Source organism: Trematomus bernacchii, unplaced genomic scaffold (assembly GCF_902827165.1).
Source record: "Trematomus bernacchii unplaced genomic scaffold, fTreBer1.1, whole genome shotgun sequence".
NCBI classification, from domain to species: Eukaryota; Metazoa; Chordata; class Actinopteri; order Perciformes; family Nototheniidae; genus Trematomus; species Trematomus bernacchii.
The window spans coordinates 1,710,286-1,918,150 of record NW_022987573.1 but is presented as its reverse complement, the minus strand read 5'-3'; the positions used below and the strand labels follow the sequence as shown (position 1 = coordinate 1,918,150).

The following is a 207,865-nucleotide window of genomic DNA, read 5'->3' as shown; positions in this document are numbered from 1 at the left end:
TGGAAGACGTAGTACTGTAAAAAGCACGACCAATCATTTTAGCTGGCCCGGCTAAAATAACTGGATGGCCTACCTGCCTGTCAGCCTTCCATCTGTGCACAAACTTATCTCGTGCCCTCATTGGTCATGTGCGCGTTCGTGTGTGTTGGAGGAGGGGCTCTGTAAGGAAGTGGCAGATATTTTCCGGTTGTGTATTTTCAAATTCTAGCGATATCGAGCCGGTTTCTCAAATGTACCTACCCTACCTTTAATAGTAATAGTACAGAAGTTGTAGTTGTAGCAGTAGGCCCCAGTGCTAACAGGGACCCTTTTAGTTTGAGGCCCAGGCAGTTGCCTATAATACTTTTGTGAGAATCTCCAACCTCATTAGTCATGAAATGATTATTTCATCAATCCAAATTGTAAATGTATTGTCCTGAAGATGTTTTTCTTCTCTCTCCCTGAAAGCTGCCATTTTGTAGGTCAAAATGTGGGTTTTCCTCTGGCATCCTTAAAAATAAACCAAACCAATTTCATTTTCGCCAGTGAAAGGAACCCTTGTGAATGTCTAAAAAGTAACGTTATGCAAATAGCTGTGGTGTCTGTAGTTTGGAAACGAGCATGTAGGGATCAGGTGAGAAACACATGCCACTGCAGGGAGAAACAGGCTCTCTGTGTGTTCTGCCTGTTCAGATAAAGTACAGTTACTGGCACTCTACCACAGGCTGCAAAGGCAGTGGCCTGGATAGCACTGCAGGAAAGGCAGCTTTCCATCCCATTACATCTCAGTGTTGAGTGCTGGGAGTGTTCATGTTGACTCAGTTGTGTCACTTTTACCTCTGATGCTTGTACCATAAAAGTTTTCAGGGATATGGCCGTTGTTTGCTATATTTATTGCATGTCTGAGTGTATGGTAAACTAACCATACATGATACTGGTATATCCTTTACTCTATGTGTTGCAAAGTGGGCTCTGTTCTGCCAGTCACATGGTACATGACATTCTCAGCGGGTAAAACCAACAGCTGCAGGCCGCTGGACGTGACATACATCCAGCTCTGATATGCTCTGACGGCTGAGGTGCTTCTAACAAACAGTTCTGTGATCATATCATCTGAAAAGTTCCCTCCAAACATCACAGCTTTACCTCTAATGGTTATTTTGATGGCTTAGTCTCATTTACATCAATACTTGGTGTTGGATGGTTTCCTGTCCTGTTCCAGTTTATTTGAGATACACTTTGATCATTGACATTTCAATTAGTTACACTAAAGCCATCACAGCAAATCAAAACTGGAGCAAAATCTCAAGACTACCACATGAGTAATCAATCAATGATGACATCCTTGAAATGAGACAAACAATATGTGGTGCTACTGATTCCCCAGATTATAATTGACTGAACCCTTATAACCATTTCCCAACAACATGAAACTAAAAATATTTACTTCAAAAAGTGAATCTTAAAAGTTTCTTCACAGTGAAAACATGCCTCTTTAATTAAGAAAGTGGCTCTTTGATAAATGACAAAGGCTTCTTTGAGAATAAGGAAATGTGTTTGAATGGGGTTTCAACAAAAATCAATCAATTGTTTGGCAAGTATAAACTAGATTAGCATCTGCCCTGGTGCAGGTAACCTAGTGGAGAAGTATTATTTAATAGTTTAACAGTGCTTGAAATCACCCTAAATCAGAACAATTAGGACAGCAAAGAAGGCTCAAAGGATATAAATGGTGATGTTATGTAGTGCGCCGAGGCTTTGGAGCGTGGTTCGAGTAACGGTACGCAGTGCTTGAATTGGAATAAAAAAAGGTACCAGTACTCTAAATCAGCAACTGTTTCAAGTCAATTTTATTTATACAGCCCAAAAACAAGAATTTGGCTCAAAGGTCTTTATAATCTGTACAACATACGACTCCCTCTATCCTTATCCTCATATCTTTGATTCAGTAATTAAAAAGAAACACAAAAAAACATTAACAGACAAGGAAAAGTTTTTTTCTAACACAGTATTTTCTGTATTTGCAGTTGCATCAGTATTAACTGGAGTTTCTTTCGGCTCCTTGTCCGGCGACAACCGCTTTCTTTTCGCACTATAGAGAGGCGAAGTCCCCCCCTTTCCGGTGGACCTCCATGGGACCTTATTTCGGAAAAGTTATGTATTGAAGTCAATGGCGAGAGAAACGTTATCTTTCGATCCCGTTTGAATTGTGCCACTAATTACACATATGATGTTTTTCAATTTAAAAGATAATTTTGCAAGTAAAAAAAAAAATGTTTTGCCGTAAAACTGTGAAGTAAGACCTTTTTTGTGTGAAACCGCTCAATGAACTACATCTCTGGTCTCGCACAACAACACACGTCACCAAGATGGCCGTCACTACTGTCTTGCCAAACAAGGGATTGACTACCCTCACTATCACCACAATGAAACACGTCCAGAAGAATGTCATGCAAAGCTGCCTGCCTGCCTGCCTTCCTTCGATTCTCCCTGAACTGCCTGATCTTTTTAATGTTCAATGTTAACCATTTGTGCAGATAGCATGAAGTAATAAAAGATCGCCGATGCTAATGTAGCGTTAGCATGTCTCCCTCGGGAGCATCCGGGCTTAAAGGTGTATTATAGAATGATCACAACGGTGTGACAGTACTCTTCAAATGGTTCACGAAATATGACTACTACTCTACTGTTTAACACTTTGGTTAACTTAATGTTACTTCATGTTAAGGCTAATAAAAATGACAAGGCTAAGCCGGCTGTAATGCTAACTAACGTGCTTGCTACTAGCTAGGTAGCTAACTTGATCCAGCCAGCCACTCCTGGTCCTTTCATCAGACTGGAAGCGAAAGAACGAGTAAGACCCATTGCTGGTATGATTACAGCCTGGTACAAAGCACACAGGCATATTGTTAAAATGATCTTAGCTATCTCTTATATTTAGTGGAGGAAAACAATTATGACATCACTTACGCGACTCTGGGATTTTTAGTCTTTCTAGTTGCGTATTTTTCATAGTCTTATATTTCAACAGTTTTACGACAAACTCTGACTTTTTTGACATGGAAATGATTTTTTAAGATTGACAAACATCATATGTGTAATTCATGGCACAATTCAAACGGGATCGAAAGATAAGTTTTCTCTCTCCATTGACTTCAATACATAATTTTTCCGAAATAAGGTCCCATGGGGCGGAAGTACATTTTCGAAATGGTCGCTAACGTTATGTCTTTTTTGCTTTCCTTCTCTCCCGTGCCTGCTCTAGTCTATCGCAGTCTACAGAGCCACCTACTGGGTGGGAGTTGCAACTAAGCATACACACAACAAATATTCGTACCTAGATGCGTCATGAGGTGCCGGTACGCAGTAAGAAGTTACGGTACGCAGATGGGTACAAATCTGAAGTCCCGGTACTGCGTACCGGTGAGTACCGGCCCAATTCAAGCACTGACGGTACGTCCACACGGCAGCGTTGCGTGCTTCAATGGAGACGCTTCCCATTCACTTTGAATGGGGTGACGTCCAGGCTTTACCGAACTGCATTGTGGTTCCGTCGCTTTGCCTCCATTGCTCGCTTGAAAAGTTGAGAAAAGTTCAACTTTTCAAGCTTCGACGGAAGTGTCACCAATAAATAAATAAATGTGGAAATAAATACAAGAACAAATAAATAAAATAATAAATAAATGCATAAATAAATATGGAAACAAATAAATGAATGTATAAATAAATACATACAAGTTGAGAATAAAACAGAACACACATTATTATAAATCTTTAATATATTTCTACATTTACGTTCACTACATTTATTTATTTATGTATTTCTGTGTCCGTATGCTATAGGCGGTCCTAACCTCAGTCTGAAACATGTTCAAAGAAAACAACACTTCACACTAGGGATGTCCCGATCACCTTTTTTTGCTCCCGATCCGATTCCGATCATTTGATTTTGACAATCTGCCGATACCAATTTTTCCCGATCCGATCTTTATGCAATGCATTAAGAAGAAAAAAAAGGCGAAAAGCATTCAAGTTGTCCCTTAAACCCCACGTTCTCCACCACAGATAACGGCTGGTCATCCAACGCGATGAATTCAGCTATCTTGGCTGTTATTTTTTTGGCCTTTTCACTGCTCTGGGGCAGTTTCTCTTTCCTTTTAAAAGTCTCTGAAAGTGTTGGTTGTTTCAGTGCCGTTACCTGAATGGCCGCTGTGTACTCGTTGGTCGTGTTGAACGTAGCTCTGTTCTTTCCACCACGCGGAACCTCCGCCTTGCAAACATTGCATCTGGCTGTTACACTGCCTTCGCTTTCAATTTTATAATACTTCCAAACTCCTGACATTTTCTCTGTCCCGACTCCCGAGGCACCAGCTGAACGTAGCCTCTCGTTAGCTTACTGCTACTATTAGACACTGCGCCCTGCCCACTCTGTTGCCAGATTTGAGAGAAATAAGCAACCAGGTCTATGAAAACAAGCCCAAAAGAAGCAACACATACATGATGTTGTGTAATTTTAAACCTCAGGATGACTTTAAGACGTGAACATGGTCATTTTTGTTTTGTAACATTAAATAAAAAATATATATTTTATATAAAAAAAATTAAAAAAAATTCCCGATCCCCGATCTTTTTCTCCCGATTCCGATCATTTGAAAATCACGTGATCGGCTCCGATCCCCGATCACGTGATCGGATCGGGACATCTCTACTTCACACATCTCCTAACACTTCCCCTGTTCAAGGTATAAAGGCTAGACCCTCCAGAAAAACGCGATTATGCGATCGCATAATTTACCGTATAATCAGCAAAATGGCGCAGATTTTTAAAAGGGCGCATATTTATTAAAAGGTCGCATAATCCCCGCATTTTTCCACACAAAGTTGAGGGAAAAAAAAGTTAACGTGAAGAAGTGATGTCATCAGCTCGCGCAGGTAAACAACACCGTAGAGTGAATGTGTGGAACTCACACGAGAGAGAAAACAACAAGATCAGCGCCATATAGATTATTATATACTATTATACTATTATTATTATATACTATTATACTATTATACGGCTCTGACCAAGATGAAAAAATCGAATCCATCTCATTTGCCTACGAACATTTCTGCTAAAGACCGGGCAAAGCAGTACCCCGATGTCTTGCACGAAAGTGGGGGGAAACTATTCTGCACCCCGTGCAACTGTGTGTTGGAGCATAAGAGAAAATCGACGGTGACGACCCACTTTGATTCATTCAAACATTCTAAAATGCTTTCTGCTGCTGCGGACAAGAAAGTCAAACAACTCACGTTCACCGAGGCATCAACCTCCAAAACCCTTTCGAGGGCTACAAGAAACGAGGTGAGTAGCCTACAAGATTGAAGCTGGTCAGATAACGAACGAGTAAATGAAAACAGAATGAGGAGGAGAAGAGTGTGTGTGTGTGTGAGAGAGAGTGATTAAAATAGCCCATATATAAATACATAAATAACACTTTGTGATGTAGCTTGCTTCTAGTATGCTTGTTTATCATAGGAACTCTTTAAAAGGGCTCACTTTCATTCAGTAGCAGGGTGTGGGAGAAGAATCACCTTTTTTCCGCCTCCCGCATATTTCGCAACTTTTTGCATATTTAGCATATTTCCGCATATTTCGCAACTTCACCGCATAAAATCACATAAAAACCCCGCATGTTTAATCGCATAATCAAGGATTTTAGCCCGCATAATCAAGGACTTTAGCCCGCATAATCAAGGATTTTAGCCCGGGTAATTATTATAATTATAATTAAAAACATTTTTATTGTTTTTGTGTATATTTCATTTATCTTTATGTATTGTATTTTTTATCATATTTTATAAAAGAAATTATGTATTTATATTATTTTATTTTGTGTTATTATTTTTTATGTATTTATTTCAATTGTATCTTTCTTTTTTTATTATAATTTTGTGTATTGTTTTATTATTATTGTTTTTATCATTATTGTTTTTATTATTATTTATTTAAATATTATTAATATTTTATCAATATTCATTGTTATTTAATTATTAATTGTTTATGTATTGATATCGTTTTTTTTTGGATTTTTTATTCATTGTGTTTTTACTTGTCATTTCTTTATTGTCATTATAATTTTTTATGAATTTATATCACTTTTTTTATTATAATTATTTAATTTATTATTTTGAAGCATTAGATCATGCTGGGACTTGAACCACTGACCCTCAGGTTGGAAGACATCTATTTACCCCCTTGAGCCCCTTGAGCCAAAGTCACACCCACATATCGCATTAACATCTTACATTATAAAATGATCTTACATTAAAAGCTTCTACCTTCAAGCTTTGTAATCTGTACAATGGTATTTTACTTTTTAAGTACATGTCCGTTACAAGGCAAAAATGTCCTTTCATGACATTTTAACTAAGACAAAGTATACTAGAGTGAAGTAACCGTAGAGTGTTTTCAGGTAGATCAGCACAGCAGGTGGGCTGTGAATCAGCTGGAAGGCAGTTGACGAGGCCTAGGCTCCACGGGAACGAAAACTGGTTGAATCCGCATATTTCTCATGCGTATAGCCCTTTAAGCTTAACGACGCCGTAACGGAAACGTAGAAACAGACCCTGCAAACGACAACGGGTCCAAAGGTGGATAGATCTGGGAACGGAGCGCTCTGGGGGGTCCAACGGGGCTGTGTGGTCGCCTATACGGTCATCCGTTTCTGATAATGACGACGCAATAGCCCTGCCTCTCCCCACCTCTGCTGCTCACCCCCGCAAAAGTACACTGCACACTGAATTCAGATTATTTATCTTTATCTCGATATGGACATAAACGCGAGTGAAGTCTAATCTGACAGGACGGAGACACGCAGCTCCTCCCGCTGTGATGCAGCGGGAGCAAAACACACACTTCAAGTCAGATCATCACCCTTAGCTATTTTAATTACCTCTCAAACTACCTAAACTAGTTATAAATATGTTTATTTTTACTGTCAGGTTTACTTACTGGATCAGCTGCTGCATGAGGAAGCATGAAGATTTAAACTTTAACACACGTTGACCGGCGAAAAACTCTGCGCGGTTCCCTCGGCCCCCACCGCGGAGAATAAACAGAAGTGCAGCCATGACAACCATTCTTCTTCGCTGCTTTTGTGGAGGAAGTTGCTGCTTTTTGTGGAGGAAGTTACAGCGCCATGTACAGGTTCGGCATATGTACTGCAGCTTTTGGAGCAGGTTGGATGTAAACGGAGCCGTCTCGTGGAGCTTGACACAATCCGGTGTATATTGCGTGTGGGCGGAAGCTTTTTTGCGGTTGCGTTTGCGTTACTCCGATGCGTTTTGCCATGCGTTCCCGTGGAGCCGGGGCCTGAGGCCCTGGTTCAACAACCGATCAATATGTCTCTCTTTTTGTTTATAAAAGTTACAGCTAAATGTAACAATGTAGTTAATAAATGTATTCTTTGATGTTGTTTAGCCTTTCTGAGGCTATAACATGGTTAAGTTTACGAATATTATTAAGGAATAAAAATCCCTCTTTGCAATGTTTACCAGCCTCCTTAGGCTTTTCAATCACAATTCAAGGCTTTATTGTCATGTGCACAGTAGCTACAGTGTAGATATGGCAATTCAAAACTTAGGTCACAGGCTCCTCCAACAGTGCAACATCAGTGTTTCCCCTACCATTGTCTTGGCCCCGCCAACGGAGCCCCACCAACGGAGCCCCACCAACGGAGCCCCACCAACGGAGCCCCACCAACGGAGCCCCGCGCCCCCCCCTAAAATTAAAGGTGTTTAATTTTTAATTTTAATTTGTTTTATATAATAGATATATATGTATATATATATAGCACCAAATTGCAACTAAACTATCTACTGTCACTTTTCACATTGAACATGTGCTCTTTTATTAAATAAACTAAACGCTTTCATTTTAAGTTGTGAGTTTAGTGTTTTTGACCCTAAGAAACATTAGAAAACATGCATTAATCAATAACAATAATCCACAGCTCCTCTCTCTGCTCCAGAGGATTTCAAAAATATATATCCCAACACCAATAAATTGAACAAAATTCTTGCTACACAGCAACACTTTGTTTACCTGGTTCCCTTGTGAAGACAAATGAGAAAAGCTTGACCTTGAGTGGTAAATAAAGGTGTGCTCGCAGCAACAACAGGGTAATAATGAACGTAAATCCTCCAGAATTGTGTAACAGAGATGGTGTTTGGTTTTATGAGCGACAGTAATTGGCCGTTCAAACCTCCGGAATGCTGTGAGTCCACAATCAATGCACAGTAATTAAACATTAACCAGCCAAGTCAAGCATAGCATCGACCTGCCTTAAGGGGCAGAGAATGAAAGTAACTGCATCAAAGTGCTCGAAACTCAAGTAGTTTCATTGAGGCACATATTAACTTTGTAAAATATTCTCTTACTTATTGTGATGTATTGATTATCCTAATGAATCTGTTCATGCTTTATGAATCGCTCACACACACACACACACACACACACACACACCACACACACACACACACACACACACACACACACACACACACACACACACACACACACACACACACACACACACACACACACACACCACACACACACACCCACACCACACACACACACACACACTCAAAGAGAAAGGAGTTCAAACATTCAGAGATTATTTTAATCTATAAATAGAATTTTTTTTTCCCATGAATATGGTTTCCCATGGCAGACTGATTTAACCACTCATCTGATACATAACATACTAACCTCATCTCGAACTGTACTAGGAAAATAAGATTTAGAATGTATTCCTGCAAACAATTAACACCAGCCAATTTGGATTATTGATATTGTATTTTCAGTTTAATACTTTAAATTAACTGTTTGAAATTATATTAAACTCTCTTTGATGAATACTGACATCAGATTTAGTAAAAAAAAAAACATGTTATGAATTGGCACTATAAATAGGTATTTACTTGACTTTGTATTCGTTATACTCTGTGTACAATGACAATAAAAGGCTTTAACTTATAATGATAATATAACATTATATAATGATATTTTGCTCTGCTTTTGGTTTCACCAAGGAAAACACCTTTTTAAATTAAATGCTTCACTTTCTTTAACAGCTATTCTTTAATTTTGACTTTGTGCTGTTTGGTGCTGAGCAGGTAAAATAGTGGTGATTTTGAGAGGGTTTCTTTTCTGTAAACAGCTTCCTGATGCACCATAAAACAAAGTTATGAGAATGATAGGAGTGATAAACATTAAAGCTGTGATAAATCTCTATGGGTTCATCACTGATCGGTGATACATTCTTAGAGTAACTGATTTAGTATTAAGTAAGATGGATGTCCAGTCATCCAGCAGCAGTGTTGGACAGACGGATGCCTTCAGTTACCTTCTTGTGCATGTGAGAGAGATTAGTGCCACACAGTTGAACAGCTGGTCAGTGGAGTTTAGAAAGATTTATTTCTGTTTCACATGAACAAAATACCCAGCATGCTCTGCATTTTGTATGGCACACACACTGTGTTCTTCATATCGCTGCTCAATGTTTTAATCTCATGGGAAGTATTTGTTCATTACCAGGCAACCTGAGAATGCTGAGAAACAACATCAGTTTGTGGAATACAAAGCGTATTGACAAAGATACATTTTGCAGCTATTTGTAAGACACACATCTGAGGGGCACAGTGTTTGTGCTTTGTGAATTTGTGAGAAACAGAATAATGTACACCTGCGGAGGATCAGATGGCTGCAGGGTTTGTTAAATAATGCAGCAGTTACCAGCTGAATCCTCATATTCCAGATGTCTCACATGACACAAGGTTGTCTTTTAAAGAAACCTGTGAGAGATGCAGGAAGTTGCATTTTAATGAGCACAATTTTCAATTGGTTTTTGATATGATATATATATATATAAAAGAGCAACCATTTGCTTATATGAAATGTGGCAAAACTGCATGATGGAAAAGCATAGTTGCCAAAAACAGTGCTCAATAGGAAGTCTAATATTGTAATCATGACTGGCCTGTCAAAATGTCTTCCTGTTGAGAGAAGGCAGAGGAGAGAGTGGGGGTGGGGATGAGAGAGATGAACAGATGAAGCAAGATATTGAAACACAAACCAACTCAAAAACGGATCTGCACAATGACAGAATGACAGAAAATGAAATATTGCAGCAGAAAATGATTTTGTAATGATGATTTTGACCACTCGTTAAAAAGGAGGGCATGTCCTAGGTCCTAACTCATAGAAAGTGAAAGTAGGGACGAGGAAGACGCGATGATGATAAAGCGACGGGAGTTGTCATGCAGTGGATGTTGTACTCTGGACCATCCAACCCCCTCCCTTACATAAGACACACGCTTGGCTGCGGGCATAGAAAACAAGGCCTGTCCCCATGCATTGAGCCTTCCCCTTCACTGGTTCTTAACCATGCAGTACAAAACAGAAGCAGACAGTGAGCAATATTGAATTATTCAGGCACAGGGAACATTGCAGTAGCGGAGCGACCGGGGCTGTGTTGACTTTAGTCTGAAAAGCAAAGTGATGTGAATTCAAAAAGGCAGAGTTGGTTGTTCATGCAAATTCCCAGGGTGAGCTTTTTGTTGTGAAAACATTTATTGCAGTATTCATTATGGATGTCTGCGTCCCAGTGATACAAGTTAACTATATTTGTTCCATCAGTCCTTTACATAAGCACCAGTTTTATGTATTTCTTTACTGAAATGGGACATATTATGCTCATTTGATGCTCATGTGGTACTTTTATTATTTGAATGCATTAATTAATTCATAATTCATTTTAACCCTTTATTCACCCTCTTTATTAAATGCTACTTTTACCACCCCCTCACATAAAAGCAAAGTCTGCTCTGATTGGCTTACAAGCTAAATATGGTGCACCTTTGCAAAGGTATATCTCAAGTTTTCGGTGGAGATACTCAGATTGTGGGCGGTATATTCAATTGAGCCTGCACCTAAGGCAGTGGTTCTCAAACTTTTTATGTCAGGCCCCCCCTTTGGAGAAAAAAAAAAAGTCGGGCCCCGCCAACACAAATAGTCACGTCATGGGCCAAGTTAACATTTATTAAAATACATCAATATGAACGTGATCATTCCTTTCAAAAAAATAAAAAAATCACTTTGCTAGAACAGTGATAATAAAACAATGCTCCATAAGTCTGTGTGGTCACAAAAATAAATACAATTGTGCAATCCCTTTGCTAGAACAATAAGTTATAATACTTTGCCACTTTGCAATCTGTGCAAAACAATGAAAAGAAAGAAAATGCTGATATTTGGCAAAAAAGTGTGTCTTATCACAGGTGGCTACAATGAGATGTTTTGCACAGCACATTTCTTCAAAACGGGGTTGCAGGCTCAGTGGCGGCGCCAGAGATTTCTTTTGGGGGTGCTGTGGGCTAGCTTGACGTTTCATAGAGGGTGCTCAAACATTGAGGGGTTCCCATTAAGGTACCGGGCGCTACAGTGGAATCTTCTACTGCAACAATCCCCACGCAAATACACAGTGTACTCGCGACAGTTACAGTGAAGGCTCAATAATCAGCTCACGGCATATAGGTGTAAGCAGCGGTAAAGTCCTATTTTTATAAGTGGGGAGTGGACCTAATATAGGGGGGTCCGGGGGCATGCTCCCCCGGGAAGATTTTTTTTTAAATATTGAAGTTAAAAGCATCAATCTGGTGCACTTTGAGAGCAACATTAAGAGATCTATGGATACATCTCTCAACACCCATATGAAACAGAACTGTAAACAGATTTTCTTTTTCTTTGTGGATATTGTACAAATCACTCCCCTTTTAAACTCTATTCTTGTTTTACTGTCATATAGTATTTCATACCTGTTTTTCATTTATTCTCTTATTTTTTTATAACTATAATGATCATATAAACGTGTGCCTCGGAAATAATTGTTTACATTAATCGTGACCAAACCGTTTGAGACCCGGCCACTAGCTCGCTAGCACCAGAAGCTAACAACAACGATCTCCGGTACCCATTACATGGGCGTAATTTCCACTGGGGACAGGGGGGACATGTCCCCCCCACTTTTCAAAATCCCGTTTGTGTCCCCCCCACTTTTCAAATGTGTTTTTTTTTTTTTTACGCAAGCGGTCAGCGTCACGGAGGAGCGTCTGTGTGTGTGTGTGGCACGAGCGCATTTTGTGAGAGAGAGAGAGAGAGAGAGAGAGAGAGAGAGAGAGAGAGAGAGAGAGAGAGAGAGAGAGAGAGATAGATAGAGAGACAGTGACAGAGAGAGAGATAGACAGACAGAGAGAGACAGAGAGAGTTACGGGGGTTGTTGTTAGCATCTGGTGCTAGCTCGGAGCTAACGGAGATTAGAAGCTGTTTCAACAATAAGGAGAGGGAGAGCTCTCTCCTGTCGGACTGAGAGGCTGAGATAACGTCAGCTTAGGTGAGGTAAAGGACTCTCTGAGTGATTAGATTGTAAACTTTAGTCTAAGTGATCTCAGTGGGTCTCAAAGGGAATGGTCATACATATGTAAACAAATATCTCCATCTATTTAATATAGGCCTAGTTGTAAAAAATAAGTTAAGAAATCATTCCAATGTGTACTATAGGTCAGTAAAAAAATCAAAAACAGTTTAAAAGGGGAGTGATTAGTAAAATATGCATTACTAAAAAGAAAGAATGCAGACTAGGTAAGATAAAGATATGGAGAGAGGAGTTTATCAAATATGTGTTATTGGTTGTGAGCATATTCTAATGGTTTTTTGATTATTGAAATAGCTATACAGTTCTGTTTCATGAGTGTTGAGAGCTGTATCCATAAATCTCTTAAATTAAATCGGGAAAATGTTTAATTGCGGAGGACCCCCTGTTTTGTGTCCCCCCCACTTCTCAAAGCAAAGTTACACCCTTGCCGGTACCGGTGCGCTCTCTCTCTCTCTCTCGCTCCGCACGCACACACACACACACACACACAATGGCTCGTTCCACACACACACAGAGCCGAGCTTGAATGAAACACAGAGACCCAGACGTACTTGTACTGTACAGTATCATATTATTTTCGAATCAATAATTTGTCAAATTATGATTTTTTAAAATGTAAACCATCTTTCCTCCTGGTCTCTCGTGCCCCCCCCTGTCATGCCTCTGCGACCCCTAGGGGGGGCGCGCCCCCCACTTTGAGAAACACTGACCTAAGGGAAGCCTAAAATGAATGGCTTGCTGATCCCATGAATACTAGCCTGCAAATACAATTACTGTTGTCTAGTTTCCCAGTTTGTGGGTTGGAGGGCATTCTATATACCCAAATGTTTGTTCACAACCACTTAGATTTATCTTTCTCAATGATTATGTCACCCTTAAAGGTCTCCTATTATACTATTTTTAGGCATATATTATAGGTCTCAGATATATAAAAAAATGTCTCAGCCCTGTTAGAGAAGGGCTGATTCTGGGTCCGTAGCTTTTAAAAAAAGAAAAAAGAGGAGAGCTCATGCAGGAGAATTCTACCCAGATACTCAGCTAAACGCTGCCGTGAAGCCATATTATCTTCCAAACCACATCAAGGATTCTTTCTGAAACAGTATGGAGTTTAGATGCTTTTTCTCTCACGGGTTTACCACAAGGTGAGTACCTTTTTATATCCTGCTTATTTACACATCGGCTACTCTCTCCAGTACAGCGTTAGCTCTGAGTGTTAGCGATGCTTGCTAATGTAAACACAGACCATATTACTTCCAAAACACGTCGCGCATTGTTTCTGATAGCGACGTTTCTGATAGGGCCGTGACCAAAAGCCAGCCCACATTGCCAATGAATCAAATTGTGAAAGCTGCTCGTGAAGGCAAACCCACTGAGGATTATCTTCTTTGGATGCAGTTCCCCTCATTTACTGAGCTTTATAGTGTCGTTAAGCTCCTTGTTTTAGCTATGTCTCACCACCCTCACAAACGTAATTTCCAGACAGAAACTAGCCCTATTCGCGACAGAGAAAATCTCAGGGAAGTGGCTGGGCGCTGTACTTTAAAGGAGGTGGGGCTGTTAACCAGATTGGCAAAACTAAATTGATCTCAATCTTTGAAGTCTTTGCTTTTGTGAAACTGACAAATTCCTTGTCAAAGTACTGCAACTTCAAGGTTCTGGATACTTTTCCACCCTTGCTGCACACATCCCTGCTGCCATGCTACAAGGTTTTACCCTGATGTAATTTATTAGCAGCCACGGGATTCCCATCACCAACAGACCTCATGCTCGGTTATAAATATTTCACTGAACAAGATAATGCAGTTTTCTTCCACCCTGCTCGTTTTTACAGTACAGTAGCTTACAGTTCTCAGCCAGTGGGTTGGACATAATGTTTTAACACAAACTTTGAGTGCCTGTCTTCAGTATGAGGGGTTGGATTACCTCTTTCTCTGAAATCTCACAGGACCTGAATGGCAAATAAGGGACGTTTCTGCCTTTGAGGCATCCTTAATCCATGTGATGAGGATTGACACTGTAAGAACAGAAAGCAGAGCTGTTTTGTACCTGGGATAGGAATGTACAGTATGATATATTTTGAAACTAGAATAATTTAATGACTCGAATAGTTGGTACTGACATGTTTTTATTTAGGCTACTTCGTTCACTAAGTGTAGCTGCATCTGTTTCATTTGTTCTGAAATGCTGCCTTTCCCATCAAACACTACATGTCCTTTAGGGACGGACAACAATGTACTTCAATTTAATTCTAAGATTTTGCAAATATAATTAGACACTTTCAACAACTTAGAGTAACATGACAGACATAAATCCCTTGTGACGCTTTATTGTTTAAACTCCATCCTCTTAGTGCTTTGTTATTTTAATCAGATTAAAGGAAGTGGTTTTTTCTTTTCCTTTTTTTCATCTGTCTTTACAAGAAGTGCATCTGTTTGTTTTACCTTTGCAGTATTATTTGATATGAGTTCAATGTGTATTATGGCTAATCTCTTAATTTTGTATGTGCTATTCTGGTGATGATCATAAACTATTCATCGTCTTTTTATTATATGTTTGCTAATATGAGCACTTGGTAACTGACTAGACTTTGTTGTAAAAAGGTAATTTAGCTCACAGGAGCCGGTGTTTTATATGAAGAAAGAGTCTGGAAGTGATATTGTGACTGGCTAGGTAGGGACATTTTAAAAACACTCACTAAAATCATTCTAAATAAAGGCCAAGAAGAAAGAAACCAATGATAATCTCAGCAAATATGCTCAAAGGCAAAGTGACCATCTTTGAGCTAAAAATAGCGTGAACATCACACGTGTGTTATAAGATGAAAAGCCCTCTCAGATGTGAGGATCGGACAGATATGAATACATTGCTTTTCAACTAATTTTTTGCTTTTGCTCTCAGCCGAAGTGATTGTTTGATAACTGTTGCCCTTTAACTACTTAGATGTTTTTTGTGAAGACAGCACACATAGTCCTCCTCTATAGTAACTCTGATAAAAAAACATTGTGTGTAATTGACAAGCAGGTTAGCATAGCTTAGCATTAAGAATGGAAACAGGGAGAAGAAGCTCTCCTGACTTTAGACAAAGCCTTCTGTTCTCTGTGTGTCGGCAGCATTAAGTGAAACTATTACCAGTCATCAAAAAGATGAGAAGGTGTAATATGGACCAAAGAATAACCCTTACATTTTGAAGTGAATCAGGGCGGCTACATCTACTACTCTTTTTTTATGGGAATGGGCTTGGTGGAGGTCTGCACTTTCACATTGACCTTTTAGTGCTCTAATCAATTGTTCTTTATATTAAAAAAAATGACAGGTAGTAAAATGTTCCTATTATTAACATGCAGTATACCCTTCATGTTGTATTTATGAAGTACTGTATCGTAATCATATATTGCAACCTTTACAAATGTTGTTGCAACTTCTGTCTGTTTTTTATGTGTTTGCTCTATTACCTGATTATTGATTAAATGTAAAGTAAATTAAGAAACTCACCAATGTTATATTTTTTCTTTGATTAATCTGTACCTGCTGAGTCTGAGATGCCCTGACTTTTATTCTGTCGCCATTTTCTAAGATTAACAAAATGGTCTCTCCATATGATTATCCAGCATATTTGATTTCCAGTGAGAAATCATCATTGCAACTTAAAGAGCAGCACATGAGTGATGTTTGATGAAAAGGCAAAAAAACACAAAACATTTGTTACTAAAATGAAGAAAAAAACATTAAGGTTATAATACAACAGAAATACAACAGAATTGATACAATGAGACACTTCCATGAGATGAGTCAGCCCTTTATTGTGCTGGGTGTGAGGATATGGACGCTTGTTGTCCAGGAAGTCACAAAACGTGGCAATTATGGGAGGATGCCTTTTTTTTTTTATAAGGATATCCTGTGCACACAACCCTGTCATGTGATTGAGGTAACCAAGGGCATTGAAGAGAACTTATGAGATATTACCATTGTTCCCTGTCACACTTTTGGAGACTATTAAGTTAAGTATCTGTGTTAAATACATTTATTTTAATAGGGGACACAGCAACAAGTCCTGCATACTGTTGATAACTTGTTCTCACTTTATTAAGGCTTCAGTCCTTAGACTTTCATCATGTTTTGTTGCGTTCACAGTATCAATACTGTTAAATAAAGACCAGAAACCTATATAAAACACAGCAGGAAAGGGAAACAAAAAAAAAGAATAGTAGGGCCCCTTTAAATCTTTCTAAAAGTGCCGGGAGCCTGAATGGCCTTGTTTTTGATATTAGCCAGACTTTGATGTACAGATCAGTCTGCTTCACAAAGCTTTGTATTGTGGCTTTACTCTCTCAGTTATTGAATTATGTTGGCACCACTGCTGTCACTGCTTGCTGTCTTTTTATATATGCTGGCTTCAGTTTGTATCTTTAGCTTGTGATGCTGTGCACAAAGCCATAAAGACAAATACACAAACACATATTATTACTTATATATATATTTTTGCATTTATATTAGGGCTGTCAGTCGATTAAAATATTTAATCGCGATTAATCGCATGATTGTCCATAGTTAATCGCGATTAATCGCAAATTAATTGCACATTTTTTATCTGTTCTAAATGTACCTTAGAGGGATATTTTTCAAGTTTTTAATACTCTTATCAACATATGAGTGGACAACTATGCTTTATATGTTTGTTTATTATCATTTGAACAATGACAAATATTCTCATGAATATTAAACACAACAACCTCTGAACATTACAAATATTCGCCTCAATGCAACCTGGAACCTCTCTCATACAATAATACAATACTGTGTGTGTGTGTGTGTGTGTGTGTGTGTGTGTGTGTGTGTGTGTGTGTGTGTGTGTGTGTGTGTGTGTGTGTGTGTGTGTGTGTGTGTGTGTGTGTGTGTGTGTGTGTGTGTGTGTGTGTGTGTGTGTGTGTGTGTGGAGACACTGTGATGGATCGTTGGAGCTATGTGCGGCTCAAGGCATATATGCCTGTGTGTATGAGCTGTGTTGCGGCACTATCCGTGCTGAGTGTGCTGTCTGGCTACCTGCATAAAGTCAAGTGCTCGGCGCAGTTGTCGGCGAAATGTCGCTCCTCTGTTTTCATTGAAACAGCTCCTTATATCCGTTAGCTCAGCTAGCTAGCACCAGATGCTAACAACAACACGTAAGGTGTGCTTTGCTCGCGCCACACATACACACACCCTCCCGGTCCTCCCGATGGCCAGTCCGGGCCTGCCAGTGAGCGTGGAAGTGTGGTCTGCCACAAGCGGGGCGGCAGGAGCGGGGCTGTCAGCATCAGCTTGTAGATGGTATTTTAAACTCGATGCGCTCTGAAACTACGGCGGCCGAGGAAAAAAATACACATGCGTTAATCGCGTTAAAATAATTAGTGGCGTTAATTTTTTTTTGCGTTAACGCGTTATTAACGCGTTAACTTGACAGCCCTAATTTATATATTTTTCCTGGTGGATATTTTTCACACAAGCCTGAGAGGTTGTCACACTGCACATCATTACACATGTAAAAAATAAGCCTTTAAGTTATTTAATCCGAGTAGAGTAAGAGCAATGGTCAAAAGTGATGTTACAGAAGTTTGCATTGCACCAAGAAACTGTATTAATGGTAAATGTACGAGGTGTGACTCGTAAAGCAAATGTACGAGGTAAACACGTACCAATCAGAGCTACTTAATAATAATAAGACCATCCAGACGTACAATACTGCGTGGCTGTTATTAAATATTCATGGGTCCAGGTGATGGATTGGCACACTTTTTGCATCTCAAACACTAAGCAGCAAAACAAGCACGGTTGCTATGGTTTCTGGTGTGTTCACCAGATGTTTTCTGCCTTTGTGGAGCACCTGTTTCCTAATAAAGCTCCCTGGGAATTGAAGTGCATCTTCACAGGACACAAACCAGATATATTGACTTTATCTCTCTCCAAGATAAACCACAGATAACACATGCACTCTCCAAGTAATGGGACTTAATATGTATAAATGGGGCCCGAGAAACCAGTAGCAAATTAACCTTAACCTTATTTTACTGTACATCTGGCCTTAAATCCTTTTGTTAATAATTTGTTTATCTATCTGGATATACAGATTCAATTCTATTGACCAGAAGACCAGATATACTCACATTTGGAAAGCAATGACGTATATTGCAGAGAGGAACAAGCTGTTTTATGTTTCGGATACACAGAGAAGATTTGTTAGTGGAAAGAAATAATCTTTTTTTTTTGTTCTTGATAAAAATAAAAATAAAATACCAGACTTATCTTAAGTATTACATTTCAGTTCACACACACACACACACACACACACACACACACACACACACACACACACACACACACACACACACACACACACACACACAGCGGCATGTGATCTGTCCTGATGCGTTTTAGTTCCAATGCTGCGCTCTGCTGGTCAGGAGCGATACTGCATGTTTATTTCTCCAAAAAACAAATTCATCTGGAAAAATGTGAAAAAAGGAAAATCGTATCTACTCTTACAAAACATTTTATAAAATAAGGATCAGCTCTATTACTCACAGCCCTCTTGAGGATGGATATCATATGAACGTTAAATATGTTTTTACTACACGTTTGGCCTCCATTTCTACATATTTGACCTCCTGTTGTGAAGAATGTCCCACATATTTTCATACATATTGTCTCCAGATGGAATCACAGTGTAGTCATTTCTAATTTGGAGCTCATTGGCTTCATATTTATAAAACGTTAATAAGGATAATATCAGTGAAACCAAATGATTCTTCTTTCCTTTTTTGTACACCTAAATGTATGATGCACCGACTTAAAATAATTCAAAGAGAACAACAACAATATTTAGCATTTTGTGGTTTTTAACAGCTGGTCAGGATTCAAAGTTGAGTTGTTGTGGTTTTGGGAGTCAAGCTTGTTTGGTTGATTGATAACTCCCCTCAAGTCTCATTTCCTGCAAACAAACACTGCTCAGCTGCATATCTTGCTTATCATGATAGATAGCTTACCCAAAAATATCCTCTTACTTGGATTCTGCCTGTGATGCATGTCGAACAGCAGCCACTCTTTTGGGGTCTGTTCGACAGCTTCCTCATTTATAACCACCATTTACTTCATGAAACAGATCAGAGAGTTTTGACGTGTGTGCCTCCAAGGAAATATCAATCAATGACACCAAAAGCAACATGAAGCCCAAATAAATCCTCTTTCATGATTTCTACCTTTCCCATGCCCACCAGAGTGGTCTTACTTGGAAAGGTGGAAGGCCAGGCCAGGAGTGACGCATGGGAACCTCTAAGCAGTGTGGGAAAGTAACTTTGGTCAGGCAGGTCAAAAGTCAGATGTCTGTGAGATTGTGCCCAAAAAGTGCTTTTAAAACCAGCCTGTAAGGCCTAGTTGTAGGCACCTTGATTCAATATTTATATTAATGACAAATCAAGTAACCATGTGTAATTGGAAAGGGATCGCCCATAGTGATGAACCCACAACAATCATCACCCAATAAAGTGTTGTACCCACTTCTAACACGGATATGACAACAACTTATAAGGGTGATAAAATATTGTGTCAACAGCTTCTTAAACGTTCTACCAAGTGGCCACAAGATCGATCATTACAGCTTTTAAGTCTCTTGAAGTTGTAAGCGACCATTTGCAACAGTGACAGAGCAACAATATATTCATTTGGAGGTAAAGGACATCCGGTGAATGTAAGTACAGTTTTTTATTTCCTTTTTAAATGCTTCACTTTCTTCACCAGCTAGTCGCTAACTTTGTCTGTCTGCTGGTTGGTGGAGGTAACAAGTTGTTTCTAACAGCTTTTGATGTAAACAGCTGTCTGCCTTACCAGAAAATGACACTTAACCTGTTAAACCCCACGGACCCGCCGAAGGGTCCGAAAATGCTACATCTGCTAGCACCAGTGTGATCTCTGAAGAATTTATGAAACTATTAATGTTCCACACCCAGCTGACGGGAAGAAACTCAGCTAACTGACTATACGAAAAAAAAAAAAAATAATAATAATAATTCCCACAAGAAGCCTTTCAATGAGCCCTTAGCAAATACGGACTAATGCTATTTCTGCTCATAACTCACAAAAATTATCATTTATAATTATACTTTCTGCACAAACAACACATCATCTGAAAGCTGAGATTCCACAGATTCCATGGGTATACACCCCATCACTGCAGGCAATAATTCACTGAGCTAGCAGCCAGAACATAGCAAATAAACAACATCAGTTTTCAAATCCATGACAATAATTAGCAGGTTAAATTTTACAATAATTTTTTTTTTTTTTTTTTATGGAATGAATAACTATAGTGATGATTCAATGTTATAAAATGATTTTTACAGTCTGGTACCTGAAAAAGGTCAAATGGCACTGATGGAACCAGATGTGCCCAAATGTGCCCAAAGCTTATTCCGCCTGGACTTTTTTTCCCTAAATATCTCTAAAAAGGTCAATTTTCACTTGTTTTGCCTCAATCTTGATACAGGGTACTTATTATATGTTATACTTTGGATTCCTAAAGCTTTTAGGCTACTAACCCATCATTCAAGGGTGGTTTTCACTATAAGTAATTCTTTTTTTTTTAGGCGGAGGTAAGAATTTACACTTTTTTCTTTTTTACTATGTTCCATCTGAATTCACTCTGACACAGAGACATCTATATTGATTCTGACACTTCTACATCCATCTCACAGATGTAACCTTGCTTTGAGAAAAAATATTATTAATTTAACCCTTTTAGAAGTGAAGTTATAGTCATTTGTTCTGGGCATGTCATTTTCGAGCCTGAAACCTGAAAAACAGGCTTGGGGTCAGCAGTGAGAGTCGACCAAAAAATAGCTGTAGGCCAGAGAGCTTAACAATGAGCTGAAAATCACTATAAAGTCAATGAAAGCTGCAGATTCAGGTTATAATTATCTGTAAGTTTATCATTATTATCAAAAACTTTCCTTGTTTTCACTTTGTCATTTGATGCATTCTAAATTATATTTTAAATGTTTTATTAAAGCTGGTTTGAAAGTAATTCGATTATTTTAAAACATAGAGGACATTTTGTTTTGTATATTCATTAGTTGCACACAAGTAAACATTATCATTATTATTAATTATAGAGAGTTGAATTATAGGTCAAACTTGATGCAATACAGTGTTTTTGTTGTTGTAAGTCACTCTCTGTCTGGATATACTGCCTATACATTACATGTTACTTGTTAGACGCTTTTATCCAAAGCGACTTACATACTCAATACTGTGGACAATCCCCACAGGAGCAATTTGGGGTGAAGTGTTTTGCCCAGGGACACAACGACATGCTGACTGCAGTGGGGTTTGAACCTGTGCTCCCCTGATTCAGAGTTCAGCGCACTAAGTTCAGCACACTATCTCACTGAGCCACAGCCTCCCCATTTTCTGGGAGCTCTGCCCACAGGGAGTACCTCGCAGGCGTCACTCTGACATAAACCCCCACATATCTACTTGCCATACCGGGTGGTCGGTACAGTACTAAAACACGACCTCAACCTGACAGGCCAGATACTCTGTGACCCCCCCCCCCCCCCCCCCCCCCCCCCCCCCCCGCTGTATAACCCAGTGAGAACCAGGACATAATGGTAAGTTGCTAGGCTTTGTCGGGTCAGAGCACTACGTCAAGATGCACGGTATGACAAATTGACCTATGTTGTAAATGTATTATCTTTTCAATTTACACACGGCATCTATTGCAAGTCTGTCCGTCCTGGGAGAGGGATCCCTCCTCGGCTGCTCTCCCTGAGGTTTCTTCCATTTTCCCCTTTAAACTGTGGGGTTTCTTTGGAAGTTTTTCCTTGTCCGATGTGAGGGTCCAAGGACAGAGGGTGTCGTATTGTCATACTGATATTCTGTACAAACTGTGAAGTCCACTGAGACAAATGTAACATTTGTGATATTGGGCTATATAAATAAACATTGATTGACTGATTGAATAGAGCACACTGCCCATCTCCTGCTCTGTATAACACACTCAACATGGCCCCATCTCAGCCATATGTTATAATATGAACCCATCAACGACCTTGAACTGAAGTTACAGATGTTTCATGTCCTTCCCTCTTGGCCTGTGTTGTGAGAATCAATACCGGAGTCGTGCACAAGCTGCAGTGAACATTGCATGATGAGAGTAATCACAAGCAGAGGGTCAACAGAGAGGTGTAAAACCTGTCCGCTTTACAGATATGGAATCGAAGGTTGTGGGAAAAAGAGACATGGCAAGCTAAATGTTATCAACTGCAGGACAATCTGCAATCTACATTCAACAATTATAACATTTTCACGAAATCAGCCTTTTTATAAAACCTCATCTAATTAAAGTTATACATGAACAGATGTGTATAAATCGATGAAGGTCAAATGTAAAATGACAAGTTTATTTGTAAGCAATTTAAAACAAATCAGTCAACTTTCAATCAATCTAAAAGTTCTCACAGGCCCTGCAGACAAGGTGTCCATCCTACTGACGTCAGCAATCTCAGCAGCTCTGCACCCCTGCTTTCTGTCTTCAATGTTTTTCAAGAGGTCAAAGGTCAGACCTCTCACAGGGACCTGGTTATCACAGTAAGGGTTGTGGGACCAAGGCAGAAGGGTAGAGGGGGTTGGGAGGAGGAAAGCAGAGCTTGCTTTCAAGTGGTCACCCCCAGCAGAGCTCCCATCCAGTCAGTGGCATATAGGTGAGGCATATGAGGAAGAGGAGTTGGTATAAAGGGAGTCGAGGCAGCAGTACGGGAGGGAGAGCAGCAGCTTTCATATCCGCCATTTTAATAATATTCGATATTCTGGAATATTCTCAAACCTGGGAAAATCCACTTTGCATATACAGCCTTCATTTCTGGTCTGTATTTTCCACCTGTCATCTGATAATTCACCATGGCTCTGTTGATGAATTACTGGATGTTTTTGGTTGCTTTGTCTTCGACAGTGACATGGACCCATGCCTTGAGAAGGTGAGACTTTTTCATATAAAACTGTCTTCTTGGCTTGAACAAAACAAGAAGACATAAACAACAAAAATAAACAAAGGAAAACAAATGTTTTATTGGTAAAAGTTATTGTTTTCAGCATTCAGCCTAACATATGTTTTTGTTCATTTTTCTTGCTGAGAGCACTGAGAGCAAGCATTCTGGCATTATTAAAGCATCATTGTTAAAATGGGATGGCGACCAGGCATATGTAGTTGATATGTAGCATGGAAATAGTACTTCATGTAAACATAGTATTTCTTTTTTTGTCACAAAGTCTTTACGTTTCTGCCGCCAGACATTAATAATGTCTGTTCTGTTTCCAGAATCTCCCTGCACAAGATGTCCTCTATCCGAGAGACACTGAGGGACATGGGTGTTTCTGCAGAGCAGATCCTAAATGAGTTAGCCGAGAAGAGCACAGACGACAAAAACGGAACTGTTCCCACCCCTCTAACCAACTACTTAGACGTGAGACAATTTTGTGTACTATATATTTAAGGAACATTTCTGAAAAACGATTGTGTGTTTTATGAAGGCTCAATTTAGTAGAAACCGACATGCTTACATGTAATTGAATTTGATGTCTGCTAAAAAAAGACACTTTAGTTTTGAGGGTTTCAGCAACCATGGGCTTTGAAGCTTGTCTTTGGCAAAACTCAAAACTTCTTACAGAATAAAACAGCAAATACGATCGCCTTTAGATTTAAACTTTTGATTCATGTAATAATTGTATCATCAGTGGCATCGTTAAAGACCTCAAATTCAATTTGTGTTAACTGCACAAAAGAAGGATTTGAAAGACATCATCAAACAACATCAAAACGACAAAGGAATTAGCTGGTTTAAGAAAGTCAGGAAATAGATCACCATAACTGTATAATTGTATTTATTATCTCTAACAGACCCAGTACTTCGGGGAAATCAGTATTGGCTCTCCACCCCAGTTGTTCAACGTGGTCTTTGACACCGGCTCCGCCAACCTGTGGGTGCCTTCGCAAAGCTGCTCACCTTTCTCCACCGCCTGTTGTAAGTGTCCGCGACCCAGAAAATAACTTTTAGTTACAGCTGCAATAAGGCCTTTACTGTTAGAGCAAATACTCTACTGTTTTGGTACTGTAGCAGGCATCTGTTTTAAAGGAAAAAGCTCTGAAAACCAAGTATTCCACAAATATTCCACTACCTGCTCAGCACCTCTTTGACAGACTAGCTCAAAAACTGGCAAAGAAAGTGGATTACTTAACAGCTAAAGAATAACATAAGAATAACATATTTTCCTCAGAAGTCGGTGCACACCAAAAGGATAGTGAAAGTTGGGCTTACATTTGCAAGTTTCCAAGAAACACATGGAGGATAAAGTCGTATTTGACGGATGTGTAAAAGTTCAAGATATGGACTTAAATGTGGTTTACAACTGGTGTGGTTTTTCCCAAAGTGGGCAAAAAACGAAATTTGATTGCAGTTTTAACTGTTATTTTCATATAAATGAGGCTCAAGAATCATTGTTTGATAAAGCTTCCAAACTACTTTGACAACTCAAATGAATTTTGAACTTTTAGTCACTCACAACAGATACGATGCCTCCCAATCTCGGACTTATGTTGAGAACGGAACCGGTTTTTCCATCCAGTATGCTGCAGGGAATGTCAGGGGATTTCTGAGTGAGGATGTGGTTGTGGTGAGTTGTTCATTAAACCAGTTTAAAAACAAAGAATTTGTTTATTTTCTAACAAACTGTTTCTTTAATGTCCTGCCACGGCCTCCACTCCCAACATGTGACTCTGAGCTTGTGTGCAGGTTGGTGGGATCCCTGTGGTGCAGGTGTTTGCTGAGGCAGCCTCTCTGTCTGCCATGCCCTTCATCTTTGCCAAGTTTGATGGAGTCCTGGGGATGGGTTACCCAAACGTGGCCATCGACGGCATTACTCCCGTGTTTGACGGTATCATGTCTCAGCATGTCCTCACGGAAGAGGTGTTCTCTATCTACTACAGCAGGTGTGTTAAATCCACTAAACTCATCCAGCTTGTATGAAATAAACAGAAGATAAATCATTATATGTGTAAGATAAAAAAAAAAATTCCACTGCTAGCAAGAACATATAGATTACACTTTTGTGTTTGTTTTGAATTAAACAACAATTACAATGATTTAACATAGCGTTGAATTGAATTGATTAATTGCAAAATAGAAATATAATATTGTCTTAATAAATATCTGTTATGAAAATGTTGTTATTAAATGACATCCTATGAGCTGATTTTGAACCGAGTGCTCGAAGAAAACACGTACTCTCTATTTATCAATCTCAGTTTTGTCCAGTGAAACCAGTTGAGGGAAAATGATAAAGGTTCCCTGGGATTTTTCTAGGAAAATTCATAAGTATGAGAGGTCATGGGAGGTCATGGAACGGTTTTTGAAATGTGTTTCCAGGGATCCAAAACACTCCCCAGGTGGAGAGCTGGTTCTTGGTGGCACAGACCCAGATTACTACAGCGGAAACTTTAATTATATGGACACTAAAGAGACTGGCAAATGGGAAGTCAACATGAAAGGGTGAGAATTGTTCTTAATACATAAAACATCATGTGTATTTGCACTCATTGAGAAACAACACGTTTTATTGTGCAACCCTTCATGCTTCCAGGGTTTCTGTGGGTATGGAGATGATGTTTTGTGCTGAGGGCTGCACAGCAGTGATCGACAGCGGCTCCTCCTACATTACAGGCCCGGCGTCCTCTGTGTCCGCGCTGATGAAAAACATCGGAGCACAGCTGGATGAAAGTGGAGTAAGTTTTTAAGCATGCAACATGGTTTCCCACAGATACGTTAGTCTGTAAAAGAAAAGTCATCAACCCATTATCACCCTTTGATTTGTTTTGTTCATCAGTACAAAGTCAACTGTAACACTGTCAAGACGTTGCCCAGTGTCACTTTCCACCTGGGGGGCCAGGAATACTCTCTCACTTGGGAGGATTATATCTTATGGGTAAGAAGGATGATACATACTGAATCATATTTATATAAACGTGCAGTTGTGGAATGCAATCAAGTACAATCACTCAAGAAGTGTACCTAAATACAGTTTTGAGGACTTTTTAAAACGTAATACTTCTACTACACTACATTTCAGAAAGATGTATTTATTTATGTGCTGTATTTAACTCACAGCTGCAAATACTTACAACGCATGTTTTAGTTATTTGGCTAATTAGACTTGGTCAAATTGCTACGAACATATGCTGGAATTTGTGTGGGTTTACTATGTAATAAGAAGGTTTTTTTAAACCTTACTGATTATACTTTAAGTACACAAGAAGATAATACTATTGTATTTTGACTTTTAATTGTAACAGATTATATTTACATTGTGTTGTTGCTGCTTTTACTTACGTGAAGGATCTGCTTGCTTCTTCCATCACTGTATGCTACTCTTATAGTGTCTTGTTATAAATCTGACTTTTCCTTGTGGCTGCAGCAAACTCAGATCGAAGCGGACGTCTGCACCGTCACCTTCAGGGCCTTGGATGTGCCGCCCCCTACAGGTCCCATGTGGATTTTGGGAGCCAACTTCATTGCCCGCTACTACACAGAGTTTGACCGCCACAATAATCGGATAGGATTTGCTACAGCAGTCTGACGGGAAGATAAACCTCAGCCATGTTGCTCTGTTTTCTTTTTCTCTTTCTTTGCTGCTATCTCCTCTTCATCCATTTTTCGCTTCAGTTACAGTAGTTTTAACGGTAACTCATGACCAAACTACATCTGTAGTATATAAAAGGTAAATAGCAGTGCACATTTAGGAATATCAGCATCTTATATCTTGCATTATGTGTAGCAAATGCACTGAATGCATTCTAAACGTTTTCTATTTATTTAAAAGCCGCATCTTCCAGCAAATGCAAAGTGTGTGTGTGCTGGTGTCTGTGTGTGAGACTGTGCTTAAAATGATCACATAGATACAGTGGAAAACCATACATGTATTGTACTGACTTGACAAGAATAAACTTGTTTACATGGATTTAAATTAGACCCGAGCCAGACTGCATTAATAACTGCATTGTTTTCCAACAAGTGTGTCAAATGCATTTTGTGACCATGGGGAAGTCAAGTTGAAAACCAATTGCTGTAGCAGATTTAATTAGCCATATCACAGTAGTCATGGAAGTATGTTCACAGCGTGATGTGTAACGGTGCTGTTCTCCCACAGAAGTTGCTTCTTTACATTGGGGCTTTATCTTTGGTAGCCATCAGTTACAGTAGGAGTGAGATATACATTTCCTAAACAAAGTTATTTCTGCTCTATAGTTTTAGTGCAACCTGTGGTCCGTTTCACTGAGCAATGGTCTTTCTTTCTGTTTTGAAAAAAAGCAAACATTTTACATTTTGTAATCCGAGTAACTTTGTTTAGAGTAAAACTCTTTATTTTTGTATCGCATTGAAGCTCATCATGAAAAGCTCTGAACAACAACATCCTTAAGGAGTAAAAATGCATCTTGGTTTGTGATTTAGGGATCGACCTGACAAACACGGTTATTTCTGCTTACTTAGCAGGGAGAAGAGGCACAAGATAACAAAACAATAAAGGCACATATTCAGCAGATGCAGTTTTCAGATGTTTTTGTCTCATTTTCTCGAAATTGGTTAAGAAAGTCCTCTCATGCTTCAATGATTTGACAGTGAGAGTGCCATATGCTTCCTTCCTCTCACATCCATGAATTGTCCTCTTTTAGATTGTATCTGTTGACAGTCGACAGTGAGGTGAAAGTGCATATCTCTTTACTGGCATTTCATCAACACAATCAGACCATTGCTTAAGCATATCTTACGATAGGCTATAGTTCAACAAAGCTACTCAGGCTGGAAATGAGCCGGCGCAATCAAAATGCTTCAAAATGTAACCTCTAACTTGTAGTGTGACTACCAAATATTTGTATAGCTCAAGTCTTGAAACTAATATGCTGCAAAAACGTTCACTCTTGGATAAATACCCTCTCTTGCTTACAAATTCCATCTATTAATAATGGATATTTCTAACATGTTGTCATCGTTGCATATTGATGTACTTTTTCATAGTATTTATAAATGTATCATAATTTCAAGACAAATATCCTTAATCGTCCTCCATTCGTCTTAAGTCCAGAGGGTTCTCTCATACTGTACAGAATATAATTCATACATTGTGAACATTATGAATCTATTCAATTTCTTGCCCAGCGTTAGATGAGAAGATTGACACCACCGTACATATGTGTCCCATCAATATGGAGCTGGAGCTAGCAGACACATGCTGTCCTTTGTACTCCACTACATTTATTTTGCACGTTCTACCACATTATTATTTATTAAGCTACCCAGTAGTACAAAAAGTAATCAAAATAAACCCCTATTAAAAGTATTTGGTCTTTCAATGGCCCATTCTGCAAAATGAGTACTTTTACTTTTGGTACTTAAAGTATATTTTGATGCTAAGACTTTTGTACTTTTACTTAACTACAATTTTGAATGCAGGACTTGTAACTGAGTTTATGTTCACTGCAGTATTGCTACTTTTACTTAAAGGTGGGGTAGGTAATTCACTTCAGAAACACTTTTTGTTATATTCCATGGAATGCTCTTAACATCCCGATAGCAATGAATATATTAAATGCTTTGACAATAGAGAACCGCAGTGACGCGTCCTAAAACCCGGAAGTAAACTTCTTCCGGTTCCTTCGACAAAAAATGCAATGCAATTTCTCCATAGGATTTTGGAAAATAGCTTGAAATAAGGTCAGTGGTTGACACACATTTAAGAGACGGATCACGTTTTGTTCAGCCGGATAATATCCACATGTCTACCCTACTTTTATAATTTTCTAATCATAAATGATAGATTTATGATTAGAACATTATAAAAGTCGTGGCGCTGTAAAAAGCTAGACCAATTATTTTCACCGGCCCGGCTAAAATAACTGGATGGCCTACCTGCCTGTCAGCTTTCCATCTCGTGCACAAACTTATCTCGTGCCCTCATTGGTCATGTGCGCGTTTGTGTGTGTTGGAGGAGGGGCTCTGTAAGGAAGTCTGAAGGCAGATTTTTTTCGGCTGCGTACTTTCAAATTCTAGCGCACTCGAGCTGGTTTCTCCATTCTTACCTACCCTACCTTTAAGTTAATAATCTACTAGAGTACTTCTTCCATCTAAATGTTCCCAAACGCTTTGAAGAACCCAATGGTGGAAGAAGTGCTCAAAGTGGTTATAGTTTTATTTTTAATAAAGGTTACATAATTTCCTAAAACTTCTGGGCACTGTAGTTTTTTCAGGAAATATTACTCAAACTACTTAGTGTATTTGTACGTACTGTTTTCACTGGCAGATTAGTACACACTTGGCACTATAATGTGTATTTCTCGCGAAAGTACACAACTTTAATTGTGTTCTTGATTCAATTAAAAAGGAATCATTGCACACACAGGCCTCATCCAGTTGCATATTATTATATTGGGTTATTTAATTATTATTAACATTGATGTTGTAAGTAGAAAACTGAATGGTAATGTTGTTGCTGCTGGGGGTGGAGCTATTTTTAACAACATTCCATTATCCATTACATTCTATTCTATTTGTAGATCACATGATTTTTATGTAAAAGGTTCATTTGTAAATCCAATCCAATCCAATCCACTTTATTTATATAGCACAAAACAGAGGGTTTCACAGCAAACATAACATTATAATAAAATATAATATTACAATAATAGATAAAAGGCACACATAAGAATAGATAAAAGGCATACATAAGAATAGATAAAAGGCACATAAAGGCTATGGACAGACATTAAAAGCATAAAAATAGATAAAACAGCTCAAACTGACTCGAAAGCGAGGGAAAAGAGGTGGGTCTTCAGGCGGGACTTAAATGTTTGAAGGGTGGGCGACAATTTGACATGGGGGGGCAGGTCGTTCCAGAGCCTGGGGGATACCGCTGAGAAGACTCGGTCTCCCCTGGTCTTTTTCTTGGTTTTAGGGACTACTAGCAGCAGCTGATCAGCCGAACTCAAAGCCCTTGAGGGGGTGTACACCTTTAGGAGGTCGGGGATGTACAGAGGGGCCAGCCCATTGAGCGATGTAAAACAAACAATCAAATCTTAAAATGAACTCTAAAATGGACAGGAAGCCAGTGGAGGGAAGCCAGAATAGGTGTGATGTATTCATGCTTGCGTGTTCCTGTAAGCAACCGAGCCGCAGCGTTTTGTAACAGCTGTAGGCGTGCCAGCGAGGACTTGTTTAGGCCGGCATAAAGTGCACTAAAGTAATCTAGACAAGTAGAAACAAAGGCATGAATAACACGCTCAAAGTCTAAAAAGGATATAACCGGTTTAATTTTGGACAGGAGCCTCGAGTGATAAAGTAACGAGTAACTACATCTGTCAGATAAATGCAGTGAATCCACTAGATCAAAACGGTTACTCTGAGAGTGCATATGTGAACCAGTGTTTTAAATGCAAATTACCTTCAAGGGATTGAGTTTCTAGAATGAAGAACAGATGTTATCACACTTCAAGCTCCCAAAAACTTTATTTGTCCAATTCGTTGTTTTAACAATTCCCTCAGTGGACTCATGCTCCAACAAAAATACATTATCCATCAACCTACAATCCAGAAACCAATTGACCATGAAACAACTTCAGCCCAGGATCCTGTATTTTGTCGAACAGAGGAGAGGTGGGAGGTCTTTAAAACGGCTGTATGTCAGCTGCAACAGTTAGTCTCGGTTTGAACTCACCCTAGGAGGAGCACATCAGGCAATGCCTTTAAGAACATCGCCACATGACGAAGTGTCAAGTTTACTTTACAGTAAATTATTTTCTCTGGAGTGGAACTGAATATATGAAAAGGATCTCTTTGCTTCAATGTGTGTGACAGAGGAGTCTGGTGTTTTCCATTGTCAAACACGTACCAGATGACCATCCTCGTGTCAACCCTGATTCAGAGCAAAGTTAAGGTAGGTGAGAACCTTTCTATAATCACTGCAGCATATTATTCACGCACAGTCAATGCAGGGAGAGAATAGCGCAGGCTTGTGCATGTCTGTGAATTAAGTTTTTGCTTTATTTACTGATCTACATACAATGACCATGAACAGCATAGAGAAAGCAAATCATGTGACAGGTGACATTTGCATCATGTGGTCCTGCATTTACTTCATGCCAGTCACATTAATAGTTTTATTAGATTACATTGATTTAATTATCATTAACCATCAATAGGCTTTCCAATAACAGACAAAGACTGGCATGATAGTCCTTCAGTTTAAAACATAGCATCTTATTTTCCTGCGAGAATCACTATTTTGTGTTCTTTCAGATGCCACTTTACCGGATTATTTTTCATTGGCTGTAATAGTATAAAACCATAACGGCACACAATGTCTTTTGCTTTCCTTTGAGTCCTGGCAATGGATTGAATTGCATGCACGCTCAGTTCATTTTGTATTTGTAGCAAACTATAACATAAAATCACATAACGTCATCATCGCAGAAACTATTAAATGTTTATGTTGAATCATTTACTGTACAAATCTAAACAAAAGTGTACGGTTCAGCATTATATAAGTAACCCAAAAAAAAGAATGAAAGGAAAACTTATCGTCTCTTGTAGCCTTTAAAGAATTGTCTTTTGTTTCCTAATACGTCGCAGAAGTTGATCAAACAACATATAAAAGTTGTTTCATTTAGTGCTCCCCTGGCATCTGTCCTGACTGTTTGTTGCAGAAGCTGCACTAAAGCAATTCAGAGAGATCATTATCAAGGAATATCTTTCGTGTGAGAAACATTTTCTTGTCACCATGTTTTAATCCTCAGTAAAATAATTAAGTCCATCTGGAGCCCATTCTACTGGTCGAGCTGCCAAAAGGTGCTTGGTAGCAGGCATCCTCAGCTCCAGGAGGAGAGTTGCTCTCCGGCTAAGCATCCCAGGGTAGAGGGCACTGTTTGACCATAACTGAAACTTATCTAACACAGACTAGGTTCCTTTGAGGTCACTCACAGTTAAACATCACCGTTAGCGTTGCAATGAAGAGGCGCTGCTCGTATTGCCGAAACCTAACCCAAGTTCAGGCGTTGAAAGAAAGTGTTGTTGTTACTATAACTGAGCAGCTTTTCTTTTGCACTTTCCAGACATTTTGGATTGAAAGGCAGGCATTGCTTGGATGCTAACTGTTTAAGTGTTTTGGCACCACTAGGGGTAAATTCCATTTAAGTTTGCTTGTAAAATCATTTATAAGACAGCTGTTTGAGAAAAGAAATCATCACGGTTTGGGAGGGAAAACTGAATCAGAGAGAGACTACCATGTGGAGTGCACTCATATTGAAATGGTTAAGGTGAGGATGTCTCATTGGCTCTAATTGCCATGTTTGAACTGTTGGTTGAGAACATTCCTCCTTTTTCAATTTCAGCAAGCATAATCTACTTGACAAATGTTTGTCGAGTAATTTTCTTTTTCATTTGAATGTATTTACTTTCCAGCTGAGTGAATTTGAAGGGAAGATAGTATGTGATTGACATTAAGATAATTCATTGGTTTTCTTGGTTGCAGGTAAAGTGTCTGTGTGTACTTATTTTCCTGAGCTTTCCTCTGACTATGGCTGAAGTCCCTGGTCCATGCAGACACTCGATTACGAGGGAACACCTGCTGACAGTCAGGCATCTGGTAGGTGTTGAAAAATGATTAGAAACACATTGGTTGAACCAGCATCAGAAACAATGTGGCTCTACTTGAACTGGGCTGAGATCTACCTGTTTTTATTCCTGCAGATGGATAACCAGTTGAGAAGTGGATGCACGATATCCTACACATTCATAGAACAAAGAAGTTTGGTAAGGTAACATTTGTTTTATGGGACTGTTTTCCTTCCAATTCCTGTGATTCACCTTTCAACTTTTCCATTAAAAGTCATGTTCATGTTTATTACCTAGTTTTTCTGATTTCCCACAGAGTAAATGTTGCTTTGTAAAAGCTGCTTTACCCTGGATCTTTGAGCTCCTCACCACCCACTTCAAATACAGTCGGGGTTCAGTCAACGATGGCTATGTTCAGTCCCTGAGAGCGCTCATCCTCAACATCTACTCTCAGAAATGTGTGCCTCAGATGAATGAAGAGATTGAGGTGAGTGTGTGCACCCTGTTTAGGACTGAAGGATTACATTTCCTATAATATAAAACATGTAGAAGACATATGTGATGTGAGAAACTGCCCAGCGCCAAGAGATACATCTGCAATACTTGTGAAAACATTGAAAGTATTTTTCTCGGTATGTGCCGCAGGATAAGCCAGAGAGTTTTGAGATGCTCTACAGAGGGTCTACTTCAGAGGCTCTGCAGAAGGCTGCAGAGGTGCTGTCTGTTTACTGGGAACTGGTGACAACGAGCAATGCACCAGTAGACTGGAGATGCCAGCATGAATACACAGATATGTTTGACTCTACCACAACGCTATACACAGAGTCACCTACAGAATATTTTACAGGTGGGAATCTCTTCTGCTAATGTACTGTGATGAATGATGAGGAGGTGTGGAGCCGGTGAGATCATAAAATACATGTCTTTTTCTACAGAAAGTTATGATAGGATCTCGGTGAACGCCTCACAGAGAAGAGCAGACAAAGACCTGTACAAGCTTGGCTTCATCATCGTCTCTATCTGCGGAGGACTGCTGTTCATACTCACTCTCTATTGTCTCATCACCAAAAAGGTACCAGCGCTTCTGTTTTGATTGATTTCTAAATCGTGCATTTCCTGATTTAATGTACCATGCATTCTGATCATATTGCTTTAAAGAGGCCTTGGCAGTCTGCCTGTGCTCTCTTGGCAGTCTGCCTGTGCTCTCTTGGCACTCCCTCTTGCAGAAGTACCAATTCTCCCTCACAGAAAATACTGAGCATAACAACAAAAGGTGGAGGCTGGACCAACTGGTGATAGCAGAAGTGTTATTTGCACAAAAGTCTGCAAAAACAATTGAATGCATTCATTTATTGTTCTCTTATTTTGGACATTATGGCACCATTAACTTTTATTTCCTATTGTTTTATTTCATCAGTGTTTTTAACGGGCTGAGGCTCAGAATCCACGTGCACGTCTTCATTAAGCCCAGGTACATACTTTAGTATTAAAACAATTCTAAATCCTTTGACAAAATGAATACTACAACACCCACAATGGTTGTATGCCCTACCAAAATCAGGAACACACACAAAAGCTCAGCAACCATTAAATAAAACGGACAAGCTGCAGGTAAATCCTGGTGGAACAGCGATCCCTGGAAAGCAGTAATATGTTTATAACTATAAGCCTGTTTGTGGGTTAAACATAAGAAAAAAGCAGAAACATCTCTTTGTCAACGTGGCATTCTTTATAGAAGTGTCTATAGAGTCTAGGGTATTCTTCGTCAATGCTAAACAAGGCCCTAACCAACCAAAACGTCGTCAAATCTTTGGGAAATCTGGGAATAATCTTGTCTTTACCATCTGAGCCTCCCCCTCGCTGGCTTGACTCACTCTAGATATCAGAATCACTCTTTCGTGCTCTTTCTCCTATATGCAACTATTTGTCGTGTTTGTTTCAGTTGAATATTTCACCAATTGCAATTCAGTAAAAGCCTTTAAGACCAGTTAGATTGAAGTGCTTGTGAAAAGTGCAGTGTTTTTATCGACATTCTGGGATTGGTTTTCTTTTGAAATTAGCAATAAGTATTTGGTAATGGTAGACAGATTTGCTCGTGTTCTTTTTACTTTGGAAAGTTAGATGAGCTACATTGGATTTCACATCCTTCATTTCCATTTTATTGATCTTTGTGGTCGAGGATTTGGACTCTACATCTCATCCAGATTTGTATTTAGCAAACATTTGGCAACCAAGTGAAGTGCTTTGGGACTAACGCTGATTCTTAGTCCATATAACTGATATTGCAGGAGTATTGCTGATACCTAAAATGCATGTGATGAATACGTTGGTATGTGGGACATAACTTTAGTACCTGCAAGCACACGCACAATTTTGTTTAGTCCAAAGTTAAATTACATTACACCAGAACTGAGGGAAGCATACATCAGGGACTCTCAGAATTAAATCACATTAGAGCTTCACAGTGGTGAGTTAATGGAAAACAAGTGGCTCCATTTGAGAGGATCTTTGAGGGTAATGCACTAATAGGACTTCGTTAATCAGAAGCTTGTTTCTCAAACATGGGTTTTGATTATAGCTGAAATCCTACACATCTTTAGGAAGCATTGAAACACTAAGCAGTATTCGATAGACATACAACTTAATGTGCACCATGTAGGCCTGCATTATGGGACATTGGTGAAATGCTTTGTTTTGGACACCAAAGACCACAGAAAATGCTGCAGTTGATTCATTCAAATAAGGAAGGGGGAAGAGACATTCCCATCGTGAACTGATCCTGTTTTGTCCAGAGTGCAATCCAATTAATCCTTGAATTGCCAGGCTTGAAAGAGCAGGAAGGGTTGACTGTCATTTGAAGAATGTATTGCCAATATCCTTATTTAAGTGACTTCAATTAAGCGGCATAATACAGGCAGCAGAGAATGAGGGATGCTGCAGTGAATGCACAAACATTGACGAAGAGGGATTGCAATAAAGTGCCGATGGCTGCTTATGAAATATTATTATTATTTACTGCTAGTGAATACTGCTATTATTTTTTGTTTTATTTCTTGTCTGAGCTGCTTTTTGTTTTCACGGAGTTGGTACATGCCAACTTCCTAAACTTTAAGCACTTCCCCCACTCTGACTTTAATTAACATCATCTGTGTGCTCAATGAGAATATGTGACAACAGATGGATGCAATGGCTTACACATTTTGTACTGTATGAGGAAGTTGACAACATTGGAAATGACAAATCACTTTGCCACAGATACATTTCTGTTCAAGATTGTTAGTGAAACTTGCAGTTTCTTGCGTGTTGCAGTTGCTGTATTTGTTTTCCAAAGGTCAAATTAGTACAGATGCTCGTAAACTTGTTTTAATGTTGTCTTGCAGCTATAGTATTAAGATTCTCAGAATGAACTGTAATTATTTTTGTTTGTAGCTGGCCATCTGTGTTTGCCAAGAATATGTGCTAGTAGTCCATTAAGTGGAACTAATGAGTGCTAAAGCAGATGTTCAGATGAGGCTGTATTGTAAATGTGGAAACAAGAGGAGCTTTGTGAGAAAGTTTATCAGTGAAACTTGGCTGTGAATTGTAAACCTTCTCTGATACATGCTAGCCCTGTCCACCTCCACACCTTCAGGCAATATGGCAGTGTTCAAATCGAAGCTTTACTTGAAGCAAGCATAGCTGCATGAAGATCCACACAGGAGCCAAACATACGGCTTGTTTTAACACTTGGAGACTAACAAAGCGTAACTTTTAAAACACCTGGAATTTTCATCACTACTGCACAGTTTCGTCAAGGATCGTCATGAAAGTGACCCGTGACCCACTTTGGTTTAGCACCCCACCGTTTGATATAAGGAACTATGTATATTTGCTTTGTCTACAGGCAGGGCCGTCGCGGAACAGAGGGCCTCATCATAGAACTTTGTGTGGGGCCTCATGTTGGCCAGGGACGGCCCTGTCTAGGGGGTTAGGCAAACATCTCCTTGCCAAGAATTTGAAGTGACACTCAAAACTTATTTTGACTGTGAAACAGTCAGCCACTGTAAATTTGAAAGGTGGTGATAAAACGATGTTAGTTTACACCGTTAAGGAGATGTGAGCCTGTGTAGCAGCTTTGAATTACAGCAGTGGATTTCAATAATAACAAGTTTTCACAGTGGTAAAATAATATTGGATAACCCATGGAAATGTTTTTACATCACACAGAACAACCTTTCACTGCCCTGTCATTTTATGTGCACAGTCTGTTCTACATTTTATTGCCAAAATGATGGTCAAATATTGTTTTATATTCTCTTAATCATTTTGACCCATTACTCTATCAATCACTTGCATCACACTGAACTAAGGAGTATTGTTTGCAAATGGTTAAACTATTTCAATATAAAACAAATGTTACTCTGTGAATGGCTCTAAAGTAACTATAATTTGTCATTTGAATTGGAATTATTTAATAAAGTATTTTCTTTCCGAAACAGAGAACTCACAACCCTCACAGATCAAGATCGCATACAAATTCAAGGTAATAACACAATTAACATGGGAATTAAAACTCATCTTTTTGCACTAATCCTTATGCATTCCTTTGTCATCTGGATTGAAGCAGAGACAATCAGGACATAGAGATGGAGCAACAATAATGTGAGTATCACCTGCTACCTCAAAAGGTTTCTGAGAGTTAAACGGCGGGAGCTGGATCTTGATTAACGTCTTACACAAACACCTGTGTCAGACACAGTTTTAAGTATTACTGCAGTGCACATCCATCTTTTTTATTCTTATTTTACTCTTTCCACAGGCAGCAAAGAACACATCGCTGCAGCTGCAGAAGGAGCACTCGTGAAGCTGCACATTTCATTCGTCTGAACACTTTTTAATATCAGTATTTTGTGTGTAATGTATCATGCTCACTTATTTAATCAGAAGCTTGGCTTTGACTGACAGCAAAGATGGGCCTTATTTGGAATAATATGGTATGTATATTGTGTTTATGCATTAAGTATTTGCAGATATCTTTTCACTAAAAAAGTTTTATTTTTACACTAGTTATATATGTTGAATATTGTGTCTCCATTTGCTACAACTTAACCAACTGTTTGTATTGTTGTTTTCCAAATATTTCCACAAATTATTTATTAGTTTGACAATACAATCACAATATTGATAATAAAGGTTCCATCAATACAAAATACTAAATATAATGCTCTCACATGTTGTAGCTAAAAGTGCATTCTTATAGGAGCACCAGGAAATCAATTGTTAAGTGTGATATTGGCCTATATTGAGTTTGACTCGCTTTATGGGGAGTCAAACATGTTTTTATCAAAGTCAAAGGGTCTTGCCAGTGCTTTGTCTAGTTCACCTCATTATCAGCCTACATTGTTGATCAACTCACAGTCCTTCCAACTTATAAAACTTGTGGCCAAAGATAACAAAACAGTATGGTTTCAATAAGTATAATGATCAAACACATAGAGCTGTTACTGGCAGAGAGGTTGAGATACAATATCAATAGATACACACCAGTCGCTGCTGCAGCTACACAGGAAATGTCTTCACTGCACAGGGCGTGACAGCAGGAGTTGGTGGGAATAATGTGCTACTATCCATTACTCATATGCATGCATGACATTTTATCAATACTGCATGGTAGTGGCACATAATAGGTTAATACTGAGAAAGATTGTAGGATGGACCGAAAGAAAAACACTGCTATAACATTTTGTACAATGTTCAACTGTGTTGCAATATGGTCATGCCAATAGAGACATTTGAGACAGAAAGAAACACATGGAGAGAGAGAGGGGGAGAGGGAGAGAGGGAGAGAGGGAGAGAGGGAGAGACGGCAGTGCATGTACATTCCCTCCTGTAGTCATGACTTTCACTCATGTTTACTCAGATACTGAGTCCTGCCCTGTTTTATAATCATAAATTGCATAACGTCTGAGTTCGCAATGAAATGTATTCGTCTCGGAGAGGACCACACCAGTAAAAGATTCCCACATGTGATTGTGTGCATGTGTGCTGGTCTGTATTTTTTGATTTGGAAGAATCTGTGGAAGGAAACAAACAAAACAGTTCTACCCCACAGCGGCTGCAAAACCGTCTACAACCAGCAATATATCATCATCCATAACACACTTCATTTCACAGTTTATCAGTGTGTAAAACTTAATCCAGCAGTAATCCATTCTTCGTCACGAGACTTTGCCCCATGACAAAACAAGGAAAATATTTCTATAATTCAATTTAGTGCCTTTCTGAAGAGTATTAAAGGCAGCTGTGCAAGATGAAAAGGCAAGTTGTCTTCAACAATACATATTTGGGAACTGCCTTGGACCAGTTAAAGTTGTCAAAAGAGCTGCCGCCCTTTTTCTCTCCCCCAATCTCTTTGCTTCTTTTACGTTTCAAATTAGCGGAAACATAACATTTGACAGCAACAAATAAATCACAGTAAAGGGCACAAGAAACTCTGAAGACATGTTTTTTTTCCTAAGATTTAATAAGTATAAAATGGTCGATAACAAGATACAATTAAATTACACAAACAATATATGATTCATAACTTTCTTGCTAAGTGGATACAAACTGAATTGCATCAAATTCTCATGTTGTAAATCCTGACATTAGCTAGAGTACACGGCTCAAAAGTTACCACCCGAAAGATATTTTTAAAAGCGAGGGTTTAGGTAACCAAAACAGCTTAAATAACCCAACAGCAGTAGGATGCAGCTATTATAGAAACATACATAATTGTCTTTGGATAATTCAGACGCTCATTGTAGGAGTAATACACATGTTTAACCTGTAGACATAAACACGTTACACAACTTGTAATGTTGATAATGAAAATATCGAAACAGACGAACAGTGGAAAACTGACTCAAACTGTTTACTATAAAAGGCGTTGTCATTTTAATTAGTAAATGTGACCTTGCCAAATAATATTATTAATTATGACAATCTTGGCTGCCTACAGTTTTATCACCTTGTGCCACATGGTGGAGGCAAAGGTCCAAACGGAATCACTAGCTGATGACAGGATGCTTTATACAGGTGATATGTTTCCAGACAACAAGCAGAACCTCCATGGTTATTATGATGATCTTATTATTTTTGCCAGAATACCCGATCTAATAATATAACAGTGTGAGGAAAGGATGTCAGTCATCTGGCCTTTGGATATGTTGTCTTTGTGATACATATGCCTGTCATCTGGATTGGTGATTATACAGCTCTGGTATTTCCCGTTGACTAATACTGGAATTGTTTAATGGTTTGATTGTGAAAACAGCTTTTATAACACTGCATTGTCTTAAATATGTTTTAACGCTGAATAAAGTGACAGGTGAAGAGAGATTGGAGGGGGATAAGAGATGAAGTAAGACATCGGATGAGTTAAGAGATATCAGAGAGAGCGCAGCAAGAGCTAAACCTCAATAAAGCCAACGCGCCGCAAACAGTAGGCCGCCTCGGCAGGAATGTCTTTGGCACTGATCTCATTGGCATCCAATCGCAGCATTCTCAGACTGGAGAAGTTTGTCATGTCGATGGTATCGCAGAAACTGCTCAGGGAGAACTCTGAAAGACACATGAGAGAAATATGAAGGGAGGCTGCATGTTCTTGCTGTCCTGTGAGACTTTCCAGGCAGGAACCAGGATGTTCACATCAAAACACCGCCAAACTAAACAGAATTCTGCTGTGCTGTATTTCCCACATGGGATTTTAAGTGTGTCTTTATAAGAAGGGCTGAGATGCTGTATTTCTCACAATCCATATTAAAGCTACTCTTGTTTGATTAAACTCAGTGATGACTGTTTTTTTTCTGTTTTCCTTTTTTTAATTATTGGGAGTTTTTGCTCCATATGTGGGTGGGCTTGCAATGAAAAATGTGTTTAAGGAAAAACTCTATTAAAAAGGCAGCATTAAAAAGTGTGTTTCTGTCATCTAATGGTTGAAAATGTTCTGATTTGTTGCAGTCTCAGTCCCCAGCCCAGAAGTGATGTAATGTTTCATGTTTCGGCTTGGCGACAAAAAATACATAACGTTTTAGGAGGTTTAACTGCCAAATAGTAGCCTACAGATAAATGTTACAGTGGAAACAAGACTATACTATAAACAATATGGGTGAACCGGTGCATGTCTAAACTTCACTTTAAATCAGTAAAAGCAACAAGAGTGCATTGAGTCGCTGTAGGGCTCCTCAAACAGCCCTCCTCCTTCAAGTTATTGCATATTCTTAATTGGATGGATTCAGTTATGTCTGAAGGGTGTGCAGTTTAAAATGTCCTCCTACATTTGTGCTTTTAATGATTTGTGAAGCGAGTGTATTGTAAAGTGCTCGGTTCAGAACTGAGTGAGTGACAGAGTGTGTATCCCGCTCTACCAACAAAAGTAGTTTCTCGTGTATAACATTTTTAATGAGGTGTAATGGTCTGGAAAACTGTATACATTACTATATACGTAGATCAGCGCAGCACTTTTAATAATCATTCAAATGTACTTTTAGGAAACTTAAGACTAGTTTCATCATAAAAATCATTATAAAATAATGTGTAGTTATTACTAACATGTTATACGAATTGCATTACAGTTCTTTGAGGTGTAGTATACATTACTCTTTTTCTTCCAATGGGACCACTTATTTACTTTTATTTAATATGTCTCAGTTAGTGTGTCCATACCTTTGATCTCGTTGGCTTGTAGATAAAGGTTCTCCAGGTTTCTACTAACAACAGGGATCTTCTCCAGTTTATTGAAAGAAAGGTCAAGCTCAACCAGCGTACTGACATTGAAGACATTGGATGGAAGTCCTTTATCTGTCAGCTTGTTATGAGCCAAGCGGACAAACTGCAGTTTGGGATTCATGGTGAGAAAGCCTGCCGGCACACTCTGTATATTATTAAAATCCAGGTAGAGCTGCTGCAGCCGCTCGGGGAGGTGGTCTGGGATTTTACTCAGCATGTTTTTCTTCATATCCAGCAAGGTCAGAGCCTTTAGTCCCTTCAACATACCTCCAACATCCTCTATGACATTTGCTTGGAGCTCAAGGGTGGCGAGGTTAGCCATCCCCTCAAAAGAGTTGGAGGGGATCTTTGAGATCTTGTTGTGACCAAGTCGCAGGTCTGTGATGGAGTTTGGCAAGTTTGGAGGCACACGTGTGAGCTCATTGTGATCCAAGAGGAGCCGGTCCAGGTGCTTGAGTTTGCTGAACACGTTCTTGCCGATCTTGTCTGAGTCTAGCTGGTTTTGAAACAGCGCGACCCAGATCAAGCTGGTAGCATTGTCAAAAACCCCGTCTTTGATGCCAGTGATCTTGTTCCGGTGCAGGTAGACATACTTAATGTGTGAGGGGACGTATGGAACATGCTGAAGGTTACGGTTTTGACAGAACATAGCTGTGGGGAAGGTTAAGGGGCAGTCGCATTCCAGTGGGCAGTCGACATCCACGGCCTGCCAGGCGGCATGCCTCCGGCGCCCTCGCAGATAGGACAGCCACTTGAACTGGCTGTAATTCTGGCTGATGCTTTGATCCACTATTCCTAGAATAAGGAGAAGCACCAATGTCTGCATGATCACTGTAAGAAAACCAAGAAAGAAAAAGATTTAAAATTGATATAAAGTCAACTTTAGGATATTTCTTAATCCCAAAAACACTGATAATAGGAAATGTTTTGTAGCTATTACTGAATCATGCTTGTTCAACCATTTAAGATCCACTTCTCTTGGCTCTAATCTTTAAATGTAAGTAAGTTCAGTATACTTACCGCTTGGTTGATCAGAGAGGATGTCTCCTTTCTTGCTTGCGCCGTCTGTGTTTTCCTCAGACTGAGTGAAATATGTTGTTAGTAAAGACTAACTATCTCCCCTTTCTACGTAGCTGCAGCCCCAGTCACACACTCTCATTAGAGGCCATACATTTTTCAGCTTGCATGTAAAGCCTATACCATAATATATCACCTCCAGCCATGTCAATATTAATCCCATCTGGGAAGTGGGGCAAACATCTGCTTTTTTACAGCCTTGTTTACATTTAGTGTGTCATGCCTTATCATTAGCACTACCACTTGAAAGCTGGCTTGCTGTGAAGTGTACTTGTATAAAGGTTATGGAGAGGGTGGGGGGTTATGCTAAAGATTTCTTTAGAAACAAGGGTCTAGACGCTGTAATTAATGGTGTGTTTCAACTTAAATGAAACAATAGAGCTTTGTTAAAGTTTATAATCCAATTCTTACATTGTAGAAGGCCTTTGTCAATAATTCACTGTATGTTTCAACATGAAAACAAGTTTGACAAACCCTGTTATTTGTCCACAATAATTCTCCTTAAACATGTTTTTCATTTTTCGGTCTCTTTCTTCTGACTGTTTCAGGTACTCACCCATTTCATCAATTACAGTGTTCAAACTCTGGAGAAAGTTAACATGTGTTTGTGCTGGCGCCTGCAGGCAGTTTTTCCATTACCATCCTCCAGATTGTCATGAATGAATGGGCCTCACCATTCACCCCTTCCATTGGAGCAGGAATATAGGAGGCAGAGATGCAAGGATTACGTTTCTCTTACCCAATGTGCCTTCCAGGCTCGCAAGATGAAGGGTTTGTTTGAATAAAAGTTGTTCAGCATGTAAAGACTTCAATCACAAAAACATTTCATGAGGAGAGGAGACCTGAGGATACACATTGGACCCCTTTATACAAAATACTTGGCAGGTTTTTCGTCAAATCACATTCTTCAACCACCTTTTAATGAGAACATTAAAATATTTAAATCCTCCCAATCTATTACATGAACCTCCATTAAAGAAGTGTTGCATGTGTTCTGAACTGTGCTTAATTATAAATGAAAGTTCTTCCTCACAAATATTTAATATAGCAGTATTTGGTAGGGGAAACAAAAAGTTTCCAGGATAAACAATGTTCCTTTGAAATCTGATGTTGGATTTCTCAATCATCCCCCTGTAATCCACATTGTAAATACATTGATAATTTGTATCAGGCAAGACTGCTTCGTTTGCTGTGTGTGTTATTCTCCGAATGTGCCACAAAGACAGTCTGAATTAAAACAGGATGCAAAAAACTATTAAATAAATATTGTCTTGTAATTAAAGCAACATGTTTGATGCAATACACTCTGTCTAGGTGTCATTCATGAATGTATCCAACTTCAGCCAGAAAATCCAACATAGCCACAATAATATGACAGCATGCACTAAACAATCATCTCTGAGGTGTTCTGCTGTTGTGCGCTTTACCATAAGGTAAAACATTTGACTATTTTCTTGTCATGATTGATTTTACTACAAACTGTAATGTTTTAAAACATGCTACTTAAAACATATTTGTCTATGTTCTGCTTGTGAATTCTTTAAACGGTTGAGTTTTAAGTATCGTATGTACATGAAACCAATATTAAGGACAATATTGGATCTCAACATCATTTGGTCCATTTGCCATTCATTTCCAATTTCATTTTCTTAGATAGATTACAACATTTTGAGCAATAGCATCCTGGCTCTACATAATTCTTGACACGCTATTGGATAGACATTTGCTTTGTGTTCATTGGAACAAAATATCGCTATTAGATTGCCAAATAATTGTCAAATGTCTCAATAGACATTGCTAACCGTTGGTTTTTCATTCTGCTTCACTTTAAATGGAACACTAATTGAATGCAATTCAGAGTTGTGTTAATATGCTAGTGAGATAAATTCTGTTTTTGACATGCTAACGTAGAACAGGTTACCAATCAAACAACACACTTTCAAGAGATTTAATCTAGAGTAAAACACAGACATTATAATATTGATGAGCAACATTTTACACAGTAAATCTCATCAAACTCTAAAGTTTCGTCCATTTTTTCCTACGCCTCACACAACAAACCTCATGCAACTGTTTTTTATATTACTGCTTTGGAGAAAATTAAACAAAAGAATCCATTGGCATTACAGTATTGTCAATCAAAAGCAATCATCACGGTGATAGCAGGATTGATTATTTGTGCATATGGCATATACGTTTAAGATACTGCACAACCACAATCTGGCAAAAAATGTGCTTTATCGTGGAAAGGAGAAACCCTTCCAACATCACATCAGTTAACAAAACAAAAGTTGTGGTTTCTTGTAACAACCATTCAAATGACAAATATGAAGGACAGCCAAACTATCTCAAACAACACCCTCAAGACAGAAATTCTTAAGAAACAGAAAATAAACCAAAAGAGTTACGCCAAACAAAGCTCACTAAAATATGTACATCAAAAATATAAAAACTGTCCTAATATACAACACGTTAGACACACAGTAGAGTTGTGTTTCCTCTAAGGAGAGGTTTAATTTATAGCCCTTAGTGTACAGTGTACACAAACAATACTTTTCAGTGTATACTGTAGAAAGAGTTCAAAAGTTCTTAAGCACATTTAACAAAGGGCCAAGAGGCCTTCTAGTTTCAAGATCAAATCACTGAGGAGAGAATTTAATCTGCTTAAACAATACTGTGAAGTTATTACAGCCACTTGGCAAAGAACTCCTAAAGCTCTCATTCAAAGCTTTTTTGCTCTTACTAAATACTATGCATGTGTGTGTGTGTGTGTGTGTGTTTGTGAGTGTGTGTGGTGTGTGTGGTGTGTGTGTGTGTGTGTGTGTGGTGTGTGTGTGTGTGTGTGTGTGTGTGTGTGTGTGTGTGTGTGTGTGTGTGTGTGTGTGTGTGTGTGTGTGTGTGTGTGTGTGTGTGTGTGTGTGTGTGTGTGTGTGTGTGTGTGTGTGTCACTAGCCTGGAGGTTGTGTGGGTGGTTTTTTACTTTTCTTTCTTCTCTTCAAGAGTAGAGGATTAGTCGAGTCTTCAATGGTTTTGATTTTAATTTGATCATAGTCCACTCTCATCGTTTGCAGGGCATTTGTCATTTCCTCCTAATAATAACAATAAAATGATAACTTTATCAAACACAATCAACATGAAACAGTATGCACAATACGCACATACAGTTCGAAGTTAATATTGTATGGATTTCTCTGTGCAGGGTAAACAATCACGTATGCGTAAAGATATGTTTTTCTAGCATGACATATTTTAAAAATGAGCTTTATTATCAAACACAAACCCATGCTTAACCGTGATTTTCAAAAACAAACAAAGAATCAACAGCATTTTCTGTTTGTCTAAAGAAGCATCAACTTCTCACATGAAGCACACAAACACTTACCTTAACCTTCTCCCAGACATCTTGCTCCTCATGCAGCACGCGGCTGGTGTGAAGAGGCGTTAGTGGGACCTCCACTGACTGCTGTACTAGTGAGAGAATATGGATTAGTGTCCACCAAAGGTTACAAACATCTCTAAAAAGCAGTTGTTGCTCAAAAAGATTCAAGCCCTTAGTGAGCTGCTCACATTAATCCAGGGATGATTTATGAACTCGGTGATGTTCATTCTCTGGGTTGGCTCAGTTTTCAGTAAGTGGCAAATTAGCTGTTTGGCTGAAACATAAAATCATCATCAAATTGTATAATATGTTTGGCAATCATACAATAACTGCAATAATGTGGGACTGTTTTTCCATATGTCTTATATTAAATTATAATGATTACATGAAAGTTATATAAAAAAACAATGGCTCTGCAGCAAACAATAGAAATCCAGAAAAATGTTGAGGAAATAAATCTGGTATGTCCTCCCAGGAGAAACACTTATATCAAGTCGATGGAGGATGCATAAAGGGAGGGAGCAATTTAGCAAATAGAAATGTGTTGTCAGATAAAACAACCTTTTCAATTTCCAACAAGCCAACCCCTCACCTTCATCAGTCACATCGCTCCATTCTAGTTTTGGGAAATCGTATTTTCCAGTACGGATCCGTCTTTTCATTCCTGGGGATATTGCCAGACCGTGATGAGAGAAAAAGGGAGGGTAACCACAAAGTCTGTGTGTAAAACAGAAAAAAAGCATGATGATAGATTCAATTAAATTATAACAGAAGTTGGGCATTTTCCATAAAGCAGGTCTAGATTTAATTCTATATAAATTATACAGTATGTTACAACATGGGTTATATAATACAAAAAAAACAAGAACTTAGACAAGCTTCAAAGAGAACAATATGTCATTGCAAGAAAGTAAAACTGCTAAAGACACATCACACAGATAGACTTACAGAATATACATAATGACACCCAGAGACCACATGTCACAGGATCTGTCATATTTCTCTGGACCCAGAACCTCTGGAGCTGCCACAGTGTGAAGAGAAATTATTCAAATTGAGGGAATCACTTCTGTTAACATTAAATCTGTTAATAAAAAACAGATGAATGCAAAGAAAACAGGTCCTTAAAGTGGTGTATAAAGGATTTTCCATCAAAGCTAGATTATACACTATTCAAACCGCTAAATCCCCTCAAGGAAACTACTTGAAATTTGAAAAAATGCACAATGCTGTTATGTTTACCCAAACAATTTAAATGCAGATTATATTCAAGTGTGGATAATCTTTTCCAAACATCTGGATTTAAAAATAATAACTGGTACCTATTCTTTTTTTTTTTTTTTAAATGGGGCAAAAATGTTATTATTCGAAGTCTGGTTATTAAGTAAAGAATTGACATGAAACAAGAAATATTTTACATTGTAGTTTAAGAAGTATGTCCAAGACATGTCAAGATGTTCCACAAAAATGTGATGATTTTGCCAACACAGTTCTTCGTGTTGATTTAGGGCTATCACTGACATCAGGAGGTCTAGTTTCTTAGGAACTCGCACCATTCAATGAACATTGATCATAACAAAAAATAAATTCCCAGCTATAACTTTCAGTTTTCTCCGCATGCTAAAAATGTCTAGTGTATCTTCCCAACGTCCAATGTGGTGTCTCACCAACATAGTAGGGTGTAAAACATGGTGTTGCCAGAGAGTTTAAGGTGGTGATTTCTTTGGCAAACCCAAAATCTGTCAGCTTGAGGAAGGCGTCTGGCCTTTTGGAGGTGTACAGCAGATTCTCTGGCTGAAAGAGACAGCAACAGCAATCAACTGCTGGATAATATACTTCACATCACTTGTCATCAACCACAGGGAAACAAATTAATAAACATTAAGTTAAAACGAACCACTGTAACTACTAAATGTTCCCTAAAAGCAATCCACTGTTGGAAGTTGTGTCTCAAATATACAGGGAGAAATTACCTTGATATCTCTGTGTGCAATGTTGATGAAATGCAGGAAATGTATGGCTTCTCCTATACTCTTCATGATGTCAGAGGCCTCTGAGTAAAAAAAAGAGGTCAAACAGAGAGCCGCCGATGAAATCATACATTCAGATGTATACTTGTGCTTACCAACAGTAATCACAAGTATACATCAAATCAACCAGGATTTAAATCTTAAGGATTGTAACTTTACTTTGATTGAAATATAATAATCCCTTTACCTCTTTCTGTAAATGCATGATTCCCTCTGTCCTGGATATGACTAAACAATTCACCTCCATCCATACTAAAAACAAAAACAAACAAAATGGATAGAAGAACAGTATGAGCCTAAAATGATTAGGGCATGGTATGTATTTTACTACTCATCAAAACAAATAAAACGTTCTCCTGGTTCACCCAAGATGGTGACCTGCAACCTGCAGAGGAGCGAACAATCATTGTTAAGCAAACTGAAAATGTGTATGCTTTTGTGGTCATCAATCTAAGAGGACTTTAGTTCAGTCAGTTTCTGGAGGTTCAAATGTTACGTTAACAACATAAATTCAAAGTTGTACCACGAACCAAACTATTCACCTCTTGAATATAACTTGAATGTAACTTGAATGTGTTGACCCATAACTGTAGTTTTTTTGTTATTTGTTTTCTCTTATAATTATTTCTATGCATTGATGTATTCTGTTCAAAACGTACTGTCGACATTATAAATGAGGGTAAGCTGTCAGAGATTTCAAACAAAGTTTGGAAGAAATATCTGTAAAAAGCTCTTGACTCAAATCAGAAGCAGCTGTAAACATTACACACTTGTGATCCCTTTAATGTGCATCATTCTTAGTCACTTTTGTTGTTCACGGTGAGGATTTAACTTATCCTATCCAGCTTTGAAAACACTTTTTTAATTATATTATAACATTAGAGATAGATTAGACGGACACCTGCCTTATTGTATTCTAGACAAAGCAGCCTCTGTCTGCTTTTTATTACTTTGTTCCCTAAAGTCTTCTGGAAACTCACCTCAGTGGGTGTAATGAACCAAGCTGGCTCCTCCACAGTGAAATAATACAAGCCAACTGCCAGGAGCCTCTCAAAGAACTCCAAGAAAGGAAATCTACTTTTGTCAACATGTTTAATCATTTGATAAAGACCACACATTCATTTCTGGCTTTAATTGTATGTTTCTGTGTGGTGTGTGTGTGTGTGGTGTGTGTGTGTGGTGTGTGTGTGTGTGTGTGTGTGTGTGTGTGTGTGTGTGCGTGCGTGCGTGCGTGCGTGCGTGCGTGTGTGTGTGTGCGTGCGTGCGTGCGTGCGTGCGTGCGTGTGTGCGTGTGTGTGTGTGTGTGTGTGCAGAAGAACACACCATTCCATCACGATGAGGAGGCACTTCCTGCCATGGTAGAGATTCTCGTAAACATCTATGATAGGTACAATGTGGTGACAAGTTGACACCCTCCAGTGGAGCTCCACTTCCCGCCTGGCCTCAGGACAATCCTGCAGCATCTGAAACACACACAGCAGAGGAATGAACAAACATGTTAGTTTTAAGTGTAGTCATGTAACCCAGTTCTAGTTCAAACAGGTCCATATTTGTGTTGTGTTTTTAGGCAACGCTAAACAACATTCCTTGTAGATGTTTTAAAACAATTATGGGGCTCAGGCACTTTAACCGTCAAGGTACATTTTACCACAGGAAGGCTTGGCCTTAGTTGCAAATAGAGCTGCTTTGTTGATTACCATTTTACATATTGACAGATAATTAATCAGCCACCACCTTAATAATCAACTTCTTATTGTTGAAGCTTTTCTATTTTTAAATGATGGTAAATACAAAATGTTGGCAAAATGTTGGCAAAATGAGGCGTTTGAAGGACGTTGCACTCATCAATGAGACATTGATATATATGGAGAAATGTATCTGCAGATTTTTCTATGAAAATAATAAAAAGCTGTAACTCTTTCAGCCTCATGCCACCTCAACATCTTTACCACATCAGGATGAAACGCAGTTTTTTAGTCTGCCTGTTTTCCTTTAAACTCTGTTGTTGTGGGTTAGGGAGCACACAAGATTCTTAGCAAACCATTGTTAGAAGAGAATTTATGATACACATTTCTTTCATTTATAAGATTCATATTACATGTTACATTTATAGGCAACTTTTCATAATAGGTTAAACTTATTCATTGACTAGAGCTATCTATAATACATACAGAGATGTTTCCACGGATGGGAGCAAGGTTGTGATTTTGGATGTAGAACAGTCTGAATAATGTTTTTATAAATATATTATCATAGGTGTGCGGATTTCGATGTGCCAACTTCTGTTATATTTCACTACAAACATTTGGAAGATATCAGGTTTACAGTCTTCTTTCTCAGACTTGGTGAAAGGACCTCAAAATATGATTTACTTTTGAACGTTTCCTTGGCCGGATTAGTTTTTCTTTCACACTGCATATCATAGATAAAATATTTTCTGATTTCCGACATGCACTGCTTTCACAAGACTTTTTCAACAGGGTGCATCTGTGGAAAATGATAATTAAAAAAATCCTATTGAATGTAATATTTACTGGAAAATTAACTACATATTTATGCTGTGGACACTCGCACCCTCATCTGTCTACTTTAAGTCAAACGCCACTACATTTAGAAAAAGTATTTAAAAGAAACCTAGCTCTAGCAAGAAATCAAATCTGAAGAATGCAAATACGAAGGCACAGTAACAAAGAAATGTGAGATGGGACATACTGTATGCTTCTCATCAAAAAGTTAGTAACTGAAGTCTACACAAATGTGTCTCTGCAAATAATAACAACATACTTTTATAAAACAGACAAAGGTCTATGATAATATTAATCATTTGCTAGTTTTTCCGTTCTGTTTACACATCTCAAAACTCCTTCACTTAATGTAAGCTGAGTGCGTGTTATCTGCATGACACCTCGTCCTGCTGTCCCAGTGGCATAATCTCTCAGCCATCTCAGGCCTCGTGCATGTGGCTACTTTTAGACACAGGCATGTTCCCCTCTCTCTTTCTGGCTGGCAGCATTTGGATAGCAAAAGTCAACACTCCTCTTTCAAAAACAGGCACCTCTAAATGGTAGGCCAGAGGCCCTAGCTGCTGAGTTATATATAATTTACAATCTGTTGGACAGAAATTAGAAGCTCACCAAACCGAATACTTTGTACAAACTCCTAAAACTACCTGTTGCCACGAGAAAAGAAATCTATAACTCACATGTGATGCCATCATCGACCTCACCTCTTGAACTCTAACTGAAATAATGCCTGTCATTTAACATGCACAAATCACAGGTACTCTATAGTTAGATATGCATCACACATGCCTTCACATTGATCCAGATGACTGCAGTTGGTTAACGTGTAATCATCTCTCCCTGCTAGCTGAAACTAAGATTACAAATAGAAAAAAACTGTCCTGAGGTGAAAAAAAGAGAATAATCTTTAAAATATTTAAAGGGAGGCGTCTGTTGACGTTGAACTCGCTACTTGACACATCCTGGGCTCACCCTTGGCTGCAATATCTCTGAAAATATGTCAAGGTGGACATACAATCTTATTGCACGATAGTCATTATTGGCCAGTTTTTGATTCACACAAATCAATCATGAAAGCTTTCAGAGGTCTCTGAACAATTTTCTAATCACGGAAATGTAGATAAAAAGTCACAAGTGTTTACCCAAAGGGATCAGATAAGAACCAATAACCTCTTGGGCTTCATTGTGTTTGATATTTTTGGCAAATATTAGACAATGATATGTTGACCGTTGAGGCTCTGCATATACTATTTAATAATAATAATAATAATATATATACATATATAAATGTCAGATATGCCTTTATGTCTTCCATTAATAAACAAATCGAATTTAAACTGGAACAAGAGACAGCCCAGTAACAAATGGAAATGTTGGGTACATCTGAATCAAATTAAAAATGCTGTTTTATATTCAAGACTTTAAAATATATTAAAAAAATGAAAAGTTGAAACAGCTTTAAGACGCTGCCTTTAAGCAATGTTTACAGTCAGAAGTTTATAAATCCATGCACAAAACATAAACATCTTTCGAAACACATTCAACTCCCCAGTAAATATTAGTGGTCATAGTCCTGAGAGCTATACAAAAACATCTATCAGAATAAATTCAAACCAATCTTTCTCCATTATCCAATATTATAAATCAATCACACATTGCAGTCTAGTAGATAATACTGATAATATGCTCTGCTATGGTAACTATGTAATAGTACAAAAGTGAATTTTTTTTCCCATAAACAATTATTTAACATTAGACCAATGGACTTCATATGTGTATTTAATAGCCATGATTTGGCTAACAGATTATAATACTATTTATTTAGTACGATTAAAATAACAGTAGGCTATTTTTACCTTCAGTGCATACTTTTCTCCACTCTCTTTGTGAAATATTTCCAACACCTTGCCATTTATCCCCATCCCGAGCACCTGACTTGTAACATTGTAATCGACTGTAATTACATTCCTTTTGATTTGAAGAGGGTTGTTTAGAGTATTCACAAAACAGTGAGGTGGGAAAGGAGCAGAGTTTAGATTAGGCTGCTGTTGGATCGGCACAGCCGGCTGGATCTGACTCGACATGTTAACTATCGGCGACACATACAGACAGGTGCGTCTCCCGTCCTCTCACTGAAGGTAGCAGCTTGTTTACTATCTCAGCTACAGTTGTAACACCGAGCTCATGTTGTTCTTCTTTGATATCAGCACACCGCTAGCCGGGATAGCTAGACAGCAAACAAGTCCTCCTGAAGTAGCGACGACGAGTGTCCAAGAAGTCAACTTTCAACTGAGATGTTTGACAGACAGCCAGTTCAAACCGTGCTTAATAAACAAAATTGCTTAATTTGTCAAGGGATAAACAAATGACCAAACTTCCGGACTGAAATGGTGAATCTCTCTCAGGGGCGTGCCTGGGGAAAGTAGGGGGCACAACCCTCACTACCACCCTACTGCCACTCAAATCCTACATTATGATTGGCTGATGCCCATTATAGAGGGGGGCTACTAAGACAGCAGTTATAGCATTTCTTTTCTGATAAATAAGATGTTCCAGTTACCAAAAATCAATCAATAATGAAAAAATAAAATCTGATGGCTGTCATTTTGACAAATCAGAAATATAGGGGCGAGTTACCAAAACGTAAGTAAGTAATTCCCAGCACATCTCCTCTCCTCACTTATGTGCTGTAAATGCTCCTCCTGATCACTTCACTGGGAAAAATGCTCCCTGACTTCATTAGTTGAAGCACTGCCGGCTAATTGGCAGCAGAGTTTCGAGGATTCAGCCATCAAAATAAAATCACATTTTTTTAAATTGCCTGTTTATGCACAATTGAAGCAGTTCCAGGCACGCAGAGGAAATACTTGGGCTGTGATTATATTAGCATAATATTTATCCTATGAAAACCAATTGAGTATACATATCAAATCAAATCAAATCAAATCAGGTTTTATTTATATAGCACATTTAAAAGCGATTTTTGGTCGAGCCAAAGTGCTGTACATGTAATAAAAACACATTACTACAATCACAATAAACGACAATAAATTACAACAGATATATCTAAAAAACAAAATAAAAATAAAAACACAAGGAAAAGTCAGGAGTCGTGCTCCGCTCTAACTAGAAAGCCAGAGAGAAGAAGTGTGTTTTTAGTTTAGATTTAAAAACCTCTAGGGTCTGGGCCGACCTCACATGGAGGGGCAGAGTGTTCCAGAGCCTAGGGCCAGCTGCTGCGAAGGCTCGGTGCCCTCGGGTTTTAAGCCTGGTCTTGGGCACTACCAGCAGCTGGTCAGCAGACCTTAAAGCTCTGGCTGGGGTGTAGCGCTGGAGGAGTTCAGCTATATAGGCCGGAGCCAGCCCATTTAGTGCTTTAAAAACAAATAAAAGGATTTTAAAATCAATTCTGAACCGAACTGGAAGCCAGTTATAGGGGTGATGTGGTCACGCTTTTTGTGGCCAGTCAGCAAACGTGCAGCAGCGTTTTGTACTAGCTGTAGGCGTTTAATTGAGGCCTGGTCCATACCCACATACAGAGCGTTGCAATAGTCCAGTCTTGAGGTTACAAAGGCGTTAATAACCCTTTCTAAGTCATTAAAAGATAAATACAACTTGGTTTTGGCCAATAGTCTTATTTTAAAAAAGCAGGATTTTACTACGGTGCTGACCTGCTTGTCGAATTTAAAAGTGCTAGTGAAGGTCACTCCAAGGTTCATGACCGAGGGGAGGATGTTTTTTTTTGATAGAGCCCAGAATATCAACCGGAGAGGCTGGAGGTTGGGGTCCAAAAAAGATGACCTCAGTCTTGCTCTCGTTGAGGTTGAGAAAGTTTTTGCTCAGCCAGGATTTTATCTCTGCTAAGCAGTCCATCCAGTCCATATCATTTTGTGTATGCAAGAAATTCCTGGTTGGCTTAACAGCTTCCCAATCAGACGATGGATTTCCTATAGATCCTTTCACATTCAAGATATGTTCCACTTTATTATCTGTCTCAGTGTATATGACATCAGTTCACACGAAGTTGTCGTGAACCAAAGCTGCATCCTAGAAACTAAATGTAATTGAAGCGGTGTAAAGGCATATGATAGAATAGCTCCTTTAACAACCACCCCCCCTTAAATGCCATTGGCATCACATCCTAATAGGGTCTTCTCGGCTCCATAATCTTGGATGTTGAAAATGTCCCAGGTCTCAATGACTTTTGCCGCAAAAGTCTCTATCAAAATGTTAACACCAGTGTCCAATTCTGAAACCTTCCTTCTGATGTTGCTCTTTGAGACAGGGATTGTCTGTGTGTAAACCTCATTGAGAGCTCCACAAACTGTAAACCATACAATTTGGGCCCCACCAGTTCTGTCAGGATTTGAACAGCCTTTTCTTGGCCCATGTGCCACAAAATATTGGTCTTGGTGCCCTTTAAATTCAGCTTCTTAATAAAACAGTTGGTACAAAAGCTTGCTGTACCCCAGAATCCAAGAAGGCAGAGCTGTGCAGCATCTTATCTTCTTTCTGAGGTTTCAATTGTACTGGCACACAATGGAAAGGTTATAGTCATGGTCTCTGGCAACCTTAAGTACACTTCTAACTGGTGCTTTCTGTGGTTTATTTGTTTTGTTTCAAGATAGTCCGGTGTTTTAGATTACATTCGTCACAGGTCAGATGACTTCTGCATTCCTTGCTCATGTGGCCAGCCTTCAAGCATCCAAAACAAATTCCTTTTCCTCTCAGGAATTACATGTTCTCCTTTTGATAAATGTCAATCAGATTTAAGTGCCAGCATATTGGATATGATTCTTTTCAATAGAGGCTTCATTATGAGGACAACTTCTTAGCTGTTATGGGATGCTTTTGCATCTTGTGTACCCTTGGCTTAGGAGCTACCGTATGGTTAGTGCAAATATTGTTGCAAATCGGCCTCATTAGATGTCACTCCTGATTGGGTCAGAAAAAAACATCAAATAGTGAATGAGGCAACTTGGTGCTACAGAAAATTCTCAATATCTGGGAATGTGGCCCTGTGTGTTGTTCTTGTATCTCGCAAGCTTTAGACGCCCAACTTTCCCACAGGCTGCCATCACAGCTATGGCATCTTCTTGGTTGTGTCTGGTGACAACCTGTAATTGTTGGTAATGTATCTTCCAAAATGTCCCATAATGATTTTGGTGGGTATTTCATCATCCTGAAACATTGAGGGGACGGTGCATAAGCATTTTGTGAATTTATATTTATATTGTGCTTATAAGGTAATCATTTTCACACGTTATTGTGACCAGAAAGATTTATATATTTCACTCAGTAAAAACTGGTAATTAGCGGATAATTGATGCAGCACCCTCTTAGGAACAGTGCAAATTCCTGCCTGCTTAACAACAGGCCACCCAAATGCTTTGTCCGCATAGGCTGAAGATGTTCTGTGTTCATTGCCAAAGTGTTCTTTCAAAATACATTTTGCCCTTTGATATCCTTGTTATATGACAATACCTGTCATATGAGGCAGCTAAATACCAGCTCTATGTGCTGCCCCCTAGTGAATTGTTTCAGAAAATACAGACTGCTGGTCCTCTCTTCAAAATAATGTTCAAAATTCTCAAAAAATGTAAAACAATGGGTAACAAGACACAATGAGATGATGAGGTTTTGTCTCTATTTGGATAATAAGCGTCCATTTATTGAGATGCTGTACTTGTTCCTATGTGTATTTGCAATTTTGGTTGTACATCAAGTGTGAATAAAACGGGTGGAGCTCTTGAGCCTTGATCCAAATACTAATTAGTTTGTGTTTCATCAAAAGCGATCTAGCATTTGGGTTGAATTAAAGTCCTTGATCTTTTAGTCTTTTGCTAATATAGGAACTAATGCCATTTGAATAATAGGGTGTTTCCTACAATTGTACTTCCTTCCTTTTAAAAAAAAAAGAGAGCAACAGGTGCTATTTGTCTCAAGCTCCAAGTAATCCTTGATTTCCCTCATGGGTTTTTTTCTTTCTGAGCTGTGTGTGCTGTGTGGATGAAATAATAAACAGATTACCTGGATTGTCTCCCTCTGCTTGACTTTCTGCTAGACACATTAGACACATCATTTCCAGGAATAATTTCCTCTTGGCACCCGGGCTTTGCATTTCCATCAAGTTTTCATCATCATCATTTGCATTGTCATCGTCCCCGTTTACTCAAGCCATGTTGAAGCCAAGAGAGTGTTGACTTTTTCTTCAAATGATTTGCCAAAATGGTTATTTATTTCTGTGGACTCAGTTTCAACTGTAACAGAGTGCATATCATTCATTTTTTAACAAAAGCATATATTTTTTTAAGAGAAGGCGCTTCAACACAATTGATGCTCTATGTTGAGGGCTTGCAAATGAGGTGTGCATTTTCAGTTTGTAAAATCAATGAATGAAATCTTGAATGCAACACATATTATCAAAGTAGTCCACTACTGCATATAACCAATTTAGATATCCAGAGATGTGTGCAATAACTATAGGAACATCTTTTGGCTTGTGTGAGTTGGTGCTGTTGAAGGAAACGTTGCTTTCCATTGGGGATGATGATGGATTTGCCAATATCCGGGAGATCAACAATTATTAAAAGTACAATGTGTAGATTTTGGCTGCATATAGCATTTAAATGACAGATTGCTGCCCCCCACTCACACCTGCCAACCCAAGACTTTGCACCCCTGAGTGCAAAACCTTAGAAATGCTGTGCTTTCTTTCGCAACCTTTGCATTGCTCAGAGGCCAATATAACCATAACAATACTCTAGGAGCAACACAATTCAGGCAGTGGCTGGTGTTAATGCAGATTACCAACAGGAGGTTATTACACTTCATTTTCACATAGCAAATGTTACAATCATTTTATTGTTCTGAATATCGGATTGAGAACCATGATTGAAAACCAGTATAGACCAGAAATATTACTATATGTTATAAAATATTGTCTGTTTTGGTGTTTTGCTAGACTGGTTTGCTAGCATGAAGTTATGTTCTGTCAACTAAGAAAGTTACCATCACAGTAACAAAACGTGGAACATGTAAAATGAAGGAGTGGAATTCATTTTTTACGATAATTAATCTAAATACAATACACATTTTATTTTTTTGAAATTCTTTTTTTATTCAGCTTTTTGTGTCATTCCAGAATTGGAGGACAATTTAGACACCAACATTTTTGAAAAATGAACCTTTTATTTTATTTTATTTTTTTATGTATTTAGGAAAAACAGATAATAAACCATCAAAAAAAGTGATTTGCCCAGCTAAGGCATCAAATGTATATTTTCCAATGAAGAATTACCCCTGTTACTCTAATTATAGTAACAGGGTTGAAAGTAACAGGGTTGAAAATCAATGCTAATTTGAGCTTTAACCTCAGGAATTATTGCTAGAGCATGTAATTCAATAGCAATTCAATTTCAAGGCAAGGACAAACTTGGATATTTAATGAACTTTGAAATGAATATGCTTTATTCTGATAATATGAGTAACAGGGTTGAGTGGGTTAGAGTGCCACACTCTTTTAAGACTGAAAAGATTGTAAAAATATGAAAAATAAAAGAGAGGACTTAGTTTTGGTCTACCCATGGCACTAGCACATGGCTTGCTGATGTCCCTTCCACTGTGTCATTTGACTTACAGTTTTTTCACTTCCTCTGCCAATCTAAAAAGGTTTTGGGTAACAGGGTTGAACGCATGTTACTGTTATTTAAAATATGTGTATGATTTAACAAATTGATTTTACCATTACAAGAGACATATATCAATAGAATAATACCAACAAAAAGTAAATAAAATCCCTATTTTAAATGTTATATTTGACATGCAAGTTGGTCACCAAGAAGCAGGGACAAGAGAAAAATGTCATTTTAGGGGGTGTTCGAGAGCTATTTGATCATTTAAATAAAACTTTTTCTACAACTTTATATACATTTTGTCTCAAGACAAGTATGTTTAACACAACAAGTGCATGTTTTTAGCTTTTTGGGCATGGATTATTAGATTTTTTATATGGGGGACATGAAATGTCCTCCAATGAGTGACTAATACAATATTCTCTGTAAGCCTTAGTTAACAGTGAAATCACAAATCAAACTTACATATGTGTGGATAATACAGAGGCAGGCCTCACTGACCTTCAAACATGCTATAACATACAGTATGAACATAAACACGAACAGGGTTATGGAGGTCAATACACATATTCATTCATTTATCTCTTTGCTTGCTGGTTCTTAAATGCTAAAATTGGATTAGCAATTTGAAGTAGGCAACTCCGAGTGTGAATTTAAAGTTTTCCTAGCGTATGCACCCTTCTCAAGTTATTACTGACGGGTCTAAAAATAATACATTATCATCATCATACATCCATGTGCTTATTTCGCACTGCGGAACTAACGTTTCCCTAGATCTGCCGCGGTACAGTTTCACGTCGGACATAAATATGTGTCGGACCATCGTACCCAACGAGGAATATCTGAGTACTGTAAAGCCCAAAATACATAATTATTAGGCTATTTCGCAAATAATTAGACGTCGTTTGAGAATGTGTGCCCTGATGTAATGAACATTTATATTATCTTGGAGGCGGACATCCTGAATTTGTCACAGAAGTTGTTTATTTTCTGAGAAGATGTTTGCCAGACCAATCCGTGTCAAATCCAACACAGCAATCAAAGGATCAGACAGGTGAGTAAGAACTGCTGTCAGCTCAAAACTATTTCTGTGCTTCTCTCCATGTATTACATGATACCGTTTATTTCTATTTTATTTATTTAGTGGTTTGTTTATAATTACTCAAGCTCAACTTTAAGCCTTTTAGAGAGCTGCCCAGATATTAGACGTCACTTGTCGTGAATCAGAATGTTTCTTAATGTTAAGTAACATGTTCCCCTCTGGAAGTATCAAGACCCCAGGAGTATATCACTTTCTCAGTGAGCTAATTTTAGCTGTTGTGAATTACCATTGAATCCCAGATACTGAGTGTACAAATAGTATACTGGTATTTTTGTTCATGCATTAAACCAGGGGTGTCCAAACTTTTTTCACTGAGGGCCACATACAGAAGAATATACGAAGGGCTGGGCAACTCACTAGAGGTATATCGCCTCATAAGTTAAGTTATAAGTTAGCAAAATCAATCAAATTATGCTTGTGAGTGTAGGCAGCTCATTCCTTAAAACAGAAGCCTCAGATTTATTATAATAAGGAGAAATAGGAAGGGTGTATTTCAAGCTTGTTATTTAAATACTGTAAGTCATTGGCCTTTTTTCTTATCAACTAAGATATGTTAGAAAATGTTTCCAACTTTAATTGACTGAATTTATTTGAAAAGTGGTCTTATTAACACATGAATACTACTGTGTAATATATGTGTACATATATATTTAAGAAGTACAATAAAAGACAAGCACAAGTTTCATTTGTGGGCTATATTCCATTATACTTTTTGAATTTGCTGAGGGCCGATTCAAAATGGCCCGCGGGCCGTAGTTTGGACACCTCTGCATTAATTGAATCCAACACTGCCAAGCCATTATCAGTCAGAACCCCCCCAGACTGTATTACTAATCAGTCTATTGCTGAAAATCAAATATCAAACTTTTTCTAACCAATACTTCAAATGATATTGTGACAATATTGGGGTTGCAATTTAAGAAAATACACATACAGTACATGGCATGCAAACAATTATTTCTGCCTGTTAAATGTGTGCCGTGTTCGGTTAAATATAAACATTGCAAGACACTTTTTTTAAATAAAAAATATTCAACATGCTGCATTTATCTAGTGTATATCTGTAGCAGTGGTTTTTGCTTGTATGACGTTACCCATTGACTGAGACGTTTGTCTTTACCTTTTAGGAGAAAGCTGAAAGCTGACCTGTCTACAGCCTTTCCTTCATTGTCTGCTGATGAGCTGTCTGAGCTGGTTCCCAACAAAGAGGAATTAAATGTAGTGAAGATTTATGCACATAAGGGAGATGCTGTGACCCTTTATGTTCTTCACAAAAATCCACTTTTCTTTGAACTGGAGAAACGCCTTTATCCTACAGGTAATAAGCTAGCTGTTAAGTTACATAGAAATGATTTTTGGTAACTTATTTTAACTGTGTGTTGTCATATTATGTTTTCAGTATATGTTCTTTGGCGCTACCCTGCTCTCCTGCCAACATTCATGACATGGCCTCCTGTGCTGCAGAAGATGGTTGGAGGGGCAGGTATACATTCTTACGATCAAGACCCGGAAAGATGTGTAATACTTTACATTTAGATTGATATCAAGTAACAAATAATGTCGTTCCCCAAAGATCTCATGCTGCCGGGTGTGGTGGTGCCTTCAAGTGGTCTCCCCGATGTGAAACATGGCGACTACTGCTCTGTTACATTAGTTAACAATAGGTAAGTTATTATAAAATGTTTGGAAAGATATCTTGCACGTTCATCATCACAGATTTATGTATGACACTCCTGGCTGATTTCAGAGCTCCTGTTGCAGTTGGCACGGCTGCAGTTTCCACAGGAGAGATGCACAGTTTGGGCATGAAAGGAAGAGGAGTGTGTGTTCTGCACACGTACATGGATCATCTCTGGTGAGTAATATCCATCTTTCTGGAGATTGCAATAATGTATTTTTGAGAAGGTTCTGGTTTAAAGGGCGTTGGATGAAAAGTTAGATTTACTGCTTCTAATGTCAAAGAGTGAAATCAATCTTCTCATCTCATTCTCCCTGCAAGAAGTCTGATGAGCATGTTTTCCAATGTATCATCAGTTCCTTTATTATCTATATCACAGTATTATTGATACATAGTTTCCACTTATTTCTTTTTGATGTAATGCTCAGTACCTCTTTTAAAAGAAATCATCTCAATACAGCTTTTTCTAATTATAGTCCAAATCATGATTACAGTTTTTTGATTCATTATGAAGCCCTAAACTTTGCACATGTTTATTTTCCCCCTTTAAGGGCTTTTGGAGATAAGTCAGGTCCTCCTTCTTTACCAAATGCAGAGTGTGACGGACAAGAGGAGTACGAAGAGGAATATGAGGTTAATGAGATGGAAATGGAGGAAGAGGAGGTGGTGGGAAAATGTGCGGAGGAAGAGCAATGTCCCGGTGAAACGGTCACTGATCAAGCCTGCTCTGGTGTTGACGCACTAAGTCTGGCTGAGCAGGAGGAAGAGAAAGGGGAAAAGGGCAATGAGGAAGAGGATGGTAACCAGGATGACCAGAAAATGCCACAAGGTACCAAATTAGTTACACCGCCCACCATATATTTACAATGTATTTAAAATAACAACTATGTCAAGTTATTGAAGTACTTAACTCCGCCCTGGTAGCAAATAACTATTATCCCTGATCAAATTACATTTAGACATTCACTACTAAATGATTGCAGGGCAGGCGTGAGGGCTTGCTCACTGAATTAATTTAGAGACCATATGGTTGTGTTTTGTTGATAAAACTGTGGAAAAAAATCTGATTGGCAAAATTGGAGCCTGTTCACAGAGAAGAGGATGTGACCCAGGTCATGCCCTGATTTCACAGAGACAATGGACGCCCTGCTGTTGCAGTGTTTTCTCCATGCTCTCAAGAGCAAGTTGAAGAAGTCAGAGCTCCCCCTGCTGACCAGTACATTTCTCCGGAACCACATGTTCGCCTGCTGGTAAAGTACAATTAATGTTTCAAGACATGTTGAGAAAGATTTAAATTCAGTACTGAGAACATATTGTATTATTTCAGCCCAAGCGGAAAGCAAATTGATATCAAGAAATCCAGCTACAAAAAGGTATATTAAATGTCTATACTTTTACAATTTACACATAAAAATACAGTCATTTATAACTCTGTATGCATTTATTTAATGATTATTCCTTGCAGCTGTCCAAGTTTCTACAGGCCATGCAGAAGCAGCATAACCTTGTGCGAATGAAAGAACTGACCAAGGGTGTGGAGAGCATTGTAGAGGTCGACTGGAAAAATCGACAGTGAGCCAAACCCTGTCCCAACTTATAGAAATTCTTGGTGGAGATTCAAACTTGCAGCCCGCCTACATTCAGACTGACTAGCCCTTTTTGTGTTTTTCCTTTTTCTTACTTTAACACTTTATAGACTGCGTTCCTTCCAAGTTCCCGAGGAGACAGAAGGGGAGGTTGCTCCGGTGCAGGATGAAGGGGAAGGAGAATCCCTGTACCATCCTCCTGAGATCACAACTATGTACTCTGTGTCCTCTCGACTGGAGCCTCTGTTTCTCGATGTACAGAAGAGGTGTGTTTGTTTTCCTAACCCGGTGACTTTATGCATCAACATGTTTGCATGGTTAGGGCAGCAGGGCGTCAGCAGGGAGAGCTGAAGTTAGTATATCAGCTAGCTTGCATCCATTTCATGTTCACTTGGATATAACACTGAATCCCTAGCCATTCCAGGAGGTTTGTTCTGTAGCTGACCTCCCTGTGAGAGGATAAGACCGTTTTCTCATGACATAGGATACTTAATCTTAGACCATTATTTAAATGACTCCCTTGTCGTCTCTTTACTACTCCCAAAAGACACTAAATTGTGTTCTCCTTATCAGTAAATCCTCTTGTAAGACACTCGTGAATCATCATCATCATCCTTTCGCGTCTTCACTGATAGCTGCAGTGTTTTGGCAACTCTGAAACATGATTGCATATTGAGCAAAGAAAGTACATAAGCGCACGTGTAACCTTAACAATGGCCCTTTTCTATGTTAGTGTCTTAAATCAGCATGCTTAAGCAGCTGTATTGAATGAATCCAACATTTCTTCAGTGAAAGTAATCCCATGTCTAATAGTTAAAACTTCTGTAATTAAACATATTTTCATATTCATATGTTCTGTATTTTCAAAACAAGAGAGGAGTAGTAGTTGTAATTTATTCATTTGTTTTAAGTTTTAATCCGGAAAGAGTGTTTTCTTGTGGTAAATGGCATGCTCTTCACTTCTGTGGTATATGGCATTTATCCATGCTGCTTCTCCCTATAGTAATAAACATTGTAAAAAATTCTGTAATTGTTTTGAATTGGTATAAAAGGCAGAAGCATGACAACAGTTTTTATTACAGGAAGTCTCTAAGCTGAAAACAATATTACATTACTTACATGTGCACATTTACTGTTGTACTTATATGTGTTAATGTCCTGACAGGAAAGGAACAATACTGCAGCCTGCTGAAGTGAAACATCTTGTCACAGAGTATGTTAAGAAGAATGAACTGGTGGATGAAAATAATAAGAAGTAAGTAAGAACAGATTTCAGAACATCTCGTAGAGCTATGATTTAATGTTTGTCTTCATAAATCATAAGGATATGTTCATTGATCTCACAACCAAACTTTGTGCTAGTTAGCTGACTTGAAGGGTAGTTTGAGTTTGAAACATAAAAACCTTACCAGCTTTTTTGTATTAACTAGGAGCAATGCTAAAAAGGCAGCATCTATGGCCACTGAGCTAATATAAAGCTTAGCTTGATGTTGTCATAATGAACTAAATGCATAAAATGTGACTCTGGATGAAGTAGAGACATCTCATGTGTCCCTTTTAGGTAGTGGAAATTGTGCATCTTCCGAAACAAATTGATCATCAGGAATGGGAGAAAATTGAATAAAAGCTGCCATGCAACTGGCATAGCTTAAAGGGATCGTTTAGATGTTTTGAAGTTTTATGAGGTACCTAACTGTAGTCAATGTACAACCTTCAGTATTCGGCGGTTTGCATGCCCCTCTGTTTGAGAGGCAGACGGGAGTTACCGCACGGAAGGAGAGCAATGTACTGAGGCAGGGGGGAACAGCTAAACATATTTTAACTACCTAAAGCAAGCAATAGATGTATAATATATTTATAATATTTATAATCTTTACCTCGCCTTTACTCTGCTATTTCTGACTAGGAACTGAAGCCGTTATCTATGTTAATTTTTAAAGCCCCCAGACTCTTCACAGAACACAGGAGGTCACCGCTTTATGTTTGGTATATTACTTGTTGTTATTGTGTGAGTTAAGTGTTGTAGAAGTTTGTTTGGATTACCCAAAGTCATACAATAACTAACTAACTGACTGATTGAGTCAGCGGTACACCAGCAACTCTTGTTATGCATGGTATCAATGGAGTCTGGTGGATTTAAAGAGCATCAACGGATATAACGCCTTCAGTTGCTCATTGGAAAAGGCTGTCTGATGGCAAGGCAAAAATAAAGTAAATATTGTATACACTAAAACAGGTACTCCTACCTGCTTTTTCAAACCAGGTTTGTTCCAACCATCATCTACTGAAATAATATAGATGAGTACCTCACACAACCCCGCTCCATTAGACTGGAACTATCTCTTTTACAAGGCAGAGCATTTCTTGTCAAGTGCCATCAAGCCAATGTTTTTTTTGTTTTATGTTTTCTCCCATCTTAACAGCTACGTGACTGTAGACCCTATTCTGTGTGACTGCTTGCTGGAGAGATCAGAGTACCAGGAGATCGGGTCCCTAAAGTGGGATGACCTTTTTAGCAGGTGATTAATCATTTTATTTCTGTCAGTTTTTTAGGTATTTTTTGCCATCTAAAACACCAAATGTTGTCATTTCATGAGTTTTATCGCACATGCTTAAAGTCTTGTATATTTAAGCAATAGCTCACGACAGGCCGTGGTATATGCTCATTATATCACAGCTAAGGAGCGTGGTTCGGCCCGAAGCGAAGCGGAGGGTCGACAACCCCCCTGGAGATAGGCACTCCTCAATCCACTCCTCCATAGTAAGACCCCCCCGGAGGTCGAAGTTAATCTTAAATGTTTCCATCTTATGCTTTGTAAGTTTGTTTCGTAATGGAAGAAATGTAAATATATTTATAAAACGGACAAGTCAAATCAAGCAATCTGATTGGTCGATAGCGTTTTTGCGGACCTTTTTGATTACAGATTTGAAAACATCGTTGCTTGCTTTAAAAGTAGCACAATTCATTATGTCAAACCTTGGAAAGTATCTAGATATCCCTGCCCTAATGCCAAAGGAACTGCACAATGAATATGTTTTTGCCGTTTGATGTCTATGTCTGGACCGCTGCGTAAAAAGGAGGGTTTCTGCCCCGTTACTTCTCCGCTGTTTTCTTGTCCCAGTTTGAAAAGCTGTTTTTCAGCCCAACTGTATACAGTTTTTCTCAGACGTGGAGGGATACTGACTTGTTGTGAAAAATAACTACAATTCTACCCGTGGTATATGCTCAGTATATCACGGCTAAGAACCAATCAGATTGCTTGATTTGACTTGTCCGTCTTATAAAGGACTGTATACATACCTATAATGTGGATTTGTATAGATTAACAATTTATCAATACAAATAAATCCATTGATCCTTTCTACCAACATGTGAATACACTGTAATGCGGGCTGAGGGAGAGGTTCAGCATCGTTATTGCAGGACGCAGGATGAAATAATCATCCTAATGCAAAGATGTAATCAAAATCTGATCTGTAAACAATATTTCAGCTGCTCTGAAGTCTTTCCATCAAAACATCTGGTTTGTAACCGCTGCTATGAAAAAACAAGATGCCATATTTGAGAAACGAGGACACATCCCGTAATGTTTTCTGTTCTCCTATTGCCTTAAAGGTCCCATGTCATGGCCATTTCTACTGATCATAATTCCATTGTTGAGGTATACTAAAATAAATGTATATTGTGCAATTTTCCAAACTCACATTGGTTTCTCATACAGCATCTCTGTATAGTATGTGTATTCACTCTCTGTCCTAAACGCCTTGTTGGAGCTCCTGCCCCCCCCCCCCCCCCCCTATGAGCCCAGTGGCCGTCTGCGAGACAGCGAGACACAGCGAAACCCAGCCCGAAACACACACACACCCGCAGCCTGGCTGGGAGTTTGTGTGTGTGCCCAGGCTGAGTTCCGCGGTGTCTCGCTGTCTCGCCGACCCCACACCAGTGAGCCAGCTCACACTGTCCCGCTCCTCGCAGCAGCGAGCCTCGCAACGTCCCGCCAAGTGTGTGTGTGTGTGAGGAAGTCCGCGGATTGGTCCAAACGTAACGGCTCCGCGGACGTAACGTAACGGATCATCATTTTCTGTACATCACTACCCAATTCAATGGTTTCCCTGTCCATCTATCAATTTAGCCATCTTTCCATCATCTAACTTTTGCTGTAGGTTTAACACTGCCTCCTCATTTTCACAGGACGTTGGGAAGAATGCAGGAGTGCTATCAAATTGTGTACCCTGGACAGAGACCCATACAGAAGAAGGGCCACATCGAGCCCATAGACATTGCTGTGTCTTCTCGAGGCTCCAATAAGAAGGTTACAACCTTTACTGAAATATCCTAAATTCAAAGTTGTAGATTAGCAGGGATTACGTCTACCAATACTGATGAAGGATAGCTAAGGGAGTCTAGAGAAATGCTATCTGCTCTGTGAGGTTGAACGATGGCACAGAAGTAGAGCTAAATTCTCATTTGAACATGCTCACAATAAACATGCTTTCATGCTAATGTTTAGCAGATATCATCGGCCATGTTTACCATCTTAGTCAAGTGTGTTATATTGTGAAATGTTGCTTGAAAATGATCTGTTTACATTTGTTTGGACAAACATTGTAATTAGACTTTGTGACCTTAAACATACATTTAGCTTGTTTGTACTGCAGTATATCTTTTTCACTGGCTGACACGGTAAACTGATGTCCATGTATTTTTCTAGCTCTAATTGTTTCCATATGCTTACTATAGGTGACCTTAATAAAGAATCTGGAAGTGTACGGTTTGGATCCTGCGGTCGTGGCCACGGCTTTGCAGCGCAGAGTTCAGGCCAGCTCCGTTTTACAACCCATCCCCGGGTCCAAGGACAAAGTCCTGGTCCAGATCCAAGGCAACCAGATTCATCAAGCTGGCAATTTGCTGCTAGGTTTGAAACCTTTTTGTAATTATTGAGTGTTCTTGTCGTTGAATGTGTTATTTTAGACCTCGGGACTGTGGGAAACAGTATTTCGATCTTTCTGTGTGTACAGACATATTTTGAGATTGACTATAAAGTTGACTTTGACTTTTGACTTTCATCATTTTTTAATATAATACTCAATAGTTTTTAATAAATTGCTTTATTTATGCAAATTCCTTTTTACTAATATTTATTTTTTCTATTTCAGATCATTATCAGATTCCTCGCAAGTACATTAATGGGCTAGAAAAAGCTCCGAAAGGTGGAAAGAAGAAGTAACATTTCAACTTGCTATACTAACCATCTACTATCTTTATTGCTGCTTAACTGTATGTCAACACAACAACGACCAACTATTGACTATTCATGAACCGTTAGTAAACCTGGTTAATTGTAATCTTTTGTGGGATTATTATTGGCTCCCAGAGATATTGGAGAAAGGGTACTGATAGGATCAATTCAACCTCACCAGCATTGTTTCCCTGTGAAGTGATTTGAGAATTTCTGGAGAGAACTCCTCTACCAGGTTAATAGATCAGTATAATCAGATAAGCATTAGGTTAAACTAATCAATTGTTTATACCCCATTTACGGTTTTGGACATTTGATGGCATTTTTAGACATCCACAGACAGTGGAGAGATGACAGACAGGGAGTGAGGGCTAGATGGGCAACAACATGTGAAAGCTTGATGCAAACTGTGGTTTCTACCTGGGCTGCAAACACATTTCAAGATCTGTACAGTAGCTTTTGTTTTGTTTAAAACACTGCAGTCAACAAAGAAATGTAAATAAAAAATTACAAAAGTAACAAACCTGTTTTAACCAAGTGATTGTTCTGCTGTTATTCTTAGAATTCAAGGCAACGGCATCACACATATATATTACATAACCGCATCAAAGTTGTTTTTGTAAGGGTTTTTCTTTTTTCTGATGGATGGATAAACTGAGGCAGTATACACTTATACAGCCTCAGTTATGTTGAGGTCAGGGCTCTGTGGGGACCAGGCTAGTGTTCCATCTGCACATTGGCTTTCCAAGTCTATATCATGTTTGTGGTGTTTTGGATGATGATGTTGAGAGAAGAGGAAAGTGTGCCAATATTTTCCCTGTAGGCAATCCAGATGTGTTTATTGTGTAGATCCTCAACAACCATAGTATAAGCAGGGGATGGGGGAAGCATATTCCCCTCACTTTTTGAAATCCTGGACCAAGTGATTAAAATAATGTGCAGACTTTTACTTATTTTTTGTTTTAGCTTCTTAAAGGCTGCCCTGCCTTTAGATGGCGGTTGCTTTATGCAGCCTCGAAAGAATACAAGCTGTTTTTACTCCGTGCACCCCAAATACTTTTTATTTACAGCCATGATACTTTACCGCCCCAATCAAATTGTACCTATTGTAGATTTGGTAATATTTTTGTGTTAAAAAAAAAATTATGTGATGAGTGAATGAATGAAGTAATCTTAGATGATGTTCGATGCCTCTTTGAAAAAATGTTATTTTGTGAGGAAAAATACTTTGAACGGAAAATACAGTTTTGTGACCAGTCGACTTGGGAAAGGTTTAAACTTTGTACATTAATGACTCCCTTATGGCAGCACTGTAGTATAGAGTCAAAAATAATTAGAAAAATATAGGCCTTACATCAGGGGTCTCAAACTCAAGGCCCGGGGGCCAAATCCGGCCCGCGACTTCATTTTATGTGAGCTTGCAAAGAATATAATACGTTTATTATACAGTTACATGCCACTTTACAGAAGCAGGTTGCCCATAAACTACATGTCCCACAATGCATCTCGTTTTTGTGACATGCGCACTGAAGAGACTTGCCCTGGACATCTGCTTTCAGACGTAGTTAATTACTAAGTTATTATCCTATCCGATAATAATCTAATTCAAAGGCAATAATGTAATATAATACATTATTTTATATATATATAGATTTGTCATAATACATTTTTATTAGAAATACAAGCAAATTTGCAAAGAGTGACGATAGTTGTCACATCAGGAAGTCTTTTTTGTTGGCTGTAAGTCTGGAAACCAATTGTAGGCATTTAATTCTGTAATGTAAATGTGCCATGTCAAACAGGAGGGACGTGAGTCAGGATTGTTAACATGGGGAAAAACATTTCCCTCCTTTAATAGATGGAGATTATGAGTTAAACACGTTTAAAAAGAAAACTAAATGAGGTTTTATGGAGTCTTAGTTCTATTAAAGCCTTGGCTGCTGTAAGTCATTTACCAGTAAGGACTGCCATGAGATCATTTCCTCTTGTACACACACACTGGAGGTGTGTCTTTAATTGGGTTTTATTTCCCGGCTATAGTTTTGCAGTAGAAAAACACCTGTCTGGCACAGGCTAATATCTGTGTCACAACTTAGACTGGGTGTAACAGGCACATTCATCAGACGTATGAATGTACGCTCAACATAGTCCCAGTGTCTGCTTCTAATTTATCTCTAGGTTATAATCATTACGATCCAGACTATAAATGTGAGTTATTCGGAGGATGACCCCAGTAATAGCACGGGTGACAGCATCATGAATCTCATGGGCTCAGTCACCAGAAGCTCTACAGATGTTCTCGTCCTAGAGTGCAGCAGTGGCATGGCTTTGCTGACCCTGGAGGTCAAATCGTTTTTCGATATGAACCCGATTGCTACAAGACATTAGGTGCCGATTAAGGTTGTTAAAGGTCCCCTATTGTACTGTTTTTCATATTATAGGTCTCAGATATATACAAAACATGTCTCTGAAGTGTTTGGCTCGAAATACCAAACAGATCGTGCATTATAGCATCCCATAAACCCACTGGGCCACTCCCCACGCCCCTCTGCAAGATATTTGGTTAAAAAAAACACTATGGTGCTCGAGGAGGAGATTCAGGTGATAAGGTTGGGGGGGTTACCTTGGTTAGTTATCGGCTAATGGTTACACAAGCCAAAAAATCGTTATGACATCATAAAGTGGCCAAAATCTGATCAGCTCATTTTCAGACAGGTTTTTATATAAATGGACCAGGACAAAAAGTTTTCCTGAAACTTTCAGAATCTCTTTACACAGAGGGGACACATGTTTATGTATTAAGACATGAAAAAGTGGATTTTGCATAATAAGTGACCTTTAAGTGGGAGGAAGAGCAATAGGCTTGCAGCTTTTGAAGCCAACCCAGAGCAAAAATGTGTTGAGTCTGGGCCTCCAGTTTGTAAATACATCAGGTGTGGTTGTTCTGGTAGACTGGGGAAATTAGACCAGTCAGTAAGGAAGGTCACAAAGCTGATTTAAGAGAAAACGTGCTGCTGTCCATGCTGCACATCTTGAAGTGCAGATTTTAGTTTTCATTTTCCTTGTGTGAATCACAACAAAAACGTCACGCCAGCCACGTTGAGCCGTTGTACGCTATTTAGTTGAAAATGTCCCTCAGGCTGCACCATGGCTAGTCACTCCAAAAAGGCTCCTGCTGGTGGTCAAAAAGCTAAAGAACCACAATGAAGATCAGAACAATGTTTTCAGCCACAGCAATGGCCATCAGCTACAAGGTGCTATCATGCAGATGATTTAAAAAGGTGATGATATTGGCTAGGAAAAAGATTTGTGTCAATAAGGGCGTTCACCTAAGATCTAACACACTTATCTTTTAAATTAAATGCATAATAAAACCGGTATTTTTGCGATAAATCAGCAAAAAGCTTTAACACTCAATGATGTACTTAGAGGGGATTCCCATGGCTGCTAGAGATAGTCCATGCTCTTTTGGGGATGTTATTGGCCAAGGAGTTTTTTTATTTTACTCGCTTACTTACTTAATAAGTAAGGCGAAACATATTTTACTTATGTTGACATTTTGTTATGTTAGAGAAGATAGTCCTGTTATCTTCCCAGAAAATTCACCATTAATTGTGTTTGGTTCCATTCTTCCTAAAGCTTATCAAACATGCACTTCAGGAATGCACTTCTACCGTTTTTTTTTTTGTGGTCTGTCTGTTTACCTCAAACCCAAATGGCTCCAACCTGTCTTTTCCAATTTGGCTAAAACTCTGTATAGGCCAACGGTCAGCCGAGGAACTGTACATTGGAAATGCCAATTGGCTTAGAAAGTTTAAGTCTGACATTCATTCATTGTCTGAAACAATTGATTTAGCCTAATTACAGGGCTGCCTAATTTTGAGTCAGATGTCTTATTGACAAAACCCATACCAATCCCATTATCGTTATATTTGGAGGTCTGATTTGGATTAGCTCTGCAAAAACAGTTGACTTTTAGGATAAACCACAGTAAGTGGAGAGCATATTTGTCCCCACCGCTGTTCACATTATGTTCTCTGAAAACATCATCATTGTCTGGTGCTGGAAAACCTAAACAACTGTTAACTTTAGAAATAACCAGACCGAGGAGCCGCAAGCCGAATAATACATATATTTGATGAACCGACCTATTCTCCACACTCTTTTGACGACGATGAACTCTCTCTTTAAGGCTCACAATCAATCTGCTTTCTCTCTCCAGAGGCTCATAATCAAGCCCCTCTCTCACCAGATGCCCCATCTGCTCCAATGCTGAGGAGATGCTTGACTATTTTCCATGAGATAAAAAAGAAATATGTTTCGTGTGGCTAATAAAAGAAATCTGCAGGAAATCTAAAAGCTATAAGTTTAATATAAAAAGGGCCAATCCATAATATGCACTGTATAAATTTGTTCAACATATCCAATCAGTTACATGCGGAAAAAAATGCAACAATTCATACAACTTGGACTGTCTGAATTGTCTCGCGTGTTTTAATTTCAGGCCAGTATTTCAGTTTTATCAGCATTATTATATGTGCTGCCAAGGAAGTTTTGTTTTTTGGTTCGGTTTGTCCATCTGTTCGACAGCAAGATTATCAAAAAACGATGGAAACTTGTTGAAAGGGTGACTCGTGGGTCAAGAAAGAACAGATTAAATTATGGAGCAGATCTGAATCTCAGGTCAGATAAAAAATATGTTTACTTTCATTAACATTGCGAGATAGGGCATCTGACCTTGGCAGAGGTCAGCGCTCTCCAAGTGCCCTTGTCATTAGTTGTGGAGTTTTAGAATTATTTTTCCAATACAATTGAGTTGTTAGCTGTCTCTTAAAAGCAATACTTCAACATTTAATTTGTTTGTTCATTTTCTTGCAGGGAATAAGACGAATGGACTGATACCTCTTTTGTGGTGCCATTCAATATGAAGCACATTTAAAGTCAAATATAAGTTGGCTTATTGGTAGAACTTTTCAGCAGATAACTCTTCAAGTTAGTCAGCTAGTGTTGAAGAGAAGTGTCTTTCATTTGGTTCTTATTTATTTGTGTGGCTAGTTTTCTTTTGAAGTAGCGAAAACAAATTCCCTCTCCATATTTAATAAAGCTATTGCCAGGAGTAAGCCGGACGCTATATCCATCCAAGAAATAATCAAGCACATATCCCCCCCTGTAAAACCACAGTTTGTACACGTTTTCTCTTTGAAATTGTTCACATAGATGAAATGAACAATATATAACCTGTTAAATGTTTAGTAATGTTAATTAGCAGATTGTTCTATACTTTAGATGGAGCAAAGCTAACTTTCCCCATCTTCTTTTTTGCTGATCAGAGTATCCTGGTATCCTGGTTCTAGCTTTATACTAAATGGACAGACTCAATGTTCAGTGGTCTACTTTCTACAGAATAAAAGGTCTCATCTGGAGGGAATTTTTATGTTTCTAGCTGCACAGAAGTTCATCTAATAATTCACAGGTATTGGCTTGTTTCCAGGCTGCCCACAGTGATCTGGCTCTACTTATCTCAGTGTGCAGCTGGGGCCCCTGCTCCTCCCTCGCAGCCACTCGCTGAGGAGATATGAGTTTACTGATGCTGTGCCAACAGCTAAATATGACTGTGATTACAGTGTGGTGCAGAGGTTACATAAGGCTTTAAGCCTGTCATTAGGAACGATGTTTTTAAACATTTCCAAAATCTGTATTTGGCACTCGCCTGCCTGTTTGTAAATGATGTTGCTGGTTGTGGTAGATTATCTTCATTTGCATTTCCTGTTACAGTAGAGCCATCCATCCATTTTCCATGGAGATTTGAAGACTTTATTTACTTATACAGTCAATTAGGATTATGTCACAACTCAACTTTTCTTTTTGTTTAATTGTTCTGCCATTTTCCTCCTATGATTTCAATGTGATGCCCATTTGCAATTTATTGACAAATCCTATGTTCAGTTGCATGCCTAATGTTGCATTATATTGTTGTGCTTTTTCATGAATGCTTCCACTTGCATTAGGTCCAATTTAGATAACAGTTTTGCTGATTGCGTAACGGGGGTGTGGTGATGCTTCTTTTGTGCTTACGTCAGCTTGACGGGGTTATTCTGCATCACCGTCAGACCAGTTTACAGCTGAGAGGATCTGAATGATTTGGATGTAGAAAATTAATCGGGGTCATGTTTCAACATGTTTTTTATAGTATCTGATAATCTGCTGTCAGTTTTTCAAGCTTGTAATCTGCTTCATAAAATGACAACAAGGCCCAAATATAAAATAATGATTTCCATTTGGTGATACAATTATAACACTGCCAGGTTTTTGTTTCTTGTCATAAAACATTGAAGAGATGAAACGATCTCTCTTTTCTCACAGTGTCTGTGCCAACTCGGTTTTAAAGCCAGCAATCTTCCCAGATGCGTATTCAAATAAAGATTCTTGAGTCTTGAGGGCCCAAATACAGAAACTCACAGGGAGCAGATATCAAACAAAGCATGAATAAAATACCTGAAAAATGTGTTTACAAGAAAACCGAAGCATAAAATATAAGTGTGTTCACCTGCACTAGGACTATGAACTAAGTGAAAGGTAATTCAATAAAATGGGGCTAAAAATCCACAGTGATTAGCTTGGGAATTAGCAGACACAGTCTGTGTCGCCATCTGTTGGTCATCAGCCAGCACCGCAGGAACTCTTTACGGTTCAAATCCCGAAAGCAGCAGAAGCAATCGTACACGCAGCGTTAGTTTTCACAAGGCCCGAACAACAATATTTTCTTGCCTGTAATAAAAGGACTTTTGAAAACATTATAAGTTGGAACTGGGCCAAACATTTTAATAGCATTATATGAATAATGTGAGCCTTACACTGGTGGTATTTCTTTACAGGGTTGTGCAAATGGTTTCTGTTATGGTGAACAGTTATTCATTTTGATTGTGCTTTAGTGCCCTTAATTGAAAAAAAAGAAGGAGAAAATGGTACAATTAAATCAATGGTTAAACATGTTGTTTAACCATCGATTTAACCAGTCATCTATGCTTACCTTTGCTGACGTCAGCTTTATATTTTCTGCACAACAACAATAGTATATTTGTCTTCTCATCCATCTCTCAGGAAGAAAAGATCCAATCGGTGTATTTCCCCGAATCTCAAACTGTTTAATTATAAGCTAACTGGACATATTTTCAGTTATTCACAGTAATGAATAACACTCACATCATGTGGGAATAAGTAACCAACAATTAGGAGTAGTTTTCTATTAAATGCATGAAGAAAGTTCCTGCCTTTCCTTCAGAACAAACACTAGTTGCATGTTAATCATCTAACAAACAGGCAGTTTTAGGATACTCTGCTGCCAGTCACTGATCCATCAGACAAGCTACCGTACGTCATTATTCTGAGAGGATTGCAGTGCTAAAAAAGGATTACACCATTTGACATTTTTCCTGACCAAAACTACTTAACCACTTTGATTAGAGACCCAAAATAGAAAGAAAAACATTTCTGACGAAGCAGCAGATTAACTAATATTTTGGGTTGGGCTTTTTACTTCTCGTGGGATTGATTTAGCTTAATCATAAATAGATATACATAATTTGAGGACACAGATCTGTCCCAGTTGCCTGTTGTGGACACAGCATGTTTAGCCTACAGTGTAAATGTTATTCTTTGTTATTATCGTTTGTATAATTTTCTCTATAGATAATTGAAAATGGCATAAGTAATGTTTCACAATTAAATAAAAAAACAGTAGTAATGGCAGATATATTCACACTTCACTTTGCAAAAGCACTGAGTTTTTCCTAAATGTAACCTCCTTTATACAATGGCTTACGAAACAAAAGGAAGGTAAATATACTGTGTTGTCATCGTACTATTTGTTCCGCATAAAAAAAGACAAAAAAAAAGCGCAGACATTTTCATTTTAAGTGGAGTTTTTCGAGGAAAAGTAAAATAGTATACAGATCCCCGAACACCAATATAATATTTCTCCTGCATATGCCTCAGCTGTAAAATGTTACCAAATCCGAAGTTTAACAACGTGTGAGTGGAGTTATTGATCTCTTCCAGATGTTGCCTGCTTTCTGTTTTCTATCAACTGCTCCTTGCCGTCTAACTCCTAATTGAGCCCAATATATTTTGTTGATATGGTTTATGTGATTTATCTCTATCTGTATTCATATCTGTGCTACACAATATGCATATCATTATTAAAATGTATATCAACGCTTTAACTGCCGAGGGTCAGAACCATTTGAATTAATACAAAATAAAAAAGCTTTTCTGCCTTTCACAAGTCAACAATACCTATATATATTGCAAAATCAGACTATAAGTATATTTGTGTGAGGTACAGACTTTCACGCAAGCTTGTCTTCTACAAACTAGTGGCTCCTTGTGTTACATTTGAAGTCACAAAAGGCCGATTTGTTTTTCCTTTTTACATCCTACTTGACAATTAAAGGTGCAATCCATATTGTTCATTACAGTGACACCGGGCTTTATTGATTTCCCCTTAGGCCAATATTGTACAACCCTAATGGCAAAGATCAGACTAAGGTCATTCATGGGACAAAACCATAAAACCATAGGAACCCAGGACATTTAAGACTTCTTAAATCAGATTGTTGCTGACCGACGTGATATCACATCCATTAAGATGAGAAGCTATTCATGTTTGGAACTGCCTCAATGCAGCAAGTAGACTCAGTGGCAGGATGTGAACCCCTGCAAGAAATGTTGCCAACGCTTGTCTTCGCTATATTTAAATATGCTCACCTTATACCTCTCAGTCTTTTGGATAATGAATCAACTGGGATTCTTGATTGATTTACAGCCACTGTGCTACGACCAAAAGCTGTCTCCTTTATTAAGAAATGTCAAGGACAGGGGACGTGTGATGTGTGGCATTCCCAGAGAGAGGGAGCATGTTAAGGGTTTGGCTCATTTAGGTAGAAGTACAATTTGTACATCGTAAAAGTGTCAACGTAGGTGTAAGTAAGTTATAGCCAGTATAGTAGAATCTGTAGATACAATTCTACTGTTTTGTTTCTCGAGCTGCTCTCAGCAAACCCACTCTACACCTGCTCAGCAAACAGACAAAGTTAGAAATATATTATATTGATTCACTGATGTTTTGCCAGTAAATGGTTTAATGTTTTAAAAAGGAAAGGGTTTTAAAGTGTTCAGGCTGCCCAGGAATCTGTAGAGAGGTTGTGATGTCTTGATAACTAAATTAGGAAGTTGTTGGTTAATGACAATTTAAGGAGTGTCTAGCGTAATCTGGCGTATCAAATTTAAGACTTCAGTGCTGGTTTGTAGTTCCTTGTGTCAAAAAGGACGTTTCTCAGCTTATTAGGCGTGACCAAGGTTAGATGACTTAATGCTGTTAGAACAGCTGAATGATGGATTGTGAGCAACAGAAAAGCCCGGTGCTTGATCAGAAACAAATCAGCGCTCCATGGCCTTAATCTGCGGGATTATAGCACTCCACTCGTAGTGCTGTTCATGTGTGTGTCTTGGGAAAGTATTCTCTGTAGGTTATTTGCCGGTGTAGTGTGTGTGCTTGAATGCTTTTCCATACTAACAGAGGAGTAAATGAGTGTGTGAACAGTCGTATTCAGAGCTACATATGCAGCAGCACACAGAGAGGGAGGAAGTGAGGGAGGGAGGGGAGGGAGGTGCCCATGGGTTAAGAGCTAAAGCCGCTTGGCCCAGATGAAGATGGCTCTCAGGCTCTCTGCCAATCACAGCCCATCCAACAGCCCACTCTCACTGACAGGGCAGGGTTAGGCCACACGCATACTGGATGTACATTCAGCCTACAGACATCGTGCAGCATGTGAAATAATAGAATACTACAGGGATAGAGACAAAGAGTAAGGGCTCTACGTAAAAGTGCAATTGTAAACTCACTGTAATAGATATTTGTTAAATAGGAAATGGACAAAATGACTAAGTATATGTGGTAGTGACAAATCAAGCGGTCTGAAAAGTGAAGCTTATGGGAAAGTGCCTTAAACTTTTTCTTTCTTTACATTACAGTATTTCTAATAGCCAGCTGCGTGCGACTCCACTGGTTTCAAAAATCAGATTGTATAGAAGTCTATGAGAAAATGACCCTGCTACTAACTTTCCGTTATGAGTTTATGGTCCCAATGGTTGGTTTTAAGTCTTCTTTAAAACAACATGATGTATATTTTGTACATTGAGTTCTACTTTGTGAATGACAGGTCTCTACCATCGTGTTGGTGTATCCGTGCTTTCGTCTTACAACATTGAACCTTTCACAGTGGGTTTTCAGGCTTAAAATGGTTCCCTTTTTCTTGGATGGTTAAATTGACTTCAGCATTAACTACAACAGCTGTTAATCTAATATTTGCATAATTAAATATTTTTAAAAATAAAATAATTTTGCTATTTTTCTGGAAATTTGGTTTGAATATGGAATGCCTTTCTATGAAAACCTGAATTGAATTTAGAAAAGTTAACAATGTCATGTTTCAGCTTTCAGGACCTCAAGTGGCGAAAAAGATTTCTAACTATTTGTATTGTTTTCAACTTGACAAAAATACACATTTTAGTCACATTGATCTAAAATATCTAACATGTTTGCCTCAGAACCCGCTCAATGGACCTCCCGTGGGTTTTGGGGACACTTCACAATAAACAACGATCAACATCCCTGCAGATATTTGAGGGCTGCTTACACTGTGAAAAAAGATTGCAGAGTGTTCGATGATTGATTGATGATGACTACTTAATGGCCTTTCTAATCTTCCTCATGCAAGCCCTTAATTTGATATCTTCTTCGTGTTGCTTCTGTTAAATGTGCTCAACTCACAGGGTAACATGCTCCCTCATGGACTAAAATGTCCCATTATCCTTTAGCATTCTGTCTTACCCTCTTGTGACCCACTCTTAAACCCTCCGCTTGCTGATTAATTTCCGCATGGATCTCCATCGCCATATTATTATTTCCTCCCTGTTCATCTTCCTGTCACTCAGATATTCTTACGTCTTTCTTGTGTGTCTTGTAGTATTGCAGAGCAGCTATTATAACAAATGATGATTAAAATATCAGAGAGTTGAGAGTTCCCTTGATGTGAACATCATGCAGTTTGTGGCTGGATAGTCAGTGAGGATAACATCTTTCTGAACATCTGCCAAAACTCAGAGAACAGTTCACTGTGACATAATGTCAAGCGTACTAATGGTTTGAAAACAAGCTTTCCTGTCATCCATTAAATGTCAGTTGTGTTTTTGGCCATGCTAGCGTTATCTCTAGGCAGGTGGTGAGGATTAGGGATGCTCTCTAAAGTTCAGTTTGATACATGCATCATGCAAAAATGTTTAATCCGATAGCTTGCAGCTATTCAGGCTTCAACAGCCACCTGTATGTCCATGTTGTCTTTGATTACTACATCTTCTTGCTCCATTTTCTCCTCTAATTTTCCCCCTTTTTATCCCATTGTCCCCTTCGAACATAATATATAATTTCCTCTCATTTGGCCACCTCTCCTTGGCTGCACGAGGCTGCCTTCCTTACTAATTAAAATGTACCTGGAGCTCAGGGACATTTAGGTGACCCCCATGCAATAATCGGAATTTATTGATGGAAATCCTATTCATTGTCCCGGTGAAATTCTTGTTTGAGGTGTGAAGCTGATGTAAATGTTCCAGCATAAGCAAATCTATTACATCTTCGTTCCAAATGATGTTTTAGTTTTTATAATAAATATGGTAATAATCATAATACACTTTATTTGTATAGCACATTTTACACAATATAATGCAACATATTTATTTAAACAAGCAAAGTTAAAGGTAGCAAACTAAATATTCAAAAATACAACAAAACAGAGGAATAACATTTCAATTATCATGACATGAAAATCTGTTTTTGATATGATTCAAATCAATTCTAAAGGTATGTCTTACTAAGTTTTTTGCATGACAGATTTATGGGCAGGTTGTTCTGTAGTTGTTTTGTCTCCCAAAGATGCTGGATGAAAACCCTCAATCATTAGAAAATATAATGGATTAGCATTGCAAAGGCCTGAGCGCTGAATGCTGAATTGGAATAAAGTATTAGCAAATCCTGCAAAGAAATCTAGTTGTTTTACTTGGCTACAATAGCAGATTCGAACTGGACACACTTGTGCAAACACCAACCTGGTCAACAGATCTGCGTGGTAACGGTGAGAGGCTTGCATTTTAAGTTCAAAGAGTTATACAAGTGCCGCCTGCAGCCCTTCAACAGATAATGGGCCACGGTCACGCAGAAATATATAAAAGAGAGAAGCAGGGTCGGGCAAAGTAACAAAAGAGGGATGAATACTCAGTAATCAAATAGAATCTCATCTACCGTCTAAAAAGAACATCAAAGGAGATGCTTAATCTCAGGAGGCACTACTTTGTTATCTGACGTGAATCCCTCTGTCTCTCAATCCCTCTCCATCCATCCCTCTCTCATGATGAGATGGATGAGGATGACCGTGCGTGAGGGAGGGAGGGAGGGAGGAAGGGAGGGATAATACCTCCTGAATACATGATGAATGTAGTCATTGGGCTTAAACTGACTGGGGGGTGAGTGGTGCACAGATACCAAGAGCGTGCATGTGAGTGACACAGAGCACCATCATCAACTCCCCCCCTGCAGCCTCTCTCAGTCTCTCCATCCTCCTCCTGGAGAGCGACACATGGCATCACGCAACAGACAAGACAAGTCAAAGACAGGATGAAATATTCCCTCTTTTTTTTTTCTTTTTTTTTTACTGAGCTACCACAGTCAAGACTAAGGGAAACGCAGAAGTAAAGCATCATCTTCTGGTTGGCTTTAGCCCACCAACATCCAGCTTTTAAAAAGAAAAACATCTGAAATCGTGCTCAGTTCGCACCGCCTGAGGAGGAGAGAGGATGCTGAACAACATGACTGATGGCGAGGAGGGAGAGGGGGGACCCAACAGACAGGGTGAGTGACGAAACCTGACCGCTGACTGATGTGAGAGAGGAGTGAGTGGCAGTGCGTGGACGTGTGTGCGTCAATTGCGTGAGAGTGTCAGCGTGGGTGATAAGTATGGGAGCACATGTGTGAGAAAGTTAGGGAAAGAGATGATGTCATTTTGGGAAGATACAGTATAAGTGTCAGTACTTGCATCTGCCTTTCTGTGTGTGAAGACCTAGGAGAGACAGAGATGGAAACAGGGAGACGTGCGAACACTGAGAGAATTAGACACATATATTATGGCTCCACCTGTAAAGAGAATGGAAACAGGTGTGTGTGCTCGAGGAAAGCATCAGTTCACTCCCGAGCCTCCTTACAGGCAGCCCCTTTTGGTGTTGCTTTTGTAAAATGTTTAATTCTTTTCTGCTGCTTGTTCAAAAACCGGTAGATGGTTGATTTTGACATTAGTGTAGATGTGTTTTCCTGTGGTTCATTCTCTGCCTGTAGATTCATATGTCCATGTCAAACATTTATAGCACTTTACTACAAATAGATTTCCTGTGAATGAGTGCAGCGCCTGCACAACGTCTGGGGAAACCTTTCTTTCACTTTCAACTCATTCATGTCTCTTCCCATCATGAACATCTCGCCAGAGGCAATATCAGCCTTTCATAATAGAGCATGTGTGTGGCTTTGAGTGTGTGTGTATATGTGTGTATAACTCTTCTTCGACTAGAGGAATTTATACAGTTTTATTGTATGGACTGGCTGACTTGGCATTGCCCCCAAAGACTGGTTTTTAAGGAAAACCTTATAATGAGTTGAGTTTAGTCTTTAGTGATCTGCCTCCATTCTCTTAGAGTTGTTCATTAACAGCTTTGACACATTCACATCTTGTCAAGCAAAAATAAAGACCTATTGAACTAGTTACAATAACAACAAAGACCTCCCTAGAACCCATTGCATAGACTTTCATCCGCCTGGTAACAATGCATAGTAGATTTAATGACATACATATTAGAGTTTTAAAGGGCCCATGTCATGCTTTTCCGGTTATTAACCGTCCCCTTGTGTGTTATGAAGGTTTTTCTGCATGTAAACGGTCTGCAGAGTCAAAACCCCTCAAAGTACACCCTGTAGTGAGTAAAACTCTAACACAGAAAAGACCTGTCTATGCTGCCCCAAAACGCCTCGTTGGAGATTTCTCATTTTCCATTGTTTGCTCCGGATTGGCCCAAATGGACCAATCCGGAGCACCTCACACACCAGGATCCCTTGGCTAACTAACAGGGAGTCCCCATTGACTTGCATAGAGCTCCCTGAACGCTGGTAATAGACGAGTTGGGATTGCGGACAAATGCTCTCCGCAGACCCATTCTCACAGCGTTTATAAACCTTTTTCTTACTCAATATCAAGCCACACTCGGCTGTGAGTGTTTGTGTGTGTTCAGGATGAGTTTCGCTTGTTCTCGCTGTATCGCCGACCCGGAAACCTGTCCACTCCTCGCAGCAGCTCGAAGCAGCGGCAAGCAGTAATGAGCCTCGCAACGTCCCGACCAATCAGAGCACAGTGGGCTCACAGGGAGGGGGTGGGCAGGAGCTCCAACAAGCCGTTTAGGACAGAGAGTGAATACACATACTATACAGAGATGCTGTATGAGAAACCAATGTGATTTTGGAAAATTGCACAATTTAAATCTATTCTAGTAGACCTCAATAATGGAAATATGATCAGTAGAAATGGCCATGACATGGGACCTTTAAGGCTGTTTTCATCTTAGCTCAATTGACTTGTCATAAAGCACAGGTGGCGCAGACTATGCATGTGCAAATAAGCCACAAGCTAAACAAAGTAAGAGTGTAAAACAACAGTTGGTCTTTAAAGGCCACTACACACCAACCCGATTTTGGGAGTCAGAGGCCGTCAGAGGCAGTCGGGCATTCGCGGCGCCCTACTCAGGTTGGTGTGTCCCGCACCGTCGTCTCTTTACGGCACCTTTTCACACCTCCCAATGCCTCCCGATTCAACATGTTGAATTGGCCGCGGGAGGTCAGAGAAAGTCGGCCCAAGCAATCACTCTGATTGGCTGTTCACACTACCGCTGCCTGCTAGTAAGGACAGTTATTGCCACTCGTCGACTGAAGTATTTGCGGTGTGTTCGTAGGCGGGCGGCGTAGCGGGTGGCGTAGCCGACGCAGGCGACGAAGCTGACATAAAAGTCGGGACGCCTTCGGTACGCGTTCTTTGGTCTCAGGTGGGTGTGTAGCGGCCTTAAAGTTTACCTGGAAGCAATCGTAAAACTCTGAAATCAGTATTGGATGAAACACAAAAAGTAAATGACTGCACTGTCAATCGAAGAAAATGAATAAACATCAAAGAAGCATAACACACGTCTACAATCCTCTGTACTTTGGTTTACTTGGTGCTGGCATGTTTACTTTCCTGTTTGGTTGTATCGTGCCAAAATATGATGATAATAAGCACTAAACAGCTGAGGCATCACGACATAAATTAAATTGAGGGTTACATTGGTCAGATACTGCATATGCCAGGAATTTCAACTCCTTGTGTCCATAAGACTACAACAGAGGGTCAATGACCTTTTGCCTTTCAAAGGTCATGATTTGAATTACAGCATAACACCAGAGGGGGGAATAAACAGGTTTCATTTGTGGTACGCAGGTAGGGTGACCAGGTGCCAGAAAGCCACAAGTGGGACAGAGAGTATGTTTGTGTGGGACAATGTGGGACATGTAAATGTAATGTTGACGCATGAACTGTCAACGGGGGGGGGGGGGGGGGGGGGGGGGGGGGGGGTTGGGTACACTGTGGACCTCTGTCGCCTGTCAGCGCAACTTACATAATGCCGTTTAAAACATATAATAATGGGTGGTGCCGGCCGTCAGCGAACCGAGCCGGCCTTTCTCCGCAGAAAAGCGTTTTGGCCAATCAAAATGAAATATGCGGGACCTCGTCTCAATTTGCGGGACGCACCAAAAGTCGTGAAAATGCTGTGCAGTCCCGCGCAAAGCGGGACATCTGGTCACCCTATACGCAGGAGTGTGATCAGGATATGAACCAAACACAGAAAAGTATTATAGTCCTGCCTGTTTGAACAGAGCAGACGAGATGACAGATTGTAATCTGTCATGATATCTACAGTAATCAATAATCGCAGCAGGAGTTCAGATGGTTCAATACTGCTGTAGGATTGCTGCTAAAAAATGTAAGTTGGCTAAATCTTTTTATGAAATTACTTTCCGATTAGGTTATATATCAATGTGTCTACACCCCTGTAAGCTCTGTCTTGTTGTTGACCTTTCAATACGTTTTATTGAATATTTATAGTTTTGTGTTGCTTGTATTGTGGCTTATATTTGGCATCAGACATAACAGAAGGAACACATTTTAATGCAATACAATCCATCTGAGTTGTCAAACTTTCCTTGAGCAAGGCATGTAATCTTCAACCCACTAATTACGACTAATACATACTGAGTAAAGTATTTTAAAATGGGAGAGATGTCAGCCATCACTGCATGGTCACAGTGCCGTCAGCACAGTGAAGCTTGCCACCAAAACACGGCCTGACTGAGAGCAGCTGGTGCAGGAGATAAACCAAGGTCATGTTAATGTCACATTTTTGGCGGTCTTTATTTAAAATCATCTAATGCCACCATGTGTGAGTAATATGGGTCATAGTTGAGGATTTTGTTATTGTACTGGATATAATACATAAAAACAAATAGATAAGGTTTAAACTGAAAAACATATAATATTTAAAGTAAAAACTAAGTTAAAGCAGTCAAATAAATATAGTTTTCAGACAAATGCTTAAATGCTTTATACAGTCTAACTTACACCACGTCTATTTCAAAAAGAGAAATTCACTGATTTAAAAATAGATTTTGCAATAATCTCATTCATTACCAACAATCATGTTTTTATTTTTTGATTGTTTATTGTCAGCTAGTCCTCATGTATGAGGTGTGTCTTTTATATCAAGTATACGTTTAAGATTTCTGGGACTATTCATTTCAAAGTTTGTTCACAGTTTATAACAGACGATGTCAGGTTGCAGGCGCTGCCTCTCGTCTCGGTGTCCTTGTCTTTTTGGTCGGTCACTATGAGCTTTGGGGGCAGATGGTGTGAAACTGCCCTCATACAGTAGGTCAGTTCAGACTGGAAAAGATTAAACGTGCAAACACACACCATATACAAAGCATGCTTTCAGCTGAATGAAAAGTCAGGGGAACAAAGTTAGAACAATTCACCCTGAAGGGGGTATGCATTTCCATACTAATAGTATGATTTATGTGGCCTATTTATAGTTTATCATAATATAAAAGTTTATATTAGAGGAAAGTCAAGGATCAGAAATCTGGATCTTGACCTTAAATATCTTTGGCAAATTTCCAGGCATTCCAGCCAATAGTTGTCATGATATTTTAATCTAAACCTCAGATGTCCACTTTGTGGTATAGTGCTAGAAGAAAAGTCAAAGGGTTACTTCAGCTGGTAGGATTTACTGTCCGTGGATCATACATTTATACATTTCATGGCAAAGAGTTGTTCAGTCGTGACCAAAGTGTTGAATTTCACAATCTTGCTTTATTTTTAAAAAGCCTCCAAGGTTCAATTATAAAGTAATTCAAAAGAACAAATATCAAAGAATGTCTAAGATTATGTACAAATGTTTTTAAGTAGACATCTTCATTTGTTTCTGTTCTCATATCCTGTTATAAATGTGATGACCCCTGGGACTTATGTTTGACCCCAAGCTCCGAGTAGGAACAAACTGCTGTTGGCTTTTATCAGTCGGAGCATTTTATTGAGATGAATCACTTCCAGCAGGATAGTGTTAACTAAATTGCTTCCCAGTAAAGAACTCCTGCTCTCCCTCTCTCAGGTGAATGATTACTGGCTGACAGGGAAAACATCTATTAACTCTACTTCAAGGAATGTAGGGGAATAGGCTGATTTGCCCTCTGACACAGAACAAGATAAAATGTGATCATATTTTTTTATATTTGAGATAACTGCTTCCAGATATTTATGCTGAGCAACACTTTGCCTAACACATGCAGACATCTGGGTAAGAAGGAAGACTTAATTCAGAAAAACAGTTCCAGTTTGTTCCTTTAATAGGAACTGTTCAACATTTTGAAAATACGCTTATTTTTTATCTTAGATAAAAAGGTTGATACCACTCCTCTGTATATATGGTAAAAAAAGTGGCTAGCGACCAGTTAGCTTAGTCAAGAGACAGGGAAAAGCTGGCCTATAACTGTCAAAATGTGTACAAATATGCTACAGAAACAATGTTATTATATTACTAATTGAAAAAATGCTGAACTTTTGAGGTGCTGGTAGGCCGATTTGGTTACATTTGGACCACACCAGTGCTAAGCTAAGCTATCTCACTTCTAGCTTCATATTTATTATTGGAGGGTATCAATCTTCTCATCTAACTCTCAGCAAGATTAATGCAAATAAGCATATATCCCAAATATTAATTTGTTGGTCTGATATGTATGCACCTATTGCCCTCCAAAGCACAACCACAGCCTGCTGACATGGACTTAATCTGCATGCCAGATGTCGTTAGCTCATCCATGGTGTTTGAATCAGAATCAATTTGTCTGATTGCCCATACAATAATGCAGAGTGTTCACCATTGTAATTCCACCGAAAGACAACGGTCCCCTGAAACATTTGCAAGAGTTGATTCTCCTCCTAATGCATAATGGTGATGTATAGTCTTTGTCAGGGTCATAGCTCAATGGAAAGAAGGTCAACAAGTAACCTGTTGTTATAAGTGCAAACCATAGTAAAAGAAGCAGTGAGCGACATTATTATGATCCTGTAATAAACACATGTATATGGGAAGCAACAGCAGTTACTTAAAGCTTTAACTGTGAAATTAGAATAATTCTTCAACATGAAAATGTGTGTGTTGTTTGGTCTCTGTAGACAAGAGCAGTCATGTAATTGTGCATCAGGAATCATCATTTCAGAGGAGGGCAGCATTACTTAAAGCTGCTCTCTTAATGCCATGTAAAGGATTTTAATATTGCTGCTACTCAGTAATTTCACTGATGTGTCCTCAGCTGATTTACAGCTTTAATAAACTGGCTCAGGACATTTGTCAGCAGGGTCCAACAATGATGATACAGTTTGACATATCAGATTTATCCTTTACCTCCAGCGTGTGATAGATGTGTATTACGGAGGTTGGCGGGGGATTGAACAGCGAACAATGTGATGATAAGTCATGTGAGTAATTGTCAGTTATCCTCTGATGTATTGTGAGTTACTGAATAGCGCAAGAGTAGTGTGTCGGACACTGACTTGAATCCATAAAGAGTCTGAAGGACATATGGTGAGGTTGGATTTAGAATCTTAAGAACACAATTTCATAGATTGATCCAGCTCAATGAGTTTAATGTAAGCACGTCGTACATTTTATTTCCATTCCATTTTTTGCACTTCTTTTTTTTTTTTTATGGTTGAAAGTCAATTTTGTATGACAACATGATGACAGCGTCCCAAAAAAGACGTCATAAAGTAATAACACTCTTTTGGACAGTTGAAGAAGCATTGATTGAAGGAGATATCCAAAATGAAAAAAAGCGTTACAGTCTAAAATGTACCCACTGAAGAAGCAGAGATAGCAGGCTATTTGTTTCCATAAATGCATTTATTGTTTTGCTCTGTCCATGCGGGGGCAACACACACAGCTGTAAATATTAAGATATTATCTTATAAAGCTTTAATTTCCCCATAACTCTTAAAGGAAATATCTGGCGCTTTAGCTGCTAAACCTTCCAAAGCAGTGAAGGTGTGGCCAAAAACTAAAAAAGTTAGATTGATGGTGCATAGAGCCAACAGTTGAGAGACAGTTGATGTTGATCTGTGTGTTTGTAGTCACCTTTAACATAGCACATTAGTCATTTCATTAAAATAAAGATAATGTTAGCTTTAGGGGATGGGGATATATTACTGCGGTAATAACTTTAAGACTTACTGAGGCTTTGATGGCTTAACTAAGACCATGATCACATTACAAAGGCTGACCTTTTGAGATCCAGAAGCAGAGCAATTGAACTGGAAAGTGGGAATACTAGAAGAGCTTTCCTCTAATCCTCCCACTGTGCCCCAACATCTACATCGACATCTCTCCCACCCAGTTGCTTCAGATTAGAGATGATTGAGAACAGCGTAGTCTGACCTTTTCTTCCTCATCACTTTACCTCCTATAGTTCACCCTCAATGTTCCACTCACAGATGTCTCTGTGCCATCAAGCTACCTTGCTGTTCAAAAACTGTTAAAAAAACACATAAAAAAGCCACCATGTTTGACTGACATGCTTCTTTATTACGATGAACAGTGGTTTCCACAATCCTACACCAAACCAGCTCCTTGGAATACTCCTACCACTACAGCACCAAATCTCCCACTGAAAATAGTCCCCAACAAATACACAAATTACTCTTCCTTTGAAATACATTTCCTAGAAACAAAAATGAAAGAAGGCCTATTTATTTTTGAGTTGCTTACAGGGATTGGTAGTTAGGGGATTGGTAGTTAGGGCATTGGTAGTTAGGAGATTGGTAGTTAGGGGATTGGTAGTTAGGGGATTGGTAGTTAGGTGATTGGTAGTTAGGGGATTGGTAGTTAGGGTGAGAAAGGCGGCAAGTTTCGATAGAGATACTTGCTCATATTTGTATTTTCGTGACAATAACTTAAACAGAAGAATATATGTTGCCAGCTTTATTAGTATCATTTGAATTTGAAATGATGGTTGATGGTCTAAGAATTTTGTCAAATGAGTATGGAAAGTTAACAGGAATATGTATTAGATATTTATAACATAAACAGAAAGTAAATGTTTGAGTAAAAATGAAAGGATTTCCAGTATTTCTTTGTGAAATGACCAAACTTTTTTTATCATTTCGGACCGCAACTGTAATGTTGTGGTTGTTTAACGGTCTATCTTTCTTTTCTAATATCCATCAGTTTACTTATCCAAGTCACCATTTTCTTACCCTTGCATGCATCTAAAAAACATTTAATTTGACTCTCTCATTCCCAAAGTAGCTTTTTGCTTTTACTTTCATTTAGTTCGGCATGGTTTCAATACCCAACCAATGCTATGTGAAGGAAAAGTATTGGAAGAAAAGCATCAAGCTATAAATTGATCATTATATCCTCCCTGATATAATGTGGGAACACTCAGTAGCAGGATTTGTTTACATCAAAAAAGTACAGATGAGTTATAACAAAGTCTTTGTTGGCTCAACCTTTGCATTTCTCTCCAGCATGACAAATAAGCAGGACACTACTTTTTACCTCCTGTATTTATTTGATACCTTAGCTATCAATACAGTATGTAGGCCTGTGTTGTATTGAATTAATTGCATCTTCTCCTCACATCCAATCCCCCCCTGACTCAAACATGCGAACAAGCACAGGAACAGGGTGGTCTCATTAACAGCTGAGATATATCTATACAGAAGGTGCCAACTGAGTTCTATTCTCTCTTGCAAACACGCCCGTTCATGTTGGAGAGGCATGTTTTGTTCATTGTTCAATTCTAAAAGCTTGACATCTGGAAAGTGTTGAGGCTGGTTTGTTGTTTTGAAGCTCCATGATGAGATCTGTTGACATGTTGATGGATGCGTCCAAATTTACGGTCCCATGTTCGTGTCTGTGCGACTGATGAAGCGCTGTTTGTTTTAAAATGATTAATAGCCATCACATAAACATCAGGAGTTTATGCAAGAGGAAATTTGAGTAAAGTTCATGTGAACGTTTTGTTTGTATTTCAAATTAAAAAAAAGGCTTAAGGATATCTGCTAAACCTGTTGCAAATTATTATAAGACGTGAGATGTTTTGCATCACTGCTATTCTGCTGACTTGCATAATTGCAGTTGATCAATATTGCTGGTGGGCTTTCGTGTCTTCATGTGTTTTGCATGTGTAGAAAACAATGGACCAGAAAAAAGGTTGTCCAACTGCTGAATAATTCTAGTTTAATATAAGACATGTCTTTAAGTGCAAGCATGTATTCATTAGAAGAAGAAGGCTGTATATGAAGATGTATTGTATTGGTTCCAACTTATTCTCAGAGGAATATGGAGGTGTGATCCAAAATACTATAAACTCTTGCTGCTATTGAGAGGCTGAGCGAGAATGATTAACATAATAACCTCCAGATTACTTTTAAACATGTATTGACTGCTAAAGGATATTGGAGAGGGTCTGAAATTGCATAACTTCAAATAAAAATAAGTGAATCACGACTTTATGGCCCTCTGAGCTGAGTTCTTGTTAGCTGGCGTATCGGCAGACTGTGACTCCTTTAATCAATGCAAGCCTGTCAAACTGTGATTAAAAACAGTCAATAGGATCTCATCAGGTGAAAGAGGCAGTTTTATAGTTTTGCAGGTATTAAAGGTAGGGTAGGTAAGTTTGAGAAACCGGCTCGAGATACACTTTTTGTTATATTCCATGGAATGCTCTTAACATCCCGATAGCAATGAATATCTTAAGTGCTTTGACAAAAAATCCATACAAAATGTCATCTGTGGAAGCCGTAGTACTGTAAAAAGCACGACCAGTTATTTTAGCCGGCCTGGCTAAAATAACTGGATGGCCTACCCATAAATATATATACATAGATATGGGCCTACCTGCCTGTCAGCCTTCCATCTGTGCACAAACTTATCTCGTGCCCTCATTGGTCATGTGCGCGTTCGTGTGTGTTGGAGGAGGGGCTCTGTAAGGAAGTGGCAGATTTTCTCCGGTTGTGTATTTTCAAATTCTAGCGATCTCGAGCCGGTTTCTCAAACTTACCTACCCTACCTTTAAGTCATCAACCAAATATTAGACTAATTACAATTTGACCTGGGGTGCAAGATTACAATTCAGGGAATCTACAAAAGCCAGTATAGGATCAATCTTTTAGCAAACATGTCTGCACAAAGGTTGCATGTCAATCCATCCATTAGGAGTCCAACAGGTGTAACTATTCTGTATCATATTCATTATATTTACATCACAAACAGAGGATATATCTAACTGTATAGAGGTCCAAGGGATGACATCATTTGTCATACAATAATGCTCCTGTGGCAGGAAAACTGTACTTAGATCCATGTTTTGATGACTAGTTTTTCAATGTTATTTTTCTCAGAAAGCTTCACATTTCAGTGTCATCCCAGCTGACTGCAATCTGAAAGAGAGACACAAACGTAGGCACACTGACAGGGAAAAGAAAGTGTCAGTCAGGAGAATTATTTAAATTAAAGAAATGACTTCATGGAATTAGCTTTAATTCCTCAGTTACAGCAGGCGAGGTGAAAATAAACGAGCTACGGGTGCCGTTGATGTAATGTTTTCTGTCTGTCCAGCTGATTGGTGCATTTTTCTAACATGCAGAAGTTAATTTCTGCCTTCCTGTGTCCAGCAGCTGCTGGATAATCCCCTTGAGCTTGCGTCCTATTAAGCTTTTAAAAGCCGGTATAAACTGTCCATTTTGTAATAGCCATGTCACATCAAGGGTACAAATCTACTGCCTTTCATCTGCAGTCAGGTCATGGCAGCATCATTACAAACATTTTCAGATCTATTCATTCTGCAGCGATGTTCTTGTTTTGAGCTGATCACTTCGTATCAATAGGTCATGGCTGTCTATCCTGAGGATTAAACAGGGATGTAGAAAAAGGTCATCTATCAGTAAAGAAATCGTTTAAATCTACTGAACATTAAAATCTGAAATGTATGTGCAAATATGTTATGTGTACTGTACTGACACATTTGTTTCTGTAATTCAACTATAATTTTGTACATTTCATTTACCTTGGGCAGCCAACAACTATTTGATGGATCCATTTCCATGACCTTCTGTACAGACTTACGTGTCCTCGTTAACAGATTGTTGTTTGAATATATATACGTAAATGATTACCTGCCTTAGGTTTATACAGTTAAAAATTACCAACTGGGCCAGTTAAGGCCAACAATAATTGCTTACAATCTAAACCACTGTATGTAATTGCATTAAGACTTTAATTAAAAAATCTGAATATGAGGAATAATATCAAGAAGGAAATTAAATTAAATATGTACAAAAACATAAAGAAAATACAATAAAAATAGTAAAAATGGCTGTTGAATGAACAATACATCTGAAATAAACGTGGACGATCCTGCAGTTTTAAGCACATTTTTAGGCTATTGTCATTGCAGAACAAACCCATCCATCCTGTATAAGTTACATATAAAGGTTAATACAATTTTGTATTTTAGAGGTAGTTTAGAAATGAGTTTCAGTGCATGCATATAAAGCATTAGAAAAGAACTGATCCTGGGGCAGCTCTTTGTGTGGACACAATGAACATGGGGCTAAATGGGATGGTTTGTCCATACACTACGTCTCATTCTCAGCACTGCGGTAGCCCGTCACCTCAAATAAACTCACAGGTTCCCTGGTGCTTTATTGAGCTTCTTCACCTGCAGGGCTTCAAGATTATATTTTACATTTAAGTCTGTAGTTTTTGTTTCTGTGGCAATGTTTGGGTGGCATGACCTTTTTGTGGATACCCTAAGATAACAAAAGCTTTTACAACTGAATAGATAACCTTGCTGTTCACACCCAACATAAGCTCGTTAGTTATCTTCAGTAATAAGAGTTTATCTGTGTAGGTCACTTTTGACAATCTTTTATCTATGGGCCAATGGTTTTTCCTTGTTGTGTAATCAAAGGGTATGTGTTGTCTGTGCTTTGATACCGTCAGATGTGCCGTATTTCATCAGGCCCACAAAGAGTGCAGGTTTTCTAAGGTGCCACAGACAGAGGAAAAGTGCTTCATTTGGGTTGTTTTGTCACCTCAGGCCAAATTACATTTTATAGCCACTTATAAGCTCAAACTAGAAGCAAAAATCCTCAGACAGAGCACTTCTGCTTGTAACAGCCAACAATGAAGACAAAAAGTATTTTCTTCTTTTTGTATTACAGCCCCCCAGGTAGCTCTACCAGACTCAAAGACTTGGTTATTTAAAAAAAAAACATATTTTTCCAGATGACCACCATGATTTGCAGTCTGAATTTGCATCCTGTGCAGTTTCCCCCTTGTGCTGCAGCAAATTGCTACACAAAATAATACAATTTTAAAGAAATAAGATTAAATATCTAGAAAATAAAAACACATTTAATGATTTCAGAGAATATCTGTCTTTCCTATGTAGGATAACCATCATAGCAGCAAAATACAGACATTTGAGATGCAGCTCTGTTGCGTGAGATGAACATATGTTTAGCAGTCCTTGCGAGTCAAAAGGAGCAAAAGAGAGGTGAGATCCAGACTGTGAACGGTTTGGTTCAGCCTCATCTGCTGTGGATAACGTGTGAATAAACTCTGTGAAATATATAAATCAAGCAGCAACATTGAGGAAGCAATTCAAACTGAACCTCATATTTGAAAAGGTTATATATTTTTTTGTAAAGACAACTCATAACTATGATGGGATTTTACAGTGATTCAATATGTAGGTCTCCTGGCTACAAAATGTTGTCAGACAGAAGGGTGTCGCCCTGAACATTGTCAGGCAATTATCATATGGATATTAGGGCTTGTAATTAACATGCTGCGCTTCCCCTTCTGTCTGCCCCCCCACCCAATTTAGGACTGTAATGTGGATTGCCTTCCTTCCTGTGTCTCATCTGTATAAATGACATTGCTTTTCTGTGTAACGGGGTCAGATCCTGGTACTATCTACTAGTGCAGGACCTCTGTCCTTTCCAGCTGGAAATATGATTGATTCTGTTAAATGCTATAACTCTTTATTAAATAACACGACTTTGGTTTAAGCTTGTATATTTGTTCTTTTCTCATAGCATCTCCCCTTTTAATACATGATATACATTTGATTGACCTTTTAGCCAAACACATGCGCAACTGAACAACACGACAGCAGGAATATGAAGAACTTGTACTTTACCCCTTATGTAACAACGCAGACAATACTTATACATCGACTGATTATGACCTCATCACAAACACAATCTCACAAAGGCATCTAGTGAAACATGATTTTGAAAGCTGATTTCACTCAAAGCAAAGAACTGAAATGAGCTTCCAATGCAGATTTAAAAAAGATGGCGGATTAAAGAATACTCAGGTGGTTTGTAGCTGAGACTCTAGAGTAGAAGTAGAGGTCATCATTATTATCACCACAGAGGTCACACTATATGACATCTCTTAGTGATAATAATGATGACCTCTACTTCTACTCTAGAGTCTCAGCTACAAACCACCTGAGTATTCTTTAATCCGCCATCTTTTTAAAAACATTTCAAAGGACGTTACATGTAACTAGAGAGTCTGTTTATATTTATTTTAATGTGTTGTGTTCGGGTATTGATAGAGAGCTGAAAAAAGCTCTAATCCTTCATGCAGCAACAAAAAAATGAAATATTGAAACGCTGGCTAATCCAATTTGACAGGCAGCACATCTTTAGGACAGCAGTCCATCGTTCAAAGGATTATGTGCTGCGTGAGAGCAGTTTGGCTGGCATTAGACTCTCCCTTTGCTTTAAAGATTAGTTTACAGTATAATACTGCTGCAGCTTGGGAATAGAAAGAGAGGACTTGATTGTGTGGCGTTCACCAACCAGGAGCTGCAGGATGTTCCCCTCGTGTGTCTCTTTTCACAACGCAGACAGGCTTTTAAAAGCTGTCTGGCTCCTAAAACCTTTGTGGGACATTCATTTGTTTATTGTTGTTCAGGAGGTACGGGATTCTTGTAAATTACAGTTTTTAGACTCACTACTTCAGAGGTAGATAAAGAGGAAGGAGGCTAAGAGATGTCATATAATGTGAGGTCATAAGGGTGAGAAAACTAGGATGACTTGGATTAAGGAGGAAGGGTTCACTGCACCTAATCCTATACAAAGAGGGAAACGTAAAAACTGATATGGCAGCCTTAAAAATGACCTAAATTAGGGGCAATCATTTCCCTTTAGAAGGGGGAAGCAGGGTATCCATTTCAGCATCTATGACCAATCTGTTGATGGGGATGAGGGGGCCACTCCCTCAATTAAACAAGCAAGTCAAATGCAGCGGAAAGATCAGAAATGACAAACAACAAGTGGGCTGTTGAAGAATAAGATGAAGAATATATGGTAAGGAACTGGGGGTGGGGGGGAGGACGTTGTGAATTAAGGAAATAGCTACTTTTACCACTCCAATCCCAGTGTCTAAATTGAACAGTGATTCAAACATTGAGTAATCTTAGCTCTATTATGTTATCATCTTTTTCTGATTTTCTCGTTTTTAGCTCAACACCAGCGCTATTTGGTTTGGATGTGTTTAGACATGTTTTTGTAAGTCCCTTAGTTCCAGCATGAAACAGCTGTGAGTGATGACGACTGGCTGGTGTTTCTGTGTTTCAGGTGATGGACTTCCCAAAGAAAGCAGTCCTTTCATCAACAGCAGCGCAGCCGGCAGCGTGGATAAGAGCCAGCAGTATGACGGCAAGACTATGGCTCTGTTCGAGGTGGGGATAGTTTTCACAACTAAATTCAAAACATATTTTCCCATGCTGTCACGTCTAATATGACTGTGTGTGTGTGTGTGTGTGTGTGTGTGTGTGTGTGTGTGTGTGTGTGTGTGTGTGTGTGTGTGTGTGTGTGTGTGTGTGTGTGTGTGTGTGTGTGTGTGTGTGTGTGTGTGTGTGTGTGTGTGTGTGTGTGTGTGTGTGTTTTGCAGGAGGAAATGGATACCAGTCCAATGGTCTCCTCTCTGCTCAGCAGTCTTGCCAACTACTCAAACCTGCCAACGGGCAGCAAAGAACACGAAGAGGCCGAGAATAACGAGGAGGGGGCTCGTCCGTCTAAAAAACCTGTCAAGGTAGAGGACTCAATCCCATTTCAAAGGGAACCATATTTTCTCCCAGATTACGTTACATGATATAAAAGTCATGTGTTCGTTTGTCAGTGCTTTAGGAGACTGGGCTGACATTTCAATTTAAGAGAATAATCAAATAGACTGCAATATTCCTTACAGTTATTGTAAAAATGTTTTGTTTTTTTAAGTGAGTCCATAGTAAAGTGATCTTTATAATGACCCTGGATAAAGTCAGCCCGATTTCTAACTCAATCAAAAAAGGGCAACTGTATCTGTTGTAGGACAATATGGTTTGTTCGGCAGGGAATACAAACAATAACATGAAATTATAAATCTTGACTTGAAAGGCATATTCAGGTGTGTGGCATTTGGCAGTCTTTTAAAAGTACTTTGTTGTTTAAATAGACAGGGACACAAACGTATAGGTGCATACGTATTCATCATAGTGTATTAAAACATGAATTATATTTGCATAAACTAATTGTAATGTCAATGATAAATAGACCTAAGACAAGAAGACAGGAAGGGATGTGTCTTCCTCCTTTCCAAAAGATTAGTCTCTCTTTGTGTTTGAGAAGAATAAACCCCTTTCTTTACTTTTAAAGAGTGCACTTTTGCTTTTGCACTCGTTTGAGAAATGAAGTCTGCAAGGAAAGACGGACAAAGGTGCTTAGGTTCAGCAAGAGGCTCCTGAGACACCGGAAGAGTCCTGCAGAGCCGGCTGTCAAGTGCAACTCAAGCTCTTCCTCAACAGCGTTTCCCCTGTGGACAAAAAAACAAGTCTTTTGTTTGATCCGTCCGCTCATCTCTCAGCTCATTATTATCACACACAGCGAGCTCTCTGCAGAATTTGAAACACTCAAAAACACTAAACATGTGGAAAGGTAAAGGCTTCATCTGATCAATTATTTTCTGGTCGATTCTGTACACTGTAACTTTATTGATATTGTTAAACATGTTTTGCACGGATACAGTAGTTGAGAAATGCTTTTGTTAACATTTGGCCCAATGGACCAACCTTAAGAATGTGATCATTGTGACTCATGTGTGTAGATTTTTAATATGGACACTAAATGTATGAGGAAGGAAGAAGATGAACATGCTCTGTAGAGATGTTTCTTTAAGGATATTACTTGTCCTCCTCTTCTCCTTCTTCACAAGATGTTCATCTTTCTGTGTTTGAGAAGAATAAACCTCTTATATATATTAAAAGATTGCAACAACATTCATGATATTAAAGGTGGGGTAGGTAAGTTTGTGAAACCAGCTCGAGATCGCTAGAATTTGAAAATACACAACCGGAGAAAATCTGCCACTTCCTTATAGAGCCCCTCCTCCAACACACACGAACGCGCACATGACCAATGAGGGCACGAGATAAGTTTGTGCACAGATGGAAGGCTGACAGGCAGGTAGGCCATCCAGTTATTTTAGCCGGGCCGGCTAAAATGATTGGTCGTGCTTTTTACAGCGCCACGGCTTCCACAGATTACATTTTTTGATGGATTTTTTGTCAAAGCACTTCAGATATTCATTGCTATCGGGATGTTAAGAGCATTCCATGGAATATAACAAAAAGTGTATCTCGAGCCGGTTTCTCAAACTTACCTACCCCACCTTTAAGGAACACTACAGTTAAGGAGATTGGACACAAAAAGTGCATTTACTCTCAGATTAAACCCCCATTTAAATGAATTTTCATGGAAAGTAAGTTGAGCTAGACTGAAAACAATAACAGAGCAACTTTTTGCTGATTCCTTTCACGTTTGTGTTTCTCAGGCTCCACAGCTGGGTACTCTGATGGGCGTGTACTTGCCGTGCATCCAGAACATTTTCGGGGTGATCCTCTTCCTGCGGATGACCTGGATGGTCGGGGTTGGAGGCGTCTTTGGCTCCTTTATAATTGTCTTCATGTGTTGCTCCACAGTGAGTTTTGTAACATGATCTCTTTTCCGAAAACTGTTGAATAGTAGAATAGATCTGTAAACAACATATTATATAAATCCAAAGTGGTTCTTAGGCACACACATACACCATTTGGGTAGCATGTGATTACACTTCAGGCTGTTACAATAAAAAAAAGCTGTACAATTCAAAATGGCATTGCACAGATGCTGAAGGTGACATAGTAAATCCTGGCATGAGGCGATCTGCCAATAAACCCACTAACACCCCACCAGCATTCCTCTGTTGGATTCTGTTATTCGATGCTACGCCAACAACCAACTAGCCAGGAGCTAACCCAAGGCATGCCATATAGCTGATAAACAAAATCCAGAAATGTGGCTCAAAACACAAAGTATAAATGTTTGAATAGGCTATATGCAATCTAATATTTAATTATATTTTGTGAGATGTTTACAGGGCAATATTTGGAGGGTTCTGGTGTAGCGAGAGGAAAGACTTCCTTTTTTGGTGCATGGAGTTGGAGTTCAGGGACAACATCTACATTTGGATTGCTTCAAAATTAGCTAATTGTAGCTAATAAAAGCTGAATTGTGTCAGACAATAACCAATGGTTTACAGATTGCATTTCTTTCAATGCGTTTAAGCATCTTTTGCAATTCAAACTGTTTACCTGCAATCAACCAAAGCCTTTTAAAATGTTGTTGGTCAATAATACTCTTCATCAATATACCTTGCAATGTAGTTCTCCCTTTGATGAACAATTCAACACGACCTGATAACTCTTGTGCTGTTGGTTGTTTGATCAAGGCCTTGCTGTCGGCCACATTCAATCTGAGGTGCCCACCTCTCAGTCCCCTAACCCTCCTCTGTTGTGTTCTGCTTCATCCAGACAATGCTCACAGCCATCTCCATGAGTGCCATCGCAACAAATGGAGTCGTACCAGGTGAGTGGATATCTAAGAGTATTATTTGTGTGTGACAGATCAGTGCTCTGACCCTTCTGTGTGTTTGTGACTCGCAGCTGGAGGTTCGTATTACATGATCTCTCGCTCTTTGGGGCCAGAGTTTGGTGGAGCTGTCGGGATCTGCTTCTACTTAGGCACCACCTTTGCAGGTGCCATGTACATTCTTGGCTGTATTGAAATTGTGCTGGTAAGTGGCTTTGATTATCAAATAATAACATGCTTATTGTTTTTCATATTGTTTTTAAAGGCTTTTTCTAGGAAAGTCTTTTTTGCATCAAGCATTTTGGCATGTCATAAAAGGAAAAGCACAGACTTATCACTTATTAGTCCTGTTATTGTATCTGCAGCTGGCTCACTGGTATGACTTTAGGGATACTTAGAAAGAAAGTTCGATTTTTTTCATTATCATAACACAGCATACCATTGTAAGGAGAACATGTCGTAATGAAAACAATCTGCTTATTATTATTATCAGTCAATTTATCATTCTGTTTTAAAAAGATCAGAAAATGTCTTTTATAAAACGGAAGTTAATATATTTCCAATTAGTTGGTCCTTCTTACTAACTGTTCAAACCCCCCAAATATTGAATTCATTATATGAGAAACAAAAGAACAAACAGTCACATTTGTGAAGATGGGACCAGGTCAATCTTTACATTTTAAAAAACAAACAATTATATCAATATCAAAGTATTTGCCAGTTAATATTCTGTCGATCAACTAATCAAATATGTCCACTCTATTATAATAAGCAAACCTTCTGATTTGACAACATATACATATATATTGTAATTAAGATGCGGCTTACAACGCTTTTTTCTCATTGTAAAAGCTTTGAATTGATGAGTAGATCCAATGTAAAGCACTCCAAGTTTAGCCAGCATTCTATCATAGATGTACCTTGGTTAATTATCGACCCTCTGCCTCTGCTTTTCTCCCTCCATCTTTCCATTCTTTCAGATTTACATCCTTCCTCAGGCAGCCATCTTTAAGATTGAGGGCCTGGAGGGGGCTGAGGCCGAGGAGGCTCTCCTCAACAACATGCGGGTGTACGGCACCATCGTGCTGAGCTTAATGTCACTGTTAGTGTTTGTGGGGGTCAAATATGTGAACAAGCTGGCCCTCGTCTTCCTGGCTTGTGTCATCCTCTCCATCGTGGCTGTTTATGCCGGAGTCATCAAGACAGCTATTGACCCCCCCGTCTTCCCGTAAGTCACTTGTTTGTTCACTGGTCTAAGTCCATGCCGCTGATCTGAGTTTATGACAATGACGTGCCGACTTACTTTACAGCGTCTGCCTCCTGGGAAATCGAACTCTCATGTCTAAAGGATATGACATCTGTGCAAAAGTCATGGATATAGACAATGAAACTGTCACCACCAAACTGTGGAGGACCTTCTGTGATTCTGACAGCCTCAATGCCACTTGTGACGAATACTTTAACAACAACAATGTGACAGAGATACAGGGCATCCCAGGGGTCACCAGTGGCATCCTGGCAGGTAAGAGATGAGCTTTGTGAAGTGCTGTCATCTATTTAATACTATTTCTGTTTCTCCTTGCCCTATTTGTATAGTTTTATGTCTTATAAATATTCATGTTGAATTGTTGGAGGCCTGGTACTTAAGATTGTTATTGCCAAAACTACACTGTAGCTTTTATTTTGACAATAAAGCCTTTTAATCTTGGATCTTTGAACCTTGAGATGTTCAATCACACCCTCTCTCAATCGTCAGAATGAGTATAAATCCACCTCACTTTCTCATTTAAATGCTCCTCTGTCTTTAAGAAAACCTGTTTGGTAACTACCTGGAAAAAGGCATGTTCCTGGAGAAGCGAGGGATTGCATCAGAAGCCAATCCAGACAGTCCTCCACCCGGCTCCAACCGTTACGTCCTGGCTGACATTACCAGCTTCTTCACCCTGCTGGTCGGGATATACTTCCCATCTGTCACAGGTTAGCAGCACACAGGCCCAAAAGAGGAGGGACTCTCCGTATCAAATCTACCCTTAAAGCTGCTCTTATCAATATTTGTATATAATAATGGGCTAAAATGTAACATGATAGTGGAGTTGTTAAACCAACAAAGAATTACCAATGTCTCTGCAGTTCAACTTGTGGTTTTGTTTTTGGCAGCCTGAAACTTTTTTGTTTTGGATCCAATTTAATCTGTAATGTTTCAAGAAGTGACAGGGAGGTTTGTTCAAGAAACCTCTAAAAACTAATTGTACGCTACCTGCACAGCATCCTACAGCAGGCAGACAATGTAAGCAAATTGCTGACGGACGTAGTCGAGCATATTACATCCTAAAATACATATATTTGTATTTAAATATATCAGTGGACTCACTAGAGTGACATAAAAAGAAGCTTACCATGCATGCAGGTGCAAAACCTCCTGATTATTTCCTTTTGCTCCACTCACAGGTATCATGGCGGGCTCCAACCGCTCCGGAGACCTGCGTGATGCTCAAAAGTCCATCCCCATTGGCACGATTGCAGCGATCACCACCACCTCTATTGTGTGTATCCTTCACTGAGCAAAACAAAGAGAAAACTGTGAGGAGCTAATTGATGTGTTATATTTAACCTTCTGCATGTTATCATAATATTGTGATTGAAAAAGTTTCAAAATACACTTCTTAACAGCTTTTTCCCAGACATGTCCACTGTGATCCTGTTTGGTGCCTGTATAGAAGGAGTAGTCCTAAGGGACAAGTGAGTATAACTATGTTGATTTGTGTAAATGTATAAAATTGTTAAGTTGTTTTTTCACTGTGTATCTTTGGTAGAGAGCTGAACCAGTCAACGTTGACCAAGGTTTAAATTGATGCTGTTTAATATGTTGCTCTGGATGACTCAATGTACTACCTTAGTTATTGAACAAAACTGGTTTTGGCTTTAGGAACATCTGGACCTAAAATATATATTTTCTTCGGCAATTGTCTGGAACATCTGGTAAGGATAGTCCCGGAAAAATAATATTCATACATTGTTGCTCTGACAGGAGGGCAGGGAGGGAGACCGATGCGGACAGCAACAGACTGGAGATCAGGGAGGAAGAGGGAACCAGTAGTGATGAGAGAAGGGAGACAGATGTTGCGAGGCGGCTCGTCTTAAGAGAATGATGTAGTGAAATGGAGACTAAAGAAGGAGAGTGTGAGGAGAATAACTAAGGCAGGATGAATTAATGCAGTTATATTCCCTGAACAACCTTATGTTACCTCTGAGAATTCAAAGGTACATAAGGAAATCAATGCCTTCACCTGAAATAATAAATTAAGGATTGATTGAATGTCAGAGAGGACATACCAAAGCCTTTAGAGTGTTTTGACGGCCAATCAGTTGGGCATGTGGCTAAGGTATGCTTAATAGGTGTTGTTCTAGGTGTGGTGGGGATGATGAATATTGCATGTGTGGAGAGGGAATTTGTAAACGTGGAGGTCATGAGAATGTTGCATTTTTGGGGCTTTGAAGTGTTGACATGAGAGGTGGAGGAGTAGCAGATATAAAGGAAACATTTATCTTCTGCAACTTATAGGGTTGAGAAGGAAAAAAAAGATTAATGGAAGAGAATATGACAAAGAGCGATGTGTTGCAGAGGACCAAAGGAGGAAAAAACGAAACTGGTATAATTTATAGTGGAGTAATAAAGGCAACATCTGACAGAAAGAGTCTGACACTGAGAGGATCCAGGTTGTTCTGGTTAAAGCAGCAGTGCAACACTTGGATATAAAACTGTTGTAATGGGAGTAGAAAGGGATGAGATCAACGTACAGTCAAGAATCAGCATGTGTTGGGTGATATAAGAGGGGGGAAAATACATAAGATAATATTACATATAATAATATTCAAGAGTACTGGGTTAACCTGGATTTTGTGTTATATGAGTGACAGTTATGCAAGTTAGAAAAGATGCTGGAGTGTGTCCGGTTTGTAAAACAGGGGACTCACTATATGGTACTAGGTGTAAGGAGTGATTATATGAAGTACTAGAAGTGTAAAATTAGTGGAAGAAGTTTGTCATAATCTACTACACTCCATCTAAAAAGTTGGATTCAAACATTCTTGAGGAAATAGCGAAGCAAAAACAAAATGAGGTTGTGGTTTCAGGATTGTACTGCAAGTTACACACTATGGGGGGTCGAGAGAAAATATGATGGGATAGATGTCAGCATCAAAAAGGCATCTGTGCTTTATCTCACGCTAGTTTCCAACAATATGGTACCAATGTGTGATTGGAATGTGTATCAACAAGGAACCATAGGGAGCTAACATTACCCAGTGCATTGTTAACCACAGAAAGGCAGGGAAGGGACATGGATATATGAGAAGGCTGATTGGGAGACATTTCAGAAAGAAAGTAATAGATACCCGAGTCAGAGTGATTGTAATATGGACATAGAAACATTTTGAAATAAGATTTAATAAGTTAAGGGGCTAAGGTCAGCTGCATGAGGGTCTTTAAAGACAAAGTAAATAGCAAAGCAGGTTCATGGTGGGATGTGAAATGAAATGCAGCCGTGAGAAATCATTTAAACTAGTCAAAATAACACAATATCCATCAAAAGATAAAGGACACTATTTTTTAAAACGTATAACCAAATCTCTGTTTAACACAATATTTAAAGTGGTGCTTATGCATAAACCTTATGTCAGTTTAACAGATCTGTCGATTCAATCAGAATCATTTAGATGTCAAAATGGTTTCAGTGTTAGTTGACAGTACAGTACAAACAGGCTCAGCAGGAAGAGGCCGAGCAACATTTATTAGAGAAAGTGCTGCGACTCAATCAGGAACAACACATGAGGATGATTAAAAAGAGAGCTGGGGACAGTAGGGAGTGGAGTCATCCTGTTTTATTGGAAATTATTTTTGCTGTAAACAGTAAGAAACATATTGAGATAATACTTTCATTACAGTTGACACAAGAAATAGACGAGGGAAAACTGAATCTGAACGCTTTGAGGCACTAAGCAGAAAGGAGAGCACTGAGGATCAATACAGTTTAATTTTCTGTGACTTGGGAACAGATAACAATCTACACTGTGTTGAAACATTTCTTAAGGATTATATTTTGATGTTCTTTTTTGCTTTTATTTGAAAATGGTGGGGAATCGAACCCGACATGGTTTTGTTATGCAGGAAGTGTTGTAACCAGTCTGCTACGAAGGTGGACCATGAGGACACATTTAAATATAGGGACTTAATAACTTGTTGATGTTATTTAATGTGTGTGGGAATAAGGAAGGATCCTTCAGAGCTTTAGCAATAATTATTCCAAGAAGGAAACCTGGGAAGAATGCCAGTCTGCCAACGAGCCATGCCTTGTTATCACATGTCTGTAAAAGGATGGAAGAACATGGTCAATGAGAGGCTAATGTTTCTCTGCATACCAATATAGTGTAAATTACTCGTTATGATATAAAAAATTGATTATTAATAAATGTTTAGGATATATATTTGTTATATAACTTTAACTTTAGGTTTTAAGACAATTATTAAGGATGAATACTGGGACACCCCTTGCAGCTAAACAAGAAACACAATAGCACCAAAGTAGAGAGATCACTTTAAATCACACAAAAGCACATAAACCAGTTCTTTATAAATGAAGAATGTATTAACTATTATACATGCAACTAATAATCAAACACCCGATAATTCAAATGAAATGAAAAAGGAAAAAATGCACAATGAATCGCAAGCAATACAGAAGGAGGGGGGCGATGAAGTTAACTTTAAGGTCAAGAGATCAAACAGCATTGAACCATCCTTTTTGTAGTGCATTACGTGGGACGTCCTCACTGTTAGGTGGGCTCCTGCCTCCACAGCCGCACCTTCTCCTCTATCAACTTTATCCCGAATAAACTTTCATTACTAGCTAATACAAAAAAATCCCAATAAACATCACTATCTAAATTTCCTCATCCTTGACATATGTTTTTCAACTGTCAAGAATACACCAAACATGTTAAGGGAACTTATTATAGGACATGTCATTAAAGTAGTCTCTATTTTTTGTGTTATTTCACATTCCAAGGGCAGCCATTCAGATCGGTCAGAGGGGCTTGAAACCTTGAATAAACAATGACATTTCCTCCACCACTGATCTAATCTGCGAAGAGTTTGGGTGTTCTCTCCTGTGAGGTTAAACTTTTATCAAGCAGTTTATGATTAGCATAGATCATTGGCTTCTGGCTTTCAGCTTTAAACACAACGTGTTCCCCTGTTGAAGCTGTGTCCCTTTATGATCCCCTGTTGTGAACAAAGTCTGTGAGAAAGTTCTAATGACAGAGCTGTGAGATAAAATGCAGTGTTAAGTTCTCTTCTGTACCTTTCACACTCTACCACCAGATAACCTTTTAACCGGAGATTTATGGCATCCTGTTCCAGATGCATTTAGGCAGTTCACTGTTGTGTCAAGGCGGAAGTTCCCGCCACTTCTTCCACACCACGTTAAAGTAGATTTAAGAGAGGAAAGGGCACTATGGATCCAGTGTTGTTTTTGGAGGAAAGAGCACATGACATGTTCTGAAGAAAGGGGGATTGTCCAAATATACTTATTACTTGTGGAAACATTTTTGAATGGGTAACAGGCCTTCTAAGCGGAAGATACATGAAGGTTTAATAAGGGTCAGAACTCAAAAGCAAACATTTTGTAGAGACCGGAAAATCTCAGTGGGGTGTAAAAGCCACAGTGTGCAGGATTTAGTGGCCTGCAGTCATACCCCTTCACTCTACCCTGTCTTTTCAACCCTGTAGAAAAACAAAACAACAACAACAATTTCAGAAACAATGAATTACCCTAAATGCTACGCACTGCTTCTTTTAGTTCCACTTTATCCTCTGTGTAAATAAATGATATATTCTTAATATACTAATGGACATGGGAATATCACTATTTGCAGATGACGGCCCTGGAATAGAGGTAAACTGTGTTACATATAGTTGAGCAAATACATGATGCGATTCATCAATTTGAAATGTGGGCGAAGAAATGGGGCTATAACAGTTCAGTGGAGAAGAAAAAAGTTATGCTTTTCACAAGAAAAAATACAGGATGGATACATTTTAAAAAAGTGATACATGTGATGAGATGTCTAGCAGAAGTGAAATGGGGAGCTTGTGCATTACGTAAATACAGTATACATGTAGCTCTAATCAGATCATGGCTAAACTAGGGAGTGTGTCAATGGATTACTAGCAAAAATGTTTGCAGGGCCAGACAGAATACAAGTGTGTGTTTAGCAGCAGTTAGAACATTGCAATATTGTCCACTTCACACAGTTTTATTACAGGGCTCTTAGCAAACAGTCACATACTGTATCTGGTTATATATCAGTTCAAAATCAATACTTGATTTGTTTTTCTAAATGTTTGTTATTTATGGCAGTGTCTGCCTATTGTGTCTTCGCCTCTCTCCACAGGTTCGGTGAAGGAGTCAATGGTAACCTGGTGATTGGGACTCTGGCATGGCCGTCTCCCTGGGTCATTGTGTTTGGCTCCTTCTTTTCCACTTGTGGAGCGGGACTCCAGAGTCTGACTGGAGCTCCACGTCTCCTGCAGGCTATCTCTCGGGACGGCATCATTCCATTTCTTAGAGTGTGTACACATGTAGCATTCAAATGCAATCTTTGTCATCAAAGCAGACATTTCGTTTTTCTGTAGCTTGGGTCTGCATAAAACATTTTTAATACATGGCATAGCACTATCTTTCTAAGAAAGGGCTAATAAATCTGATCTGCAGGTGTTTGGGCACGGCAAGGCCAACGGGGAGCCCACCTGGGCCCTTCTGCTAACAACTAGCATCTGTGAGATCGGCATCCTCATCGCCTCCCTGGATGCAGTCGCGCCTATCCTCTCTATGTAAGTACACACAAGCCCACACACACAACCACACACTCACACACACTGTTTGTTTATTGCTGTGCACACCTGCTGTAGTAAGTATCCCTCATTTCACTCACTTGTCCGTCTAATATTTCTGTATATTTATGTTTCTCTCTCTCTCTCTCTTCTTCGCTCCTTTTTTTAAGGTTCTTCTTGATGTGCTACATGTTTGTCAACCTTGCCTGCGCCCTGCAGACTTTGCTAAGGACCCCAAACTGGAGGCCGCGCTTTAAATTCTACCACTGGTGAGTTTGTGTGTCATGAATTATGTCAGAAAACCTTGCTCAAAACAGAACTGCACAGTAGCACCATTACATTTGCATTTCTGCAGTTGACATAAATTCTAGCTGGAAACTCTCAGTAACAGCACTTTGTGAGATAAGGACATTATCCACTGCAGTTTTGTCATACTGAAGAGCAGTCTGAGTCCAGAAGTGCCAAAGCTTTAAACATCTTTAAACATCTCTTTTTACAAGTTGTGGTTATTACTGTGTTCAATTTGGTAGAATTTTCCCAATAGAGCAAACATGTGCTGTCCTGTCCCCTGCAGGGCTCTGTCTTTCTTGGGTATGAGCTTGTGCCTGTCGCTCATGTTCATCTGTTCCTGGTATTACGCCATGCTCGCTATGGGCATCGCCACCTGCATCTACAAATACATTGAGTTCTGCGGGTAAGAAATCATCAGTGGATTGCTATTATTTTCATTTTCCATGAATGCTACTATAGCACATATACACCATAATATCATGTGCCAACCTATGAATGTGCTGTGTCACAGAGCGGAGAAGGAGTGGGGTGATGGGATACGTGGCATCTCTCTCAGTGCTGCACGCTTCGCCCTCATGAGGCTGGAGGAAGGACCGCCACACACCAAGAACTGGAGGTCAGTCCACACATCTTCAGTGTTTAAACAGTTTCACTTTTATCACCTGTTGAAAAAGTCCTGCAAAAAGTGTTCTTACATTTTTTGTAGCTGTTTTTTTACGAATCCCGTTTTGCTTTTAAATTAAAAGTGCAGGACAGTTAATCCTAATAAGCAGATGTAAACGCCCTCCAAAAAAGGGCATGAGGCTATAGGGCCGTGTGCACACACCTAAATTGAGTAGGGAAGATAAGATAATTACAAAGCCCAAACGGTAATCTAAAGAGGGTGGAGCACTGGACTCCAAATCTTCAATAGTTCTGTAGGTGTAGTATGTTGAAGTGAATGCCAAATGAGCTTCAAATGTAGTATTATCATCATTATCCTTATGACGAGTAATTTACTTAATGCTTTGTTTTTTCAGGCCTCAGATGCTGGTTCTAGTGAGCGTGGATGCTGAGCAGAACGTAGAGCAGCCTCGTCTGCTCTCTCTGACCAATCAGCTAAAGGCAGGGAAGGGTCTGACTATTGTTGGCACCTCAGTTCAAGGAACCTTCCTCGACAATTTCACTGAGGCCCAGAGGGCAGATCAGGTGCGTCCTCTAATATCTAACACATACACTTTGACCTGTGATAAAAAAAACATTAATATCAGTCAATTGCTTTCACTGACACCAACAGCTGTGTTCCCCTCTCTGTGTATTTGTAGTCGCTGCGTAAATTGATGGAGACGGAGAAGGTGAAGGGTTTCTCTCAGGTGGTCATCTCCTCCAATCTGAGAGATGGGACGTCCCATCTGATTCAAGTTGGTGGACTGGGAGGTCTGAAGCACAACTCTGTGATGGTCAGCTGGCCCCGAAACTGGAAACAGCCAGAATGCCACGAGCAGTTCAGGAACTTTATTGGTAAGTCCTAATTCATTGGTCCAATAATTGATGTCTTAAAATGTGATCTTAATCCCATGCATATAGACAATGTCTGTAATTTGTCAAGTAAAAATTACTCTGCAAATTAGCTACCAGATTTTGCAATGTCATGTGGTAAAATTAGTGCCGTCTTTGTGATATAAAGACTTATTTTATTTATAAATGTTTCGCCAATCCAAAAGTTATGGAGGCTTCGTTTGCAAATATAAATGAAATGATGGTGGACAACGACCTTATGGATGGTTTTTTTATTCATATGCAATTAATTCATTTTTGTTTTGTTTTCATGAACTTTACCCCTTTCCTGTCTAATGGAGTGACCAAAACAAGGGGAGGTAACCCTTTAGGTAACCATTATTATTTGTCCATCTGCAGAGGTGGTTAGAGAGACAACTGTAGCCAGTCTGGCCTTGTTGGTTCCTAAGAATATCGCCAGCTACCCGTCCAATGGAGAGCGCTTCACTGAAGGACACATAGATGTGTGGTGGATTGTCCATGACGGAGGCATGTTGATGCTCCTGCCCTTCCTGCTGAGACAGCATAAGGTGGGAAACTATGAAATATAATTAACCTCTTCTTTATAAGAGGGTTTATTATGATGAAAAAAAAACGAAATCATTAACATAAGTTACAAAGGACGCAGTTACACTGATAACATTGTTCATCATCTGTGGATGTTCCGGTTTTGTCCCATAGGTGTGGAGGAAGTGCAAGATGCGCATTTTCACTGTGGCTCAAATGGATGACAATAGTATTCAGATGAAGAAAGACCTCATCACCTTCCTCTATCACCTGCGCATTGATGCTGTGGTGGAAGTGGTGGAGATGGTGAGAGACTTGTCTGACACATCATCTCAGTTCACACATTAACACTGCTAGCAAATTATTTTTGTTTAGAAATCTTTGTTGAAAAAGTGCTTTGTGTTGTGAGATTAACCTGTTTTTTATCCATAGAAGCAAACTATGGCTACTGCTTGACTAAAACTGTATGATAAATGTATTTTCTGCTTCAAAGCATGACGGTGACATCTCGGCCTACACCTATGAGAAGACATTGGTAATGGAACAACGATCACAGATCCTCAAACAGATGCATTTGACCAAGAATGAGAAGGAGAGAGAGGTACATCAGAAGTTTGTTCTCTACACAATTGGAAACAACCATTAATACAATTATTATGTCATGTATTAATATCAACTTTATCAAATGGAGCACACCTGAAGTTGTATTCAGCATAGGACCCTGAAGAACATGAAATCCATGTTCACACATTCATTATCACTCTGTGGGCTCCAAGTTTCAGAGGAAGGAACATCACTTATGATAAGGTGTTGGTGGACATGTTTTCACTGACATGAGGGAAGAGAGAATTAATTCTAGAGGGAAATTCCAATTTGAACCATGTCCATTTTCTTAATTTGTTTGATAACTAAAGATCCAGAGCATTACGGATATATCCCGTGGGTCCATTCGGCGTAAAAACCCATCGGCCTTGCGCTCGCAGCACAGCCCTGATGAAGGAGCCAGCGTTGCAGAACAAACAGAAGACCAGGTAATGGCACTCTTAGGATATATAACTTGTTTATTTACAGTACCTGTGTCCTCCTCGTTCTCTGCACAAGTTTCTGTGCTCCGGCTTGGGCAGACTCTACTGTTTATTCTATGATTTCCCTACGGCCACTGGCTTTCTCCTACACTCACAGGTGTCTCCTCTCTCTCTTTCACTGTCACGTCACTGTGTTCGTCTCTCAGTCTGTGGCTGTCTCCAACCCAAAACAGGTGCATCTGATCCACAGTAAGAACCCCTCCACACCAGCCAGCCCCACAAGCCCCACGTCTCCCGCTGTGCCTGCAGGGGGTGCCACAACCTGGACGGACAACAAGGGGGCAGAGAAGGGAAAGAGCCCTTCAGAAGGGAACCCAGAGGTGGGCAGAGACCCCTTCAACATGAAGCCGTGAGTGACCTCTCATTTTCACTCCTTTGAGTTGATAGTTGTAAATGTATCAAACGTTTCCAACCTATTGAGTTTTGATACTTATTAAATAATATGCCGTCAGTTTCTATGTGACACTCTGTAATAGAACATGCACAATCTATCAATGGTGCTAACCGCCCTATGCATTTCTCTTCAATGCATTACCAGTCATCATGCATATGTTTGGACATGAGCAACTGCACCTGTAGCAGACTCTAGAAAGATTTTACACATCACTATTTCACTCAGCTTCCAGCAGAGAAAGCGGACATGACACGACATCAACACACAGAGAAGTAAATATTTGTGTATATTGACCCATGTTCCAAGTTTAAAGGAGATACATTGTGTTTCTGTGCACGTGTCAAACATAAACAACTTAAACCACTATCAAATGTAGCTTCCTGTGCACCTGTGCAAACGTGTCCTTCCGTAAATTCACTGTAAATATGTTCCTCCTTACATGCTGCTGCAGAGAATGGGAGCACTTGTAAGTATTGACATTTTGCAGGGATTCATATTGTGTGAGCTGAGCAGCTGACAGAATGATTTGTAAACCTAATGTGGCCTTTTGTTTCTGCCATCAGGAGCCAGGTTGACGTGAGGCGCATGCACACGGCGATGAGGCTCAATGAGGTCATCATGAAGAAGTCAAAGGAGGCAAAACTCGTCCTGCTCAACATGCCGGGACCACCCAAGAACCGTGTGGGCAATGAAAACTGTATCCTTTATCATCATGCATACAACATACTATATTACATGTATTTTTGTGAACTTTACTCAATTCATTTCAGTTCAGATCCTTGCAGCAAGGCAGCACAAAAACATAAAACGCAACACAATCACTGTAAGATAACTGGAGACATTGACAATGCTGAGACTTAACGTGCAATACAGAATAGAATAGTTAATAAAAGCAAAGACAAAATGCAACAATAAAAACAGACATTCTGCCATTTATAGTATATTATCACTAGAGAGGCTGCATTTTGCATGTTTTTCCAGCTAAAAAAGTATTTTGGTGTCAGGTAAGCAAGTTACTTTCCTTAATGTGATTGTTTTTCAGACATGGAGTTCCTCGAGGTGCTCACTGAAGGTCTCAATCGGGTCCTCCTTGTGCGTGGCGGAGGACGGGAGGTCATCACCATCTACTCTTGAAGGACTTAAAAGTCTTTTAAGGGCACGCTCACCTTCGCTGGACTCTGTCCCCTATCTTATTGTTTCAGGAAAATTCTCCCACACCATCATATATCTCCTCATCTCTTCATTGGAGGGATGATCTTGAGAATCAAAATACCTTTATTCGTCCCACAGAGGGGAAAAAGCTTGTTAGTGTACACTAGATTCTTAAATAATCTAACTGAAAAAATCCTAGCTTAGTGTTGCCAACCGTTTTTGAGTGAAACAAGCTAGCATCACTTGCTTAAAAAGTGGTCTGCAACTGTTTGTACTCTCTTATTAGCTGATGACAGCAGATTAGTTTATAATTAGTTCTGACTCAGGCAAAACAAAAGACTCCAAAAGCTTTATTTGTTCTCAGAAAATGGAAGGTTTTCTTTCCCTTTTTTGACTTCAACTTTCTTTCCTGTTGCTTTCGTTCTTGGTCCTTTGTTAAAAGAGAAATGTTTTTTTTTCTTTTTCTGTTATTTATGTATGTATTTATTATTATATATTGGGTATTTATTTATGTATTTATGTCTGTCTTTGTCCTGGTCTGTTTGTGTCTTTCACTGTATGGTTGGAACTGGAAGTATTAATACTAGACACTTTCATATGTATTAATAGGAGTATTAAAATAGCAGAGGATCTAGTTGTTAATATGTAAAAGAATCCCCCAAACCAACTACCTGGATGAAGTATACTTACCAATGGTTTGAACTAACCTTTGAGCAAAATGTATGATGTAAAAGTTTTGATACCCGTTTTGAAATGTAGTCTAACAGATGAAAAGAAATACCTACATATTTTAATCTTAACTTTTTAGTTTAGATGTTATGTGAAATCTCAAAAAGATTCAGACCTGGCATCTCTACATGTGTTTAAAATATATTATTATAATGTCAAATGTTATGGTGAAGGTTAATGAATCCACTTAAATATATTTATGTCAAACACGTTTAACTGCATAAGTCAGTTTAAGATAGATAAGCATACAGCATAAAAGTTAATCTTAGAGAGTTTATTTTTTTAATTGTATCGTTCAGAAAATAATTTATTCAGAAATTCTAGAAATAATTTAAATTATATATTGTATTTTATGCATGTGCGGAGTGCACTGCCTTGCTATTTAAGTATCTTGCAGATAGTGAGACAAGATCAATGTAAACCAGTACCAGGAGACGCTTAGCTTAGCTTGTTTCATTCTCTATGCTAAGGTAAGACAATGGGTGCTAGACATGACGTATAATCTTCTGGACAAACTCTCGGCAAATACATTGCCCGAAATGTTAAACTACTTAAAATGCTTATTTGCTGCCATACTATTGCACACTATTGGAGCATATGAAGTAATAAACTTTGATATTGTCAAGGCAAACGCAGGCATTAAATGCAGACGCCCAAAAATACCTTGGAATGAGGAATCTCAGAAGGGTTAAATAAAAGTGGTTAAGGATGTTTTATGCACTAAGTTATATTATCCTGCAGAGTACCTCTCAGACGTTTAGTTTGTGTATGTGTGAGTCTGTGTACAGTGATATTTAGTTTATTTTTGTGTGCAATTTAGTCATTTCTGGACATGCATTAATACGTGCATATGTGTTGTTTTGTCATCGATATTCACACTTGTTAAAATCCACTGATTCTGCAAAAGTTATATACTAGGATATGAACAGTAAGGGTAGGGCGATCTTGCATAAACTTGCACTGGAAAATGCATAGTTTATGACATCAGGAAGGCAACAAGGCATAGGCCTATAGTTTTAATAGTTAATGATGAAAGTTGTTGTCCAAATTTGTATTTACACAGTAATTTGATTTATAGCCCTCTTCCGTTTGGCCTATAGCGCCATAACGAATTTGACTTAAAAGATTCTGAACAACTTTCTAGAAAATAGCATTCAGTATCTTTCAAAGGAAAATGCTAGACTTCAAATGTTTTTATACATGTATTGTTTGTAACGCTGTAGAAGATTACCCACGTAATCACACACATTGATATGTCCTCTTTTTGGTTAATATCTGTGCAGTCCTCAGTGTTTCCCTTATAACTCTGAAAAGTGTGGGTGCAGAACTATAAAAACGGTACTGATTCATAAGAAGATGGTGGAGCTCTCCAGGTGGATCAGTCACCGGTCTGCAGAAGTCCGCATTTTCCAACTTCCTCACACAGAAAGTGTGTGTGTATGTGTGTGCGCTGTGTGGACCTGATACACAGTGGGTTTGAGTGAGGACAGTGTGTGTAGCCTAACTTAACAGCAAGACAGAGTGAAGATGGGATACTTGTACATATGTGTGATTTTAGGTTTAGAGATAACGTGTAATGTGTGTAAACACAGGTTTTATAGATATCACAAAGGCAGTTTGTATTGTCTTTTAAAATTATAAACGTTGTGTTTTGTTCTACCATGTATTATGCAATCATAAACAAGTAATGGTTTGAATAAACCATTTTATATGTCAGCACAAATTGAAGTTAATTAAAATCATTTTAATACAACTGTGACAGTTCAAGTGTCAGTCATATTCCTCTCTTACAGTGTCTGCTTATAGATCAATTGTGTTTTATTAGCAATTATTGTTTGTAATTTTGCAAGTGTTGATTGCATGCCTCACCTTTTCAGAACTTGTGATCACACTAGAAAAACAAAGCACTTTCTATGATGTGCAAATGAAACTGTTCTTGCTCAGGCTGCATCAGTGCTATAGTGTTATGTCAGTGATAAGACCACATTCCCGCCCTAAACTCACAGGAAACACGAATACATCAACTCTGTGATACATTTACCATCTTAGTTTAGCATTAGCATGCTTACAATGGATAATGTATACAAAGAACAGCAGAATAGTCTTTAAAGGCGTTTAGTCATTAACCTTGAACTTTTCGGACCAGATGAAATCAGTTGCAGAGTTGAGAATAGATAAATTGTTCCAGTGCTACTATTTTAAAGGAGGCTCATAAACAACATGTTCACAGGCATGAAAATGTGTTGCTAAGTGTACAGTTGTTGCACAGTCTCTTAACCCATCTCTGCAGCCTGCTCTGATATGCATTCAGAAAGATCATATCAAACTATGACCTGCAACACTGCAGACACATCGTTAACAAGACCAAACCAGTTTTATTTTGTTTTTCATGTTATATATAATGCTAAGAGGATCACCAGTGTGCCACAGGTGTTAACAAAGAACAACATTACAGTGTAAATAGTAATGATAACTTATTTGACTGTATATATCTGTTTAGATTAATAAAGGTCCATCTTACAGTATCTTATATTTATCTTATCTTATAAACATCTTTGCAATGCATATCTTATTGTAAGAATATTTCTAAAAGACACGTTTGTGGTAAATGCATTGATATCTATCTCTTTATTTAATACAAACTTAATCTCATGGCAGGTGATTAGAGTTTTATGAGGGCAAGCTATTGTGACAGAACTGGTCCATGTCTTATATCCAAAGTCCATGCATCCATGTATCTCTGTTAAGGCAGTGTTTGTCTGAGAGATAGCTGTGGGGGAAACTTCTGAAGCAATTGGAGTCAGGACTCAGAGAGACACGAGGAGAGCTGGAGCTTTGATGGCAAACACTGATGGTTTATTTGGAGCTTCGGCCGGAGAATTCACAAGACATGTTACGGGCCACGAGTTGACCACACGGTATGAAACAAATATGGACCCTGAATCTAACTAGAGCTGTCGTCCATAGAAAAGAATGTGCGCCAGGGAACCTAGGTTCCAGAAAAGAAGGGCTTCTAGATGTCCCTGAACAATAAACTATATCATGTCAGCTTGTGTGCTCGGTCATATGCTGGCCACAATGCGCCCAAGCTGCCCCTCCTTAAGAGAGATAGCAGCAATACCCAAGGCCGTAGACCTATACCATCGGAAAGGAGACAGTGAAAAGAGGACAATTATTAACTGTGTCAAAGGTTGAATAAGCAAATTATTCCCCAACAATAGCTAGTTATGCCTTTGGCCTGTCTTAAAAACACAGTCTGAAAAAAACATTGCCTGCCATTTCCTACAAGAGATTTCAAAATGAGGGCAGAGTCAACCAACCTTCGAATAAAGTTACCTGTATTTGTTTTTGTTGCACAGGTGACCATTGTTGCCTTGTATGCTGCCTTTGTCACCTACGATGACCAAGCGGATGCCAGATTTCAGAATAACAGGACTAACCCCATGGAGAATGCTGTATACAAGGACTATCCTATTTTTACAGACATACAGGTTATAATATTTCTCGGCTTTGGGTGCCTATTTGCATTTTTTCGACTCTATGGCTTTGGTGGGATGGTTTTTAACCTTCTAACTGCTGCCTTTTCAATCCAGTGGGCTATTCTGGTGCAGGGCTACTTCCAGTTCTGCCATGATGGTAAGATCCACCTTGGAGTGATTAACCTCATATATGCAGAGTTTGCCTGTGCAGTGGTGCTGATATCTTTCGGGGCAGTGCTGGGGAAGACGAGCCCGCTGCAGCTGCTGGTCATGGCTCTGCTTGAAGTGCCAGTGTTCGCAGTCACAGAATGGGCTGTGCTCAAGTATCTGAAGATAAATGATGCAGGAGGATCCATTCTTATTCACCTGTTTGCATGTTATTTCGGCCTGGGCGTCACTTTTGTGCTGTACAGGCCTCACCTGAATGAAGGCCATGCAAAGGCGAACACCAGCTACCAGTCTGATATCCTGTCTTTGATCGGGACTTTGTTCCTCTGGGTTTTTTGGCCTTCATTCAACTCATCACTGACCCTGAAAGGAGACGACCAGCATAGAGCCATCCTGCACACCTTCATCGGCCTCAGTGCCTCCACGCTCACAGCCTTCGCTCTCTCTGCCATGCTGAACAAAAATGGTAAGATCACCATATCCGACATTCAGAATGTGACCCTGGCTGGAGGGGTGACAGTGGGGGCGTCTGTGGATATGATGATAACTCCTGCAGCTGCATATGCTCTGGGTATGATGGGCTGCATTGCATGCATGCTGGGCTACAGATACTTGAGCCCCTTCCTGGAACAGCGTTTCAGGATCCAGGATCAGTGTGGAATACATAATCTGCACGGTCTGACAGGACTTATATCCAGTGCTGCAGGGATATGTGCTATTCTGATGGCTGATGAGGAGATGTATGGACCCAGTTTGTATGAGATATTTTCCCACAGAGCACCAGTAGAGGGAGACCCTAAACTGCACGAGCTCCAGATTTTGATCCCTGGTTTACAGCCAGGGTTGGGGAGGACTGCCCGGGAACAGGCTCTCTTCCAGGTCGCAGCTGTGTTCTCCACTATAGTAGTGTCAACGCTGGGAGGCATCCTCACAGGCTTCGTCTTGAAGCTGCCGTACCTCGCACCACCATCCGATGTCTTCTGTTTTGACGATCAGCTGTTTTTTGAAGTTCCTCCAGACTATGATTCACCACTAAAACTCAACAAATTATTGACAACAGATGATTCTGCTGCCTGACATGCATCTGACATGTATAGTATGGGCAGGGTCAGCTTCATGGGGGGTCATTCACGGGCCATGCCCCCCCAAACGAGTCACTGTGCCCCCCCAACGCAGGGCAGGCAAGCCCTGCCACTTTGCCGTTTTTTAGTTTTGTTATCATACTATAAGTGAAAACGTTTCCACAAAATGTTTTTTTGTGTGAAATAAATCAGAAATAAAGAATACAAATAAAAAACACAGCCTGAGGTGTGCTCACTGCTGCTCGTTGATTGGTGTGTTGCTTGACCAATGACCCCCGACCTTTGTTTTGTTGTCATTACGTGGCTGACTGTTTAGTTGTAAGCCCAGTGGCGATCTGTTCATCTGTTATACTGATTATACAGTAAAGCCATCGAAAATAATATGATACAGACAGTACAAGTACTTCTGGGTCTCTGTGTTTCATTCAAGCTCGGCTATGTATGTGTCGCACGAGCGCATTTTGTTGTTGTTAGCATCTGGTTAGCTAGCTATGCTAACGGATATAAAGAGCTGTTTCTACAACAAGTGTGGAGGAGAGTTATGGGATTAGTTTTGTTTCATAAAGATAAAGCAACACTTTCTCAGAATCAAGCAAAACTAAGAGTTTAAGAGAAAAAAAAACTGAGTCAAGCAAAATAAATTTAATTTCAAAAATAAAAGTATAAGTTGCAAACAAATCATTTGTGTAATCATGTAAACTATAAGTCTTTTTTCTTTGTTTTAACATATATTTTTGTTTGCAGTTCTCTTTGCTTCTTTCTCAATCAGACTTGCTCTCGCTACAGCTTTCTCATTTGCGCTCCCTCATTTTTTAGCTGCGTTCACACCGGAGTACTTTTCACCGTACTTTTCGCGTTTAGTTCCGTTAGTACCCCTTATGTCGCGTTCACACAAGACGAAAGTCTTTCTCTGGTCTGCATCCCCTTAACAATTGTATGTTTTGAGCTGTACTGTACTGTACCCAATATACAAGCTGTTAATAAACTTTTCAATCAATCAATCAAACACCAAAAAGAGCACTTCATCTCGGGAACTTTTACCCCCATTTTTAGTGCCTGCTGAGAGATGGTACTTTCCTGGGGGAAAAAAGTGCCCCAGTTCTGATTGGCTGGGTGAATTGCAAACCACGCCCCGTACAACTCTGAAATGTTTTGTAGAGCCGCCATTTTATTATCCTCGCATTAGCATTATTAGCATTAGCATTCGCCCAGCGCACAAACGCAGAGAGACTAACTTATGGCAACACAAAATAAAACATGGGAGCGGTGGAGATGAGGAGGTGTCGGCGTTCTGGCGATTTACTCGGAAGGCTTCAGTAGAAGCTGCTGGGACTCCCAGCAGCTTCGCACACCCCCAGAAGAACCAGCATTTCAATTATTATAATACTACAAGTGAAAATATATGTAAGTATTGATCATTTGTGTTGTTTGTGCTGTACTATACGGTCTGTTTCTTTATTGTGTTAGTTAAGTGAGAAGTAAAGAAAAGCTGTGTTATGAAAGTTAGGTTTTGCTAACTTTAGATCCATAACAATGCAAGCTAAGTAGCCTACAGTTAGCTACAAAGCGAGCAGTGAGTGAGCGTTCAGACACCGGCGCACACACTCAAACGGACTCGTGTGCCTGACTCTACCAACAGGCTTTCATGATTCTGTTTAGATATGCAAGTATAAGCCATGATAGCTTATTTTATTAACACGCTAATTTGATGTGAAAATCAATGGAGGCTGAGTTTACTACTTCTCTTTATAGGAAAACCTACCGTCCATGACTGCCCCTGAGCTGTGTTTTATTTGTTAACTTCATATTTTTCATTTCCTAAAACATTTATTTTCCTCTCATATTAACAGTGTGGATCATTGAGACAGCGTGGTGTCCAGAGGTCTTATCCCGTTTCCCACTTCCTCTGAGGGGACAGCACGGAGCGGGGGCATGAAGAAAGACCTGCCAGCTTCATCCACGCTGGGCGTTGCTGTTATCACTTGCTCAGTGTCATTTAATTTGACCTAATCATTTCATTTCATTTCAAACCTTTATTTATCCAGGTTGTATCCCATTGAGATCATTGATCTCTTTTTCAAGGGAGACCTGCTCAAGTAGGTTCCACATGAAACATTAAAAACATAAACAGAACAACAAAAGGACATCATACAGTAGCATTACAGTATTACTAATGTCTTTACATATACATTTAATATATTTTATTATTATCCACCTTTTTGTTTTATGTCCTTTTATTTAAAACATTCTTTGAGACTTCATCTTCTGGTTAAAATTTCAATAAATGTAATTTGTATAATCACTCTTTTGTCTTTATTCTACATTAAAATGTTAGAGATTCCATTCAAATCTGTTGATTATTCAGATCTTCCTCAGGCTAGGAATAGTATGTCGAGTTTTGAATGCTATCATCCTATGCTTCTCACAGGATATATAATGAGACAACACCGTTTTTATCCATTGTGTATGAATAAATGCTTCAGCTCTTCAGACCAACATAGTAAGATGTGAGCATGTTCCTAATTGTGTTGGTATGCAACTTAGGTCTGGTCTGTTTAATAAAGCAAATCTGACACTTTTATATTGTAGAATTTGTTAAATTAAAGCAGTCTTTAATTGTTTGTCCTAAACATAGCAATAGGCTATATGCTTTTGAAATGTAACATGTCTTTGAGTAAATAACAGTATACAGTTTATATTGTGTATCACCTTTAGCTTGAAAATACATAGATGTGTTTTTTTTATCTATAAAATAAATAAATAGACAGACACTTTATCGATCCCAAATTGGGAAATTATTTTTACAGCAGCAGTGTGTTCAGGTATTAAAATATTTAAAGTTGGAATAAAGTATAAACTACACAACACAAGTATAATGCACAGCAATCCATAAGATAAGTCCGATATTTTCATGAAAACCCCCCAGGAGACACCAACACAAACGTGGCCGAGTGGACTCCGGAGTTTGCTGCATGAGTTGCACTGTATGATCTGTGGTTTAGTGGGCTGTCACTCAAAAACTGAGTAGCCAATGGGGAAGCACCCCTGAAAGTCCCGCCCACCTGGGACGTTTGTGTCAGAATCGAAAACAAAAAATGAAGGAGTGCGAACGAGAGAGCTGCAGCGAGAGCAAAAGTCTGATCAGAAAGAAGCAAAGAGAACTGCAAACAAAAAGACATGTTAAAACAAAGAAAAAATACTTATAGTTTACATGATTACACAAATGATTTGGTTGCAACTTATAGTTTTATTTTTTTAATTAAATGTATTTTTTTTCTCTTAAACTCTTAGTTTTGCTTAGCCGCTTTCACACCAAGTACTTTGCCGCACTTAGTGCCCCGGCACTTATTACCCCAGGGCACTAAGTACCAATCGCGTTTACACCGGAGTACTTTTCCCTGAGGGAAGATTACGCAAATGAGCCGCTGACGTCACTTCGTCTTCTTCTGCTTTGGGTTTACTGGCAGGCCGCAAACAACTTCACGGCGTATACTGCCACCCGAAGTCCCCGGACGGAAGTCCCCGGAGTTGGGGACTGGCTTCTACTGAAGCCTTCCGAGTAAATCGCCAGAACACCGACACCTCCTCATCTCCACCGCTCCCATGTTTTCTTTTGTGTTGCCATAAGTTAGTCTCTCTGCGTTTCTGCGCTGGGCTAATGCTAATGCTAATAATGCTAATGCGATGATAATAAAATGGCGGCTTCACAAAACTTTTTGGGAGTTTTATGAGTTTGGGCGTGGTTTGCAATTCGCCCAGCCAATAGAAATTGGTACTTTTTTGGTACCACCTCTCTAGCAGGCACTGAAAATGGGGGTAAAAGTTCCCAGCACTAAGTACTATTTTTGGTGTGAACGCGACATCAGGGGTACTAACGGAACTAAACGGGAAAAGTACAGGGTAAAAGTACTCCGGTGTGAACGCGCCTCTTGATTCTGAGAAAGTGTTCCTTTATCTTTATGACACAAAACTAATCCCATACATTTCAGGTCTATGGGAACCTTGAAAGAGTATAAATAATTTACTGTGCCTTTTTAATATATTTTTCGAAATATTACATTTTTCTTTTGACATACTATACCATGACTTTTTATTTTATTTTAGAAAAACTTAGGACATGCAAGATGGAAGAGCATTGACATTTGTTTTTCCTCATCACAAGATGGCGACACATAGCAGTGAATTAAATGAATGTGACGTGGTTCAAAAAGGCGCCATTACTGAGCTGTTCGTGCCCTCAATTCTGTCTCACAGGAGTTACAAGAGAAGGAAAAATGTCAAATCTTAAAACTGATCATATGGAGAGGTTATCTTTGTAGTTCAGTCACGCACAGGATATAAAAATGTTCCACATATTCCAGCCTTAAATCACCCCCCTGCTTTAATTCATTCGTATAGGCTTAATGCAGGTAAACACTATTCAGATCTAATCAGTGTAAAAATCCTTTATTACAAGTCAAAGTTCTGCATTTAAATTGTTACTTAAATTAAAGTATAAAAGTATTAGCAGTATTAATAATGTACCAAAGCAAAAGTAGGCTTTCTACACAACGGCCCATTTCAGAATAATATATATGAACAAACATTTCCGAAATTGGGATCAAGAAAGTACTATCTTATCTTATTTTATTTTGTGCTATTGCATTATAATTAATGAGGCACCAATGTGTACCACGTATGTTGCAGCTTGTAAGAGGAGCTTATATTTTCTATATTTCCTGTCATGTATAGCTTTGGGGCTATATGTATTCATTGATTATATTGAGTGGGAATGCTGATACAGCATTCCAACTATATGTTATTCTACGGACAACATTTGTATTATTCCGCCGGAATTTTGCACCTCTTCTCCTCCTGCATTCAACATCGCAGAAACTCCGTTCAAACATCAAAACGTTCAGCTTGGTCGGGAATCGATGGCTATCATTTGGATTATTCATAACTTTCATAATTCCAGAGATACATCCCATAATTCATCACATTTTTAACCATTGAAGTCAATGGAGAAAATCTTCAGACTTGAACAATCTTCATGCGACTTCAACTGCTAACTGTTCATTCATACTTTCACTCAGAAACCTCATTCCAACTTTAAAATGTTACACATCTTTCTGACATTATTCGTGTAACACAACTTTTAAATCTGATTCTTACTTTTAGAGATATTAAACATTGTTCAGACCTTGGTAAAGAGGCTTTCTTCAGATTTTAACATTAACTAGAGTGCGTGATGTCACAGCTAGAGGGTAGGAAATCTTGAAATTTGCCTTCATATTTTTTTTTAAAACTCCCATAATTCCCAAACCCTACATTCCTGAGACATAATTTTTCATGACAAACGTAGGAAAACATCTCGTAGCTTGAAAAATGACAAATAATTAAGCAAAAATAATTGAACAAAATGCCTCTTGAGGGCATGAAGTGACAAAAACTTTCAACATGTCTCCATTAAAACCCATTGTAATTTCAGGCTGATATTTCCTCACAGCAGCAGCCGCACACCTTTAGTTAAACTGCCAAAAAGGCCACATTATCAACCCGAAAGTACACAAAAATTACACTTCAGATAATCAACTTCCTTGACATGCTTCACGTTTTGAAATTTCACAGATATCTGTTATGTTTCTTCCACAAAACGTTCACATGTAAGAAGTTTATCTCTCATTCAGAACAATGCAAACCTTTGATCTCTACAGAGCTCGTTAAATAAATAGATCAAATAAAGGCAGTAAAGTAAAAAAAAAAACTCTAAGATGTAGTTGAGTAGAAGTTTAAAGTAGCAGGAAATGTAATTACTCAAATAGGTAAAAGTCCTACAATCAAAATGTTAATCAAGGTAAAATACAAAAGTATTCGCATTAAAACACTTAGTGCCAAAAAAAGTAATCCTTATGCAGATTGGATAATTTTAAGATTATATAAATGTTATGTTTTGATTGTAAATAGCCTACTGATGATTGAGTAAGTTTTATCAAAGCTTGTAATTATGCAGCTAATTTGAGTTACTTCGAATGCTGAAGGCTAGCTGGGGAATGTTACTCCAAGTGTAACTTAAGACCTTTTTTAATGGTTGTTTATATTTCACATCATTAATCAAAATCTGCAAAGTAACTAAAGGTAGATCAAATGAATGTAGTCGCGTAAAAGTACACGATTTACCTCTCAATTGTAGTGGGGTAGAAGTACAAAGTACCACAACATGTAAGTACTTCATAATTATACTTAGTACAGTCCTTAAGTAAGTGTACTTACTTATTTACAACACTGCTTACATGTGTAGTTTGCCTGTTTGAGGGAGAGAGATGAAGCGCTGCGCATCTCCAGAGGGTGGCGCTAAAGCAACAAACACGCATCGCCGCTGGACTCAAAACAGCAGAAGAAGAAGGAGACGAAGAAGAAGGAAGGCGAGCTTTTTGATACCAGGCCACGACCTGCCACGGCCAGTCGCTAACATATAAAAGGTTACATAACTTCGAAAATTGTGAATAGATCTTAGCTTTGTGTGATCTTCCTAGAGGGAGGCGTCGAGACAAGTCTCTTCTGCAGCACCTTTCCATTGATATTTTGACTTTGGTACATCATTTCATCAATTTCAAACGGTAACGTCAATGTTTGCTAATTAAGCTAGCTCGCTTCCGCGGAAATGCTGTTAGCCATATTGGCTGTTTAACTTGTTTCCCCAATGTAAACATTACTCGGCCATTTGTAAACATTTCAGGGTAATGATGTATTGTACTTGATTCATACTGACGATGTGTATACGTTAATGTATAATCATGTGAGCAGACTAGTCGAACGATGCGGTAAATTAATAATAACAGTCAATGATACAAGCTTAACACGACGGAGATGTAGCTCCCCAAGGTGGCTAGTGAGGGTTAGCTCCGTGTTGAGTGCAACGCGTGTTTATCATTAATGCTACCTCTAATGCTAAACCTACTTTTGAGCTCTCTTTAATCTGTGACTTAATTGATCTCATTCAAGATTACATTTATCATATAAACGAAATGTGTAAGGAAGTCTGGGCCAACTCTATCTCGTATCGCTGCAAACTAACTGACGTAGCTCTGTTTTTCTAGCAGACGTGAATCTAGCTTACAGTAACTTGGCTTCATTCATGTGATTTACCTTTGTCATTGAATGCGAGTTTACTTGTATGACTAACCCTAAGAAGATACAGCTCTAAACACCAGGTAAGGTAGGTAGGAAAGCTGATAAACAAATGTAACATAGCGTAACATCTATCCATTGTATTAGATTTACTTTATTGAGGCCACTTTGAGAATTGTTTTCGCCACAGCAGCATGTAAACAAGCCGTTGCACACAATGCGAAAAAGAGTAGAAAAACCCCCAAACAAAACCGGTAAATATGCACATCTAAAAAGACAACAACAACTGAACAGTGACTGGTATAAAGCTGTAGACTCATACAATATGAAGGGCTAATTACAGCAACACAATTTATCAGTAGGAACCAATGTAGCCTACTTTAAGTGTGTATAATATCTATTAGATAAACCGTGTTGCTTAGCCTAATTCTCAACCATTTCTTTTCATACTTGATTGTATTCAACTGCATAACAAAGATTCAAGAAGAATCCGTACCGCCTCTTGCATAAGCCACTCAAAACAAGTTTCTTGATTGTAAAGATCATTGTTTTCTCCATTCACAGGATCATCATGGCTGATGATTTTGACGTTGAGGCCATGCTGGAGGCTCCATTCAGAAAGGTGGGTTTCAGATGAAAGAGATATGAGGCCTGTTTCACTGTTATGATTTACTCTTGAGTCCTTTGACATTTGCTTACTGTGACTAAGTTTACTTGAATGTTGTGTGGTGTGATTGAGTATTTAAAACGCAATACAGAATTATAAATAAATCCGCATCTATCTCTCTTTATAGACTTCCCTAATGATATCTCACCTCTACTCCCATGAATTCATCTTTGATTCCACTGTGAACTGTGAAAAAAAGGAAGGTAGTTATTGTGCATATACTGATGTACTGTGGTCCACCTTAGGAGTAAAAGAGATTCAACCTAGAACATCCAATCCCTATTCGGTTGCAACAAGGTGAATGCCAATGGTTGATAAGCCCATCTTTAACTGTCCAGAAAAGGAGGCAGTATTCAGATTTACAATCTGCATGCCAACACTGTTTCTCAACAGTCCTGTACAAACCGCATAAAACACGACTTCTGAAATTACTTGGACTTTGTGGCTTTAACAAAAATGTTTAATTCTGTAGCCTGAAGTAATTAAACTTCGACGAAACTGCTCTTTAGTTAGAAACCTGTATAACGTTGTGTTTTTAAGTCATTAAGGGATACTGAATTGTGATATCAATCTATAACTGTTTTAAATCAATTAGCTGTAGTTTGACAACAGTATGCTTGAAAATGCAGATATTGCAGTTGTGGAGCTTCATGGTTCCAGCACATGTGCCATGTCATGTTTTTATGGCAAATCACAGGTGAATAATTAACTTTTCTTGCAAGTGAATATGAATACTGCCTCTTTTCCATAGTCAACTGTTATGTGAATCAGCATCTTAATTTTGCATGCTACACAAAACCAAAGATATTGATATATTTTTTAGAATGATTGTAAAATAGACTATCCTGCATCATTGTTTTTATAGTCAGTTCTTTTTCAGTAGATAATAATTCCTTAAGTCAAAAGATTGGAAATATTACTTATACTTTATTCAGACTAAAGATAATGGCAGTATAACACGTGGCTGAATTGATGGATTATTTCTTTTTTTTATTTCTTCATTATTTTCCTTGGGCGTCAATATTACTAAGAAGTGTGAATCCCTGTTTGCTTCAGGGCAAGATGTGTGACAGAGGTGGCATCGAGCTCTTACAGTCCAAGAACGAAAATGGGTGAAGATCACTGGACTGACACCAACCACACAGGATCTCTTTTAGTGGTCGTGGGCCATGCGTGGTCACATGATTAGGCACAAATAGTGGCTTTGGTACGACCTATAAGGAGGGGAATGGTGGAGATGATCTGAAAGCTTCCTGAACTCTGCTAATATGTTGGAGACTCCCTTAACTTTGCTTTGTTGCATTAAGTACTGAGCAGCCTTGTAAAAAGCAGAAGTGGGATGGGAAGCTATTGGGGTGGTGGAAGGACACTGTCCAGACATGACAGTAGGAAGTTTTGAAGTATTATTATTATTAATTATATACATTCTGCATTTTCTCTTGTCCCACCCCCACCCCCTTTACCTTGACGACTTGAAATGTTTCATCTACGTCCTCATGATGTTCTTCTATCAACCTTGCTTAGGATGAGATCAGGTCCTCTCATGCAAATGGACATGACGGCCAAAACAAGAAGTAAGTCTTTAAAATATTATATCCCATATTATTTGGCCACTTTGTGGTTCTGACGTATATATCAAGTTGTTACTATTTAATGTGATCACTTTTTCTTGCACAAGGATAGCAGTGTTGTACCATGTTTCAGGAAAAGGAGGAGTCGTAGTAAGAGCCGAAGCCCAGGCTCTAAGAAGAAAAGGAGCAGAAGCAGAGACAAAAAGAAGAGTAAGAAGAGGAGCAAGAGCAGAGAAAGAAAACGGACCCGCAGCAAGGAGCGCCATCGGAGCGGCTCCCGAAGCAAGGAGCGCTCCGGGCGCTACAGGGCCCGCAAGAGCCCGGTGTATGTGACCTTTTTATACTTGAGGACATTTACCCTCTATGGTTCCATATAATGCAGCTGTCTCTATGTAGCTTACAGTGCTCTGTTTTATGGAAACATTGTCTGAAAAGTCTAAATACAACTGGGCCATTAATGCAGTCCAGTTTAAAACCATCACTAACTATGACCTCAGTAGTGAATCATTTTCTAAACTCAATATATTTAAAAGTCGTAAAGTAATTGTTCTTTATTTTTTCAGGCGGAAACGTTCCAAAAGCCGCAGCCCTTTCAAAAAAGAGAAGAGTCCCATCCGGTAAGACTTCCACATTACTGTTTATGAGCAAATGGGAGCATTTCCTGATTTTGCTATAGCACCCTGAAGAGATTTTCTTCAAGGTTTAAACAGATCTTTTACATTTCTTCTTTTTATTCAAGAAACTTTGAGGATGCTATCGGGCAGTATAACAAAATCAGGGAGTAAGATTAACCTTTTTTGATTCGTCACAATATTTACAATTTCTCACAATACATTGTTCATTTTTTATGTTTCCAGAGCATTCTTTTTTTATAAATTGGCTGTTTCTCTTTTTAAAGGCAACCAATTGACAATCTCACACCAGAGGAGAGGGATGCCCGCACAGTTTTCTGTATGCAGCTGGCTGCGAGAATCAGAGCTCGAGACCTGGAAGACTTCTTCTCGGCTGTCGGAAAAGTCTGTAGATTTTATTGAAGTTATTTTCTCGTACAATCCAGCAAGTCTATGTGGGGACATCATGTCTTAAACTGTCACTGTTTCTCTCTGTAGGTAAGAGATGTGAGAATGATATCTGACAGAAACTCCAGGAGATCAAAGGGCATCGCATACATCGAGTTTGTGGAGTCTTCCTCTGTACCGCTGGCTATCGGTTTGACCGGCCAGAGGCTGTTAGGAGTGCCCATCATCGTCCAGGCCTCGCAGGTGGGCACCTCATATATCCAACAAACATATTTATCTAAATGGAAACTTGTTTTAGGCAGATTACCGTGGGGTTACAATTAATTCTATTGTTCTACGTTTATATACTGAATTAACGTAATTACATTACTTCATGTAATAACAGGCAGAGAAAAATCGCGCTGCAGCCGCGGCCAACAATCTACAGAAGGGCAGTTCAGGCCCGATGAGGCTGTACGTCGGCTCGCTGCACTTCAACATCACTGAGGAAATGCTGCGAGGGATCTTTGAGCCTTTTGGAAAGGTGAAAAAACGGTTTCACATATAGTTATAACTTAATTTGTAGATGCATTAATAATAATCCTCATATTGGTGTGTTTTGTGTCTAAAGATCGAGGGAATCCAGCTAATGATGGACAGTGAGACCGGACGATCCAAAGGATATGGCTTCATATCGGTAATTAAATCATCTACTTCATTCAGTGATTTAGTAGAGTTCAGGTAGTCTGATTCTTACCTCTTTGCTTCTTAAAGTTTTCAGATGCAGAATGTGCAAAGAAGGCCCTGGAGCAGCTGAACGGCTTTGAGCTGGCCGGACGTCCCATGAAGGTGGGGCATGTTACAGAGCGCTCCGACTCGTCGACAGCCAGCTCCTTCCTGGACAACGATGAGCTGGAGAGGACCGGCATCGACCTCGGCACCACGGGGCGCCTCCAGCTGATGGCTCGACTAGCAGAAGGTCCGTCATCACATGCAACACTTTGTTTTGACCGTACAAAAGCAAAACAAAGTACATTTATATTCATTTTGTCCTATTGAACAGCAAGTGTCAGTCATGAGACAAAAATAAATATGGTTTTGTTACAGTAAACTGGATACCTTTTTTTAGGGATTTATGCAGTCAAGGCTCATTCTAAGTAGCTCTGCATCGTAGACAAGACACAACATGTAGGTGTGAATATTTCTGTCTGTTACAGCTGACACAGGATTTTGATCTTAGCTTACTGAGGCTTGTTTCCTAGATGTTGTGTTAGATTAAGTATTTTAAAAATAACAGTCCTTCCCTCCTCAGGAACTGGTCTGAAGATCCCTCCTGCCGCTCAGCAGGCTCTACAGATGACCGGGTCCATACCCTTCGGAAACATTTCTCAACAATGTGAGGGTCTAAATGATGGAAAATATTTCTTTGTATGTTTATTCATGTATTTGAAAATATATTGTGACAAATGACTTGTTTCAGCTGTTCATTCTCAAGCGCAAAACCAAGCCTTGAACCTCCCGTCACAACCGCTGGCCACTCACTGCCTTCAGCTCTCCAACCTGTTCAACCCACAAGCGTAAGGATTATACATTTCATTTCTTCAAATGTGTCTCTTATAGTTAAGTTGGCACAAAATTCCTATTCAAATATCAAAATGTGCTTTTATTTTTCAGAGAAAATGATCTCACCTGGGCCGCTGAGATCCAAGATGATGTTATTGAAGAATGTAACAAACATGGAGGGATTGTTCACATTTATGTTGATAGGAACTCTGCTCAAGTAAGTTAATAATTACAGGTTTTTGAGATTTGTTCACCCATAAAGCAAATCTGACTTCCCTAGTGGACAGAAAAGTAAATAGTCTCCATGTTGAAGTTGATCCATAGTGACAGATTTCCTTTCTTTCACAGGGTAACGTGTACGTGAAGTGTCCCTCAATACCAGCAGCGATGGCAACTGTAAATGCACTTCATGGACGCTGGTTTGCAGGTATTTGAATCTTTAAAATGTAGCTGTAAAAAACAACTGGTGGAAAGTTTGCTCTTTTTAACGTTTCCTTGTTCTCTCGTTTCCAGGCAAAATGATAACGGCTGCCTACGTTCCCCTACCAACCTACCACAACCTTTTCCCTGATTCAGTCACAGCGAAGCAGCTTCTAATGCCGACACGTCGATAGTCTGAGACATGCTTAAGAAATTCAGTGTAAATACTTTGTTTGCAGTCATGGAGGTGTCGTTGAAACAGACGCATTGGAATTAGATGGCTGTGTGTAATAAAAGTTGCCTCAACTTCCTGTGTTCACCATTGAAGAATAGGCAGGGTGTTTTTTTTTTGAGTTGCTTTTCACATTTTTTGTGGGTTTGTGTTGTAAACTACCACGAGAAGTAATCTGCAGTTATCTATTGGTCTGTATGTTTTTAAATATTCCTGTCTTATCTGCTTGTTTAAATCACCAATTTTAGATTTAAAATTGCAAAAGAGTTACAAAACTGTTGGGTTATAGGCCTTAAATGCCAAAAGTATATCAATGTCGACAATAATCCTTTGTAACTTTTTACAGCCATAATTTCATTTTTTGTATGAAGGCTCCCAATAAACTTTGGCAAATTTGACAATTCATTTTCTGTGTATGTCCTTTTTCAGATTAAGTCTTTCCAGGTTAAATAAAGCTGTTATGATTTAAAGTCCTTATAACAGCATTGGACACCATGTTTCAACACCAATAAACTGGAGTTGCCTCTGAAAAAAAATTGCTGATTTCATTATTTTGTGCACCACACAACTTACCCTTCATTGCCTGAATTAAGTTATTTTAAAAGTTGATCCGTTACAGTATGACAATTAGCTTAATATAGCATGACTTAGATCAAGGGCAGTTATCAGGGATACATTTACAAAAGCAGTCAAGTATTCTTAATCTTTTCTCATGCTGAACGGTTCTAAAGAAACTCACCTTGTCCTTTCCACTGATGCCTAAGGCCCAAACATCAACAAAAAATATATCACAGGCTATTGGATTCCCACCCTTCATCAGTGCAGTAATAAGAGGAAGACTCTTCCAGAAAACGTAACTAATTTGGACAAACAACTTATTGGAAGTGGATGAACTGCACATTTTGTGTTTAACAAATGACACAAGACAGGTTAATGCATATACTTTGAACTTTATCTTCTAACAAAAGGTATTGCAACAACAAAATAGTTTTAATATTTCAAATATTTCTATCAATTTTTTTTAGTTTTCAAAGTTTTACTGTTTTTTTTTGTTTTTTCCCCCTCCTCCAGAAAGTTGTTGACATCTGGAAAAAATAAGATTATTAGTCTTTAGTGGCAACATTTGATGTCGGCAAATCAGCAAACTGTTTATGAAACATGTGCAGCAATGTTTCTGGACCAGCGTAACAAAGGCTACATTTAACAACAACCAAAAGTCCTAGCTCGCTGATGTGCTTTCGCCTGAAGGGTAAAACGCAGGAAACTGGTAACTGAAGAAATGACTGTTGCAGATACTTGCAGTAGCTTTTGGGATTTGGGCGTGAGGGTCTTGGCAATGTTTGTCCACGAAAAGATAATGATTATGCCAATGATAAAACATGAACTGCAAACCTAAGAATGTATGAACTAAACCGTGAACACAGCAGCTTTCTGGTCCGGTGTGAACGCACCATAAGAATCCTCTCCTGCGGAAAATGCAGGGTTCTTACACATTTTCCAAAGTCAAATTCAAGCACTTTTCAAGCATCTTACAGCTGTTGTAAATTACATATTTATATACACATACTTATACTCAAATGATTATTTCCCTACCTCGCATTAAATCAGATGTTCTTTATGCTATAAACAACCAAATGTGTGTTTCATAATAGCATTCTACATGAGGATGAAAAATTAAAGAAAAGAAAACCAAGTTTAATATTTCAAAATGAGTGACCCATCTGTACGTAGACTGGGCATCCCATATAACCTGGCTGAGCCAATATAAAACAATCAGCCAAATAACTTTTCAATACATTATTGATTACTATTTTTGAGGTACTTTTAGGTTGGCAGTAAACATAAGTCAGAGGTAAATGGTGTACTTCTACTCCACTACATGTATTTAATACCTTTAGTTACTTCACAGATGTGGATGAATGATGTGAAATATAACCAAGTGTTAAATCAGACTTTAGTTCCACCTGGAGTAAATTCACAAGCTAGCCTGCAGTATACAAAGTCATTCAAACTAGCTGCACCTTTACCAGCTTTGATAACACTTTAATGATCAATTATTATAAAACATATCATATATATTATTCTGAAATAGCCCAATCTGCATAATGACTACTTTAACTATATTTTGATGATAATTATTTTCTACTTTTACTTGAATGCAGGGCTTTTACTGTAACAGAGTATTCCTACACTCTGGTACTTACAAGATCTGAGTACTTATTCCACCTCTGGTAGCGTATTAGCCTGAATTGTAGCCACAAAATCACGCAGAGCTGCATAAAAATAGACTTACAATGGTAACAAGTGGAAAATAATATTTACAAATGTGTACAATCAGGGATGCAAACTCATCAGGTATGAAAAAGGTGACAAGGATCCGAGTCCCCCGACCCCACGGAATATCGGCTTTAAAATGAGGAATAACAGGATTTTAGCAGTCAGAACAACTAAAGCAGTTAATAATAACAGAAACGCCAAAGAGTCACATCTAATAGAAATATATAAAAGCATTTATTTTAATTGTGTAGCAGTCAGTTTATAATTTTGGCAGGACTGTTGAGCATTTTGAAAATGTATTTTCATGCCTCTGTGCAAGGCTTAGTCTTTCTATCTTTATAGCCAGTGGTGTAAAGTAACTTCAGTAAGTTCATAAACTCAAGTACTATACTTGGGTACAATTTTGAGATACTTGTACTTTATTTAAGTATTTCAATGTTTTGCTACTTTGTTCTTCTTCTCCTCTACAGTTCAGAGGTAAATGGTGTACTTTTACTCTACTACATGTATTTAATACCTTTAGTTACTTTACAGATCTGGATGAATGATGTGAAATATAATCAAGTGTTAAATCAGACTTTAGTTCCACCTGGAGTAAATTCACAAGCTACCCTGCAGTATACAAAGTCATTCAAACTAGCTGCACCTTTACCAGCTTTGAGAACACTTTAATGATCAATCATTATAAAACATATCATATATATTATTCTGAAATGGACCAATCTGCACAACGACTACTTTTACTGTCGCTACTTTAACTATATTTTGATGATGATACTTTTCTACTTTTACTTGAGTAACATTTTGAATGCAGGACTTTTACTGTAACAGAGTATTCCTACACTCTGGTACTTCCACTTCTACTCAAGTACAAGATCTGAGTACTTCTACTTTTACTGTCGCTACTTTAACTATATTTTGATGATAATACTTTTGTACTTTTATTTGAGGAACATTTTGATTGCAGGATTGTTCCTACACTCTGGTACTTCTACTTTTACTCAAACCTGAGTACTTCTACTTTTACTCAAGTACAAGATTTGAGTACTTCTACTTTTACTCAAGTACAATATCTGAGTACTTCTACTTTTACTCAAGTACAATATCTGAGTACTTCTACTTTTAATCAAGTACAAGATCTGAGTGCTTCTACTTTTACTCAAGTACAAGATCTGAGTACTTCTACTTTTACTCAAGTACAAGATCTATACTTATACCACCTCCGTTTATAGCCTATGAAAAAAAATATTAGAAAACGAAGGCTAAAGCTAACGTTAGCAGATAGTGACAATGTATGCTAGTTAGCTAGCTCGACAACGATAATATAGCGACAGAAAAACTTTTCAGTGCACATCACGCTCTGCCGCTCCGACAGGGTGCACTGCTCTGAACACCTGAACGGCCCGTTCTAACAGCTGTTCACCAGCGGTCCAGTCTGTGCCACAGTGACTCCGGACCGCACAGTTAATATTAACGAACGCACCCGTAGATAATGTAGCTAGACCATCATCGTGGAGCAGCAGAGCCTTATTATACATCCATGAGCAGAGCCGACAGGCAGGAAGACTTGTGCTCGCGCTTCATTATAATATATAAAAAAAGAACACCATGCGTGTCATGATGGCACATAACAGCTCGCGGCCGCCGATTACTCCGGGTCCCAGACCCCCCCCATACCCCAAAAATATTTTTATTGCAGATCTACATGAATCACACAAACGACCTATTTTGGATTCAAAACGGCCAATTTCGCCGAAAGGTGACAAGTTTGCATCCCTGACAATGATTTGTAAGTAATTTTGACTACTCAAGACACCTGACTTATACATCTTCAAAGGAAGACTGTGTTCATTCTACAATTACATGGGATTAAAGAAAAATGTAGTTTTACTTGTATAATACTTCAAGATTTGATATAAAAGCCTGTTTCTAAAAGTATCAACTATAGCGACGCGGTCAAATCCTCAGTTTACACACACACACACACACACACACACACACACACACACACACACACACACACACACACACACACACACACACACACACACACACATCACACACACAACACACACACACACACACACACACCACACACACACACACACACACACACACACACACACACAACACACACACACACACACACACACACAACACACACACACACACACACACACACACACACACACACACACACACCCACAACACACCACACACACACACACACACACACACACACACACTAGAGCAAGTCACATTTGGTTTAGGCACGAAACATACTACCAGTAGAAATACATTGCTTTTAAAATCGCTCTGTGTCGAATCAATAGATTATATTTCGTGACTATAACACGAAATGCCGTTAGACTGGGTTGAATTACAACAGTGGGTGCTTCATCCTCTGAACACTGTAACGCCCATAACATAGGTACGCTCCTTTGAAATGATTGTCCCCTGCAATTATTATTATCTCTCATCGAGTTCGCTATTCAGCTTGCTAACGTTAGCTTAAACAAACGTAACATGCAACGTTAGCCTAATCTAAAATGCTCTACTACGGCGTACCTTTCATGTGGCTCGTCAGCGCAGACTCTCCCATCGTTATTTTTTGCAAACTTTGCAGGAGGCAACTCGTGGGCTTGACCCTCGTCTTAGCCATGGCTTGTATTTGTCTTCTGCTAGCCAACGCTCGTTGAAACTGCAACCTCCTGGCATACTGTCTTCTATCACTCTCATCAGAATGCCCAGGTCACACGTAACAAAAACACTTGCAGGTCACGCGCATAGCGCGGGAAGGCCAGAGCGGAGCTGTTTTATGTAAAAGCGAAGCAAATAAGCGCGCTCCGACTTCTTCATTTTCTTTTAATCTAAAAAGCGAAGTAAAGCATTTACAATTTCAAGCACTTTATCCCAAATTCAAGCACCATTCCCAAAATTCAAGCACTTTTCAAAACCTTGAAAACACCTCTTACAATTTCAAGCATTTTCAAGGATTTCCAGCACCCGTAAGAACCCTGAAAATGTCTTCGAACTAAGGAAGAGGAAGATGTTGCTAACCTGAAAGCGCTTCTTCACTTCGTAGGAGATCACTCCTTGGCCTGGTGGGCCTGCAGGACGGCAATCGCCTCGTCCACCTGAGCAAAAGTGAGGAACAACTTAGCTCAACTGAGCTTGTTTGACCTTTTTTGAGGCTTCTCTGTTACATAATGTACTATGACTTTTTATAACATTACTTTTTTATTACATAGTACTATAATAACATACTATATTAACACTATGATTTATTTAGATATCTATAAATATTCCCTCCACAGACCACTGACTCCTTTAAGAAAGGCCTAAAAACCTTTCTTTAAAAAAAAGCCTTTGATTAAACTTGTGTTTTTCTTTTTTCTTTCTATTACGCCTCTTGTAGCACTTTGGGATTGCTTTTAGCAATGAAAGGTGTTTTACAAATAACATGTATTATTATTATCATCTTCATGACATGCTATACTACACCTTTGATTTTTAACCATTTTAAAAGACATGCTATACTATGACCTTTTTATGTTTAAAATGTTTTCTTATGTAAACTATCCTATTACCTTTCTATTACACAGGGATGCAAACTCATCAGGTATGAAAAAGGTGACAAGGATCCGAGCCCCCCGACCCCACGGAATATCGGCTTTAAAATGAGGAATAACAGAGGATTTTAGCAGTCAGAACAAATAAAGCAGTTAATAATAACAGAAATGCCAAAGAGTCACATCTAATAGAAATATATTTAAGCATTTATTTTAATTGTGTAGCAGTCAGTTTATAATTTTGGCAGCACTGTTGAGCATTTTGAAAATGTATTTTCATGCCTCTGTGCAAGGCTGTCTTTCTATCTTTATAGCCAGTGGTGTAAAGTAACGAAGTTCATAAACTCAAGTACTATACTTGGGTACAATTTTGAGATACTTGTACTTTATTTAAGTATTTCAATGTTTTGCTACTTTGTTCTTCTTCTCCACTACAGTTCAGAGGTAAATGGTGTACTTTTACTCTACTACATGTATTTAATACCTTTAGTTACTTTACAGATGTGGATGAATGATGTGAAATATAATCAAGTGTTAAATCAGACTTTAGTTCCACCTGGAGTAAATTCACAAGCTACCCTGCAGTATACAAAGTCATTCAAACTAGCTGCACCTTTACCAGCTTTGAGAACACTTTAATGAACAATCATTATAAAACATATCATATATATTATTCTGAAATGGACCAATCTGCACAATGACTACTTTTACTGTCGCTACTTTAACTATATTTTGATGATGATACTTTTCTACTTTTACTTGAGTAACATTTTGAATGCAGGACTTTTACTGTAACAGAGTATTCCTACACTCTGGTACTTCTACTTTTACTCAAGTACAAGATCTGAGTACTTCTACTTTTACTCAAGAACAAGATCTGAGTACTTCTACTTGTACTCAAGTACAAGACCTGAGTACTTCAACTTTTACTCGAGTACAATATCTGAGTACTTCAACTTTTACTCGAGTACAAGATCGGAGTGCTTCTACTTTTACTCAAGTACACGATATATACTTATACCACGCCGTTTATAGGCTATGAAAGAAACTATTTGAAAACGAAGGCTAAAGCTAACGTTAGCAGATAGTGACAATGTATGCTAGTTAGCTAGCTCAACGATTCATTAAATAATATTGCGACAGAAACACTTTTCAGTGCACATCACGCTCTGCCGCTCCGACAGGCCCGTTCTAACAGCTGTTCACCAGCGGTCCAGTCTGTGCCACAGTGACTCTGGACCTCACAGTTAATATTAACGAACGCACCGTAGGTAATGTAGCTGCTGAAGCTAGACCCTCATCCCGGAGCAGCAGAGCCTTATTATACATCCATGAGCAGAGCCGACAGGCAGGAAGACTTGTGCTCGCGCTTCATTATAATATATAAAAAAAGAACACCATGCGTGTCATGATGGCACATAACAGCTCGCGGCCGCAGATTACTCCGGGTCCCAGACCCCCCCCATACCCCAAAAATATTTTTATTGCAGATCTACATGAATCACACAAACGACCTATTTTGGAATCAAAACGGCGAATTTCGCCAAAAGGTGACAAGTTTGCATCCCTGATTACATGACTTTTTAAATAACTTTTTATTAAATAACACACTTTGATTTTTGTATGACATACTGTAGGCCGACCTGTCCTAACGAGCATAAGTTCTGATTGAGTGCCAACCTTTGGTCTAAAGAACTAAAGAGAAAATGACCAGATCATAACAACAATCACAAGTCCTGTAATCTGCAGTAGTCCTTAATGCCAGCTGTGTAATAGCAAGACAACAAGTGGACGTAGTGATACCTTAGCATTCAGGGAATCGGGAGTATCGAGCATGTGCAGCAGCTCAGAGTTGTCGATCTCCAGCAGCATGCCTGTGATTTTTCCAGCCAAGTTTGGGTGCTGGGAGTGGATCACTGGATACAGTCGCTCTCCTGTGAATCACAGCAGCGAGAGAGATTAGCAACCCAACGCACTCACACAATCTACATCAAAGAAGAACAAAGGCAGAATGAAATCATGGCACACCGAGGAGCTGCTTCTGATCCATGGGTGGAGCTGAAGCCAGCATGGAGGCGGTGAGCGGCTCACGGCCTCCAAAGTGCACGGGCGGTGGCTCCATCATCGGCGCAGGAACAACCTGAAGACAGCGAGTTTAACACAGCTGCAAACTGTCGCCTTTTCACAATCACTGTCAATCAGTGTCTGCATCTCAGGGGCAAATATCTTCCTCAACCACATATATTTAACAGCGTCAGATTACAAACAATTTGAATAATTAAATAAATGGTGATATTACATTAAGGATTTTAATGCAGCAAGATTCAAAATAATATATAAAGTATGGCTATATAAAATAAAAATAGCTTCACATTCACCCGCTTAATTTTCAGCAGGTAACACATGAGAGCAACAATAATTATAATCCTATAACGTACTGTATATAATTATGCAATAAACATTGCTTGGATAAAAAAATGTTGTTTTTGTTAACCTGTTCCACTCTGAGCCTGTTTTTCAGGTCTCAGGCTCGAAAATGACATTCCCAGAACAAATGACCATATCTTCCCTTCTAAAAGGGTTAAATTAATAATCTTTTCTCAAAGTAATGATAAACCTGTGAGTTGGATGTAGAAGTGTCAGAATCAATATAAATGTTTTTTATTTTAAAGAAAATTCAGATTTTACATAGTAAAAAACTGTAAATTATAGTGTCCGTCCAAAAATTATTTTTTACAGATAGTGAAAACTACCCTTGGATGATGGGTTAGTAGACTAAAAGCTTTAGGAATCCAAAGTACAACATATAATAAGTACCCTGTATCAAGATTGATGCAAAACAAGTGAAATTTGACCTTTTTAGAGAGATTTAGCCAAAAACTGGGCCATCTGGGGTCATTTGGGTGGATTTGACCTATCTCTGGCCCCCCTTGCTCGATCTGGTTGGTTGACATACCCTTGTGACCGTTAGAGCCAATAGAATCGAAGGAGGAGACTCACATAGACACACATTATAAAGAAAAAATGTTGCCGCTTCGCGTGTGGAAAGCGAAACTAAACTGGAGGAATGTCTCCTTCTGGAGTTTGGAAACTAAAACGCAGTTGTATTGCTTATGGATTATCAGAAATAATTTCAAAGAAGGCACAGACACATAGGATGAACCTATGGATTAACTGCAGCATCGTTTTTTTATCGTTTTAATGCCATTGAAGACCTTTTGACCAAGGTGAGCCATATTTACATGTTTAGCTTCTTGGCTCCACATGTGATGATGTACGCTTTCGTTGATAGCGTCGCGAATGTTTATCACTGAGTGTTGAGGTGGGCACCGTTAGATTCAGTGTCTCCAGGACACCAAAAAATAGTGTTTGGCTGTGCATCTAGGATAAGTAATAAGGGAGTTCTGAGTGAGTTTATGTGCCTTTGTCGGTCCCGTTTTTTCGATCGAGGCTAATTCAGAGGCTGAGTGCTAGCATTGTGGGTTTTTTTTGAAAAAAAAAATTAAAAAGATCAGTTAGCTGAGTTTCTTCCCGTTACATGGATTTAACACATTCATAGTTTTATTCAATATTAAGATTCCTTAGACGTTGTTTCCTGCAAATGACGCGTTTATCCGCCCGGTACCGGGGGGAAGGCGTGAAACAGGTTAACATCACTTGAAACATAATTTCCCCCCAAGAGAACTTTCCAGGGTACAGGAGTGGAGTGCACCAGCTAAGACTGGTCGTAACTCTACGTCCGACGTAGAACCGAAGGTTAAGACCAAACTAAAGTTATGACTAGTGCACCACTTAGACTTAAGCCCTGTATGGGTTGCGCCTGGGTGTAACTTTTACGCCTAGTATGGAGCAGGCGTAAATCGGAAAGACAGACTAGTATCCATAGTAACGTAAAACAGGCAAGAAGAAAAATAACGATGGCAGTGCATCTTGTTTACATGTTTAACAACGAAAGGGCATTAAGAGGAGAAAGAGTCGTCCGTGATTGAACAAACCCACTGGACATCTATTCGGACAGTGAGCTGATAGAGGTTTCGTTTCGGCAAACAAGCCCTTTATGAATTAATCGAGGAGATCTCCCCTCACCTGCAGCATGGATCAGACCGAAATGCGGCGCTCTCCCCAACCTTGCAGGTGCTGATTGCGCTCAGATCTTACTCTAAGGGGGCCTTTTTTTTAAAGTGTACAGCTCGCTTTGAATGGAGAAGTTCGAGTGTTAAATTATGTAGACGCAGGTTGCTTGGCAACAATTATTGTTTTGCGTGTATTGACGTGGACGCGCATCTTAAGACTAGGCGCAGCTACGACCGTGACTAGTCAGGCTTGGTGCACTCGGTGTAAATTCAAATCACTAAGTCGGACGTAGCTAAGCCCGACGTTAGAGTTAAGACCTACTTTTTTACACCCAGCTGGTGCACTCCACTCCAGGGCTCCAGAAACAGCTGGTAAACCGAAACAGTGATGTACTTCCTGGTCCTGATTGAGTATCAGGATTAGAGAACAGTGCAGTACCTGTATTCTTGCCATGGATTGTGGTATATTAACAACCTGCTGGACGTTTCTCACTGCAGTTGAGTACTTGTACTGGCCTCCTCTGGTCATACCAGCCACATCAGTGCGCCCTCCCTGGGTCTGGGTGCCGATGTTATCTAAATACAGCAACAAAAAAAATGTGGTTTTACAATGTACGTGAATGGCACATTTTAAGAAGGATGTTCATCGTGCTGTAATACATACATAACTTACTGGTCTTATGTGAGCAGCTTATGATGCGTGGAGCCTGAGTGGAGGCCTGCCTGACCGTAGCGATGGGGGTCGGTCCACGCCGGGGAACAGAGGGTCCAACAAACTGGTTCGAGTAGGGGCCTAAAAACAAAGAATACAACATTTACACACATGCTACATGTATCCATATATGCATCCATGTCACCATAAATCAAATGAAACCCATTCACCCTGCAGTCTCTGTGGTTGTCCGGTCCAACGCGGCACTGGTCTCATGTTGCTGACAGCATTGGGGCTGTAGAAAGAGCGTGTGGGAGGCTGCTAGGGAAAAAATGTATGGAAACACGTTGCAGGTCAACCTCTGAATCACAATATATAAAAAAAATAACTGAAATGACAGAGGTGCACAGTGATTTCTTTATCCACAACCTCCAAGTGTTATGGTTATTGAATCCCAATTGAGTTTATGGCTGGTGGAAAATGTGCATAAAATCTATCAAATAGATATCTTGGTTTTAGAGGTGAACATTTTGCTGCAATATTTTGGTTGGTTTGATTACATTTCCATCTTTTAAACTACTTGTGGCCTTGCAAAAATGAACAATTAGGACGGATTATTATTAAAACATTATTGGCTGCATGTATGAAAAAGTTAAATAAATGTTGTGGCTTAATTGAGAAGGTACTGAAAATAATTCCAAAAGCTTTGGTGATGTTCCACATGATGAATATCACAGTCGCTCTCTGTTCTCACTGTATAACGGTCCGTACCTGAGGCACAGTCATGTAGTATCCGGCCTGCTGGTATGAGTCGATGATGGGACTCGGCATGGTCCTTATTGTGGAGATCCTCTGCATGTATTTATTGGTCAGGATCGCTTTACGCTCCTCCCTCCGCTGAGCCAGAGCCACATACAGTGGCTTGGTGGCAATAATCCTCCCGTTCATTTCAGTCACTGCTTTTGTTGCTTCCTCGGGTGAGGAGAAACAGACAAAGCCAAAGCCCTTGCTTTGGGAGCCATCTGTCATGACCTGCAGGGAAAAAAAGAAATGTTTAAGACGCTTTACATCAGGGCTGTAGACTTGAGACAGGACACAGAAATCAGGAGTTGTGACTCTGACGCCACTGCAGGAACTTGACCTACTTAAGACCTTGTGGCAAAAGCAGAGGAGACTTGAATATGCGACTCAAAAATATTGAAAAATTATTCACTGAATGTTGTTTTGCCTGTTAAAGCCCTGCCAAACTCTCCTACCCTTAGACATTTCCTGTTTCCATTTATTTGCTGGCTTAATGACTTTAAAGGAAATATCTTTGGGCTCGTTTCTTTGTAGGACACTGATTTATACTCCTTAAGCTTTTATATGACATTTTTCCATGCCATGTCTAATCCTTTATTCCAGACCTGAATTTAAGCAGTTGATTGATTGTTGTGAATAGAACCAGGATGGCCCAAATCCTCACAACCCACCCTGAAGCTCTTTTTCAGATCACAAACGAGCCTTTCGTTATAAGAATAATAAGTCCATACAAAAGTACCTCAATAATTTGCCCTCCTCTCCATCAAGCCTCACTGCATAAAACCTGCTTATGTTCAACTTTTTCACAACGTTTGTGAAAAAGACAAATGAGAATAAATATTAGAAAATAAAAATGATTTTTATGCCTGGCAGGCCGCACGTTTAAAATTAGTCATTATAAAGCGCATACAAATCTATGTAAAAGTGGACTGTCTTGTGGAAATGCTTTAAGAAATTCAGAAGATAATGCCATCCTCCACAGTGATGTTTGATGCTCTATCGCATTGTAACTAGCAGTGCAAAAGGACAGCTTTCTCCTGCAATGGGCAGTGAGTCCTTCATTCTGGGAGAATACAATTGATGGTGTATCGCTTTAAGGTTTAATGGTCGGGCTTTTACTGTCTAGTAGTATTAAGTTGTATTCCTACCTCTGATAAATCAACAGTAAAATCACAATGATTGTCACGTGTGTGAATCTCATCACCTTGGCACTGGTGATGGTGCCGTAAGGGGCAAACTCTTTCCCGAGCCTCTCGTCATCTATGGTATCGTCCAAGTTCTTCACGTACAGATTCACCCCCTGGAATCAGAACGAGTAAGCTTAACTACATTTTATGCTTCCCAACCATTTTGTCTATCTCTTTTCTGTTCTCTTTATATCTTTTTTGACAAACATACACAGGAATATTTAAACTAGCATTTTGTCATCTATCTGCTTACATGCAAATGATGCATCAGTTAACATTTATACACAACAATTCAGGTAAGGCATCCACTACCTTTTTTACAAGTATTTAACCAATATTCTATAAAAATATCCACTTGAGGTAAAACCATTAAAAGGCCTTCAAATGTCTGGGCCCAGATGCACACTGCAGCAGCACCTGGTAGCGCTGGATGCGATCCTGTTTGATCTGGTCAAACTTGCGCTTGAGCTCTCCCTGGCGCTCCAGTCTCTTCTGAGCACGACCGACAAAGATGGTCTTCCCATTGATATCTTTTCCATTCATATCATCAACTGCCTGCAAACAAGAGGAGCATCAACATGTTTGAGATTCTACGTGTTGTCTGTCTTGTAGAAATAGAGAGCAGACAGATGTTCCTATTCAGATCAACAGAGCAGGATGGTCAGAGCAGCAGCCATATTTATATGCATTGTTGCGATTGCAAAGAACTGTGGCCGCTGTAGCAGCCTCACTTTTGTATACGTTGTGCGGAAGCCAAGCAGTGGAGTCAGACATGGACTATTGGCTTGGTAAGACACAAATGTTGATAATTATGAAGGGGATTATATGTGGGTGAAAGGAAAAAAGTAATAAGAAGCGACAGACAAGAGTTCTTTAGCTTGTGGGTGTGACACACTTTGAAGCTCACTTTGAGCTGCACATCGATGCTGCCTGGTGTGTTTGTTACAAGTCAATGCTGCCTTGAAGTCAAAATAATGAGCGGCTAGTGTTGGCAGGTATCTATAGATCTAGATGGACGGTGAAAACTTGGCACATGTTACCTGCTGAGCATCCTCATGGTTAGCGTAGTTCACAAAGCCAAAGCCTCGGGAACGGCCCCTGTCATCCCTCATCACCCGCACACTGAGAGTCCTGCCTGAGAGCACAGAACAGTCTGTGACTATCTGATCGACTAAGTTACAGTAAAGCAAATCTAATACCAACTGTGGCAGTCAATACATAACAGACAGGCCTCTAAGTGAGTGGGAGAGCAAAACAGAAATGATTCTAAAGAAAAGTACTTTCTTACCAAATGTCGCAAAGACTTCCTTGAGTTTCTCCTCCGTGTATTCTTCACCAAAGTTTTTGATGTAGACGTTGGTGAACTTCATCGCTTGGGTTCCAAACTCCATCTCTCTCTCCTTGCGAGACTTAAAGTGGCCAACAAAACTACAAAGAAAATCCAACCCATCACCAAGGGGACAATAAAGAAGGACAACTTTCAAAAAAGGTGCATCTTTGGCTTAAGCACACAGCATCAAATAAGGACATAGCAGACAAGGACAAGCATCAGAAAATAGAACGATATATAGACTAAACTGTCACACACCTTTTCTATTTGTTTTATCACAAGTGATTATTCCTGTAAATATTGTTCACAGATGAATGAACACTTCTCTTTCCATTATGAATGAAACACCTACTCTGCATGGACATGAGAGCTTTCTGATGATCATGCTTTGCCTGTTTAATCCTCAAATCACAACAGAGACAAAACACCTCGACACAGATCCTACCTATCAACTGACCTAAGATGGGACAACTGACATGTTCGCCCCAGCAAATTGGCCATTGGGTTGACATTGCCAGATTCCAATTGTTTACCTGTCTTTTGACTGAGCAAAAAACAAAAACACGTCATCCAGCATTCATTCACAGTTTATAAAGTTAAAAACACACATACATAATCTGCACTAGTCTTTGCCTGAATTTACTTTTTTAGGTCACATTTTCACCACCTTTTAGACTCTGGTAGTTTACTCACACTTTCCTATCATTCAGCAGCATCCCATTCATGGTGTCAATGGCCCGGTTTGCAGCCTCCTGAGTCTCAAAGTGAACAAATCCATAACCTTTGGACCCTTTCTCGTCACAAACAACCTACAAGACAAAGGCTTTAAATCATGCATCAATTTCAGAAAGAATAAGCACCTAGTGTAGTCTTGTACTGGGCCAGGCGATCGTTACAATTACAAACTGATTGAACAGATCTATTGTGTCAGAATATGATCATCATGTTATTGTTTTAGAAAATGTAGTCATCCAAAGACAATATTCTAAGCAAACTGTGATAAAAATGTTGTCAATATTGTTTACTTTAATGGTTCTTTGCAGTGATCATCCGTTTTAATGCTGTGCCACTCATTTAAAGTGTACTGCACCACCCTACTGTTTTATTCAAACGTATTATTCCAATATTGCATAATGAAAATAATTAATACCTAGAAAATGACCCAGGCAACTCACCTTGCAGGACAAAATGTTGCCAAAGGCTGAGAAGGTATCATACAGAGCCTTGTTGTCAATAGACTCGTCCATATTCTTGATGAAGATGTTTCCCACGCCAGACTTCCTGAGTCCCGGGTCACGCTGAGACCACATTATTCTGATAGGCCGACCCTTGATGACATCGTAGTTCATTGTATCCAGGGCGCACTCGGCTTTAAAATAAAAATACTGAAATTAATAACCCTTTTTATATTTCATCAAATGTTTCATAAAGCACCACGGCTCCTCATGCAAATCTATATCACAGCTCTATTAAAGACTGAACTTCCTTTAATCAAATCGGTTAAGCAACATTAGTTGAGAATTTATATCACACAATAATTCATGTCTGTGATGTGGTTTTGCTCGATACTAAAGATGCTATTTATGCTTCACTCAAATGTTAAATACAATAATTCTCCCATTTCTGTATTTGTGACGTTAAAAGGTTCAGGACTTTTCACCATACTGCTTTCGAATAAGCAACATTCACAATTCAGAACAAAACATGGGATGTTTTATTGGGCAACACTTATTCCTATCCCATTTTGACAGTTACATTATTATTTGCACCCTTATCCCCAGAAAAATCATAATACCAATTACAAAATTCCCTTTATTTGTTATACATTTTTAAGTTAATAAAGTTTCTTGTTTAATTTTAAACATAAAAAAATGCAGCTCATGTTTGTAATAAAAAAATGGTGCTGCCCAGTATTCATTTTCCTCCTCTCTAAAAATAGAGTTTAAACTTGGTACGTTACCATCAGCTGGTTGCTGGAAGTTTATGTATGCATATCCCAGAGACCTGCGGGTGATGATGTCACGGCACACACGGATGGACATGATGGGTCCAGCAGGAGAGAACTTCTGGTAGAGCATTGCCTCCGTGACATCTGAATGCAGGTCGCCTACATAGAGAGAGGCGAGGGGGTACGACTGTCCACCGCTGCTCATCTTGAGTGTTAGTGCTAGTTAGAGAAAGAAGAATGTTATGAGTATTGCATTGACGCGTATGCAGACTACATTCTCCGTGTTGCCCGTTTATAAAAACCAAGTTATATCCACTGCAAACCTAAATAAAACAGCTTTTGATCCATTTCCAACTTTAAGAAGGTTACCATATACCACTTGTTATGATTCAACTCTAAACTAATTCTAAGGCAACTTCTATATTAGAAACACATTTTAATATGACCATTTTCTAATCTTAATCTGTGCAATTTTAGCAATATATTAACGTCTCCAACTCAAAAGGTGAGTACAACCTTAACAGGTCAGTTATACCCAAAGGTGTTAGGGAAGTTTTGTGGTTAATTTTACCATCTTATAACCAGGAAGTATAAAATGGTCTTCCTTTAATAACTCGTTGGCTATATTATACTACATTCTGAAAGTTAAAGCAATTAATGTTTAATCAAAATGATTTATTTCCCCATAATTATGACGCGAGAGGGCGTGGCCATATACTTCTCAAAAGATGGCGAGAGCCCAAACCCCATGGCCCAAACACCTCAGCCAAATTAGCATTTTTCTAAATTGTATCCAAAAATGTGTTTCAATATGGCAGGGCATTAATGAACAAATTTAGGACTATCAAAAAGGTCTATTCAGCAATGCATTAATTAAAAGTTCATAAAATATTTAATTAGTTACCAAAAACACTAAGTAACTAGAGCTAGCTAAAGTTAGCTACATTTGCACCACTTCTTACAGCACTTTTAAAGCCAATATTAGCTAATATTAAGTAGAGGTGAAGGCATACAATCTCAATAAGACAGTTGACTTAAAAAATGTTTAAAAGTTAACGTTACTTACAGCTTTTAAATAGCCAATCTTCGGAATACTGAAGTATGATTTTCAGAGTAGCAGGTTGCGAGCGCCGTTCAACACTTTCCACATGGGCGGTAGGTTGTTTTCGTTTAATTATGACCGTGGAACACCTGCAGTGCTCCTCCGCGTATCGTCATTTCAATTAAGCTGTGTGAGGGGGCATATGTTAACAGGCGTGACACTCCGCGATGAAAACTAGTTCTTGTATATAAAAAGTATTAAAATCTCTTGTTTCGCCCCCTGTTGGATGTTTGCAAGGCCCAGACTGAAATTATACATCGTCACGAAAACTCAGTGAATTTAAGGTATCTTTACTAAATCATATTAATATTCCCTGTGAACAAAAATGAAGACGTTATTTGCCTGTTATCTTAAACGAAACTTTATTTCACTGAATGTTCTTTGACACTTTTTCTATTTCTTACATGTATAGTGAAACTAGAATGGTTTTAAGATACATAAACACAAAGCTAGAATTACACCAACCATTGTTTATCTCCATTTCTTCATTGCTTTTTAGAGCTATTCTAAATTTTCACAACCACGTGTGTGTGCACTGGGTAATAGACTGTTACAGAAGCAAATGTTTAGCCATAAGACTTGTAAAAACAAAGCAAGTAAATACCTGATATACAGACAGGCTTCGTTCCACATTCACTAACTGCATTTTCATCAAGCATAATAATAAATTGACATGATTTTTTTTTCCCCCCCCCCCCCCGACAAGATTATTTCAATTCATTGGAGCATTGTCAGAGTAAACAGACGGTCAGCAATAATGTGGAATGGTGTCTTCAACTACAATATGTGGAATGTAGTGGTGATAAATGGTATTGTGACACTGAGCTTTTTTTCCTTAAGTGAAGGACTTGGCCTCTCCAAATTAGACCTGATTTGAGGCGATCATTAACACAAGCTATCTTTAACAGCAGAGAGATGCACCTGGGTAAAAAAAATGTTGTCAAGATTTAGCAATTTAGGTTGTCTGGTCTTAACTAATTCCCTTTGATATTTCTAAAAAACAACAAGCAGATGCAGCCACAGATGCTGCAAGAGAAAGCCAGGCACAGATTTTTTTGTTGGAGAAAACAACCGCTTTAAGAGGAATATTTTGCAAGCAGGGTTGATACAGTGTGGTAAGACATTTTCAATTAACATCAATAAAAGGTTACTTTAGGTTTTACATACAGATGATAGTCAATCTTGCAAAATACATGGTACCACATTAACGCACATACAATTTTCATTGTACTGAGATCAAGCAGCACCTGAACAGTGAGTAAAACTACAATGACAATCCATACTTAGTTCCAAAAAAAAAAACAGGAGCACTGCCTTTCCAAAAGCCTAATTCATGTGGAATGTATGATGTCTGACAAATCTAACATGACAATTTAAGGGGTCCCTTGAAACTGTGAATTTGTGAACATGATCAAGGAGCCTTACACCAATATGTCAGTGTCACAATACAGCCTGCCTCCTTTCTGTATGAGCCCACAGCAGAATTGCAGTTAGTTGTTAATACAGGATTGTACGAGTGTCTGAAAATACAAACACAAAAACTGTTTTGGGATTGAGAAGCAAATGGGACGCCTACCATCACAGTGATTGGTGGAAATCAACTGCCAGTTTAATTACCATACAATAAAACCTGTAAATATCATGAGGAATCACAAATAAGAAAATAACAAAAAAAAAGGGATGAAAAATGCACAACAAACTAGCTGGGACAAAGGGATTTGGAAGGACGATTAGAATTCACAACACCCCCCTCCCCCCAGACCACCACACATACACACAATCTTTCACATCTTTTCATACATGCTCTCTCACTACATACAGACATACACACAAAAGCCGACAAAAAACAACAGCAACATGGACTCACTAATCAATACAACATGTTTCCACAAAGTGACTGAATCTGCTAACTGAAAAATTACCCTGTCACCTAACAGTGAACTGAGAGGGGTAAACTAGTTGGTCAGGAGCAATTCAGGCTGCTTGTCATACAGAAGTGGGAGGAGCTGATGGAGTGGAGGGGGATGTATATAAGCTGTCTGTGTTTAAGATAAGAGTGTAGGTGGATTAACAGTGCAATTCCATTAGTTTTCCCCATCTCCAGTCTCTCCCTCATCTGCTTGGTTTTCTGATGTCCACAGCTGGTAACAGAGAAAGAAAATAATGTTATAATTAGCTGCGAGTAATACAGTAGAATCAATGAGAGACAAAACAGTATGGTGCTTAAAACTCACAGTCAGGTTATCCCTTAGTAGTTGCATGATCAGGGTGCTGTCTTTGTAAGAATCCTCGTTCAAAGTGTCAAGTTCAGCAATGGCGTCATCAAATGCCTGAAAAACAAATATTACACTTGTTATTCAAATGTTTAAAAAAAATCCAGCAACATTGTAATATAATATTGCCTTCTAATCTTATTCACAGTAAACCTGTAAAGGATTTATAAATTATGACATTGGGCTTCAGTCCATACCGCCTTAGCCAGGCTGCAAGCCTTGTCCGGGTTGTTGAGGATTTCATAGTAGAAGACCGAGAAGTTGAGGGCCAGGCCAAGCCGGATGGGGTGTGTTGGCTGCATCTCCTCCTTGCTGATGTCAAATGCTTGCTGGTACGCCTGCTGGGAATTCTCCACGGTATCTTCATAGTGAAAGAGAAGAACAAAAATATATAGTTGAAAAATGCTACATGTGGGGGAAAGAAACTGCAGACTTGGGGATAATCACCCCCACTGATCCCTTTCATATAGGGATTTGACCCCTTGTTATTAATTGTATTAATGCAGCTGTAGGCACATGGTCCGTGAACACATCTCTTATGCTAAGCATGTCCTTACCCTTCTTTTTATCTTCAGAAGCGACCTCAGACAGGTATCTATAATAGTCGCCTTTCATTTTCAGATAGAACACCTTGCTCTCGGCAGCACTTGCATTGGTAATGAGAAAGTTGTCCAGTAGCCCCTGAAAACAAAAGTTAAAATAGTTTAGTTATGTGATATTCAGAATCAATTTCAAACAAGCGCCATTTTCACATGTGAATGATTATGTATTGAATTACAAAACAAAAAATACAAAATCCTTACAAGCACATCACGGCAGATATCCTGCAGCTCAACTTCAATCTTCTCCCGGTATTCGCGCGCCATCTGCATCTTTTTTTCATTGCCCTCTGTCTTCTGCTCAATGCTGGAGATGACACGCCAGGATGAGCGGCGTGCTCCTACCACATTCTTGTAGGCAACCGAGAGAAGGTTGCGCTCCTCATTTGACAGCTCCGTATTTTGCTCTGTCACCGCCTTCATGGATGCAGCCATGTCATCATAGCGCTCAGCCTGCTCGGCAAGCTTGGCCTTCTGTACCAGGTCGTTCTTATCCATTTTCTAGACTGGTGGAGAAGAAAAACAGTATTAGGATGTGTTGTGTATAGTTAATCAAAAAACAGGGGGAAATGTTAACAGACCTCACATTGGCATTTAGTTTTTCTTTTAACTTGTATTATTAAGTTATTTTGCTTTGGCTTCTAAGAGAGGTTACCATTGGATTCAAAGGAAAGTGAGGATAAGCATTGCAAACTGGGCCCCATGGCAAGTGGGTCAACCATACACATCACTGGCTAAGGCTAGCTGCTAGCTAGCGTTTGTCAATCCTTCCTAGTCCTTAACCCCAATTAGATTTAATGTGACTAAATCAAATCCACTCACAGTATCAACAACTGCCATATTGTAAAATATAAATAACAAAACTGTTTTAGTGGCTCTTTTAAATGTCGTTTAAATCGACAATTAGTACACCAAGCGAAGCATTCACGGGTCAGGTTTTAATGCCCTCCCTTTATGTTGCTAGCAACGCTAGCGGAGCGGTACATTGTGCTAACCGATATCAAATATAGCTTGCAATGTGCGACCGATCAGAATAATAATTACTTTTGGACAATACAAATATGACACCTAACATAATTAGATACCGTTATTATTTCTCATCCGTCGTATTAATGAATACGCACAGCGAGTGGAGGAGTGGCTAACCATTTGCTAGCTAGCGTCGTCTTAAAATGTAGCGTTACAGTGTGACGGTAACGTCCGTTCGCTAGGCCAACAAAAGCAACGACTGACTTTCGGTTAAAAAACACGGTTAGGGTGTTGGCAATCGGCATTTGCCATTTTGGTATTATACACAGAAAACACAATTGTGTACTCTAACGCGTTACTTTCACGTGTAATTCATGTTTAGCAGCTGTATCACGGCCCGCCTAGGCTGACGAGCCTGTCAGAACAAAGTGTCACGGAATCCGACCGTCCGTTAGCTTGCTGGTTAGCATGAGCTGCTAGCCAGCGCGCTAAACCGTTAGCCTTTCACAAACCCAGCTCGCTATCATGATGGCTTCTCAGCAGGATTCAACCAGACACGATGAAAACGCCATTCTAACATTAAGCTACGAATGAAAATATGCTCTTATATTGCGCCTTACATAAGTGCGATGTTCTTACACTTACAATATTGGTGACTTTTAGTCCTGCTTTTTTTTTCTCTCTCTGGACGATTTAGCCTCCGTCCTCCGTCTCGCTCAGCGTATCGTTCAGGGCAGTACCACTTCCGCTACACTACCCGTTCTGTTTCCTCTTTTCTCACCGCACATCTGCCTTACGTAATGCTACTCCTGCTCATAAGCTAAATAAGATAATGAATATAGCCTACTGTAAAATATAATAAAAAGCACAAGTTATATGTGCGCTTAAGCCATATTTGTTTTATCTGGTGGGCTTTGACATAACCATTTTCATTATAGATTTATTCGAACAACAAGGTTACATGACGATTTTTATTCCACACTTCATTACAGCAAAAAACGCATATTATCGTTAATGCGGATCTTTATCTGGCAACGGCTCCCTGGTTTGGTTAAACTCTAGACAAAATTACAATAAGTATTTTCAAAGATATCAGATTTATTTATGTTGTGTGTTTGAACATGAGAGCTGTCTGCCGCATTTATATACCTTACATAACTATACAGAATGCTGTGCAGGAAATTGGTAGACACTTATTGGTTATAATTGTACGGTTACATTTTATTATTAGCATGGCTCTTTCTACATGTAAGACAGTTATTTTTGCTTTCATCCTGCACAGCAAGGTCAAACGTTAAGGTCAATCACAATTGTAACCTCTGTTTTGCTCAAACACTAGCCCAGTGAGCCTACATTCATAGACTCTTTAACATGATTGATCTGTCTGAAGCACAAGCCATAGAAAAAACATCTCTAAACCTTAATATGACTTTCTGTTCTTTACCCGAGTGACATTAGGGATCTAAATTATGATCATTTTCATTATGGTTTATGTTTCAGTTTTTTAAATTATAGTTTAAAAAAGGTCATAATAGTGAAACATTCCCAGAGCCAACAGAGAACAAACAACAGTCTAAATACTTACAGATATTTAAATAATCATTTAATAAAACTGAAACAAAACAATCCTCTAATGTTAAAGGCTGTAAACAGTGATGTGGAGTGGTTTTGCACAATAAAGAATCTAAAAGATTGTACTGTTGATTTTGTTGATTCATTTTCTGTCGATCAATTAATTGATTGTTTCAGGACAATACAGAAATGTTGATCATATTCTGTACATGTCCCTTATAATAGAGAAACAGCCCTCTGCTAAAGAGTGCATTATCTGTTTTGTTTTTGTTGGTGATTGAACTGAGTCATACCTTAAAATAGTTTTCTCTTTCCAGTAAGTTGCTTGCTTTGCAAAATAATTTCATAAATCACAAAAAAATCCTTTCAAAAAGTACAGTATATAGTCTTTAGAAATGCCCTGACGACTGAGAGCAACACTAACGCAGCATGTATTGAGTTAAACTTTGCTTCATTTTCTTACTTACTGGCAGCTACATAAAAAGCTGGAAGGAAATGTTTCCTGCTCACATATAACTCAGGTCCCAGCTTGCTGACAGACACTCTCTTCTCTCGACACCAACTAAGAGACAATGATGCAATTAAGGACTTTATTTTTTACATCCATACTACTGCCATGGATATTGTCTACTGCAGCAAAAGACAAATACATGGAAGTCAGAAGACCTAAGGTAATTTTATCTTTAAAGGTGTATACACTGTTAATAAGTTGGTAGAACTAATGCATAGTCCTCTTGAGTTGTAAGGGAAAGTATAGCTGCTATAAGGGGTTCTCTTTTTTACAGAAAGACACTGCAAACCTTCCAGACTATGACACTGTTCAAGACTCTGTCACTGACCCAGCAGCAGCTCCAAAAGCTGTTGGTAAGGTTTCTTTAAATTGAATAAATCGTTTTGAACAACTGTTTCAATGTTTATTATGCAATAGTTGTTGGAGCATTTGTATTTTTAGGAAAATGTAGCTAAAGCAGTGTTATGTAATAATTGGGTCGATCAAGTGTCCCCATCGAAACTGTGTGTGTTGAGCTTGAAGCTGCCATCACATTGCTGAAACCTATTACATGTGATCTTTTCAGACATGCCAACATGTCTGCTTTGCGTTTGCCTGATTGGATCAGTTTACTGTGAGGAGGTGTTCCCTGAAATGTCAGCAGTCCCAGCATTGCCAAAAGAAACAGCACATCTCTACGCACGTTTCAACAAAATCACAAAAATAAGAAACCAAGACTTTGCAGACATGGGTAAATACAAGTCATTATAGTTTAGTTAACTCTTCAGTGAATGTGATCTTTCAAGTCATCTCTCTTTGTTTTATACTCCAGCCACCATAAAAACAATTGACTTAACTGGGAATCTCATCACTGAGATAGACGATGGAGCTTTTTCAAAACTTCTACTTCTTGAGGAGCTCATTCTTGTAGAAAACAAACTGACTAAACTGCCTATGCTGCCTGCCAAGCTGACTCTGTTCAATGCCAATTTCAACCAGCTTAAAACCCAGGGTGTGAAGGCAACTGCTTTTAAAGTAAGATCCCAAGTTAAAATATTACAAACATTATGTACATTGCAAGTTTGATACAGCAGGCAGTCTGAAATAGTGGTCTTTTGTTGTTGCAGAAACTCACAGGACTGGCATATCTTTATCTTGGAAACAATGAACTGACAGCTGTGCCCCAACTTCCAGAGTCTCTTCAGGTTGTGCACCTGCATGTAAGTTCATCTGCAATACAATGAAATCACAGCAAATTACTAAGAAATTAACTTATTTGTGTTTGTATTGCCAACAGTAGTAGCTACTTGCTGGGCCAATATTGTGGTGTCCTGTGTCTGTTCTGCAGAACAACAAGATCTCAACAATAACAGATGAGACGTTCTGCAGAGGGAACTCCAGTTATTACATCCGAACCAACATGGACGAGGTGAGGCTGGACGGGAACCCTGTGGTGCTGTCTGAGCACCCCGATAGCTTCATCTGCCTGCAGGCCCTCCCTATCGGATGGTATCACTGAAATGACCAAAACATGCTTTTGACGGTGGTAAGCCCTTCTGAGGAAGATCTGCGTCAAATTAAACATGCAGATATAAAGATACAAAAAATATTGTTTGCAAAATGTGTTTCTTAATTTCAATTTGATATACTCACAATGCTTACAGTGCAAGTCCATATAAATGTAATGTTACAGAACGTCAGGATTTAAACAAGGGTATAAAAGAGCTTGTGTTTTGGGATGCTATCAACCATTATCTAACACGTGTGCAAAATAATCCAAGATGTCTTTAAATACAGAAGATAATTTCGTTAAGTACAATTTGGCTTGGCTGTTTTGTTTGAGCAGGTGCTATGCAATGTTTTAAGAATTTAACTTCAGTATCCTATAGCCATTCTGGAGATGATTTCATTCTTTCATTTGAGCTACCATTATTATTATTACTGCAAATGTTTTCTTAATCTGAAGATAATAGCAATAAACGTGCATGTTTCTCCATAAGCCTTTCACTCATAACTTTCACATGGTTGTTGTTACATGCTATGAAGTCCATTCCAGCCTGTTGGAAACAAGTAGGGAGCGAGAGTCCAATAATGTGTCCTTAGGTGACACAGCAAGTCCACATTTAGTCTGGCCATCGGTCACTTGGGTGTAGGCTCATTAAGAACTATTAAACCATCAGCGATCTTCTTCTCATAGTCCCGTTCCGATTGTTTTCTTCGGTAGACATCATCTGGAAAGAAAACAGAATAAAGAAAGTACAATGAGACATTCCACATGCTTTTTCTTGATTGTCGAGTTAAATGTTCTTCTATGAAAAAAACATACATATGAGTTATTCTGCAAAATAAAAAAAGTTTGCAACTCCAGAAAAGGCTACGGGTTCAAGGAATGAAAATAACAGATGGAAGTCTGTTCTGGCTTTGGAAAACTACAGGATAAAATATGCAGGGCAGCTTTTCCCCCCACCTCTTTTGGTGTTTTTTTTAAACACCAAAGAATTTTGAATCCTTTTAGTTCTGCTGAATTGGCACATTTGAGCACATCTGGAATAAATGAATGCGAGTTCAATGAGAGTACACATAAGGTGCATTTTCCTTTTTAAATATGTTTGAGGGATCCAGTAGCATTTAACTCTCTACATGGGTTGCTACAGAAATATCAATATGTGATATGAAGCGCTGGACACATCATTATTTAATATAAAGTTATATTATAATAAATATTTATAACAATAAATCATATTGAAAGGGACCACATTTAATTTGAACAAATACTATGTATTGCTTTAAGTGCATTCAGTTCGTTGGGTACATACAATTCTGTAACATTTCTAATTGAGGGGTACTTTTATAACAATATCATCTGGGATTTTTGTTGTAATATATTTAATTATCAACACTGAGAGAATGTAAAGCTATATTGTGGATTTTATTTTTTCTGTAAGCAGCTGTACATGCACTGCCATAGTCGGACCCACTGACTGTGCTGTGTGTATTTATAAATACTTTTTCCACCTTTCTCTCCATTTTTCAATATTTCCTAATGAGAGTGGGGAGGAGAGGAAAGTTTGAGGACATGTGAAATGTCAACAAGGCTGCTTTGTGCCACATATTCAGACAAGCACAGTCCTAGGCAACTGTAAACAGACTGCACGTTAATTAAACGTGCAACATGGCAATCTACGTCACGTAAACAGAATCATGTTATATGTAGGCTAATGCTCTTATTTACATTTAAAAGCCTTTAACACTCATCATATAACTCACATACCAAGGCAATGAGCAAACAGATGTCACTGTCATGCTAACGTCAGCTAGCTTAAACACGAAGTTTAAATGTTAGAAACGAACTAGATTCACACTCACAGAAAGTCTCTTTTCCTATCCTCACGTTGATCATGATCCACTCCATGGCGCCTCCGATGCAGAAGAAGATGGGGAGAAACCTGTACGTCCCTAGACTTTGTTTCCCTGGGACAAGGCTCAGTAAATATTGTATGTTGTTACTCTTCATTTTGGCTAACAGATATGTTACCCAAAACAGGTAATGTCAAGATAAAACTGTTTATAATGCAGGGGGGAGGGACTATGGTGTTTCAAAGTGAACAAGCGTGAACCTCAACATGTCCTTTACGCTTGTTACAAGATCAACGGACGTGAGAAATGGGGTGCGCTCGTTTTGTTACCTGCAGTAAAGAAAAATAACAGAACGTTCTAGAATATATAGGACTCTACGGTAGCTGGAGCTTAAAACGAACGCACCCAGGAAACATCGTCACATCCGGTTGTGTTTAGGTGTCAAGCGCTACGCTGTAACACTTCAAAATGAATGCAAAGAACTAAAACATAGTTTTATCCGACGATTAAACAGTTGAGAAGGGCAGGTTTTCTCCTCATATGAAAGATGGGTTAAAGGTCGCAAAAATATAATCGTTTTTACAAATGTCTTTCCTGTGCAGACATTTGATAAATAATTGCATTTCAGAGTGAAAAAAGCTTTTTAAATACGATTATAAACACAAAAATATCATCGTTTTTTTTTTTAGACATTTGGCTCAATTTATTATTTTTGAAAGTCATTAGTTGTCGTGAAATTGCCATAAATAAATAATTGCAATTACATGATATGTAGTAGAGGAGACTAGTGTATCAGTATTATGTCAAAGCTTTTGGTCAATAAAGGGCAGACCTTAGATGAGTGGTTATGACATGTTAATTCAATATTGAAGGTACCTTCATACTTTTTTTGTCACCTGGTTGCTGCCAAAAGTAGCTACGAAACTAACAATAACCTGGGATTATCATAATGTTTTCCTTTTTTGTGTCTTAAACATGTTATACATTGTATTATCATGAACACAGAGAAATTATTAAAGCATAGTGCAGATGTTTAAATAGCTGTTTGTCGAATATCAGTGTAATTGGATAAAGCAATGCAAATAACTGACAAATACATGTTTTATTTTGGCTGGAATGATCAAACACATCACTGTTGATATGGGCTCTAAACTGTAACAGTATGACATAATACTGCAAAGCCCACAACTACATATACAAACACAAGACCCTCAGACACATGCAACAATGACGAGAGGTCTTCAATTATAGTACCATACAAGGAGATAAGACAGGTAAGAAACTTATTTAAGATCTACTATAAATTGGGCTAAAGATAATCATAATTTATTATGAAAAAAAGGTTCACTCCTGACAACTCAGGATTCAAAACAGTTATTTGTTTAGTGTCTGCAGTCCAAAACATGACCAAGACAGCTTATGTACGAGGAACAATCATTTTACAATATCCCCCTTCCCCTTAAAATTGGGATCATAAGTCAACTTGATGTTAAGATGTAGATTTTATACCATTATGTGTAGGCAGTCTTAAAGCATGACTACCTGTTAATAATCAATTATTCTTGAATTCGGAATAACATTTTGCCGATATTAAACCACATTTGATCAAAACTATTCCTTGAAAAAGCAAGATTTCCACATTTGAGCATATCTGGGGTATTCTTGTGTCCCTTTATAAATACAATAAAATAAAAATCATTGCTCTTGTATATGGGGTCTTTCTGCTTCAAACAAAAATCTTTATACTCATAGTCGTCAATTAGGACATTTTTTAAGTAGTGGTAGTACAACTAAGAAAGTCTTCTTGCAATTGGAGGTGAATAAATAGAGAATTCCTATTTTCCACAGTTTTTATGCCATTTGCCTGGACTTTGAGCCTTGTCCCACTGTACCACCTTGGTCAAAAGAAAAATAAATTATTACTAGTGACACAGACATTTGCAACAGATTTCAAAATGTGTTGTTTAAACAGGACATGGGTAATATAAAGTCAAATCAAACAGCAGTGTCACGCACAACAACTGTGCTTTAACTCAGTCTTCAACTTTGCGAGCTGGTCTACAGAAAGTCCAGTGATGCTCCACCGTGTTCTCGTTTGCACGCTCACTCATATGATGCACACGGGTGTTGCGGATGGTGAATCCTTGTTTCATGATGTAGTCCATGAGGTGAACCCTTAGTGAAATCTCTTGGTGATAGTCACATGGTCCGAAGGTGAACGACACCTGGCAGTCTCTGGTGTCCATCATGTGTTTGCTCCACTTTGTGAAGTTGTTGGAAATACCTTCCAGCAGGCCGTGAACTTTTGTAGTTATGGTTAGCTGTGTGATGATAACAGCGACTGGATTTGAATATTTTGAAAGTTTCCGAGTGCTTGAGAGCTCCACGACCTGTTCATAGATGTCGGGAGGGTACAGAGGCTTGGGGTCATGAAGGCAATGGATCAACGGTTCGATCTGGTAGAAGTCCGCCTCTTTCCTTAGTAGGTCTGTCTCTGTGAAGTCGGCAGGAAGGGTAAGCTCAGACGTCCGCAGAAAGTTCAGGATGTACCGAAAAAGTGTCCCATCACGATCAATGAAATAATTCCCTTTGGAATCGCGAGTAGTGGGGAAATCTCCCCGGAACATTGCACCCAGCATGGAGTCTGGATAGCGCTGCAGGGTAGATAAACTGGTGGTGTACATGTGACCTCCCACGTTCAAGGTAACAGGAGAACTCATCTAAAACAAAAGAGGAACAAGATAAGGATAAGAATTAAAAAAAAAAAAAAAATTTAAATGTGCATTACTATATACAGTAGTACAGTAGTTCAATGACATGAACTGTGTGAATTTCAGCTGCCAAACTAGCTAAAATAAATGGAGTTCAATACAACGCCCCTGCAATAAATCATGTAGTTTGTCGTACTGTGTGTAAAAATGTTTTGCATTATAGTGAGAAGTGTTTCTAACATATCTCTGAGATTAGATATTGGAAAAACACAATGCAACACAATTCAACAGCACCACAGATTCTAAAATGATCAAAAAGGTTAAATCAACACCTCACTACATCTGTTTAGATACAATCCCAACATTTCAACCTTACTGCAGGGAAGTTATGTGATTGCATTGTTAGATGCTAGATGTAAAACTACTCTGTCAACAGAGTGATTTTAACTTTTCTTTCTGTTAAAAAATAAACCTCTTATTCTAGTCTGATTTCTATCCATCTCTTACCCTATGGCCCCAGTCTCCATTATCCATTTGTAGAACAATACCCACTTGGTCAGAACCAAAATAGAGAAGGGACAGATACGCTTTGGTTTAATTCAATTTCACCTGTGGAAAAACAGTCAAATTAACATGAGCTGTCACAAAGATATGCAGAATATGATTGACACAATCATGACGACAATCATCTTTTTGCATAAACGACTGGTGCTCACTTTGTGGATTAAATGAACAAACACTATTCAGGCATTTGGGATTTATGTTATTTCCAGTCAATTTATGCAAGATACATGAATTGTAACTCTAAACTGAATACACGTTTCTATAAGAAATATTCAGTGTTCTTTCTGTTTAACCAACAGTCATTATTTGTAAAACGAGTAAAATGCAGCAATACTGGAAGGCTACTTAGCCTTCCAGTATTGCTGCATTTTACTCATTTTTTCTATGAAAATAAAGGAAGTTGGCAAACGAGTTGAACAAAATGCATTTTAAAAGATGCATGATATTATTGTGTAAAACAGTGGAAACGTTTTGTCGTATAGTTTGCTAGCTAGCAAAGATAGCTAACTGTTAGCAATCTACGAGCCGTTGACGTTAACTGCCGTACGGCTACTACGGCTGACGTCGGGATTAATTTATTAATAAATTAGACTACCGGGAAGTAACATAGACGTTTAAACAAAGCCTTACCGGAGGGCTTTCTCGGTTATTTGTCTTGTTATTGTGTCCAGATTACAGCAGCTTGCGGTTCGTGTTTAACTGCACAGTCAGTGATGTTTGCCTCTGGTCGTACCCGGGCAGCTGTGCTCGACTCCAGGCTGCAGCAAAACTGCGCACACAAGGAGGGTGATTGAAGGGGGAGGAGGGGAGGAGGGGATTTGGGGAGGAGGAGGGGTCAGGGGAGGAGATCTTGCTGCATGCAACGACAGCCAGGAGGCACCTCTGCTGCATGAATACATTCACACACATCCTACAAACAGTCACACACTGATAAATGCATGGCACCTTTATTATCATGATGCGGTTGACATTACAAATTCAACGCAATTCACTTTCAAGAAATGCTTTAACACTAACAACCTTGCTTTTAGTGTACATACTTTTTCACGTATATCTGACTGTTTACATGCATGATACGTACAGGAAGCACGTATAGCATTGCAGGGGAAGGACATTATTGCAACTTGCAAGGCTTGAGTTTAGTAGGATTTCTTTGTGCCACCCCTGGTGTCTTGTTGCAGGATGATGAACTCTAGGATGAGTTTGGCTGTCCGACAAGGCCTCTCCATCACCACAGAGTGTCCACAGTTCTCCAGCAGGTCCACTCTGCATCCAGGTAACACTTCTGCAATGACTGCTGCTCCAGAGACATCCACCACCTGGAAAAATGCAGGATAGACATTATGTTTATGCAGATATGCAACTGAAGTATCTTTATTCAGGCCCAAGTAGCTTGAGAAACCTGAGCTGTTTCCTTCAGGTTACAAGTTTGTATACAACAACATGACATTTCAGTTTATTGGCTTTCATGTCCACAGTTAAACTGAATAGAAGTAGATTTCACATTATTTTAATGTGATGGTATGCATAGATTATTATGCATCATAAAACATATATAAACTATCCATATGTTTTCTTAAACGCACATGCACCCATGCATTTAAACTCATACACAACCATCTTTTACATACGACCACGCAACTCATTTAAGTATTGTTTTAAAAGCAATATCTGAATGTAATCACACTGTATTATTGGAACATCATACTTTACCTGATCTTTTTTCCCCCATATTACTTGTAAAGGTGCAGTTATCAGATGTAAGTGCTCCTGTAAGGCATATCTTGATGGTTCACCAACAATCTCCATAAAAACTAAATCAAAGAAAAGCAGGTTTACTTATATGGACTATACTGTATGCTTACATGGGAAATCCTAAGAATTTGGGAACGAACCTTCTTCGTAAAAAGTGTTGTGAGGCTGCCGAACATCTACCAAACCTTGAAGAATCTAATAATGACAGCACATGCATACAAATAAATAAATAACACAACCGTTAAATAATGCAGTAAGGTGATTATTATTATGTATATTTTCTGTAATCATTGATTGAGAGTGTATGCAAAGGGAAATCCACAATGATTTTGAATTTCATTTTTAAATTGTGACCTGCTGTGGGATTTTAAAGCGGACATGAGAGCAAAGTCTGAACATGTCCTCCATCTCCTCGGGGGTAGTCGGGATCAGCGGGATGTTCAGTGTGTAATTGCTGTGCTCCAGGTCCTGCAGATGATTGTCAAATTTGGTCTCGCAGGGGTGTCTTATACCTGCAAAACAAAATAGGTGACAAGAAGGTGATAAGGTTAACTGGTATTTAGTTTGGAACAATACACAGAAAGAAAAAGGGAAGCAATTAAGGGTGTGTGTCATAATATCATGTCTTGTCTTTTAACTATTAATAATCAGTATTATGTTACAACTTTTAAAAATACTGGTAATCTAGTGAAAACTTCTCAAAGTCATAGGCAGAGAGATGCTATGGATCTGGTGGACATCCGTTCTTGCCGAGGTTCACAGTCGGATCCTTTTGAGTAATTTCCCACATCTTTCAATCTCCACACCTGGTTGTAACGCGGGTTTCCTGCAATGTCACGATGACATCAGCAGGGTTATTTTGTCAAACTTTGAAAAGCTCCCTCCAGAGCCTTATAAGATGTGAGAGAGCCTATTAAGGGTAAACAATATGTACCGGTATTCTTTCCACACACACGCTTACACACATACAGAGTGACTGACCGTCTGGACAAATGAGAGTCATGCTGCAGATCTCTTTTGGGTAGCAGGCTGCGTAAACCCCGGCTACATTTCCCCCCATAGAGGTTCCAACCACATGGAAAGGTTTCCTGTTTAAGCGAATGGTTTCCACAAACTAAGAAGAAATAAAGACAAAAACAGATATTAAGTGGAAGGACTCTGGGTACCTGAGAAATGCAAGCTTAATATTAATTAATCTTTCTTCGGTTTACCTGATGGATCCTTTTGACCTGGCCCTGAATGGAGTAATCCTCCGTGTTAGTCCGGGTTGTTCCCTCATGACCAGGCATGTCCACACACACTATGTGCAGATGTTTTGGTAAATACTAGAGCAGGAGATTAGAGAAAGTATAGCTTAAGACCATTTATGTATGCATGGAACCAAGAAACGCCAAGAAATGATTGGAATGACAATAATTGTGTATCAGTGACAAGTGCACTAACCTTGACAACACTGAGCCATGTGTCTTTGTGAGCAGAGAAGCCATGCAGCATTAGAATAGATGGTCTCATCCCAGGCTTTCCTCTGCAGGCGTAACAGAAGCGATAACCACCACAGTCTGCATAGCGCACTTGCAGGCCCAGAGTCCTCCTCCAGTACCTGAAGAGGAGCAGGTACATACACGCTTATACACACAGTCACATACATTATCAAGTGATAATGAGCTTTGATGCAATTTTTTAAGAATTCAAGCTGCCAATTTCTTTAATGCTAATGCTTGAAAACATTAAGGGTTTCATGTTGAGACACATTTTGGATTTTGGAATTTAAAAGAAATAGACTAGACATCTTTGTCCATAAAGGTCACAGTAATCTCCGTGAAGGACAAACTAACACTATTTTACATTAAACTATTAACCTAACATGTGTAAAAAATGTAGGTGACCAACAACGCTGGCAAAAAAAAACACTGTGCTGCCAAACATGTTTTTAAATCAAAACCAGGCTATATTTTATGCAATACACATTAACACAGCTAAGATGATTGAAACATTTTAAATTAAAATGCCAAACTGAGGCATAATGGTTGATTAAATGTAGGCCTATTGTGTGTAGTGTATTTTTGTTTCATTGGTACTTGTTTACAATTATTATTTGGCGCTCATATGAGAGAATTCCCCTGGGGTATTAAACATATAAATGGAAAGGCAAACAACAGAGTTATTGACTTTACCAGTAATACACCTTAATGAGTGCAGAGGGCCAGAGGAGGAAAGAAGCAACAAAAGCCAGGATGGGAATTGCCAGTGTTCCCCCTGCAATGATAAACAAGTTCACCACCTCCAGATCAGCTGCCATGGCTCACCTAAAAACACAGCACACAAAAGCATTGAACACATGCAGTGTCTCTTAAGCATCACATGTTGGGGGAGGGGGAGAGCCAGTTTATGTACAATGTTTTGTTGCTAAATAACTCAAAATAACATATGGAATATCTTTATATGTGATGACAAACAGTTTCATAATTGTAAAAACTTACTTTTAGGATGAGTTTTTTCCCTCCCTGTGACTCACAGGCAGAAACATGTGATCGCTGGGTTTCTGTTGATTACTTCTACGGGTTGCAGTTCATTTAAAGGTGCTGTTGATGCTTTGAGAGCATGAATAGTCAACTGATCTTACTGATACGCTGAATAAAACGAAACATATTATTGTGGAGTGTAGTTAGTCCCGGCAGTTTGCTCTGGATAAACTCATTGATTATTACTCATCATTGGATGAAACCGGGCCACATTACTCGGTCAATCTTTTAAAGTGAACGTACAACAGGCCGATCGTTGCTTCAGTCCAGGCAGTACACTATAAAAATATACACACTGTGAAATAAATAAACTATTTACAGCCTTTAATACTATAAGTCAGTAAAGTGAACACAATAAACCTACAGTAAAGGATTTTACTGGTGAGTATAATGATTATTGACCATTTATTAAGGGTTCACAAAAGGAAAAACATCAGATAACTGGCAAAATTCCAGGGCTTTTCTTTGCACAGACCACTGGGTGTCATGACATCCACAGCATGTGAGATGTCAGCTCTGCTTCAGTTGACAGTGAAGCTTTGAGGGAATAGTGAACAGACTTTTTCACAGCCACTTTGAGGTTTCCTTTACTAAAGGGAAGAGAAACAAAACGGACGAACATTGCACCTCCAGATTTGCACAATAATGAGTCATTATACGTCTGGAAGAGTTTCAAACCAAAGCAAACTGAACAAGGTGTAGACCAAAGCCATATTTTAATGTACCTTTTGTACATTTATGTCATACAATTCTCATTAAATGAATACACTGGAAACAAAGAAACAAAAACAAAATATGTGAATTCTATATCCCTGAAAGCCACAAACAACATTTCAAATACACAGTAAAGTGTATACCTCAGAATTATACCTGCCAATCATCTTCTTCTTTTTATTTATTGTTGCATCTGTATTAAATCTGTATTGTGAGTATAATACAAAACTATTCATTAAATAACCATTTTTTATTTGTATTCTAATATTTGCTTACTTAAGGTCCATACCACTGTTTCCTGAAGTTCCTTAATAGGGGTGGGGGTGATGTTTGGATGAAAGGATTTACATGTACAAAGTTAAATAAATGACTTACATAATAAATTGACTTCAACATGAATGAGTAGCAATGTAAATTTAAGAAAAATCAAGTCCAAGATCACACTACACGGCCATCTAATGCAATGTGCAACTGCCATTCTGCTGCATCTCTGGTCCACTGCCGATGACCTACATACAAACTAGAGCAGAATAAATGGACACTGCAACTCTGCAGAGAGGCCCGGCTTGCGTGGGAATGATTCTCACATTTGGGTTTATATAGGGCGAAGAGGCTGCTCACATGTCATCCCCAGGTTGTCTGAATCTAACGTCACATTAGCTGCATCATCCTGCACGTCAATTTGTATCCTGAGAGAGATCCTTGACACAGCAAAGACTGCGGATTCTGCGGAAAATAAATTACAATGTGGCACAGAAATATGTGTCATGTCCCTTCATGTGGTCAGTGATTTGCTCTGGAACTATGACCTTATAAGACATTGCAAAATAGGAAATTTAGCAACAAGCTTCTCATCCTGTTGAGTAACATGCCTCCCCCTCCACAGACCTATTATAAGTGTGTACATGCTTAAAAAGCGTAACCGCACGGAGGGCTTCACGCCCTGCAGTCATACAGGCCAAGTATGGCACCACATTGTGTGTTTTCTTTGTACCACTGGGGATGCTGTTGGTACGCTCAATTCTTTTCCGCAGTACATTGTGGGCCGGCGGACGCACACCCTGTTCTCACCTGAGAAAAAACCTCACTCCCCGCGGAAAACACTCCCTTCAACCTCAACCTGGTTCTTTGAATGTCATCCGAAATACAAGGAGCTATCAGAAGGGTGCAAAACAGGAAATGTGAGATAGTTGTAACTGAACACATTATCTTGCTTAAGAGAAGCACACATATTTCTACAAATATAGATCCCTTCCCCTAATATTATCGGGCAATACACAGAAGAACCGAGCACTTCAGACCCAGGGTTCCTGGAAAAATATCAGAAGTAAATGGCAAACATCTCCATAGAACTTGGTGGCTTTAGAGACGGCCTGCTTACTATGCATTGACTATCATGGTGCAATTATAAAGTTAATATCTTTAAATGAGGTCACTCAGTTCTTCATAACCATTCAACACAATAAACTGTATATGTCAATTTGTTGGGTTCTTATTTACAAGGAACTGAGTAAACCACATATAAAGCAGCAAATTAATATATACAGTATATATTCCTTGATATATTTGAGATTTTCTACAAAATCATAATGCATGCAAATATGTAGTCATGACTAAACTCTGAATGAATACCAAATAAAGTATTGATAGTTATGTATTACACCAGTTGCTTATGTCAGTAACTGGTAAGATACAATGCTCTATATGGCATGCATTTAAATTATATTGTCATGTCAATATCCATTATTACAAATATTGGTGATAAGAGGTACTTTCTTAGGGGTACCCACCATCACCACAGACTGATGAATTGTTACGTATCAAGGGCAGTTATCATGCATTCAATTAGGGGCTACATTATTGTGACAATATTTATTATTCGGACAGTTACAGAGATGTGTTACAGTTAGGGAGGTTCAACTCTAGGATATCCATTTAAAATATCATCATCATCATCATCATCATCATCATCATCATCATCTTAAAGTAAATAACTTTGTAGCGTACCTTTACATTCATTATTGGATAATCCTATCCTATCCTTAGTTATGATAGTAGACAAAAAAAACAACTCAACCTTGTTTCCTTCAAATAATAATAATAATAATAATAATAATAATAATAATAATAATAATAATAATAATAATAGGCATACAAACAAACGTATTCATTTGCACACAAAACAACATTATTTTATTAACATCTCTATCATCTAAAATAGAGCATCTTAAAAATTAAACAGTGTTAAGTATGAGCCCTCCTAATTAATAGTGCAGATATGATAGAGGGCACGTTTTTCAGTTTCAGTGCGGAGAAATCTGATGACAATTATGGGTTCACTTCTCTGTTTATGTTTGTGTGTGTTTGAGCACGTGTCCCTCAGGTCCTGAGGAGCAGAGCAGCAGCCACAGCTGTTAGAGCCACAGCAGCCACAGGTCCCCAGATAAACCACGGTTTCTGAAACAAGTGGTGACAGAAAAGAGAACATGAGCATCGCTTCATGAAACGGCTCAATATCATCATCATAGAACCGCTGAAGCTTTGACAGAATGAGCTTGCCATTGAAAACAATGCAGTGCACAAAGAAGGCAGGTTAGAAACAGCTCTTTCAGGTAAAGATAAGCCCATCCAAGCAAACTGAGAGAAACAGTTGTTAAGCATTAGCCATCCAGACAAGACAAACAGATGTCAGATGTTTGGACTGTGTGATTAGAGAGGTTAGAGTCTCTGAGATGAGAATTTATTTGAGTTTCCCCAATGGGAGGCATTCTGGGGAATAGGGAAAACTTGATTAAGTCATGCAATTATCTTAGAAACACTGATGAGAATGAAAGATGTAGGCTGATTTGACAGGATGGTCAATGATGTGATGTGTACCTTACTACCACAATGCGCCGAAGCACCAATACAGCAAAGCCAGGATAAGGCCGATGACTATGGCTTGAACAGGCAGCAAAAGGGATGTCTACAGAAGGGAAGGGATATTACAGTAATCATCTGCAACGGGACATACTTTAGTTGGGCGTAGCTTTATTAATAAACCCCTGAGTGAGTCTTCTGTGTTTGTAATTGATGTTTACACAAATCTCATAAGTCACACACAGCTGTCATGGTCTAATACAGTAAGATACAGTGGATACGTTTAAGGGAGCAGGTGCACTGCTGCGAATAAAAAATAAAAAACATGAATTGAACAAAATATTCAATTTTGATCTTTCACAAAATAAAATAGATGTTTAATGCACTTTTGTTGCAAAGCTCATGCTTCTAAGATCAAAATGTGTTTGCTTCTTATGCAAATAAAAGCTATGGTGCTGTTTATTTTAAACAAGGGCATTTTAATATATATTTTATGTCAAATGATTGTATAAGATTTTCTTAGTGTATGATAGGCCAGTACTCACCTTTGTCCCGTTCTCCTGCAACTCCTTCATGTTGGCTTTGCACTCCTCAAACTCATCTGTAATTGACTGCTTTTCCTGCTCAGTCTTCTCATACTTTTCCTTCAGGTCTGACAGCTCCGTCTTAGCCTCCTCATACTGCAGAAAGCCAAATAGTTTTAAATTAAACACAAAACAAATGACTTTAATTTAAATGTATGATTATGCTGGTGCCATCTTATGTATCAATGATTGATTTAATGTGTTGACAGATCCCCCCCCATGCTTTGTCTGACAGGGCATTAGAGGACGGGTAAATCACACAGAGAGCGCTCTCAGGTTCAACTCTTATTCAGCGACTGAAAGTCACACCACATAGGGATGAATGACTTGTGGTTAAGGATGACTTCATCTCGGCTTTCTGCTATTGAACAGTGGCCCTCCTGTCTCAGAGTCACAGTGGTGGTTGATCCCCCCCACATCCAGCCTGCTAAACCTGCCTGGGAGCATACAGCAGAGCGCCACTGCCAACAGCACACAGCCGAGGTCTGTTTCAAATGGAGAATGCTCTAAACTTCACAATCTGTTGTTTTAAGAGATGAGCTGGGAGTTTTGCTTTCACTTCAAGACAGTTTCAGTTAGTTAGACTTAGTTGTAGTAGTATCTACGAGCCATTAGTTGAAGACATAAAGGCTCTTTTGTGTCCTGGGCTGGGTGACCCTGAAGGGAAACCTAGCTTTCTTGGTTATAAAGCACACACTGAGTAATATTTTAATGACCTACATTTACCACCAATAAAGATTAGATGTCCATATAAAAGGTGGCATATCCTACATTTGATGGATGGATGCCACAGGGATTGGTACCGAGCCCCGGTATTAAACGGGCTCCGGGGCTGAATTATTAAAGACCGTGGTACCGTTAAGCTCCGACGTTATCGGTCTTTTTATCGGTACTGTAGACATGTAAAACATATGTCATGTATTATTGCTACACAAACATTATATTGCAGTTTTAGTGTCGCAAACTCTGTTTCTAATTCGCAAAAAGACTGCAAAATGCGTCTATGATTATTTTGTATTTTCGATCTATCCAATCCAGATGAGAGATGAGAACACACACACACACACACACACACACACACACACACACACACACACACACACACACACACACACCACACACACACACACACACACACACACACACACACACACACACACACACACACACACACACACACACACACACACACACACACACACACACACACACACACACACACACACACACACACACACACACACACACACACACACACACACACACACACACACACGGTATTATGTATGCTAGCAGCAATACACAGAGTTAACTAAATCATACAAACATGGGTTAATGATTAGAGGTAACTGAGTTATTTATTTTGTTAAAGTTTCAGCAATTCTGTTTACAGTTCCGTCATCACATTATTTAATACGATTTATTAAAACACTGTTTCTTTTGATGTGAAATATTATTTATTTAATTTAAATAAACAGCAATGTTAATTTTGTTCACAATTTGTTTAGTTAGTTTACCATATCCTTTTCTCCAAAAGAACCGATAAGAGTACCGTTAAAGGACCGGATCGATAAGCGGTATCGATAAAAGTAGTAGTACCGTTAACGATACCCATCCCTAGCAGTGTATCAAGACATACTGGTTATGCAGTCTTTATCCTTGATTTTTTTTATTTCATTTTATGGTTCTGTGTGTCATAAAAGTTGGATTTTATTAGCTTTTAAAGGATACCTTTAAGCCCTTGTTCAGTGTGCATGTAGGAAGTTTGATAAATACTGTATCACCTTGTAAATATTAAGTTTCTAAAGCAACATCTCAAGAACAGCGGCAGAGCTGCTCTGCACTCAGAACAGTTTTGACATATCTCATGGGACAATACATGTTTATTTATATGTATAAATGGTAGAAAATAGACTCGAAACCTTTGGGCAGTAACCATTGCAGACAATGTAGACAGCTGCACTGGTTACAATGGATCTATTTCTGTCTCAGTCACATGAGTGTAAACTGACTGGATGGCAACAAATGTAGACAATGTTTAACAATCAGGTTTGAGGGCAGAGGTTTTTTTTACCCTTAAAGGTGGGCTAGGTAATTTTGGAGAAACCAGCTCGAGTGCGCTAGAATTTGAAAATACACAGCCGGAAAAAATCTGCCACTTCCTTACAGAGCCCCTCCTCCAACACACATGAACGCGCACATGACCAATGAGGGCACGAGATAAGTTTGTGCACAGATGGAAGGCTGACAGGCAGGTAGGCCATCAAGTTATTTTAGCCGGGCCGGCTAAAATGATTGGTCGTGCTTTTTAATTTTTTAATGGATTTTTTGTCAAAGCACTTAAGATATTCATTGCTATCGGGATGTTAAGAGCATTCCATGGAATATAACAAAAAGTGTATCTCGAGCCGGTTTCTCAAACTTACCTACCCCACCTTTAAGGTAATTCTACATGACTTTGAGATGCTTGACCCTTTGGTTGTGGTTTGGAGAATGTACCTCTCTCTGCAGAGCCTTGCTCTGGCTGTCTGCCTCCTCCAGTTGGATTTGCAGCTTGGTGCTGTCCTGCTGGTGCTGGAGCTGCAGGGCCGCCAGCCTCTTCTCTAACTCCTGCTGGGATCTCTCCAGGGCTTTGAGGCTGTCGCTCAGCTCAGCATTCTGGGCATGCGAGCTACCAGAAAAAAACAACACTGAGTTTAATAGGTGAGGGACCATGCAAAGCATACGGTACACTGTAAAGTAAAACCTACTGAAACAGAGACAAGCACATGAGACAGAGGGAACACAAAGGTGGGGGTGAAGATGGTCTCTAGGTGACGTAGCTAAGTGCACTGACCTGGCAAGGTCCTTCTCCAGCTGCTGCTGTCTCTGCAGCCCCGCCTCTTTCTCAGAGCGCAGTGCTGCACATTCACTCTGCAGGTTCGCCTTGTCTTTCTGGTGAGACTTGAGGAGTTCCTCCCTCTCAGTCCTGAGGGAAGCACACTCACTTTGCAGACTGCTCCTTTCCTTCTGGTGCTTATTCACGGTTTCTTGTTTTTCAGATCGCAGCATTGCACACTCCTTCTGAAGGCCATTACACTCTGCCTGCATGGACTGCAGCTCGCCAGCTATGAAAATAAAATGTTTTATGTAAGATTCTTTGAGCCGATGCCCTTTTCTTAATTAGCTTACAAATACGTTAGCAGTGTGTGTTAATTTGAGTCTATTTATGTTTTAAACAAAAAGGCTATTTTTCTAGGTCATTAGTGCATCAGACACATCTATTTTCCTTTTATATGGATATTCTCATCATATTTGGTATCACTCTGTGTATAGACCCTGTAGTACCTTGAATTTCTGCAGTTTTCTGCCACTGCTTGCTCTGCTGTTGAAGGTCACGCTGTAGGTTGTCAATTTCATGCTCATATTTGTTGGCGGTCTGGCGCCATTTATCGAGATCCTTGGAGACGGTTGCCAGGTTAGTCTGGATAGCAGCTACGTCACGATCGCGCTCAGCAGCGGCTGCCTCCAGGGCACGTTTCAGCTCCTTCACCTCATCACGGGCACTTAGTAACTCGTCGCGTGAACCGGAGGAGACATCCATCTGGCCTCTGAGGGTGCTCGTTTCATCTTGGAGCTGCCGCAGCTGGCCTGTCGGAACAATGGTTGGTGTTTAAATAAATAATGTTGACCTTTTCTATGAGAAAATACCAAATGTTCTATCAACAGACACAAAGATGTACCTTGAAGAAGTTTGATCTGTTTTGCAGATTCATCAGCTTGGTGCTTATTTCCCTTTTTCTCTTCCTGCAGGACACCTACAAAAAAAGATTTCATTTATGGTTTTTGTGTGTGAACAGCATAAAGTGAAGGAAATGGTGTGTATTCGTACCTTCTAGCTCCATAAATGTGTGTTTCTCAGTATTGGCTTGCTCCTGGGCTTCACGAAGTTCATCTTTCAAGCGCTGGATAACTTTCTCTGAGTCACCCGAGGATCCCATGTTTGACTTGGTCAAGTTATCTGATAGTGAAATACAGAACAGAAATGATTACTCAGATTAGAAGATGCTTTCTCTTTTACATTTGAGTATCTAGCTGTGAGGTTAAAGCTTATTATTTTCCTGCAGAGTCACTGGAGCTGTTTACAGTCATTAGAAAGTGAAGGTTGAAACATGATGACAATCAGGCCGAAATGATGGCAAGTCAGCTTCTATAAAAATAGAAGCTGACTCACTTTTACCATATTTAACCAGGGCGGACATACTAGATGATTTCCCAAGATATCAAATGGGACTATTATATAAACTAATTGCTAACCCAGAAATAGACACAGCTGCATTATCTGTATTTTTTTAATCCAAGCTTTCATTCCTAACTGTCCATTATCCCGTCAAAAAACACATCCCTGGCGCCTCATTGCTTGTGAACAACTTGTTACTGTAAACAATACACAAAGGGAATAGACTAGCCAACGTTGTCAAGGGTCTGTTGTGTTTCCTAGAGGTGGAAACAAACTCCAAATACTTGTGCTTGGCAATTCCCAGTGAATATCTCGATCCCCTAATCTACCATGGCTCAGAAAAGAGGTGACCTCATCCCAGGCCGAACATTTGGCAGAAGCTAAAACAAGAGTCATGACAGGTCAAGCATGTGCACCATAAATGGACACATCGCTGGACTGAGGCTGTCATGAAATGCTTATTTGTTGTGATTTCACTTGTTCTGTCATGCAAGGCTGTCACACAAGTACTGTTCATATACACACACATATTTTTAAAAGTGCTCCCAGATTTCATTGATAAATGTCCCTAAAATGAATGGCAATAAAGCGACTGCTGGAGGCTGGTGGCCCCCTCTAACTCAGGCACATGACCACCACCCTGCTGTGTGCCAGACAAAGGATGGGCGGGCAGTGCTCCGTCCAGCATGTGTGTATGAGGTTGTGTGTTCCCTCATGCATGCATATGTATGAGTGAGAATGTGAGTGGGCTTCCTGTACGTAGGTTTTTTCCAGTTTCTGTGATGAATGTCGTCTGGAGAGCATGAGATTAAGAGAAGGGCGCCCAAAGTATTACCTTCAGTATCATTAGTTATTATAGAGTGACACCTGACAGAGTCATAATGGGATTAGCCTGTGTGTAAAAATACCACTGTGACTAGTTGGGGGATATTAAGCATCACACTTCCTCAAGTGACGACAGGGGAATTTTTTTTTAGGAAAAGTCTTTTTTTAGCTCAAGTGCTGAAGGCTAAAGCCATCATGGTCTATCTTTCCCCCACTGCCAGTTTCCTTCCCAATGCATGTGACAGCGTACTAAAACTGAAAATAAGCATTAGCGATGCTCGCATTGAATGTCCACAGTATTCAGCAAATCTCTACAAAACTGCTTATCAAACTGACAGGTGTGATATCAATTTACAGGTACAAAATGTTCTTTTTGTGAGAAATATCAGTATCATTTTGAAAAGACAGAGATCATCTTGTTGTGAGGACACTGTTTGCTTTGTGCTGCCTGTACACTATACCGTGCAGTGTAGCATGACAAATCAATTCATGCAAAATTGATTCACTGACAAAAATGCTTGCACATTTTCTCAGGACGATCCCTGTTGATTTGTATGTTTTTGATGTTCTCTGTTTAGCAATCATTGCATTCTCTTTTAATAAGCCACTCTAAAGCCACTAACACACAGGGACATAATGTGCCCTCTGTGTAAAGAGACTCCATCTTCTAATAAGCTGTTGACACTGGAGAAATCAGCCTCGAAAACAAGGACATCTACAGCAATGTCAGCTCTAAAGCCAAACAACGGCCCTGAGAGGCACAGCCACTCTGTTTACCGGTGACTCATGCTTTTTTCTCTCTTCACATTGCCACTTAGTAAGATGTGCAGTTACAGGTAAGAGCCATTTGAAAAGCAAAACCGTCAAGTCACAAAATAATAAGATTGGTTACCTTTAATCAGCGACACGTTATTCATGGGATCACTCAGCTCTTTCGCATCCATTTGCTTATCTGTAAAGAAAAAGTATAACTACAGAGGTAAACAAACAAATGGATGTATCTCACTAAATCACTAAATCACATAAGATGTTATGGTGCCAAATCAAATACAGAAGAAACTTGATAATAAATACACTATGGGTGCTGTTATTATGGTTAACAATGATCTTTTAAGAAAGTAAACACAAAAGTGCATGCTCATCTATGAACACAAAACAAGTAATTTTAAAAGATGCAGTGGAAAAACTGCTGAGACATTTTCTTTGAGAAATAGGTCACATAATAATAAAAAGGTTAGGAATAAAAAACATAGGAGGAAATGTTACCTTCGGTGATCTAGGAGCTACAGTACTCTATGTTCTGATGCTACAGCAGTCCCTGACATGAAGAACTCTCCTCCAACTATCAGATTTTTTTCAGATGCGAAATGGACCAGTCCACGCAGTGAGGGGGGGGGACACTGGGGGGATTACAGACGCTGTGTACCAGATCTCTCTGCTATTGTTAGATTCAAGCCAGTAAAGACTAAGGAAGGGTTGATATAGCTGAACACATACTTCAAGTTTGGTTGCAAAGCTATACTAGAGGTAAGTCAGATGAATGTCCTCAAAAAAATGACCCCCCTATTTTGTACAGTCCCTAAGCCCCTCCGACTAGGTCATGCATCCGAGTAGAGCATGTCGGAAGCTGCAGCTGCATAGTGACACAGAGAGGTTTTGTTCAGGGAGCCGTGCTGCTCTCTGACCAGTTGGTACTGATGTAAAAATCTACAGGATGACACAGAATAAACAAAGGCAGTGTGTGTCACGTATGTGCTGCAGCCTCTCATATTTTGCCACGCTGTAGGCTGTAGGCACAAAATGATTTGCCTTAAGGGTTGGATCTTAATTTAATCCCGAGCAGGGAAGCTGTGCTGTGTCTATCACACGAACAAACTGTGTATTGTTATGCTAATTGGACAAAAAATACCTTTGTTCGCCTCTTTAGCGTGCTTTGAATAGTTTGTGAGGCTGAGGCGAATTCCAGTTATAGAAAGAAAGCAGTGGTCTAAATTAAATAGCATGATATTACTTTTTCTACATGCAAGCAAATAAATGTTTCCCCCCCGGATCGAAAGCTTTTAACGCTAATCATGTCCCATCAGCAATTCCTTAAATAATGTACAAAGGCACACAGACATAAAGGCTGTAATTCAGATTTTAAAATGGAGGGGCATGTCATGGTTTAGGGGACATTCACATTATTCAAGATGTTTCAACTTCAGTCTACCTTCCTATTTAAGGCGGTACAATTCCTTATTGTAGATGGTAATATTATTAGTCATCATTGTGACACTAATGCTGCAGGCTAAGTGGAGCAAGTATGAACAGCTCTTGTTTCAATTGATTTCCGGACATGCATATCATTGCAGAGAATAGCATGCTGCGCCCAAAAAGGGAAAACCTGTGTTACCTGTGTTAGGAGTACACTGTCATCCTGGCAACCGACAGTAAATTAAAGACCCACAACACAAAACACCCTTCAAGTTTAACGAAGAAACTGACAAGCTGTCCCTACAGTCTGAAGATATCAGTTTGCAGCTACACAACAGTGAGAAGGACACAGACATATGCCAAGGCCGGTTTCTAAAAAGCTGTGAATCCATCTAAAATGTTTGCTGTGTCCAAGGGAACTCAACCTTGGTTGACCGGGCAAGCTAGTAATGAAGTAAAGGTTTATGATATAAAGCTGCAAATCATTGACATGTTTTCGGTCAATAATCAACCATTCCAACCTTTAACTCTGGTTTAAGGATGTTTATAATCTCTACAAACTGTATATCTGCATCCCACAAGGGTGATTTTTTAACACGAGAGAACACTAACCAGCGAATCTTCAGTTAAGTGGATTAAGACTCTTATAGAGCACGCAATTGTTAAGTGTTAAGTGTTCTCTAGACAGACAGGTGAAGGGTAAAGCCACACACACCGGTTTTATAGGTGGAAGATCTGCACAACTTTAATAAGATACAGGTCTGCAAACAAAACTGCTCTATGACTGAGAAAATATATGGTATCTCATATCATCAACATGATCTAAAGTTGCTGCTGCTCTCTGAGGGCTTGCTTAAAACATTAATAACTGCCAAACTCCATACTCCCGTTATCATCACATGTAATAGCAGCCTGGACTGAAATCTGCTTTTTGCCTCAGCAATAAAACTGAATTTGATGTTGCATAATATATGTAAAAGGCATTTAATAGTTTTATTGAAAGGAAGTAACATTAAGATATAACTACACTGAGTTGTACATTTGTCAGGTTCACCTAGCTCAAACTACTACTGTCTAAAATCAAGGTTATACAAATGATTGTGCCTTCATGAAGGTTTTAATGTTTAGGTTATTGAAACTTTTCTAAGAGAGGTTTTAATTGAACTAATTATATGTTTTAGGATTATAACCTTGACAGTATTCGATGTCCTTTCCTTGGACTGCAATAGCTTCAGCAAGGTTAAACTGGGTGTATATTTCTGCAAGATAAATGGCTGGCTTGGAAAATATTTCTGCAGAAAGAGAATATATTAAATGCAGTGAAAAGTGTTGTTACCCAACCTAAATTGACCCATATTAGACTAGTACATCTTCCATACACATTTCCTTTCATTTGAATGGCATCATCGCTTTTGCACTGGAATCAATTAAATAAAAGATAAATAGCTTGGCATTATATAAAATCCTAAAATTAGAGAGATACCTAATCAGACAGGTAGGCTACTTTAACGTAGCTAGCTTAGATCAAACGTTACAACACGTTACCCTAAGGATGTAGTGTAGCTAACTGATAGCTTGTTAGCTAGTTACTTTAAAAGCTGGTTTTAATTATTAACCTACTTAATATGAACACAATATCAGGTCACAGAGTTGAGTGAGTCATAAAACATTTAAAAAAAATAAAGTGTCGTAACTCAAAACCAAACAACTCGAAAATCTGTTTTTGTTGTTGTGAATTGGCTATGATGCTAATTTGGCCTAAACTAATGAATGACGTCATCTGCAAATTGGCTAGGTTTCAGTTGATACTAGCTTATGGTAGTTAGCTTGCCTTTAAATCCCTATCAAAGCCCTACTTTTTATAGGCACAATATAATGCTGAAGAGGCAGTCTCAAAGGCTACAACCTATAAAACAGTGTTCAGCCTACAAGTTAGAAAACATCACTGAAAGTTGCCTAATCGGTGAGGTGGGTGTTGCCTTTTCTTACGTGTGAGGCGAGCGGTCCGTTCAGTTTGACTCACAAACCAGAAGTGATACTCTCTTCTTGGTGCTAACAGGAGGAGGAGAGGAGGAGGAAACATCACCGCAGAGGGTTTCAGTTTAAATATCCTAAGCCGCCAGATGTTCAACAAGTAACTTTCACGGTTTCACGGTTGATTCACCTTATTTGTTTGATCTCGACTATTTTCCTGCTCCCCGATGACTTCCTCTATTTTAGACTGGATTTGGAGTGAGAGCTTTTGGCTTCCCCAAAATGTTACATGGGCGGACCTGGAGCGCCCACCACCTGGTGAGGAGTATCCCCGAATGAGAGACATACTATACGCTCTACCTCTGGCTGTTTGCGTTTTTCTACTAAGAATGCTTTTTGAAAGGTAAACCGCACCCTTTTACCTTTGTTTTTGTTATATTTAGGTAACGTTATTTTATGTGAATGTGTGCTCTGTGTGCCTGCACATTTCGGGGGATTTCAGCCTATGTGGCAACTGTTGCTCCAAAATACAGGAATAAAAACAAGCTACCAAACTCATTGCAAATGAGTAATTCCTTATGTATGCAAACTTTCAGGAAACTAGAGAATCAACTCTGGATGCTTCAATAAAAATCCTGTGCTGGTGTTATTACAAAAACACCCACACACAATGTGGTTACTAAGACGTTAGACAAACCAATTTTTATTACATTGACTTCATTGATGGGGACTGCTTTAGCTTCTGCCTGTCCATGTGAAAGATACTTGCTAATGCTACTTCTCTCCTGTTGTTGGTTTTGCCTTAACCTCCTAATAACAGTTTAAGCATTCCTTTGAGGTGATGACACATGAAATAACTCCAATGACTTGAAACACACGTTTATCTTGCTCAGCAAAACACCTACCTAATGATAGTAAGGTTATTTAAAAAAATTTAAAGAACTGGCATGAAATAGTTCATTTAGTGTATTTACTTGTGATCATTGGAAACTGAGGCTGGGTTAGATACTTTTGAAACTGTTCTGTACTGCATACGATATGTATGCAGTACACAGACTTTATGTGCAAGGAAGACTGATATAGTCTTCCTTGCACATAAAGTCAAGAAGTTTTACAGCAAAGTTCAACTAAATTAGGGGTTATGCATGGTTTTCTCTCAGAGTAAAATGAAAGGGCAGGCCCTAAACTCAGTCTTTACTTCTATTCATTCAGTATTTTTCAAAGTTAGGAAAACTTTCTAGATAAGTGTGGGTTGTTGGGAGATTGAAATTAATAGCTGAGTCTGAGCATGAACACTGGTCAACTCATATGGTCATGTGGCACCCATCAATTTGGTGGTAAGAGGCAGTCCTTCCTTTCCCTCACATGACGGTGGTCCTCATGCTCTGTTTAGACTAGGTGCTACATTCCCCAGAATTCCTCCTAACGCTCGCCTGTGTCTTCCTTACAGACTCTGTTGTACCCTCTTCCCCTCCCTCTAAGACAAAGTCAAACATTACTTTGTAAGCAAACTGCAAACTCAACAGTTCAAGTCAATGAAGGGAGCCCTTCAGACAATCCTAGCTAATGGTTCAACTGTTCGAACCTGTACAACGTGCTTAACTTATCTCACTGACTCTCTCCTTGTTTAAGTCTCTCTTAATACTTCACCGTCTCTGTGTCCCCCTCCCTCTCACTTTTTTTTGCCTCCGTCTGTGTATTTACAGGCTAGTGGCCAAACCCTGTGCCCAAATACTTCGGATTCAGGCGGGAGTGCCTCGACAAGCTCAGCCCAATGCTGTCCTGGAGAAGGTGTTTCAGTCCAAAGCGGTACATAAAGCCCTTACTTGTTCTGTAGTCCACTAAATGTTATTCTGCATGCTGGAATAGTAAAAGTTACTGCACTGACATAAACCAACACAGACATAATGATAAGGGTAGTCAATCATTTCAAGCAGTGTGACAATCATACCTGGTGTTGTGGTGTTTTTGAGAGTTGAAGAGAGACTATGGAAAGCAAGTCATTTCTATTTGTTCCGTCTTTAGTGTCCAGACACGAGGACATTGGAGGGACTCTCTAAGCAGATGGACTGGGATGAACGGAAAATTCAGAGATGGTTTCGGGTCCGTCGAAACCAAGACAGGCCAAGTGTGCAGAAAAAGTTTTGTGAGAGCATGTAAGTTCTTGCTAAACTAATATGCAGTGTCTATGTTTTGCCATTGGGGCTGCAACTACAAATTATTTCATTATTTGTTGATCTGCAGATTAATTATAATACAAGATTACTTCTTTAAATGTCTTTTCTTGTAAGTCCAAGACACAGAGATGCATTTTCTGCGATTTTTGCAGGAACTTAAACAAACTTTAACGATTGATCTATCAAAAGAGTTGAGTTCATGATAAATATTCTGCCCATGGCTTAGCCGACTTAACGTCCCAGCTGTATTTGCCATAAAGTTTTGAACAGACTTTCGTAAAATAAATCCTAATGACTGGAGTGTCCCCCTGACTTTACATGTAGCGATACCAACATTCCTCTCTGAGGCATTAGCATTACTTTAGAAATTAGTCTTTTAAGAAGAGAACAAGTTTCATTGTTGTTTCCCAATTCAACCCCTTTTCTTTCACTTCAGGTGGCGATTCACCTTTTACTTTGGGATTTTCATCTATGCAATTAGACATTTGTGGGTGGTGAGTCAAACTGCTTTTGCACAATACTGATACTGTTTCATTGAAGTATGTGAGCCTACTGCTTGTTTTTTGTTTAACTTATCATATGTATCTGTTTCTGTCAGTCGCCTTGGATGTGGGACACCAGAGAATGTTGGTACAACTATCCATTCCAGGTAAATCGTTTTTTATTCACTCCATCATTATAATATTCAGCTGCTTTTATTATGTTTCTAAACTGTACAGCACCATATTGTTGGCAAGCCAGTGGTGCTTCTTTTAACGGTGTTTTTTTTGTTTGTACCTCCTCCTAAAGCCTCTGAGTGCTGGACAGTTCAACTACTATGTAGCTGAGCTTGCTTTCTATTGGTCCCTGATGTTTTCCCAGTTCATAGACATCAAACGAAAGGTAAGTCAGCCTTACTAACACTGTTGTACTGCCTCTTATTTACCCTTTCTACCAGAATAGTTTTGCCAGCTGTTCATATTGACTTCATTGCATAAACTTGCTCAATCAATCAATGAGAAGGTAACTTTAGCATATTAGGGAAAACTTGCTTTTGTCCATACTGTAGATGTGTTTTCCTCTGCATTGGAAAGAATCAGTCTTGGGTTACGGTGACATTTTATACATTCATGCTTCAGTTAACTCTGCACTAAGATTTATTACTACTACTTTTAATTTCAACCCTTATTGAATCCACTCAGAGCTTTGAAAAAATAACCTTGAATAACAACCAAAACAATCTGAGAATTATGCCATTTTTATACTCAGGGCAGTATACATTTCTAATGTTATCCTACTTCACTTCCAGCTGTTCTTGTTTTCGTTTGTAAATTTGCCTTAAAATTATATTGTTCTATTTCATTTCAATGTTTCAATAATTTTTCCATTTTCATTTGAACATTTATTCATTTATGTTTTACTCTGCTATATTGTAAATGAGGATTCTTCCTCAATGTATTTGCAGATGTACAATTAAAAAGGTTACCAATGTATTGAAATTAGCATATTATAATGTGCGCTGTCAGAACAGGTTAGACCATGAAAAGCTGCACATTATTTACGATGCCTGTTATCAGCCTGTTTTACCGGTCTTTAAACAAAGCTTTTCAGTTGGTTTCATGACAGCCTGTTGATGGATTTAAGGGAAAGGCAGTGAGAATTACTCTCCAAGTTCATCCCATTATTCTCTGTATTTTTACAGACCTGCAAAATTACATTGCATCATATTCATTCATTTATTTCGTCTTTTCATTTCACTAATCACAGGATTTCATTATCATGATTGTCCATCACCTGGCCACCATCTTCCTCATCACATTCTCCTATGCCAACAACATGCTAAGAGCTGGCACGTTGGTCATGTGTGTGCACGATGCATCCGACATCTTTCTCGAGGTAAAGATTCAGAAGTGAAGATTTTCTTTTTCCTTACAGCACTTGTTGAAGAATTAAACTTCATTGTTTTACAATATGAAGGCAAACAAAGATGGGAACAGGACACTGTGAGCCACTTGTACAACTGTTTGTACCTGTCTGAGAGAAAAGCACATATCTATTACAAGCATTTCCGTATCTAGCAGCACAAGTAGCATAGAGCTGCACTACCTGTCTGACAGGAAAACCAATCCATCACTACCATCAGTGACATCACTTCAAGATCATTGCTGGAGATACTGTTGTGATATGTTATTACTGTGAACCATCAATTCCTTATTTATTCTCCAAGGCTGCCAAACTGGCCAACTACGCCAAGTACCAGAGGCTATGCGACGGCCTGTTTGTGGTGTTCAGCATAAGCTTTTTCATCACTCGACTTGTCATCTACCCTTTCTGGTGAGTCAAATGAGAGCTTATTTACAAACCAAATTACATACCTTTCCCTACTTGACACATATTTAGGAATTGGAGAGTATTGTTACATTGGTTTCATAAAAAGCAACATAGCAACCAGTAACCTTTGTATGTGTGTATTTGCTGCAGGGTTGTTTACAGTGTTCTGGTTGAGAGTTGGGAGATTGTGGGGCCGTACCAGGCCTGGTGGTTACTCAACGGGTTGCTATTGGTGCTGCAGACTCTTCACATCATCTGGTTCTACCTCATTGCTCGCATCGCCATCAAAGCTATATTCAAGGGAAAGGTTAGTCTGGCTTTTTTTCCCTTGTTGCAATGTTGGTCAGTTAGTCTAGAACTGTGGTCCTGACTTAAACATTACAACTATTGGGGTTGGTTTTAATGAAGTTATTCCTCCCCGCAGGATGGCTACTAATGACTTAAGTGATAGTCTGAGGTGTCCTTTAGTGCGGGATGACATTTCTTTGTTTTAGTTAACTGTCTTGACAACTTTTGGATGAACTGCCATTAAATCTGGTAGACTTGCATGTTCCTCTCAATAATAATAACCTTGGTTTTCCTCTGACTTTTTCTTTAGCGCAATCATCAGATCAAGATTAATGTGTTTAATACTCTGATATAAAACCAAATACCTGTAAAACTAAAGATATTCCCATCAGCCTCAGCTATACTCTCATCGCATCATTTGGTAGACATGTAACAGTCAGAGATTCTCGGTTGTATTTTCTGAAATCCATATGTATTCTTCTTCACATCTTTCCCTTACCTTTCTGACATTTAGGTCAAATATAAAACAGCAGCCTTAGTGTTGTTTTCCTTTCATCACTATCCCAATGGTTAGTAAAATTGTCATCCTGTTCGTTTCACAGGTGGCTAAAGATGACCGCAGTGACATCGAGAGCAGCTCGGACGAAGAAATTGATTCCAGTTCCGGTAAAAATCCCAGTCAGACTCTGAATCCAAAGGACAACAATCACACTGGGAACCCTAATGGAGACACTCATGACCACTGAGTCCCATGAGGGGATCAATTCCAGTGGCTTTTATTCACCTGCTGCGGGCCTGCGTGACCCACCTCGTCACTTTGACCTCCTGAAAGACTTTTTGTTCATCCAAAAACATTTGCTGTCGTCCCAATGGAGAATGGACTCGGACACAGAGGAACTTTGTGTGTGGAATAAAGACTTAGCGCTGTCTTACTGAGTCAAGTTTACACTGTGTGAGGTTTACATCTGTTTTTAGCTTACAGGAGTGGACAGAGAAATATGTGTGGTCTGTCTGCACCTTGCTGTGTGTGTGTTTGTGTGTGTTTGTGCGTGTGTATACAAAGTAATGAAATTGAAAAAGAATGTCAACACTGCTATTGTCAAGAAGCGTTTTCTACATTTTATTTGTGAAAATGGTAATATATTTACAGCTGAAAAAACAAATCACTGCAATCTGCCTTATTGAAAATACTGCTTACTCTAGTAAGCCAAAGATCTCTCTTAAAATGCCAAATATTTCTTAATAAAAGATTATGCATCAGTGAACAATGTGTAGGATTTTTATTATATAGCGAACTTGACTGTATAATGAGTACAACTGCTGCTGATTATATTCTTGATTAGTTGCTTGATATACAATAATAAGTGTCAGTATAAGTATCATAGTCTGTCTTTTCTATCAACTGGTCATGTTTCTTGTTTGTCAAACAGTCCAAACCTAAAGATATCTTATTTAAAGCAGAGAAAAAAGCTAAATAAAATGTAACATTTGACATGTTGTAATCAGTGAATGTGCCGTGCCCCAACACAATATTCCTTGACGTATGATTATACAATGAGTGATTGAATACTTATGTTTCTGTTGACTGACAAATTAATCAGTCCTTTAATCACTTGAACTCAAATAATAATCACTGTTTGTGATCCTCTAGCAGTGTGTGATCCGTCTTCAGTATCTTATTTTATCACACTCGTCCAAGATGCTCAAAGCTTCTTCACTGAAGTCGTTGTACTTCAGGCTAAAAAAGAGAGAAAGCAGAGTTACACAAGTTCTAAATGTTTCCCCACTTTATGTAAACTTTATGTAAACCTTATGTAAAGTTCAAGATAGTTTATCTGTTTACTGGAGCAAATTAGTCTTACTTCATCTCCTGCATGTTGTCGCTGTCCTGCAAGACCTCGACGATGGCGGGGACGGAAGCGTCGGTCAGCGAGTTGTTCCTCATTTCAAGGGTCTTCAAAGTCTTGCTGGCCCTTATAGCAGCACACAAGTCCTCAAGGCAGGCGTCCGTCAAACCGGTCATCTCAACACTGCAATACAAGAGAGGCAGACGTATTTAATGTAGTGCTCACTGCAATGTGGTGATAAAATAGTTGTTTTATTATTTTGACTCACTCCAGTTCCTCCAACAGACAGCTTGGATGTGCAACAGCATCCCAAAGATGTTTAACCCCTTGGTCTCCCACTGCATGTATACCCACAGCAAGGGACTTCAGTCGAGAAGTCCCACTTGTCAGCACTGAGCTCAGCTCTTTGAAGACCGGCTCGGTCAACTCGCATCGTTGTAAGCTGTAGGGTGTATATTAAATATTTGTGAAAGGTGGTACCTCATCACTGAAAAGTCAACAGAGTGATAACACATGGGACCCTACCAGAGCTTTTCTAGGCGACATCCGGGTTGACGGAGGGCTTGGCAGAGCTGCAGCGCCCCCTCCTGTCCCAAATCATTCACTGACAGGTCCAGCTCAGACAGAGAGCAGTGCTCCGACATCAAGGCCTCCATTAGATGAGGACAGCAAGAACCTGTCAAATCGCTGTCGAAGAATCTAAAATAAAAAGATGTCAAAAAGGTCATCAATAGCAAAAAAGATGGATGTCAAATATTATTCATCACACGTTTATTTTATGTGTCAAAGCACACATACACATTGAGTTATTTCAACGTCAGTCTTACTTGAGGCTTCGCAGTTTGCAAAGCGGGTGTTGCAGAGACTTGCACAAAGCCTCCACTCCTCTTTCACCAATCGTGTTATGGTTCAGGTTCACTTCTCTCAACTCGGATTGGCCAGAAGACAAAGCTGCAGATAATGAGTCCATGGATGCAGCAGTCAACTTGCAGCCGTGTAGCCTTCAAATAAACCGAAGAAGGTGGGTTTAAAAAAAAAAAAGAAGACAGATCTAACAAAAAAAGAAATGTAATCTATAAAAAGGTACATACTGGAGGTCCTGTAGCTTGCACAGAGGACTCTGCAGCGCTTTGCAAAGCTTCGTCAAGCCCTGGTCCCCGATGTCATTAAAGGTCAGGTCTAACACACACAGCTGGGAGCTGCCTGAGGTCAGGGCTGACACCAGATCTTCACACATTGCCTCTGTCAGGTTGCAAACTGTAAGTCTGGGAACATAAAAAGCAAAATGTTTAGGACTTATTAATGTGCTTTTAAGAAATGTGTGTTATGGTAAAGCATTTTTAAAAGAATGCATTCAGCTTAAATCTTACTGTATTGTGTGAAGCTTGCAGTCTCTGATGCCAGCGCAGAGAATTTTAAACTTTTCATCTCCGAGGTGTGAATGTGAGAGATCGAGCTCCTTTGTGATTCCTCTGCTGAGTGCTGATGCCAGATGAGAGACGGCCCCTGCACTCAAGGAGCTCTGTGACAAGCTGGAGACACAACAGAGCAATCTTTTATAAAATATGCTGAATTAAATTATGCCTGGACATGTCAATTTCTCACCTCGACTTACCATATCTTACGTGACAAGGTCATAGTTGGAGCTAGCCTCTCTGCTTGTTCCTCCGTCAGATTCCTTGTGTGGTACAGATTCAACTGCTCCAGCTCACCGAGGCACGTGATCACATAATTCAGAGCCACACAGTCCTGGAGGCTCAGGTCTCCATAGCTGATGCCTATTCGTGCTGAGGGGGTGATAATCTCTTTCACCAAACTCTCATTCTGAGTTTGATGAAGCAGATGGAAGCAGTGTTGGTGCTTTTCTTTGTGAAATCCCTTCAGTGTTTGCTCTGAGTTGCTTTTAAACCACTTCTTGAAATCCATGATCTGATCCGAGTTCAGCTCCCCCAGCATGCTCTCCAGAGGTCTGCGCTGAAGTGGCTCTGAGAGAGCTGACAAGAAGAGATCCAGAAATTTTGCATGGCTTTTGTGCTTTTCCAACATCTTCTCTGCACCCCGGGGCGTTGAGTTGTCACAGAAGACAGAGACAGCCAAGAGGAACTCCTGCATCAGACTGGAGTGGAAGGAGAAGACACGTCTCTCTGATTGGTCACCATGAACTTGCAGAAAAGCACCAACGGAAGTAAGAAACTGTTGAAAACCAAAGGAATTCATTTCTTCTTCGGTGCAACTCGAATGCTGATCAAGGAGGCAATGAGAAGCCATCTTGCCGAGGGCAGATATGAACTCTCTGCTGCTGGCCTCGTTCAGCGAGAGCGACTGAATCAGGTGGACCAGGATGTTTACATAGAGCTGAGATAACGTTTCAGGAAGTTTAGCACCAGCATCCATCAGAGACTTGTAAACAGAACAAACTGTCCAACAAAATCTTGGGGAAGTGCAGATATCATAAAAGCCCAAAGTCTTTTCCATGTGGATTCTTGCTTTTCCTGCAGCAATCAGGTCAGGAAAGAACTTGTTGAAGTATGCTTCTCTTTGAGGCTTCAGAAACCCCAACACCTCCACCTTGGTGCCGCTCAGAAACTTCAGGGATCCTGTTGACCTGGATGCAACCACAAAGGCAGCTCCTTTCAGCAGGGATCCACGAAGCAAGCTTGCCACTAAACATGACATTGAGGCTGCCTGGCTGGGGTCAGAGCACAGGGTGTGGGCGGACGGATCCAGGCTTTGTTTGCACTGATCAAGATCATCAAACACAAACAACACCTCTGCAGGATTCTTCAGAATTAGAGGCAGTGACTCACGAGGGACATTCCCGTGGTGGTGTAGGAGTAATGTTTCCAGGGAGAGCTTGCCAGTGAGAGAATTTAACTCCCTCAACTTGAAATGGAAAACATAAGGAAAGTTTTGAAAGTGCTCTCCTTTCGCCCAGCCCACAACTAGCTTCTCTAAAGCGGTGGTTTTCCCTGATCCCTCAGGACCTGTCAGTATCACAGATCTGGTCTCATCAGTCAGAGCCGCTTGGATGGCATGATCAAGGGAGTTGTCTTCTGCATTTCTGTCTGTCGCAAGAGCATCAGAAGTCAGCAGGGATATGTACCTATTGTTCTTTATCACACTGACAGGCAGCTCCCCGCCAAGAAGTGTTGAAATTACTTCTGGTTTCAGGATGTGAGTCAGCACAGCCACTTTGTCCATTGTGTAAATAATTGCTGTGAGAATACATAAAATACAATATAGTTAAACCAATAATGACAGTCTGCAAGAAACATGTAATGCCTGCAAATAAATTACAGTGTTATTAACTTTAAGTTACTCCCTGACTCCAAAATCTGTCTACCAAATCATACAAGGTACAGTAACAGAGCACATTTGTAATTTTCGAAAACACGGAAGTGTGTGTAGTTACCTTGCAGTCTACGCAGTGCAGAGTCAGACAAACAATAAGAAAGTCTCGAGAAGACAGTCGGTAAGGAAAGCAGACGGGTTATTGTTTTAATGGTGGGGTACCGCCAACACTGTGAAGGCAGCAGCTGTTGCAGACGAGCTATCTATCAACCGATAACCGTTGCGGAACAGGAAATAAAGTCGGGTATTAAACCCTGAGCTCTGCCTTGCAGACGAGGGAGTGGCGCAATAAGAAATTGTCCTGCGACACTTTGCAACTGTTTTTATGCTCCCAAAATTAAGTTTTGTTGTCTTACTACATTTACTCAAGAATCCAACGATTAATCTTTTTTCTTATAGGCCAACTCTCACAAGATAATAATTCTGGTTATATTCAAAAACTGTATTTATTTAGCAGCCTTATATCCAGAGAGAGTATTAATAAATGATTAAGCTACCAGTTTTATATTATAGAGTCCTTAAATGAACCCCACCCTTACCAGCTTCAATGCAAAAATACATACAACATTATAATGCAAATATCTTAAATGGTCCCTTTTCAATAATGAGTACTTTAATTTTGTACTTATGAATATGTTATGCCATTAAGTTGTTTCAAAACTGGTTTATTCTGGTCAGAGCTCAGTCTGATATTGTCTGCAGCTGGTTAGAGTAAGCTGTATTTCCTCTTTTTGGATAGCAGTTATTACTTTTTTTTGGACATTATATGCATTTTATATGATGTGACACAAGTCAGCTACTGCTGACTTTTTAATCATGTTTTAATGAAGATTTGAAGAAGAGAGTAACCAAATACACTGCAATTAATTACTACCCAACCGAAAGAAGGACACATGATCATGCAACTGAGCACATCTTTATTACAAAAACAGGAAGTGGTCATTCATGTTTCATTCAATGGGAGGGGAAGTAATGGTTAGTTGGTGCAGCTGTCTTAATGTAGGTTACAATGAGATTAATGCAAAGGTTCGAGTTGAATGGTCAAGGGGATCCAGCAGGCTAATATATTGTAGGTTTTTTCTGCATTAGTTCCATGTTGATATGTCTTGGGTCTCCACTGTCTTGATGAGGATTGCACTTTGCCTTCGTGGCCTGGGGTTGTCAACATGGACGGCTGTTGTGGAGAGGATGGTGGACAATGTTACTTACAGTCACACACATTACACACAGTCATAAAAATTCTGATACAAATGCTAAAAATCTCCAGTATAAAAGTACTTACTTTGGTTTTGCACAGTTTGGATGTTCACAATAGAGTCCTGTCCAATTCTATGAGTGAGAAAGCAGAAATTGGATAAATACATAAAAATACTAGCCCTGATGTTGAATATAATTGTTTTTTAACAGGAATTCACTACATTTAAAAAAATAAAAGTCTGTTTACAGTTTGTTTTTAAGTGTGAAATAAGCTCATTGTTGCCACTTGTTGGGGGAAAACCGTAACTACAACTGTGGGTGTCACCAACCATTAAATACCAGAGACTTCATGGATGAAAACAAACTGGATTGTTAGGTTTGCAAATGTAAGTCAGATCAACAACTTGAAAAAAGCAGACCAAACTGTTGGTGGTCGAGTTTACTTTAAATCATTGTGGGCAACAGGTTTTGACAAGGAAAAAAAGGTTAGGGTTAGGGTTAAAAAAGGTGGAATGGGTATGCTGCACAATCGTGATATTTTTGTAACTCTTCATCTTGTGTCCAATAATGACATTTATTACAAGGCTGAAAATCAATTTAATTTTTCAAAAATGCCCCCATCGAAAACCTTATTTGACCTTCAACTATATCCAGATATCATGTGATGAGAACTTGACAGTGTTGAGATCTACCAATACCACTCACCTTTCCTCCTCTCCCTCCAGCAGTTTCCTGTAGGTGGAGATCTCTATGTCCAGGCCCAGCTTGACATTCATGAGCTCCTGGTACTCTCTGAGCTGCAGAGCCATGTCATGCTTTGCCCTCTGCAGAGCCCGCTCCAGGTCCTCGATGCGAGCCTTGGCATCCTTCACGGCCCCCTCCCCGCGCTGCTCAGTTTCAGTTACCTGGCCCTCAATGTTGGCACGCTGAAAAAATTTCAGGAATGGATGGTGTCGGAATTTAATTACACCTTTCAGCAAATCAAATGTAAGGCTCAATGGAAGCATTACCGTCAAACTGTAAGACTAAACTACAAATGTAGTCGCTTTTGACTCATAACATACCAGACAATCTATAAACCTTTCACTCACCTGTGCCTTTACAGCCAGGATCTCATTCTGCAGGCGGCTGATCATTCGATTGAGCTCAGATATTTCCCCCTTGGAACTGCGCAGATCAGTGCCATACTGGTCGGCTGTGGCTGTGATCTGGTCAAACTGGTGACAGCAGATAACAAACAGAGGACATGAGATCAGTAATTATCAGGTTTGACAAGGGCGGTACCTGTCAAAAAAACAGGGTCTTCTAGTAGATTTACGAGCTTTAGCTTACTGCTGAACCCATTCATGTTTATAGTTTGAGAAACTGGTTTTACTACAGATGTCATGATATAAATTATTATTCATTGTTTGTACTTAAGTTTTTTACCTTGCTCTTGTGCCAGTTTTCAGCTTCTTGACGACTGCGACCAGCAATGTCCTCATACTGAGCCTTGACGTCTGCCACGATCTGATCCATGTTCAGAGCTCGGGAGTTATCCATCTGCACCACCACAGAGGTCATCTTCAGGCTGTCCTGCAGCTCACGCAGCTCCTTTTAAAAACAAATACACACAGCAATGGTAAGAAGAGAAAATCCAGAACACAACAAGCTGCATATTTTTCTTTATATTTGAAAAATGTTGCGTTTGCGTACCTGGTCATACATAGCCTTGAGGAAGTTGACTTCATCACTTATCATAGACACCTTGTCATGTAGATCCACCTTGGACATATAGCCTGCGTCCACATCCTGCGGGCAGACAGAAAACAAACAAACACACCTTTCTTAATGTTTAAGCTTTTACCGTGTTTTTACAAAAACTTTCTTTACAGGTTAAGAAAATAATTATCTCTCATAGCCACCAGGACTGCATACTTTACCTTTTTGATCAGGACAAACTCATTCTCCACATCATTCCTTTTGTTGATCTCATCCTCATAGCTGAAAAAGCCCAGTATATTGGATTAATCATGCAAAGCTTGCACATCAGAACACGTCTTACATCTCAAAATTAAAAAGAAGTTCATTTTCTTTCGCACTTACTTTGTCTTGCTGTCGTTCACACTTTTGTGCATGACATTGTTCTCCATGTCCAGTCTGTGTTTGTCATTGTTGAGAAAGTCCAGGTGCTGCTGCAGGCTGGCGATGTAGGACTTCAGCATGGGTTCAACAGAAGAGGAGGTGGTGGTCTGTCCCTGCATCATATTCCACTTGGTCTCCATCATTTTGTTCTGCTGCTCCAGGTGCCTCACCTGTGGCACAATTAGAAAATACCCTCCAAATCAAACATCTTTTGTAGTGATAATATAATTGTTGGATTAAATCTGACATTCAAAATCCCTCAGCAAGAGTTGAGGAGAAATGTTCTCTTACCTTATCAATGAATGTGACAAAACGATTGTTGAGACCCTTGATCTGCTCTTTCTCCTTGTTGCGAACCACTTGGATGTTGGGGTCGATGTCGACGTTTATCGGGGTGAGCAGGCTCTTGTTGACGGTCACGGCTTTAATGGAAGCCCCCTGATAATCCCCGCTGCTCATCCTGGGGATGGAGTAGGATCCCATGGACATGCTGCTGAAGCCCCCTGAGGACGTGCCTAGTCCTGGACGGCTGCTGCGCTTGCTTCTCATACTCATGGTTGAAGATTTCACTGCTGGAGGGGATGGAGGTGGTGGTTGAGCTCTGTTTGTTGATCCCTTCATCTTTTGGGTTCTACTTTATAGGCAGGTGTGGGTGTGGCACGAAAAGGAAGTTATGCGGCTCCCCAATGTTGGTAAACCAGTCTGTCACATACCACCTGTTCTCCCACCTACCCCCTCAGTCAAAGTTGCATTGTTTCACGCTGGAATTCAAGCCTGCTCCCATGTTTCAGGTGTGCCGCATTTGAATAATAATGAAGGGGTTTCTGGAGGAAAGCACTGGGTACTTGCTAAATTAAAAAGAAGAAATGTGATTCAAGAAGTATTGAAGAACCAAAATCTTTACTGATAAAGGTTTAAAGCGTGTGTAATCTGAATAATTAATTACATTGGCTTTGTGCCCAAATGAGATTCCATTGTAGCACAAGAGGAAACAGATGAATGGCATTTGGCTCACCTCGTGCTGTCCGGAGTTGTGTGTGTTTTTAAAGTGCCGCTGTTTTATTTTTTTACTGTTTTATGGTCTGATGTATAAGAATGTATACTCTTATGGAGCACTTCTTGACCTGTGCTTTACTAAATAAAGTTGTATTTCTCTAGTGCTTTCCCTTCACCAACAGGTGACACTAGCTGCTAAATGGCAAATATCAATTGATAAGGTTCTACATAAAAGGGGACAATAATAATCTGTACACAAATATCTAGAACATGTACCTTGTCAGATATACTAGTTTTGTGAGAGCCTTATCACACATCTTTTAGTTAACTTCCTGAGATTATACAAATATGATAACATTTGCTATCACATCAGTTATCAACCTTTTCTTTGTGTTAACAGTTAAAATACCTGTTGGAACTGTTACAAACATACTGACACAATGTGAAACGTTATGTCTGTACTGTATGTTGGAGAAACCCGGTTGTAAACAAAAGACTGGGCTGTCTCAAACAATCTTTTATAACTTTTATCTCCTTTTAACTCTCCTATTTCTTTAAAGATGGATTACCCAATCATCTTCTTGCTTTAAAATAACAACCAGCCCTACAGAGAAAACAAGTCTCTCATCAGGTGTGGTTTTATTCTGGAGTTAAGACTGTCCCACTGAACCTGCTCATTCTAGGTGCGTAATGCTGGGAGAAGAATAGCTGTGACTGTGACTGTGTTGTTTTTATATATATATATAAAGAAATACTGAATTATTTAACAGATGTGTTTTTACAGTCTGTATTAGCACTTGTCAGATATGAAGATCGCCTCGTTTAACGCACAGAGGTTCGGACAGACCAAAGTCTCAGATCCAGACGTCCTGTCAGCTCTTGTCAAGGTAACACTCCTCTTTGGTAGACATTCTTATTCAGTAAAAGATCTGTAATGATAACGATAAGGCTGTCGTTTGGAAAAAGTGTTGTTCATGTCACTTCTTTGTGATCTTTGGGATGCAGCCAAGAACGAACAAGAAATAATTGGCGGTTTGAATTATGAAGTGTAAAATGTTTCCTTGATCACACCTTGATAATCACAACTGCTTTTGATAAGGCTGTAATTTATTCAATTTGAGATAAATAAATATCACAAATGACATGCATTAATATAATGTGTCCTTTTTCGTCTTTTGTAGATTGTGTCCCGATACGACATCATAGTGATTATTGAGGTGGTGGATGTGACCGGAGCTGCTGTCAAACTGTTCTTAAAAGAACTAAATGAGTGAGTTTACTTCTTCTTTTTTAAAGAAAATGTGTTTTTTGTTGTTTTAACTATGCGAACGCGTTCTTGATTGTCTTATCAGAGTCAACACGACCCATCACTATGCTCTGCAGCTCAGTGTCCGCCTGGGGAGGAACAGATACAAGGAGCAGTTTTTGTTCCTTTACAGGTAAGATCAAATCACTTTGCCAGACTTTAATACTTTTGAAAAGTTACCATCTAACTGCACTAAAATACATTTTTGTCCCACTAAAAGGGATGATGTTGTTGATCTGGTTGACTGCTATCAATATGAAGACAACCAAGTGAACGACATGGATGCCTTTGCCAGAGAACCATATATTCTCCGCTTTAGACCACACAACACAGGTCAGTCCTACCATGAGTATAAGAAAAACAGGGTGTTTGGATATCAAAGTATAATGACATACTGAACACCTGTGTTGCGTCTGAGTCATGACTATATATGGACCGAAGCAGAGGGCAGGTATATCAGGTTATGTCAGTCAACGGCTCCGGTGTGCATTCACATGTAAGATAAGAGGTGGGAAAAGATCTTGTACTTCAGTAAAAGTAGAAGTACCAGAGTATAGGAATACTCACTCAGTAACAAGTAAAAGTCCTGCATTCCAAATCCTAATATATTAGCATAAACATTTACCAGAAGTAAAATAACTCATTATGCAGATTGGTCCATTTCAGAATAATATACATTATATGTTTTGATTATAATTATTGATGCATTAAAGTGTTATCAAAGCTGGTAAAGGTGCAGATAGTTTTAATTACTTTGTATACTGCTGTGTAGCTTGTGAATTTACTCCAGGTGTAACTATTGTCTTAGTTAAGTGTTGATTACATTTTACATAATTAAGCCACATCTGCAAAGTAACTAAAGGTGTTAATAAATGTAGTGGAGTAAAAGTACACGATTTACCTCTGAATTGTAGTGGAGTAGAAGTACAAAGTAGCAGAAAATGGATATACTCAAGTAAAGTACAAGTATCTCAACATTTTACTTAAGTACAGAACTTGATTAGATGTACTTAGTTACTTTATACCACTGTGTGAGATACGTTGTGACGGGGCATGTAATCGGAGAGATGATCGTTTGTTTGTGTCTGTGGTTACAGTGCTGAAGGACATAGTGCTGATCCCGGTCCACACCAAGCCGTGGGACTCTGAGAGAGAGCTGGATGAGCTGTATGAGGTCTGTCTGGTGGTCAAAGACAAATGGAAAACTGATGTGAGTTGCATGATGTTCAGTATTCAAGTTTCGCGGTTTCACCTTAAAGAAGTGCTTTAATATGTTCAAGGTGGACCAGATGTATTACCATACAGTGGAAAGTATTCTAAGCGGATATAAATGTAACAGGTAAATCTGTGATATAAACATTTAGGTAAATAAAGTCAAGCTTAAAGTCATAGCAAAATACTTGAATTGCTTGATTTACTGTAAATAATCAAATTGAGTTGAGTCTGCTTTACAAAATAAGTATTATACAAAGACTAGTCATGCTTTATCTACATAATAACCTGCAAAAAGCTACTATAATTTTGAAATAGATTAAGCAGGTTTTTTTCTATCAGTGCACATACCTTATTTTATACTCCCATATCAGAGGAATCACACAAACTGTATGGGCTATAAAATATGTTTAAATAATGTTTTGACATAGCTTTCTTGATTACATTTCTTTTATCAGCACTCAAAATGGCAATTTCTGATTTATTTTAGAACATAATGATCCTGGGAGATTTCAATGCAGATGGTGTGTACGTCACCCCTAAGGAGATGCAGGAGATTCGCATCCGCAGCGACAAGAATTTCCATTGGCTAATCCGTGATGACGTGGACACGATGGCAAGAACATCAAACGAACACACCTACGACCGGCATGTGTTCATTCATAAACACCCATCAATTCAGAGGACATTGCTTAAATTGTGGCATACTATTTCTGTCAGGAAGAAGCATTTTTGACCTTATATTTAAACAATGGAATACATTTATTTTCCACAGGATTGTTGTGTATGGAGAAGATATGCTTACAGCCTGTGTGCCAAACTCAGCCAAGCCATTTCATTTCCACAAAGAGTTTGCTATGACTGAAGAAAAGGTGAGTTGCCCCTCATACTGCATCTCATTGTCTCTGTACCTATTACAGTTAAATCTCATCTAATAACCAACATGTTCTGCACTTGCATAACTTGTTTCTCTTTTATTGTAGCAACATTTCTCACTCATTATGTGCATCCTCCCACAGGCCCTGAGGGTGAGCGACCACTACCCTGTGGAGGTAGAGTTACGTAAAGCCCCTCCTTTCTGGATGACAAAGAGCAACGGAAGAAGTGGCAGTGTTGATACATCAGTTCACAGAGCTGTCACAGGTAAAAAACAAAACTGTATAAACTGTAATTTACTGACAGACATGAATTTAAGTATGTGGGAGAGGTGCAAACAGTACTTTGTTTAGACATTTCACTGCAGTGGGGCCCTTTTCAAAGACAGTCATGCACATAATGAAAAGGAATGCTTGGAATTTGGGAGTGTTTCTTGTAAAAATAATTAGTACAGCTTAAGTTAAAAGCTTTACATTTGAAAAAGCAGAGGCTTTTAAAATGTTTGGTAGGAGAAATCTATTTTTAAACAATTAAAATGTCTTTATGGTGATGGTTCAGAAAAAATATCCGAGTTTGTTATTAAGTCTAATACAAAGATTCATTGTTTAAAAGGAGAGTCTTGTGATTTGTGTGTACATGCTTTACATTTGGTGATTGACCAAATCCAATGCTTCTACAGAAATCTCAGTAAATACCAAAACCAATAATATCCTGTGTATTTCCTTTGTGTCCAAAGCCTGAATGATAGAATCCTTTGTGCCATGCTGTAGACCTTTACTACAAAGCCAAACCACAGTTACGCTCGTCAAATTTAAGTCAAAAATCAGAAATGACTTTTTTTCATCCATTTGTTTTTCACTATTAAAACTCACTTCAATTAGTTTATATCCAACAGCCTTACTCACAAGAGCGCCAAATCCAAGGCATGAAATATTTTCCAAAACATACACTATTTTTCTAATGTTAAAGTAAAGTTCAGTAAAAACTGGGGTCAGGCTGTTTAAGGTGGTCTTCAGACGAAATGTGCTTGGGGCTGAAGTCTCTGACAAGGCAGGAAGTTGAAAAGTATTTAGAGGCACAAACACACTAAATGCATTCAATGTGTTTTCCTCTCTCTTTACTTTTTACATTTTGCTGAAAATAACAACAGATTACAATCAGCCTTTAAGATAAAAGTATAGTCTACTAACACTTGTGTTTATTTTCTCTTGTGCACTTGAGTAAATGTTTTAAATGATACCATATTGCAGCAGATTTCAACCCAAACATTGAGGCACTAAAGCCCAATCATTTGCGAGACCATGGCAATTTGAACTAAAAGTTGAAAAAAAGAATCCAGTGACAGTTATTACACACTATGTCTGTCATTAATTAAGTGTTTTTTTCCTCTTACAGAAAGTCTGCAGGATGATGTGTTGAAACTGCAGAAGGAAAACCTCCTGCTGGAGCGAGAAAAACTTCAACTACTGATCACTTTATTAAAACAGCGGCTTTCCACACTCAAGCTCAAACAATGACTACAAGATCTCAAACACGACTGATTTTGCTAAGCTGTATTTTTTTAAATACATAATGGTTTCACAAATGAAGGTTGTCCTTTTTATTGTTATCTAATCAGATAAATAGCAGTGGATTGTGGCCTGACTGTATCCTTAAACTTTACATCAAATAAATAGGTGTTTTTACAAAACTAAACAAATAATAATACATGTGATAATGATGTAAGCATTTAAATAAGTTATGAATGTGAATGTAAGGAAAACATAATATTGGTGTGAGCAATATGTAAAACTATTGTCTAATTTGATAATCAAAAAGTCTACCTAGACAGATAATATATGTATGTTTTATAATATTTTAGTGCAGAGTGAAATACCCCTGACTCTTTTATTTGTTCTAATTGTATATCATATCCCCGGTATGTATTATGTTATTCTGTTAATAATAAAAATGAGATGGAATGGATGATTGGTTTGTCTGGTCTATTGGTCAGACAGTGAAATTATGAGTTTATAATGATGATCTCTAAAAACTTCAAAAAATAAATGTTTAATTAAAGAGCAACTGTACATTTTTTGGTTCAGTGTTTATCGTAGTAAACAGATCGAACGTGTGCTGCATTCAAGTGACCGGCGTAAGCTCCGATATCCAGCGTTCTGTAGCTGTTATAACGACCTGACACCTCTATGCCTGACACTTAGGATATTTAAGTTATATATCTGCGGTTATAAATATAAAAATGCATTTAAGTTGATGTTGTTAGATTACATGTATACGTTTTAAACTCATGTAATGTAAAAATAATAATACAGCGTTACATGACTTTTGAAGGAAAAACATAGAGAATAATAAACGCTTGCTGTCGTGTGGATTCTTAATTTACGGTTTTTTTGCACAGCAAGTGAAGTGAACACGCATTAGACACGTGACTACCGGACCACTTCCACCACAACACGGAGGAGGAACCCTGCAGACTGTCAACAACATTGCAACAGAGCTGACAGTAAACACACTTTTACAACATCGAGCAAACCCTGAAGCTACACAACATCATCGCTGACCTGTCCTGCAGACAGGCCGTTTCAATGCATCACAGAGGACCGAAAACACCGCGGCGATCATGGATGTTTCCGATCTGTTTAGTAGTTGCAAAAAGGGCGACATTTTTAGAGTCAGGTAAACAACGGCTCAGCTGACGTTTTTGGCTTGGATGTCTTTGGTTGTGTGTTATGACTGTATTTGTATTCTGTTTTCCTCATTTCTGTCTTACAAAACATGTCTTATGTATTTGGCCTGCACTGCACGTCTTGCAGGTAAACTCTAAGCTAACTGCGTTGTTATTGCAAGGTAAACATTGAGGTAAACACGGAAGGGTTGCTAACTTTAGCTCTTTATGACCCAGCTGATAACTGTAGCTGTCCTTGATGTTTGTAAACCACTAGTATAATTTGTTGATACAGCGTAGTTAAGATACTATCTGTCAGTGTTGGATGGCCTATTTACCAGACATGAATTAATGCTGTCCAGCACCACACCTTGTGCTTAATACTGAATGATATGGGACATGTTCTCTGCTTTAGGGCATTCAAAAATATCCAAAGATAACTAACTTAGCTGTGGTAATGTTTAAAGTTATGTTGCAGCAGGGCGTCCCATTAGAACTGGGCACTTTAGTGTTTTCCATGTAAACTGTTGCCAAATATTGATGATGAGTGTTGTAAGCTCGGTGTGCTTTAGCCACGCCTTGCACAGGCATGATGGCAGTTTAGGGCAGTCAACGCAATTATTGCCTTCTTTTCCATAAATTCCTCTATGCATTTTGTTAGAAAACATATAAATAAAATAATGCTGATTTAAAAGCAATTTAATGCATAACCATATTTTAACTTAAACTGCTGGTGGTTAATTATCTTTTTCAAACTCTATTTCCAACAGAAAAAACTCTTCTTACTAATCTTTTTGTACAGATACAATGAACTAAATACCAACAAAATGTTGAGACTGAAGTCCCAAAAACAAACTATCTGAGATCACTGTACATCTCTCTGCCTGCTGCTAATAAGCTCCTAATTGGCAATATTTAAAAGCTGCACCATGTAACAACACCTTTATATACCTGTTAACAGCAAGATCTTTGATATTCTATCTAATCAGAGCCACAGAACATTAAACAGTCCCTCCTTATTTTTTTACAGACAAACCGACTGCAATTACCTGCAAATTATCAGTACAATACCTAGCTTAACTATCGAGATTTCCAAACTTGTTGGAACAAGGCAACAAACCAGCATAGAATAAAAAATCAAAATCAAAAAATCATCAGAAAATTCAGCTTTATACCAAATAAACCTTATGTTTTTAAATGTATGCAGCCATGTGAACAGTGCCTCTCACCCATTTTCCACCTTGCATTTTGCTCCAGTGTGATGCGCCCTTTTGATTTTCTCTCAAAATGTTTGACATTATATACATTGTAGTCAGGTTCTGGTTTGTCACTGTTAACACTTATTTATTCTCTCTTTCAGATACCTTGTTGAACAAAGAGATGTGGACCTCAATGTGAGAGATAACTGGGACAGCAGCCCTTTGTAAGTACAATATAAGGAGGTATAATTCTCTGGATAACACACGATCATTACACCTCCAACTTAAAATGTGAACACTTTGCTCTCCAGGTATTATGCTTGTCTCTGTGGCCATGATGAGCTCGTCCAGTACCTGTTGGCTAGTGGTACGTTTGATTATGTAATGCAAACATAATAAAAGCATAAAAACGATATGGTGTGATTTCAGCATTATAAATCACACTGAAATAAATGTTCTGTCGTATAATCAGTTTTATTATATTTGCTTTGCTTCCAGGTGCTAGGTGTGAGGCCAACACGTTTGATGGCGAGAGGTGTTTGTACTGCTGTCTGAATGACTCTGTTCGACGCCTGCTCAAAGATTATAAGTGCATCACTGTGCGCGCCATGCAGCGGGATGATTACAACTACTTCCTGCACATGTAAGTTTGCCATTCATTTAAAAGAAATATATTCTCGAGTTAAAAGAAACAAGAAGAATGAAATGCAAAAGCACAGTTTAGTACCTTTAAAGTTTATGTTGAATCTATGGCTCCCACAGGATTGTTGACATCCACCTGGATTCATCTACTAATTTATAGACACATGCATTTTCAAGCATTTGGACTACCTATGTTGTAAATGTATTATCTTTTCAATTTACACAAGGCATCTATTGCACGTCTGTCCGTCCTGGGAGAGGGATCCCTCCTCTGTTGCTCCATTTTTCCCCATTAACTTTTGAGTTTCTTTAGAAGTTTTTTCTTGCCCGATGTGAGGGTCCAAGGACAGAGGGTGTCATATTCTGTACAAACTGTAAAGTCCACTAAGACAAATGTTAAATGTGTGATATTGGGCTATATAAATAAACATTGATTGATTGATTGATACATATTTGTGCTTTTGCTTTCCAGGTTACTGGAGCAGGGTTTACAGAGCGATGTCAAGTTCCTGGTTCATGGACAAATATTTACAGCCCACCGATGTGTTCTCAGTGCACGCTCAGAGTACTTCACTGATATGTTTGAGACCAAATGGAAAGGGAAGAACCTGATCACACTCAAACATCCGTTGGTAGGTAGAATTAGTGTCTGATTCAATTAGATGTTTGTTGCTAATATACAAACTGCAGGCATATCTTGTGTATCTACATCTGTATGGTTTGATTTCAGGTGAACCCTGCAGCCTTTGGAGCCATCCTGCAGTATTCCTACACTGGTGAGCTGACAATATTTTGCCTTCTACATTATATTATACGATACGATACGATAATACTTTATTGGTCAGATCAAGTCTGAAATTTGACTTGCATCACAGCAGCTCCATGTCCAACACCAACATAGACACATATCCAGACACAATACATGAAACACAAACAACGAACATTTAACATAACATCACAATTACTGAGAGAAAACATTTTCATTGGTCACAGTATTAAGACTTAGCAAGAAACTTTAGTCCGTCTGTTAGTTACAAGTATAATTCTGAAATATTAGAGAGAGAAAAAGAATACTTTACCTTCATGATAAATATAAAAAACTATATTTTCCATACATTTTGTTTTTAATAGATTATTATTGTAACTTGTGTAATTTGAACTTCATAAGAAATAAGATTAAATTCAAGGTACCTTTCAATTATACTGTATTATATTATGTCTGCATTATGACAATATTCAGGGGCCTATATGAACATGGAAAAGATGTCCTACTGTAATTCTTCCAATAATGATTTTAATGTAAGTGATGAGGGAAAAGGAACACAGTCCTTCATAGAGAAGGACAAATAAGCACTTTAAAGTCCAATATCATTAGAAATGTGAATACAGTCAGGTCATGTTTACATACAACTGCCATGCTTATATTGGTCTACTTTATGTGTAGTCATGTCAAGCAGAACAATTGAAAAGTTAAGGAGTCAAAATCTTTTCGTTCATCCTATTTCCTTATGTTACAGGACGAATGGATATCGATATAAGCCTCGTGGAGGACTGCACACGACTAGCTAAACAGTGTAAAATGGAAGACTTTATCGAGGAAATGGAGAATAAATGCAAACAGTTGTACGAATTTGGTAAGAAAGCTCTCTTGGTTCAGGTTCCTACCAAGGGTTTGACTTTTTCACACTTTAGTTATGTGACGTCTGACCTGTCTTTTTGTCTTTCCTCACACTGCAGTGTTCAACAAGCCAGGAATCTGTGTTAAGGTTCTCAGCCTGGAGCCTCACATCTCTCAACTTCAGGAGGAGATGGCTCAGTTAGCAGACTGTGCACTTCCCACTGATCTAAGAGTAAGGATACTTTGGCAAAACTCATCATATTTTAATGGGATAAAGGATCGGAGTCATCGGACCTCTGGATTTGAAGTTATCAGAGAATAGAGCTAAGTTAGCGCCCTGTGTCCCCCAAACAGCGTCAGATAATTAACAAAGGCAAGGCAAGGCACGTTTACTGATATAGCACCTTTCAACACATGGCAATTCCAAGTGCTTTACAAAAATGAAATACATTAAGAGCATTAAGAAATAGTGCAGCGGAAACACGTTACAAAAAAGGCATTTAAAAAGCAAAGAGAATAAAATAAACATAAAACAAGCTAATTGATCAAATACAAGAATAACAGTTACAGTGCAGTGTAAGGTATGAATAGCTGCGGGAAAAATAAAAGTCTTCAGCCTGGTTTAAAGAAGTAAGAGTTGCAGCGGACCTGCATGTTTCTGGTAGTTTGTTCCAAATATTTGGGGCATAACAAAATTCTCATGATCCAATGCTACCTCGTGCCGTCTTTTGTTATTGTTTTGATTGAGAGACCCCTAGTGGCAGGAAATTACATAATGTGAGTTTGATAAGACTATTTTGACTTGTCTTTATCCTGTTGAATCTCTTGCTCAGGTTGGATTTGGTGAACTTCCCTTTAACGGAGTCGACCGCTTCCCTACCTATCCTGACATCTGCTTCAGAGTTGATGGTTTCGACTTTCTATGTCATAAGGTACAACGACAAAGCTCACACAACATTCCTGAGGTATTTTACAAAACTCTTGTCATTCAAATGAATATTAAAGTTTTTATTGTGTGTGTCTCCAGGCGTTTTTCTGCGGACGTAGTGATTATTTTAAAGCCTTGCTGGAGGACCACTTCAGTGAGGGAGGGCAGCTGCAGTCCCAGCCCAGCACTCCAGTGATTACTTTACACAATATTTCCCATGAAATATTCATCCACGTCATGTATTACATCTACACTGATAACACAGAGGTTAGTGCAGAATTTATGTCTGATATCATTTTGTGGAATTCATTATCAAGGATGCAAACTTATAATTCAGTGAGAACAATTGTCTGTTGTTATGACAAGGAGTCATAACAACAGACAAGCAAACAAAGGCATCACCTCCAGTTCATGGCTAACAAACTACCTACTGTTAGGTATAAGGCTTTAAAGAAAAAAAAAGTGTGTGTGCATATAGGTGTGTCATAAATGATAGTTTAACTATATATTGTTTAATTATCGCTACATTATTTGATAGCAATACTAACTCTTTTAAGAGCTCTTTTTGCTGTATTTCATATTAAATCCGTACTTTATTTTACACTTTTAAACTTTAAACATCTATAACCATTTTTATATTAACAATGGATCACATGAATACCCACTAAACAGTATGACAAGACTCTGAATGCTAATGCAGCTCCATGTCTGCTGGATGTATAACTAGGCAACTGAATGCTAACAGGTGGTTAAATGTTATGTTTACAGTTGTTTCCACGGTTAATGTTTAAAAATGGACTGATTATCTTTTATGTCCAGTTCATTACAGAGGATGTTTTTGATGTGCTGTGCGTGGCCGACATGTACCTGCTGCCGGGGCTGAAGCGTCTTTGTGGGAAGACTCTTGCTAAGACTATTTGTGAGGACAACGTTCTGTACATGTGGAAGATGGCAAAGCTCTTCCGTCTCTCTCGGCTTGAAGATCAGTGCACCGAGTTCATGGCCAAAATCATTGAGCGGGTAGGTGTCCATTTTGAGACTGGAAAGGGCTTTATTTTGGCTCGATAACAACAGTGTCTGTGATGTCACAGCGGGTGGCTCAAGGGCAAACAACACTACATGTCTTTATGTTGAATATGAACCTGGAGCCAGCAGGTGTTTAGATTAGTTTAGCATGAAGACTGAAGGCGGGGGAAAAAAGTAACCGCTCCTGGCAAAGAATAGTTTGGCACCTAACTAACCATAAAACCAAATTTGGTTATTTTTGCATTTTGTTTTGGGTACGGTTTTAAATATTAAATATCTACATTAGTGAGCTTTAGAGGTGCTAGTAAGCAGATTTGTCTTACCTTTGGACCGCGCATGCTAGTTGTTTCCAATTGTTTCCAGTCTTTATGCTAAGCTAACCTTGTTCTAGCTTTTGCCTTGTACTAAGCAAACAGACATGAGAGTTCTGTCGACCTTCTCATCCAACTCTTAGCAAATACCAATTGGGAGAATTTCCAATTATGCTGAAGTATATCTTTGAATTGCTCCCATAAAGTTAACTAGCTTCTGAAGGACAGCAAAAAGTAATGTTCTGTGTTTTCAGAGGAGTGTCTCTACTGTGACCTTTGGCATAAGGATGTTTATAGATATACAAGGGACATGGGCGTTTTGGCCATTCACAAACAATTGATACCTGCAAGCTAAAGTGGATGTTCTGGATGCTCAGCCCCCCCCTCATAATGCATCCTCCCCCCTCATAATGCATTCACACCTGTCTTACCTATGACCTTTCCCAGCTGGTGGAGCAGGACGAGTTTGCAGAGCTCATCAAAGAGGATGCTGCATCGTTGGAGGAGCGACAAGAGACCGACTCCATCCCCGTTGTGGACGAAATCCGTTTCCACATCACCAGCAATGTGCAGACTTACAGCGCAATCGAAGAGGCCAATCAGAAACTGGAAGCCTTGGAGGAGCTGCTCACCAGCATCAATATTGAATGTTGAGGTGTTCTAGTTTGTGGCTGCCGCAGAGCTGGAAGTTTGTTTTTTTGCAAGGTGGATGCTTTGGGAGGAGGCATATGGTGGTGCAAACATCTGTAGAAAGAAAAAACATATGTCTTTGAGTTTTTAAGTTTAATTTTATTTACAGTATATTGAACAGAATATATATTTTCAAAGGATGTTCTGCTGCATATTCAGCTATAGCTCAAATTATTCATTGAGTGAGACATATCAAAAGATACAGTACTTGGTGTAAAGTAGCAAGTTCTGCAAGATAAGTTTTGTGTACAATATATTTACATAAAGATATCTTTAAATTACCAATGCATGGATTCAGAAGGTGCTACAATTTAGAAGAGATGGCTATTTGAGTTATTTTAAAATGTACTTTGACCCCAGCAAAGTTCAGAACCAGCACTTATGAAGAACTTTATGAAATGTTATGTTTGTTCACTTCATACATCCAGAAATGTTTTTAAACTCTCAATCTTAATTTTAAGTTGAAAATATAGTTTTATGATGTATTTCACGTGCTAAAGAATGACAACTTTTATTTTTAATTTCACAGCACTATTCAACTAGTAACAATACTCCAGTGTGACACTTATTCCTACATTTATTGCCCATTTTCCTGCACTTTGTTTAATTTGAAAGAAAATTCCCCCTGCTGCTTGTATGACAGCAAGCCTCCCTCTCCCAGTGTGTGCTCAAGAAAGAAATTCTGAAACTATCTTGCATGTAAAATCCACCATCAGCATAGGGAGGTTTTAAGTAATATCCACTACTAAGTCACTATGCTTTATATAAAATGGATAAATAACTGCTCTTGGGTTTGGCAATTAAAGGTAGCATTGCAAAAACCAGTAGTGTTGTATTCTTTTGTCATTTTTTAAGTGTGCCATCTGGGCTCCATTAAATGTATTCTGTTGTAGATATATATCCTCCTGAGACCCAGAAAGAAAAAGGTTTCAAATTTCCTTTTTTTTGATCACACAAGTCTTTAGGGTGGTATAAGCATAATGACTAACAAAAACTGAACAAATGTATTTTTATTTTTGTTTTATTGTGTGTCCTTTGTAGAGGACATCGGGTGTTAGTTATGCGAAACATAGTATACAAACAACATTAACATACAAGTACAACATTAGAGCACAACAACTCAATGCAACAAATATTGAGCCCTCATTTGTAGTACTCCATCCTTTTTTGAAATGCAGAGATACATCTGACACTTGAGGCACTTGATGTATGTTTTCCCACTGCATCCGTCTGCCATGAACCCTACAGAAACCTAAGTGTTAGTTTTGGCCCACAGTGGACTCCATTTGTGTTGTGTAAAATGGGGGAAATAAAAAGTTAGCAAATCCCCATGTCCTCCTCAGAGGACATTCATAAAAACATTTCGTTTTCGGTCAAATAAGTATTACACTGCTCTGAAAACTCACTACACTAACTCCTAAGATGTTCCCTTACTATAATTAATTAAAAATATTGAACTCACAACACTGGTAATTACAAAATTACAAACTTACCATTTCTCTTTCTATAAATAGTGCTTGTGTTGATGGACGCCATTTTGAAATACAATGAAATTATCTTTTTCAAAGCCACACCCCCCACGTCATATGTTTGAAAAGCCCAGGATGTCCTCTGTGGAGTACAATTGGACTTAATGCTGTGGCATGTATAACCTCAAAGTAATGGACCAAAACCCAATGTGCTCCACAGAGGACAAAAATGAATGGGTGGGTCTCTAGAGAATATATCATTAATCACTTTTTTTTATATTGTAAGTCTATAGGTCCTTCTAATACTTTGGACACGAGTGAAATATCTCAACAACTACGGAAAGAATTGACATAACATGTTTAACAGAGAGTCATGCCTCTAACTGGATGATCACTTTATTTAGCGCCATCATGTGGTTGAAATGTAATGTTGTCAAACACTTTGGTTTATTGCTCAATGAAATGACTTCAGTCTTCAACTGGCATTAGTTTACACCTCAGCTGCACTGGTTACACTATATTTTATTACCCTCTATTTAGCGATAATAGGCCTACTATATTTAAATGTCATACATTACAGCCAAATGTAGTTAAGCAGATAGGGCAACAGTGTTTATACACAATATGTGTACCTCCTATGAACACAATTTATAAGACTTGTACAATATTGCCAATCATTGCTCATTGTTATTTACACACCAACCTTTACTTTTGGGTGACCACTGAATGAGGTAATGCTGAAAAATACTATACATTACAACCACATTGTAGTGTGTAGAATGTTAACATGCTCAAATAAGATGGAGAACACAGGGAAACCACACACCTGCTTACCATCCATGTTAGCTTACTGGTGTTAGCATTTAGCTAGTTAAACACTTGTAGCTCTGTAGTCCACAGTTCAGCCATTGTTATGGTGAAAACAGATGTTGAAAACCGTGTGGAAGCACATCTTTTGAGGGCATCAGCACAAAAAAAAAAATAATAATACTGTAAGCATTGGGTTGAGAGGTCATGTGTTTTGGGCATGCGCAGTCTGTCCTGCAGTTGTGAGGCAGAGCGTGTGGGTGACTCGACAAAAAGTACTAAAGTTCCTGAGTTCTTGTTACACCGAAGTATCTTTGAAGCCTTAACACCTCGGACGTTACAATACAAGTAACAATATACTTTTTTCCTATTGTGCATTTCTCAAATGGTTCAAAAATGCTTTCCTTAAAAAAACAGCAGATAAACAGAAACAACAATTAAATACAAACAACAGAGGGACAGCAACAACGTAAAATCCTGAACGATGAAAAAATACATATTTTTTTTAAATATGTATGGCCGGGTGGGCTGATGATTCTGAATCCCAGCAGCAACATACAATACAGTTGTATTAATCAGAAAACACTTTCTATGAATGTATATTTTAAGATCAAGTTTAGGAAGGCACCTACAGATGGCGCCATTTCTCATTTTATCATCCTTGAGGTTGTTGTGAGTTGACTCAGAAATACATCTCGTGCCTTGTGAGAAACAAATGAATCCATCACCCATGTCTCTCTATTCATGGTTACATGTTATGAATGGGGCCTTTTAACAGTGGTCCATTTTTCAAATCAGTGATTTATCTCAAGTCCACAAAGCTGGGAAGAAAGGCAGTAAATAAGGTGCTGTTACATGTTTGCAGGGATAGAAAGTTGTTGGCCTGTGTACTTGCCCTATGGTTTAAAAATGAGCGTCCTGGTGGGCTTCATCACCCGTGTTTCAAAGACTCTTGGAGGGGAATACAAATCTCTACGTCACCTTAATGGACCCCTGAGGTGGGTGAGCTCAAATCCCAACAGGGGAGCAGAGCTGCCATTAAAAGACATAGGGTGCAGACGTGCAGTTCAACTGAAACACTAACACCATCTGTAAGAAAACAAAACCTTTGGCTTTCAGCCCAGTATCTTGAGGGCTTACATGTTTAATAATACAAGAATAAACAACACAATTACTTATTACTGCAGCAAGCCTCCTTTGCAAATGTTTTAATGCTTGTTGCTAAGCACCTCAAAGGAGTTTTAGTCTTGGGTGGGAAAGTCCAGTTTATTGGGTTTCTGACTGACATCACACTGCTGCTGTGTCAAATGGCTATTTATGCAGTGTACAGGAGGAACATATATATTTCTCGTGGCTTTATTCAATTTCCATGGAAACTGTGTCTACAAGTTGATTTACCGTTTCTATGATAACAGCTTGGTGCCTCAGTTTGTTCCCATTTAACAACTCCACATCCCTACAGGGGCCCCAAGTCCGTGCAGTATACAATGAAGCTTGGATAGTAGCGTGACTTTGACTATACAACTGCAGTTTTTTTGTCATAGTTAGTGGAATTGAGCTACAACTACTGGACATTAGTTGTTATAAAATGTTGGTCATTCATAGTCTCCAGAGGATGAAGAATGACAACTTTCTCTTGATTTTATCGCTAGCAATACCCCTGGGCTGAAATATATGGGTTTCATGAAATATATTGAATGCCATGAATTGTGTTTTGACATTCAGAGTTCATAGAGGATCAACCAGAATAACTTTTGTAATTCCCTGACTTTGCCCCTGTGCCACCAGAAGGCCAAATTCTTAAAGTATCAACTCGACATGGTTGCCAGAGGATGAATCACAAGTGAAATGTCTTAACAGCTATTGAATGAAATGTTGTACACCCAGTAATGTCACCTTCAGGATGGTTGGTAATTACTGACATGTCAATCTTCTAAACTTATGATCTTGTTTTCCGTGACTTGATTGCACAACTGATTTGTTGTCAGTTAACATG

The 207,865-nt window shown here is 39.0% G+C and overlaps 20 protein-coding genes across 45 annotated transcripts; 10 read left to right on the top strand and 10 right to left on the bottom strand.

Moving 5' to 3' along the window:
* Positions 1–23,283: 23,283 nt before the first annotated feature.
* Positions 23,284–27,457, top strand: ren (renin). Its single transcript, XM_034126608.1, has 9 exons — positions 23,284–23,458; positions 23,800–23,944; positions 24,379–24,502; positions 25,033–25,151; positions 25,271–25,467; positions 25,904–26,026; positions 26,118–26,259; positions 26,361–26,459; positions 26,949–27,457. The coding sequence occupies exons 1-9, from the start codon at positions 23,382–23,384 to the stop codon at positions 27,108–27,110; spliced, it is 1,188 nt and encodes a 395-aa protein (XP_033982499.1). The 5' UTR covers positions 23,284–23,381; the 3' UTR covers positions 27,111–27,457.
* Positions 27,458–31,219: 3,762 nt separating this feature from the next.
* On the top strand, positions 31,220–40,937 carry csf1b (colony stimulating factor 1b (macrophage)). Of its 3 annotated transcripts, none has more exons than XM_034126704.1 (9): positions 31,220–31,457; positions 33,051–33,164; positions 33,269–33,331; positions 33,450–33,620; positions 33,779–33,980; positions 34,069–34,205; positions 37,612–37,655; positions 37,740–37,774; positions 37,932–40,937. In XM_034126704.1, the coding sequence occupies exons 1-8, from the start codon at positions 31,416–31,418 to the stop codon at positions 37,771–37,773; spliced, it is 807 nt and encodes a 268-aa protein (XP_033982595.1). In that variant the 5' UTR covers positions 31,220–31,415; the 3' UTR covers position 37,774; positions 37,932–40,937. The 3 variants fall into 3 exon arrangements, with proteins under 3 accessions (XP_033982595.1, XP_033982594.1, XP_033982593.1); XM_034126703.1 differs by having other exon boundaries at positions 37,737–37,774; positions 37,936–40,937; XM_034126702.1 differs by having other exon boundaries at positions 37,737–37,774.
* fmodb (fibromodulin b) lies at positions 38,203–42,713 on the bottom strand. The gene is made up of 2 exons (XM_034126705.1): positions 41,819–42,713; positions 38,203–40,714 (listed from the first exon to the last, which is right to left on the bottom strand). Exons 1-2 carry the CDS (start codon positions 42,705–42,707, stop codon positions 40,563–40,565), a joined length of 1,041 nt encoding a protein of 346 aa, XP_033982596.1. The 5' UTR covers positions 42,708–42,713; the 3' UTR covers positions 38,203–40,562.
* A 3,166-nt stretch (positions 42,714–45,879) lies between these two features.
* LOC117479549 (MAP kinase-activated protein kinase 2-like) lies at positions 45,880–53,249 on the bottom strand. Its single transcript, XM_034126606.1, has 10 exons — positions 52,746–53,249; positions 49,691–49,830; positions 48,555–48,619; positions 48,311–48,390; positions 48,005–48,131; positions 47,286–47,361; positions 46,930–47,054; positions 46,526–46,611; positions 46,341–46,421; positions 45,880–46,047 (listed from the first exon to the last, which is right to left on the bottom strand). The coding sequence occupies exons 1-10, from the start codon at positions 52,971–52,973 to the stop codon at positions 45,907–45,909; spliced, it is 1,149 nt and encodes a 382-aa protein (XP_033982497.1). The 5' UTR covers positions 52,974–53,249; the 3' UTR covers positions 45,880–45,906.
* Positions 53,250–59,337: 6,088 nt separating this feature from the next.
* On the top strand, positions 59,338–68,646 carry eif2d (eukaryotic translation initiation factor 2D). Its single transcript, XM_034126708.1, has 15 exons — positions 59,338–59,577; positions 60,753–60,943; positions 61,025–61,108; positions 61,199–61,289; positions 61,373–61,480; positions 61,855–62,132; positions 62,436–62,553; positions 62,631–62,676; positions 62,769–62,875; positions 63,000–63,155; positions 64,055–64,144; positions 65,313–65,408; positions 67,082–67,202; positions 67,631–67,805; positions 68,047–68,646. The coding sequence occupies exons 1-15, from the start codon at positions 59,522–59,524 to the stop codon at positions 68,115–68,117; spliced, it is 1,788 nt and encodes a 595-aa protein (XP_033982599.1). The 5' UTR covers positions 59,338–59,521; the 3' UTR covers positions 68,118–68,646.
* Positions 68,647–95,613: 26,967 nt separating this feature from the next.
* On the top strand, positions 95,614–111,671 carry LOC117479512 (solute carrier family 12 member 5-like). The gene is made up of 25 exons (XM_034126518.1): positions 95,614–95,628; positions 95,841–95,975; positions 97,758–97,904; positions 98,776–98,830; positions 98,908–99,038; positions 99,814–100,061; positions 100,144–100,355; positions 100,643–100,810; positions 101,282–101,380; positions 101,515–101,572; positions 106,286–106,460; positions 106,606–106,724; positions 106,895–106,993; positions 107,299–107,418; positions 107,527–107,631; positions 108,035–108,203; positions 108,320–108,515; positions 108,912–109,081; positions 109,233–109,346; positions 109,552–109,659; positions 109,973–110,089; positions 110,317–110,492; positions 110,989–111,003; positions 111,101–111,234; positions 111,580–111,671. The coding sequence occupies exons 1-25, from the start codon at positions 95,614–95,616 to the stop codon at positions 111,669–111,671; spliced, it is 3,177 nt and encodes a 1,058-aa protein (XP_033982409.1).
* Positions 111,672–115,239: 3,568 nt separating this feature from the next.
* Positions 115,240–117,142, top strand: LOC117479422 (ammonium transporter Rh type B-like). The gene is made up of 2 exons (XM_034126371.1): positions 115,240–115,336; positions 115,778–117,142. The coding sequence occupies exon 2, from the start codon at positions 115,862–115,864 to the stop codon at positions 117,140–117,142; it is 1,281 nt and encodes a 426-aa protein (XP_033982262.1). The 5' UTR covers positions 115,240–115,336; positions 115,778–115,861.
* A 6,361-nt stretch (positions 117,143–123,503) lies between these two features.
* Positions 123,504–130,113, top strand: LOC117479508 (RNA-binding protein 39-like). Of its 12 annotated transcripts, XM_034126513.1 has the most exons (19): positions 123,535–123,746; positions 124,822–124,879; positions 125,052–125,127; positions 125,554–125,621; positions 125,981–126,131; positions 126,449–126,498; positions 126,629–126,820; positions 127,059–127,112; positions 127,235–127,276; positions 127,394–127,511; positions 127,605–127,757; positions 127,900–128,037; positions 128,125–128,190; positions 128,268–128,472; positions 128,806–128,889; positions 128,974–129,070; positions 129,168–129,273; positions 129,405–129,483; positions 129,570–130,113. In XM_034126513.1, exons 10-19 carry the CDS (start codon positions 127,449–127,451, stop codon positions 129,668–129,670), a joined length of 1,092 nt encoding a protein of 363 aa, XP_033982404.1. In that variant the 5' UTR covers positions 123,535–123,746; positions 124,822–124,879; positions 125,052–125,127; positions 125,554–125,621; positions 125,981–126,131; positions 126,449–126,498; positions 126,629–126,820; positions 127,059–127,112; positions 127,235–127,276; positions 127,394–127,448; the 3' UTR covers positions 129,671–130,113. The 12 variants fall into 12 exon arrangements, with proteins under 12 accessions (XP_033982394.1, XP_033982395.1, XP_033982392.1 ...); XM_034126511.1 differs by having other exon boundaries at positions 123,510–123,608; positions 125,981–126,498; XM_034126512.1 differs by lacking the exon at positions 125,554–125,621 and having other exon boundaries at positions 123,510–123,608; positions 125,981–126,498.
* A 537-nt stretch (positions 130,114–130,650) lies between these two features.
* On the bottom strand, positions 130,651–146,749 carry LOC117479506 (embryonic polyadenylate-binding protein-like). Of its 9 annotated transcripts, XM_034126494.1 has the most exons (17): positions 146,615–146,749; positions 145,561–145,767; positions 144,776–144,969; positions 144,294–144,409; positions 144,058–144,144; positions 143,559–143,698; positions 143,311–143,405; positions 142,688–142,825; positions 142,288–142,383; positions 141,054–141,314; positions 140,513–140,603; positions 140,295–140,423; positions 140,070–140,206; positions 137,586–137,697; positions 137,361–137,491; positions 135,046–135,122; positions 130,761–130,793 (listed from the first exon to the last, which is right to left on the bottom strand). In XM_034126494.1, the coding sequence occupies exons 2-16, from the start codon at positions 145,751–145,753 to the stop codon at positions 135,075–135,077; spliced, it is 1,968 nt and encodes a 655-aa protein (XP_033982385.1). In that variant the 5' UTR covers positions 145,754–145,767; positions 146,615–146,749; the 3' UTR covers positions 130,761–130,793; positions 135,046–135,074. The 9 variants fall into 9 exon arrangements, with proteins under 9 accessions (XP_033982383.1, XP_033982386.1, XP_033982384.1 ...); XM_034126492.1 differs by lacking the exon at positions 135,046–135,122 and having other exon boundaries at positions 130,651–130,793; XM_034126495.1 differs by lacking the exon at positions 135,046–135,122 and having other exon boundaries at positions 130,651–130,793; positions 140,304–140,423.
* A 246-nt stretch (positions 146,750–146,995) lies between these two features.
* LOC117479510 (14-3-3 protein beta/alpha-1) lies at positions 146,996–151,302 on the bottom strand. The gene is made up of 6 exons (XM_034126516.1): positions 151,137–151,302; positions 149,727–150,028; positions 149,481–149,604; positions 149,121–149,284; positions 148,885–148,980; positions 146,996–148,791 (listed from the first exon to the last, which is right to left on the bottom strand). Exons 2-6 carry the CDS (start codon positions 150,018–150,020, stop codon positions 148,735–148,737), a joined length of 735 nt encoding a protein of 244 aa, XP_033982407.1. The 5' UTR covers positions 150,021–150,028; positions 151,137–151,302; the 3' UTR covers positions 146,996–148,734.
* Positions 151,303–151,472: 170 nt separating this feature from the next.
* ognb (osteoglycin, paralog b) lies at positions 151,473–154,549 on the top strand. Its single transcript, XM_034126514.1, has 6 exons — positions 151,473–152,734; positions 152,849–152,927; positions 153,140–153,304; positions 153,386–153,588; positions 153,681–153,773; positions 153,902–154,549. The coding sequence occupies exons 1-6, from the start codon at positions 152,636–152,638 to the stop codon at positions 154,070–154,072; spliced, it is 810 nt and encodes a 269-aa protein (XP_033982405.1). The 5' UTR covers positions 151,473–152,635; the 3' UTR covers positions 154,073–154,549.
* LOC117479511 (small integral membrane protein 4) lies at positions 154,362–156,227 on the bottom strand. The gene is made up of 2 exons (XM_034126517.1): positions 155,920–156,227; positions 154,362–154,784 (listed from the first exon to the last, which is right to left on the bottom strand). Exons 1-2 carry the CDS (start codon positions 156,065–156,067, stop codon positions 154,693–154,695), a joined length of 240 nt encoding a protein of 79 aa, XP_033982408.1. The 5' UTR covers positions 156,068–156,227; the 3' UTR covers positions 154,362–154,692.
* Positions 156,228–156,993: 766 nt separating this feature from the next.
* On the bottom strand, positions 156,994–159,952 carry kctd6b (potassium channel tetramerization domain containing 6b). Of its 2 annotated transcripts, XM_034126718.1 has the most exons (3): positions 159,816–159,952; positions 159,129–159,230; positions 156,994–158,630 (listed from the first exon to the last, which is right to left on the bottom strand). In XM_034126718.1, exons 2-3 carry the CDS (start codon positions 159,153–159,155, stop codon positions 157,944–157,946), a joined length of 714 nt encoding a protein of 237 aa, XP_033982609.1. In that variant the 5' UTR covers positions 159,156–159,230; positions 159,816–159,952; the 3' UTR covers positions 156,994–157,943. The 2 variants fall into 2 exon arrangements, with proteins under 2 accessions (XP_033982609.1, XP_033982610.1); XM_034126719.1 differs by lacking the exon at positions 159,129–159,230.
* Positions 159,953–160,324: 372 nt separating this feature from the next.
* On the bottom strand, positions 160,325–163,239 carry abhd6b (abhydrolase domain containing 6, acylglycerol lipase b). The gene is made up of 8 exons (XM_034126370.1): positions 163,115–163,239; positions 162,384–162,540; positions 162,152–162,265; positions 161,922–162,054; positions 161,295–161,452; positions 161,081–161,135; positions 160,899–160,999; positions 160,325–160,504 (listed from the first exon to the last, which is right to left on the bottom strand). Exons 1-8 carry the CDS (start codon positions 163,237–163,239, stop codon positions 160,325–160,327), a joined length of 1,023 nt encoding a protein of 340 aa, XP_033982261.1.
* Positions 163,240–166,033: 2,794 nt separating this feature from the next.
* Positions 166,034–176,957, bottom strand: slmapb (sarcolemma associated protein b). 3 transcript variants are annotated; one of them, XM_034126418.1, is made up of 10 exons: positions 176,846–176,957; positions 173,556–173,615; positions 171,491–171,619; positions 171,342–171,416; positions 170,947–171,249; positions 170,456–170,726; positions 170,119–170,290; positions 167,581–167,715; positions 167,054–167,141; positions 166,034–166,633 (listed from the first exon to the last, which is right to left on the bottom strand). In XM_034126418.1, exons 1-9 carry the CDS (start codon positions 176,937–176,939, stop codon positions 167,058–167,060), a joined length of 1,323 nt encoding a protein of 440 aa, XP_033982309.1. In that variant the 5' UTR covers positions 176,940–176,957; the 3' UTR covers positions 166,034–166,633; positions 167,054–167,057. The 3 variants fall into 3 exon arrangements, with proteins under 3 accessions (XP_033982309.1, XP_033982311.1, XP_033982310.1); XM_034126420.1 differs by lacking the exon at positions 176,846–176,957 and adding an exon at positions 173,930–174,029; XM_034126419.1 differs by lacking the exon at positions 167,054–167,141.
* Positions 176,958–176,985: 28 nt separating this feature from the next.
* On the top strand, positions 176,986–183,097 carry LOC117479466 (ceramide synthase 5-like). Its single transcript, XM_034126421.1, has 10 exons — positions 176,986–177,233; positions 178,537–178,639; positions 178,856–178,986; positions 179,444–179,501; positions 179,606–179,656; positions 179,797–179,889; positions 180,754–180,882; positions 181,214–181,320; positions 181,468–181,624; positions 182,208–183,097. The coding sequence occupies exons 1-10, from the start codon at positions 177,058–177,060 to the stop codon at positions 182,349–182,351; spliced, it is 1,149 nt and encodes a 382-aa protein (XP_033982312.1). The 5' UTR covers positions 176,986–177,057; the 3' UTR covers positions 182,352–183,097.
* Positions 182,713–187,037, bottom strand: si:ch73-233m11.2 (NACHT, LRR and PYD domains-containing protein 14). Its single transcript, XM_034126417.1, has 9 exons — positions 186,865–187,037; positions 185,068–186,667; positions 184,823–184,984; positions 184,544–184,717; positions 184,280–184,453; positions 183,978–184,151; positions 183,721–183,894; positions 183,468–183,635; positions 182,713–183,343 (listed from the first exon to the last, which is right to left on the bottom strand). Exons 2-9 carry the CDS (start codon positions 186,651–186,653, stop codon positions 183,274–183,276), a joined length of 2,682 nt encoding a protein of 893 aa, XP_033982308.1. The 5' UTR covers positions 186,654–186,667; positions 186,865–187,037; the 3' UTR covers positions 182,713–183,273.
* A 663-nt stretch (positions 187,038–187,700) lies between these two features.
* On the bottom strand, positions 187,701–190,753 carry LOC117479468 (keratin, type II cytoskeletal 8-like). Its single transcript, XM_034126423.1, has 9 exons — positions 190,416–190,753; positions 190,086–190,294; positions 189,923–189,983; positions 189,696–189,791; positions 189,429–189,593; positions 189,092–189,217; positions 188,706–188,926; positions 188,086–188,132; positions 187,701–187,977 (listed from the first exon to the last, which is right to left on the bottom strand). Exons 1-9 carry the CDS (start codon positions 190,743–190,745, stop codon positions 187,889–187,891), a joined length of 1,344 nt encoding a protein of 447 aa, XP_033982314.1. The 5' UTR covers positions 190,746–190,753; the 3' UTR covers positions 187,701–187,888.
* Positions 190,754–191,057: 304 nt separating this feature from the next.
* LOC117479469 (deoxyribonuclease-1-like) lies at positions 191,058–196,480 on the top strand. Of its 2 annotated transcripts, XM_034126425.1 has the most exons (10): positions 191,058–191,803; positions 191,905–192,007; positions 192,302–192,390; positions 192,473–192,559; positions 192,647–192,759; positions 193,524–193,636; positions 194,129–194,286; positions 194,414–194,510; positions 194,658–194,781; positions 195,910–196,480. In XM_034126425.1, the coding sequence occupies exons 2-10, from the start codon at positions 191,927–191,929 to the stop codon at positions 196,029–196,031; spliced, it is 984 nt and encodes a 327-aa protein (XP_033982316.1). In that variant the 5' UTR covers positions 191,058–191,803; positions 191,905–191,926; the 3' UTR covers positions 196,032–196,480. The 2 variants fall into 2 exon arrangements, with proteins under 2 accessions (XP_033982316.1, XP_033982315.1); XM_034126424.1 differs by having other exon boundaries at positions 191,059–192,007.
* Positions 196,481–196,930: 450 nt separating this feature from the next.
* On the top strand, positions 196,931–204,415 carry abtb1 (ankyrin repeat and BTB (POZ) domain containing 1). The gene is made up of 12 exons (XM_034126422.1): positions 196,931–197,190; positions 198,540–198,602; positions 198,690–198,745; positions 198,877–199,021; positions 199,493–199,652; positions 199,751–199,796; positions 200,538–200,654; positions 200,758–200,870; positions 201,472–201,570; positions 201,666–201,833; positions 202,386–202,586; positions 203,351–204,415. Exons 1-12 carry the CDS (start codon positions 197,135–197,137, stop codon positions 203,555–203,557), a joined length of 1,431 nt encoding a protein of 476 aa, XP_033982313.1. The 5' UTR covers positions 196,931–197,134; the 3' UTR covers positions 203,558–204,415.
* The last annotated feature ends 3,450 nt before the right edge of the window (positions 204,416–207,865 follow it).

What these genes read in the sequence shown, in the direction of transcription:
- LOC117479506 (XM_034126492.1), bottom strand. Translation starts at nt 145,753, where the DNA reads ATGAGCAGCGGTGGACAGTCGTACCCCCTCGCCTCTCTCTATGTAGGC. An exon ending in ATCGCATCCAGCGCTACCAG is followed by an intron (nt 142,384 to 142,687) that starts GTGCTGCTGCAG and finishes TTCTGATTCCAG; the next exon opens with GGGGTGAATCTGTACGTGAA. An exon ending in GGATCAGAAGCAGCTCCTCG is followed by an intron (nt 137,492 to 137,585) that starts GTGTGCCATGAT and finishes TGTGATTCACAG; the next exon opens with GAGAGCGACTGTATCCAGTG.
- kctd6b (XM_034126718.1), bottom strand. Translation starts at nt 159,155, where the DNA reads ATGGATAATGGAGACTGGGGCCATAGG. An exon ending in ATGGAGACTGGGGCCATAGG is followed by an intron (nt 158,631 to 159,128) that starts GTAAGAGATGGA and finishes CTTTTGTTTTAG; the next exon opens with ATGAGTTCTCCTGTTACCTT.
- fmodb (XM_034126705.1), bottom strand. Translation starts at nt 42,707, where the DNA reads ATGCAGACATTGGTGCTTCTCCTTATTCTAGGAATAGTGGATCAAAGC. An exon ending in ACAAGCCAACGAGATCAAAG is followed by an intron (nt 40,715 to 41,818) that starts GTATGGACACAC and finishes TGTGTCTTTCAG; the next exon opens with AGTTCTCCCTGAGCAGTTTC.
- slmapb (XM_034126418.1), bottom strand. Translation starts at nt 176,939, where the DNA reads ATGTTTCCTCCTCCTCTCCTCCTCCTGTTAGCACCAAGAAGAGAGTAT. An exon ending in CACATTTATGGAGCTAGAAG is followed by an intron (nt 171,417 to 171,490) that starts GTACGAATACAC and finishes CTTTTTTTGTAG; the next exon opens with GTGTCCTGCAGGAAGAGAAA. An exon ending in ACAGATCAAACTTCTTCAAG is followed by an intron (nt 171,250 to 171,341) that starts GTACATCTTTGT and finishes TTGTTCCGACAG; the next exon opens with GCCAGCTGCGGCAGCTCCAA.
- LOC117479469 (XM_034126425.1), top strand. Translation starts at nt 191,927, where the DNA reads ATGAAGATCGCCTCGTTTAACGCACAGAGGTTCGGACAGACCAAAGTC. An exon ending in TTCTTAAAAGAACTAAATGA is followed by an intron (nt 192,391 to 192,472) that starts GTGAGTTTACTT and finishes TTGTCTTATCAG; the next exon opens with AGTCAACACGACCCATCACT. An exon ending in TTGCTATGACTGAAGAAAAG is followed by an intron (nt 194,511 to 194,657) that starts GTGAGTTGCCCC and finishes ATCCTCCCACAG; the next exon opens with GCCCTGAGGGTGAGCGACCA.
- LOC117479510 (XM_034126516.1), bottom strand. Translation starts at nt 150,020, where the DNA reads ATGGATAAGAACGACCTGGTACAGAAGGCCAAGCTTGCCGAGCAGGCT. An exon ending in ATATCTGCCGTGATGTGCTT is followed by an intron (nt 149,605 to 149,726) that starts GTAAGGATTTTG and finishes TTTTGTTTTCAG; the next exon opens with GGGCTACTGGACAACTTTCT. An exon ending in TTCTGAAGATAAAAAGAAGG is followed by an intron (nt 149,285 to 149,480) that starts GTAAGGACATGC and finishes TTCACTATGAAG; the next exon opens with ATACCGTGGAGAATTCCCAG.
- LOC117479466 (XM_034126421.1), top strand. Translation starts at nt 177,058, where the DNA reads ATGACTTCCTCTATTTTAGACTGGATTTGGAGTGAGAGCTTTTGGCTT. An exon ending in GGTACAACTATCCATTCCAG is followed by an intron (nt 179,657 to 179,796) that starts GTAAATCGTTTT and finishes CTCCTCCTAAAG; the next exon opens with CCTCTGAGTGCTGGACAGTT. An exon ending in TCATAGACATCAAACGAAAG is followed by an intron (nt 179,890 to 180,753) that starts GTAAGTCAGCCT and finishes CACTAATCACAG; the next exon opens with GATTTCATTATCATGATTGT.
- eif2d (XM_034126708.1), top strand. Translation starts at nt 59,522, where the DNA reads ATGTTTGCCAGACCAATCCGTGTCAAATCCAACACAGCAATCAAAGGA. An exon ending in GTCGACTGGAAAAATCGACA is followed by an intron (nt 62,876 to 62,999) that starts GTGAGCCAAACC and finishes AACACTTTATAG; the next exon opens with ACTGCGTTCCTTCCAAGTTC. An exon ending in TTTCTCGATGTACAGAAGAG is followed by an intron (nt 63,156 to 64,054) that starts GTGTGTTTGTTT and finishes ATGTCCTGACAG; the next exon opens with GAAAGGAACAATACTGCAGC.
- ognb (XM_034126514.1), top strand. Translation starts at nt 152,636, where the DNA reads ATGATGCAATTAAGGACTTTATTTTTTACATCCATACTACTGCCATGG. An exon ending in TGAAGGCAACTGCTTTTAAA is followed by an intron (nt 153,589 to 153,680) that starts GTAAGATCCCAA and finishes TTGTTGTTGCAG; the next exon opens with AAACTCACAGGACTGGCATA. An exon ending in TTCAGGTTGTGCACCTGCAT is followed by an intron (nt 153,774 to 153,901) that starts GTAAGTTCATCT and finishes TCTGTTCTGCAG; the next exon opens with AACAACAAGATCTCAACAAT.
- ren (XM_034126608.1), top strand. Translation starts at nt 23,382, where the DNA reads ATGGCTCTGTTGATGAATTACTGGATGTTTTTGGTTGCTTTGTCTTCG. An exon ending in TGGGAAGTCAACATGAAAGG is followed by an intron (nt 26,027 to 26,117) that starts GTGAGAATTGTT and finishes TCATGCTTCCAG; the next exon opens with GGTTTCTGTGGGTATGGAGA. An exon ending in CACAGCTGGATGAAAGTGGA is followed by an intron (nt 26,260 to 26,360) that starts GTAAGTTTTTAA and finishes TTTGTTCATCAG; the next exon opens with TACAAAGTCAACTGTAACAC.
- LOC117479512 (XM_034126518.1), top strand. An exon ending in AACAAATGGAGTCGTACCAG is followed by an intron (nt 98,831 to 98,907) that starts GTGAGTGGATAT and finishes TGTGACTCGCAG; the next exon opens with CTGGAGGTTCGTATTACATG. An exon ending in CCGTGTGGGCAATGAAAACT is followed by an intron (nt 111,235 to 111,579) that starts GTATCCTTTATC and finishes ATTGTTTTTCAG; the next exon opens with ACATGGAGTTCCTCGAGGTG.
- LOC117479549 (XM_034126606.1), bottom strand. Translation starts at nt 52,973, where the DNA reads ATGTCGAGTCAGATCCAGCCGGCTGTGCCGATCCAACAGCAGCCTAAT. An exon ending in GGTGTCATTATGTATATTCT is followed by an intron (nt 47,055 to 47,285) that starts GTAAGTCTATCT and finishes TTTTACACACAG; the next exon opens with ACTTTGTGGTTACCCTCCCT. An exon ending in TAAATCATCCCTGGATTAAT is followed by an intron (nt 46,422 to 46,525) that starts GTGAGCAGCTCA and finishes TCACTAGTACAG; the next exon opens with CAGTCAGTGGAGGTCCCACT.
- LOC117479511 (XM_034126517.1), bottom strand. Translation starts at nt 156,067, where the DNA reads ATGAAGAGTAACAACATACAATATTTACTGAGCCTTGTCCCAGGGAAA. An exon ending in GATAGGAAAAGAGACTTTCT is followed by an intron (nt 154,785 to 155,919) that starts GTGAGTGTGAAT and finishes TTTTCTTTCCAG; the next exon opens with ATGATGTCTACCGAAGAAAA.
- LOC117479468 (XM_034126423.1), bottom strand. Translation starts at nt 190,745, where the DNA reads ATGAAGGGATCAACAAACAGAGCTCAACCACCACCTCCATCCCCTCCA. An exon ending in TTGTCACATTCATTGATAAG is followed by an intron (nt 190,295 to 190,415) that starts GTAAGAGAACAT and finishes ATTGTGCCACAG; the next exon opens with GTGAGGCACCTGGAGCAGCA. An exon ending in AGTTTGTCCTGATCAAAAAG is followed by an intron (nt 189,792 to 189,922) that starts GTAAAGTATGCA and finishes GTCTGCCCGCAG; the next exon opens with GATGTGGACGCAGGCTATAT.
- abtb1 (XM_034126422.1), top strand. Translation starts at nt 197,135, where the DNA reads ATGGATGTTTCCGATCTGTTTAGTAGTTGCAAAAAGGGCGACATTTTT. An exon ending in CCAGTACCTGTTGGCTAGTG is followed by an intron (nt 198,746 to 198,876) that starts GTACGTTTGATT and finishes CTTTGCTTCCAG; the next exon opens with GTGCTAGGTGTGAGGCCAAC. An exon ending in TCACACTCAAACATCCGTTG is followed by an intron (nt 199,653 to 199,750) that starts GTAGGTAGAATT and finishes GTTTGATTTCAG; the next exon opens with GTGAACCCTGCAGCCTTTGG.
- abhd6b (XM_034126370.1), bottom strand. Translation starts at nt 163,239, where the DNA reads ATGGCAGCTGATCTGGAGGTGGTGAACTTGTTTATCATTGCAGGGGGA. An exon ending in CATGGCTCAGTGTTGTCAAG is followed by an intron (nt 162,266 to 162,383) that starts GTTAGTGCACTT and finishes CTCCTGCTCTAG; the next exon opens with TATTTACCAAAACATCTGCA. An exon ending in CAACACTTTTTACGAAGAAG is followed by an intron (nt 161,000 to 161,080) that starts GTTCGTTCCCAA and finishes TCTTTGATTTAG; the next exon opens with TTTTTATGGAGATTGTTGGT.
- LOC117479508 (XM_034126503.1), top strand. Translation starts at nt 124,829, where the DNA reads ATGGCTGATGATTTTGACGTTGAGGCCATGCTGGAGGCTCCATTCAGA. An exon ending in AGGGCCCGCAAGAGCCCGGT is followed by an intron (nt 126,821 to 127,058) that starts GTATGTGACCTT and finishes TTATTTTTTCAG; the next exon opens with GCGGAAACGTTCCAAAAGCC. An exon ending in AACCTGTTCAACCCACAAGC is followed by an intron (nt 129,071 to 129,167) that starts GTAAGGATTATA and finishes TTTATTTTTCAG; the next exon opens with AGAAAATGATCTCACCTGGG.
- csf1b (XM_034126703.1), top strand. Translation starts at nt 31,416, where the DNA reads ATGACCATCCTCGTGTCAACCCTGATTCAGAGCAAAGTTAAG. An exon ending in TGATTCAGAGCAAAGTTAAG is followed by an intron (nt 31,458 to 33,050) that starts GTAGGTGAGAAC and finishes TCTTGGTTGCAG; the next exon opens with GTAAAGTGTCTGTGTGTACT. An exon ending in ACCTACAGAATATTTTACAG is followed by an intron (nt 33,981 to 34,068) that starts GTGGGAATCTCT and finishes CTTTTTCTACAG; the next exon opens with AAAGTTATGATAGGATCTCG.
- LOC117479422 (XM_034126371.1), top strand. Translation starts at nt 115,862, where the DNA reads ATGGAGAATGCTGTATACAAGGACTATCCTATTTTTACAGACATACAG.
- si:ch73-233m11.2 (XM_034126417.1), bottom strand. Translation starts at nt 186,653, where the DNA reads ATGGACAAAGTGGCTGTGCTGACTCACATCCTGAAACCAGAAGTAATT. An exon ending in TGCAAACTGCGAAGCCTCAA is followed by an intron (nt 184,152 to 184,279) that starts GTAAGACTGACG and finishes TTTTTATTTTAG; the next exon opens with ATTCTTCGACAGCGATTTGA. An exon ending in GACAACATGCAGGAGATGAA is followed by an intron (nt 183,344 to 183,467) that starts GTAAGACTAATT and finishes TCTCTTTTTTAG; the next exon opens with CCTGAAGTACAACGACTTCA.